The 239,160-nt window shown below is 42.5% G+C and overlaps 1 protein-coding gene and 1 long non-coding RNA gene across 5 annotated transcripts; one reads left to right on the top strand and one right to left on the bottom strand.

Annotated features, from left to right (window-relative positions):
* Positions 1-7,599: 7,599 nt before the first annotated feature.
* MAP4K4 (mitogen-activated protein kinase kinase kinase kinase 4) lies at positions 7,600-238,910 on the bottom strand. 4 transcript variants are annotated; one of them, XM_053306630.1, is made up of 33 exons: positions 238,109-238,910; positions 237,457-237,522; positions 125,235-125,291; positions 86,431-86,556; positions 84,860-84,970; positions 83,956-84,046; positions 83,033-83,163; positions 80,662-80,716; positions 79,922-80,000; positions 77,504-77,679; positions 76,203-76,275; positions 74,215-74,425; positions 63,733-63,894; positions 61,226-61,312; positions 60,415-60,603; positions 56,956-57,117; positions 52,686-52,916; positions 51,775-51,881; positions 38,980-39,131; positions 38,132-38,229; positions 35,603-35,611; positions 35,150-35,325; positions 33,654-33,774; positions 32,245-32,436; positions 28,780-28,897; positions 27,909-28,079; positions 21,136-21,279; positions 17,485-17,619; positions 15,407-15,507; positions 14,058-14,207; positions 13,571-13,730; positions 12,273-12,412; positions 7,600-10,685 (listed from the first exon to the last, which is right to left on the bottom strand). In XM_053306630.1, the coding sequence occupies exons 1-33, from the start codon at positions 238,163-238,165 to the stop codon at positions 10,602-10,604; spliced, it is 4,122 nt and encodes a 1,373-aa protein (XP_053162605.1). In that variant the 5' UTR covers positions 238,166-238,910; the 3' UTR covers positions 7,600-10,601. The 4 variants fall into 4 exon arrangements, with proteins under 4 accessions (XP_053162605.1, XP_053162606.1, XP_053162607.1 ...); XM_053306631.1 differs by lacking the exon at positions 32,245-32,436 and having other exon boundaries at positions 238,109-238,906; XM_053306632.1 differs by lacking the exon at positions 52,686-52,916 and having other exon boundaries at positions 238,109-238,906.
* Positions 135,100-176,835, top strand: LOC128349752 (uncharacterized). Its single transcript, XR_008318971.1, has 3 exons — positions 135,100-135,205; positions 157,028-157,100; positions 176,455-176,835. It is a non-coding gene; the product is annotated as an uncharacterized LOC128349752 (long non-coding RNA).
* Positions 238,911-239,160: the final 250 nt, after the last annotated feature.

Here is a 239,160-nt window from a genome sequence, read left to right as displayed (position 1 = left end):
GACAGGGCACGTTCCCACAGGTAGAGATGCAGACGGGAGGCCCTGTCACGTCTTGCTTGACAAATGTGATTCTCCTAGGCAGAACAGGCAAAGGCTGTGGCCATCGGATGAGGGAAAAGCTGACTGGAACGGAGAACAACGTTTAAAGGTTGTCTTGTTGGGCATACACTAGGATTGTCAGCACTTTCCTCTTTCTTTCTCATGTCTTTTTCCTTTAAAAAAAAAAAATTAGTCAAGTGGAGCCGGGGGGGGGGGATAATTGAACTAAACCGAGAGAAATAAAAGAACACAAAATGAAACAGAGAATAATATGAATATATACAGAAGAGAGACCAGAATTAATAAACATGATATAAAATGAAAACCTATATTTTGTCTGACAGAAAAACTAGCAAGGATGTTCCAAGATATTTCCTCTTCAGCAGACAAAAAAAGGACTGAGGAAAGTGTGGAGCACATGACCAAGGTATGGGGGGGGAGGAGCCTATCTACCTATCAGAGGACCAGAAAAATATTAGCTTGTGAGAGTTCTGAAGGTCTCTTCACGTAGGCATGAAGCCCATCTGTGTGATGGACAGAGAACACTTAGAACATTTATTCTGGGGGCTTTTAATGAAGCCAGGCGCCAAAGGGGGCTGGCCTGTGAGGCTGGGCCTTCAGGAGTGGGACTGAGGGCTGGGGAATGGTGGATTGTGCCAGGCCTTTTGCAGATATGTGTTTGGGCTCTCTTGAATGGGATGGTGTGGGGGGGCAGCTATTACTGTAGTGGTGGGGAGCAGAAGAATTGGTGCTGGCAGAGCAGTTGGCTGTTACAGGGGAAGGGAAATCAGTAATTTAGTAACTCTTTCCACTTCCAACTGCCTTGTTAACTCTCGGGCCTCAGGGAGCAGCTCCAACTACCTACAGAATCTGGCCTTGCTCCTCTGCAATGCCAGGTCAGTTCAGAATAAGACTGAAATGATCCATGATTTGATCGTGGATGAGTGAGCTGACTTGGCATGCATAACAGACCCAGTTGTGGGAGGCAAGTGGTCCAGTGTGAGCCCAGCTTCTCCCACCAGTTATTCTGTGGTGGAGCAGGCTAGGGGAAGTGTGTGGGGTGTGTGTGGAGTGGCTGCGGTCCATAAGAATGCCATCTCCTTTACCAGGGCCCTGTAAGACAGTTGACTTATATTGAGTGTGTATTTCTGAAGCTGGGAACTTGGGATATATTGGGGATTCTGTTGGTGTACCATTCACCACGCTGCCAAACTGATTCCCTAACTGAGCTGACGGAGCTGGTTGCGGAGTTGGTGTTGGAGTCTCCCAGGCTTTTGGTGCTGGAAGACTTCAATATCCACTTTGGGGCTGGCTTATCTGGTGTGGTTCATGAGTTCATAGTGGCCATGAAAAATATGGGCCTATCCCAATTAGTTTCTAAACAAACTAATGTTGCCGGCCACACACTCGATTTGGTCTTCTGTTCTGAACGGCGGGGGGGGGGGGGGTGTTCCATGGGTGGAGGATCCAGCGGTTTCCCCATTATCATGGATGGACCACTACCTGGTTAATTTTGGTTTCACAGCCACAAACCAGCCCAGCAGGGGTGGTGGACCTATTAGAATGGTCCATCCAAAAAGGCTGCTGGACCCAGTAGGATTTCAAAAAGCCTCGGAGGATTTTGATATTATTTATTTTATTTTATCTATTATATTAATTATCCTGGGTGTGCCTTGGAATGTGCGTCCCAGCACCCAGCTGACTGCAGGAAGTGTGTTCCAAAGCCTCAGGGCAGCAATGGAGAAGACGCTGGGAACCTGCAACAGGGAACTCAACAGGGCAGTAGACATGATTGCCCCAAACCTTCCAACCTGCTTCAAAAATGGCCCCTTGGTATACTGAGGAGTTGTGGGGGCTAAAGCAGTTGGGTAGGCAACTAGAACACAAGTGGAGGAGACCTCGGTTTGAATCTGACAGGATGCAGGATGTGACCCATTTGAAGGCTTATGTGGTAGCTGTACGTGCAGTGAAAAAAAGATTTTGGTCAGCGCACATTGCATCTGTAGGTTCGTGTTCAGCACAACTATCCTGGGTTATGAGGAGTTTAATCTCTGCTCCTCCTGTTTTAAATCAGTTCCCGGGGTCATACTGCTGCGATATTTTAATGGGTTCTTTGTGGACAAAATCTCCTGCATTCAGGCCGACTTGGAATCCACTATTTCTGCAAGGTCTATGAAGGTGGTGTCAAGCGATCCCTCTGGATCAGTTTCAATCTGTGACTCCTGAGGATGTGGACAAGCTGCTTGGGGTGGTGCAGCCTACCACTTGTCCTCTGGATCCTTGCCTGACTTGACTGCTTCTATCTAGCAGGGAGATTGTTGGAGGTGGCCTAGTCAATATCATAAATGCAGCGCTGAGGGAGGGTAGGGTGCCTCCTTGGTTTGAAAGAGGCAAATGTTAGACCATTTCTTAAGAAGGCTGCCCTGGACCTCTTAGCAATGGATAGTTACAGGTCAATCTCCAATCTCCCTTGGTTGGGCGAGGTGATTCAAAGGGTGGTGGCTGACCAGCTCCAGGCGGTTTTGGAGGAAACTGATTATCTAGACCCATTTCAAACTGGCTTTAGAGCTGGCTATAAAGTTGAGACAGCCTTGGTCGGCCTGATGGATGAACTTCACTGGGGAATTGACAGAGGGAGTGCGACTCTGTTGGTTCTTTTGGATCTCTCGACGGCATTCAATACCATCAACCATGGTATCCTTCTGGATTGCCTGGAGGAGTTGGGGATAGCGGGCACTGCTTTGCAGTGGTTCTGCTCCTATCTCTCAGGTAGATTCCAGATGGTGGAGCTTGGTGGCAGCTGCTCCTCAAAACAGGAGCTGTTATATGGCATCCTGCAGGGCTCCATTCTGTCACCAATGCATTTTAATATCTACATGAAACCGCTGGATGAAGTCATCAGGAGATTTGGTGCTGGGTGCCATCAGTATGCTGAAAACACCTAAATCTACTTCTCCTTTTCATCTTCATAATCAGGAAATGGCACTCATCCTCTAAATGCCTGCCTATAGGCAGTAATGGGCTGAATGAGGGATAATTAATTGAAGCTGAATCCAAACATGATGGAGGTGCATTGTAGGGGCTCAGAATCTGAGGGATGAGTTAGATCTTCCTGTGCTGTATAGGGTTACACTCTCCCAGAAGGAGCAGGTGTGCAGCTTGAGAGTACTCCTGGACCCAGGCCTCACCCTGATATCTAAGGTGGAGGCCATGGCCAGGAGTGCTTTCTATCAGTTTCAGTTGATTTGACAGCTGAGCCCATTCATTGAAGAGGATGACCTCAAAACAGTGGTGCATCAGCTGGTAACCTCTAGGCCCACGCTCTACGTGGAGCTGCCTTTGTATGTAGTTCAGAAACTTCAGTTAGTTCAAAATGCGGCAGCCAGATTGGTCTCTGAGGCAACTCGGAGAAAACATATTATGCCTGTTTTGAAACAGTTATACTGGCTGCCGATATGTTTCCGGGCAAAATACAAAGTGCTGGTTATTACCTTTAAAGTCTAAACGGTTTATGTCCCGGTTATCTTAGAGAGCACCTTCTTCTACATGATCCCCACCGCACGTTAAGGTCATCTGAGGAGGTCTGTCTCCAGTTACCACCGGTTTGTTTGGTGGCGACTCAGAGGTGGGCCTTCTCTGTCGTTGCCCCGAGGCTGTGGAATGCACTGCTGACAGAAATCTGTAATCTGAATTCATTGCTGGCCTTCGGGAGAGCCCTTAAAACCTATCTGTTTGGCCTGGCTTTCCAGGATTTTTAATTTGTTGTAAATTGTTTTTAACTGCTATAAGTGTTCGGCCTGGTTATCCAGGGTTTTTAACTGTTTAAATGTCTCAATGTTTAATTCGTTTTATGCTGTTTTTATAGTTTTGGTTCTAATCATCAATTGATTTTAATTTTTTATTTTGATGTAAACCGCCCTGAGCCTTTTTTTGGAAGGACAGTACATAAATTGAATGAATAATATTCAGGGGTTGCCATTCTGTTTTTATAAGCCAGCTGGTGTTTCCTTAGATTAGGCTGGGAATGCTTCAAATAACTCTATTTTATACACACACCCTCCCCCACCACAATAAGGAGCCTTAGCCTTCTTTAAGAAGTCTGTGACGAAGAGATCTGAAACCCCTGTCTGCAAAATAAGCTCACAGCATAAAGCAACAATGCTTATTTCCCCAAGCAGAATTTATTCCTATTGTGTATTTTATTTTTAATCAGCCCAGACTAAGATGCACTTTTTTCTTTCAGATGGTACCAGTACAATGTTGGTCCACTCTCTTTCCAATCATAATGTTGATTGTTCTATAAGTTAACTCCTTATTCCCATGACTTCTCCAATGTCTTGCTTGTGGGGCTCGTTTGTTCTCTCCAGGCACTTTTGAGAACTGAGTGTTCTTCTCCAGTACACTAAGCCATTGCTTCCTGTGCTTCACACTTTGACCAACTAATTCCTCTCATCATTCATTGCATTTGCTTCATCTTTTCTCCCTTGAAGTTTTTAATTTACCTTCCTGCTCCTCCCCATCCTCTTTATTCCTATTCTACCAATCAGCTTCATCAAATTGTGTGCCTTTTCCCTAGCCACTCAATAACTGGAATACTCTTCCCAACAACCACTTCAACTTTGCCCCAAGGAAGGTTCTAGAGGGTAGGCAAGGGGAAGTAAGGGTAAGCATTTCTGATTCAGAAATCTAGTTTTTAGGACACTGCTTATTTGTCTGACAAATGCACTTTGCCCCTACTTTGCCCCCTATGACCACCCTATGCCTCTATTTTTTTCTGGTGCTGTCACAGCTTTGTCTTTCAAGTGACTTCTCTTTCTTTTCTGCTCAGGCCTTCATCTAACCATGAGATCTGCTATTTCCCACACTCTTAGCATCACTTTAGGTAAGCTTTAGATACTGTCCTTTCCCCATCTTTGTAAATCAGCTAGTATCTTTTTAGGAGAGAGATATTATATATTGTGACGGGGCATGTGCATATTCCTAGATTATTGTCCAATCTCATTTTATCTGATAAAACTAGATTAAACAGTATTTTAGAGACAAAGATTAACTTGCCCCATTACCAACGAACAAATTTAACTCTCAATTTGCAGGATTCTTATATGTTTTAATCCTCTGTTGTGAGCATCCCAGAGAAAAATTTGTTATGGGATGGATAACAAATACAATTTAAATCATAATAATAATCATCTTGAAAACATGCGAGTAGACTCCCGAGGAATCAGTTTTCTCTATTCAAGCAAAAAGTACACTTCAAAACAAGGCCAATAGGCTTTCTTGTCAAATGCACTATTGATTAGCAAGGAGTCCTTCATTTCCCTGCATTTCACACAAATCATTAATACTAATACAAAAGCTTGATCAGTATTGACATTCAATAATAATGATCCACATTAATACTACTATCTCAGATAGGAACAAACAATTTGAGGGCTTCAGTGATTTGGAGAATGATGTCAAGTTTCAGAATCCCAGGGGCAAAGCCCTGCACTTGCCCTCGCCCCATGGTGTTCCCACCCCACACAATTAATTCCTCCAGCGCATATCCCCAGGATTACCTGAACAGGAAGGGTGACTTGTTGCAATGGAGGCTACTCTTTCTCCCCCTAGTATGGTGAGAGAAAGGAGGAACTGCTGCTTCCACATAATACCCCCGCTCCCATTTTCTGATGGGGAAAGTGAGACACACAGCAGTGGTTCCTCCTCCTCTCCCTTGGTAAAATGGCATTTCTTCCTAGAAAATACTGTTTTGTCACAGAGTCACGGTCCTGAGGGGGAGAGCAAAAGGCAGTGGTGATACAAGAAGCTCATAGTGGTGCCATCTCCTTTCAGCACCCTCTTCAGGCTTTGCGGGTTGGCTATGGGGTCCTGGCAAGGGCTCAACTTAGGCAATCCAATTCTGCCCCACATGCTGACTAACACCTAGAGAGGATCAAGAGGTTTGTTCTCTGGAGGCACCAATCTCACTCCAAACTCCCGACAGAGCTGCTGTAAAGGCAACTTAGTTTTACAAACTAAGATTAAGAACACTGATCTTGTTGCCCAAGGAATCACAGAGTTCATCCTAGTTTGCTTTGTTATCGAAATATCAGCCCTTTGACTACAGCTGTCAATGCAGACCTGACAGTTCCTGGTATCTCATTTATTTATTTTAAATGTATATACCACCTGACTCCAAAGGCTCTAGGCAGTAGTTAAGAAATCAAAAGCTTCCCTCAGGCTTGAACTATCACCTCATTTTCTAGTGAGCATGTCTGTACCAGAGTGAATGCTAGCCATGGTTAGATCTAAATGACAATTTAGCTAGCATTCAACTTGGTGAAAACACACATCTGTGGGACATGGAAAAAGCATCATCTATTTAACATATTTTTAAACCACCCAAAACTTACGTATCTAATTCCACTTAAGAGGGAGAAGCATGAAACCAAGAGAGAAAAACACAAGGCTAAGTAGAGCTCACAATCTCTTAGCCATGTTTAAGTTTAGGAACTAGTGCTTTCTCTCACTGATACACAGGTGGGATTTCCAAGCTAGGGTATGCACTGGCAGAAGCAGCCAACTGGGTAGCAACCAAAGTGAATTCTATGCAAACTTTACCATTAAGTCATTTTGTCAAAAGATGTCCCCAGTACTGTCTGCTATTTGGAACTGTTCATTGCACAATAGTTATGGTGACCTACACTGTGTTTGCACCATCCTTACTATCTTCACTTCCCCCCCACAACACACACACACACTCCATTTTGTTTCAAGAAGCATTTGCACAAGTCTTCACTCTGTATTGGCCTGTAATCTTGTTTTCTACCATTTCACATAAGTTGTTTCCCCTTTAGATTTTAAATGTGCCACTCTCCACCCCATCCCCACAAAGAATTTCAATTAGGTGTACACTGCTCATGTGCATGGTTTTAGGAACAGAGCAAGTAAACAATGATCAGCACATGAACACCATATTCTGACACCTGGGCACAAGGTGTGTATAGTAAAGTGCATTGGCTAAAGATTTCTATGCTACCCTTTGTACCAAACAGTGATTACAAGTTGCAATAATACCTCTAAGTATAGTGATTACCAACACAAAACATGTAATGAGATACAAATAGTTAATAATAGCAGTAATAAACATCTTGACCAATTTTAGAGACAGGCTATAAACGTTATTAAACAGAATGAGTTAAACAGTAAGAGCCAGAGATTTATTAAAAGAATTGGTCTCTGCCAACACTTCCCATCATACTGCACTTCGCAATCAACCCCACAACTCTTTGAGGTCAGGACTTGGATATTATTGGCCCATACAACCAATCTGTGCACTGCTAGACAAGCCACCCTATGTTGTTTCAGCAGGGTTGCACAGAACTTCCTTGTGGTGTCTGTATCTACCTGCAAATGTGTGTGTTTCACCAAGTGAGGATTTGCAGCATTTAAAACATACTGCATAATTTCACTCATGTTTCATGTCACTGCAGTTTCTTCCACTGTGATCTTGAAGAGCAGCAAACATTTTACACACACAAACACAGGAAAAAAGTTACCAAAATATTTTCAACATACACATAGGTGTCATTTTTACTTTATTTAAGGAAAAATTGGGGAAAACAGTAATTTTATAATACACAAAAGACAAATTAGACAGCACTGCAAAAAGGCTGCGCATTGCCACCAGTCTGCTTTGCAGCTCTACAATTAGTAACTTTATTGTAATTTTGTCATTTGTATTATTGTTTAAGCATCTTTATAGTTGGCAGAGTTTGGGGTTATAAAAAATCACAAAAAAGTGTACTGCTACTACTATGAAAACCTAAACCCCACAAAATCACTTTGAAATAAACCATAAATATGTGATGCACATTAGTGTAACAAACCCATTTTTGTAAACATTTTCTCCAACATAACATGTGCATACGATAAAAATAAAATCACTGCAGTCATACAGTTAGAGTTACTTTGACTTAAGATACAGAAAATTACTTAAAGCTTAAAACTAAAACTAGGAGTATTTTTTAGGCTTACCAACAGCACTGCTTTTAAAAAATGGTTTCAACATTTTATATGTAGTGGTTCCATAATACTGATTTGACTTGTAAAGTTAGCCACCTTCGCACTTGTGTGGGGATTGGGTCAGCTATACAGCATTTCCACTGAGGGGTTCTTTTCCCCATTCCACTTTCCTGTCGTACAGAACATCACCAGCATATTGACCCAGGAGAATTCCTCCATATTAGAACATCCCTAAATTTATGAATAGTAGTCTTTTAATAATATGTATAACAAGGTGGCATGAGAGGCAAGGACAAGAATTAAATTAGTTTTAACCACACGGTGCCATTTTGATCTTTACCAAAGGGTACTGGTCAGCTGGCTCCATAAACTATGCTACAGTGCCAACTCAAACCGCCCCCCGGTCCACGTGTCTGCCTTGGGCTTCCAAGTCCCAATCATTCCCTGCTGTATGAAGCAGAGTTGCTTTTTTGGCTGTTTGGTAACAGGTACAAAAAGTGAACCTCAGCCCTGACCATCAATGCTATCCAAAAGCCAAACAACTAAAAAAGAGGCTTCAAAAGGTTTTTTTTGCCAACAATGATAAGGCATTCTTAGCTATGTGTTTTACACAAGTGAACTTTTGGGAGGATAAAAACTGTTAGCAAAGAAAACAAAAGGAAACCAGTGTTGGTTAAAGTGATGAATAGCAGTCTTATTTATGCCAAAATAAAAGCTTGGTGAACAGCATGCCACCTCAATTGGTGCTGTTCAATGCAAAGTGTGATCTCGCATGAACTATCTTGATCGAAGAATCATTCTAAAATTCCTACCTGTCATGCCATTTTTAAAAAGGTAGCCACAGCAGAAGACACAGCCCATGAAACACTGGAATCCAGTTCACTGACTAAACAGTGAGCTTAAGGCAGCTGTCAATGAATGTACCCCACCAAAGCAAGTAAAAAACTTTTAAAAGATAGAAACAAATCAGAATGATTGAATCCTGACACTGTGCATTATTATATCACCAACAGATAATCATACACTCGAGCTTTCTCAAGTTATTAACACATGTAGCCTTTAAGCAAATGTTAGTCTCTTACTACCAAGGCCAGAAATTCACTCATAAAACAAACTGATTGCTCCCCCCTCCCCTTTAATAAGGTGGGGCAGAAGGGAGGGGGGAAATGAGAGTCAAAAGTTCAGAACTTATGTATAAACATAACTAAAAGCTTTTTTAAAAAATGAATAAGCAGTATTAACTACATTCTTAAAAGAGTTTTAGTGCATTGCAGTCTTAGAAAAAGGAAACATCATTTCCCCCAAAAGTTTCCTATAACATTGAACAAGTTGTAGAACTAATGTCATTCTTGTTACTTGCCTGTAACTAAGCCCCACATGCTACAGTAAAACCTTTTGGATTTTAGGCTACATTTCTATTCAGGGTGACACTGGTTAAAAAAAACTGAAATTTGAAAGCAAATTTAATAAACAGACTACTGAAGATACTGTGTCACTGCCACAAATCTAATTCAACCATCTCAAATGAATGCTGGTCTTTCCTGCTAAAATCTGATACAAAACAAGCAGTCAAACCTTTCACCGGTTAGTTTTGGTATTATGATTAACTGGACATTAATATGTGTTCTACTAAAAACAACCTATATACCTAAACCACCTCTTTTATTGTATGCATTAGAAAACAATGAGGTAGGCACAAAAATAAACACGTTTGGAATTTCTTTCCCCACCCCCTGCCCAAGGCTGCATGCGCAGACTGGTAGTAAAGTTGTTGCACATTTTAGGTTTAAACAAAAATTAAACCTTTAACTGAGGCAGCGCTAACACTGACATTACCAAGTTCAGCCTAATGACTTGTCGTCATAGAAAAATGAACAATTTTTTTTGTTTTTGTTTTTTTTATAGAAAAAACACATCATCCACATGTGGTTTTTAGGCAAAACTTGGTACACAGAAAAATGACTAAGCTCTTGGCCAAGCCCCAAACATAAAAAAAGTCACCCCACCTCCCCTAAACCACTGTGTCTTTCACATTTTATAAATATTAACTTTTAAAACCTGCACCTTCCTCTTTGCCCACGTTATCACATTACAAAAAGAATAAACAAAAAGAAAAAGCGATGTCAATTAAATACATTGTTAATATTACTCTATTAGATTTGCCCTCTGCTTCAGCAACAACTGGCCCCGCCTACATCACCTTCTCATGCCTGCCTCCCTTCAAAATCATGTTTCTGATTAGTCTCTTCCTTTCTTTCACTGGGAATTCTGGACCTGGGGTAGGAGGAGACGGGGAGGAAAAGGAGAGAGACCTGATTCTTTCTCTTTTGGAATCCCAAATCTGATAGCACCTGATGGCAATATCTTTACAGCACCAGCCACATATTGCAGCCTCAGTTTAAAACACAAAAAGAACCCAACATCAGTGATGCCTGCACATGCATAGGCATGTGGAACTGCATCATGGCAGGTCTGTACTCCAGTTGCAAATGATTCCAAGTTATGAAGACTCTCGAAGACTCCGGATGTCAGCAATCCCTTGCAAAACTATGCTGCTTCTACCAACTCAGAAGAGAAGTCCTGCCTAAGGTCATGAAATACACTTGACTGCTTCCTCCAGACCGTACAGAGGCAAAGAAAACCTGTGAAATGAGCAACAGAGAGGAAAACCATAAAATAACTCATTTGGAAAACCAAAGCAAAGGAACTGCAAATAGGATTTGTTTGGCATCACTGACTCTACTCAAAGCTATGTTGAGTAGCAATGTACAGAAGGGTAAAGTTAAGAGAAGCCTTGCATGCCTTTTGATGCTAAGCAACACTCTTCTGCTTCTGCTTCCCTGACAATACAGAGCACAAGACAGTTCATTTTTAAGGGTGTGCATTCATTTTATAAATGAATTAGAGCAACAACAAATCAGTCATTCATGTCCTCCATTTTTTGCAATGAAAATGAATGAGCTCCCTTAAAAATAATCTTTCTCTCTTTTATTATTAATGTTAGAAAAAGCCCTCATGATCCTTGGAACAGCCAGTATACTATGTACACATGATAGAACGCTTGTGGTGGCGTGGGGAGGAGGGAAAGAGAGATAAAGTAGCAAAACTGGCAGATCAAATCAGTCTAATTCCATAGCAGAAAACATGTTAGCCATGACGTTAACAATCCCTTTTTAAATTCCCTATAAAATGAGGCCCATTTCTCCTATTTGAAATTTTGCAGGACTGATCATTTGGAGGGGCCAGAGAGAGCCTGGAAAACAATCATGCCACTAGAATAGAACACTTAGAAGTTAAACTTGGGAGAAGAGTTGCTGAGTTTCTCAGAACTGAAGCAGTGTGAACCCTATAGAACATGCGTCTTTTAACTGCTCTTAAAGAGAGGCCATTTACCCAGCTATGCTGAAATTTAGATGCCCTGGATGAAGAGCAAAATGCCTGAAGCATTAAAGCAATCTGGATGGGAAAACATCAAAGTTACAGGCATTAGAAGACTAGCTGGGTTCCTATGAAATTAATGGGGGAAATGAAGAAAAATAAACTAACGAAAAGAATCAACTTGAAACATATGAATCTAACAAAAATTCCATTTTTAAAAAGCAAAAATGCCCCACTATACAGCATGAACGGAACAGGGACCCACATTCAGACTAGTTCCACTAGTGTAATGCTGTCGTGCTAGCATAATGCAAAGATGTAGGTCAATAACATTGCACACAAAAAGAGGAAGGTCTGTTGAAGACTAGTAAACCAGACTAGCTGAGTAAGGAGAAGATGCTGACACGTTACACAACAGGTTGCACCATGTGTTGCACAACCTTGGTATGTATCTCCAATGTCTTCCAGTAGTCGTTGTGCAACATTATGTAATGCTGCATCTTTTCACAAAGTTGCAAAATTCTGAAGTGTGCCCATTGTGCTAGCACACTATAGTCCTAATCACGTTATGTTCAATGCACAATCTGCAGGTAATATAAGCACTTACAGCTCTGTGTGCATGTTATGCTTAACACACAAGCAGCAGTACACTTCCCATCTGTACCATGCCATTTGAGGGCTCTGTATTGAGTTTCACTTTTTAAATCAACACATGGACATGTGTTCAGACATCTGAATGCATGTACAGTGTAATGTCCAAATAGGACTTAGGTCAGCCACTAATTTCTCTCTCTTCCCCATAGTTTTGAAACAGAAAAATTTAACATAAGGAGGACAAAAAAAAGTTTTACCTTGTCATTACGTTCACATAGAAATTTGAGTCTTTGTGCCCTTTTGTGCATAAATACACCATCCAAGTGTCCTGTTTCCACCGACCGTATTTCAATAGCCTTTTCTCCCCAGCCCATAATTTGATTGGATCGAATATATGCTTTACAAATCAAACAAAAAGATATCCACTATTAATGGTCATCATGATATGCAGCAACATAAAACAAAGACTATTTTGTACATTCTGTCTAAACATTGCCTGTTCAAATGATAGCATTTCAGACCAAGCAACAAATTCAACTGCAGAAATAATATTTTCATCTTCAACTGTATGACAAAATTTCTAGAAAATGGTTTTTATAATCATGGCTTTCGTTATCCATCCCTTTCCCAATAGTTCTGATTTCTTTGAATGTTAAAATTCCAAGATATAAAAATTCCTATTTCTTCAGCATACATGCAAGACAGCAGAGGGAGTAGCAACTCTAAAAATGATTCACAAATCTTAATTACATAGAGAATATTTAAAGCATTTTTTGAACGAGTGCAACTAGCCTGAAATGTATTTTTCTATCCGAAGCTGACACTCACAAAAAAATAAGCACGCTCAGTACATAAAGATATTTTGCCTTTCTGAAATACTACTACTGTATAAACGTTATGGCCAATATTCTACACACAGCTCCATATATTTTGTCCTGCTGAAAGCAGTGGCTGAAATCCTAACACTGCATTCACACAGCTGGTTGAAGCATGAAAGTTTCATTAGGATGTCAGCCACTAAGTTTAAGCCCACAACCAAGGAAGCCAAGCTACATTCATTCACCCATTCCACAAGAGCTCCCTAAACCTGAATGAAGCATAAAAAGTATCACTGCAAATATAAGAAGGGGTCTGTGCTCTTAAGACTGTTCTCCTCATGATCCATCTGTAAAACAATTTTAGTCTAGTTATGAATGCTAAGCCTTTTTAGAGAAGCTACTTTCTTAGCCTACCCACAATACGAAAATAGTAATATTGGCCTACCATATAGAGCTGTCAAAGGTGCTTCTGAGTAGGAGATGAAAAAGGTTAACTTTTTAAATATAAAGCCTTTAGTCTCCTGGAAATTGCCCTATATAAATGCAAGAATGCTTTACTTATGTACAACACGTACAAGCAGGTTAAAAACACATAAAGGCATTGTACAAACCTGTTCAAGCAATTAGTTTACATAATTCAAAGTGAATGTTAAGAACTGTAAGAAATCCACCCTTTTGTTGTTCCTCCTCATTTCCCTAACACTACAAGCAATGTGCGAAATCTTTTACATACATACCCACTGATGTAGGCATCTCCCCCCACTGCAGAACCACATCTTTGGTGATCCTTCCATATGTATTAACATATACTCCTTCATCTTCATAGCAAACAAGTAGCTCCATCCCATCAGTGTTTGGAAGAATTATGATTGCATGGGGCTGGATACTACTCTGGATCTGCAAATAAATATATATTCATCAATTTCAATCTGGCATCCAAAGGTTTCTTTGACTTTATTTTTGAAATCTGATTGTACAATGCAGACATTGAAAAAAGCTTTAGTTGTAAGAGAAAGCATAGAAAATAGTATGCATTTTTAAAGTGCAGTGAAAATCCTGTTCATTTTAAAGTATTTGTTTATAGTATTCCACATGAAAAAACAGCTCAAGAACTCAATAAAAACATACTGAGAATGTAACAAATCTTCAGGTATTAATAAAATCTGAGCACGCACAGACTCATGGGCTAGGGGGAAAAACATAATAAGCACTCTGTATTCTTACATGTGTTGGGAGATAAATATCATACACTGATCCCGAGTCCACATCCACTGCATGGAACCCTGCACAGGAGCCATAGATAACCTTCAGTCTCTGGCCTTCTTCTACAGTAAGATCCACTAATAATGGCTTATGTACCAAGTCTCCAAATGACTACAAAACAGTAATAAATAAATTTGTATGTATGTATTTTGCACATTATACTGAGATATATACATTTCATTTGTATTATCATGTTATGCCTGCCTTCCTCTTGCTTATATATTCTACCTCTTTTTCTATAGAGCAATTGTTTTCATGTAAAAGACACTGGAAGCTGAGATTAAGTTTAAGTTATGTACTTGATTATTTTACAGTCATCCCTTGCCAACTGCTAGGGTTCCATTCTGGAAAAACCTCTCCTTTGGCAAGTTTGTGGTTGGCAAGGCACTGAAGTCTATGGGAAACAGGGGGTTAGGGGAACCACGACCACAAAAAGATCTAAAAATAAAGGGGAAAATAAAAAAATTACAAAAAATCCTGTATTATCGCCAGGAGTCACCACGAAGAATGAACAGATCGAACCTCTGGAAATTTTTTGAACCCCCCCAAATTACTCAAGGCATTTTAAATTGGCAAGGGATAGCAAGTTCAGCAAGGGTCACCAAGAGGAATGAGCAGATCGAACCTCTGAACTCCTCAAAATAGCTGGATCCCCTGAAATTTTTTGAACCCCCCCAAAATTACTCAAGGCATTTTATATTGGCAAGGGATAGCAAGTTCAGCAAGGGTCACCAAGAGGAATGAGCAGATCGAACCTCTGAACTCCTCAAAATAGCTGAATCCCCGCCCCCACATCACTAAAAAATCTCACCAACTGTGGATACTCAGGTCATTGTTGTCAAGACCTGTCACAATTTCCTATTTGCATATACTCAAAACCATGGTTGATAAAACCGTGGTTGGCAAGGGATGACTGTATTGGATTACAACCAACTGCTCTTTCTTTTTTTTAAATGGGGTAATATATTTTCCACCATGTTCAAGACCTTTAAAACTCCATAAACAAACTTTAAATAAATATGCATTTATGTTGCTCCTTCGTTCTTCAATTTAAAACCTAAAGCCAGACACATACCACCTGTACAAAAATCCATCTCCCTGAATTCAGACCAAAGTTCTGCTATAGTAATACCTGCTATGGTAAGATCTGGACTTTTACCTCTTGGCTTCTGATCTTCTAGAAGATTTAGTATTATGTATTTAAACTGCCTCAGTCAGAATCTTAAGGTATACATGCAGAGCATACTAAAATGCTTTCATGGCCATAGGCAGCCTACATTTAGCCTATTCATATAACTATGTGTCCTTACCTTAAATGCCATAAATTTGTGGTATGGTTTTGGTGCCCAGGCATAGACCTCCACAGAACTCTTCAGAGCAATTACCAAGAATTTGATTCTTTCATATTTTACTAAAAAAAATTTAAAAGACAGTGAACATGAACTTTATATTCTATACCAACAAAACTGAAATAATGTGCATTACAAAGTAGAAAAACATTTAAGGTAAAACACAAAAGACTCAACAACCAAGTTAATATATTATCTCCTGCAAATGTTTGAACTATCGCTGTCTCTCAGCAAAAAAGTACCTTTACACTAAGACCATCTTTAATATTCTTTCACCTTCTTTAAAAGAGAAACCATATTTTATTCAACCATGTATAAATTAGTGGAAGACACTAACGTTTCCACTGTCGACCTGTGTTAATTCCCACACTAAAATCAGAAGATTACTCTTATTCAACCAAGGAAGCACGAAAAAAGACAGATACTTAAAACCTATTATTGAGCCTTCAACATTTAATTCTACTGACTGACAATCAACTAAAAATATTCCGATGACTAAAAAGATGCCCAAAAAGTAAACCAGGAAACACTTTAAGAAGTTAAGAGTTGACATTTGGAACCTCTGGTACAGCAAAAGAGCAGCCTAACATAACTTCCAAACTAACTGCACCAGTGCATAGTTTTTGATGCTCTCTCCTTCCCAGGAAGACCTCCATGCCACCCATAAATATGTCCCTGAGGGTTGTCCAGCTAAATCTAGATAATCAGTCATCTCCAGGTATTGTTGGAGCTGGTTGCCACTACACACTCAAGCTTGTTGTCCAAGAAAGGCAGATTGGAGACTGGCTGGTAATTGCCAGTATGGTGTGATCCAGAGAGAACTTCTTTAGTAGAGGAAGTTCTAATTTTGCATTAGATGGAACCATGCTCGTATTAGCCAAAAAGGGCAGGAGTCAAGCATGCAAGTACCCAAGCTTGAACCCATATGTAGTATCTTTAGTGGAGTGGCAGCCCAAATATTATATTGAAGCCCTAGCCCCTACATGATGCTTTCTAAGTGCTTCAGATCCATTATCTCAGTTATCTTTCAAACAACTTCATAAGATAGGCCATTACCCTGATATGGGATGGGGGCACTAAGAAAGTATAGCGGCAGAAGTCATCTAAACCATTCTTCTTACTGATCTTTATACTCTCTGCCAAGAGACTTCAGCACTAGACTGGAGCCTCAAAACAATATATCTTCCCTTCCTTAAAAGCATGCTTTGCTTTATCATCCTCTCTTCCAGAACAGCTGTGAATATACCACCAGAGGCCTAACCTTTTTGGTGTGCAACAGAAATATAAACCTGTCTCTAGGAGTCATTTTTGCTGTGTAATTGTTTAGTTTACAGACTCTTAAAAAGTTTTTAATCATATAAGAGGAATACACATAGATGTAGATATTTTTCTATTTCTATTTGGTAATCAATGAAATGTTGAGGGGAAAAGGAAGGAAAACTACAAAAAAGGAAAACATTCACAATAATGGTTTTAGGACTCTGGTTTTAGCTAAAACCAGAGTCACAGGGCATCTTTTCTTTGCAAGATTCATGCTTGGAGTTAGCACAAGAAATAATGACTTCCTGATGTTTTGGTTCTATGTCACTCTACAATATAATAAGCTCATATGGAATTTCTTGAAAAAATATCTACCATTTGGTTCACATTCTTCCTTGGACCCAATTTATCTCTGCAGTGTTAAAAACTGCTAAGACCGAGTCCAAGGACCAGAAACACAATTCACCTCTGAATGAGATTTAAGAGCATGCTAGGAAATGTGATGACCAAACTGGGAAGAAGAAATGATTGCATCATTGCTGACTTACACATGCTCCTATTAACATACTCCATGACTGAGATAAAACAAAAATGCATTCTTACAGTGATCACTGCCCAAGATATAAAAATATATTCATTACGCCATGTGACTTGTTCACAAGACAAGACAAAAAGCTAAGCAGAATCTGTTTCTACTGACAGCTATTTTGAACAGATTTTTTTCCATTACATACTTCCCTCTCCATTAAATTTCAAAACCAGCACAATGAATTACTTACCAACTTTATAGTGCACACAACCTTCCAAGTCACCCACTGTGGTCCAGCCTTGTTTCTTTTCTACTTCAGGGTCATTGCGAAGGATTTTGTTTCTTAACCATGACAAATAATACACTCTCAATTTGTTTTTCTTTCCTTGAAACAAAAATTGAATAAAAATAGTTAATTAGGTAAATTGAAAAAGCCAGTTCAGCAAACAATACTGGTACAACACACACATTAGCGGTCAGAGATACTATCAATTTATGTAACAATAAGATTTACACTGGTAAACTTTCCTTCCATTATGGTTACTGGCTGTTACATTAAAAAGTGATTGCTAAAGAAAATAAGATGGACAAGGCTATCTTATGATGGGTCATTTCATATGAAATGTTTATATTCAGAAGGTATCTATCATTAAAAATCTCAGATATGTTAATCACTATATCTCTTTGCTACCTCAATAGCTAGTTCTTTAAGCAATAAATCTACAGGTTGGAGGGGGCAATGTTCCCTCTAAGGCATGCACATGTGCATGTTCTCACAAGTTTTTTGATGTCTGCTCAGTTAATTTTAGATCCCGCTCAGGCTGAATCAGGAAGGTCCCACTCTGAATATATGTGTGCACACACTGCCTTGATATGCCACCCAGAACAAAACTCATTCTGCACACAGATGAAAAAAGAGAGGGAGAACACTGTGGGGCGGAGGGGGGAGACTGCTAAAAAGTTCATAGCCAGCAGAATTCATGGAGTGCCATGAAGTCCATTATAGACAATTGGTAGACTGCATGTGGCCAACCTGAAAACCAACTTATATTAACCCCAGGGAGAAATAAATGAAATACATGAGACAGCATATATTCTTGGACCAAAAAAAATGATCCTGTTGGTGGTAGCTTGCAGGCTTTTGAAACTCACAAAGCAATTCTTTGGACATAACCAGGATACTAAAACATAATTGATTGAATCTGATTCTTTGGAGAAAAGTCCAGGCAAAGCCTACTGTTCCCCCCTGCCAATTTAATATGGACATCAGTCAAATTTAGAAGCCATCACCCAATCACCTCTGGGGGAGAGGCACAAGTCACAGGGGGAAACTACATGGAGATGTCTATAGTACCACCTGACAATATTTGTTACTCTCTCCCTTCCTGCTGAAAATTGATGCGACTTTCAAAAGGAGTCGCAGGCTGCATGGCCCTCGGGGACATTTTGGGGTGGGGAGTCACAATTGTGATCTCTATTTGGAAGAAACCACCAGATAACAGGGGATATGTCTGACTCAAAGTATAAGCTACATGATTAACTGGTTAGGGATTTCTTTTTAAACTAGAAACTGGACTTTTCTTTTGCTGAGAATGCAAGGTGAGAGAAAAAAATCCCCAAACTACTTAGATAGCTAAAGAAGTGTATCCTATTCGATTTTCATTTCCAAATGGTGCAAACAACAAAACATAATATAAAGCATTAAAAATTATCCAGTCAACATTAAGAACTTTTAACCTGTTGCAATAAAGCCATGTACTCACAGTGGCTTCTCCAGAGAACATACTACTTTCAACACAGAAATCCAAACTAGTGTTTAGAAATTAGCATAACTACAGAAAGAGCATTGAAATCAGAATTCTTCCCCTATAAAGTCTCATTCTGCATACCTACATTATGTCTATGCTAAAGAAAGCTCCTTTGTCATGTAAAACAGAACCTGACAGCATGGGAATTCTTAAAGGTATGCTTCACTAAGAGATCGCCCAATTAAAGGGTTAATGTAACTGTTTCAAAAGAGGAAAGATTCAAGGAGGAAACAACTGGATGTTGTAAGGAGCCTATGACTTCCACTGACGCAATTAGAAATAAAAGATAATACACAAGTTTTAACCACAGGCTTTCATCATCTAATTTACACGTTCTTCATACCTCTTATGCTAGAACTATGTCACAGTAGCGTAACTTAAGTCAAGTTCTCACGCATGCAAATAACTAATTATATACTACATACATGTTGACTATAATTTTAAACATAAGCTAAGCTTGAATAAATTAAGTTGCTGTGACATTATCACCAATTTTACACATTATCACATCATACACATAGACACAATCCAGTCCCTCACTGCACTCTTTGCTTTCCCCCCCCAACAGGTTGCTCTGAAAACTGCTAACCCCTGCTAACTTGGCAAACAGACACCTTTTAACATGGTGATTCTCTTTATTTAGCAGGGGGAGAGTAACTGGCCCTATCCACCACCAGCACAGTACCTCCAGTGACTGTTGCTGGTGTCTATCTAATGTTTCTTTTTAGACTGTAAGCCCTTTGGTGACAGGGATCCATCTTATTTATTTATTATTTCTCTGTGTAAACCACCCTGAGCAATTTTTGGAAAGGCGGTATAGAAATAAAATCAAATAAATACATAAATAAAACAAGAGTTTCCCTACGTGTTGTTCACCTTTGCCATTTGACTTCAAGTAAAGTGTGCCATCAAGTCGATTTCGACTCCTGGTAGCCACAGAGCCCTGTGGTTTTCTTTTGGTAGGAGGGATTTACCATTGCCTCCTCCCGCACAATATGAGATGATGCCTTTCAGCATCTTCCTATATCGCTGCTGCTCGATATAGTACCAGCGGGGATTCAAACCAGCAACCTTCTGCTTGTTAGTCAAGCATTTCCCTGCTGCACCATTAGGTATGCAGAGACTATTATAATTTTTTCCCTAAGGTTCTACAAACTGCAGAATTTTAGAATGAGTGAATACGTATTCATTTGATTTGTATTACTTTTTAAAGGTACTGTTTACATTTTGTGAGTTTGTATTCAAATTATATGCTTACAATGTATGAAAATAGTGAAATGGATGTTTAACCAAGTCATGACAAAAGACTGAGCAAAAATAATCACAGCTTCTACATTCTGCTCTTCAAATGCACAAACAGGGCTCTATATTTCTACAGTTCACAATATCAAGCTAATTTTAAGAGAAAACAGGCAATCAGATTGACTCTGGATTGGTTCAAACAATGCTAGAGGCACCAGATGGGGAAAAGGGATGGGGCACACCCATTGGGACAACCTCCACCGACATCTCAACACTGTCCCAGTGTGTCCCTTGATTGCATGTGGGTGGAGCTGATCATCTAAATGGCTCCAACTACACACTCCAAATATTGGTTTAAAACAATTTATCTGGAGCACATGTTTAGGGACCATTTGGATGAATGGCCCATACAAGATCAAGCAACATGCTCCAAATATTAATTCAAACAAGTATTTGTAGTGCATGTTTAAGATGATATCCTGATGGCTGTGCTCTTGGCACACACCCTTCTTCATGTGTGCTGCCACTGGTATTGTTTGAACCAGACTGTACCATGTGCAAACAGAAACTGGATATCCTACTTCCAAACCGCTCTTTCTGGTATCCAGAAGGGGTGAGTGTGAGGCAGGGGGGAGAGGGACTCCGACTACTGGATACCAGAATGAGCAGTTAAATCTATACACCATATTCATTACAGTCTCAAAAAGTCTAGTCAAGTAACTTATTTAGTATTATGCATTGGTAAGGGGGCAACATGACTGAAAGGTGATCAATTAAAAGTTTAAATCATATCAATTTGCTATTCAAAAGACAGATTGAAATGTAGGGTTTTTTAAAAAATTTGTACTTACCTGATATTGTCACCAAGACATTCAGACCTTCAAGTACATCCATTTGCTGGAACCGTCTTCGATTTATTAATGGATACACCTTCCCTTGGCCACTTCTGTCCAGCAGCATCAGGCCACTCTCTGTTCCCACTAACAAATTAACTCCTACAGGAACAAAATTAAATTTCTTTGATTAAGCAAAACATTTCCTGATATTTGCCAGTTCTGGAGATAAAAACAAGTTGCTTACCTGTAATGGCTGATCCAAGATCATTCACGATAAAAATAACCAAGACAATATTATTTGGATTCATCAACAATACAAATCCCAAAAGAATCCAATACTAACTCTATATGAATGTTTTAAAAGAGCAAACTATCTATCTAATCTATCTAGTAACCCATTTAATATGTCATATAAAAACTATTATTTAAAACCATAAAGTGTACACCAATCTTGTATCTCAGACAGGATTTTTGGACAAACTCCTTTTAGGAAATTTAGGAATATCTTGGACATTCATGAGATACTGCATGGCTGCTCTCTTCTGTAATTGATAGACCATTGATTTTTGGAGTATTATTTGTATGTGGACATGTCTGGACCATTTTGTCAATACTAATCTTCTTCAAAGTTTGATCTCCCTTTGAAATTTCATCATAATCTTAGATACAAGATTGGACTTTGGATACAACACACTATTATTTATATGACAGGAATTTGCTAAGATTGTATCAATTTTAATTTTATCAGGTTTTTAGTGAGTAATGGTGCACACTTTATGGTTTATTTAAAATAATAATTTTAAATTATTAACACTTCATTTAAAATAATAATTTTATATGGCATACTAAATGTGTTACTTTTTAAATATATAGTTGGATCTTTTTTAACCTTCATATAGAGTTACTAATGGATTCCAGGATCATTCACAACATGGGTAATACGTCTGCGCAGTAGCCTCTGCCAAAGTATTTCACAGCTCCCCAAAGCACTCTGTAGCTCTGCCCTTTGTGCACAAGGAGTGCTCAGTATTTTTGGCAGCACAACACCATTTGCTTAGTTCCTGAATGACTGTTGAGAAGTTGAGATCTTCCACTGGAAATACGGAGATAAGTGGACCTGAAGAATAGAATTCAAGAAGCAGGGAGGTGGGGCAGCTGTTGTGAATGATCCTGGATCACCCAAAGATCACCCATTACAGGGTGATCCAGGATAATTCCCAACATGGGTGTTTAGCAGGTTCACCAATGAAATTGATGTTACTTAAAGCACCTTCTTTAGAATTGCCCACCCAAAGTTAGCCTCAGCCACTGACCGGATATCCATAGTGCAATGTTCGCAGACCAGGGGGATACTTTTCAAATGTCACCCATACTAATTCCAGACATATGTACTGTGGAGGCTGCCATAGCCCTAGTGGAATGGGCTTTGATAGTAGTTGGAGATTTGACTGCCTGTTCCTTATAGTAAAGAAAGCTAATGCGAGAGTCTTTGCCTGGATATAGGTCTTCCCTTGTTCCTGCCATTAAAAGCAACAAAAAGTCTACAAGACTTCCAAAAGATCTTGGTTCTGTCCAGGTAGAACAAAAGTGCCCTTCTGACAACCATGGAGTGGAAAGACTGTTCCAGAGGAACAAATGGGTTCATGAAGCAAGAAGGGAGAACAATATCTTGGTTGATATGAAAATCAGACACTACTTTTGGAAAAAAGGTAGGGTCCATTCTCAAGAGCACCTTATCTGGGGAAAATCTCATTTAAGGTTGAGTTTGTTTGCAGGGCCATGAGTTCACTGACCCTTCTTGCTGAGGTGATGGCTGCTAAAAAGGTGGGTTTTAGGGTAAGCAGTTTCAGATATGTGGATGCTAACAGTTTAAATTGTGACTGTAACGTAGAGAACTAGGGAGAGATTCCACAGTTCTATGGGCTGTTGGGATAAGAGAAGAGAGTCTTTCAGTCCCAACCTTAACAGAAGAGTTAGATAGGCCAGATTGTTTTAGGGCAGTGAGATACAATAGAACTTGTTTAATAGCGGATTTGAAAGGGTTTTAGGGCAGTGAGATACAATAGAACTTGTTTAATAGCGGATTTGAAAGGGTTAAATCCCTTGCTTTTAGCGTAATTGGCAAAGTGTTTCCATTCGCAATTGTAGGTCCTCCTGGTGGGCACTTTCCTCTTGTTTAACAATATTCTATTCAAAAGTTCAGTTTCCAGGCAGTCAGGTTCAGAGTCCATAGAATATGGTAGAAAACAAGACCCTCCCACCCGAGAAGAAGATGTGGCATTGAGGGAGACCAAGATGGTTGCCTAGGAATAGATGGAGGACAAGAGGGAACCACGGTTGGTCTTAGCCACCATGTTGTGAGAATGATGCAGATAGTTTTGTCATGCAGTAGCTTGCTCAGGACTCTTGAGAGCAGCAGAAAGGAGGGCAAAAGATAAAATGTTTGGCCTTTTCATGGAATCTGGAACACATCTCCTAGGGATTTATGTCCCTGTCCCACTCCCACCTGGGAGTAATAGAGTTTGCATTTCTTGTTGCTCGGGGATGCAAAGAGATCCACTCATGGTGTTCCCCACTGATGGAACAAGTTGGAGAGAACATCCAAATTGATCTCCCACTCGTGTTGTTGTGGAGTGTTGGTCTCTCTGCTCAAGGAATCTGCTAAGGTGTTGTCTGACTTCTTGTGTGTAGTGCTAAAGGGATGACTTTGAGGAGTATACACCAGTCCCATAGTTGGATAGCTAAATTGCAAAGGGATCTGGATACTGTTTCTCTATTATTGATACAGGCTATTGCTGTGTTGTCCAGGAGTAGCTGAATGGTCTGATCCTTTATTACTGGAAGAAAGGATTTGAAAACCAGGAAGACCACAGTAAGCTCCAAGAAGCTGATATAGAGGGCAGACCTACAAGAATTCCAAAGTCCCTGTGCATGGAAACCCATGCAATACTTTCCCCAACCCCTGAGTGATACATTCGTCATTACTGTTATTGTGAACAAAGGAGATTGAAAGAGAACCCCTTCTAGGTTCTCCAGACGAGTCCACCAGTGGAGTGATTTCAGCACCGATTGTGGGAGAACTAGCAACATGGATTGACTCTATATTTGATGGGAACACCGAAAGAAACCACATTTTGAGGCGCCTCATCCAGAGATGGGCATGTGTGATAGTGCAGGATACCATCAAACCTAAGCAGGGATGTAGCTAGGCAAGAGGGGGCCCCATGTTCACACCTTTCCACAGTGGCCCCTCAGAGTGAGGGAGATAATGAATAGAATAGGGAGAAATGGTGCTGGGCGGGGGCAGGTTCTTTGAACCCATCCACTCAATTATAGCTACACCCCCGAACCTAAGAGTCTTTGAACTGTTCTTGCCCTTTGTTTTGGGTTGGCCACGAATGTTGAGATCAAGCATATAATAAGCAGGTGTCATTCTTCTGGAAGGAAAGCTCTTTTCAGTTTAGTCTAGGGAAAAGTTTGTTTAGTCAGACTTTGTGTTAGACTTTCTGTTTCTTTGGTGTGTGCTTTGTATATCCCTGATACTGATCTAGTATTGATTACCTGCAACATAATTAAAATAAGCAACACTAGTCTATGCCCATTCTACCTAGGACATTGAAAAGGCTCTACAAACATTTAAATGTGCAATAAGACAACCTATTTTTGTAATCTTACTAAGATGCTTAACTGTATCCAAGAAAGCTAGAAGCCTCAGATGGAAGCAGTAATTAAATAAAATCTCTTTTTAAACGTGCTTTTCTTTTTACAAGGCTCTCCGAGCTGGTTTTTAACTGGGGGGGCGTGCGAAGGGGGCTTACTCTGGTACAAGTACATCCTCAGATGTTCAGCAACTACCAGTTTTTCTCATCCTGTGTAGGTATACGCATGGAAGAGGTTTTTTTTTTTTTAATTTGCTCAATATCTAGTGACAGAGGAACCTTGGATTAAAGCACCCAATCGACTGATCCAGTTCTCTGCAAGTTTGGGGGTGCTTGGTGGCAGTCTTTTGAACCTACCAATAATTACAGAATAGTTTTAGGAGAAGCCTAGCCAGAAAAGCTCAGCAGGGATGATTCAGCATTTCTTTCCCTCACGTGAGCTTGCCTGAGATAAAGGCTTTAATCTGCTACAGAAACAAAGACATCTCCTGCGTCTTGTTCTTATCGTGATATGGAAATAAGTGTCTTTGAGGTCTAGGGTGGCTAGCCATTCCTCCTTTGCCAAGAAAGAGAGGATGCAAAGCAATCATCTGAAACTTCCTTGGGTGAATGAATTTGTTTAGATGACCCAAGTCTAGAATGGGGCGAACACCCCCATCCCTTTTCGGGAAATAAAAATCCCCCTTTCCCAGGAGATCCTTCACTTATGTTTCTAGTTTTGGAGTTGGGTTGGTGAAATATAGGGGTGCTAATAAATTCGACTGTGTATCTGGTGGAAATGATACTTAACACCCAGGCATTGGATGTAATGTGGCACCAAGCTACGGAGAAATGGGCGAGTCCAGCAATTGAATGGTGTCTCCGAAGGTACCATTTGTGTTGTTCCGGATTCTTTCACATGTCTGTTTTGGACCGCAGGACCTCTTTTGTCAATATCGGAATTGTTTCCTGTAGCCTCTGTGGTCAGATTTCAAAGGGTAGGCCCTCTATTTTCTCTCTCATGTCCATATGGAGAGAAGTGGAGCAAAGCCAAGCATGGCATCTTAAAGAAACAGCTCCTACGAGCAATAGCAATTCAGATTCTGTCAAAGTGCTGACAGATAACATCAGCAGACTTAGAATCTCATTGAATCTCATATGCAGGGGCTCTGGACAGGGATTTTTTTAACCTTTTGGCCCCTTTGGGGGACTTCGTCTAGGCCGAACCCCTCCCCCACATCTGGCCACTTTTTCTGGCTGGTTTGGGCCTCCGTTTCTTGGCGCAGCTGCCATTTTGGACGCCACCCCACATGCACAAATGGTGTCTGTGAGGCCTGGCACTGCCCAGGGCCTCACAGAGGCCATTTGCACATGTGTGGCGGCCATTTTTATTTTATTTTTTTTTAAATGGTCACCACACATTTGCACATGCACGGTGGCCATTATAATTTTTAAAAAATTAAAAATGGCCACCAAAAAATGGACACCGTGCATGCACAAACGGCCTCTGCAAGGCCCTGGGCAATGCCAGACCTTGCAGAGGCCATTTGTGCAGGCGTGGTGAAATCCAAAAAGGCTACCGCACCAAGAAACAGAGGCCTGAACGGGCCAGAAAAAGCAGCTGGATGGGCCACGGTGGTGGTGATGGAGACCAGCAGGGGAGAGGGAACCTTCGTGGACACACAGACACAAACACACACACACACCGTGGCCTAGACGAAGCCCCACAAAGGGGGTAAAAGGTTAAAATAATAATAATAAAAATTGTGAACCCTCCAGACTGGGGTGGGGGGTGCGGAACCATACTGGGCCAGTCAGGTTCGAGTCCAGTTCAGACTCAGACCGAACCGGGCCAGCTGGTTCCATGCACACCCCTAGCTCTGGAGCATCTTTCATGTCCTCAAGTGATTCCAGATGGAATAGTGACATTTGGCCATACAGGCCGTTTTTTAATAGAGAGCTTTTTTAATAGAGAGGCAAAGGTAGAACTTGTGTCCCACGGTATCCAATTTCCTTCCCTCATAGGAACATAGGAAACTGCCATATACTGAGTCAGACCATTGGTCTATCTAGCTCAGTATTGAGCCAGCGTGGTGTAGTGGTTAGAGTGCTGGACTAGGAACAGGGAGACCCGAGTTCAAATCTCCATTCAGCCATGATACTAGCTGGGTGACTCTGGGCCAGTCACTTCTTTCTCAGCCTAACCTACTTCACGGGGTTGTTGTGAGGAGAAACTCAAGTATGTAGTACACTGCTCTGGGCTCCTTGGAGGAAGAGCGGGATATAAATGTAAATAAATAAATAAAAATTAAAAAATATATTGTCTTCACAGACTGGAAGCGGCTTCTCCAAGGTTGCAGGCAGGAATCTCTCTCAGCCCTATCTTGGAGAAGGCAGGGAGGGAACTGGAGCAGAATACTACCTTCCAGATTTACTCCCCATGGCATAGGCCACTACTAAGGAGTTGAGGAGTGTTTGAAAAGTAAGGAGCAATCACCATCCTGAACCTATATTTTCCAAACTTTTAGAAGTGGAAAAGGAGACTGTAGAGGCTTCCCAAGCTGTCTTAGTTGAGTTTACAAGAACTGGCAGCATGGGGAGTGCTGCTGGTTGAGTCACAGCAGAGAACATAAAGTCATACACAAGAGAACCCCATTATCCAAGGACCCATCATCCGTTGCTTCACTTATCTGTGCTTGGTTAATTGGCACCCATCATCGGTATATTGGGGGGGGGTGGCCAAACAAGGGTTAATATTTGCATATCCATGGGTCTATCTTCTGGACTGCCTTCATACTACATACTAACACTACATGCCAACTTGCCACAAATGCCCTTAAATTTCTACTTCTCTGGGATGTTAGTATGCCATTTATATATCTGCAACATTTTCATAGAAATCTCATTCCTGGAATTTTAATTGACACGATTGCCAATAGAAAACATGTATTGTGTGAATAGATGCCTAGATTTATCCTCAAGTAAACTTTGGAAACATACTGTACGTTTTCTCTGAATGCATTCCATACCAACTTGTAAACAAATCACAATTAGTCCCAATTTCCTGATGAATTTTCATAACATTAAGCAAAATATGTAAATTTTACACATGTATAGGAATGAAGCAACAAGAAACATTTGATTTCATACCCCATAAGGCGGCACATAAGATCTCAGAATTGAATCGCTTCTTATATTTGCGAATCTCTGGAGTGTCACTCTGTGGCCGTGTGTTGGTTGGGTTCACATTAACAACTGATCCTTTCCTTGTTGGATCCTGTCTTATTGCCTCTGACCTCATTGCTTCACTAGAGAATCCTACTATGGGGGATGGAGAAGAGAAGAGAAATATATGGTCATTCAAACACAAAGTGCATACACACCGTAATAGAGAGAAATCTATTCTATATTTTAGAGAATGTTTGTTGGTTTGTGTGAAATAGTCAGATTTCCCAATGCCCTACAGAAAGCAAATTTTTCATACACAATTCTGCCACTGACATTAGCTGGAATATGCTGGGGAAACTCTACATAGTTCTTTTTGCATTTTTTTGAAGAAATTCTGAATATAATAATATTTTAACTTGTTATTGTTCTCAACAGATTTGTAATATTCAATAACCAGATCAATAATTCCAAAACAACATAATGCCCAAGAGAAGCAGAAGATTTTTATCAGATTCAAGTTTACTTTGATTCAAATTTACCATTTATGGTAATTATTCAATGAAATCAATGATGTTTGAAATCCTACAAATTTCAAACTCTCCCTTTACTTCCCTTTTGTAAGCACATTAAAAAAAAACTCTATTACAAAATTTATTTAACTTTCCTGTCAATGTAATCTACGCAAAATGACTTTGCCCTACTAGTATCAGATAATTATAAGTTGGTAAGTTAATGTTCATAAGAATGGGAAAGTGAAATGAAAGCAAGCAAGGAAGCATGGAAACTTCTTTAAGTATTTCAGCTGATAGTTTAAGTCACTTTCAGTAGCTGAATAACTATCTATTTTACTTACCAACAGAAGTTACAGTTGTTCCACTAGATGGAGATATTTGTAGTAATCTGGGGTCTATAAAAGGTGTAAAGGAGGAGGAAGATTTGTGTTTCTGCAGTGTGTTACTAGCGGACTGAGTCTGCAATGTAAATTTCAGATTCATTAATCATACTATAAACAATTTTGATTTTAAAAACCCAAATCAATTCCAGTTGCTACCAGACAGCACGGTTTTGGAAACCTTCTCATCATCCTTCCTCAAGTGCTACCTACAAGTAAACTGCATGCAAAGTGTCTTAAAAGTAAATTTTCAAAGCACTGCTATAAAACTTTAATCCAATATTCAGTCCCTTTAGACTTTTACAGAATGTTAGCAAGGGATATATACAAAACATAGCATAAAGCAAGGACAAGCCTCCTCTTTCTAAAATACTTAAGATGCCTTTTGTAATTTTAGAAAGGAGTACTTCTTGTTCCACCCCTGTTTTGGATTTCCCCTGTACAACATGCCCTGCTTTTTTGTTATGTATCTTCTACACTGAGCCAGCGACCAACTGGGAATTATGATCTCCATGTCCAACAAAATTTGTACCATTCAGCATCTGGCACTCAATTCTGTGACTGATACAATTTTAGTTTCTGGTCAGTGTTTGGACAATTCTCACACTCTCTTCATTCTCTCTTTTTAAAACTGAGCCTCTTGCCAGAAAGCTGCAGCAGGTTCTTCCACCATAATTTTTCACAGGAAAAAAAATATATATTAAGCCTGTATCACACAAGGGGGCTTATTAAGGAGGAGAGTTGTAAACAGTGGCATGAAGTGATATTCAAGCACCAGTGCATCTTGTAGCTGAAAATGCTAAAACATGAAACACACAAACAAAGGAGAAAAGTAAAACAATGAAACTGTTAACAAGTGGAAGTGGAATGACTTTAAAAATTCCTTGCAAGACTGGGCGAGTTAAGTGTCAGGACAACACGGCACATTAAAGCAGAATGGCACAGGTTAAAAATCAAATGCATGTTATATGAAGTTGCTAGAGACAAAAGGGACGAAATGACATTTAACTTGTTTTCTGTCTTTTGCAATCACCTAAAGTGCTGGCTCAGTTGCCTCCCTTTCAAAACCTCTATGTTAGAGTGCCATCCTCTAACAAAAAACCTCCTACTGGAATTAAATCATATAACGCAAGTTTTCCAAATGATTTTGCCATCTTCGAGTGCTACTGTTCTATTTCATAACAATAAATATTATGTAAGACATATTGGCTTACATCCAGACTAAGTTACTCATGAAGAGTCCCACTTATATTAGTGAAAAAAGTTAGTTATGACTAACTTGTCCTGTTAATTTCAACAGGACCACTCATAAGAAACAGTGTGGATGTCAGCTGCTATTTAGAAAACTGTAACTGGTAGACCTTTGTCTTTGAATGATTGACTTCTAGCAACACACTTTAAATAAATGGCACCACTCAACTACTGTTGCTACTATTCTTGAACAGCAGTGTATCAAGTACAATCATGTGTCCCAGAGGACTGCTTGCCGTCTCTATAGCCCATCACACTCACATGACCTCATCTTTCCTTAAGTCAAACACAGTCTACCTGCACTAAGATAGGTTTATTTATTAGTTGCACCCAAGCATCACTATCAGGCAACACTAAACACCATTACCACCACTGGCATGAATCTAGTTTTGCTCTGAAATTTGTATAATGGTACAAAATTTTATACAATTTTATTGTATAATGGTACAAAATTTTATTGAAATTATCTAAGTGCCTTGTTGCACTTACAATGTTGTTTACAAATTTGTTTTATCTTTTGATCCTGGAATCAGAACGAAGACTGAGAACAGAGCTCAAGGTGAATTCTCAAGCTACAACAAGAATTTGGGTTTCACAATCAAAATGACCATCACACATACCAGCAAAAGGAGTGCTGGCTCAGCTATCAGTCATGTCTCGCCATCCCATTGCTCAGGGTGAGCTTTTTTTTTTTTTTAAACCCTACTAAGATTTACATATTTATCAAATATTTGTTTACTACTACTACTACTACTACTACTACTACTACTACTACTTATATACCACTCTTCAACCAAAGTTCTCAAAGCAGCTTATTAAGCTTGCTAACTGGGCAAGAGGCATCTTTTGAAGTAGCGATTCTTTTTATTAAGCAGGGGGAGAGCAACTGGGCTTATTCAGCTCCAGCACACTGCCCCTCCAGCTGCTGCTGCTGGTGTCTACCTTCGTGTTTCTTCTAGACTGTGAGCCCTTTGGGGACAGGGAACCACCTTTTTCTTCTTCCCGCCCATCCTATGTGAACTGCTTTAAGATTTTTGTTGTTACTGCTGTTGCTGGAGAAAAGCAGTATATAAATAATAGCAATTAGGGTTTCCTTTTCTTAATAGTGAAAAACTCCTCTAGAGCTTGAAGTGAAGTTTCCTGGTGACATCACAGGAACCAGCCACTGAGTTATGTGCATAGTTGGCTTTCAACTGAAACTCGCAGATATTTGTCTTTTTTAAAAAATCACGAGCTCTATCCTCGAGGGAGTACTACTGAGTGACAACTGAATGTGGCGAGAGTGCTTCCACAGTGACTTCATGGTTCTAAAGTGTTAAGTCCATCTTCAACAATTAAGAGTTTCTGAAGAAAAAACAATCTCCATGTTAAAACCTGTGCCCCGCTAATTGGTTAAGTACAAACTATTCCTCATTAGAAATGTACATTTTCGATCATTTACTTAGAAAAGCTTAGCATACGCTTCTTCCCACACAGGAGGACACTTTTGAAGTGTGCTGAATAGTCTTCAAACTAAAACAGTGTTGATGTTATGGGAAAGCTAGCTCCTATTTTATAGCAATCTTTCAGAGCAGAACTGGACTATTAAAAACCAAGACAGTTCCTTTTCTCCAACATTCAGAAAAACCCTAATAATCCAAAATGCAAATCTTTCCTGAGCAATAATGTTTCCTTCACTCATTAAGAAATAACAAAAAGCAGTCTCTTGTGGTAAGCAGTTTCCTGCAGAGAAAGCTTATTTTCTAATATAGTGCACAATTTCCCCCTAAGCAAGGATCCTCTGCATGCATAGTTACAGAGTACTATGCTGAACAGGGCAGCAGCAGCATTTTAAAATATCCAGATTACTCTAAAATGACCCTTCAAAATATATACACTCCCGAAAACAGAGTTAAACAAATATCACTATAGCAATTGGTTTAGCTTATACAAAAGCCATGCAATTAATGACTAATTGTAAAAAGCAAGAATCATCAACTGGCAAGTTTGGGGTAAAACTGCTCTAGAGTTAAGGGGTTTGGTACATCAGAGCTGAAATGTGTTATTTTGGGGGTGAGGGGGAGGTGACAGGAAGAAGAGCAGAAGGGGACACTGGCTGGAGCTCCTCTGGAAACTAGCTTTTAGGCAATATGGCTAGAACCCTATGAAAGCAGCCAGCTGTGGTGCAAGACATACCTCATTAGTAGTTAGCTTGTCCTGGGGTGTCTGTGGGGACATGGTGGGTGTCGGCTGGCTGGAGGATGGGGAGGAGGAAGTGGAGGAAGTGGAGGAGGAATGGCTTTGCTGCAAGAGATCTGGCAAGAGGTGAATGCGACCGGCAAAGCCATTGCTCTCATGATGGCTGGCACGATTTGTGTCAACTGTACTCTGTAGAAAAAACAGGCACACTTGTCTTGCTCAAGTGCTGCGTAAAGGTCTATGTCCCTAACAAGCTGATCTACTTTTAAGGTTTCAATCAACGCATTAATCATCCACGTCTTTTTCCCTGAGTTAGAAAGGTAGGTGGTGGCAAAAAGAATTCAGCACACACTGCAATATTTGGATTATAAAGTTTGGATTACAATATTTGGTTTCTTTGGCATGACCAGCTGCTTTACTGGCAAGATTAAGCTTATTTTGACCAAATCCATGCTACTGTATCAGCTTGCAAGTTCCCTATAGCTCTTCTTGCTATCATGTTCATACTGAGTTCTTACTTTTAGACAAAATAATATAAAGTGCTTGAAATATCTGGTGAATGTCTTAATTTAGTTATTTGAGCAATAAGCATGACATCATAATAAAACCTGGGGTTCAATTATAAACTTGATATTCAGTTGCAAAAAATTAGAGACTAATTAGCAATGCTCACATCCTATGAACTAACATGCTGAACAGCTCAGCCAGTTTAAGACAAGGGAAGTAGGATCTCTCCGTTTCATGTGTTATAGTTCAAGACAGACAACTGTGTGATCCAATAGTTCTTCTGTTAAAGATGAGCAGGTTCGGCATAACCTGCCTAGATGGGAGTGATCTATTGACAAATGTACATAGGCTGCTCTGAAGTCCACAGAGGAACAGCAAGGTATAAGTGTAACCAAGATATAAGTGTAACCAATTAAAAATAAACTAGACGAGCCTGCTTTGCACTGTCTCTAGTCCTCTGAGCTTTAATACTTCTACCTTCTCGCGACATGCCAATGCAGTATTTAAAAATATCACAAAATTGCCATACATAAGGGTTTTTTTACAGGTATCTGTAACAACCGTTTCAGTTTTCTTTTCTTTTTCTCTCTCTCTCTCTCTCTCACACACACACACACACACACACACACACACACACACACACACACACACAAACCCTGTTCTGGACCCAGACTAAGATAAACACTTCAAAGCTCTGTAATGTGTCACTGCAATGCATGCAAGCAAGCACAGCAGAGACAGTGTGTGGAAAGACCTATTATTCTCTTTACATGCTCCAAATGTCTGTTCATTAATAAGAGTCACATCTGTAACTTCTGCAAAGATATTATGTAGTAAGAGAACATGAGCGAATGAGTTAATGAGGGGGGAGCAAATTCCACATGGAAAGGATACATTACCTGTCGGACAATTAAAGTGCCCTCCTTGGAAGGAGTCATGGCAGGTTCACTCTCCACATCGTCATGCACAATCATGGTTTTCACTGACTCTGTTTCCCCATTGCTAAGATTTAGAGTAGATCTGTTTGGCAAGGAGGACATTTTGATCAAACATTGCACATTGCTTCTATTTTCATGTTGATTCTTCACTACCCTTAATACTAAAATCATTTAAATCATGTTGCCAATATAGAACATATAGCTCAGGGATGATATCATCATGGAAGAAAAGTTCTCAGAAGCCTACCTACTAAAGAAAACCTTTATTTGTAAATAACCTCTCATCTGGATGCCAATGGTGAGTAAGCACAGCCTCCAGACGAAAATATAAGGAACATTTTGTAAAGTGGATTTGTTCTTTTCCTCTTCCAGGACTAGAAAAATCTTTAGACGACTTGTCAGATCACATTTTTTAAGACCAAGTAATTAGAATGAATTAATGATTGGAAAATATAGTTTTTGGCCAATATGCATTTCGCTCTTTATAGTCTTCATTTTCTAGACTTTTGAATTATAGGGTATTTTGGATATAATAGGTCTATAAAGGACTGAGCTAATTTATAACGTATACATTATTCTATATATCTGAGTCTCTATCCTATAATTTAATTAGCCAAAGCAATAACAAAATGTAAAGGGACTATAAAGAATATGAGCCTTCAGGTTTTTAAACAAGACTCCAGAAATGAACATCTGCCAATGAAGTTGCTGGAATTCACTGCTGGAATAGGACTTTTTTCATGCTTAATCTATTTTGCCTCTTGAAATTGAAATCCACTGCTTGTTACATGCTCACATGTATTGAATATCCAAATATTCCCTCCTTTTCTGACAACACATTTAAGAGAACGTGTCCTTAGTCTTCGGTGTAGATTAAAATGTTCTAAGTTACTGCAGACACATTTTGCCACAATACCTCTTCATCCTCACAACCCAGAGGCATTGTTAGGGGGTGGTCCACGGGACTCAGGCCCCCAATCAATTGCTCAGAGTCCCAAATCTCAGCCACCTCCCTCCTCCATGATCTCCGAGAGTGCCATTTGAGTTAATTATGTGCAGTTGCCAAAAGGTCTGACCCTTATTGCTGCTGCACAGGTTGTTCTAAAGAGAGTGCAGCAGAGGAGGCACCTGCACAGAGCATAAGAGAGCACTCTTAGCTCACCTAGCTCTTTGCTGCTTTCACATACATACATGCTGTATGATCATATTAGTGTTTTAAACATATATAATTATTCGTGAGGGGGTATGACTGAATTTAATCATCAGAAGGGGGCTGGGGGCTTTTAATTTTAAGTACAGCAACTCCCCCGGTGTTACCCTTTCCTGAACCTTGTTAAATATTTTTCACAAACGACTTCCAGAACAGAATTCTGGTCTTACTGTAAATCAACAAAATTCTGCCTTGGAACCCCATTAAAACTTCATAGCAGGAAGAAAGGGGGAAAGAGAAAACTAACACTGCTCTGGCATCTTCGGGTCCAGAGGTAGATTCATCAACTCCTTCTTGCTCCATGTCATCATCATCTTCATCCGTGGTACCCGACTCTTCACTAGATGATGAATAATCTGTCACTTTATGGGGAGGTCGTACATCCTCCACTGCCCTCAATTCCTTTGCCAAAGCAGTTAAATCCTAGAATGACGCAGAAAGAGGGAACCAGAGAAATGAATGCCAGCAGATAACACTGACGATTTCAGCAACACATTTTAAGAAATCAATTTAGTTACTTTTGCTTTAAACTTCACATTATTAAGAAAAAAAATAATTACACTTCAGTTATCATGGAATAAAAATGGGTTATAACTTAATCCTTTCTCTGAGACCAAGTTAATGTCAACATGCCAATAAGTACATAAAACACAATAGGATTCATCTCAATATCTTTAAACTGTAAATGTTGGCTGCTTACCACTTCTCCCTGCAGATCAGTCACATGATAGGATTCCACAAATCAGCAATGGCCCAAGAGCATAGGATTGAATCAAGCGCAATTTGGTGGACATGTTGAAATATAAAATTAAAATTAAGAAACTGTAAATGAAGGAGTGAATAGCAATAGAGACAGCAACTGGAATAGTAAGTATAAGTAGAAACTTGTTTTTCATAGATAGATAGATATGGGGGGGGGCAAGGGGGAAACTGCTCTGTTCTTCCTTTTCATAGACACTGGCCACTTCAGGAAGCATCTCCTTCAAATGGAAGGTTGCTTCTAGTTGGTAAACTAAGAAAGCAAAAAGTGTGCAACTACAACTCTGTGGAAGGCTTTGGAATCCTTAAATCAGCATTACTATTTGCATATTATCATCAATTTATTTGAAGTAAAGAAAATGTATAAATACATGGATGAGTATGAATGGCCATCTGTATTGTTTGGTGCGCAATGGGAGATATCTGCAGAGAGGAAGTGTAGTCCTTTTCCCATAGAGCTCTATGGAAAAAGCAGTGGAATGACTACATTTCCCAGTACACCTCCTGCTATGCCCTACATACCCTCTCAGTTGTTGCTGGGATGGTACAAGCAGACTCCGATTCCTATAAAGGAGGCTCCATACACCAAAAGCATGCACTACCCCATGACAACAGGCATACTAGAAGCTACCTTCTCCTTGAGATTCCATAGGAGAAGTGCACATTATTTGGCTTCAGATGTGCTGAAGCCCTAGTACTTAGTATTTGCATAGACGTTTTCACATATACTGACTCAATCCAGACTAATCATGATTTAGATGATTGTGAACAAGCCAGACTTCTGCTTCTGAATCACGGTTTCCCATTACTTCCACAATTTTATTATGTTGTAAACTGCCCTGAGCCATTTTGGAAGGGCGGTATATAAATCAGATGGATGGATGGATAAATAAATAAATAGATAGAAAAATAATAAAGGGAATGGTGGCTTGTTCAAACCAGAATATCAAATCACAACTGGATCATGGTTTGTTTTAGCAAACCACAGTTAGCATTAGCCACAGTTAGCACAAGCCACAGTCTTCCAAGTTCAGCCACAATGGGGAAATGTAGTTCAAAAGCAAAAGTGGAACCTTGTGAATACCTTTTGCATACCAAGGAGAGAGAACGGAGGAGCCCAAAGCTCAAGCAGGCTTGTTTACAATAATCTATACCACGATTTAGTTGATAGTGTGTCAGTGCAGCAATTTTCACCACAATTTGGTACGGTAGTTCAGTGTTTTTATGTTGTTAATGAGAACAGATGGCAAAGGCAGAGAATTGCATTTGCTTGAGGTCCAGTGAATTCATGGCCAAAGTGAGATCTCAACCAGGGACATTTGAGTAGGAATGTGCCCAAACCGGTTTGAACGTGGCCAGGTCCGGCGGTTCAGCGCCGGGGAGGGGGGGGTCTCGCTTTAAGGGCGGGGGGGTTGTACTTACCCCTCCCGCCACTTTTCCCCCTCCGGCGCTCCGTTTTCTGAAAAGTTTTGGGGGTGGCAGCATTCCTCCCTACCGCCCCTGCCCCCATTGTTTGCAGGAAATAGTGGAAGTAGCCGCCGCGGACACGCGCGGCGGCTACTTCCACTATTTCCTGCAAACAATGGGGGCAGGGGCGGAAGGGAGGAATGCTGCCGCCCCCAAAACCTTGCAGAAAAATGCCAAAACCTTGCAGAAAAACGCGACGAAGGGGGGAAAGTGGCGGGAGGGGTAAGTACAACCCCCCCGCCCTTAAAGTGAGACCCCCATCAGCGCCGAACCGCACTTCCACAGTTCCGTGCACATCCCTACTTTTAAGCTCGTTTGCAGCCACTACACTACACCAATCATGTACTACCAATATGCCTTATAATCATTTCTGCAAATAGTTATATTTGTGAGCTTCAGCTACACTAAGCAACAGGTAAAATCTTCTAATATACAGAAAAACAAGCTATTTCAGAGTGATTTCTTACTGTGAATAACTGAAAATAGAGAAATGCAAAGAAATAGTGCTGTGTTTGTCAAATATACCAACAGCTATGATTATTTTATAAGCATGCTCAGTTATGAAGATGACCTTTTCACTTTGAAGGATGGGAATTTGAACAATGCAAAATGGAAGACATATACACTATAGAAAATTTCTATGTGGGCCATATTGTATTTCTGTACATTTTAAACAACACTATTTGGGTTGGTTTGCACACTGCTATCAGTAATTTATTAACTTTGTACATAAAATTTTTAAATAATTATTTAAACCTACCATGCTGGGCTGAAGGGGAAAAAGCTACCTGAAACCTAATGGAAACAGTTTTATTCATACTAAGTGCAAACCACCACATACCTCATTTTTCAAGAGGTTTTCTAAAATGTCCAAAATTTCTCCAGTCCCCACGCTGAATTTTTTTAATTAAGTACATTTTATATTATGTAAGCTTCACATAGCAATATTTTGTGCGCATCCAACCACAAAATACAGAGATAGCCCATTACAGGTTGACCTCACCACAGGTTTGCTGGGTCTGAAGGCTTCTTTCTTCTCTTCAGTCTTTTTGGTTGCATTTTCATTACGTTGCGATGGCGAACCTTCAGATTTTGATGATGCTATATAAACAAAATAAAAAATGTATACATAGTAAAACGGGATTTTTTTTTAAATAATGGGAGTTTAAACATGTTTGCCAGTTGAAACATTAAGACACTCTCTGCTAGTAAAAACAAATGCTGTTGGAAGCAGACCAACATATATGTAAGGGTAGTAACTTATTTTGCTGTTTCTTAAAATGCCCAAACTGACTTATCATGCAAGGTTCAAAGAAGTCTACTTCTAAACAAGAAAATTAAACTTTATCATATCCTCTTATATATAACTCATTGGATATAACTGACTACATTCATGGTGATGCTGCTTGATCGAGTAATTTACCCTTCCCAAACTAAGCTTTCACTCTAGTTTGTAGGACATAACATACAAACCTGGGAACAAGCTTGTAGCTTTCTGTAGTTTCAGTTGACTGCTTCCTCATATATTATTATGGGTTTATAAGTCTTTGAGACATATCTGGGCCCCAAAATGGTGCTCAGATCCAGTTTGAATAGCTGACGACACCGTAACAGTAGCAATGATACTGTTCAAATCAAATTCTCACCCTCTTCACCACAATGCAAGAAGGTCAATAGGCTTAACCAACTTTTTGGACACTCTTTGTGTGTGAGATTAAAATGTTTAAATGATCTTTTAAAATCTACATTTCTATTCCCTTGTCCCATTTACACATTTAATGCTTATATAAGCCACTGCAACTTTAAGGTTAATCTGGAGATATCTAAAGCTAAACAAAAAGAAATCCTTACATCTCATTCGGAATCTCTCCCCTGATCCACTCTGGGACCCAGGGTGTGACCCAGGCTGTGACCCAGAATTGCTAGAACCTGAAGAGCTTCCACTTCCTGGTCTTGGCACAAGCTTCTCCACTCTTTCCCAGAGCAGGCGAGGCTCTATATTGCTGTGTAGGGAAATAAATATATATTGTTAATTTTACATTTCAGTTTAATCTTAAAATACAAGTCCCTACTTGCTCCATAAACTTTTTTTTTAATTGATAGCCCTTTCTTATAGTTTCTGATAGTCATTTATATTTTTCTAAATACCCCAAATCAATTTCTGAAACTAAAGTTTAACTGTGAGTTTAAGGTGATTACATTTAGACTGGTTTTAATTGGAGAGTTAATTAGACAGTGTCTACAACTTACTAATATTTGGAAACCTGGGTGATACCTTTGAGCTAAATGATAAAAAAACAACAGGTTATTCACCTGTAACTTTGGTTCTTCTAGTGGTCATCTGTACTTCTACACAAATGGGCTATGCGCCTGAACAGAGACCTTGTCAGAATCTAACAAGCTCAATTCTCCTGCTTTGGGTGGGAACCCTGCCCCCAGCCACTATATACAGCTGTGCCATGCCTCATCCCCTCAGTCAGAGTCCAGCTTCAGTGAACCCCACAGGGAGGATGAGAGGGCATGTAGAAGTACAGATGACCACTAGTAGAACCAAAGTTACAGGTGAGTAACCTGTTCTTCGATGTGGTCTCTGTCTTCTACACAAATGGGTGCATAATAAGCTAGCACCCAAGGAGGAGGAAAGAAACAGAAGCAACACGTAACTGCCAGAAATTTTATTTCAAAAACAAGTACATCAACTGAAAATGGATTGCAGGACATTCCTGCCAAATACAGCATCATTCTGTGCCCTAGAATCAATTGCATAATGATGGATAAACGAATGGGGTGAAGCCCAGGGAGCTGCCTGACATATAGCGCCCACGGGACTGCATGATCAAAGGCCACAGAGGCCGCCACGGACCTAACAGTGTGCTTTAACTGTCGTAGGCAACTGCTTATGAGCCAAGTGATAAAGTTCAATCGTGAAAAATATCCACCTGGACATGGATTGGGCCGAGACCTGTAGACCTTTACATGGCCCATTGTACAGAACGAACAAGGAAGGAGATTTCCTCCACCCAGCAGACTTTTGAACATAAAAGGCCAATGCCCTACGAATGTCCAAATGGTGCAACCATCTATCCGCATATGACGAAGAATTTGGAAAAAACATGGGCCAAGTGAGTGGGGACAAATGGTGAAACATGGACACCACTTTGGGCAAGAACTGAACATCAGACCTGAGCACGACCTTATCCTTATGGAACTGAAGGTGCTGTTGGTCAACTCTCAGGGCCCGTAACTCACTAACCCTCCTGGCAGAGGTAACGGCCCCCAAAAAGGTAACCTTCCAGGTCAGGAGACGTGGATCAATTGAAGCCAAAGGCTCAAATGGCAGCCATAGTAGACCAGCCAATACAATGGACAGGTCCCAAGCCAGTGACATGACCAGATCATCTGGAAATATATGAGTCAAACCCTTCAGAAAGCTTTTTACCACTGGATCTTTAAACCATGAAACCCGGTCAGAGGGAATGGGCCACAATGGCAGCCAAATACACTTTAAGGGATGAAAACTTTAAACCAGATTCCTTAAGGGACAATTAATCGTTACAAATATCTTGTACAGATGGATTAAATGCATCAAACCCATGCAGGGAAGCAAAGGAAGTGAAACGAGTCCACTTATGAGCATATGACATCCATGTGGACTGCTTTCTAGCAGCTACCAAACCTTCCTTAAGTCTCAGTGGGAAGTCAGCAGGACCTGCCATGCAGTCAGATGGAGGGACTGAACATCCCGGTGGAGCACCCGTCCCTGTTACTGAGACAGCAGGTCCAGCAGGACAGGTAGGCATTTCCAGTCCATTGCCAAGCGCTTCAGGGTCGGAAACCAAGGCCTGCTTGGCCACCACGGGGCTATCAGGATTGGCCTGGCCTGATCCACCCTCAGTTTGCGCAGGACCCTCAGAATGAGGGAAAATGGGGGAAACACAGAAGAGGGCACGTCCAAGACAGGATGAAGGCATCGCCCAGAGAACTCTCGCCCTCCCCTCCCCTGCAGCAGTAGAGCACATTGTATATTGTCCTGGGAAGCAAACAGGTCCAGAGTTGGGAACCCCAAATTTACAAATATGTCCCTCAGAACACCCTGATGCAATGCCCACTTGTGGGAGACCACCGTCATTCTGCTCAGAGTGTCCGCTTCGACATAAAGCGTACCCTGAATATGGACTGCCTGAAGCTAGAGCCAGAAACAGCAGGCTCCTTGAGGACGTGCTGCCCTGTCGATTGATGTAGGCTTTCGCCATCGTTCTGTCTGTTTGCATTAGCACGGAATGACCCCCAATTAGGGGCAGGAAGCCTTTGAGAACATTGAAAATGGCTAACAGCTCCAGCTAACTGATGTGCCGAGTCCTCTCCTTGGGGGACCAGTGTCCACTCAGATGAAGCCCTTCCAGGCATGCTCCCCAACCGAGCTCCAATGAGTCTGTTGTGACCATTCAGCGGGTACGAGGGGCTTGAAAGGGAGTACCGAAACTCAAGTGCCGAAACTCCATCCACTACTCAGCCATTGCCCATACCCAAGGAGGAAATGTGCGCTCTGGATGGCCCAGATCCCAAAGGGGATCGAACAGGTCTAAAAACCATCTCTGAATGACGTGCATATAAAGACACGCTTGAGGTAGAACGTATGTACTCAATGTTAACAGGAGCTATATGGAATACATAGTCTGTGGGCCACCAGCTAGGAAAACAGCTGCAAGCCTCTGGAGAGTAACTATACAGCTCATCGGAAGGAAGACCTTTTCCAAGGTTGTGTCGAATATCAGTCCAATAAACTGAATTCAACGGGTGGGTTCCAACAGACTTTTTGAAGTTTATCTGGAAACCCAGCTCCTGCAGAGTATCCACCACGATCCCGAGAGCGTCCAGAACCATCCAGTGCTCGCCTGTCGTAAATCTGTTAGCTCGGCTAACCCAACACGATTTACAACCCCCTTAAGCACTCCCCCTGTGAGTTAACAGAAAGTAGCAGTGATGCTGCACGAAGGAAAACAAAAAGGCTCACCAAAAAATAGTAAATGAATCAAGTCCCCTGAACTGAACTAGGTACCCCCATCTAACAATAACTGAGTAATAACTGAAAAGAAAACAACTGAGCAAGAAATGAAAAAGAACAAAGAACACCAGAGCAAGGAATTAATGGAACAAGAACACAGAGCAGGAAACAGAAGAACAAGGGCAAACTGGAACTTGGAAAAAGTTGAGCATTCAAAATAAAACATGGTCCGTGGTCAGCGAAAATGTTAACAGCATCGGTGGAAATCACAGACTGCTTGATATATGGCTCAAGAGAACCAGCAGCCAATCAGGCTTCCCTGAATCAGCACTTCTGCTTCCTCTCGTGATCTCCCGTGCCTGCGTGTCTCCCACTGAGCTTTCCTCTTGAGACGTCTTCTCAAGACAGGTGAAATCCCAGCCTCCTCCTCCTCCTCAGCCTGCTCCTGATCAGGATTCATGTCTGACAGCTGTTCTGATTCCTCAGCTCCAGAGTCTGGTCTCCCTGCCAAATCCTGTTGCTGTGCCTCTGAGCCCTCACTAGCAGGTGAATCCTCCTGTTCCTCCTCTGACTCTTCTGAGTCAGCAGTCTGAGCCATGACATCGCCACGATGAGCCAATCATCTAAATACAGCAACACCTGCAAACCTTGCTCCTGCAAGACCACCACCATCGGGGTCAGACATTCGGAGAGACCCTCAGTGCAATTGTGAGGCTGAACGGCAAGGCCTTGAATTGATAGGGGATCCCCCCGATCTGAAACTGCAGGAAGTGTTGATGCTGAAGGAGTATTGAAATGTGATAGTACACATCTTTAAGTCCAGAGAGACCATCCACATGTTTTTGTCCAGGATGGTCATAATGGTCGGTACCAAGAGCATTCAGAACCTTTTGTAGACTAAATGTTTGTTCAGAGCCCTGAGCTCTAGTATAGGGTGCTGACCACTGTCTGGCTTTGGCACAAGAAAGTACCGGGAACTGAACCCTGGGCTGTTGGAGTGGGCGACTTTCTCAATCACATCCTTTTCAAGGAGAGCAGCGACCTCTTGATCCAACTCCAGGGTGCAAGGAATCACTACAATCCTGGACAGCAGCCGTGTCCTGCAAAACTCTAGGACATAGCCCAGACATATAATTGTGAGGACCCACTGGTCCGTAGTCACTTTGTCCCATCTCACCAAGAATGGGGCCAGGCGAGTCCTGAAGCGCCTCGAGTCATTGTTTCTTCTGGGGGATATCCGGGCATTGTTTCTGAAAGGCCAGCTTACTGGGCTAGCCACCCGACTTGTATCTTGGTTAGAACTTGTTGCCACAAAAGGACCATTCCAAAGGCGAGTGTTGCTGGGAAGGGGCCTTCCGTGGTTGATAAAGTGACCACTTGGCAGTCCTCTGAGTCTTGCTCGTTGGTGAAGCATATGACATGGAGCATACTGTACTCTTCAACTTCTGGAGCGTATCACCAGTCTGTTCAGAGAAGAGGTTAGAGCCTTCGAAGGGCAGGTCCTCGACCCTAGCCCAGGCCCGATACTGCAGTCCCGCTGACCGCAACCAAGCATGTCATCTGAGCATCACTAATGTGGCCATCACCTTAGCCATGCATTCTACCGAATGCCGGGCCGAATAGAGCTCTGCTTCATCACCTGAATGGCCTCACGGGCAAATGATTGGCTGGATCCCTCTTGTCCTGTGGGAGAAGATCCAGAAAGTGACTTAACTTCTCCCACACACACACACAAATGGTTATACTGGCCACCCTCAAACGTAGGGCTGAGGCGGAGTAGAGTCGCTTCCCGAAAGAGTCCAACTATCTGCCCTCTTTGTCACTTGGTGCCGACTGGCTGTGGCCTTTGGTCTTTTGCAGGGACACCTCCACGACGATCAAATTTTGGGTGGAGTGGTTCTTCAAAAATGATGTCTCATCATCCAATTGCACCCTATAGAAATTTTCAAGATGCCTGTTAGGCTGGGAAAGCGTTGTCAGTTTCTTCCAGTGACCCCAGATGACTTAACAATGCCAGGCTCAGTGGAAAAACGGCCGGTATCTTGGCCTCGGAATCAATAAGGCTGAACAACATGTCCAGCTCTCCCTTCTGTTGGTTACCCAGGTTCATGCCCAGAGCTGAAGCCATTCACGTCACATATGCTGTGTACTGTTTGAGGTCCTCCGATGGGAAGACCGGCGTCAGGTCTGACTGGATATTGAGCAGGGACGATCCCAGATAAACAACCTCAGAGTCCTGTGAGCTAGCATCACGCTCATATTCGGGCTCCAGCAGAGCCAAAGGCTCCTGTGTCACAGGTGTCGAACCCAAAGGGGAGCCTGGCTTGCTACCGAAACTGAAAGTCATGTTGGTGGCTCTTTGGCAGGCAAGGCAGCCTGAGGTATCACCGGAACTGAAGTGGGCAGTTTGCGATGCTCTGCACGGTCCCTAGGGGAGCGTTGCTGTGAGCAGAAACATTGCCTCTCTTCTGAATGTGAGGGGGGTTCTCACCAATCCATCATCGTCAAGGACTTCCCATACGCGGGATCCTCTGAGTAGCGGGACTCATAGCGGGGATGAGCATAGTTGGTCTGGTAGTCCATCTGGTACCAATTGCACAATCCAGAGGCCCAGCGCCACGCGCCGTATGAAGGTTTAACAGCACTTAAGGAGTAGTAATAGTCTGCCGTCCGGTACTGATCTGGATAAGATAGGTCGCAGCAGTCCCAGGAATGGTCCTGTCTGTAGGTTGAGGAGGGTTCTTCTGATTCCCAACGGGTACCACAGTCTCTAAGGGGAACGCGCTCTTGTTGGCCCTGAGGGGTTGACCGTCGCCAAGGCAGCTATGCAGCATTCGCTGTAGGCCTGGTTGGAGAATACGCCTTCTCTGATATCCTGGCTCCTCTGTCACCACCAAAAGTTCTCTATTCGACCGGGTTCAATTGTGGGCTACGTCGAATGATTCCAGCAGCTAGGCCACGTCGATACTGATGATTTTTTCATGGCACGATCCGAAGCCACTTTAGTCTTCTTGGTCACATGGGCCTCCAATGCAGGAACCTCTTCTGCCTTGTTCTTGGGTATAGGAAGAAGATGACAACCCTCTGGCAAGTCTTGATGCAACTTTAGCTTCTTCTTTTTCAACTTCGGTACTGATCCCAAGGGATCCATGGAGGACTTAGGTACCGCAGGCACCGGGCACTGAGGAGGATCTTCCAAGTGTGTGGGCTCACTCGACGTCACCAATGGTTAAGCGGCAGAGCACGTAGAAACCAGTATCGAGAATGGGTTTTCAGTCTCCACAGGAGCAGACACTGCACACTCTGATTGTATCAACGAAGCCATCTTCACTGACCGCTTCAGCGACTAAGCTTCGGAAGAACAGAGAGCCAGATCCTACAGGGTTGCGCGCAGGCAAGAAGCCCTATTTTTACGAGCCCCAGCAAATGCAGAAGGCCAGCCAGGACCAGAGCTCCAAAGTAGGGGGGGAACCCACAAAAAACAAAATGCAAGAATGAAAAACGCTACTACGCAAAGAAATAAAGAAAGAATAAGAAAGGAAAAACAAAGAAGCAGGGAGAAAAACTAGGGGATAGCTGGATATTACTCATTGCTGGGCTGCAGACTCCATGATGTTCACTGAAGCGCAGATGAAGAAAGACTGAGGGGATGAGGAGTGGCGCAGCCGCATATAGAGGCTGGAGATGGGGTTCCTGCCCAAAGCAGGAGAATTGAGCTTGTTAGATTCCGACGAGGTCTCTGCACATAGACCATTTGTGTAGAAGACAGAGACCATGTCGAAGAATCATTCCAAGAATGTAGTCTATTTTTGAGATGTCTCCCATTAAACACACAAGGTAATGATTCAGCCAAAAGTGGAATTCTCAGCACTGAATATTATGAACTGAAGTATTTTCACAAGTCTAGCAATTACTTATATTAAAATACAAACAGGGTGTAAGGCAAATTCACTATCAATCTTGCATTATCTACATTAAAGCCATTCCTGATCCTGTCCTGTGAGATTCCTTCTGATTAAAAGTCATGTAATGCTCTCTGTGTTATAGAAGGTGCCCAGAATACTAACAGCATGTCACCAAATGTTTTTCTAGCTTTTACACAGGCATTAAGTAAAGAATGCCAACATCAATATCAATTAAGCATTAAGCTGTCAACAAATGTCAGCATTATATAATTTAAGTAGTTAAAACTAGTATGTATAAAAATGGTTTATGGTGTTTAGACAAATAAGGATAAATTTATATAATCATGTATGATGTGACAGTCATCAATTTTTTGCTAACATTCCCCAGTGGCAAGACTTCATGCAATTAAAGATATGCTTAAGCACACCTTAAAGAATATCAGTTTATCATCATGGGGGTGGGGTGTGTGTGTCAGTGTTCTCACTAATTTTGTTCATCTGTGTGAGGAATGAGTTTTGTTCTGGGCCGCAGTATCAAGGCAGTGTGCGCGCACATGCATTCCGAGTAGGGCCTTCCTGATTCAACCTGAGCGGGATCTAAAATTAACTGAGCGGACATCAGAAAATGTGTGAGCACACACATATCTTAGAAGGAATGTGCAATTCAATATAAATCTGACCATGTGCGGTTACTATGAATGAATGACACAGAAAAGATAGAATGTAGTGACTAGAGATGTGCAAATCGATTTGAGCTTGAATTGAGGTGATTCTAGTGATTCAAACTCAAATTGACTCACCCCTAGAATAAAGGGCCTGATTTGAGTTTGAATCGAATTGACCTGGATTCAAGCTTGAATCTATTTGAGTGCCATTTGAGTCGTGTTTTGTTTTTCCCCTTTGGTGATTGGTTTTCTGGCACTGGCTTCCAATTGGCTTGAGGTCTCCTTGCTTCTTGGATGACTTATTCAAATCAAGTGTTGCCATGGCCAACTGTGCCCCCATTGGCTGGGGGGAGGGAGCAGTAAGCGTAGAGGCTAAAAGGAGAGATTTTCAAAAGATATTTAAGGAACTGCTTGGAGTCAGAGAAACACTTGTGCCTCAGGACAGACGAAACAGAGAGAGACTGCATCAGCATTGAGAGCAGAGACTGGGGTGGTGGTCTGGGCCTGCCTCCCTGGCCCAGTGAGTGGAGAGAGAGACAGAGAGTGCCTGCTGGGCTTATCTGTTTCTCTATGTGCAGTGCCAACAACTGCTTTAAAAATTAAAGCCCCAGTGGCTTTAACCATAGGCGTAACTATAGGGGGGCAGGGGGGCACATGCCCCGGGCACCATCTGGCAGGGGGCGCCAAAAGTGCCCCCGCCGATTTGCCGGGAAAAAATAATATTTTATTTTATTTTTTATTTTTTGCAGAGCAGTCCCCCTCCCCCGGTGTGCCCCCCCCCATTGGCATTGCTCATCCAGCACTGGGCGCCGCGGTGTCTTCGTAGTCCAAGTCTCTGACTTTCACTCCCCGGCGCGCCCCGCCGCCAGTCGCGCATGCGTTGAGAGGAGGGCACGCACCAGAGCAAACTTCCTGAACAACTCCCTCTTCTGAACAACTTCCTGAATGCCCGAACCAGTTCCCCTTTTTGCTCATTCAAGTCCTTCCTCCCCTATAATCTAACCACGTTTTAACTGAAAAGGTTCAGGGAGGGGGAGATGGGGGGGATGTGGAACCTTGGGTTCCACATCCCCCCATCTCTCCCTTCCTGGACTTTTTCACTATGTAATGCAAGCTAATTTAATTATATGTCATCATCAAAATGGATTAAATGAGTACCCAGAATGTTGGGGGCAATATGCTAAATCATTGTAAACCGCTTAGAGAGCTCCAGCTATAGAGCGGTATATAAATGTAAGTGCTATTGCTATTGCTATTGCTATTAGCTGTTTCAGCCCATCAGGAAAGTCTAAACCTCCACCGATTTAATTAACCAGACTGAAAATCAGATGAACAGAGAATGTTTTAATGAAAGGTGGTATATAAATTTAACAATAAGTAAAACTATCATTAGGAGCAATTAGCGATTACTTAAACATTGGTGCTGCCAAGCAATTTGTAAATAAAACTTGAAGCCCTTTGAAAATAAGCTGGAATTAACTGTAGGTTGGGCAGGGGGTGAAAGTATATACTTCTAAACATTTATTGTTAAATTTATATACCACCTTTCATTAAAAACACCCCCAAAGTGGTTTGGTTTTAGTCATGGATTTTAATTTTAATTGCTCTTTTTGTCAATGTGATGAAGATTAGTTAAATCTGAGTGGTCTTAGGCAACCAATGTTGCATCTGAAATGCCATTTCATTTTTTATTGTCATAAATACTCTCCAACCAATTTAAATAGCAAAGGTGTATATTATCGCTTTGCAACTAAGGCAGTGCATATCTTCTCTAAAATGGCCCTTTTATAGTTTTTCTAACTTTGAAATCGTAACATAAAACAAAGCATAAATGCATAAATGCTTCCCCCTCCATTTGAAACCTTTTCTGGTGTAAATAGCGCGCGGTTTTGGAAAAGGGGAGTCTTTCTTTAACAGCGGGAGAATAAGGAGTCTTTAGCACTATCACCCTAGTCCCTCGAATTACTTTGGAGTCCTTGGTTTTCATTTTGTTAAAATACAGTCACTCACAAGGGAAAGTTGGGAACAGAACCAGGGCGTCAGAACCAGGGCATGAGGGAGGGGCATCATAATCATAATAATCATCATTGCATCATAATTCTGATGTTTGAGATACAAGCCAACTTCACAGGGTTGTTGTGAGGAAAAACCTAAGTATGTAGTGCATTTTGAAATTTTTGGTAATTTTTGTAATTTTTTAATTTTTTTAAATAAAAGTTTTCTGAAACATGTGTGTCAGTTAGATGTATGTTGGGGACGCGGCGGGGGGGGCGCGGCGGGGGGGCGCAATTTCAGTGCTTGCCCCGGGCGCTGTTTTCCCTAGTTACGCCTCTGGCTTTAACTGAGTGCTGCTTGGAATTTTTTCTTCTTCGGACTTCTAATTCTTGCTTGTAGCCAGACCACAATGGCTTTAATATCTGTGGTGCAGTGCAGAGTTGTCCCCCGTGCCTGTAATTATTTTGAAATTGTACCAGCAGTAGCCCATGGCTTGGACTGTTGCATTTTGGGGGGCGGGGAGGGGGTATTTGCAGGCTGGTGTATTGTCTGGTGCCCAGCCTGCCAGTGACAGGCTCCCTCTGTTTCCCGGATTTTTTATTTTATTTTATTTTATGACTGTTTGGGTAAGTGGGTGCCTAACTGGTGCCTGCCTGCCCTCCCCACAGCTGTTGACTGTTTCTGCACGGCCCAAGAGTGACTATGAGAGCAACACCTGGCAGACTCCAGCTGAAGACACCAGTGGAAGCCGCCAGCCGAAGATGCCAGATAGGTGAGCCCACCCTTCTTGGTCAAGTAACAGGTTAAACTTCTTTAAATAGCACCTAGTTTGGGGATGGGATTAGGTGGGTAGTGGCACTATTGTAGGGCAGGAGGGGTGGATTTGCATTAGAGACTGCCCTTTGACTTCCCTTCCCTTAGACTAGCCCCATTGTTGCTCGCAGTTGCTCCCCTCCAACCCCGTGTCCCATTAAAGCCTGCTTCTTTATTTGGGGGGGGGAGTTAAATTTATCTAGCTTCTGTGTGTGCACCACAGAGCTATAGATAGTGTTGTGTGTGGCACACAGAGTATAGAAAGACCATCCATGGCCGCACAGATAGTTGGGGAGATAGTTGTCTGGCGGCCCCCACTGCCTGGAGGGCCCTCCAGAGACATGTCACATTACTCCCCATTGCCCACCCGCCCAGCCCCAAGGCCCCTCACTCAGCCAGTCCCCCCTGCCCTGTTCACCCTCTCTCTTGCTTGCCCTCCTGGCCGGCAATCTAAGCAGCCTGCAAGCTGCTAGACCTACTTCTCTTCCCACCTCTCAGCTGATCAGTGGGTGGGCGGGGCTTCCAGCAAGGCCTCCGTGCAGGCCTCCCTGAAGCCTGAACTTGTGCGCCGAAGGAAGGAGGCAAGCAGGCAGAGTGGCCAGAGCTGGCTGGCCTTACCCACCACAATTCTCTGGAGACCCAATTCTCTGCAGCCAGGCTGGTTGGACATGTCCAAAAACCTCACTCACACTATTTAAACTGTATGTCATCAGTCAGTATGATTCTGTAATGATATGAAATGTTAAGGAGGCCCTGCACATGCTGATTTGCCCCCCAGCCCCACACCCCACTAGGGATGACCCTGCTTCTGAGCACCTGCAGAGAGTGGTTTTAATCTCAGCATAGTGAGAGACCACAACCAGCCCTACTTCCACATTGGGGAGCAGGGAGAATGACATTTAGGACAGACTAGGGCGTAACTTCAGGAGCTCCTTGAGCCTTGGCATGTCTCATCTATCTTAAAATTTTTCCAAGAAGAGGCAGATTCTTCATTCTCTTCCCACCTCTTTTTCTCCTGAGGAATGGTGCTTATTCTTGCTCTTTTCTCTATTTCTCCCCACCTATCTTCCTTGCTTCAGTGGGACTTACTGGTCTCCTATAGGGAGCAAAATATGCTGGGAGCACAAATTAGTTTGGTCTTGTTTACATCCCTTAGCATCTGCAATCTTGTACGCACTTACCAGGGAAGGATCTCAGACAGCTGAATGCAATGGAGTTTATTTTTAAGTAGACATGCTTTCCTTGCTAGTAAGTCCTTTACTTCCAGCTAAATGTTTGATGCCTGAGGTTACAATTCTCCACACACTTACCTGGGACTTTTACACACAGCAGGCTTTACTGCAAATTTACTGGCAGGCTTTACTACGAAACTGAAGTTGTCCCAAAGAACCAATGCAAAATAGTGGGTTTTTTTTTTTACTCTGGATAGAAATCAGGCTACACTCTAACGAGCAGTGAAAAACCTGAATTGCATGTGAACTTCTCCCCAATAACTCGCAGGGACTTCAGGGTAAATCTGGCCAACATGTGAATGCAGCACCTCCATTCCAGAGGAGATGTGTGTTAAAGGGCTTTAAAAGTCCCCTGTAAAAAACCTACTGGAATCAAACTTTACTGAATTTGTTCAGAATTCTGAGAAAACATACAAAGGCTCACACTGCATGGTTGAAAGTCTCCTTTGCTAATCTGCAGCAAGGGGCCCATCTTAATAATTAGTGTTTCTAGTGTGTTCTAGGCATTAGAAGTAGCACAAATATATAGTATTCAATGTATATCACTACATATTGTGAAGTGTGCATGTGTGTATTCAGTGAAATGTGTTTCCAGGCAGCATACTTGTTTTGAAATATCAGACTTAAATCCTTGGGGGCCTGGGGTATGTGGAGGCCCTGGACTTTGGGGGGGGGGGATTTTAAAATCTCGTCTCTGGGCCCAATCCAACCTTGCTACACCCCTGATTAAAACCATTTAAAACCAATTAAAATACTTTTTAAAAAAGCTTTACAAACCTTGGAAGGTCAGGCCAAACAAATAAGTTTTTAGGGCTGTCTTAAAGGCCGACAGCGAGCCTAAACTGTGGATATCTGCCGAGAGTGCATTTCTTAGGCCAGGAGCAGCTACAGAAAAGCCCCGGTTCCCAGTCACCACCAGACATACTGGTATTAACTGGAGATGGACCTCTCCAGATGACCTCAACAAGCAATGGGGATCATACAGAAGAAGGCGCTCTCTAAGGTAGCTAATTTGTTGCTGTTGTACAAACCTTGTGGAGTTTCTTTGTCCTGCTTGATTATTTTGCTGTCCACTGCCCTGCAGTGGAGAATCTCGGCGAGATAGCACGGGTGATCTGGATGTTGTTCTCACAGGTACCTTATATAGAAAAAGCAACAATTAAAATAACTTATTGTGGCAAAAACTAAGCTTGTGCTGCCACAGGGTGCATTTTGTTATTCTTTCTCTTTCTTTAAAAAAATCATTTTTAGCCAAAATATTTCCATTGTATAAAAGTTCACCAACTAGAAAGCCAATAAGCTCAGTTGGACCGCATCTAAGATGTTGAAAAGAACAGAGTTTATTAGGTAGCTAGTACACAAACACATATACCCACTTACAGACTACCACAACAGCTTAAAAGAACACAGAACTTTGAAGCAAGGGATGCATAAAGCAATTTGCTGTAATAGCGTGGGAATTTAGAAAATTAAGCTCTAAGGAGCTAACAAATGCCTAGTAATGGATCAGTAGAAGGCAAAGACTGGGAGAAAGCAAGATATTTGAAAGAAGTAAATCAAGCAAGCACACATATTTTGGTGTTTTGGTCAGTTATATCTTAATATAGCGTCTGATCTTTTAAGATTGTTTTGCCAGTCAGAGGCAAAAAACCCCTGTCAGCTATGAATGTTTATTAATTGTTTCCTGATTAATTGCTTGACTTTCAATAATAAATACTGTATCCCTGTGCAATTGTCAGAGCCCATAAATATTCTCTAATTTTAAATAAAGGCTGCAATTCCTGTAACAACTTGGCTAAGGGGGGGGGCAATTTCCTTGCCCAAAGTACTGTTTCAGACACCAGTGTCATTCTAGCGTGTGCATTCACTAGTTAAAAACCTGGCACATGCCTTGTGTTCTTTTTTGTTTAAAAAGTCAAACTTCTGTCTTGCTACTTCTTACCCTTGGAGGCACCTCGTCACTGTCTGATCTAGCCCAAGCCTTTTGGGTGGGGTCAGGTACCTCAGACTTAGAGTCAGAACTCTGACTTAGCACTTCACTGCGTGAAGGTGGATATGGGTCCTGAGAACGAAGATGGTGATGTGCAAATTTGGGAGAAGGGTCACTGAAGGAATGGGACCGCGAGACAGGGGAAACATTGTTCTTGAGAGATGCCAGATGGGACCACTGTACCTTACAAAAAAACAAAACATAGAACATTCAATGCGTTCTGTACAACTGGCTTTTTTTTCTCCTCACAACACACACAAAGAATAAAGGCAAGAGGGGTTTAGGTGGCAGGATAAGCACAATTTGGCTATGACACAATGCAAGCACATGGTGAACTCAATGGGCTCAAAGCAAGGAAGGTACCCAGAGAATATAAAATACTGTGAATGCAGGCATTTTGTGAGGCATACTCTCTGAACACACACATTAATGAGAAGTAATGAGAGCAAATACCATCCTCTGGACTTGCTGCACTGCTCAGCCAAATCCACAGCTTCATGGCCTCCAAATGGGCCTTACACCAGATGAACATTTTGAAAGGAAGTATCAAATTAGGAGGGAAATCAAATTAAATATATTGGCCAATATGTTAGCTTCAAAACAATTTGCTGGTGTCTTCAGATTATGGAGTGACTTTTAAGGAATTATGAGTGACGATTATATGAAGAATAAGACATCCTTTACTTTTCTAGTCAATGAATTTATATATATGCACATTGGCGCGTGTATATATATATTCCCAATCACACATGCACATACAATATATGCATATTGTATGTACCAAAGGCTATTTATAATATATACACAGACACTGCACAGAAAATATGACCATGAACATTATGGAAGCATAGCAGTAAGTCAATGTTGCACATAGAATTTACACTGTGTGCCCTACAAGAACCTTTCATGCCAGTCCTTTTGCTGAATGAAATGGCCTTTTGCTTGTACTATTTGAAACAACAGATTGTACACAACATTGGAAAAATTAAATACACAACTGCAACATTTTGTCCTTTGTTAATGCTTTAACATTTTGCAAAGTGTTAATGCTTCAATACCACATCAATTTCTTCCTTAAGTTCAGATTTCAGAAGTAGGGATATGCAGAATCTTCCAATCGTAGAATGTACCGCCTCAAAACGGGGTTCTGAGCTTGGAACAGAACACCCTTCAAATCAAGGGCCTGTTCCGAGCTTGAAACAGCCCTGTTTAGAATCAAAATGTTCCGAGTGCCATTTTGGAATTAAAAATGGTGCTCTGAACATTCCAGCTCAGGAAGGGGTCACTCTGTTGGAACAACTGGCTTGAATAGTTGTTCGGACAAAAACATTCCATGTGTTTTGCAAGGTATTCCAAGCTCAGAATGCAACGCACAATCTGTTTCATGCATATCCCTATTCAAAAATAGTCCAAACACAAGTACAAATCTCTAACAGTGGAGGACATACTGTGCAATGCTGCATCAGCCTTATAACAGAGCATTTGTACAGGAGCGCTCCTGCACAACACGCAACAATTGTACAGCCACAACTGCACAATAGATAGCCATTAGTTCCATTGGCGCACGACTGTGTCTGTACAATTCTTGTGTGTTTTGTAAGAGTACTCTTGTGCAACTCTGGAAACACTCGTTACAAATCTGACAGAGCACTACACAGTATGTCAGCTAATGAACACACACATCCACAACCATTTGGTCCTTTACTTGGCAAAGTTCAGAAAACAGTGGGTATGCACATCTAAGTGCTCAGACAAATAAATTAAGTATCAATAGGCTGGTTTAGACAATATTTCACATCCCACTGCCAACCAGTCCATGCAATTAAAACAGGAGAATGCCATGAGCACACAAGTCCTTATGTCCTCCTGGCATGCACTTGTGATGCATTCCTTAGTGATGTGTACAGGAAGTCCTTCACTACAAATACACACTATAAATACAGGTTTAAACTAGTATTTGGGATGCATGCAGTACAGCGATCACTCTGGCAGAACATCATGATGTTCAATGGACATTCCCATTTTGTATGCGGCACATACCGGCGCAGAATGGAAGGAGGTAATTTGTTTATTTAATTTATATACCGCCTTTCATAAGTGGCTCAGGGCAGTTTACATTAAAATCAAACACAGATAATAAAGCAATTAAAATCAGAAAACCTTTACACCAGATTAAAACTCATTCAAATTAACATTCAAACGAGATATCATTAAAAGCCAGGTTTAAAAGATAGTCTTGAAGGTTCTCCGGAAGGCCTCCAAGGAAGATAATCCTCATCTCCACAGGTTGCATGTCCCACAACCTAGAGATGACAACTGACAAGGCCTGAACCCAGGTTGCCACCTTGCCCCCAGATGAACTGGTGGCACTCTAAGATGGACCCCTCCTGATGATCTCAGTGAACAATGGGGATCTTGTAAAAGAAAGGTGCTCTATCAGGTAACCCACACCTAAGCTATTCAGGGCTTTAAAGCTAATAACTAGCACTTTATACTTTGCCCAGAAACATATCAACAGCCAGTGCAACTATTTAAGAACAGGCATAATGTGGTCTCTCTCTAAGATACCCCAGAGACCAATCTAGTTGCCGCATTTTGAACTAACTGAAGTTTCTGAACAATGTACCAAGGCAGCCCTACAAATCGCGCATTGCAGTATTTCAACCTGAAATATACTATATGGAGTACCATTGTTTTCGGGTCGTTCTCCTCAAGGAATGAGCGGAGTTGTCAAATCTATCATAGCTGGTAAAAAGCGCTCCTAGCTACAGCCAACACCTGAGACCAGAGTGAGACCCAGGTCCAAGAGCACTTCCAAGCTAGGAATCTGTTCTTTCTGGGGGAGTGTATCCTTGACCACAACACAAAGTTCTATCCTGTCTTGCAGATTACGATGCCCAACCCTGTGCACCTCAGTCTTGCTTGGATCTCTAAAATTGGCCTAATTTGTTGTTTTTGAAACAGTAAAGCTTCCAATCATTTGGCTAGTGGCACAAAACATTTAAATATGCAGAACACTGCAATTTGAAGTGCAGCTTTTATGCAGAAAGAAGTTGTTTATGTAGCTGGGATTAGAACCATCTACACACAGGCTGAAGACCAGGACACGGTTTTGGTAAAAAGACAGGGAACCCAGAGAACAGGTGAAGAAAGAATTCAAAGGAGAGAATAGTCTGAGAAAGAATCTGGATGAGAAGTAGGTAAGAGTTGAGGAGCTAAGGGGTAGCATCTAGATTAGTCTTGCACTAACGTAAATGCTGTTGCACAGATGTAAAGGTGTAAGGCACAAGGTGCTATTGCACACTCAAGGATGTAGTGCAAGAAAGTAAGCTCTGTTCCAGACTACCTGTCACAAAAATGGACAATGTGTTAGCAGTAGTAGAACACAATCTACTAGGTAATTATTGTGCAACGCATTGCACTGTCTCATGCTTATTTGTTACTGAGAAGGTTCCTCCAATGTAGAAGAACATTGCAAACAACCACAAAGAATCATTCCATTAGCATCACTGTGGATGCTACCCAAATAACTAAGTCAAGATGGAGATTACCAGAGAGGGCACTCTGAACAAACTTTGCAGCACTGAAGTTCAGGGGAAGCAAAGAGAGAAGCCTAATGAACTGCCTTGGGATTGTTTTAATGAAAGGTGGTACACAAATTTAACAATAAAACAATAAATAAATTAAGATGCAAAGGGCTTGAAGGGAGTTGTTCCAATAGTCTACAGCCTAACTAGCATTTTGCCACAGACAGCATGCTATTAAGCCAGTGGTCATTTCAAGAATTCCAGGGAAATAAGTATTAAAAAAATTAGTTCACTGCTTCTGTTCTCCAGAACTTAAACAGATACATCATTATCCTCAAGTGTAGAAGCCTCAATATTTTCTTACAAACTTGCAAAATGAATGGTGATAGAAACCTCTTTTTAATTTTTTTTAAAAAGTATCTTCCATATGTTTAGAAGAATCAAGAATGAGAGGTTTTACCAGGAGATTGTTTTAAAGGTATGTGCAAATGCAGCATTAGTATCCCAACTTATAAGATTACAGGACTGGGGGGGGGGGGGGGAGAATGATGAATCATCGCAAATCTGTTGAACAAGTGTTTTTCACAATAGAGAACTACCTTTATGTCCATGTTTATTAGAGCTATTCAGTTTCTACAATCATCTCCCATGCATCCCACCTGCATTCCTTTTACCATTACATTTTCTGCCTTTACCTGTGGTTCCATTGGCTTTTGCAGTGAAGGCTGAACAGGCTCAGAATTTCCATTTGAAAAGGACTCTGATCTTGAAGGCACTGGTGGCTCCAACACTTTGCTTGTCTGCTTAGACTGTGCCTCAGGGGAGCCCTGATTATTCTTTCTATATCTATCATCAGCCTAAAAGAAAAATTACAAGTATGTGAGCTGTGAACAGAAACTTAATAAAACATCTTTCTACAGTTTTCATCAAAACCAATGTATTTGAGGCATGATTATTTACAGGGTGTCATTAGGGGCTGGCCCATGGGGCATGGGCCCCCAATGGATTACTTAGAGCCCAGAATCTCATCATCCCAGGTCTGGTGTATTACTACTACTACTACTAATTCGATTTCTATACCGCCCTTCCAAAAATGGCTCTGGGAGGTTTACACAGAGAAATAATAAACAAATAAGATGGATCCCTGTCCCCAAAGGGCTCACATTCAATAGGAATAACCTTTCTGATGAATAATGTTTTCTGAGGTACTGGACCATACATTCCAATTCCTCTGTGTCAGATTTCAGTTTTTTCCAGTGGCCATTCACATTTACTGATGGGTAATATTTTATGATGGATAGGACTGAAATTTTTCATTACCCTGTTAGATTCCAATACCTACCAAGCTATGCTTTTCTGATGGGTGATGTTTTAGGATAGACTAGGATCACAACTTTCCATTAGCCTGTCAAATTTCAGTACAGTTTCAGGGTACGTTCTTCTGATGGGTAATGTTTTCTAGACAGTGATTTTTCATTGCTCTGTCAGGGTAAGGGTGCTGGCAACAAGTGGAGAGAGTGAGCATCCTCTTTTCTTGCCAGCTCTCCAAGTATTTCATAGTACTTAGTTCACATACACTATTGTAGTCCTTCCCTCTTTGTATTTCAAGAATTATTTGGGTGCTAACACAAGCAACAAAATCTGATGTTTTTCTGTAGCATTTTGATTTGATTTGTTCCTATTTTGAAGATGATAAAACCTAACAGGAATAAAACCTGACAGGAAAAATAAAGAAAGCTGCTTCCTGTATTCATACTGAGCATGCTCCTCTGCAGTTGATCATGCTCAGTTACAAAGGCTAAGAAAATCTGACAGGCTAAGAAACATTTTTGCTATACCAGCTGTGCAGCAGTCACCTCCACGACCTCTTCCAGAAAGGAAGCAAAGCAGTAGAGCAACTGCCAGAGCTCCTAGCCTCACTTAGCTCTCTGCTGCTTCCACCTTCATAAAGTAAAAGTAAAGTTGTGCCACTGAGTCAGTGTTGACTCCTGGCGACCACAGAGCCCTGTGGTTTTCTTTGGTAGAATACAGGAGGGGTTTACCATTGCCATCTCCCACACAGCATGAGATGATGCCTTTCAGCATCTTCTTATATTCTTCTTATATCTTCTTATATTCTTATATATACACTAGCTGGGTGACTCTGGGCCAGTCACTCTCCCTCAGCCTAACCTACTTCACAGGGTTGTTGTGAAGAGAAACCTAAGTATGTAGTACACCGCTCTGGGCTCCTTGGAGGAAGAGCAGGATATAAAATGTAAAATAAATAAATAATAAATAAATAAAAATATTGTTGCTGCCCAATATAGGAATTTCCCATATTCTGTGAAACACACCAGTGGGGATTCGAACCAACAACCTCCTGCTCTCTAGAAAGGTTACTTTCCCACTGCACCATTAGGTGGCTCCACCTTCATAGGTACTGTATTATAATATTAGAGACTTTAAAAGGCCTATGTAATTATTCTTGGGAGAATATGATTGTGTTTAATCATCAAATGGAAGGCTCTGGGCCTGGAGCCCAAATCTTTTAAGTACCTAGGCATGCCCCTGAATATTCATTCACTTTTATCACACCTGTCTACCAAAGCATTCAAGTTAAGCCAAAACAGAACCACAGTAGGATAAACTGCCAAATATATAGTCACACAGAATGCTGCCTCTTACTAGAAGAGTATGCACTAGGTATGTTTTGACTCAAAACAGGCCATTTTGTGTGTTTCAAGCTTGAAAAAAAATTCCCCTTTAAATAAAGGGCCTGTTTTGAGCTTGGAACAAAACAACCCTGTTTCGAGTAGAAATATTTCGAGCACAATTTTGGAGGCCCATTCTCTCCTTGATGATTACTTTTTTGGCACTAGCTTTCAGTTGGCTTGCTTTTTCTTGGTTGGTTTGTTATTATACAAATCAAGTATGGAGTCATAATTGTGTGAGAGAGCAACTTGTGCCAATGATCTTATTAATGTGTGGACACCATGACTGACAGTGGATTCTGGGTCAGTGATTCTTTTCTGGCCATTTCTGGAGTGTGTTTGAAATGTGCATGAGAGAGCAACTTGTGCTAATGATGTTACTGCAGCACGGGCACTGTGGCTGGCTGTGGATTCTGGGTCATTTATTCTTTTTTGGCCATTTTTGGACTGTGTTTGAAATGTGTGTTGGGAGGGACAGATTTCCCTTTTACTTTGCGCTTCTGCAGTGTTTTTCAAGGCAGGGTTGCAAAATGCATTGCAAATTGCAATGCAAAAGTTCTGTGCATGCACTCTGTGTGGCTTGTTCCAGCCATGGGGAACAATGGGGAAACTCAAAAAACCCCATTGTTCCCCACAGGTAGCTCCTAGGGACACCAAAGTGGGTAGTCTGGTAGGGCATGACAGGTGCTACCTACCACCCAACCCACAAAAGAAATGAGCAAGCAGATGATTTTTAACCTTTTCCCCAAAAGCCCCATAGGATATGAGGGGAGGGTTTAGGGGAAAGTGAAAAATTTGTTTCAAATCACCCACTTGCTCATTTCTTTTGTGGGTTAGGTGGTACGTAGCACACATCATACTCTACCACACAACCCATTTTGGTGTCCCTAGGAGCTACCCATGGGGAACAATGGGGTGTTTCACATTTCCCCATTGTTCCCTATGTATGAAACATTTGAAATGTTTATAGAGTTGTTTCGTCAAAACAATCAATTCAACCACTATTCAATGAAACATTGAGTTTTGTTTTGAGCTTGAAACATAATGCAAAATCCATTTCATGCACATCCATAGTATGCACCAAGTAATACTTTTTTTTCCCCTTGACCAACAAAAAAGTTAAGAAGCTGCACCAACAGAACGGATTTCCCCACAATCTTTATGCTTCCTTAAAAAGACAATTTGCTCGCATCTAATATTCCCTTCCAATATTATAACTGCAGAGAATGGCAGCGGGGGCTGTTCTAGGGTACAGAAATATCAGACACTGAATAATTCCCACTTATTTGAATAGCCAACTAATTTCCACGTCACATCACTAAGGATCATTAACCACTCTATTCCTTTTCATGTAAGAAGCTCTAAAATACACTATCTCCCACTTCTACTCAACACTAGGCATCATTGTGATGGTCGTATTGAAGCAAAACTCATATTTCAAAACCCTGAGACAGTAGTTACCTCCCGTGGTCTTTCAGTAGGCTCATAATGGGATTTAGGCTCAGGAGTGTGGTAATTTTGTTTGTTCCTTTCTTGCTGCTGCCGCCTGTGGTCATGCTGAAGTGATAAAAGATATGCCTGCTCCTGTTGCAACTGGCGCTGGAGTCTCTCTGCCTGCCGATGCTCTTCCATTTCTCGCCATCTGTATTCCTTTGAGAAAACAGGGCAGCATTCAAAACATGGATAGCAGGTTTGCAGAAGGCACTAGCCTATCCCTCCTGTGAGTTATACAATTACAGCTGATCAAATGCAAATGAGTGTACCAAAAATTAAAATTAGATCAAAGGAGCAAATGTTTTCTTCTTGGTGTTCTGCTAACTTTAGCACGTTTAGAGAACTACAAGCATATAGGTATTTATTTACATTAAAAACAAAAGGAGTCTAGTGTATTGTTCAAGAACAGTGTAGGTTTTTTTGGCTGCAGGGAGCGAAAGAGGCAACAACCTAACCTTTATATCCAAGTGCTTAATAAAAGATATTCTTATCTCCACTCTAGTTATTCGGAGAAGGCTAAAGGGCTGTTCAAAAGCTTGACTACCAAACCAGAACTGTTCCAACTTTAACAAAAATCCACTTATTGCACTGTGATATCAGCATACGGTATTTTTCACATGTGCCTGCCAGCCCAATACACTCTAGCATGAACGGCTTTTGTTCTAAGCCCTGTTGTGCATACAATAAAGTACAGCTGTGTCCAACTGAGGAAAGCCTGGGACACCAGCCAGAGAAAGGAATCCTATAGCTACTGAACAAAACAGATACAGTGCGTTACCAGTAACATGGCCTGCTCCTGGAGCAGCTGCTGCTGAAGAATTTCCAAGTGCCGCTGCTCCTCTTCTAGCTGTCGCCTGATATACTCCTGTCACACAAAAATTACCCAGCAATAAAATTGTTCACAACAGAAATGCATCGAAACCACCTCTGTAGACCACCACAAAAACTACCCCAAGCCACCTTCAAGTGGCAATTCGCTTTTGAACTTTGTGAATCCCTAATGAATAAGTTAAGAATTTCCTGTCATCTAACATAATGGCTGAAAGGTAGTCCTTTACAGACTAGGATGGTTTTCGGGCAGGCAAGAGTCCATAGCTGATCTGATGGAATTTTGAATTTTAAAAAAAGCAAATGCATTTTTAAAACAAGTTGAGAGTTAAACACACTGCATGTCTTACCAACACAGCCAACACAAAATCACATGCAATTTTTATTAAAGTAATTAGTTTTAGGCACTGTGTGATGAACCGTTAGCAACAGCTAGAGCCAGGCTTAGTTAAAGCATCCTTTTGCAAGCTTCCCCACAGAAAAATATCTGCCAAAACACAACACTAAACTAACTGTAGACTTATCTTAGCCTCCATCAAAGCAGACAATGCCAATCACTGAAGTATGTGGTGGTTATGACAACACACAAACAAAAACAAACAAACATCCACTAGAAAACAGACATAAATCCAAGTGCTAGAAAACTAAGTCTACACCTCAGAAGTCAAAAGCAAATCAATTTACCCCCTTTCACCTGGCCCTTAAGCCAACTCTAAATATGGAGCACCATATCCAAAGCTAAGAATAATCCTACCATGCAAATTAATGAATGTAGGCAATATAAACACATGCGCTCAAACACACACAGAGAGACAGTATATGCAAAAGGAATTAATGAATCAGTGCTATGGGAAAATGGGAGCTACAGGAACTCTTATGATGGAAAACAATGATGTATACTAGCTTCTTATATGTACCCCTGCAAACTCAAAGTTTAGATGAAGTGACAAGAAATGTGTAATTTCTTAAATCAGCCACAGGAATAGAATTTGAAGCATGTCTGTCCATTTTTTAGAGTTTGTAGCTACTGGCCTCAATCCAGCTTTAGCTGTAGGCAGCTAGTGACCTCAAATGGGAATGTGCCTCATCATACATTTTCAGTGGGTGCTAGGGAAGCACTACAGTGTGGAAGTATATTTCGATATGATTCCAAATCCTACACACACAGAGAGAAAGAAATGTCTTCTGCATGTGCATCTGTCTCACTGCAGTGGGGCAGTTGACTAAAATTTCATAGACACATCATGGAACACAGGTATTTAAGAACATACAATCTACAGTCATCCCTCGCCAACCGCGCGTTTCCCAATCGCAGGTTTGAGTATCCGCGACCAGGAAATTGTGACCAGTGTCGCCAACCACAACCTGAATATCTGTGGTTTGGCAAGGTTTTTATTTGGCGGGTGTTGTGATTTTCGGGAGACAGGGGGTCATTTTCAGGGATCCCCTTCACTCCTCTTACTCGGTCCTGATGATTTGGGGCGATTCCCCCCCCCCTAATTTTTACTTTATTTTGTGGGGGTTTTGCAACCGCAGTTCCCCTAACCCCCCTGTTTGCTATTGATTTCAATGGCTCGTCTACTGTGAATTTGCCAACCACAAGATTTTCCCAGAACAGAACCATTGCAGTTGGGCAAGGGATGACTGTTGTAAGAAATGTTTCTACCATTAATTAGATCTGAGTTCTATTATTATTATTTTTAAAAAACCTGTGTGTGTAAATATCTATATGTATATAACTTCTGCGATCTCAAAATAAACTTCATAGCAAATAAAATTCATTATACTCTAAATATAATAATCCAAAGTGCGTGATTATTATTATTATACAGGTCCAACCTTATTTATATAAAGTAATAGTTATTTCAGACCCATTTATGCTCCTGCTTATATTGAATACTTTTTTGTACTGCTAAAAATCAACACCTTATTAAAGCATTCAAAAAGAGACTTGACACAAATAATTTCTTCATTTGTTTTCTAGCAGTTTTAAGCATGCAGGATTCATGAGGACTGATAAAAGTAGCACCATTTTTAAAAAAGGCCTATATTTATTTTAGTGTATATATCACCCCAACAACCTGATTTGAAAACTATCAACAGCAGAGTATTCAGAGTATAATCAAAACTATGGAAATTTCTCTACTATATCAAATAAATCCAGATATCTTGGTTCTGTCTTAAAAATCTCCGGACATGAGTGAGATGGAGGAGAGTGAAGAGCCAATATGCGATCTTATGATCAGTATGGACAATTTGATATTTTTGAAACCACTGTACCATGTAGCATATTTAAGAAATTATTTTACATGCAGTCTGAATTTCACTTCCACTTTCTACCGGCTGCATTTATGCTGTTTTTAAATAAGCAAGCCATGAGAGATCTCCTATTACTTTTCTTCAATAATTCACTCTATTGGGGGTAGGGCAAGGGAATTACATTCACTTCTGACTTACCTGTTCTCTCTCCACTCTTCTCTTTTCTTCTTCCGCTCTCCTCCTCTCTTCTTCTTCTTTACGTCTCTTTTCCATTTCCTCCAATCGCTTCTTTTCCTCCTGTTCTCTTCTCCTCTGCTCCCGCTCTTGCTGTCTTCGAGATTCTCGTTCTCGTCTTTGTTGCTATAAAAATTAAAAAGGATGTGTACACTCCTTCCTTTTCAAACTTATTTATTCAATCAAGCTCAACCTTCACTGTTTTCTTTTAAGGTATTTGTGAAAGCAAAGGTTTTTTAGAAGGCACTTTTTAGTGAGAACCCCCAACTGTCTGAAACATTTGGCAATACAATAACCACATGGAAGCGAATGGGAATGTTTCCACATGGCAGCATGTCCAAACATTAACCAATGTGCAGAAACTGTTTCCACACATTGTTGATGTGTGGACAGGCTGCCACGTGGAAACATTCCCATTAGCAGAGATTTCCCAAAGTGGAGAGTATCCACACCAAAATCAGCTGCCTCCAGAAACGTGCCACTCTTGCAGAAATACTGCATGTGATTGAAATGAATCAGACTTTACCCACAAACTTTACCTCCAAAGCATGGAGTCACTCATACAGAACAATTTCCAGCAGCTAAAATGTAACAGTTACAAAGAAAGAATGGATCCTAAGCACTGTTCCCTCTAAGGCGTGTGTATGTGCATGCACTCACAACTTTTCTGATGTCTGCTCAGTTGATTTTAGATCCCGCTTGGGTTGAATCAGTAAGGCCCCACTCTGAATACATGTGTACACACAGTGCCTTGATACTGCCACCCAGATCAAAACTTATTCCACGCACAGATGAAAAAAATTAGACAACACACTGATCCTAAGTCATTTGTAAGTTCATGAACTACTGAAGCTAAGAATATGGGGTGAGGAAAATAAGAAAATAAAATATCACCTTCGTTTAAAAGCTCATAACTAAAACTGAAGTAATCATTTTGTTCTCATAACAGCTCTTAAGAAGTTACAGTTTTATCAAAGAAATATTTCCCTGCCTTTCCCAGGCAAGTGTTTTGTTTTGTTTATCATTCCTGCCTGAAGTGACAATTTGCAAGAACCGTTGCCATGAGGGCTAGATATTTCTTTTTTTCCAATAAATGAAATAAGTAGCAATGGAAAGTTGAGATGTCAAACTTAACAGTTTTTACCAAAGGCCTGTGATGGTTACACTTAACCCTGCATCTCAAGTTGCTCACTTCACAAGCTAATTTTGATAATCAAGTACTCGTGAGATGCACACATCCTCTCTTTCTGTGAGATGGTATGAATTCAGTTTATTTCTTCTACTATGTATCATATGAAAATATTACCCACCCAACCAACTCCCATTCCTGTATGTCTGGTACACAAGACATTTTTCAGTGAAATTGTCCACATGAGTTCTAACTTGTTTTGCACACTTCTCTGGAGTTCAGTTTAAAAAATAAGGACTGTGCTTGTGTGTCAGTAACAGACTGTGTGGGATACAGCCAATTTCCACCATCCCCCCTTTGCATGTTGGCCAGAAGTACCCCTCATTCTGTATCCCTACAGTCCCTGAACTTCATCATGTTGAACACATTCTATTCTCAGAATCTAGGTTTTACCTAAAGATATTTCTAGTGTGATAATGTAAATGTATTTCTCCACAAATACAGCAACTGAAAGTATGGCCTTTTCAAATTAAAATAGCATTTCTGAGGCCAGCATGCCATGGGCTTTCACTTGACTTGCATATTTATTTTCACACACTGTCAAAACTGAAATGCATTTCTAAAGAGTCAGCGTGGTATAGTGGTTAGAGTGCTGGACTAGGACTGGGGAGACCCATGTTCAAATCCCCATTCAGCCATGAAACTAGCTGGGTGACTCTGGGCCAGTCACTTCTCTCTCAGCCTAACCTACTTCACAGGGTTGTTGTGAGGAGAAATCTAAGTATGTAGTACACTGCTCTGGGCTCCTTGGAGGAAGAGTGGGATATAAAATGTAAATAAATAAGTAAATAAGTAAATAAAACTTTCTGAAAACAATCACATTTAGTTTTTGTGTTAGGCACATTCTAAGCACGTTGTGTATCCATTCCGAAATCTCATTTTTTAAACATTAGATTTAAAGATACTGAGCACAATCCAGCAAGAGTTAAGAATGATTAGATCCCATTCATTATTTTCAACGGGATCATCTAAACTAATTTTGGTGGATTTTGCCTGTCAAATGGAGGGAAATCCCATTAAAATGTGGCATTTACTTCTAAGCAAATGGTTCAGGAAGTCTGTGTAAACTCATCAGTTGTAGCAGCACTGCTTTTTAATCACAACATATCTTTATGAATCGATCATTAAAATGACATTTTCAACAGCAAATAATATTTAGCTTCCATGTTTTTCATCTCCCAATCTAAGAGCAGCAATGACTTTGTTTTAGCAGTCATTTACTTTTTAAAAACGAATTTTTGTTTTATCAAAAAGTAGAGATATCTAGGATCATTAGGAAGACATGAATGCTGCATTTTAGAAATACACTTTCTGAATAAAAATAAAATTATAAAAGAAATTAATGGCTCTTGATAATGATAAACTCTTGCAGAAACACAGGATCTCTCCTGTTTAGACATTAACATGCTGAGGAGAGTTAGGGGAAAATACATAAGACCAAGTCCTATTGCCACCCACCTAGGGTACAATTTGGAGGGCTAAACAACAACTGAACAGGCCTCATGTAATAAGTAAATTGCCCCTTTAAAAGATATAACCGTCTATAACCTGTACAGGCTCTGCAGAATTATAGATTATTTTTTATTCATTGGAAAATACAAAATGTTCAAAAAATATAACATAAATAAAATTGGGATGGGTCATTTGTTCACCATCAAGAACCACCCTGACAATCCTGTAAACAGGACATCGACAGCTAATCTTTCAGTTAGACTGTGAACAGTTAGCATAAACTTGAAAACCATTTGTGTGTACATGCTGGATATACTTATTTTGCCATCTGAGTAATCTGAAACCTTTCACCCAACAAGCAGTTCAGGTTAGCTTCTCAAATCATTAAATAAGTCTAAAATAAGTCTAAAATAATGAAATACATAAATAGTTTCAGCTTTTTTTCAGTCTTTCAGCCGCTTTTGATTTCCTACATTGCATTTTACCTACAGAGACTGCTATAGATTTTGAAGTGAATGTACACTGCTCTAAGAGCAAGGTTTATTTTCTTTTACCTTTTTTAAACCCATAAATATTTTTAAAATGCAATTCTAAGGCTTCTAGCAAACTAAGGCTGTGGAAGCAGCTCAGCTCTGACAAAGCAATTTCACCAGGTTCATCTGGTACAAATAAACATTTCCCTAAATGAGCAATAGCTTCCAGTTAGCAATTGTTTTGGCCATCAGGTACTAGAGTTGCTTAAAAAAAAAAAAATCAATGCCAAGCTTGTGAAATGTGTATTATAATAATAATCCCATGAAGTTTTCCAAACCTCTGAAAGAGATATAAGAACTTGAGCAACTCAAGCAATAATAATTTTTAAAAGGGAATATATCTTTCAACAGATGGGGAAAAAAGGAGGCTACCTTTGTATCCAACTTGGATAGCGATCTTTTAGATGCCTCTGTAATGGAAAAATGTTTAACACATTTTGTGCGGAACTGCCCTTAATGACGCCCAAAAAATTGAGCCAGAGAGCCCTATACAATAACACACCCTAGCTCCAGTGATACTGTTGAGAGACACAGCCAGAAGCCCAAATTATGGGAAACAGGATGCTGGTCTTGATGGAGCTTCAGTCCAATTCAGCAACGGTCGTCTTGTGTTCTTATGTAACTTTAGATAGTGTAGAATGTGACAGATACCTCCCAGGGGATGGGTTGCCAGGGGGAAAACAAGTGCAAAAGTGGTCCAGGACCTGGATTTGTGCCAACTTTGGGCACGGTTTCTCATATTTTAGCTCATTACTTTGCTTACTGCACCACAGTATCCTTCACAACATCTCTGCTATGCACATAATTTTTTGCATCTATTCCCAACACAAGTCTGTCAAATCTATTTAGGTTGTATGGCAGCATTGGGAAATCTTTTATTTTTGCTGGCATTGTATCCCCAGAAACTATTTAATGTATAAAACATTCTTGTCACAAGACATAACACAAAATACCATAACACTCACTAACCAAAACAGAAAATTTAGCCCTCTGAAAAGTGGGGAGGGGAGGAGGAGAGTACTAACAGAGACTTCAGGTTTTTCAAAACTTCTTTCATTCTGCTTCCCTTGCTTGGCTTTCTCAAACTTGCCTTTGCAACAAATAAGGTGAATTCAAGGACACAGTCCTTAAATGCCTCGGCTTTTCTCAGTTTCTGATTAGCTTCTTCTTCTCTCCAAGTCATTTGCTTTGGTCAACATTTTTCTATGAGTCACTATTAGCTGTCTAGCCCACAAGAGCCAAAATAGATAGCTTAAGTATTACATTATATTTCCTGTAGCATTTTTTTTAAACAAGAAGGCTTTCCCAGTCAAACCTGTACCAGAAACTCTCTCCTTAATGCTTGATGCTATATTTATGCTATATAGAGTCACCTTGCTGGGTAACTCTGGGCAAGTCACTTCTCTCTCAGCCTAACCTATTTCATAGGGTTGTTGTGAGGAGGAACTTAAGTATGTAGTACACCGCTCTGGGCTACTTGGAGGAAGAGCAGGATATATAATGTAAAATAATAATAATAAAAATCAGACATCACCAAGACCTGGCAATGGCTTAAGAATGGCAACTTGAAGAAAGAAACAGAGGGTTTAATACTGGCTGCACAAGAACAGGCACTAAGAACAAATGCAATAAGAGCAAAAGTCGAAAAATCAACCACAAACAGCAAGTGCCGCCTTTGTAAAGAAGCAGATGAAACCGTGGACCACCTAGTCAGCTGTTGTAAAAAGATCGCACAGACGGACTACAAACAAAGGCATGACAAGGTAGCAGGGATGATACACTGGAACATCTGCAAAAAATACAAGCTACCTGTAGCCAAAAATTGGTGGGACCATAAAATTGAAAAAGTTGAAGAAAATGAAGATGTAAAAATATTATGGGACTTCCGACTACAAACAGACAAACATCTGCCACACAATACACCAGATATCACTGTAGTCGAGAAGAAAGAAAAACAAGTCAAAATAATCGACATAGCAATACCAGGGGATAGCAGAATAGAAGAAAAAGAAATAGAAAAAATCACCAAATACAAAGATCTACCAATTGAAATTGAAAGGCTGTGGCAGAAAAAGACCAAAATAATCCCCGTGGTAATTGGTGCCCTGGGTGCAGTTCCAAAAGACCTTGAAGGGCACCTCAGCACCATAGGGGTCACAGAAATCACCACCAGCCAATTACAAAAAGCAGCTTTACTGGGAACAGCCTATATTCTGCGACGATATCTATAACAACAGCAACAACATTGACAATAAAATTCTGGCAACCCAGGTCCTTGGGAAGGACTCGATGTCTGGATAAAACAAACCAGTCAATAACACCTGTCTGACTGTGTAAAATAATAATAATAATACCCCCAGTGAGGCACTACCTTGGCGTGGTTGTGGGGCTTGCGTGCTCTGAGGAAGGTGAGAGCTATGCCAGAGGTCCAACCATACTGGACAGGTCTCACCAGAGGAGCCAGACAAAGAGTGCCTCTCCAATCAACAATATGGTGAGACGTAACTTTAATAAACCTATACCGGATCAGTCGTCGGCCGCGTCAACAAGGACCGCACCAGGTGCTGGAGTCCCTGGACATCTGGTGGCAAGTGGGCTACAGGACTCAGGATCTTCAGTTGAGCAACCAGGGCTTGTAACAAAACCAGTAACAAGGTTACTGGAAGAAACGTCGCTTAACCGGAAAAAATATACAAAAAAACGCCAACAAGGAAATAATGATCTGCTATTAGAAGTCTAGTCCAACTAGAAGAGGTTATTTTAAAAGAATGTACCAAATTTGGAAAGAGAAGCATCCAGATACAGAAATAACAGAACAAAGGCTAGCAGACCAGAGAAGATTCATAAGAAGAAATAAAGTATTCACAGAAGCTGAGCTGGAAGAACTGGAAAGAGCAACACAGGCTCAAGATATGGAAGAAGAATTACCACCAACTGAAGAAGTTGCTCAGGTGCAGGTGGAGGAGGAGGTGTTGGAAATAGAGGATGCCACTGTTGCTGAACTGTTTCAAAATCAAAACCAGGCAACCTCCCCTTTGCCTTCACCTCAAAAACCCAAATGCCGTTTAACAGAAAAGCAACAAGAACTAAAGCAAAAAATAACTGAGCACATGAACCAAACAACCACCAGGGTTCGACTTCCAGCTCTAAAAACAGTTGCCAAAAAACAACTTGTTCAGGCATTAAAAGATGTCAATGCTGCACTTGCAGAAATAACCAATAATTTGCAAGAAACAAACCAACTAATGTACAGTGCAGCAACAACAACAACACAAGAGCTTGGATATAAGATCAGTGGACTTGTAAAAAAAGAAAGTAGTACATCACCTCAATGGAAGATTAGATTGTTTTGAGGACAACTATAACCAAGTATATTGCCTTGAGCTCCTTGGAAGCAAGATATAAATGTAGTATATAAATTCTGGCTGAGCCAATAAAATCCTGATCACTTGGCAAACCTAGGTATTGCAACTACCTAAAGTAACAAAATGTGGCATCACTCTACAGTGATAATGAACACGTCTCTCAAAATGTACTAGAAATATTTTATACGAATACAACACATATTTATATACCGCCTTTCAACAAAGGTTCCCAAAGCGGTTTACACAGATATAAATAAAGCACTCAAAAGTATCTTCTAGAAGACCCTTCAGAACCTACAACTGGTGCAGAAAGCAACAGTAAAAAAGAGTTCTGGCAGATTCTAACCACTTAGATTATATTATATGTTGCTCTACCAGACTAGGCACAATTCCAAGTGCTGGTTATCACCATTAAAACCCTAAACAGTTTAGGGCAAGATTACTTGAGGGATACCTCATCCCACATCTATCTGACTCAACCCTTAAGATTTTTCAGAGAGACCATTCTGCATCCCTTGTGCTTCAGAGCAAGGCTGCTGCTGATGTAAGAACTTTTCTTCTCTGTATTTGTCCCCAGTTTGTGGAACTCTCTTTCTTTCAAGGTGCTGTTGGAATCTTCCTGATCTTTTCCAAACAAGCTGGACCTTCAACTATTTCTCCCAAACTCTTGTGCTTAATAAAAACCTGAGCCACAATATTCTTCATCTTAACTACATACAACTTTGTAGTTATGTTTTTTTTAACTCAGAATGTTCCTTTGCACAGAACAGTAAGCTTTCATAACCAAGATATGAAATTCCTAGAATAGCCAGTCTAACATAAAACTCAGTGTAGAGCAGGCCTGCTTCAGACTTCCTGCAGACATTGGCCTACAACTCCCATAATTCCTGGCTATTGGCCACTGTGGCTGGGGATTATGGTAGTTCTAGTCCAAAAACAGCTGGGGGGCCAATGTTGAGCAGGCCTGGTGTAGACACACCGGGGGGACACAACAGCTGGGAGGCCAATATTGAGCAGGCCTGGTGTAGACACACACAAACAGCCTTTGGCTAAGAAAGCAGATCATCATATTTTCCCCAGGCACATGAATTATACATGTTAGCCTTGCTACTACTTAACTCTGAGATGTTTTGGCTAAAGTGTCATACAATTTTGAAAAACAATTTTACTGTTAAGTGTTCCTGTATTTCATAAATTGCATCTTAAACCTTTTAAGGAACGTAAGTAAAATCTACATATGCAAGTCCATGTGCACATCAGCAATATGAAAGTCTGTCATCCTATATTTCCAGCTTTAGACTCACCCTCTCGATTACTTGGTGTCTTTGGAGGTGTTGCAAATAGATTAAAGGATTTTTATTATTTGGATTGATTTAGAACCAATTTGGGAGAAGTTTATGAATAAGCATTACTCTTGGTTAAATTTTCTTCAGTTTCAGTCCTTTATTTTACAACCTGATATAGTTAAGCAGGCTAACAGGAATTTGACTATGTTTGAGTAATTAATATTAAAGGCTTCAGAAGATTCTAAGGGATTTATTTCTAGATTATACGAAATTCTAATAATTCAAACATCTGATCCATTAATTGGCCTTAAGTTGGCCTGGGAAAATGACCTACAACAAACTATTAGCGACTCACAATGGAATGGAATACTGAAATGGAAGCCAGTGTTTTCTACCTCTTCCAGAATTAGAGAGAATTTTGTTAAGCCAGGGGCGTAACTATAATAGGGCAAGGGGAGACAATTGTCTGGGGGCCCACTGCCTTGGGGGGCCCCCCAGAGGCAAGTCACATGACTTACTCCCCAGGCCGCGCACCCGCCCGGGGTTCCTTCAGTTGGATTCATCCTCCGAAATTGATGTGAGTGTTGAGACCTGGAGCTACCAGAACAGAATGTCTTTCTCTAGTACCATTAAATGACTTGCATTGTCCACAAGTTACAAAACCTTTAAAAAAATAATTTAGGATGATGTTCTGTTGTGGGACATAGAACACACACACACACACACACACGGGGGCCATTTTAAAATCTTGTCTCTGGGCCCACTCCAACCTTGCTACGCCCCTGTGTTAAGCTCTTTCACAGGTGGTATTTGACCCCTTCTAGATTATCCCACATTAATAAGAGTTTCTCCCCTCTATGATGGAATGGCTGTGGAAATGGGAAACATACTTCCATTTATGGTGGTCTTGTCCCAGTATTTTCTGCTTTTGGACAGAGGTATTTTTAGAAATGAGTAAAATTACACAACAGAGTTTAGATATGAGACCACAGTTGGCTCTATTAAATGTATTTTCGGGAGCTAATTTGGCATTATTGTCTCTTATAGTTTTTATGTTAACTGTGGCTAGATTATCCATTGCACAATACTGGAAGCATAAAACCACGTCTTCAACATCTTGGTATCATTCTGTGTGGCATATTGCCATATCGGAAAAATTGACCCATATTATTCATCTTCGAGCGGGTCAAGCTAATTCTAATGATTTTTTTATGATATGGACAGATTTTATTCTGTTCACAAATCAAGATAATTTTAGTCATTCTCCTCCATCTAATTATTTACATATCTGGAAGGGTGGTTAATGGATGTCATTATGTATCAGTTTTACTATTCGTGTTTATGTATTGTCTTGTTAAAATAAATATTTTTTTTAAATCAGCAATATGGAAGTCCTGCCGATTGTGTTTAATCCATGATCATTCCAGTAATGACTCAGTGCTAAAAGCCTTATTCATATGATATATTCAATGCACATTCAACGTGTGTAGAGCATACGCAATACACCTATTCTCACATTGACTTCAATGTGCCTACAGTGCTACACTTCCTATTTAACCTACGTTTCAGTGGGGCACATATCCAGGTTCAATTTTAAAATGAACACAAATATAGTCAGTCACACAAAAAGCATGTACATGTGTACACAGATATCTGCACCAACTGATGTCTGAATAGGATTATAGTTCACAGGTGATAAATGTGCATGTGTGGCTCAGCTTTTAGCTGCAGTATTCAAAGGTCTTTCTATCTAGCCTTGCTATTTGATGGAGTGTACTAAGAGTGACTATACAGTATAAAGAACTTGTAGGCAATATAAAGCCTGACTCTCAAAACATGAAAAAAGCAAGCAATTTAAGGAAACTGCTGCAATAACAGTAAATGTGATTGCTCACGCCCAGAAATGTGATCACTCATCACTTAGAAGCTCAAGTCAGATGAAAGTTTACTACTTAGGGCAATTTTAGCCTAGGATTTCTCCTCACCTCTGGTACGTTCTGTACCAGGTCTTATGGTGCTACTGTTCAGGAGCCTACTACTATCACCTGAGGAAAATAGCTTGACAGCCATCAGGCTTGGGCCAAGTTCAAATGCTGGAGTATATAAGGGAATCTACATAGCAACCAGAACCTCCTTTTCAATCTGGTGATTCGTAACACCTAGACTTCCTGCCTTTGAATTGTAGTTGGATGACATTAGACAGTGTATATAATATAGTTACTAGAAGACTGAGCTATGAATGAGGAAATCCCTGGCTCAAATTTCACCTCTGCCACAAACTCACTAGTTGGCCTTAGGCAAGTCACTTTATCCTTAGGAAAGCCCTTTTAGCCTCAGCCATACAGCTGCAATATGCAAACTACCTTACAGGGTAGTTGTGAGGTAGTTTCCATATTGCAGCTGCGCAACTAAGGTTACACATATGTAGCACTTTGATAACTGAAGTGCTATACACTGCTGCTGCTGCTATAAATGCTAATCAGCAAGTCTTGAAGTTTGGAGGAGGACCTACATAAGGATACCTTATGAATTCAGGAGCTCTAATGTCTGGCACAATTTCATACTCATTGGCCCTTGGACAAAAGATGAACACAGAAGCCTTTTAATCTTCGTCTGTGTACCTCTTCTAGTCTCCTCCTCTGCTCTTTTTGCTGCTCAATGCGCTTTTGTCTCTCTGCCAGCAGCTGCCTCTTGTACTCCTCTTGCTCTCGTAGCTGCTGTTCTTGTAGCAGCTGTTGTCTCCGAAGAGCTTCAGAGCGTTCCTTGTTTTCCTGTTGCAATCTCAGGAAATCACGTCTGAGAGTAGATTCTCCAGGCACATTAACAATAGAACTGGAAGAACAACAGGAAAGTTATAAAAAATCCAAAAAAATGTTAAGAGTAAATTGTTAATATATGCTGTTGGAAACATTGTCATTTCAAATCTTTCTTTTATTTCCAATGGGATAATTGAAAATGCAGTTACGTGGAAGGGGGAAGAGTCAGATTGGCAAAAATCGGAATATAATCAATATTGTTCAGAACTATTAACAAAAAGCTGGATGTTTCTCTTAAGGAAAAGTGAATACAGAGACATACAGCTAGTATTCAATAATTACAGCATTAAGATGCATTGAGTATCTTGGTGCTTTGAGGTATTTATGATGTGTCAAGTCACAATGCAAGCAACATTCTCCTCTGCTACAGAATAGTATGTTTGGGCCTTTCAAACTCTTCATAATGAGCAAGCTAATATTATTTGAAGTTTCCTCATAATGAGAAATGAGGCCACTGCTTCTGTCGTGTTAGACAGGAACATACCAGCCCTGCTGAATCACACCCAAGGCCTATCTAAGTCCAGCATCCTGTCTCCCACAGAGGCGCACCAGATGCTTTTGAGAAGCCTACAGGCAAGAGATGAGGGTGTGCCCTCTCTCCTGCTGTTGCTCCCCTGCAGCTGGTATTTAGAGGCATCCTGCTTCTGAGGCTGGAGCTGGCCTATAGCCATCAGACTAAGTTGCCACTGATAGACCTAACCGTCATGAATTTGTCTAAGCCCCTTATAAAGCCACCCAAGCTAGTGGCCATCACCATATCATGGGGCAGAGAATTCCATGGATTAATTATGTGCTGTGTGAAAAAGTACTTCCTTTTGTTGATCCAAAATTTTCTGGCAATCAGTTTCATGCGAAGGCCCTTGATTCTAGTGTTGTGAGAGAGGGAGAAAAATTTCTCTCTCTTCACTCTCTCTACTCTATGCCTAATTATATAAAGCTCTATCATTTCTCCCTGTAGTCACCTCATTTCCAAACTAAAAAAGCCCCAGATGTCGTAGCCTTATCTCATAAGGAAGGTTCTCCAGGCCCCTGATCATCTTGGTTACCTTCTTCTTCTGCACCTTCTACAATGTCCTCAAGTTACAGTGACAAAAAAACTGTACATAGTACTCCAAATGTGGCTGCACCATATAATGTGGCATTATATTATAAGCACTGTTATTTTCAATCCCCTTCCTAATTATATTACAGCTGAGGTACACTGAGTCGACACTTTCAATGAGTTGACCACTACAACCCCCCTCTCATCTCTCTCTCTCCTGGTCAGTCGTCAGACTCCATCAGTGTATATGTGAAGCTGGAGTTTTTTGCCCCAATATACACTTGCTTACATTAAACCGCAATTGTCATGTAATATTATGTACTTCCTCAAAGGGATTTTAGAAACAGCATTTTAATCTTCACCCTTGTAAGGAGGGTTAGACAAAGACTTAGCAAATAAGCTTCACAGCAGAGCAGAGAGATCTAGCTGGGCTCCCCAAGTCTCAACCAGCACCCAAATTGCCAAACTGTAACAAGCACTCAGCCGAAGAGAAATCCAAAAGGAGTCCTGACAAAAACGTCAGAACAGCCCCCCACAAAGATTAAACTATAGCATGACTCCATAATTATGATTCTAGCCTTCTCTTTCAAAAGCAAGACATGCTTCAAAAGCTCATAGAATTTAAACTGGTTTCCCTACATCTCCTAAGACACGTCGTATTTTTTAATTTATTATTTCTCTATGTAAAACTGCTTTGGAAACTTTTGATGAAAAGTGGTATATAAATATTTGTTGTTGTTATTGGGCCTACCTTGGCTCTCCTTCTTGTTCAGGCACTTCCTCCTCCTCCTCCTCACTTCCACTATACTCATATTCTGTTTCATCTAGTGAAGAGAAGGAGAGACAACAGCCATGACAACAATTCTTTTAAAGAAATAGATTCTAAGCAGCACACGAGTTCTATGCAAAAGTTATTTTATCAACACAACACTTTTTGGAAAGCACTGAAATACAATAATTAAAACTGTAATCATTTTTGGTTTAGAATCTAGTTATAATATGAAAGGGGTGGTGACACACTTTCCAAAGCATTTTCCAAAGAAACTGCCTCCAGTTCATGCTTCAAAGAGAACCACCATTATACATTAAGTGCGCCTTCATTCTCACAACAAAAACTTTGCTGAAGCGTGTCAAAACACTCCAGATAAAACACGTATATTATTGGGAATTCAAATCATATTTACCCAACAAATATTCAATGCAAAATCCCAGACTTTCACTCTTCTACTATTACCAGTTACTTTGACTTTCCTACTATTACTCAGTTCCACTTTACCAAAATTTCTCAGCTCTGCCCAAATTACCATTTCAGCACTTGGGAAAGGTAAAAGATAAGCATTAGTGCTGGCATCCAAAGCACTACTTCAGATGGGCCTAGTGGAATTTTGGCGCTAAATAGTAAACTGCCATGCCATATCAAACCCAATTTTAATTCTATTCCTTTCCATTTCAAAATTTTACATGTGGCACAGCATGCTCAAGAAACTTTTCATTCATTCATTCATTCATTCATTGTTAAATTTGTATACCGCCTTTCATTAAAACGACTATAAAAATTACACAATTTAAGCTAGAATTTGTATTACCAAGTCATAAGGTAATACTGAATGGTATTACCTTAAGCATTCCCAGCCATTACATAACTTGCATACCAACAAGATCACCATGCCCCAACAAGATGTAAATAGCTATTAATGTAACCCTTCACTTTAGAATTGTCTAATCCAGGCTTCCCCAACCTGTGGGCCTCCAGATGTTGCTGAACTACAACTCCCAGCATACCCAGCCACAATAAATTGTGTCTAGGGATGCTGGGAGTTGGAGTTCAGCAACATCTGGAGGCCCGCAGGTTGGGGAAGCCTGGTCTAATCTACCTCTGCCTTTTTCTTCCATTCCCCTTCCCTTGTATGATCAGTCTAATTTTAGGGCAGGGGCTGTGTCCAATTCTAATTTGTACACAGGTCCAGTTAATGTACTGTAGGTACTATAGAACCTAAACCATAAAGCACCACACATACATACTTGAACAGTTGTTTCCAAATGATCACATACCCTTCTCTCCTCTCTTCTTCCTGGTTCGGTCTATATGATCTTTAAGCTGGATTCGGACTTGCCTTTCATTTGGCTGATCACGTATAAATGGATGTTTTAAAAGCTGCTCTGTAGAAGGCCGCTGCATATAGTTCTTCACTAAACAGCCCTCTATAAAACTAAAGAACTTTTTTGACCTAAGCAAAAAAAGTAAACACACACATTTTGAGTTATTTCTCCAGCTAAGAATCTATTTGGCATAGCCCTAAAAATGGGTAGGATTCAACTCTGATAAGCCGAGTTAGCAAGGTCACAAGAATGCAACAGAAAACATGAGGACCATTACTTCACAAGCCATAGCAAATTATGCTTTTATGTATCTGGATTAGTGAAGAGTTTTAATGGGAACAAGGCTGCAATCCTGGGTACACTTTCATGGGATCTTCATTGAACTCCGCAGGATTTACTTCTGAACAAACATATTATAACAGATAACTTTTTTCCATTTTCTGATTGACTCACAAACAAAAGTGCTACACCAATTTAGAAAGTAACCCTTTTACAAGCAGAAGATCAAGGCAGCAATGAAGTTCAAATGGATTGCCTTTTTGGTTTGGTAAGGAAATAAGCTTTAAATTACATGTGCACCCATTCTAGTTAACTCATATAGATATATTTGCACTTTAGGCAGGAAACCACCAACACACACACACACACACACACACACACACACTCTATTCCAAACAATGGAATATTAATTCAAACTATAATGGCTACTATGGTTTTATTTGTGTACACATCATCTCATACTGTGTGCAAGATGACAATGGTAAATCCCTCCTTTATTTTACCAAAGACAACCACAGGCTGTGTGGTCACCAGGAGTCGACACAGACTTGATGGCACACTTTACCTTTACACACCCTACACCCCCCCCCCCCCTATAAAGCTTACAGTCTCAAATGTAACCAATCAACATGGTGTTCTTTTCTGTAACTGCCAAAATGTCCACAAAAGTACATTTAGGTCAAGAAACAAATAGGTAATCCGAAGTACAAAAGAACAACTGAATCTTACTACTCTCAAATAATATGTTCTCCACCCAGGCTGAAGAGCCAGCGTGGTATAGCGGTTAAGAGTGCTGGATTAGTACCGGGGAGACCCGATTTCAAATCCCCATTCAGCCATGATACTTCCTGCGTGACTCTGGGCCAGTCATTTCTCTCTCAGCCTAACCTACTTCACAGGGTTGTTGTGAGGAGAAACTCAAGTATGTAGTACACCGCTCTGGGCTCCTTGGAAGGAGAGCAGGATATAAAAAATGGTGGTGCTGGGTTTTTTTTAAAGCAAAAGCAGGCTTGTTAGCTTCCTTAGATCTGTTTCCTACATTTCTTCTGTACATAAAGAAGTAATCACACGGTGAATCTGCCATCTAAATCTTGTGTGGCCAACATGTTGTTTGAATATGTCCTAATTTGACAAGAACTAGTATTGTCCTTGTCAAAATGAGAGCTGAAAATAAAGTTTGGCCTGACAGAGTAACTCACATCACTTAAGGGCATGTTCACACAATATAACCACCATATGAAATTCAGTACGTCCAAAAGCAATGAAAGAATTAGCTCTTTATGAAAACAAATCTGAGTGCTATCACTAGGACAATAAAAATTATTATTTATTATTCGACATAATTACAGTAAAGACTTTCCTGAGTTTTAAACACACAGGGTCCAGTTTGGACAAAATTCTCTGACCAGCCCTTCTAATCCTGCAGTGAGTAGCATGTGCGCACACATCCTGCCTCACCTCCTGATGTGCCATCCCACAATTGCATCATCATCATCATCATCATCACCATCACATTTATATCCATACTTGAGTTTCTCCTCACAACAACCCTGTGAAGTAGGTTAGGCCAGACCATATGAACCACTCTCATGCATGATTTAACTTTAGTCTTTAAATTGCAGGTGAGGGATAGTTCAGAAGATACATGATTATATGTAGTGGAATAGCTCATTCTCCTCATTGTGTGGTGGGTAGAGCCCACCACATATAGTATCATCCAAACCATTTTCAGTGTTGACACTAGCAGTCAGTGGTGCCTTGCAATCTTATGTTAGAAATTAATCTGTGCAAGCAATAAAACGGACAATTTCAAAGGCTGAAAATTTTGCCATCTGAAAAGATGATGCTTTGTCAACAATGTATCTTCTTCATTCTATATATTAGAGAAAAAGTTATCAAGAAAAATTAATCTGTGAACTCCTCACTTAGGGCTTTGACTCAGTAGTACAGAAAACATATCAACCAGTTGAAATTTATTTTTCTGGTTTATGGGGAAAACAGTTTCCTGGGGGCGGGGGAAGGAAGTGTGGTGCCAGAACAAAAATATATTCCCATAATGGATAGGTGGGAGAGAAGGGAGCAGACACATACCATTTCTTAGATTTTAGCCGTGGAGGAGGATTTCTGGGAATAAGAAACAGGGCTCTCATTGGATGCATGTCACAGAGGGCTAGAAACAAAATGTATTGCACAGTTAATTTTCAATTTAATGTCTACAAGTATTTTGCAATATCAAACTAAAGATGGTGGAACTATCAGTGACTACAAAAAAAGACTAGAATCACAATCACATTTATAAACATACTCAGAATACTATAACCTTATCTCTGAGACACATGTTACACAAAATGCCTGAGTTGATAATGTAAGTTACTATTTCACATAAGCCAAAGAAATTAAGAGATGAAAATATTAAATCCATTTTCTTGGTAAGGATGTCCATTACAATATGCCTTGTAATGCCATGTATGCACAAGGCACTGGGATCCCTACATCTTCATTCCAAGATCTAATGTTGCTCACATCAAAAAACTTATACAGATCCAATAACTCAATTTTTCAAGGTTTTTCTTATTGTCCTGTTTTATCCAAGAACAACTACAAGCACTGCATATTAATTATCTGGCAAAGTGTTATATGGAAAGTAGCACTACTGATTATAGAAATTTATATTTACATTGCAGTCAGGGATGTGGTTAGAATGGAAGCTAACAGAAATTCACATTGTGTTTTCAGAAATCTCAAGTATACATTTAGATTGCAAAGAGTAACTCAAAATATAGGTTTCTAACTAAAACTAGCCCCACAGAAAATTGATACATATCACTTACGGGGAGCTCCTTCTGCCATCTCTATGGCTGTAATGCCGCATGACCAAAGGTCACTCTGCAAAGCGAGAGACCCTATGTTAGCAAACACATTATCCATTTTTTCTTCCGTGTCAGAGATGTACTAAATTATTATTATTAATTTGATTTCTATACCGCTCTTCCAAAAATGGGTCAGGGAGGTTTACAGAGAAATAATAAATAAATAAGTTGGACCCCTGTCCCCAAAGGGTTCACAATCTAAAAATGCGGAACTCCAGAATCACAAGACTTCAGTGTCTGGGGAAACGGATTAATTTTCTTTCTTCACTTGTCATGCACACTCTCACACTCTATATTTATCACCATCACCATCACTACACACAAAACATTAAATTGACTTTTTAACCATCAGAATAGTTAGTTTTAAACAGTCAAATGTAGCCTGTTGAACATCATCATTGTGTTTTTGGAAAGACAAAGCAACTTTAGACCATGCTTGGCAGCCTTAGTCAACTTGTTCTTCTACATCAGGGCTGCTCCTCTTTGGCCCTCCAAATGTTTTTGGACTACAACTTCCATGATTTCCGGCTACAGTAGCCAATAGTCAGGGATTGTGGGAGTTGTAGGCCAACATCTGCACAAGGACTAGAGTTGAGCAGCCTTGTTCTACATGATCACAACAAAACATTCTTGAGTCTCATCAGTTGCATAACTCTGGCAAGGACACACCAAGAGTGGGACTCCACATCCTTCAGAGGGAAGCAACAACTCCTCAGCAGCCCCCGCCCCATCACAAGAATATCTGTTTCAATGCAGTTCAAAGAATTAACTCCACCATGTGGTTCTGCCTTGTTCCTGGGTCACTTACATACATTCATTTGCCATAGCAAGTGACCACTGCTTTGGTAAGCATGGCAAGTCCATCCTTTCTCACAAACTTGAAGCTCTTATTTCAATATCAACTCACAAGGGGCGGTGAGGGAAGGCTTTGGGGCAGTGTTTGGAAGGCTGATACACAGATTGTTTGGCCTCAAATGCCAAGCATATACGTTACATACGTTACGACACCGACTTGACGGCACATTTTACCTTTACTCCTTAAACGAGTCCTCTTTTCACCCTAAGCCATTTCCTTTCACGTCCCTCTCTCCTGTATAAGCGAATTCGTTACTCTAAATTTCAGTCCACTTCGGCTGCACAACTCATCTCTCACATACATTGATTAAAAAAAATCCCTACTAACAACTCTTAAGAACACCACTTTAAGCAAGCTTTAAAAAATGGTATCTAGCCTGAATTAAGATCTTTTTTCTCAAAGGTAATGAAAGCTTTCAAGTGCCTCAATTGGCTCAGACTAATGCTTTCCTACTAGCAATAAGATTTTTCAAAATTTTATCATCTCTCCCCCCTGTGGTTGCCTAAAAACAAGCTAAGAGGTGCTTGGAGATTTCCAAAAAGCTGCTTCGAAAGCTGCTTTGAAACCTAGCTTCAAAGAATGTGAAGGAAACTGATTTCAAGAACTTGATTGTTTAACTTCAATACCCTTAAAGTTTGGTGTTTGCTGCTGATATTGATCATCATATGAAAAATCAAGTCACAACTAACCATATCTTGCCAATAATCTTATCTCTAAACCTATATTAATTTTTTTTTAAAAAAATCTCAGGCATGACATGCTTTTTTTAAGATGGCAACTTGGCTTAAGGGCAACATGGCATTTCTCCCACAGAAAGTTCCCAATTAGGAAAGAAGTGTTGAGTTATAAGTTTATTCGGTCATTGACCAGCAAATAGGAAAGAAGTGTGAATCCTCTATTTGGACATACTTTGATGGATGTATATACTTCCATTTCATCTTATGAATGTATACTGTGACGCTACATATGCATAAAGACAGAAATATAAGTGTTTGTATAGGAAGCAACATATAACAAACATGTGATTGAAGCTTTCCATGCAGGAAATGTAGTCCAAAGTCAAATTTTATATGATGTACACTGATCTTCCAGGTTATCTTTGCCCAGCTGCCATTTCTCTTAATCAACTGAAGATGGTTATTTGCTTAGAAACAAATGTAAAACCCATGACTCATTCTTCCAGAGCACTAACAACAAATACAGGATGTCTTACAACTTACAGCCAGTAGAACCACAGGTGTACCTAGTTAATTTTGGAGCATGGACCTAAAGGCCTTTGGAGTCTCTCCCCCACCCCCCGCCCAGCATCATCATGCTCAGCTAAGCAACCACACCACCCGGGACAGCCTAAAGAGGATTTAGGGGGCCCCAGGGGCTGTGGAGGTTCTGGACTTCAGCCCCAAAATCCAGGGGTAAGAGCGCCTCTGACTAGAACAGTAGATACAGCTTAACAACTATATTAAATGTTTATCTTACTCTGTAGTCATATGTAGCATCAGGATTTTCATCACAAGCAATAACTTCTGGAGCCATCCAGTAAGGTGTCCCAATAAAGGTATTTCTTCTACCAACTGTCCTGTCCAGCTGAGCACTAACACCAAAATCCACTATATTAAGAAGAAACAGGAAAAATAATCCAATATGCAGAAATGAGTTATCCAGAGATTAAATAAAACTAACAGACCCAGCGCACAGCATGTGCGCTGCTAGTCTCTCCCCACCACTTCCCCCTCTCCCTTCCCCACCGCTTCCCCCCATCTCTTCCACCCCACTCTGTTCCCCGCCGCTTCCTCTCTCCCTTCTGCCCCAATCCATTCCCCAGTCCGTTCCCCACCGCTTCCCCCCATTCCTGCAACAGTACAGGCCTCATTTGACATTTTAGCAAGTAACATCTGGACTGTCCTCATAAAGATAACCAGCTCTATGGGGGCATTTTCTGGATCCTAGACACTCTCAGCACTGATTCTTTCTGATTGCCATCCCATTTGTGTGCATTCCCTTTGCCTTGGTACAGTATGGCTGGGACAATGGCATTGTTTTCAGGCTCTGCCAACCATGGGATTGTAGGACACATACCCCTTCCTCACCCAAGGCAAGGTGGAGTAAGAAAGTTGTATAGGCACCCTTAGGGGACAAGGCTGCCCATAGTGTACCTTCCTTCTTGCTAGCTAACACATTGATCGAGAGGAAGAAACAAACCATTTTATGTAGAGACTGGCAAGAATCCCTATTTTAACATGTTTCCGAACACCAATTTTTTGTCAGAAGGTGGAGCCTGAAACTGAAATAGAAATAACTCATCTCTAGAGGTTAAAGATAGTTGTCCCTGCCTTTTGAGTCAGAAATCTAACTAGGGAATATTCAAAAAGCAAGCAAATAAAATAGGCTAGTTAACTTACCTAGTTTCACTTCTGCATTTTCTGTTAACAATACATTTTGCCCTTTAATATCCCGATGAATCACATGATGAGCATGGAGATGTGCCAACCCCTGCATTTAAAAAAAGACAAATTGTTTCTTAAGTTTGCACATTCCCGTACTATTTTACAAACACACTGAGCCCTTCCTCACGATCAGTGAGAAGGGCTTGAGGACACAGAGGGAGCGAGGCTGCTAAAGCATACCTCCCTCACAGACAATCGTTGGGTCTGTGCTGGGTGGGTGGATTGTGTGTCCAGATGGACACAGGCTTTTCCTGGCAGTGCAGAGGGTGGGGGTTCGGAACGCATTGTCCCAATCCCCGGAAATCCCATAATGGACCATGCAAGTGTGCAGCACATTTTGGGGATTCTCCTGGCACTGGCCAGGAGGCTGCTACTGTGTCGGTGCCATGCAGTGCTGACACAGGATCATTTAGTCTGGGTTAAGGGTGTGCTCAAACCCTTAACGTCGGTTAACGGGTGGGCCTCTTTGGCGCGTTTGCCACCAAGTTGCTGCCAGCGGTTCTCATGCGCAGCCAAGCCCAGTCCTGGCTGTGTTTCTGACTGCATTTTAGCAATTGGTTTTGAAAAAAGAAATCTCTGCTCTAGTGGTATTCAACCACAAATTTCTTTTCCATCTTTACTATTGAGGCATCCAGTCAAAATACTTACTAGTTAGTTTCTGAAGTCTGTGTTAAAATAGTCATCTATAAATTAGCTGAAGTTTAAGGTTTTAAAAAATTAACATTCAAAAATTAACATCTTTCTATCATGACAGAAAGAAGACTATGGGTGTCGTTGCCAAGGCCTACCAAAAAAGCTAATACAGAGTTTTAAGCTTACCTTATTGAATTAAACAACACTATCTTTTTAATTTGCTTACCCTGAGAATCTCTCTTGAGATGTATGCTATCCAGTCCTCCTTCAAAGTATTTCCTTTTGTGTTCTTCACAAGGTCTGTAATAGAACCTGCACCACAGAACTCCATAACAAGCTACACAAAACAGAACAGAATGCAACGGAATCATTCAAGTTACTTCCATCATAAGACTTAAGTTATTGGGGATTCAATTGCAAGGAGGTAATGTTTATTAGGTTATTAAGGGGGAGTTCTCACGACCTTCACAAGCTCATCATCATAGCCTATGGATCATAATCTAAAATTTTGTTCAGCATCTATATAGTTTATTTCACTAGTTTCCAGAGGATTAGTTCATTTTGTATATGTGCATATTTATGCATGAATGAATTGGGCTGGGCACTGGACCAGTCAAACAATGGCCAAGTGTTTTAAAAGCATTAAATGTGACTGAACAAAAGAAAGGGGGGGGCAGATTTTCCAGACTTTCCCTAGGTTTATCTCTCACTCACAGCACTGTCCCATTTGTTTTACTTCAACCAATACTTTCCACCCATGCTTTCAACTTCTATTGTTTTTCTAGATCCAAATCTATTTCCTCATAGGGGACTTACAGCAAGAAAGATGGAGTCCTAGGTGGTGCATAAGCCTCTGATGTTTGCTTGTGTTACTTGCCACCTACGTAATGATATTCTTGGTTACATGGAATAAGTATTTGACTGTGGTCAGATAGTTATTTGACTGATCAACTGGCCAGCATGTCATGCATTCAGAACTAGTAATAAGAATTACTCATTTCAGCAGATGCTAATTGGGAACCTCAAGAACAGAAGAGTGTATGTCATAGAAATATAGTGGACCCTCTCCAGTGTATCAGCACTTTATGCTCGCGAGAAGCTTTATATCGAGGTTGGGCAAACTTGGCACTCCAGCTTTTGTTGAACTATGACTCCTATCCCCTCCCACAATTTTTGTGGCAGGAAATGATCAGAGTTGTAGTTCAACAACAGCTGGAGGACCATGTTTGCCCACCCCTGCTTTACATGCATTAACCAATCAATTTCATGGCATGAGAGCAATAATCTTGCAGCCCATCATTTGGGAATTGCCAGGGTAGACGTTCCAGTTCTGCCTGCTGTAAAATGAGTAGTTTCTTCATGCATGTTCTAACTACATAGGACTAGAATTAGTCTAACTACATAGGACTAGAATCTACTGCATAAAATAAACCTAACAACAGAATGTTATGGCATTATATACTGTAGAGCCTAGGATGGCAAGTGTTTCCTTGTGAATTCTGTTTTCTCATCCTTCTCACTGAAGAATGAGAAATTTAAAGAAGTCAAAATTACATCCAACTTTCAAGGCATTATTCCCTTGTTTTCTCCCCAGCTCTGTTACTATGGAAGTTTATTTTTGATGGGAATCAAGCATTTAATAATTCTTAGTACAAAAATTGTTGCATCACAGAAATAAGTAACTTTCTTATTAGACCCTTTTAAAATGGGACTTAATTATTTTCTACCCATTGTTCATTATCCAGGTCCCCTCATATCTAACCAAAGGAAAATAACCCAACTTGTGAATTTACTCACCCACAGTTGGTCATCATGTCCTGGAGGACTTTTCTTAATGAAAGCACCATAGTAAGTTGCAATATTTCTGTGATGAGAGTATTTCTTCAGCATGTTTATCTCCAGTTTTATTTCTTCTTCTTCATCCTTTGCCGGGGCGGGGGGGGGGGAGAGAAAACAAGAATGCATCTGCTGAAACGTTTGCCATGAACTCAAGAACATCTTCCCCTATTAACCCTGCAGTAACACCATGCTGCGCCAGTCTGAGGTAGTGGAAACAATGTGGAAGACAGCAGCAACAAATTCCTGGCTAGGAAACAGAGCTAGCAGGCTGAGCTGAACACACAAGATGGGGTCTAACTTTGGCACAACTCACTGAATGGATTCCAAGCACGATATAAAACTACATAAACCATGATTTGGCATTATGCCTGAATCTGAAGCTTCCAACAATCTATGGGGTTTGGGGGCTAACAAAACAGGTTCTGAAACCATGGTCTGAAAAAATGTATTAGTGCTAACTTTCATTTCATGGTATCTAAATTCATGGACAACTGACAAAACAGTCAGGGCCATCAAGGGCTGCTGTACAATGGAAACAAAAGTGAACCTATAAATATGAGTCTTAAGGAGATGTGAAACACAAGTCAACAAGCAGCTCTGAACCAAGTTTTGCCTGTTCTATACCTGGGAACTAAACCCAATGTGTAGATTCTTACGTATCATTTATATCGAAATCCCTGCCTTCTGCTGGTATCTAGTGCTCATGCCAGGGAGGAGCACATCTTTTCACCATTTCTCCTTGTCTCTCTAGACTCTGTATGCTCCAAAAGTCTGCTCTTAAGGGTGGGGGACTCTCAGGTGCATATTTTCAGCAGAGCAGGGGGCTAGAGAGGTAAGAAGGAATCAGTGAAAATTGCATTCCCTGCCAAAACAAGCAGAAGTAGTTAGATACAACTCTGTTAGGATTACCCATGGTTTCACGTTATGTCTAAATCCAGCCACTGCCTGTGTCACTACAGTTAAGGTTTTCTAAAGGATTAAGAATGTTATGTTTAGCCATGTACCCAAATGTACCTTTTTTCACCATATGTTTCCAAAGATCTAGGCTAAAAAAACCCAAGTTATGTTACTTAATATAGTTTAGAAGAACATTTTATTCACTAAACACAAAAAGTAAACAGAAATGCTAACAGCAACTGTAAAAGTAAAGTGTGTCGTCGGGTCGGTGTCGACTCCTGGCGACCACAGAGCCCTGTGGTTGTCTTTGGTAGAATACAAGAGGGGTTTACCATTGCCATCTCCTGCGCAGTCTGAGATGCTGCCTTTCAGCATCTTCCTATATCGCTGCTAGGTGTTTTAATTAATCTGGGAAACATAGCAGTGGGGATTCGAACCGGCAACCTCTGGCTTGCTAATCAAGACATTTTCCCGCTGCACCATTAGGTGGCTAACAGCAACTATATGTATACGCAAATATAGTAAATGTATGTATATGCAAATACAGTGGTTAACTTTTAGAATTTTCATGTTTAGGAAATATTTGCAACTGTCCATCTGAATGTAAGCATTTCAATGTAAATCAATGTTGCTCCAATTCTTTAAATCCAAAAGCATTTGCACAAGTTCATCCTTACTTTGAAAAAAAGACTACTCACAATGTACAATTCTCAAGATAAATGTAAAATATTGTTTATATTTTATATGAGGTGGGATTGGAGGCACAGTTTTACAGTGGTTCCACTCCTAACTCTCTGGTAGATTCCAGATGGTGATGCTTCGTGACTGTTGCTCTGTAAAGCAAAAACTGAAGTGTAGAGTTCCACAAGGCTCCATACTGTCTCCAGTGCTCTTTAACATTTACATGAAACCGCTGGGAGAGATCATCAGCACGTTGGGTGCTGGGTGTTATCAATATGCTGATTATACCCAGATTTACTTCTCCATGTTGACCTCATCAAGAAATGGCATGTCTTCCCTAAATGCCTGCCTGGAGACGGTAATGGGCTGGATGAGGGATAACAAACTCAAGTTGACTCCAAATAAGATGGAGGTACTGACTGCGGGGGCTCGCAGCCCAAGAGATGGTTTAGATCTGCCTGTTCTGGATGAGGTTACACTCCCCCTGAAAGATCAGATAAGTAGCTTGAGAGTGCTCCTGGACCCAAAGCTCTCCCTGGTTTCTCCACTGTGTCCAGGGACGCTTATCAGCTTCAGCTGATACGTCCATTTCTAGAGGTGAATGACCATAAAACAGTGGTACACATGCTGGAAACCTCCAGACCTGACTATTGTAATGCACCCTACATGGTGCTGCCTTTGTACATAGTCCAGAAGCTACAATTGGGACAGAATCTTGCAGGCAGACAACATGAAGGGACCATATAACACTGGTTTTGAAAGAACTTCACTGGCTACCAATATGTTTCCAGGTGAAATACAAAGTGCTGGTTATTACCTATAAAGTCCTTAATTGTTTGGGTGTGGGCTATTTAAGAGAGTGCCTCCTTTGTCATGAACCCTGCCACCTTTTATGATCTTCTGGAGAGGTCCAGTCATGGTTGCCACCAGCTCATCTGGTGGCGACACAGGACTGGCCTTTCTCTGTGGCTGCCCCGGGTGTTGGAATATACTCCCTGCTGAAATAAGAGCATCTCCTTCTCTGTTTGTTTTCAGGAAGAACCTGAAGACTCTTCTGTTCAATCAAGCTTTTAATTAGAATTAATTTTAATAATTTCAATAATTTGTTTTATATTGTGTTTTATGTATTTTAATCTGTGATTTTTAATATTAAAATTCTTACACTGCCTGGAGATGTACATATCAAGTGGTATAAAAATATGATGAATAAATACATATTCTATATTCTTGCTTATTAATTTAAATTCATTTTAATTGTTATGATTTGCTTTAACAAGTATGATCTATAACCACAAAATAATGGAAAGTATTTTCCAAGAATTTGGGGCTATTCACACAACCTCGTCCATGCGCAGTTTGGGGGGAAGGCAGGGTTCAACCTACCTTTCCCCAGATGACCATTCTGAGCCCCTGCTGTGCACAAGACATGCATCCACATGACCAGCGCAGATGACTATCCATGCTGTTCCCAGCAATGCAGGTAAACGGAGATCAGGACCTGTCCCAGCCTCCGAAAATCCACAGTGCACTGCACACAGTCAACTGGACGATTCCCCCAGGTGACAGGCACTCTAGGCAGGGCCGTCCGTAGGGTGGGGTGACCAGGGCAACTGCCCCGAGCCTCGTGTTGCCCACTCTTGGCACACTGCAGTGCAGCCTGCCCTCCTCTCTCCCCCAGTCCCAGCCACTTATCTTTTTCCATAGCCAATCTTTTGTTTCTGTGTGCGGCCTGAAAGGCTCCCAGGCAAGCTGCTAAGAGTTCCTCTCTCCCTGCCTCTTAGCTGTTTGGCTGGGCTTCCAGAGAAGCCTCCTGGCAGGCCTCCCTGAAACTTGAAGCTGAGGATGGAAGGAAGGAGACAGGCAGGTAGGCAGAGATTGTCCAGGAGCAGAGCTCTCTGCGCAACCTCTGCCCAGCCCAGCTTTAGTAATGGAAGTATGATGTGATTTCCTTTTTGTGGTTATTCTCCCCCCCTCACTTGAATATTTAGGGATTGGCTTGCCATAGGGCTTTCGTATTGAGCAGAGATGTAGGGCAGGGTGGGAGAAATATGTATATTTAAATTGAAGTGGATTGGACGAATTGTTGGTTTCTATTTTTTTTAAATTTAAAAAAACCCATCCAAAAAGTCCTATAAATGGCTTGCTTCATGGCAGAAAATTACAAAAATGTCTGGAACTGAAGCCCCCTCTTAGACCATCATTCCATACCCATAGAGAAATCAAATAAATAAATAAAGGAAAAATCTGCCCTTTGCCTTCATAAAAAAGGGTAAAATGCCCCCCTTTCTGTCCCAGCCTTTAGATCACCTGACCTAGAATGACCTGATACAGGGCTTTGGTATTGAGCAGAGATGTAGGGCAGGGTGGGAGGAATATGTATATTTAAATTGACGTGGGTTTGACCAATTGTTGGCTTTAAAAAAAACCATCCAAAAAGCCCTATAAGTGGTTTGTTTCAGGGCAGAAAATTACAAAAAAAACCCTTCTGAAACAAACATATAGTGTGTTTGTTTGTTTATGAATGCACTATGCTCAAGTTGATTTGCAACCCAGAAGGTCTGAGAACTGTGAAGCATGTGTTGTGCTTTTTAAATTTTTATTTCTTTAGAAATGCATCATATGTCCACACTGGTTGGACATGTCCAAAAACCTCACTTACACTATTTACACTGTGTGTCATCAATCAGTATGATTTTGCAATGATATGAAATGTTAAGGAGGCCCCGCACATGCTGATTCACCCCCAGCCCCGCACCCCACTAGAGACTGGGAGGAGTACCCCAGGCGAGTAACAGCAGGAGGAAGGGCATGCCCTCAACTCCTGCCTGTGGCTTCCAGCGGCATCTGGTGGGCCATTGTGTGAAACAGGATGCTGGACTAGATGGGCCTTGGGCCTGATCCAGCAGGACTGTTCTTATGACAGCCCTCGCTCTAGGTGCCCATCTCTGTGTCAGCACACACAATCCCAGGAGCTGGGTTAAGGGGGTGTTTGTGCCCTCAACTTCAGCTAAGAGAAGGGCTTTGGCACTGGGTTTAGCACCGCAGTACTGCTGGGATCCCTTAATGCAGATGGCTGCTCAAGCCTGGGCTTGACTGCTCGTGAGAACCACATCCTTATCTATTCAGGAGTGCAAAAGATCACCCAAGAGACAATGGTACAGTCCAAAACAAAAACAAAAAATCCAAAGTACATTTATAAAGACAAATCCATAGTCTATAACTACTGAGGTTTAAACTATATTTCTGATTTTAGTCATAAAGTTTCCATTACCTCCAGCTCTCAAATATATGTACAAAAGAATAAGTTTGTCTAGAGAATAGGTAGTAACAATCCTCTCTAATAAAACGCTTGGTGTCCGTCTGTGGACAGACACCAAGCGTGTGTCCGTGCCTCCCTGCCCTGTTCTGCGCCTGCGCGAAGCGCAGGCGCAGAACAGGGCAAGAGAGACACGCTCGCCAGTACCCGGCAGCCATCTTGGGCGGCCAGAAGCGGCCGCCTCGAAGAAGCTGGAAAACCGGCGCCGGGGTAAACTGGGCGAGGCAGCGGCAGAGCCGCTGCCTCGACCAAAAGAGACGGAGGCCGGGGGCGGAGCGGAGGCCACTTAAATATTTTTTAAAAGGCACCCGCAGCCGCCGCCGGCGACCCTCCCTCCCAGCTGACACCCCCCATTAAGGGCCAAATCGGCCCAGCCACTTGCCCCCGCAGCTTCCGCCGCCGACCAACCGCCCGCCCACCCAGCTGCCGATACCTCCTTGCTCCCGGAACACGTCCTCCGCTTGATCCGCTGCTCGATTAACAGAAGGAGAGAGGTGCTCGCATGTAGAGCTCCACTCTCTTTAAAGTCTCTTCCCGAACTGGCGCTTTGCGTCCTTGCCGCCCAAACCGCCAGTTCGGGAAGAGACTTTAAAGAGAGTGGAGCTCTGCATGCGAGCACCTCTCTCCTTCTGTTAATCGAGCAGCGGATCAAGCGGAGGACGTGTTCCGGGAGCAAGGAGGTATCGGCAGCTGGGTGGGCGGGCGGTTGGTCGGCGGCGGAAGCTGCGGGGGCAAGTGGCTGGGCCGATTTGGCCCTTAATGAGGGAGGGAGGGGGAATGGCAGCGGGGGGACAGGAGAGCCGTTACTAGGGCCCGTTGTTCAACGGGCCAAAATTAACTAGTCTATATATATAATTCTCCTGGGTGTGCCCAGGAGAAATGCGTCCCGGCAGCCCAGCTGATTGGCTGGGCTGCAGGGGGCGCCTGATTGGCTGGCAGCACACCCAGGAGAATTCGCTTGCTGGGCGGCTGCGGAGGCAAGGCGGCGGGCCCAGGGCCACGGCGGCGGAGCCCAGCAAGGCGGTGGGCCCAGCAAGGTGGCGGCGGCCCCAGCCGTGAGGCGGGGCGAGGCGGTGGGCCCAGAGCGATGGCGGCGAGCCAGGCCGTGGTGGCGGGGCCCAGCGAGCGGCGGGCCCAGCGAGGCGGGGCAAGGCGGCGGGGCCGGGCCCGGCCGCGGAAGCAAGGCGGCGGGACTGGCCAGGCTGGGCCCGGCCGCAGAGGCAAGGCGGCGGGCCTGATGGCGGCACTCTGGGGCTGGCTGCGGCATTGGCACTCTGGGGCCGGCCAGGCCCGCTGGCGGCGGCGGCCGCACTCTGCCCCGCCGGAGATGGGGGGGCGGGAGGAGAGAGAGAGGTAGCCTGGCCTGGCCGGGCCCGGCCGTGGAAGCGAGGCGGCGGGACTGGCCGGGCCACGGAGGTGAGGCAGCGGGACTGGCTGGGCCGCGGAGGCGAGGCGGCGGGACTGGCCGGGCCGCGGAGGCGAGGCGGCGGCGGCCGCACTCGGCCCCCGCAGGGCGGTGGCAGCCGCACGGGTCAGCTAGTGTATAGTAATACACAAAGATGTCAGGGGCGTAAAGAGGCTGGAGTAGGCCCAGAGACAGAATTTTAAAATGGGCCCCTCACTGATACACACACACTCACTTCACATGTGACTTGCCTCTGGGGGGCCCCTCGAGGCATGGGGGGCCCCAGGCAGCCGCCTCCCCTTGCCTAATGGTAGTTACGCCCCTGCTTTCAGCCTTTAAGATCTGATGTTTCTTTTCCACCAGGCGTTTGCCCTTTAAATCTCTCTCAATCTCTCTCTCTTTCTCTTTCTCATCTCGGATGCTGTTCTTGCCTTGTACATTACAGAAGTGCTGCACTGCTGCTACTTGAATCTGTTAAAGTATAAGTTTTTTGCTAATTAAACCAACGCTAACACCATAAAGCAGATAGCTTTGGTTATTATCTAAGCTCCATGAAGATAATACATTGCAGAAAATAGTGTGGCTCTTTTACAACACCTTCACCACATATACAACACCTCCAAAATGAAAGCATTTTTAAAAACCCTATTCAAAATTACAGGCATCCTTTGGAAATCCACTAGTAGCAGTAGTAATAATAGTGCAAAGGAGTTATTTGGTACAATGTCAAGCTTTTTATGAGTTAGAAACCTAGAATGTGTCATTTCAAGAAAGAAATACAACACTGTATCTTTCAAGGCAAACAAAAACTATAAGCCCTCATGGAGATTTTAATGCAGCTGGCATCAATTATCACATTAAGCTATTACCATTGTGACTACTCTTTTTTACTTTCTTTTGACAGCCCACCTGATTACTGAAAATTACAACAGTAAGCTACATTTTCAGTTTTATAAGAGATACCGCTGTGTGTATTATAGTACAATATTGCACAGTATTGTTCAACAAAGGAAACCACTCCATCAAATAACAAGACCCATACATTCATAATGTCTATGCACTGCGTTCTAAGGATGTCACTGCATAATAGCAATGCTGTGTCTATAAAAACAAGTCTTCCCACCCCCCACCCCCCAAAAAACCAGACTGATCAAACACAACCAATTCAAGATATCATCTTCTGCCTGCAGTGACATCTGGTGGCTACTGTATAATGCTGCACTTTACAGTTAGCAGTTTTCAAAACTATACATGCACATCATAATTCATTAGCTGCCTATTTGCTTCAGACCGAGAATTAAACTTCTTTTCAGGGGCAGCAAAGGAATGGGAGATCAAAGAAACCACCCCTCCTCTTTTTGCATGAGCAAAATGTTGTTTTGAATGTACTCTAGACAGTATTGAGCCAGTGCATATCATACTGGCAAAATTTAGACAAGATGTGGACTGAAGGATGTACTTCCTACTCCTCATTTCTCTCTAATGCACAAATTCCCTCCTCCATTTCCAGGTTTCCTATAACCTGAAAATTGTTTCTTCAACATCTGAATCAGGTCAACTATAGTTAGCACTAACTCAGAAGCCATGAATTAGGCCATGCTTTGAAGTGCCTTTGCAAACTATGGCTTGGAGTTTAGTGCTAACCATAGTTTGTCCAATTTAGATGTCATAGCAAAGTGTCGCTCAAGGAAGTAACTGGCACATAAGAAGGAAGATGTAAGCAAACAAACCTGGGGCAAGTGCCATTGTTTGGAGGATCAGAACTCGTTATTTGAAGGCCAGAAAAAACTTGGGGGAGGGGGCTTTTTTTTTGTTTGTTTCCCCCGAAAGGACTTTGGTTTTTTCAAAAAAAAGGAAAAACTGAATGATGAGATATTTTCTTTTGGAATTATGATTTAAATGTTCAAGAAAAATGTTCAAATACCTTCACACAAGAAAATATGTTCTTGCCTTTATTCTCGCAAGCTTCATGCTTGCTTCAGATTCCTCCATATTCTGCAGCATGCGAAAGAAATTGGTCTATGTTTGGAAATACACCAGACCAAGAAATAAACAAACATGTGAAAAGGTAGAGAGATGTTTCTCAATCCAGGCAATTCAGTTTTTGTAAGTCATTAAGATAGTAAAAATCAAGGAGCAGAAGAAGCAGAAACTGTTGATAGTGATAGGTCAGAAAACAATACTGATTATATGATGTTTCATGAGGCAAAATTGTATTCAATAAAATCTTTTCTCCCCTTCCCCCGTCTTTTTCTGAAAGTGAATGCTTTCTGTATTTGCTTGACACTGGGGGAGACTAAATCCAGAATCACAGCAACTAATTTTGTTTTATTATGTTCAGAGTGTCTTAGATACAGCACAGCATCCCACTGAACCAAGAGTTGGGCACACACACTCATTCTGTGCATCAAACTGCATCCTCACTTCTACCAAGGGCTTCTTGGAGGAAGAATGGGATATCAGTGTAGTAAGTAAATAAGTAAAATACCAAGCTCGCAGAGCTTCCATGGCTCCTAAGAACTGCATGGTTTTGCTCCAGCAAAAAGCTTCTGATTGAGAACAATGGGAGGCTTGTCATTGCAACAATGACAGAATCTTGAGTATCAATGGAGCCTCTGCAAACTTGATAGAAGCTAGGACATAGTTTGGGGAAACACAGAATGGACATGCTCGCCCCACTCTCTGATTGATGGGGTGCTACACTGTATGTAAGCCAGTTTTTTCTGTTTTCAATATTATTTTTTTGCCCATTTCTCATAAACAGTATTTTTTAACAGTTTATAAGAGGCAGACAACACATAATGTTGAAAATAGGGGGGGGGGGACTGGCTTATAGATATGCTGGATGCTTTGGAGTTCAGCAGAATGTAGTCCATTAAACATTTAAAAGTAAGTTACTAGATTTGTACTTGTCTGAATAAACTATACTTCTAAATGTAATATACCAAACATGATCAAATATTATGAGAAAAGCAGGTTATACATAATTTTATGTTTAAAAAACCAGTGACTATAGAACTGTAATGGGCACTAAAAAATTAAGTACTGCATGCATTTATAATCTGAATATTGGAGTTTATCATTGTTCTGTTTTAACTTTGTTTTAATCTGTATTTTATTGTAAACCACCCCCCCCAAAAAAAGGAAAGGAAAGGAGATGATGCCTTTGTCATTGTCACTGAATTGAGCATCCTCCTGCCTTCAGCACCTTCCTATATTGCTGCTGCCCGATATAGGTGACCACAAATATCTCTAACAGTCTGGGAAGCACACCAGTAGGGATTCAAACTAACAGCCTCTTGCTCCCTAGGCAAGCTGCTTCCCCACTGCATCACCGGAGCCCACAATGCATTTTTGGCGGTATAACATATACTGTATGCTAAATAATAATGTATTTTGATTTCCCCTCCAAAAAATATTCTGTATGTCTGCCCCCCCCCAAAAAAAAGTGTGTGTGTGTGGGGGGGGGGTGTTTTCCCCTGCCTTTTCCAGAAAAATATGGGCTTTTTTTTCATGATTTCAAAAATTTCCAGAAATCTTATATCTTGAATCAGAATCACCTGAGCCAGGTCAGTACAATGCCACATTTAGGACTGAAAACTGAATGCAATGTTGGAAAGTAACCTAGTCATAATAAATATAATGTAAAAATAATCAGTAGTTCAAAGTACACACACTTTCCCAACAGGAGAAAAGCTATGTGTGACCAAAAAAAATTCTATGAAAAATGTAACTTTTTTTTTTAAAAGTCACTATTTACTAACATGAATTAACAACATAATGAATTGGTATAAATACAGAATCAGTCAAATTGACCAGTTTCAACTCTCTCTCTCTCTCTCACACACACACACACACACCAGAGCAACTAAACAAGGCAAAAGCCAAAAATGCCTTGCCCATTATATTTCTGTTTAGTTAATAAACAATAAATTAATATGATTCTTTTTGGTTAACAGCATCCTTCTGGGATCCAGAAATATTTTACAGCTTTAAAAATCATCTCTCTCTCCTATATAAAAATGAATGTGGGCATGCAAAAATTAGTATGTTAACAGTTCCAGTGCCTTCATTTCCCCCCCTTGAAGTTTTAACAAGGGAGCTATACTGTCATACCTTACAATATTTACACTTCTAATAAAAATAATTTCCAAGTAAAGCTTTTAAGTTTGATAACACTGAGTCCACACTAAGGGTGCTTTATTGATAGGTTTTCCTAATAAAAATTTCATTTCAGATACTGTTGAGATATTTATATAGCATGCAAGGTTAACAGGGTCTTCTTAACTTTTTATTTACTAAATACAAGTCAAACCAAACATGATAAATCAGATCTTAAAAGATTTGGGAAATCAGAAAATTAAAGAAAACCAAAATCAATCTTCATATATTTTATATTGTGGCTTAAGGAAAAACAGACTACCAGCACTAATCAAATATTTGTCACCTTTTCATATGTAATTCCTTTAGGAGACTTATAAATAAGAAGGTGCTTATTTAATTTTTTAATTACGGTTTACCCATCACACAGCATACTCCTTTGAGTGTAAAGGACAGTTGATATAGATAAAGTGTGATGTCAAGTCTACTTAGACTCCTGGCGCCCACAGGGCCCTGTGGTTTTCTTTGGTAGAATACAGGAGGGGTTCACCATTGCCTCCTCCCACACAGTATGGGATGATGCCTTTCAGCATCTTCCTATATCACTGCTGCCCAATATAGTACCAGTGGGGATTCGAACTGGCAACCTTCTGCTTGTTATTCAAGCATTTCCCTGCTGCACAATTTAAGGTGGTCCAGTTGATATAACTATTTGCAAATAAAAATAACCAACAACAAAATAACTGGGCAATGACAGTAAAGAGAGAGTAAAGGGCAACTTAGAGCAAAAGGCGGTTCATTTAAAGCAGGACCGGAAGCAATGCCTGAAGCTAGAGTCAGCAATATTGTGCCAACAGCACATGTTGAAACCATCTCCATGAATCAAAAAGCCAGAACTCTTGTACAATACGTTTTTGTTGTCATTGATAAAACAAGCACCTGCAGCAATTTTCATGAGCGTGGATTATTCCCATATCCTTTTGTCTATCTATCTCATTATGCCTCTTCATTTTTCTGCCCAGACCTTAATGATACGGTCTCCAATATGGATGTAATACATACACAGGTCTGAATAAGTTACTGATAGTTACTGATGACTTCCCTACACTGTGTGAGAAGGATACTTACAAATGCTTAATTTTGGCCCATCATTTGTGCCCACAGACTGTGCAACTAGTTCTTTTGTTTTTTAAGTAAATTGAGATATTTAACAATAAAAGGGTGGAAGAGGCTGAAGGCAGTGCTATTTCTATTGCACAGTGAGTTTGACAACCCTAGAAAGGCAAAGCAGGCACCCCCTGATAACTAGGTAAAGAACCAAGTTTGAAAGTGGTAGCTCTCATATTTAAGTAAGGGGAGAGCAACTGTCCTTATTTAAGCCAACATAACGCTGTCCCCTCCAGGAGCTACTGCTGATTATGGATGTGCATGAAACGGATTTTGCATTCTGTCTCAAGCTCAACACAAAACACAAACAGCCAAAATGTTTCATTGAAAGTAGCCATAAAGCCGGCTGTTTAATCAAAACTATTTGAAACATTTTGAGTGTTTTGGACAAAGGGAACAATGGAAAAACTTGAAACACCCCTTTGTTCCCCATGGAGGGACAACCAAGTGGGTTGTGTGGTATGGCGTGATGGGTGCTACCTACCACCCAACCCACAAAAGAAATGGACATGCAGGCGATTTTTAATTTATCCCCCCAACCCCCATAGGATCCTATGGGGATTTGGGGGGAAAGGTTAAAAAATTGTTTAAAATCACCCACTTATCCACAAAATCAAATCTTCCTTCCTCCTCTCTGATGCATCCTGTTCTGCAAGTGAGGCACAGTATTAGGGCTCTCTCTGCCTCAGTAGCTCTAAATACATTTTGAAGTTCTCTCATTTTGTGTTCTCCCCTCATTCCTCACTCTTCCAAGCCAATGGGGGTGGCCCATGACGACACTTGATTAGTATGCCCATCACGACACTTGATTAGTATGGTAACAAGACAACCAAGAAGCAAGGAGATCATCAGAAGACAGTACCAGAAAAACAATCAGCAAGGGAAAAACAGGCCTCCAAAATGGACTCAAAACACTGAAATGTTTCAACCAAAATGGGATTGTTTTGTTCGGAGCTTGAAACAGGCCCTTTATTTAAAGGGTGTTCTGTTTCGAGCTAGAAACACTTGCAATGGCCTGTTTCAAGTCAAAATGTTTTGCCATCTAAATGTTCTACACATCCCTACTGCTGGTGTAGCCCTTGTCTTTCTTTGATTGTGAGCCACTTTAGGTTAGGCAACTGTTTTTTCCATTCATTTTGCTTTGTGAACTTTTTGTTGAAATGCAGTATACAATTATTGGTATTATTAACAGTATTAAGAAAAATTCGAATGTAATCTTAATGCTCAGCCACCAATCCTACCCTGAAATCTAGAAGTTGAAAGGCAGACATATTTGCACTCATGTCTGTCTGAGTGAGAGAGGAAAGGAGTGAGGGAGAGTGCACATTCATGAATAGCACTGCCATTTTCCCTAGTACACCTCTCTCCCCCTTTAAATCCCTCAATTGAAGCACTTGATTATGTATGACAAAACCCATAATGCAATCAACATCATCTAGCAACCAACCATGAAAAGACAAAATATAGATCCTGCAAATCAATTTATCAAGTTCACAATCTATTGCATGGAAGAATATCAGCATTAATTATTTCCATAATAAGTATCTTGAACTCAACTGGTGTTTGTCAGTACTGAATACCAGGAAACCATTAAGCTCTTTCCCCAGAAACGTTATCTTACTTAAATTTGTCCACATATAGTGAAACCAGCTTTATATAAAATCTTTCACAAAATTTTCACTAGCTGGTCACAAAAAGGCACCAGCTATTGCAATCTAGCAATTTTCCTAGCTGTCTTGCACACTCCAATAATAGACAGCTGATTGATTGATTGATTAAGTGCCATCAAGTCGGTGTCAACTCTTAGCGACCACATAGATAGATTCTCTCCAGGATGAACTTGACCTTGAAGGTCTCTCAGTGGTGCATTCGTTGCTGCTGGGCAGCCTCTTCTTCTCTTTCCCTCAATAAAGCACGTATTGACTTCTTTCTGGTATTCTTGGGCTTTCTCAATATCCAGCAATACATCAGCAATGATGTCTCTTGTTCCTCAGTCTTTTCTGAAACCAGCTTGAACATCCGGCATTTCCCTTTCCACATAGGGCTCTAATCTGTGTTGGATGATCCTGAGCATTGTTTTATTAGCATGTGAAATTAAGGATATTGTACGATCATTTGCTCAATCTGTTAAGTCTCCTCTCTTTAGTATGGGTATGTAGATTGGCCACTGTGTCGTTCTCCAAATTTGCTGGCATAGTTTGGTTAGAGCATTGACTAATTCTTCTTCTGTTGACTGCCATTTTTCTGTAGCTATCCCATCAATTCCTGCAGCCTTCCCACTTGGTAATGACCAGAGTGCTGATCTAACTTCATCTTCCCATACTAGAGGTTCTTGCAAGTAGGGAATCTCTTCTAGAGTATCTTGGATGTTGACGTCCCTACTGTACAGATTTTCAGTATACTCCTTCCATCTCTGATCTTCTCTGAATCAGTTACTGTTTGTCCTTTGACATCCCTTAGCATACCAGTTTGAGGTTAGAACCTTCCTCTGAGTTTCTTTTGGAAAACTTTCTGTGTATTTCCATCCTCAAGATCTTTACAGATGTCATTGTAGTATTGCTCCTTGTCTCTTCTAACAGCTTTCTGAAATTCCCTATTAAGTTCCTTCCTGAGGTCTTTATCTTTCATTACTTTGGCTTCTCTTCTCTTCTTGGCAATTTCCACCGTCTGTTCTGCCCTCCATTTTGCTTTCTTCCGTGTCTTGGTCTTTGGCAGTCTCTTTTCACATTCATCCTTAACAACTTATTTGATTTCATTCCACAGTTCCTCTGGTTCCCTATCAATGAGGTTCGGAACTTCAAAGCGATTCCTGATGTTCTCCTTGAATATGGTGGGTACATATCGTGGAAGCTGGATAGCTTTGTTTTTCCACTTTAGCTTGACTTACACTTGCACATGAGTAGTTTGTGATCGGTTCCACAATTCCCCCCCCCCCCCCGGCCATGTCCTTGCTGTTATAACTGAGCTCTTCCACCTCATTGCACCAATAATGTAATCAATTTGATTTCTGTGTACTCCATCTGGTGATGTCCATGTGTATAGGCGCCACGTTGGTTGTTTGAAGAATGTGTTAGCAATGAAGAGATCATTGGCTTGGCAGAAACTAATAAGTCGTTCTCCTGCTTCGTTGCTGTTTCCTAGGCCATATAGGCCGACTTTGTTTTCCTCCTTACCTTTTCCAACTTTGGCATTCCCGTCTCCAGCCACCAGCATCACATCTTGCTTGCATGTTCTGTTAATTTCAGACTGGACTTGAGCATTAAACTCATCAGCTTCCTCTTTCTCTGCATCAGTCGTTGGGGCATAGACTTGAAGAACTGTCATGTTAAAGGATTGTCCACAAAATCTAATTGATATTAGTCGGTCACTGACTGCATTGTACCCAAGAACTGCCATTGCTATATCCTTCCTGACTATGAAAGCAATGCCGTTCCTTCTTTGGTTTTCGTGTCCTGAGTAGTAAACGGTATGATTTTCTGACTGAAAGTGTCCCATTCCAGTCCATTTTAATTTACTCATGCCCAAGATGTCAATCTGTAGTCGATTCATTTCATCTTTCACTGTGTTGAGCTTTCCCATATTCATGCTTCTTACGTTCCACGATCCCACTGTAATTCTGTCTTTGCAGCTTTAGATTTTCTTTTCCCGCACAGCAACATCAGCTGCTAGATGTCCAAAAGACTTTAGTCTAACCATGTCATAAACACCATCGGTACTCCAAGAGATTCTCAGCTCTTCCAGGCCAATATCCTCTGCTCTGATTCATTTATTAGCCATTTTAGTCTTGCTTCAGAGTAGAAGCACTAATGCCCTAACTTAATTTATGATGTACAAGGCTAACACAAAGTAAACATAGCCCTAGATTGCCATATGTAAATCTCTTGCACTGCCAGCTACGATAGCATTCATGTGGATTTCAACACATTGACAACTGAGCTATAATCTCCAACCTCCCTTGTTACAGAACCTATTGAACAACTGCTGAATAACCAAGTTAGACTGCTGTCAGCCTGAAATATTTCAAATTCAAGTGCTTATGATGGTTGACAACTTCTTCACACTTTGGTTCTACACAATCTGAGCTTGATCAAGCACAATCCTACCTCTTTAAAAACAGAATTCTCAAAATGTGAGATAGTCACCCCAGTAAAGAGTGACCAGTTGCGATGGGATGCAAAACTGTCTTCCATGCATGTTCATGTTTTGGGTTTTTTAAAACAGGAGGCAGATCTTGGACTTGCCCTCCTCCCCACTCACCATGTCACTCTCAGCATGAAGTGCCTCTTGCACTTATTTCTCATTTATTGTGCTAAATTACCATACAAGGAGACTCTCTTTTTGTGTGTGCAGAGCGTTCTTTTCTTTTGCATTTCCTTGAAGCCATTCCCACATCCATACACTGTTTGTTTCTTATTTTCTGTAGGTGCTGCTGTAATGTTTTTTCTATCAAACCCATTTTTACTTTAACAGCTTTGGTTCCTCTCCCCATTTGGTCTAGTTTCAATTTATTTCACACAATCAAGTTCCTTGTTTCAGTTATAATATTTTCTCTGCTGTATATATTAGAGGCAATATATATAGAGAGAGAAGCAAAAAAAGCAACACCTTCTCTAACCGGCAGTGCAACATTAATTGGCAGTGCGAGAGATTTACATATGGCAATCTAGGGTTACGTTTACTTTGTGTTAGCCTTGCACATCATAAATCAAGTTAAGGCATTAGTGCTTCTACTCTGCAGCAAGACTAAAATGGCTAATAAATGAGTCAGAGCAGAGGATATTGGCCTGTACAATTAAAGATGCTCCAAGTTATGACATTAGTAAACTGCCACCTTGTTTCTACTTTACAGCACTCACCACAGCAAGAGAGGCTGCACTAGTTGGCTGCTGGTGCATAGGCTGGAGGCAGTGGCAAAGGCAACTCAGGCTCATACTGTCATTGAGACTGGAAGTTCTGGTGGCAGCAGCTGCTGCATCTGAGGGATGCAGAGGGACTGACTGACTCACCTGTCCAAGATGTTCCTCCTGCTGCCACCGCTGCTACTCTCCCTTCTCCTCTAAGTGCAGCTGATGTGCTGTGAAAATGAGAGAGACTGAGCCCAGCCTATTTCCAGCCTCACTGCTTCTTGCCTGACATCCTTTACTTTCCCTGTCTGTTGCCCAGAAGGAGGAGGAAATGGAGGCAAATTGCCTTCTTTCCTTCCTCAGTTCAAGTTAGAAAGAGCCAAGACGGGGAAGAGAGTAGATAGCAAGAGTGAACCACTTCTGATTCCCCACCATCAGCTTATCTGCTGCAGGTTTTGTTATCAGCAGGAAAAAAAATAGGGTACTGACCTTCGTTCAGGAACCAACCAACCCACCCCCGCCCCCATTTATAACATTGTTTCCTATGGGAATATTGGTGCTGAAGTAAGAGGTTTCGACTTAAGACAGTTTTCAGAAACCAATTGTGTCACTATCCAACTCACATTTTGTTTTATAATTCATGGATTGTGTATAATTCGTCAGAACTGATCTGCTGGTCTCTCTAGGTCCTACAAATCCATTCAACTTTAAAAAAAATTATTTTGCTTAGATTAGGATAGAGGTTGTTCCTCCTAGAAGTCCAGCAAAGTATATTTCCATAGTGTACAAAACCACTTTCGTATTGCTGCCAGCAGTAGTGGGTTATATTCTTGGACCAGATGTTTGCAGCACCACAGCTGCCAAGCATGCATGGAAACTTGCAGCTGAGATGCGAGGTTAAATGAGCAGTTAACAGAGCCACAAGGTGTTCAAGTCTTTCACAGACATGACATCATACAGACCATTACAGAAAGAAGAGCTTCTGACAGTCAGCAGTCATCTACAATTACTGTGCTTGCTAGAGAACAAAAGCAAACAAAAGGGGCTTTGATTAATCAGGCACAAGAAAACCTGCACCTCTAGGAAAAGGCAGACTTATGCTCAATTTTTTTTCAAGAAACAAACAATCCCTTCAAAATCCCTTCTGTTTCTATGGGAGAGTTAAATGTGTATTTAAGTATTTTCCATTGAATTCAATTGAGTTAGAAGTGCTCAATTTTGGCTGTTTTGTGTCCACAGTTTTTATATCAGAGAGGCAAAACACCATCACTACATCTAAGTAATCAGATTTTCAAAAACTGATTATAACCTTTCCTGAAGGAGACCCACAGAGTCCATGAACAGTGCTGCATGATTCCCTATATAAATGCCAAATATTCATTCTGCTGGGCCTGTAGTATCCTGTGCCGATATCTAATTATAAAGATCATCATAGTTTTCTCTCTGTACATTTTGATCCTGAATTTTTGTGCTATCCTTCCGCTCTTCAGAAAGGCACCTCAGCACATAGCACACTATAGCAACTAACTAAAACCATTGTGTCACAAATCTCTCAAGAGGGATGAGAGACAAGTCAACAGAAAGAAACTGCCTTATCTTGAAGGGTTCTTTTTAATGGTGTATGGAGCTCACTCCTTAACATGTGACGTGGACCCAGCATGCTCCGCATACAGAACCAGGTTTAAACTGAAGGTGAAGTTCCAGTGCTCCAAAGGTGCCAAACCCCAGTTCTGGCACTGTTGTACAGAAGAGTTCAGACAGAGAAAGAGAAAAGCCCTACTCGAGAGAAAACACTCAGAGCACAAACAGAAGACACACAGGGAAACAATTTCTATCAACTAGTTACTCAGTTACCTCCACCCAATAACACGTATCTCGCACAGAAGTGAGAGTAAGAGGAACACATCCTCAGGTGGGTCGGATGATCTCCATACACTGTGAAAAGGAACGCTTCATGGTAAAACAAATACTTCTTTTTCCACAGTGTAGGAGGCCATCCCTTAATATGGGACATGCCCAAGCTGAGAATACGGGGGGTGGGAGAGGAGGACCGCTATACCTGTTGGAAGACGGTGTGACCGAATGACGAAAGATCCAACTGAAAGGAGACAATCTTATTCTTGATAGAGGGAGTAATGGATGACCAGGTAGCCACTTTACATATGTCCAGAAGTGGCATGTGGGCAGAGAAAGCCATTGAAGTGGCCACACTGCTATTAGAATGGGCAGTGATGCCAAGTGAAATCAAAATGTTTCAGGTACTCATAGGCCTGAATCCATCTGGAGTGTGTGTCTTTGGAGACTTTCACCCCCAGAGCAGAAGTGTGGAAAGAAACAAAGAGAAAATCAACGTCAAAATTTCATTGGTGTGCCTACTGTAGATGGGGAGGGCCCTCCGGACATCTAAGGTATGCCAAGCCCTCTCTTGAGGATGGGAGGAAGAGCAACAAAATGAAGTTAAGAGGACATCCTGAGCATAATAAAAAGTAGTGTCGACTTTGGGTTAAAAGCTATCATTTATTTTCAGAAACACCAAGTCTGGCTGAAACAGGCAGAACTCCTTATGGATGGATGGAAAGCCCTAACAAACTCAGGGACTCTGCGAGCAGACATGATCACCACAAGAAAGAGGACCTTATTGGAGAGAAGCTTAAGCGGAATTTCACTGAGCGGTTCAAAATGTGATCTAGTGAGGGTGTTGAGCACCTTGTTAAGGTTCCATGATGGGAAACTATGGATGGATGGATGGGCAAGATTACAGGATCCCCAAAGAAAATGGCGAAGGTAGGGGTGAAGCACTGTGGAGTTACTGGATGCAACTTTAAGGACTGAAGCCAGCATGGAGCTTTGCCATCACAGAGTGCTCAGGCAGAGGCTGAGGTCCATGCACAACTGGAGAAAGAACAGGACCTCTGGTATGCTAGCAGAGAGGGGGTTGATGTTCTTCCTGCAGGTTCAGTGAAATAAATCTGTCAATGTTGCTTGGTAAATACAGTTGTTTGATGGATAGTGGGAGGCCAGGATGGTATCGAACTGCCATAGAATAATCCTGTGCTTAACTCCCAGGCACAAAGTTATAGCCACACTGAGTCTAGGTGGAGGAGCAGGCCCCAAGAGAGGAGATCTGTTTGAAGTAGGAGATACAAGCAAGGGTGTACAGACAGGGTCAGGTCTGAAAACTCCGTTCTTCAAGGCCAATGCGGAGCGATGAGAATGAGTTCCGCTGGTTCTGACTTCATCTTCCGGATGTGATTTTCCCTATGAAAGCCGCTGGAGAAAGTGCATAGAGGAGGACCAAGGGGCCATCAGGGCATCTGTTGCTTCCACTAGGGGAGAGCAGAATCAGGTCAAGAACCTGAACAGAAGGTCATTGTGGAGTAATGCAAGCAGGTCCACTTCGGACATGCCGAACAAGCTAGTCACATCTAGGAACATCATGGGATGAAGTTAACACACCACTGGGTCGATGGCTTGCTGACTGAACCAGTTGGCCTGACAGCTGACTACCCCCTTGAAATATTCTGCAGCGAGCGATACTAGATCGAGTTTCGCCCAATGGAACAGCAACTATGACTCTGTTATCAAAGACTGTGACCTGGTGCCCATTTGGCCATTGATGCCGGACTTCATGACACTGTCTGTGCAAATGAGGATATGCCCACTGTAAATGAAGTGTAGAAACTGCCTAAGAACAAGACGGACAGCCCCAACCTATAGCCAATTGAAGTTGTGGTGTTTTATGGAGGAACTCCACGTATCCTGGGTGTGGTGTTGCAGTGTGCCTCCCAACCTAGGAGACTGGCATCGGTGGCGATGATAATCCACATCAGTTCAACTAATGGAAGAGCATAGTCCATCCACTAATGGGAGGAAGAGAGAGAGGTATTTCCTTGTACATACAAGCCATGTTGTGCTCCTGCTAGGGCAGGAGATGCCACTGGAATGTGTGAGAGTGCCACCGTGCCCACAGGGTACATTCTAGACAGGCCATCACGGAGTCTAGGACCTGGGCTAGAAACACCAGGACCACGGTGCATTTTTTCCATTAGTGGGGAGATGAGTGTTACCAGCTTCTCCCTCCATTTTCAGGGAAAGGATATAGTGGCTCAAGAGGTGCTGAACAACGCCTTGAAATATTGGAGAGCCTTGGAGGAAAGGAGATGGCTCTTCTGGTGGTTGACTAGGAGACTCTGGGAACCTAGGCAGTGGAGAGTAAGTTGCATGCCCTGTTGTGCCTGTTAGAGCAAGTGGGAGCAGATCAGGAGGTTGTCCAAGAACGGGTGGATATGGATGCCATGTATTTTCATGTGCACAATGAGTGCCACCATGATTCTGATAAATACCCAAGGGGCCAAGGACAGGTCGAACGATAGGGTTCTGTATTGCAAGTGCTGTTGGTCATAATAGAATCTGAGGAACCTGCGATGGGCCGGGTGGATGGGAATACGCTTCTGAGAGATCTATGGAGGCCAAGTAGTTGCGAGGCCTTATCACTTCCTTGTTGATGCGCAGGGACTCCATGTGAAACTTCTGTTTCCAGATGACGTGGTTCAGGTGCTTCAGTTCCAGCACTGCCCTCGATATTGTCCCACTTGGAAACCAGAAACAAGATTTTATTTATTGTTTGTTTGTTGCATTTATATACCGCTTTTCGTTAAAAGACAACCCCAAGGCGGTTTACAGAAGTTAAAACATACAATAAAAAGACAATAAAAATATTAAGCTAAAAAATATAAAAACAAACCAAATTTAAAATCTATAAAATACAAGCATAAAAACAATGGAGTAGATGCCATGATATACGTCAGTCGATGATACAGGTTCTATTGCTTTGAACTGATATAGGTGGAGAATTGTCTGACTCATTAAAGATGTTTGTTCGGATTCTTGGGCTTGGATAAAATAATGAAGTGGTCGGGGGAGGTGGTCTAGGGAGTAGCCCTTGGGAATTATGGTTAGCACTCAATGGTCAAGGGTGGTTCTGCTACACTGGGAGAAGCCTGTCCCCAACCAGAATTGAGACAGTGGAGAGCTGTCCCCAACCAGAATTGAGTCATTGCTTACAACTGGGCTGAGACATGGGAGAGGAAAAATGTTGTGAGGCTTGGGATCTTGCAGTACCCTTGTTTCGCTGTTGCCACTGGTTACACCAAGACAGCTTGTAGATGGAAATACTGTTGCCCCTGTAGATTTCCAGATCGTCTAGAGAAGTTTCTGGAGGAATGAAAGGAAGGAGGGTTACATCAGAAGGACCTTTGAAATTATCTACGACCAGAGAGCAATGCCTTTTTCTTATCCCAGGTCTCACAAGTCCCCATGAAGGGAGTGGTGGCCACATTCAGCTTGGAGCTGCAATCTACATTCCAGTGTTTCAGCTAGACACCCCTACGGACTGCGACCCCAGAAACCACAGCTCTGGATGCATGTTGAATACAATCCGCTAGAGTCTGTCATTAAGGCAGTTTGTTAATGCCCTGTCTAGGTTTGGTGTAATCAGGAGGAATGTGTTCTACTAACTCTTTTGCCCAGAGGAAGGAAACCCAGGCAAAGATGGAGTTAGTAGCTGCTGCCCTAATAATGGTAGCCAAGGCAGTGTGGGCCTTTTGGAGAACAAGTCACATTTCTTGTCTTCTGGAACTTTTAGCTGTTCATCAACTTCCGTGTTCATCACTGTACTAGAGATCAAGTGGGCTACCAGGACATCTATAAGGTGGACATAAATGAGATCCATAACGTCCTGTGAAAGCGGGTATAACTTCTTAGGGCAGGAATCCACCAGTCTGGTAGCGACATGGGAAGCCCACTTGGCATTATAAAAGAGGGGGCAAGGGCACCATAGCCAAAGGGGTAGATGAAGATGGGAAGACATTTTGGTGCATGGCAGACGATACCTGAGGGGTGTCCACTGGAGAAACAACATTCATGGCATGCTTGGCCTTAGAAAGGAGAACTTCAAAGTCTCTAGATGACAAAAGGCAAGTAGAAAGGGGAACCTGCAGAGAGCTTTCCTCCTCAAACAACTCCTTTTCTTCCTTATCTGACCAATGGGTTTTTTCAAGATTAGTTGACTTTGAGTGTGAGGATTCCGAACCCAGCAGTGAAATTACTGGATGGGCAGCCCCAGGGGAAGACACTGATGGAGCTGGGGCCAGGCCACATTATCAATGGGAATAGGAAGAAGTGGTGGCAGGGCTGGCCTTTGGGGAGCCGGCAAGGTATTTCAGAGGATGTGGAGAAGGAGATGGCCTTCCTCTTATGCTGGGGAGCCACAGGCCTAGGAATGAAACAACCTCTCTCTGTAGTTGGTATGGCGTGTCTGCGTGGACTTGAGTCTGGAGAAGAGGCAAAGGTTGGGTGAGTGGGGGCCCTAGGATTAACTGGAGGAAAGTGGTCCAGGAGCATGAGTAGGCAACAGCTGGGTAGGCCTAAGTCCCAGGCAACATTAGGAGGAAATGGTTCTTTGGGGGCAAAGCAGCGGTACTCACGATAACCGGTCCAGATGTGCAGGGAACCTCTGTCGGTCTCTCCAAGCAGCAGTAGCTCCAAAATGTTGGGAACCAAAGCTTGATCTGGTAGGGCTGTGTCTGAGAGGACTGAAATGGCAGGTTGGGATTTGGGGAAGCATGGCAGGGCCAGTTCCCCCTCCCACAGAGGCAATATCAGCCACGAGGACAGAGGAGGCATGGCACCAAGAAGAAGGTTGGCTGGTGGCTGTAGGCAGCTTGTGGTGCTCCACATCTAATGGCGGCAAGCAGTGCGTTCCTCACACCCCTTACAGAAGTGGCCACTCACTGAGCCCAACAGTGCCTGGTTTTGTCGGTGGTGCCTGTTTGTGCCTCTTAAATGTTCCTCAAGGTGCTTTGTTTTCTGGCAGGCCTTTTTGTGAGCTTCTTAGGCCAGTCAGCAGTGTCACTGTGGGTCATCGGGGGAAGGGGCACAGAGCCCTCCCAGAGGGGCAAAATGGAGTGGGGAATGTTCAGATTCAAACTGGGTCCTTTTTGTAAAGATCTGCCCCAGCCGTCCAAGTGGGGGCCCTCAGAGAAAGACTCCACTAGCAGTACCGAGACAAAGAAAACAAAAGGAACGCAAAACAAAATATAAGGTCCAAATCAGTTAAATAAAAAGTGTTTAGCAGGTTAGAAACACAAACACACACAACTTCCTTCCCACCCTGGCACAATCTAGAGCAGGGCTGTTCAACTTTGGCCCTCCTGCAAATGATGGCCCACAATTCCCATAATCCCTGGCTACTGATTGCTGAGGCTGGAGATTATGTGAGTTGTAGGGCCAAAGTTGGAGGGCCAAAGTTGAGGGCTTCATCTAGAGGGAGGGATAAGGATAGGAATAGTAAAAAGCGAGCCAAAATGGTGAAAAGAAGAAGCTCTTTATCAGTTCTATGAGCTGAAGCAAGACATGACAGAACTGGAGTTTGGTGCCTTTGGAGCATCAGAAGCAAGCTTCACCTTCAATTTAATCTAGTCCTGTCTGCAGAGCATGCTGGGTCAACAACCCATGTTAAGGAATGGCCTCCTACATGGTGGAAAATGCAAGTTAAATCCCCTCAGCTCGTCAATGGTTAAATTCTCAGACCTGCTTTAATCATCATTAAACTGTACCATAGGTGTTCAGTTTCCCATGCTGCTTCTTCCCACTGCTTGCACTTACTCCCTACTACATTTCCTGGTTCACAATAACCATAATTCGACAAAAGTGGAGCCAGAAAGAACAGCTTGAAGTAGGATTTTGCTTCTGGATTTGAAGTAACTATCATTAGCAGAAGCTATTCATTTGTCACAAGTATTTCAGATGTCTCCCATTGTTTACACCAATTGCTTCCTGCACTTGCTGATTCACAGTAACTACAGTTTGCCATATTAATTAGTAACAAAGAATTGATACAAAATGAAACCAACTGCGTAGTTCTGAGTTGTAACTAACTTTTTTCAGATTGACTATAACTAAAAAGCATGTATACATATAGAATATAACACATAGATTATAGAAATTCTATAATTAGCATATTACCAGGTTTCAGTGCTCCCCCCCATGAAATTTAAAGAAAGTGACTATATGCTACTGAGTTTTCATGTCTAAAAGTGTTTGTCTTCCAATAAAAATTATTTCCAAATCAAGCTTCAAATTTGGCTGAATGTGTAAGCCACATTAAATATTAAATATTTAATCCCCCCCCCCAATAAATTTTAGGATACTGGAAACAGTTTTGAGGTATATATACAGCACACAAAATCAGCATAGCATGCATTTAGCCAACCAAATTAACCAGTAAGTTAAGCACGCTAAACAAAATTACAATTAATTCATGGAATCAAAAAGTGTGGAAAATAAACTCATCATTCATACATTTTATTCACATAAATAAATAAATACATGTGTGTACACATGTGCGTGCGCACGCACGCGCGCGCGCACACACACACACACACACACCACTTAAAGTATTCTTCCCAATATTGAGGTGCAAGAGGAGGCATTGCATGTATTCTTCAGACACAAGAGTATAGGTCATTTAGTTACAATTCAATTTAAAAAAACCTGTCATCCCCATATTGCAGACTGCAAGGGAGGAGGAGATCAAGACACATGAGCTTCTCCAAGGCCACCTATTGAGTTAATGAGGTGCCTTCACAGTATACACTTAACCACTACACTGCTGTCAAGTTGAACTCCAAGGATAACGTGACCAGAGTTCAGTGGTAATTATATGTCTTGCAAGCACAGAGTCCCAGGTTTAAACTCTGAGATCTTCAATTAAAAACCTCTCGGATATCATGGCTGGGAAAGGCCCCTGCTGAATTTTATTTAACATATTTTTATACAGCCCAAAACTCACATCTCTGGGCCATTTACAACAAAGAAAACAAACCAACAGAAAAAGTTAAAACAGCAGTTAAAATAAATGACAACAGAAAACTTAAAGCATTTGTTAAAACAAAATAAATGATACAGTAAAAGTTAAAACATATCAATTTAAATGTTGAAACAACATTTTAGAATGATGTTAAAACTTATATTTAATTAAAAGTCTGGGTGAATAGGTGTATCTTTAAAGACTTTTTACAAGTTGTCAGAGATGGGCAGGCTCTTATTTCGACAGGGAGTGGCATTCCAAAGTTTTGGGGCAGAAGCCGATAAGGACCATCCCTGAGTAGCCACCAGACATGTTGGTGGCAACTGCAGAAGGACCTCTCCTGATGATCTCAATTGACAGTAGGGTTCATGACAAAGAACAAGTTCTCTTAAATACCCAGGGCCCAAGCCATTTAGGGCTCTATAGGTTATAATCAGCACCTTGTATTTTGCCTGGAAACTTATTGGCAGCCATAATACATCAGCAGCATTTCAATACAGGAGTATTATGGTCTCTCCGAGATGACCCAGAGACCAACCTGGCTGCCACATTCTGAACCAGCTGTAATTTCCGGACTACACACAAGGGCAGCCCCACACAGAGCACACTGCAGTAATCCAGTCTGGAGGTTACTGGCAACTGTTCTGAGATCATCTATCTCAAGAAATGGCTGCAGCTGGTGTATCAGCCAAAGCTGATAGAAGGCACTTCTGGCCACTGCTTCAACCTGGGACACCAGGAAGAGGCTTGGAGCCAGAAGCACCCCCAGACTGTGTACCTATTCCTTCTGGGGGAACGTGACTCCATCCAGAACAGGCAGATCAAAATCATCTACCGAGTTTCAACCCTACACAATGAGTGTCTTATCTAGATTAAGTCTCAGTCTGTTATCCCTCTTCCAGCCCATCACTGCCTCTAGGCAGGCATTTAGGGAGATTTTGCCTTCTCCTGATGTTGACATTTGAGTGTCATCAGCATACCGATAGCACCCTGCACCAAGTCTCCTGATGATCTCTCCCAGTAGTTTCCTATAGACTAGCCAACCACACACAGAGCATCTGTATGCTCTTTGGGGCTGGCTGTTCCCCCCTCAGCCTCCCTCTTGCCCCATCTCTCTTGCCCTCCCCCGCTTCCGTTCCTCTCCTCCCTCCCCACCACCACCTGCACAGAGCATCTCTGAGCGGGCGACCAAAAAGGGCCCCACCGCTGCCGTTCCTCCTCCCGGGCGGTGAACAGGGAAGCCCCACCGCCTGTTTCCATTCCACCCCAGCTTCCAACGGGCGCTGCACACTCAGCCCCACTACCCTCCCCACCCCTCAGCTTCTCCCCCAGTCTCCAGTCCAGATGTCTGCCCGCTTCTCCCACCCCACTTCCCCCAGACCGCTTTTCCCCCCACTCTCTGCCCACCATATCTGCCGCCATCTCCTGACGCCCACCTCCTCACTGCGGCTGCCCGCCACTGCCTCACCTGGGCCCGCCGCCGCCTCCGCACCTCCTCCCCACAGCAGCCATAGCCGGCTGCTGCCACCGCCTCCCCACCTGCCACCGCACCTGCCTCTCCTCGCTGCCATTAACTTTCAGTCTGGCAAACATCAGCCAATCAGCACCCAGCCAATCAGGTGCCTCCCTCGCTGGCATGCATAGCCTTGCCACATCTCCACACATGGCTGGTGGCTGGCTAAGAGAATTAAGTATGATGATGTTAAACAACATCAGAGATAATATGGAGTCCTGAGGGACACCATACAAAAGTTCAGATTTTGAAGAACAATCTCCATCTGGAACCTGCCTGAGAGGTAGAACAGAACCACCGCAAAGCAGTGCCTCCTACTCCCAAACTCCTCAGATGCTCCAGAAGGATACTATGGTCAATAGTACCGAAAGCTGCCAAGAGGTCCAAAAGGACCAACAGAGTCACGCTTCCTCTGTCAATTCCCAATTGGAGATCATCCATCAGGTCGACCAAGGCAGTCTCCACCCCACAGTCAACCCAAAAGCAGGTTTGAAATGGGTCTAGATAATCAGTTTCCTCCAAGACTGTCTGGAACTGGGAGACCACCACCCTCTCACATTTACCTTGCCCAGCCATGGAAGGTTGGAGTCAGGCCTGTAGTTGCTCAACACTGAGGGATCCAAAGCAGGCTTCTTCAAAAGTGGTCTAATAATTGCCTCCTTAAGACAATCCTGCCTTCCCTCAGAGACACATTTATAATCTCTACCAGGTCTTCCACAACAATTCTCCTGCCAGACAGTATAAGCTATGTCGGGCAAGGGTCAAGAGAATAGGTGGTGGGTCACACCATTCCAATCAGCTTGTCCACATCCTTAGGAGTCACAAACTGCAACTGATCCAACTTAAACACACAAAAGGAGTTGCTGGACACCTCCACATCAGACACTGAAATAATTGTGGAGTCTAAGTCAGCCCGAATACAAGATATTTTTTCCACAGAGAATTCATTAAACACTTCACAGCAGGTAATAGATGGTTCCAGATTCTGATTCAATGGAGGAGGAAAAAATACTAGCCCTCTCACAACCATGAACAACTCTGCGGGACATGAACTTGCAGATGCAATACGGGCAGAAAAGAATCGCTTCTTTGCCGCATGTATTGCCTGAGCATAGATCTATAAATGAGTTCTATGTTGCAATCTGTCGGATTCGAGCAGAGTCTTTCTCCACTTGCGCTGCAGTTGTCTCCCTTGCCACTTCAGCCCCCGTAGTTCTTCCGTATATCAAGGGGCCAATTTTGAAGCATATCAGAGAGGACACTTAGGAGTGATCATGTCTATTTTTCTGGTGAGTTTGATGTTCCTGTTTTCCACCAGGGCATCAACAGGATCGCTGGCAGAACCAACACTAAAGCCCTCCAAGGCTTCTTGAAATCCTATTGGATCCAATAACCTTCTTGGGTGGCTCATCCTAATAGGTCCCTCACCCCTGCAAAGGTAGGAAGTGATTCTGAATCCAACCTTAACCAGATGGTGGTCCGTCCATGACAATGGGGAAATCATAGGAGTCCCTACCCATGGAACACCACCCTGATCAGAGTGAAAGACCAAATCAAACGTGTGACCAGCAGTGTCAGTTGGTCCCAAGACCACTTGAGATAGGCCCATAATTGTCATGGCCGCTATGAACTCCTGAGCCACCCTAGACAGACTGGTCCCAAAATGAACACTGAAGTCCCTCATCACCACAAGCCTGGGGGACAATAACACCAAGCCCGATATCAGGTCCGTCAGTTCCAACTGAACACTAACTGAAGTCCCAGTCTATCCCTGGTTCCCAAACCTAAGTACACACATTCGATATGGTCTGACACTTCAACAGGGATCCTGGTCAGAGAGATATTGTTCTTATAGATCACAACCACTCTACCTCCCCGCCCATGGTCCCTCACCGGCACCTAACCAAGTACCCTGGAGGGAGAAGCTGGGACCAGACCGGGCCCCCAGCCTCTCCCAACCAGGTCTCTAACACATACCAGGTTGGCACCTTCATGCAGAATCAGATCATGGATGCCTATGCCCCTGGAAAGCTGCTACCATTCAGTTGCCAGCACTAGACTCTAGAGACAGCCAGTGGCATGGCACCTTTGTATGTGCAGAGATTTCATAAAACAAGTTCTAGTCCTCAAGGCTGTGTAGAACAGAAACATAATATGCTTCAAAGGAGCACATATTTTGTGTGTGCGCACATGTATCCACTCATACCAATATTAAACGTGTTCTAGATTACAGACTCTATAGAACTAACAGTTAGAAACTATGGGCATCATGTTGGAGCAAGGAGTACAAAGATGTGATATCTCATGAAACCCCTCACGCAACCAAATATTAGTGGCAGAAAGGACCAAAGCACTATACAAAATCATAATTCCAAAAGCCTTTGTTGTGTAACAGAATGAGATTACATGACCAGGCCTAGTACCACCATTGATAGGGTGTCCGTCTGCATCAACACCCTATCCTTTTGATGTTGAAAGCTGATTTTCTCCATCACTGCTATAAAGTAGTAGGACTTTTTCCAAGAGTGGTGCACAAAACTTTGTTGCAAAACAAATCTATCCATCAGTTGGCAAATAAAGGTTTCATGACATATCCATCAGGAAAAAATGTTGCCCCTGATTTCCAAAGCACTATAATCACTTCCAAGTCCGCAAAGAGCTAGGGTTTGGTTCTTACTACTACTACTACTACTACTACTACTACTACTACTACGTCTATTTATATACTGCTCTCCAACCAACATTTTCAAAATGGTTTACACAGAGAAAATAAACCAAAACATAAAATGGTTCCCTGCCCCCAAAGGGCTCACAATCTTAGAAACAAAAACATATGATAGAAACCTGCAACAGCCATCACAGGAATGCTGTGCTGGCCAGTTCTTCCCCTGCTAAAAGAGAAACACCAACAGGAAAGGGTGCTCTTTGTTCAGTTAGCAAGCCCTTCCATCCTACAATAAAACGGCATAGAATTTAGGTCTTAGTGATGGAAAACAGTATAATATATCTGTAATAAGCTCTAGAGCAGTGAAATACAGGACCACCCCGAGAATGGTTTTGTAACATGTAAGTTCATAGATGTGCAGCAAGTACACTGGAGTCCCAGAATCTCCGAGTCATGCATGGACTGCAATGTTCAACACAGATCAAAGAAGAGATCCAGGTGCCAATCTCAGACATGATGCTCACCATCTTATTTGTTTACTTTTATTTCTATATTAAACAGTCTCTCTCTCCCCACCCCCATCCAAAATGTATACAACTTACAAAAACTACAGAGCATATTCCAAGATCTCACAGGGCACCTGTGAAGGCCTCATGATTTATTCTTTTCTTATCTTCATGGAATTTATTTTGCTACTTCCTGTTTTGAGATAACATGTAATACTTTCCTTTCTGTTGCTCAAACAATGGAGAGCATTTTTTTTAAATTGTTTATCAACACCTCCAAAAGTTCATCTGATGCTTTTTTAAAGAAAAAGTCAGAACATGTAGTCTGTTCTATGGTAGCTATGGAATACCATCAGTTGAAATTAACTCTTGATAAGGCACTGTGAGTTTTTTAGTAGTATGCCTATCAAACGTTCTTGTTGCCTTTTTCACCAAAACAGTTATGCAATGACAACTATCAAAGCCCAATTTAAAATTTCAGCCATGTCTAAAATTTCAAAGCATGACTTTAATAATGACAGATGAAGATGGCAATAAGCCAGTGCCATAAATGTTCACACAATTTTTAAGTTACATTTCAGATTCTTCAGCCTTAAATTCTCAGCTCAATACACTGGGAATGGTTTACAAATTACACCACACATATGCAAGCTCCAAGGAAACACTTTCCTGGCTGTAGCAGCTGATTAATGCACCTCTACTGGGGATAAGACATCAGCAACAAAACAAGCAGAGTCAGACACAAGCAAGTTTTGGAGGAGAACATCTTCATGAAAACTAGTAACATCTACAACATGGATGATTGTTGGAAAACTAAGGGACTTGTGAGTTTTAACATAGCTGGTGCATTTCACTGTGTGAAGAATTCAACATGAATCTTGGTGTATATTCTTATGGCAAGATTCAATTTCAATGTCCCACCTGTAAAAATGGTAATATTAACAGTAAGTATCACCCAAGACTTTACTAAGCTAGACAATATAATAATAAAACAGGCATTTATGGTAACTAACATCCTACAGTATCTCTCAAATTTATTTTGTGTGGAAATATATCTTCCATTCTTGCTCCCTGGAATCTGTGAAGCCCACTCCAACTCTTTTTGGATGAGTTAAATCACTGACTTCCCGACATAGGATGTTTTAGAAGGGAGGAAGTTGGTATCTAGCATGCTTCTTGTGTTTGGGGTATGAGGAAATGAGGTTAAAAGGAAGAATGGTTTTCAGTGAAATAGGAAAGTTCTGATTAGGGATATGTGTTCCCATTACTCATCCTCACCATATGCAACGAGTAATTTATGTTAAATTCTTGAACAAGAATTTAGAGTCTAGAATATCTGAAACTCCTCTCCTTTAAAATCAAGATCACATTCAGAGTCATTAGAAGCCTTCACATGAATGGAATTGGACACATTCTTAAGAAGCATAATGCAAGAGATGATCTTAGATGCATGACACTAGTTCTAGGACTACAGGCAAAAGGAAAGAACTTCCAGAGAGCGTTGGTGGTTTAAATGCATAAAAGTAGCCTCTTTGTGCTTCTGTGCATTGGTTCCCATAGCTACAGCTTCTACTAAAAGGAAAGCATTGGGCTTTTGAAAAAAAATCTACTCTTGCCATTTCAGCCACAATACTCCAAGACATCTTGGCTCAAACTGAATGCTACTGTGGCTATAAGGATGAAGGAATGAACAACAGTATTAAATTACAGACTAAGTCAATGGAATTCTCTCTGGGAAACATAAAAATATACCAAGACTACATACAATTAGATTGGGGGAAAGAGTGAACATTGTACCCTCACTATATAAGTATTTATCTCTCCACCTCTCCCAGCCCCGCGCTTTGGCCACTGTAATTTCGATAACCTATCCTCATCAGCAGAAAGAACTAAGTTCTGAAATATGAAAAGACAACAATATAAATCCTTATCAAACTGCCCAAGCCAAATTAAGACCTAAAAAGGCTAATAGTTTCCTTTAAAAAATAATTATGTTGCAACGTCTCTGCTTATTTAAAAATACAAGTTATTTCTCCCTCTATTATTAAACTTAAATTTAGGCATTATCTGCCTGGAACTTAAGTTTTACCTGTGGGAACAAAAGACTATTTTAACCAATCCAGGAAGGGAGGAAAGAGAAGTTGTGCAAATACGTTTTTAGAGCTGTCTCAAAGAGTAACTGTGTGACTGCTGCCATGGTCCACACTCATGCATTAAAGGATAGGCTTGATTCAACAACCCTTGGAACTTGACATTAAACTATCAAAGGCTGCTTTTCACCCATAAGGAACTTCAGAACAGACTGTAACAGCTTAGAGAAATTAATGAATTTCAGCCGAGGTTAGAACTCAGAGAATGTTCTATTCACTCGCAAGTCTACCATTTAACTGATAGCACATTTCTGAAGAGTATGTGTTCATGTGTAGTAGCTAAATCATAAAAAGTGTTGTGGCACCCATGTTACTGCTGGTCAAAAGAACCAGCCTTAGAAGTATCAATGTTATTTCCACATTATTTTAAGGTCGCATACACCAAAACTATTTTCATCTCTTCTGTTACTTGCAGATTAACTAACCACTTTTACAGCCTTCTGCATACCTCCCTTTGCCCTGCTCCCTTCTGCATACCAGGATATTTTCCTTCTAAATATAACATTATCTCTTAAAGTAATACTACCTCAATAACATCATAGTACCTTAGACTGGAACTGAATCATTACGGCAAGAGTTTAAGGAGACAACAGCCTTTCCCATGAGATTCACTCCTGCCTAGATTATCTATCACAACAAACCAATCTTAAGGTGCCACTAAAATTTTAAAACACATTTAACAATCTCTCATCCCATCTTGCAATCAACAAATTGAGAATTACAAATGAAGAGCAAACCCAATTTAAAATAAGAGAAGGATGCTTTGTTGAACCAGAATGACTTTGATTATATGTTCAAGGGCAGATTCAAAATTCATCCACCACAAAAAGGGGAAAGATTGATCACATGAGTGTGGTATGTGCAAACATATGTACCTAGGGAGAATTGTGCAAAAGGCGAGGAGGTGCACAAATCCAAGATTCACTCTCATGCCCCACAGCATTAAATCTATACACTTTGCTGGTGTGCAAACCGGTCCTTAGTCCTAACATGTGCACGCACTTTGGAAATTTAGAAATTGGAAATTTAGCCCTATTCTGCTAGGATACAGATACAGTAACTGATGTACTAGCCAGCTGAACTATCCCTGCTGGCTGCCTTATTCTTAAAATGGTTTACTGATAAGCCTCAAGTCCTGCTGGGGCTTCAACTACATGCACACAAACATGTAAAAAGGTCAAACTAAACTGATTTTAAAAATAGAATGCATTCTTTAAAGAATGCAACAAAACTCTGGATTAAGTCTGAAGCAAGTCTAATTACATAAGAACATAGGAACAACCCTGCTGGATGCTGTTGGATGCTGCAAAGCCCATCTAGTCCAGCATCCTGTTTCACACAGAGGCCCACCAGATGCCTCTGGAGAGCACAAATACAAGAGGTATGTGCATGCTCTATCTCCTGCTGTTGCTCCCCTGCAACTAGTATTGAGAGGCATTGTGCCTCTGAGGCTGCAAGTGGTCTACAGCCACCAGACTAGTAGCCATTGATAGACCTGTCCACCATGAATTTCTCTTAGCCACTTTTAAAGCCACCCAAGCTGGTTCCTCAAAATCTCTCCTTGCATCCCTTATTGTCTCCTTGCATTTCTTTTGCCAGAGTTTATGTTCCTTCCTGTTTTCTTCATTTGGGCAGGACTTCCATTTTCTGAAGCAAATCTTCTTCCCTTTTATAGCTGCTCTGACTCTACTTGTTAGCCATCCTGATGTCCTCCTGAACTTGGTGGTACCTTTCCTCCTCCTCGGTATATATTCCAATTGTGCTTCTAGTATTGTGGTTTTAAATAGGTTCCATGCTTCCTGGAATGATTTGATCCTCCTAACTTTCCCATTCAATTTTCTTTTTACCAGTCCCCTCATTTTTGAGAAGTTTCTTCTTCTGAAGCCCAAATCATCTGTGTTAGACTTGCTTGACAATTCTCCACTTGCATATATGCTGAACTGGATCACACTATGGTCACTGTTACCCAATGGTTCTGCAACTCTGACATCTTGCACCAGGTGCTAGGTACCACTCAGGATTAAATCTAAGGTTGCCATTTCTCCGGTTGGCTCTGCAACTAAAAGTTCTAAGGCACTGTCATTTCGAACATCTAGAAATTTGGTTTCTCATTACCTGAATATGAATTTACCCAGTCTACGTGAGGATAACTGAAGTCACCCACTACTACTATCCTGTCTTTCTTTGTCGACTCTCTTATTTGTTTCTCAAACTCCAGGTCACTCTCAGAGGTTTGATCCAGAGAGTGATAGCACATCCCTAGTAACACATTTCCTTTCAGTCCTCATAACTTTACCCATAATGATTCTGTAGAGGACTCCGGTCCACCTAGGTTTTCTAGCTTATTGGAATCTATCCCTTCTTTGATATACAGTGCCACTCCTCCCCCAATCCTCCCCTCCTTGTCCCTTCTGTAACCCTAACCCTAACCCACCATTCCACCAGGTTTCAGTTACACCCACTAAATCTATGTTTTCATTAGTAACCAAACACTCCAGCTCACTCATCTTGGCTCGGCGGCTTCTGGCATTGGTACATAGACACCTATATGTCAAGTCTCTCACCTGGTGTTGGCATGTGCTTTCCCCCTTACCATCATTTGACCTATTTCACAAGCTGTAATGTTTTTCTTTCTGCTCAACTCCTGGCTGTACTCTGTCCACTTCTGGCTTATCCCAAACATTTTCACCCTCACACCTTAGGGGATTTTGCTGGCCAAAGCAAATACCACCCAGTTCCTGTTGGCAATCCCCCAGGCATCATTTTAAAAGCTGCTTTGCAACCTTCTTGATTTTAAGCACTAGCAGTCTGGATCCATCGTGGTTCAAGTGGAGCCCGTCCCTCTTGTACATGCTTCACTTTCCCCAAATAGTATCCTAGTGCCTAACCAATCTAAACCCCTCCTCCCAACACCACTGTCTCATCCACTCATTTAGACCCCTCAGTTCCACCTGTCTCTCTGTCCCTCCGTATGGAAGAGGTAACACTTCAGAGAACGCTGCCCAGGGGTCATGGTCTTTAGTATGCTACCTAACAACCTAAATTTGGCTTCCAGGACCTCCCAACTGCATTTCCTGACATCGTTGGTGCCAACATGCACCACAACTGACCCCTCCCCAGCGCTCCCTAACAGCCTACCTAGATGCACCATGACGTCCACAACCTTCACACCAGGCAGGCAAGTCACCGTGTAGTCTACACACGGGTCACAGAACCATCTCTCTATGCCCCAATGATCGAATCACCCACTACTAGTAAGCCCCCAACCCTTGGAGAAGTATCCTCCGTGCAAGAAATTATGGGAGCATTACCCAAGGAAGGGGCCCTGTTAAGTGAGCGCTTCCCTCTTCCTCAGACCAATGTGCTCCTTCTCTGAGACCCCATTCTCCATGACAGCAGAAGCGTTGTCAGCCTGGGAGTGGGGTGCCTCTACCACATCCCTGAGGGTCTCATCCATACACCTCTCTGCCTTCCTGAGCTTCTTCAGGTCAGCCATCTTGGCTCTGAAGGAACAAACCTGTAACCTGATAGCCAGGAGCCCTTTGCATCGAGAGTACACCCACGGCTTCTGCCCCTCAGGCAGACAGTCATACATGCAACACTCTGTGCAATACACTGGGAAGCACCCCTTGCCCTGCTGGCGTTCTACTTTCATAACTGGTTTTATTGGCTATTTAGAGTATATGGGGCTTGAAGCTATGTACTGGGTACAGTTGTCAGCTAATTAATGGTTGTTGTTGTTGTTGTTGTTGTTGTTGTTATTAATTCGATTTCTATACCACCCTTCCAAAAATGGTTCAGGGTGGTTTACACAGAGAAATAATAAATAAATAATTTGGATCCCCATCCCCAAAGGACTCACAATCTAAAAAAATTTAGTTTTGTCCTCCAAGAAAATTACACAAGTTGGGTGGTAGGGGTGTGCACGGAACCGCCAACTGTGGTCCGGCACTGGGGTAGGGGGGTACCTTTAAGAGCGGCGGGAGGGTTTACTTACCCCTCCCGCCGCTTTCCCGCTCTGTCGCCATAATCCTAAGAGTAATTGGGGAGGCAGGACACCTCCCTGCCGCCCCTTCCCCGACGTTGCTTGAAAAAACTCCCAGGAGTCCTTTGCGCACGCGTGCACGTCACAGAGATGAGCGCGCGCACGTCTCTGTGACGTGCACGCGCGCGCAAAGGACTCCTGGGAGTTTTCAAGCAACGTCGGGGAAGGGGTGGCAGGGAGGTGTCCTGCCGCCCCAATTACTCTTAGGATTATGGCGACAGAGCGGGAAAGCGGCGGGAGGGGTAAGTAAACCCTCCCGCCGCTCTTAAAGGTACCCCTCCCCACCCAAACCAGACCGCCCAGGTCCAGACCGGTCCGGAAGCTTTTTTAATGGCCTCCGGACCAGTCCAGGCCCATCCCTATTGGGTGGTACTCACCTTATTCTTGCACTGGGTGTCTCCTCTGTGACGAAAGGGCGCAACTTGTGCATCTCCCCACAGAGTTTCCTGCCAATCTCCAGATAAACTCTGTTTGCAAATCTGTTTGCAAATCTGCAGATAAAATCTGTTTGCAAACTCCTGTTAGCAAGGTTCCTGTGGTTTGAGCCTTGTATTCAAGACCAGCAGGCAAACTGACTCCTCTCCAGAATGTGGCCCCTCCCACAAGCTGAGGCACTCACCTGGAATGAACCCCACTCAGGCTACTCCTCTGTCAAAGACACAAACACTTCTAGCCAGCCAGAAATCAAACTACCAGCCCTAACAGTCTTAGCTTCTCCTTCCTCTCTTTTTTTCTTGGTGATTGGTTGATTGATTGATTGATTTCCTTGCTGTGTTCCCTTGTTATCTTCTTTAGGAGAGAAATACAAGCTTGTTGCTTCCTCTTTCTTCAAGACCAGCAAGCAGCTGACTCTCCTCAGAAATGTTGCTGATATATCGTAGTATAGCTTAACCATCCTACCAATTAAAATCCTTCTATGTATTGAACAGGGAACAAGCTTTGACACTTCTGAGAAAATCACATGAGATAAACAGGTTTCGGAGCAGAAGGCTGCTAGGTTTGAAATTCTTGCTAAGCTAATAAAATACAGCTGATGCATACATCTTGCCCAGGGGTGGCTCCAGGTTTTTCCTTGCCTCGTGCAAGCCCCAAAATGCCACCTTGCCAAACATTTAAATGGGGCACAAGTTGAGGAGAGAAGACTGCTTGCTGACAGCCTCTTCTTGGTCACCTTGCAAGGCTAGCTAGTGGGCTGGGCAATGAGAAGAAGATGTTGGCTTGCAGCCTCTTCTCATCAACCCTACCTTTCAAAGCCTTTCAAAGGCTAGATGGGATTATCTCCACAAGACTTTTGCAAGCTTCTGGAAGGGAAACATGTCTATAAAAAGATGCCAAAAGTCTTCCCAGCCTGTGAAGCATCTTTCCAACTGCATCTCAAAGGCTGGATGGGAGGATACCCACTCTATCTTTGCAGTCTCTGCAAAGTCATTCCACAAAGAGCAAGTGTACATCCCACCTTGTGTGGTGCCTTTGCAGAAGGGAACTTCTACAAGGCTCAAATTCAAGCCTTGCAGGACTCTGGGAGGGCACTATGTGAGGAAAGCTGCCAGCAACCTACCCACCCTGACACCCTTCCAAATGTTTTGCAGAGGTAAATTTGTAGTATCTCCACCTGAGCTTTGCAAGATTCTGAAAGAGCTTCACACAAGTAGGGAGGGCTGTCGGCAGCCTTATTCCCCATATGGTACCTTTCCAAACATCTATCAGGGCCAGACTGGGATCCCTCTTTCCTCCTACCTGGTGGTTGCAGCAGCCACTTCTGTGCGTCTTCCTCACTGTGTCCTCCTGCTTTCTGCTTGTTCAACCAACAGAGGTTAGGGAAGCTAGAGCAGCAGTAAGTGTGCTTCATGCTGCTCCCTGTCCTCAACCTTTTGAACAAGCAGAGGACATGGCAAGACAGTGGGGACGAAGAGTACAAGGGCAGGGCCCGGAGTGCCACAAGAAAAACAAATGGGGGGCGTAGTGGGTCTGAAGCAGAAGTGACAGTGAAGCCACTGCCTCTGCCCAGTTCCTAATTGAGGCAACCATCTCATTAGCGAGACACCCCTAATATTGCCTAATTGTGAAATATGAAATCTGTGTGATAACCGTGGAAACAATATTCTCAGAACTTCTGTTTTCCAGTTGTTAAAGTACCATTTTCAAAGAAAAAACTAATCTATTTTTCAATGCCTTCAACTAGAGCTATTAGAGATAAGGTTTTAACTACAGATGTATATTTTTATCTCTCTGGTTGGGTTAATTTCTCCCTGTTCTCATATAAAGCTCCACAGTAAATCCCCCTGAGTCCATTACAACTACTGCTTTACACTGCTGAATTTGGCCAACAATCTGCTCAAAATTTTAGCAGATGTTTCTACATTTAGGCCTTTGGGATCTTTATTGAGTCCATTTCCTTTCTAACCTAAAAAGGGTATACACTTATTGTGATGAAGCTGACATTCTCAGATGGGTGCACATTTCTTTTCACCTTGGCCCTAGTCCAGAGGTCTGCACTCACGCTGTTGTGCAGATATCTTTCCCACTGAACAGATGAGGGGTTCAGGTCAAGGCAATTCCTTTTATATTTTCTTTTAAGAAATTGGGTACCATTCTGAACTTACCTCAGTAACATCCATGACTTTGATGGCAGCCAGTTGACCCGTCTTGACATGTCGACCCTATGAGAGGGGGAAACACAACTGTTAGCCAAATCATTTATAAATTTAAAGAGAAAGATCAAGAAAAGTATTCCAACTGTTTTGCACATCCTTGTCTGTCCATCTTCTCTATTATGTGTGTGTGTTAAATGCACAAAAGAAGGTGCTTCTGACAGCCGGAAGATGTAGCTTTAAAACATTTAGATCTGAACAACAGTAATGTATCTTTGGGCCATTTAGAAAGATTTTAAATTTGTTCCTTTCTCTATCCTAACTGCACAGTTTAATTGATCAGTATGCTTTAAACATTTGTACAGCATTTAACCAGAGTTAGGTAAGAGTACTTTTCAGTAAGTCTCTTAGGTAAATAAGGCTTCAATTTTGCACAGAGATCTAATGGATTACAGGCAGCATATATAAGCATACAAATAGGGCAGACTGTTTTATAGGTGTACAATGAAGATCATGCAATTATAAAACAGTTTAATTCTTCTGACATAAAATACCACCCCATGGTGGTATGTGCACAATCCTTACCATTAAGCATCCACAGCATTATGCACTAAAAGACTGCAAATAGTCTGTTGTCACTGATCATGTGAACAAAAGGGTAGCATATTAAACAAGACTGGCCATCTTGTGATTTGCTTCTTTTTCACGCAGGTACTCTACCCTATGGATGCCCAGTATGCCATGGATCAGTGATTCTTCATTAAAGCACCTCTAGCAACTTCTTCCTGAACCTGCTCACATATGAATGTAGTAAGGTAAAAGGTAGAGTGTGCTGTCAAGTCGATTTTGACTCCTGGGGCCCACAGAGCCCTGTGGTTTTCTTTGGTAGTATACAGGAGGGGTTTACCAATGCCTCCTCCCATGCAGTTTGAGATGATGCCTTTCAGCATCTTCCTATATCGCTGCTGCCCAATATACTGCCAGCGGGGATTCGAACTGGCAACCTTCTGCTTGTTAGTCAAGTATTTCCCCACTGAGCCATTAGGTGGCTTTTTTTAATGAATGTAGTAATCTTATCAAAAAGCTATTCAAGGCTAGGCATTGTAACCTCCTCCTTTTCCAAAATCCACAAGTCCAAGGAAAAATTTACGTGTGCACATCTATAATGCACTGGAATGTCAAGTGATCATCTGCATGTGTGTGAATGCCATCCATCACAGATCAACCACTCCTGTATAACCTCAACTGCAATGCTTCCCAATGCAGGTGGTTCATACTTCAGCTGAAAATCATCTAGTGCTACACACGTTTGAGAATTAGTCTTGATCAGTTAAGTACAAGGCCACAAGAAGAATGCAAAATGAACAGGTTTAAAAACAAATTCACTTTGTCCATTTGCCTTTTTGAATCTGCCCCATGCTCAGAAAAATCAGTGCATCATCAAGTGATATTGTTTTATATTATTATTATTACTACTACTATTATTATTATTCACATTTATACCCCGGTCTTCCTCCAAGGAGCCCAGAGCGGTGTACTACATACTTAAGTTTCTCCTCACAATAACCCTGTGAAGTAGGTTAGGCTGAGAGAGAAGTGACTGGCCCAGAGTCACCCAGCAAGTATCATGGCTGAATAGGGATTTGAACTCGGGTCTCCCTGGTCCTAGTCCAGCACTCTAACCACTACACCACGCTGGCTCTCATAACTGCATCAAGGATCAAACATCTCTTTTTCATTAAACTGATGAAGGCAGAGAAACTAGAAACAGATGTGAAAATATGGTGGCATACCTCTGGTTATGACTCTCTCTCTCTCTCTCTCTCTCTCTCTCACACACACACACACACACACACACACACCCCTCAAGAACAATTGCACAAATACTGAACCATGATTAAGTGCACTGTTCTTAAATGTTCACTTTCATGATACCTTTCTGGAAACTGCAATTGTCACCACGAAAAAAGGTTAAGGGTAGCTTGAGGGCCATGGCTGTGTGGGTACCTCAAATGCAGTGCAAACTGACATAGGACTATTATCTCACGTTGACACAAACCAGAATACAATTTTTCTAGAACAGGGTAAAAGCCTGCTATGCACATTAATGACTTAAAATCATGACCTAAATTGAAATAGCAAATGTGCATTTTCTATTTACTTATCAGTTGTCCTAAGCGATGAAAGGAGACATAAGGCAGCAGCCCTTCAAGGAGTTCGCACCCGATCTTAAACTGTTCTAAGTCTCAATTCAGATTCTCAAAAAGGGAAATAAGACACCACTTCCTGGATGTCATGGAATATGGAGAACAAAACAAGTTGTTTAACACTGGTTTGTCCACACAGCTATTTCTATAACCATGAAAAATATTACTACTAAATTGCTGGAGGGTCAACAACAGGGAAAGGGCTATTGCCTTCAAGCTCTGCTTGCAGGCGTCTCAGAAGCATCTGACTGGCTACTGTACGACAAGACATAATATAGATCAGGCCTGCTCAACTTTGACCCCCAGCTGTTTTTAGATTACAACTCCCATAATCCCCAGCCACATTGGCCCATAGCCAGTGATTGTGGGAGTTGTAGGCCAACATCTGCAGGAGGGCCAAAGTTGAGCAGCCCTGTTATAGATGGGCCTTTGGTCTGATCCCGTGAGACACTCAGGTTACACAACATACTTTTTAAATGCTTCATTCTTTTAAAACAGCAACTGAGGCCTATAGAAGCAATTGCTACCTACTCCTCACCACAGAAGAGCTGTACCTACCACCACCACAACCTCACACTTCCATGGCTTATCAGTGGGAACCAGCTTTCCCCCTCTAACTAGAAAGCCTGGTAAGCAAAACGCTGCCAGGCCTTTACTTATTGGGTAATTTTGTTCTCATAGGCACTCCCAAGCCACTCACTTTGTTGCAGAAAACAAAACAACAGCCTTAGACCCAAGATTTTTCATGTCCCTTATCAGTCATCGGCAGAGAGGGGGGCAGACAAGGAGCAAGTGATATAGAACTTAAGTGAAGGGCACCAAGTACACACACAAGCAAAAATGCAGGCTTAGAAAGAAACTGTGTGTTCTATTCACTGCACTCAGACACAGAATTGGATCAAATAGAGGGCCATATCTTATTAGTAGGAACTGCAAGATGATTAAGTAATTAATCTAACCCCAAACTGGTGTAGGTCTATCACAGCAAAAGTCGTTCACCAGCCACAGTCAAAGCTTAGAGCAAGTCCAGTATGATTTCCTGTCAATGATCAGTATCTTCCCAGACACCCACAATTCGTGCAAGGAAATCCTGCCCTCTTCATCACCACCCAAGTCCTATGACCCTGAGCAGGTGGGCCAGGGAGTCCTCAAAAGGCTGTGTTCCTTTCCCTTTAGGTCCTATGACCCTGAGAAGGCTGATCCAGGGAAACCTGATGCCTTGGGCTGCTCTCCAAATCCCCTAACCTTATGTCCCCCCACCTCAAAGGATGGAGAAAGAGTGGAATTCTACCCAAGTCCCCACTTCATTACAAATTACAGTCTATGCTAGCACCCTGGAAAGAAAAACACACTTTTAGAAAGGCAGAGGTAAATTAAGAACACTATTTCAAAGCAAGAAAATATATGTTCACAGTTTTTGCTGAAGATGACAGAGCCTTCCTTACATTCTCCATTGAGGTTATTAGGATATATGGGCATTGTTTCATAGGGTCCTGTAATTCCAGCTCACAAACTAATATTTCATCCGGCTGTTCCAAAGGACAGGATGTGGAAAGGTTTTCATTCATGTCCCCCACCCCACCCCCACCCCAGCCTCTTGGGGAGAAATATGACAAGCTGAAGGGTGGGAAAGGAAGACTGTGGGAAGTGTAAAATTCCTACTCTCCCAAGCCAAGCAAACTATTTAAAACTTTAAAGGCATTCAAACATACTTGAACCATAGTGTATGCAGTATCTGAAGGTCTTGGAAGTGATCGCTTTGGGAACCTTACAACATCAACATGGAGTAGCCAGTGAATAGACCATCTATCCCTCCATACTGCTGCTCCTCTCCCAGTGTCTACCAAGCAACTGGCATGTGACATTCTTTATAAGATATAGATTATCAGGATGTGAGTGCCATATATTGTTGGGTTTTATGTTCCTTCCAACACATTTAATTTTTAAACATATATTCCTATATTCATGACTTCAGAAGCATATTTTAACATACATACATAACCTGCAGAAGCAATGTGTTTTTTCTCCTCAGTATATGAAAGCAACTTTTGTGCCTTGCATAATTACCTATCCCTCCTCCACAATGGCCAATTAGTATATTCCAACTAAAATCCGTTAGCCAGGTGTCACTGAATTGCATCTACAGTAATGTTTTTGTGCCATAATGAGATTTTCCATGATGCTTCTTGCTTAGTAGATTCTGATATGTGGAATCCTACCAACCTCCAGGAAATATTATGCATTACATATTGTGCAATGAGCCCTGAAGAAGTCTACTGCACATACAACATTAGCACACACGGAAATGCTACTGGCTGGAACCCAGACATACCAAAGTTACATTTGGACAACAAGAGTTTTCCTTCCCCTGTCCCCACACACAGAGTCCTTGAAACTTCTCTCTTTACCCAATGAAGGCAAACACATACCTCACACTTTGAATGCACACCTTAAGCCACAGAGCAAGTTCACACTTTTAAAATCACTTCAAATCAAAACTAAGACCTAGAGAGACTGGTGCTCTGGCACTTCTCAACATAATGAGCAAGAACTATCAGTCAGTGCTGCATTATTTTAAAAGGCATATGCAAAGTTAGTCATAAAGTTATGCAAGAACAATAGAAATCTGCACATCTTGCATAGCATAAACTCTGTCTACAATTCAAACAAAGAAAACGTTAGCATGACAAAGGCTTGCTTTTGTCATGCTTCCAAAGCTAACACAAAAATATGTTCAAATGTTTGAAGGTGAACTGTGCTGTCAAGTCAGTTTCAACTCCTGGCTACCACAGAGCCCTGTGGTTGTCTTTGGCAGAATACAGGAAGAGTTTACCATTGCCTCCTCCTGTGCAGTATGAGATTATGCCTTTCAGCCTCTTCCTGTATCGCTGCTGCCTAATACAAGTGTTTCCCATAGTCTAGGAAACGTACCAGTGGGGATTCGAACCAGCAACCTCTGGCTTGCTAATCAAGTATTTCCCCGCTGCACCATTAGGTGGTATTGAAATGTTTAGCAATGCAGTTTAAACCCTTACTTCCCCTGTGGAGAAGCATCTTCAACTCCTTATTTATAGAACTGTCTTGCGAGAAAGAAAGTTAAATATAAAAAACCCCAAATCAAAGTAGCTGCACTATTTCCAGAGTACAAAAGTAGAACTGTTAAAAACACAACCACCTTCTTAACCCTGGTTGCTTTTAGGTATCAAAAATAATTAAAATAATAAATCTACATGCTCCCAATAATTTCTGAGAAAAACTGAGCACCACATTCTCTCAACTTTTGTCAATGACACACTTCAACTATGCTGTTGAGCTAACAGCAGCTTATTTTAGAAGTGCTAGACACACAATCTATGTCCACATATTCTAACTGAATGATCATATTCTATTAGACTGATCATAGAACGACTTGGGTTTTATATAATATGGAACTAATTATTCCATGTTATATCAAACCCAAGTCACTCTGTGATTGGTCTAATAGCTAGAAGCACCCTTGTCTCTCCACTCTTGCCTAGTCATCACTGGTAACCTAGAGTTTACATACAAATGAAGAGCAATAGCAGGACTAGCTTTTTATTTTTTAAAATCTTTTCTTTCTACACAGCTGCAAGCAGAGGCAGACTAAGCAGTATTTCAAGAGGGAATAACATTCCCAGCAGCCAATTGCTGTCCATCACCATCTTTTTTGACTCTGCAGTGACACAGGAAATGACCCTGTTTAATATCCTGCTTCATTCTAGACTGAAAAACATGGCGACTGACTGCAGTTGTGTGTGGAAAATATTATTCCCTACAGAATCCCCTGCTGCCCATAAAAGCATAGCTGGCAGAAAGAGGGCGGAGGAGCCCTACCACTGCCACTAGGTCTCCTCACCCACCAGAGGCAGGCAAGTTATTTTATAGGCTTAACTACTAGGCTGCTAAATCAAACATTAAGAATGGTACCTAAAGGAAAAAGCAACACAGAGCAGCTTAAAAGTGAAATGAAACACAAAGGGTTGCAATGACTAGTATCTGCATATACTTTCAGTCACCTCAGCAAGTATAATATGACACTCAATACCATACATTACTGCCAAGGTAACTGCTCTGGACAGTGAATTTTACAGACACCTGCCTCTATCATGTGACCAATTGTGCAGGTGCCACTACCTACACAAATCCACACCGCATATAAAAATGCAGCACAAGCAAGCAGCTCATTTGGAGTTTCACTTGGGATCATATACACGAGCAAATGGATACACCATGCAGACAATGGCCACCGTACACAAATATGGCAGCAGTGACCTTTGGGAGCAGTTTCTAATCAGAGGCTCACAAGAATATAAACAAATACTTTCTTGCTGGATCAGACCATGGCCCATGTAGTAAAATATTCCATTTTAAGAACAGCAACACAGATGTCTCTGAAAGCACAGAGCACAGTGGCAATGAACAATCCTATGTTTGTCCATAGCACATAATATTCAGAGGTAACTGTACATGGGAGGTTTCAATTCGTTATTCTGGATTACCACTACTGACAGACCTTTATACAAATTCATGAGCAATCTAACTGCGCTAGAAAACAAAACCTAACTGGCTCAAAGTATCAGGTCATCCAGCTTCTCGTCAGAAATATAATATACTGAATCCCCGAGACTGAACCAAGCTGCAAGAGGCCAAAAGAGATTAACATCCAGCTGAAGGCTATGTATGGTAAATTACCCCATGGTATGCCAGAATTATAGTGAAATGAATTGTACCTACAGAGCAGATTAATCAAGCAAGTGTGTCCGTCTAAAGTGTCACAAAAGAGAAATAGAAAAGGACGGAGATTGATTGATTGATTGATTGAATGAATTAATTAATTAACATGTTTTTATATTGCCCAAAACGTGGCGGTTTACAACAAAATAAAAACAGAAAGTAAAACATTAGTTAAAACAAGAACAAAAAGTTTAAAACATTACAACCATTTAAAATTTTTAAAACAATGTTTTAAAACAGCATTAAAACCATTAAAACAATATTAATTAAAAGCCTGGGTGAACAGATGCGTCTTTAAAGACTTTTTAAAAGCTGTCAGAGATGGGGAGGCTCTTATTTCAGCAGGGAGCGCATTCCAAAGCCTCAGGGCAGCAGCTGAGAAGGCCCATCCCTGAGTAGCAAGAGCCAGTGGCAAATGCAGACGGACCTCTCCTGATAATCTCACTAAAAACCTGTTTCCTTACTGTTTGTTGGTCACACTGGACTTCTGGTGCACTATGCCATCCTGTCCTCCAGAGGGCATCCTGCTGCTTTACTTGGTGCTATAGAAGTAAATCACTCACACTTTCCTTCACTGCCACTAAACTTCATTTAAGGGAAAATACAGAGGTGCTGGAGCAGGGGCTGGGAAAACGTCAGAAACATACAATGCATTTAGGTGCCCCCATCACCACACGTGGTTCCCACAACTACAGACACTCCTCCCCTACCCCAAGACATAACACTAGTCTTTAAAAAATTACAGATACTTCAATGACAACTCACCAAAAAAGTTATTCATGTTTACAAACAGGTTCATCTGTCAAACCAACCTATCTGAAGGGGCCAAGCTTAAAACCAAGACAGAATACAAGGATTATAGCACCTTTGTTTTGCTGCTGTCTGTAAGTTACTATGCACATAAACAATTCGGAACTTAAGAAAAAATTAGATGCAACCAAAACACACACACACACACACACACACACACACACACACACAAAGGGTGGATTTTAAAGGCATTGTTCTTTTTATATTTCCAAGACCCTGTATTCAAGTGATGAGATGACTCACTCACATTATAATAATGTTCATTAACATCAGCTCTTAAGATTTGTCAACATCTATTGGCAGGTACAAGCTGCCATACATAGTATTCTGACAGAGAGGACCAATAAAGTTACAAATTTATTTGTTCCTGAACTGAGTTATCTGTTGTTGTTTTGTTATTTTCTTTGGGTACATTTCTTCAAAACTTAAAAATTATAGAAAAAAGCAAGACCTTCTTGGTGACTGTTTCATATTGAAAGAAACCTCTCTCCTGAAGAGTCATCAGAGTTCTATGTTTCTGAAGAGCTGCATGACTGGAAAGTATATAATAGGTTTAGAAGAGCAGAGTAGATTGCATGGTGATTCTCACTCCTTTCTCAGCTCCAAGTTTGGAGAAAGGCTGGGGATCTTTTAGAGTTGAGACACTGCAAGTACCTTGGTGGTTCAAGGTTAAACCAACACGTCATTGGCACCCTTTTCAGCTTTGCTTGGCCACAGAGTTTCTCAGCCAAGCTCCATGCCTCCCATTCTCATGGGAGAAGGTGATTCCTTGGTCCCTGCTTGGCTGAGGTGCTCCAGAACATTTCAAACCATGATTACAATGGGGAAAATGTGCCTCTCCTTCCCCAAAGGGGGCGGGGGGTGGTGTCATGGGGCCTTCTTGAACCCTGCTTGGAGGAGGCTCCCAGAGTAGAGGGAGCAGGTGTTTTGTTTTTTGCTGATGACCCCTGATAACATATGCCATATGTCAACTGTCCTAAGTCTGAGGCAGTTTCCAAGATGAATTAGATAAATGTAGAGGAACGCTTACTCAGATTCTGTCTTGCTGCCTCACCACCAGTGTTCCCACTAAGCCTGCAGTGGTTTCCAAACTGGGAGCATCCAGATGTTGCTTAACTACAGTTCCCATCATTCCCAGACACAATAAATTGTAGCTGGGACTGATGGCAGTTGTAGTTCAGCAACATCTGGAGGCTCCTAGATTGGGAACCACTGTAAGTGTGTGCATATGCTCACAAGGTTGTCTTTTTTATGTCCGTTCAGGTTGAATCAAGAAGGCTCCACTCTGAATGCACTTGTACACACTGCCTTGATACTGCTATCCAGAACAAAACTTATTCTGCACGCATATGAAAAAGACTAGAGGGAACACTGCTCACCCCTTGACATCCCTGCACATTTCCCTGCTAGCACCACTTTAGGTGGGCCCACCAAGGAGGAAAGACCTACAATTATTGTTTTGCAAGTACTTCAAACAAGAACTGCTTCAGCCTCTGCCTCTCCCCTGCCTTCCAGTAGGCTAAAGCCTTAAGAAAAAGCAGGACAACTATTTTTCCTCATTTAAATCATCCTAAGCCTCTGCAATCAGGCACACTGGGCTGTTTAGAGAAAAGCTGTATTCCCTGGATACAATGCTGTGCCAAACTTCTTCTACAAAGGCCCTTCTTCTTACATAGTGAAAAGCAGAGCAAAGTGCGCATGAACACTCCTCTGAGAGGCCTCAAATATCCTACTGTTATGCGACAAGAGTCATCACTGCTGCCAGACAGAGATTGGACAATGCATTAGCATTCAAATGAGACAGGACTACCATGTACACAGGCCAGCAACAGCAAAAAAAATCCAGCTCATGTGATCCATGTGCTGTGACTGATTCCCCTGAATGCACAGCCAGTGAAAACTGGCCATTACCAACTGCAAGGAACAACTAGTGAAAGCACACATCTGGAGATTTGGAAAATAACTGTCTCTGTTATTGGTCAAACCTATTAAATGTCATTGAGTGACTGCTTCTTATACACCACGCGCATAGGGAACCAATGCAAGCAGACAGACCAAGCTAATCAGGACTTGAAAAAGATACACAGACACTAGTCTGAAAAAGCCAAAGCCTTCAATACTGTTGGACTGGTACTAAATAATTTGGAGTATTGCTAAACTGACTGAACTATTTAAGAAGTGACAAGGAGACACAGGCAATTGCATTGAAAAGTGAGTTTTATTTGTTGTGTTCTAGAACAGTTAGATATTTGTTCAACATTTCTCTTTTTTATTAGTATAGGATACATTTATAACATTAAGATATTGCTGAGATTCAGTTATGACAGTATCACAAAATTTATATTGATGAGAATATCCTAAATATTTCTCTTTTTTGTAACCAGGAAACACATATACACACCCCAGAAGTCACCACACATACCCTGATTTTTCCAATTCCAATGATGGAATTGGATGAGCTGATATCAATGAGGCTCAAGCAACCATTACATTTTACTATTTCCTTGGTTCATTAAAAAGCCATGCAGGGCCCATGGTGCATGCGCAGCAGCCTCCAAAATGTCCACTGTGTTGGGGAAAGGACCGGAAGGGCAGAAGTTCGCCCAAACTGGGCGCTTTTTGACATAAGGAAGGGCAGTGGGGGAGAGGGACTTCCACGGACCCGCCCGGAAAAGCCCCCCAGAGGGGGTAAGTCTAAAAAATATCCAAAGTTTCAATAATATATATTTGCAGGAAACGCACACACACCCAAACAGTCGGGGTATGTGTGTTTCATACAGGTTCGGATTCAAATCTGTCCACACATCCCTAAAAGTATGTGCTCTACCACTCCATTATGGCTCCATTCCATAAGAGGTCACAAAGAAGCTATTAGACTTTAGGGTGCACAGTGAAACACATTTGGGAATGTGCAACCAAGCCCTATCCTAACCCTCAATCAGTCACACTGCAGCTTGTCATGCAAAGCAGATGCTCTACCAATGAGTTGCATCACGATCTTAATCATAGGAACATTGGAAGCTGTCTGTATACCGTCAGCACCGACTGGCACTGGCTCACCTAGGTTTCATACAAGAGTCTTTCACAAACCTAACTGGAGATGCAAGGGATTGAACCTGAGATTTGCTCCCAGAAAGCACAAAAATGCTAGCCTATGATGGGCCTACAGAGTACATGTGCATGAACCATTTTTTGCAATTCAATTCAACCTCTAATCTAATCACAAACATGAGAATCAATTCACTGAAACAGCTGGACTGCCGGCCAGTTCAACTAATCAATTCGAAAACGTGAAAAAATGTGTGTGATTTGTTCATAGGGAAAAATGGGGGACTCAAATCACCCCATTGTTCCCCATGCGTAGGTAGGTCCTAGGGACACCTAAATGGGTTCAGTGGTAGGGCATGATGAGTGCTACATACCACTCAACCCACAAAAGAAATGGGCAAGCAGGCAATTTAAAAAATATATCTAAGCTTACCCCAAAAAACCTAGGATCCTATGGAGGTTTAGGTTTAAAAAAATTTAAATATTGCTCACTTACCCATTTCTTTTGTGGGCTGGATCAGCCATCATGATCTACCACCCAACCCACTTTGGTGTCCCTCGGAGCTATCCATGGGGAACAATGGGGTGTTTCACCACTGTTCCCTATGGGAGAAACAAGCAGATTACAATCCCGCCTTGCAAAAAAATTAAGCACTGCAGAACAGAAGCACACACAGTCCACCCCCAGCACAGAACACCACTGCTCTTTAACTTGTTAATAAATTATCTAGAAGCTGGGTTAAGCAACAAAGTGGACAAATTTGCAGATGACACTAAACTATTTAAGACTAGTGAAATCCACAACATATTGCAGGGAGCTTCAAAAAGATCTCACCCAACTGGGGGAGTGGGTAACAAAAGGGCAAATGCGGTTCAATGTAAGCAAGTGTAAAGTGATGCATATTTGGGCAAAAACCCCAACTTCACATATATGCTGATGGGACCTGAGCTGTTGGTGACTGACCAGGAGAGAGATCTTGGGGACATGATGGATAGCTTGTTGAGAGTGCCAACTCAGTGTGTGGCAGCTGTGAAAAAGTATGAAAAAGGCCACGGTACCCTTCCCATAGCTTTTTCGCAAAGGCATGTGAGCCGAATGGCAATGCCCTGCGTCTTCCAAATCTATTGGCAATATCCCTAAAAATCATTATAATCTTTTTCAAGATGTTATGTTTCTCCTGGCTACTCCAAAAATAGACTCGCCAGTGGAACAGATGGTCTCGGGCTCCATTGTCAATGTGGAGGGCCATAAACAACTAAAAAGTCAGGACAACAGAAAGAGTGATTTACTTTTGGAAATAAGGTACCATGGCCATCAGAGTGGCTAGTACCAACTCTATTTTTGCCCATGCATCTGTCTTTTGGGCCAAGGAACACGTCGCCTTAGTTCCACCAGCAAACATCAAGCTCCGTCAAGGAATCAACAAGATGGCCAAGGCAGCGGCCCTGGTGGCTGACTGCAGTCTAGACTGCATCCAACAGGCCTCCAGAGCCTGGGTGGCAGGGTTAGCAGTACGTAGGTCTCTTTGGCTAAAGAGTTGTAATATGGACACCAAGTCCAAACTCACCCTAACCTCTGCACACTTTTCTGGTACCAACCTCTTCGGCCTGGCCTTAGAGCCCATTCTTATTGAAACTAGGGATAAAAATAAGGCCATACAGTCTAGCTGCAAGGTGTTCCGCACGCTTTTTCAGGCCCAACCTCAATCCTTTTGCCCCTACAGGCAATTTCAAAAATCATCATCATCCACGCAGTTCAGAGACTACCGAACCCAGAACTACAGGTGTTTCGGTAGAACACAGTGGCGTCAACACTACAGAGGCAATTCTAGAGAAAACCATACCAGACCCTTCTCTTCCATGACTGCTCCATGGAAACAATGACTCTGCACCAGTGGGCGGCAGGTTATTGGAATCTGCCACAACCTGGATGTCCACGTGTCACAACAAATGGGTCCTAGACACAGTTTCCAATGGCTATGCCATCAATTTTATCTCCCCACCACCTCACTACTTCCTACACTCACCACGTTCCCACAATCCGGACAAACATCTTTGGATACTCCAAGCATCATTTGGCATCAGTGGATATCTCAGACGCCTACCTCCATATGCCCATCAGGAAAAAAAACACAGAATTTTCCTCCATTTTGCATACTACAGTAACTACTTTCAATATTGGGCCCTACCATTCAGCCTTTCCTCTGCCTCCCGACTCTTCTCGAAAATCATGGTAGCGGTCATAGCCCACCTCCACCTCCAGGGGGTGCATGTGCACCCATATCAAGACGACTTGCTCATCGAGTCCCCCTGACTCCAGCAAGCGTGGAAGTACATTCACATCATCTTCAGTGCCTCCAGGATCACGGGTTCGTAGTGAACTACGAGAAGAGTCACCTCGACCCTTCCCAGTTGCTCACCCATCTGGGAACTCTCTTCAATACTGCTCAGGACTCTATCTCCCTTCCACCAGACAGGAGGAAAAAGATTGCCACTCAGTTGCCCCCTCTACTTCACCAGTCAGTGGACATCATGCTCCTATCTCAAGCATTGGGGTTCATGACAGTGTGCATGGAATGCACCCCATGGGCCAGATGACACTCCTGCCCCCTTCAGTGGCTACTCCTGCTGTTCTAGGAACTCATCATAGCCTCCACTCACAAACAGGTTGCCCTTCCCCAAACAGTCCACCAATCCTTCCGGTCGTGGCTGTCCCTGGCCCTAAGCAAGGGCCTTCCACTGTCCAAACTTCTTCGACTCGTGATTACCACAGACACCAGTCTCCTTGGCAGGGGAGACCATTGCCTCGGGCAACTAGTCCAAGCGTGGTGGTCAAATCCAAAGCAAAAAGGTCCATAAATTGGTTGGAACTTCAGGCAGTCTGGCTCGCACTCATTCACTTCCACCATCTAGTCCGAGGCAAACACGTCCTAATAAGAACAGACAATGTCACCACCAAAGCACACATCAACCGACCAAGCAGCACATGTTCCAGGTCACTAATGAAAGAGTCAAACTTTCTTTTCGACTGGGTGGAGGCCAACCTGACATCCATAGCCGCCAAACACCTGAGCAGCATGGAAAACACTCAGGTCGACTGGCTCAGGCGCCAGTCATTGAATCGAGCAGAATGGTCTCTCCATCCATAAGTCTTTCTCCAGATTACCCAAATCTTTCGGATGCCACTGGTAGATCTCTTTGCATCCCCGTCCAACCACCTCCTCATATTCTTCACGAGGTTCCACTCTCCACAAGCAGAAGCAATGGATGCCCTGACATCACCGTGGCCAAAGGCCCTCTTGTATGCCTTCCCCCCAACTGCGATAATAATGAAGTCTCTCTATGATGAGCTCGAACACTGGGGAGAATGGAACACTGGCTTACCGTGAAGGGTTCTTTTTCCCTGTGCTAGGAGCTCATCAGACCCATCCAGATGTATGTTTTTTCTTTTGCCTTTTTCCCTTTCTTTGGTGGGGGGGGAGGATTTTGTTTATAACTGCATGGAGTGTCTCAGAGCCACCATTTGTGGGTAAGACAACTCCCAGGGTTACAGTGGACAGGCTTTCCCCTTGTCCCCGGTTCCTTTTCTCTTCCTTTTTTCTCCTTGACCTTCAGTCCTTGATTGAGAGTGCTCTGTTTAAGTGTTGTCAATTCTTTCAAGTTTTTTGTTGATGCATATAAACTCTGACTAGCTCTCTGCACCTGACACTAAGCGCTCTTCACGACAGCCCCAGAACTGGGGCTAGGACACCTACAGCAACAGGAAATCAGCGTCCCATGTTCCAGTTCTGTCTCAAGCATGCTCAGTGCACAACCCTCTATGATGAGCTCCTAACACAGGGGAAAAGAACCCTTCACAGTAAGCCAATGTTCCTTTCTCATGCAAGTTTTCTGAGGTCTAAGATTTCATTTGTATTTGGCCAAGATTAAAATAAATATATTCCCTTCAGAAAAGCAATTTCTAAGAAAAAATGATACATAAACACTAAATCAAGTCAGAAAATTGCCAACGGCTGCAAATCCCATGGATGAGTACAATGCAGACACACACACACTCACAATCCCAAATCTGCAATTCTGTTGTCACAACTATTGCAAAGAGATTTATAGCATTCCTTCCATTTGCTAAAAGAGCTTGTGTTCTAATGAACACATAACCTATATATGCCAAAACTCAATCAATTAGTAGTCATAACCATGACTAAGATCTATTCTGATTAGAGATGGACAAACGTGTCTCGTTTACAGGAAACTTAATTTTCTTATCCTTTCAGTCAGAATACTGTAATAGTTTTGAACCACAATTTGTGTGCGTAATCATAATACTCACACTTATTCACTAACACTCATCTGAATATCAAAAAGAATCCTCACCCCTCTCAAGTGTTCCACAGGGAAAATAAAATGTTCAGGACCGGGAGCCAAGGTTAGCTTAAAGTCATAAACATGCCAAGAATTTTAGGATGTTTTTTTTAAATCGTTGCTTAAGACATTGAGGCTATTCCCATGCGTGTACAAAACTGGGCTAAGGGAGCCCAGCCTGGTTTTGCACGCACATGTGAACCACCAGGATCGGGCCCGATCCTGGTGGCTCCACAGTGGCAAAGCCGCCTAATTACTGAGCCCCTGGTGGCACAGTGGTAAAACTGCCGCCCTGTAACCAGAAGGTTACAAGTTCGATCCTGACCAGGGGCTCAAGATTGACTCAGCCTTCCATCCTTCCGAGGTCAGTAAAATGAGTACCCAGAATGTTGGGGGCAATATGCTAAATCATTGTAAACCGCTTAGAGAGCTCTGGCTATAGAGCGGTATATAAATGTAAGTGCTATTGCTATTGCTAATTAGCCACCCTTCAAAACTAGGTTAAGGGAACAAATACTCCATTAACCTCATTTTTTTGCTCGTGTGGAAACCATGGTTGCTTGCAACCATGGCTGCCACACTGCGGGGAGCCAGGGGATGGAGGAAAGATGCCCATGATAGTTCCATAAGCCGGGGTGACACATCCTGGCCCCTGGCCCTCCCCACTGCCTCAGTGAGTGGGGAGCGTGCCCAGCAACGGCGCCATGATGATGGGTGGAGAGACTAACCCACTCTCCCTGCATAATGCCCTCCAGCCCTTCTCACAGATTGTGACAAGAGGCTCATCATCTCTTTCCACATATTCAGTTAACCCCAAACTTGCCAACAGACATCAACAGTGACCCATCCCTTAATTTGCTTGCTTTGAGGAAAAACATCTCTCCAGTATTGCGCCATAGGAACAGACGACAGAGGAGAAGGTCCATAAAGCTCTCTCCTCATTCCTATGCTTTTTCTCCCCTGCATAGATGGGTAACCTTCATTAGTACTCCGTGTGTTTACAGTATACAGCACTAACAGTGGCTGCTGTCACAACTCTTTGCCTCTTTCAAACCTAGCTAAAATGCTAGCTCTCTATCACTCGTTGGAGAAAAAGCGAAATAGAGGAAAAGTGCACCAGTCTGCAATCATAGCATGTACTGAATTTCCCTACACTGTTTTGCTAGCTGTGCTTATTTTCTTCAGCTCCTAGGAGCCTCCCTGTTTGCAGCTGCATCTCCAGGCTTGGAGATTACACTTTGGATATGCTCAGATGCTTCACAGTAACGTGAGTTCTCAGTTGATGTTACACATGGGGATAGGTCACTTAGTTCGCAATGGGCTAGTCGCTTCTAGATTTGGCTACAAACAAAGCAAATTGGAACAGGGATCAAGATACACACACCCTCCCTATGTGGGAGCTCAAGCTAAGCAGACTCCAGAAGTTAACTACAGTGAGTTAACTGGCATCCAAGGCCACTCTAATCTCAGAGTGAACTCCCCTCATCCTCTCACAAGAGATAACGACATGCTAAGGCGCAATTTATGCCAAGCAACAACAGAAGTAGATAAGGTAGTGAAGCAATGGTCTCCCCATCACAAAGAAGTTGAGTCAGTGATGTAGACCTTGAGATTATCTATTAAAATTATTGATAGGATTACTAGAGAGCCCATCCAGGCACGGATACTCTTTTGCGCACCTGCATACGCTGATTTTCATCACAATCAGCCTTGCATACAAAAGGCAATCCCCACATTGTTACAACCAGGAAAGAGCAATCAGATACATAAGAACATAACAGCCCTGCTAGATCAGGCCCGAGGCTTATCTAGTCCAGCATCCTGTTTCACACAGTGGCAGTGTTTCCTCTAAGGTGTGCGCTCTCACACATTTTTTGATGTCTGCTCAGTTAATTTTAGATCCTGCTCAGGTTGACTCAGGAAGGCCCCACACTGAATGCATGTGCGCACACAATGCCTTGATACTGCCGCCCAGAAGAAAACACATTCCATACAAAAATAAAAAATTGACACTTTCAACGATCTATCCATCATGACCCCAAGCTCTCTCTCCTGGACAATAACCAACAGCTCAGATCCCATCAGTTTATACGTGAAGTTGGGGTTTTTTACCCCAATATGCATCACTTTACACTTGCTTACATTGAATCATATTTGCCATTTTGTCACACACACCCCCACTTTAGAGAGATCTTTTTGCAGCTCCTCACAATCTGTAGTGGATTTTACTACCCTAAATAGTTTCATGTCATCTGCCAATTTGGCCATGATCCACACATGAACCTGTCCCTTTATTCCATGACTGCTAAGTTTTCTCAAGTGTGTTTGATGAGGAACTTTGCTGAAAAATTTTTGAAACTCCAGGTATACTATATCACCTTTATGCATTATGTTACTGTTATCCACACTCTCAAAAGAACTCATAAAGGGAACTTTGTCAAAAGCTTGCTTGCTTGCTTGCTTATTTATTTGTTTATTTATTTAGTAAGTAAGTAAGTAAGTAAGTAAGTAAGTATACCGCCTAGTAGAAAAATCTCTAGGCAGCGTACCGGGGTGGGTGGGGGGTGGAATAACTCATTTACAATTCATAAAAAGATATGGAAGTCCAAGTACTGTATATACTCGAGTATAAGCCGATCTGAATATAAGCCAAGGTACCTAATTTTACCTAAGAAACCAAAAAAACTGATTGACTCGAGTATAAGCCTAGGGTGGGAAATGCAGCAGCTACTGGTGAGTTTCAATAATCAAAATAAATGCCAATAAAATTACATTAATTGAGACATCAGTGGGGTATACTGTGACCAGTATGTACTTTATTACAGGGGGACATTTTAGCACGGGCAGATAGATGACTCGAGTATAAGCCGAGGCTGATTTTTTCAGCACATTTTGGCTTATACCCGAGTATATATGGTATACTATGTCAACCAGATCTTTATCCACATGCCTGTTGACACTCTCAAATAACTCCAAAAGGTTAGTGAAGCAAGATTTGCCCTTGCAGAAGCCATGCTCATTCAGCTTCTCTGCAATTTCCTTATCCTCCTTAACAATCCCTTTCATGCTCTCATCATTTAAGGGGCCAACCACCTCCGTGGCAGGTTTTCTACTTCAGATACATTTAAAGAAGTTTTTGTTATTCCCCTTGACACTTCTAGCTATATGCTCCTCAAACTCTCTTTTTGAATCCTTATTGTCTTCTTGCATTTCTTTTGCCAGAGTTAATGTTCCTTCCTGTTCTCTTCATTTGGGCAGGACTTCCATTTTCTGAAGGAAGTCTTTTTCCCTTTATAGCTTCCCTGACTCTACTTATCATCCCAGGTTCCTCCTGAATTTGGTACCTTTCCTCCTCCTTAGTATACATGGGTTCCATACTTCCTGAAGTGATTTGACCATCCTGACTTTCCTTTTCAACTTCTTTCTTACCAGTCCCCTTATTTTTTGAGAAGTTTCCTCTTCTGAAGTCCAATGTATTTGTGTTGGACTTGTTTGACAAATCTCCACTTGCATATATGCTGAATTGGATCACAATATGGTCACTGTTACCCAATGGTTCTGCAACTCTGACATCTCGCACCAGGTCCTGGGCACCACTCAGAATTAAGTACAAGGTCACCATCTTTCTGGTTGGTTCTGTAACTAATTGTTCTAAGGCGCAGTCATTTAGCATGCCTAGAAATTTGGCCTCTCTGTCATTACCTGAATGTGGATTTACCCAGTCTATGTGTGGGTAGTTGAAGTCACCCATTATTACTATCCCGTCTCTCACTGAAACCTCTCTTATTAGTTTCTCCAGCTCCAGGTCACTCTCAGTGGTTTGATTCAGAGGGCAATACGATGTCCCTAGTAAAACATTTCATTTCAGTCCTCATAATGTTACCCCTTCTTTTATATAGTGCTACTCCTCCCACAAGCCTACCCTCCCTTTCTCTTCTGTAGAGTTTATGTCCAGGAATAATCTGCTAACTGCTTATGTCCAGAAATAACCCCTGCTAACTGGGCAAAGAGGCACCTTTTAATGTGGTGATTCTCTTTATTTAGCAGGTGGAGAGTAACTGGCCCTATCCACCTCCAGCACAGTACTTCCAGTGACTGTTGCTGATGTCTATTTTATGTTTCGTTTTAGAATGTGAGCCCTTTGGGAACAGGGAGACATCTTATTTATTTATTGTTTCTCTTTGTAAACTGCCCTGAGCTATTTTTGGAAGGGCGGTATAGAAATCGAAATCATCATCATCGTGTCCCACTGTTTTTAACCATTCTACCCGGCTTCCATTACACTCACTACATACATACATACATGTGTGTGTGTGTGTGTGTGTGTGTGTGTGTGTGTTTTCATTAGTAACCAAGCACTCCAGTTCACCCATCTTGGCTCGGAGGCTTCTGGCACTGGTATATGGATACCTATACACCGAGTCCTTCAGCTGGTGTTGGTGTGTGCTTTTCTCCTTACCATCACTGGGCGTATTTGGCAAGCTGTCATGTATTTCCTTCTGCCCAGCTCCTGGCTCTACTTACTCTGTCCCCTTCTGATTTATCCAAAACATGTGCACCCTCACACCTTAGGGGATTTTGCTGGCTGAACTAGATACCATCCAATTCCTGTCGGCAATCCCTCAGGCATAATTTTAAAAGCTGCTCTGCGACCAGCAGTCTGGTTCCATCTTGGTTCAAGAGGAGCCAGTCTCTTTTGTACAGGTTTCACTTTCCCCAAAATATATCCCAGTCTCTAACCAATCTAAACCTCTCCTCCTGACACGACCATCTCATCCACTCATTGAGACCCCTCAATTCCACCTGTCTCTCTGTTCCTCCATATGGAACAGGTACCACTTCAGAGAATTCTGCCCTGGAGATCCTGGTCTTCAGTATTCTACCTAGCAGCCGAAATTTGGCTTCCAGGACCTCCCAACTGTATTTTCCAACTAGTGTTCCCTATAACAGGGACCCCCTGGTGTTGTTCACTACAACTCCCACAATCCTCAGCCATAGGCCATTGCAGGTGGGGATGCTGGGAGTTATAGTTAACATCTGTGAATCTCTGTTACAGAGAACACTGTTCCCGACATCATTGGTGCCAATGTACATGACAGCAGACTCCTCCCCAGCACTGCCTAAAAACATACCTAGACGCAGCATGACATTTGCAACCTCCGCACCAGGCAGGCAAGCCACCGTGCGGTCTACACACGGGTAACAGAACTATCCCTCTATGCCCCCAATGATTGAATCACTCACTACTAGGAGGTGTCCACCCGCTGGAGAAGTATCCTCTGTGCGGGAAGATATAGGTGCATTACCCAAGGAAGGGGTCCCTGCTAAGAATGTGTTTCTCTCTTCCTCAGACCAATATGTTCCTTCCCTGAGACTTTCACTTTCCATGATAACAGAAGCATTGTCAGTCTGGGAGTGGGATGCTTCTATCACATCCACAAGGGTCCCTTCCACACATCTCTCTGCCTCCCTAAGCTTCTCCAGGTCAGCCACCTTGGCTCCAAGGGAACAAATCTGTTCCCTTAGAGCCTGTGGTTGTCTTGGTAGAATACAGGATGGGCAACCTACAGAGCTTGAAATCACTAGCAGCTTGGGTGATCTGCTACACACTTGCCATTGGAACTGGGGGTGTCCAGTTTTTCGTGTCACTTTCCGGATCGTCCTTCTGCCAATCCACCCAGCTTGCCTAGCCACCACAGAAAGCTGGCCCCACTGAGGTACCCTTCTAAAGGCTCTGCAGAGGTCAAGACTCTGCAGCCTTCCCTGGAGTCCTGAACAGGTGCAGGTGGCTGATCACCTGGCAACTAGGCTCACACTATCTCTTTCTTAAGCCTAGGCTACCCCTATCTCTCTCGCAAGCCTCTTTCTTTTGCCTGCCTAGAAACTTACACTTTAAAACTAAGTAAAAACACCTCGTTATACTTATGTGTATTCTAAATAGTAGTATTGCTCTAACCACATATTTCTTTCTTTTTGTACTCCTCCTACAATAAGTAAGTTTTGGACAGTGTAAAAATATGATAAAATAAATAAATATCTTTTTACTAGCTGGGCTTCTGCACCTCCGGCTGGCCCTCCCACCACTGCTTTTTCCTCCCCCACCCCTGGCATGCCCGGCTTTCTGGCCGGCCAGCTGGCCACTTCTCCCCCAAACACACACACATTTTCTGCAGGGCCAGTCCACCACTTCTCCAGCCCGCCCACTACTGGTAGCAGCTGCCTACTCCCACCGGCTGGGCCAGGTCAGCCCACCACCACATCATCATCATCACATTTATATCCCACTCTTCCTCCAAGGAGCCCAGAGCGGTGTACTACATACTTGAGTTTCTCTTTCACAACAACCCTGTGAAGTAGGTTAGGCTGAGAGAGAAGTGACTGGCCCAGAGTCACCCAGCTAGTTTCATGGCTGAATGGGGATTTGAACTCAGGTCTCCCCGGTCCTAGTCCAGCACTCTAACCACTACACCACGCTGGCTCACCCTCTCTTCCCGGTGGCCAGCCCGACACGTCATCGCCTCCTGCTCCCACTGGCTGGTCTGGATCAGCCCATCACTGCCTTCTCTCAGCAGCCAGTCCGGCCAGCGGTCGCACCCTGCTCCCACTGACCGGTTCGGGCCAGCCTGCTGCTGTCTTCTCCTCCCGGCAGCCAGCCTGGCCCACCATCACCTCCTTCTCCTCCCAGTGGCCAGGCCACCCACCACTACCACCTCCTATTCCCATCAGATGACCCGGCTGGCATCCCTATTTTCCCCCCCGTCCCTAATCCTATCCAGCAGCTGCTCTCAAACTCTCACGAGAGCTGCCACACATGGGATTAGCGACGGGTACACCTAGGAGAAATAAATATACAGAAGATAGAAAATACAAGATTTTGAACCTATCACCTTGTCTCAATCCAGACATTTCTTGAGTCCAAACGTTTGCACAAATTAAAACCCGTGGAGTTGACCCCCTTTAAGAGCTAATTCCCCCACAAATCCCGAACACCGGAGTGCTGCCCAAACAACACAGGGCACTTCCTTTTACAACTGTCTAAGGAGATAGCTCATCACCTGAATGGGTTTTTGCTTGCTTGTTCTTTGGCTCTCCACAAATGACTATGAATGTGCTTAATTACACAGAAGGATTAACCATACCTCAACCACTCCTCATTCTAATGCCTCAACCAATACATACACAGTTAACTAAATGTTACCTAAAAGACCCAAATTAATCCAGTTCAAGTAAGTGGTTTAAGAACTGAACTATTTTCTCCCCAGCACACAATGACTTTGTCCAAAATGTTGTGTATCTAAAAAGAACTGCATTGGCTCCGCGAATTTAAAAAAACCACCATCAACTGTCAAGGCTCTGAACAATGGAAAAGCTATAGAAAATATAGCTTGCTGTAACTATGGAACAATCAAGTCTATTACAAGTTTTAGAGTGTGTGTTTTTTAATCCAAACTTAATGAAAAGCCTCACACAAAGTCAAGTAATAATTTAGTGCTGCAGTAGCTTGCAAACTTAAGGCCGAAGCCTCACCCCCCACTCTCATTCAAGCAGTGTTGTAGCAAGAACACGAACGAACACACACACACACACACCCCGTAAAGGATGGAAACAGACCACACAAATAAATGACGCTTAACACCATGGGACCATTACAATCACCCTTTTCAACATTCTACTTTATTTGCAAGCCACCAAAAGGAAGTCTAACTTTACAATATTCTAGACTTCAGGAAATTGTAACCATTGGCTGTGATATATCTAGTTCTGCAAAATAAAAAGAGAGCAGAGGAAGGGGGAATGGACCATACAATAACCATTCATCTGCAGGGAGAGGGAAGTAACACCAGATTAATCCTACTGCTGCTGCATCCAAATGGTTGCTAAGGTGGGAAAGAGGGTATCCTAGCAGTGTCGTGGCAATAAATTGCAATTCAGGCATGCTTTTTTGTTTATAGAAAAGAACTTTAAAATTACAGTTGTCTTCAACCAAAACTTTAGAATGCTCACCACAGTGCACACCTGTTTCAAGCACTGTAATTCCTACTCCATCCCCAACAAGACTTCTGCCTTAATTATGGCTACCCTATAAAATATTCAGCTACAATTTGATTATCAACCTGCTGGTGCTGATTCTAGCAAGTGTAAGCCATGGAGCTTCTCCTCCCCCATATCAACACTAAAAATGATTAGATTCCAAGATGTAATAGTATTCAACATATGGCTTAGCCAAAAAGTATATCAGGCCCATGTCTCCCTTGCCAAATTGTGCCAAAAGAGAAAGATGAAGAATCCAGATGAGATCATTAAAGATAGTGGTTCTTCTATAGATCAACTAGCATTTGTGTGCTCCCTTCATGCCCTCTATATTCACATTTCGAAGCTGCAAATATAAAGTGACCCAGTTGAACAAGACACAAGAAGCCTTGTAGGCATCTACCAATCCACTTGCCAGCTTGCCAGGAATGGGTGCATCCAGCCCTTTGGCAAACAAGACGCGAAGCCCCACACAGATGATCTCACCACTGTTCTAATTTCCACTATTATTATTGAGAGTTAAGACAGCAGGAATCCTTTCTGAGCAGTAGGAGAGGGCTCCCACTGTTTCTTAGAAACTCAGTACAAATGACAAAAGACCCTTTTTTGCCTACTTTCCAGTAGGCTTATGAGATCAGTCAGTATTTCATGTGTCTGTGTGCATGTCTCCCCGCCCCTGGCATCAACTTTGCAATACCTGGACCAAAATGAACCAAATTGGGTACAGTTATAGGGACACTCCAACTACGTGATTTGTGATGTCATGTTCAAAATGGTAGACGCGTGAACATTTGAGGCGCAAGTGGGCTAAATTGTGGATTGTCTAACAGATTTGAATCAAATTTGGTACTGCTGTAGGGACACATAGGGACACTTCAAGGGCGTATTTTGTAATGATATCATCCACCCTGATTCAAGATTGTGGACACATGAACATCTGAGGTGCAATTGGGAACCGGTTGGGACCAAATTTGGTACAGTTCTAGGGATGCATAGGGACACCTCAAACACATAGTTAGTGATATCATCTGCCCCAATTCAAGATGGCAGACTCATGAACATTTGAGGCGCAAATGAGCTAACTTGTGAACTGCCTAACTCATAGTAGTGTGCCCGAACCGGTCCGGCGGCCATTCCAAAGAATGGCCGAACTGCCGGACCGGTCCGGCCCTGCCTGGTTCGGGTCCGGGTGGGGGGTATGCCTTTAAGGGCGGGAGGGCTTGCTTAGCCCTCCCGCCTCCTTGCCCCGCCAGCGCCCGTATTTTCTAGTATAGGGGCGCTGGAAACCAGCCGCCCCCCTGCCGCCGCCGCGGCGAAAGAACTCCCAATGCCAGCCCTCCCTCCCTCCCAGCTAGCTGCCCGCCCGCCCACCCGGTCACCCGCTCACTGCTCACCCGATAGGAAACGAGAGGAGCTCCGGCACAGAGCTCCTCTCGTTTGGAAGGCCTCCGGCATAATGGTATTTTGCGCGTGCCGCAAAGCACGCCGTTCGCTGGAGGCCCGGTCTACCCGCCGGGAAAGGGCCGGGTAGACCGGGCCTCCGATCGCTGGGTAGACCGGGCCTCCGGCGATCAGAGGCCCGGTCTACCCGGCCCTTTCCCGGCGGGTAGACCGGGCCTCCGGCGAATGGCGTGCTTTGTGGCGCGCGCGCGCGCGCGCAAAACACCATTATGCCGGAGGCCTTCCAAACGAGAGGAGCTCTGTGCCGGAGCTCCTCTCGTTTCCTATCGGGTGAGCGGTGAGCGGGTGAGCGGGCGGGCGGGCGGGCAGCTAGCTGGGAGGAAGGGAGGGCTGGCATTGGGAGTTCTTTCGCCGCCGCCGCGGCAGCGGCGGGGCGGCTGGTTTCCAGCGCCCCTATACTAGAAAATATGGGCGCTGGCGGGGGCAAGGAGGCGGGAGGGCTAAGCAAGCCCTCCCCGCCCTAAAAACAAGGCCCCCCTTCGGTGCCAGTCCGGACTTCTCCGGACCGTGCACATCACTACTAACTCAGGGTTTCTTAACCTTGGGCCCCCAGATGTTGTTGGACTACAACTCCCCTAAATCCCCAGCCACAAGGGCCATGTCTGGGGATTCTGGGAGTTGTAGTCCAGCAACATCTGGGGGCCCAAGGTTAAGAAACCCTATCCTAGATTATGCCTTAGTCATATTTGTTTTTACTACTGGATCCAAATTAACTACTGCTTTCATTAAAGCACCACCACCACCCCTGGCCCCCCAAAAATCATTACATCTTAAAATCCAAAAAGTAACTTTTTTTGTCATAACTTTACAAAGACAGAAAGGTGGTTGCTGGGGGTGGGGATGGGGGGGGGAGTTAAATATTCTTAAAGCAAAAATTCCAAGACACTCTTCTTCATCAATTAAGGTTCCCCCTCAACCCCTGCAAACTGCCTGCTACATTAAAATGTCATTAAAAAAGCGAAGAGAACAAGTAGCATATACTATTTTCCAAGGAAAAGGGAAATGCATTTACACACAAAGAATAAAATGTACTCAAATGAATGTGCTTCAAATGCTACAAGATAGTACTAATTAAAGTGAAAACTAAACTCTGATTAACTAATGATTTTAGTAATGACTTAATAATAATGACTTTAGTGCAATATTAATGGCAAAAAAATTTAAGCATAAAAGCAGCCTGGGTAAAAAGGTCAATTAAAAAAAACTATCAGAGGCTCACTGGGTGGGGGAAGGGTAGGTAAGAGATAAGTAACTTGGTTACTGAGCCAATGTCAAGCCATTTATCCCCTAGCTCTGGTCACGTGACCAGTCTCAAGGCAGAACAAAAGGCCTTTGCTAGGAAGTCTACAAGGAGGACTTTAAGAATTTAAGCACAACATACAAAGTATCCTTCCAATTAATCTTAAAACTGTGACATCACCAATAAAAAAAAGAAATAAGCTCAATCATGCAACTATGTTGTGCCTTCTACTATTCAATAAAAAAGCAACATGCCTTAAATAGACCTGATCCAGGAGACAGCAAGGCAACTCCTACATCTAAACCTAGGCAAGAACATCTTCTATATTAGTAATAGTAAGCGATCTTTTTCTGTTCATTTGGACAGTTCAAGATTAGCTACCATTATGTAGCCTGAAAAGAGTTATTTCACTCTAAAGCCTTCACACACAAAATTCAGTTACATTACCAGTATGCCTACTTGGTCATTATCAAAAAAGATGTTGGTTTTTTTACATGTTTGACCATTCGCACAATTACAGACAACAAAAACTACACATTACAATTTTAATTCACTTCAATTCTTTGAACAGTTATGAACAAAGATACCTGCTTTATTTAGGATTAAACCTTTGAACAGTCAAAGTGTGGCTTAAAACTTTTACAAAAATGGTAAAGGCAGCCTATTTGAAAGAATAAGAGAGAGGCTTTAGTTTCTCCTCCCCACGCTATTTAGTTTTGTTCAAAGGGAGATGTGTTTCCTTCTGGTGTACATTCTTTTCTTACATCTTCCACTCACCTTTGGAAATCTGGGCAGAAAAACTATAAGTTATTCATACTTCCTGTGTGAAGACCATTTTCGTGACCTCCGTGCATGCATACCAGCTATTTGCGTCACCATGCAAATTGCACAGCAACATGAATAGTCCATACACATGCACCGAGGTAATGAAAATGGCCTCTGTGCATGCGCAGAGGCCCAAATCAGGTCGTCATTTGAGCGTTTGGGTGGGGTGAAGGAGAAACCGTCTTAATCTTAAGGGTAAAAGGAAGCCTTTCTCCCCACCCCCCATTCCCCACATTTACTGGGAATACCCTTTACTTGTAAAGGGGAATCCTCACTGCATTTCCCTTTACAAGTAAACTCCTGAGCTGGTCCACGAGCTGGTTCGGCCTGGCTCGATGGCCAGCATGGGCCAGGGCAATTTGAATTTGAACTGAGCCAGCCCTATGGCCGGCTCAAATGCCTCTAACTCCTGCATCCCTAACACCTATTCTCACAACAGATAAAAGGAATCATAAGCTGTACACAGACAAGACAGCTCCACAAGGAGAAAGCAGCAGTGTCCATGTGCAAAAATGTGAAGCAGAGAAGACAGTTTTACTGCACCTTGAACTTCTGGTTTGGGTACAGGTAGACCTCGTTATCCACATGGGTTCTGTTCCTGCTGATTTCAGCAGATAATGAGACCGAGTCAATGGCAATTGGAGGAGGAAGATTCCTGGAGGCAAAGAACAGCTAACATGGCTAAATACCACCCGCAAACTTCCTCCCGCAAACCAGCCAGCACCAGAAGACCCTTCCACTGTGCAAAGGAATGATACAAACACGCCACTAACATGAAGCAGGCATGCCACTAACCATGATGGAGCTTACAGAGAACTATCCACCAATTTTGGAGGGCACCTCAACCTGGTGCAAAGACTTCATAGCCAGGGAATTCAGAGCCCTCCTACCCACCCTGCCTCTCGTGCCTCCGCTCACCGCAAGAGCCCCTGCCAAGCCTTTCTCCACCTACTCCCCAGAATCTAGCCCATTCCAGCAGGGGAGAGGGTTTGCTTTATCCCCAGAGTGGCGCGATCATGTAAACCTTGTCCGAGAGAGTCCCTCCCAGGAGAGCTCCCTCCAGGCTGATCCTTCCAGTTCACCCTCCACCCATGCCTCCTGCCCCCACCCACACCCTAGCTTCTCCTCCAGCCCATCCCCCCTTCCTAATACCCCATTCTCTGAGACTGAGGAAAGAGAGATATCAGATGAGGAGACACCTAACCAGGCATATTCCTAGCCACACAGTTTGATGTACTTATAGCAAAAGCGAGACAAACCATCAATGCAATAGCTTCCCTGGAAACTCCTACCTCTAACCAAGGGCTAGATCAGAAAGTGTTCCCATCCACCTCATCTATTCCCTCAGTTCCCTTCCCTTGGCTATTTCATTCAACTGTGACAGTGGAATGGAACACATCTTTTGCCCACAAACCCACCTTTCCTTTCCCCCCAAGTTATACTCACTTCCACAGAAGATCTCCTCTTTCTTGGTTCCCCCCGTGGTAGATGCACCAGTCGCACAACTGGTGGCCAGGGCAATAGTTAATAAGGAGGGAGAAGAACAATTAAAGATCCCTGAGGATAAAAGCGAATTCCTCCTCAGAAAGACTCATGACGCTTCAGCTACTGTGATAAAGGCTGCAGCTGCAGACACCATATTTGCTAGAGACTCTGTTCTCTGGGCTATGGAACTGGCACAACAGGTGTACCCCAAAAACACCAAGCTATGCCAAGGAATTAAGAAGATGGCCAAATGGCTGTCTTTATGGCAGATCCTAGCTTAGACTGCATAAAATGTGCCTCCAGAGCCATGGTTTCTGCAGTGGCTGTGAGGAGATGCCTTTGGCTTAAACACTGGAAAGTAGACTCAAAGCCAAAATTGAATTTAGCGTTGACGGCATTCTAAGGGACCAAATTTATTCGGGGAAGCTCTGGAAATAGGAGAGCTGGTCTTCTGGTAGCAAGCATGACTTGTCTCCTTAGCTAAGCAGGGTCTACCCTGGTTGCATATGAAAGGGAGACTTGGTGTGTGAGCACTGCAAGATATTCCCCTCAGGGGATGGAGCCACTCTGGGAAGAGCATCTAGGTTCCAAGTTCCCTCCCTGGCATCTTCAAGATAGGGCTGAGAGAGATTCCTGCCTGCAACCTTGGAGAAGCCTCTGCCAGTCTGTGTAGACAATACTGAGCAAGATAGACCAATGGTCTGACTCGGAATATGGCAGCTTCCTATGTTCCTATGACCCTATCATTGTGGAAAGACAGTATAAAAAGAAGGCCATGCCAGCTGCCAGAACGGAAGCCTGTAGACAGTTAAGGAGCAATACTCCTTTTTGCTCTTCATTTAGACAACTGGCTACTAATCAGGCAGTTCCTTTTGTGAAAACAAGAATGCCAATGCCAGATCAGCAGGCTGCCATCCATGGCAGCATCACCCCAGAGGTGCATTCCGCTGACAGTTCAACACACAGTTTCAATCCTCCTCCTTCCAGGCCCACAAACAATGATGGCTCACAGGTTGGGGGGTAGGCTTTTTCACTTTGCAGAGGCCTGGTCAGCAGCCACCTCTGACTGCTCGGTGGTTAGGACCGTGTCTGAGAGACTGTCCCTAGAATTCTCCTCTCCAACCCCACCCCCCAATCGCTTCATTGTCACCCCATCCCCTAAAAATCTGGACAAGCAGCGCCAAATGTTACAAATGATCCATCACCTCCTCCAGTAAGGGCTATCAAGTCAGTACCATTGACAGACTCATGTCAGGGCGTGCATTCAGTTCTATTTTTGGTCCCCAAAAAGGACAACTCATGGAGAGTGGTCTTGGACCTAAAAACCCTAAACCGGTTCATCCTCAAGCAACCCTTCCAGATGGAGTCTCTCAAGACCATTAAGGAGGCAGTGAAGGACAAGGAATTCCTAGCATCAGTAGATCTGTCAGAAGCACACCTGGCCCAAGAAACCACCAGTCTGATTGCCCAATTAAAACCTTGCAAGGCGCTTGGGCTCGATATGATTCCCAGGGAACTATTAAAGGCAGAGACTGACTGGTGGGCACCAGTCTTAGCAAATCTTTTTACTGATATTGATCAAGTCGGCCATATCCCTGAAAACTGGAATACAGCTGTTATTGTCCCCATTTTCAAGAGCAGTCTGAACTCCAGCCCCTCCAACTATCACCCAATAAGCTTGCTGAGCATAATCAGTTAAATGTATGTGAGACATTTGTGCCACAAGTTTATTGACTGGGCAGAACAGAATAATATCCTTAGAGATGAACAGGCTGGCTTTCGAGCTGACCAGTCTACATTGGATCAGGCCTTGATTTTGTGCCACCTTGTGGGAAAGTATTCCAATAACAATTCTCCTTCATATGTGGCTTTTATTGATTTTAAAGCTGCCTTCGACTCAATTCATCGATCCCGTCTTTGAAGCAAATTGCCAAGACTTCTATAGCTCTACATTTACTCTCTCTCACTCGTATACTGTATGAAAACACCTTTTTGAGAGTTAAGTGCGATAATATTGGTCATCTGTCAGACCCAGTCTCTAGACAGGAAGGGGTTAAGCAGGGCTGTATTTTAGCACCTTTCTTATTTAATTTTTATATTAATTTCTTAATCCCCCTTCTAGATAACCCTGATATTTACCAGCCCAAACTAGCAGGTAGACCCATTTCTACAATACCCTATGGCGATGATGCGGCTATATTATCCACAACTCTCGTCGGCATACGGAGAGCTTTGAGAATACTCACACAATTTTGTGATGAATTTTTGGTCTCTTGCCAAATAGCACAAGTTAATAACAAATTAACACCCAGAAGTCAAAACTTGTGCTATTTGGCAAGAGACCAAAAATTCGTAAATGGGTAATCAATGGCTGCAGGGTTATAATAATATAATATATATTTATTTCGGTCATAGACCAGTAAAATAAAATTTTAAAAAACAGATAAAAATGAAAATAGGAACAACAATAGAAAGTTCATTACACCATGTGAGTCCGCATTTGACATATTATATAGCAAAATTATATAGCCACCGTATCTACAACATCAGAATTTAGGTTGGTAAGCAGATAATCTAAATAAAATTCATCTTGATGACCCGGGAAATTATTCAAGAGCAGGGCTATTAATTTACATCTTACTTCTCTATAGTGATCACAGTACAACAGGACATGAGCGGTTGTTTCGATATGGCTGCAGGGTTCAACAGGTCAAAATTTACAAATATTCAGGCCTTGTCTTCCATGCTAGGGGATCATGGAAACCTCAATGTATGTGGCAGCAAACACGCAGGCGTGTAGCTGTGGTATTAAAAAAAAATTACACCAAAGGGGATTACTATACACCAGCGGCGCTTAGGGTGTACCAGGCCAAAATTTTGGCTCAAATGTTATATGGGATTCAGATCTACCTCACAGGTAATTTCCATTCATAAGAAGTTGTCCAGGCGGGATTTCTCCAGGCCATTTTTCATCTTCCTAGATGTGTTTCAAATGCTACTCTGCATTTGGAATGTGGAGTAATCAGAATCAAAGCACAGGCATGGCTTTGTACGGTTAATTTCTGGCTCAAACGCCACGCCCGCCTATTGGGCCTTGTGCCCTTAGTTTTGAAAGATGAATTTCAGTAATCTTGGAGTAAGAGCTTGCAGGTTACTCTAGGTAAATGTGGGTTCTCAAGGCAATATCTTTGTGCCCTGATGTTGCCAAAAAGATCATCAATCGGAGAGTGTTAGATATGGAGAAACTAAGGGACCTAAGCCTGGTTACTTCCGAAAACACCCTAGGTAGCTTTCCAAATTACCCTCAGCCTGCAGCATACCTCACTTGCCTGACCACATTAAGTCAAAGGAGAGCATTTTCACAAGCATGATTCAATGTGTTGCCTTCTGCCTCCTTAGACGGGAGATTTAAAGGAATTCCCTTAAGTAATCGGTTATGCCCATGTGTTGGGGGTTGCTATTGAGACGGTAGCCCATATTTTACTACACTGCTTTCTATAAGACAATCTGGATAGAACCATTATTAAAACAGGCCGGGTCACTTGGATGATCGTTTTGTTTCTCACTTTTTAAATGGATAGTCACATGGAGGTCACAGAGAGGTCAGCAAGATTTTGTGCAACGGCTAGCAAATTGAGAGAGAACAACTCAACTGTGAGTTTTTAAAGTCACTTTTATTTAAGTTATTATTCTGAACTTTTGTGTTATGTTTTATGCTGTATTCTGTTTTATTATCTGGTCATGGACCGTAATAAACTATTCAATTCAGAAGCACACCTACACACACCTATCCACCCAGATCACCAAAGCTTTCTCAGGTTCTCCTTCGACAACAGACACTTCCAGTACTGGGCAATGCCCTCTATCCTCAGTTCTGAGGGTATTCATGAAAGTCATCATAACTCTAATTGCCCTCATGAGCACATGAGCATTTCACATCCATCCATACATGAAACATCTCCTGATCCGGTCTTCATCCCTAGTCCGAGCTCAGGGGGACATCCAGACCACCCTATGGCTTCTTTGGTCACACGGTTTTGTAGTGAACTGACAAATGAGCTCTCTGCAACCTACTCAAAGACTCCTCCACCTAGGAGCCGTCTTCAACACCCTCAAGTGCCTAATATCTCTCTCTCCAGAGCAGAGGAAGAAGATAGCATCCCTCACCGCAGTCATGCTGGGCAACCTCATGACACTGGCCAAGCTCCTGGGCTCCATGCCTCAACTGCACACCCTGGGCCAGGTGGCACTCTCACACCTTGCAATGGTTCCTCCTCCCCTACCAGGACCAAATCATAACATGTACACAGATACTGCTACCAAACCCACTCACACTGTGCATCCCCCTGCACTGGTGGCAGTCCTCAGCCCTGGCAAAGGAGCTACCGCTGAACCCCAACCCCACGGGTCATTATAACCACAGATGTCAGTCTCACAGGCTGGGGAGCTCACCTCCTCCATCACTACATACAGGGCAGATGGCACCCAAGGGAGCAAGGGAAAGCCATCAACCTGCTAGAACTCAGAGCCATCCGCCTAGCACTAATACATTTCCTTCTACACATCAAGCACTGCTATGTCCTCGTCCGGATGGACAACATAACAGCAAAGTCTCTCATAAACAACCAGAGCAGCACAAGGGTCCAGAACTCTCATGACAGAGACTCTTCAACTTGGACAGAAAGGTATCTTCTCTCCATGACTGCCAAACACCTGAGCAGTGTCTCCAACCAGAGGGCAGACTGGTTCAGCTGCCAGAGGGTGAACCCAGTGGAGTGGTCCCTGAATCCGGAGATATTCAACATGATGACTGAAGTCTTGGACTATCCAGTGCTAGAACTCTTCGCCACCCACAGCAACAGACAACTACCCAGATTCTTCTCCCAGTTTACTACCCCACAAGTGGAGGTGATAAATGCCCTCTCAGTCTGGTGGCATCCTGTACACATTCCCTCACATGGTGATTACTGCCAAAGTAATTCAAAAACATTGTCAGGAGAAAGCCATCCTAATCCTCCAGGCACCCTTCTGGCCACGGTGACCGTGGTTGGCCGACCTCATCTCACTATCCATCCGTCCTCCATGGCCTCTTCTGAGACGTCCAGATCTACTATTGCAGGGCCCAGTTCTTCACTCCAACCCAGACTGGCTCCAACTCAACATCTGGATGTTGAGCACATAACGTCTTAGCCTCTAGGAGACCACAGAATAACAGACTCTACAGGACTACCTGGATGGCCTTCTCACGCTGGGCCAGAAGGAGGGCCTCCATCCCACCACGGCAAGCATTCCAGATGTACTGGCATTCTTACAGGCTGGTTTCAATCAGGATCTCTGTCCGAGTACCCTCCGCAGACAGACGTCCACTCTGGCCTTCATCCTGGAGTGGAATGCTCAAGGTTCCCCACTTCTCCATCCTCATATCAGACGTTTCCTAAAAGGAGCAAACAATCTGGCGCCTCCTCCCATACACAGAATTTCCTCATGGAATAAGGTCCTCAATGCACTCACTCAGCCCCCCTTCAAGCCTTTAAGAGATTTGTCCCTCAAGGTACTCTCGTACAAGGTACTCTTCTTGATAGCTATTACCTCCGCCTGCAGGGTCTCTGACCTAGGTGCCTTATCTATCCGTAAAGAACTCTGCATCTTCCAAAGAGAGACACTCATCCTCTATCTGGATCCGACCTTCATTCGCAAGATGAACTCAACCTTCCATCACTCTCAGCTGGTGGTCTTGCCTTCCTTTTGTCCTTCCCTGGTAAGAGCCCTACGCATATACATGGGGAGGACAAACACATTCCAGAAGTCCGATTCTCTCTTCATATCCTTCCAAGCCCCAACCTTGAGGAGCAGAGTCTCTAAAACCACTCTTTCTAAATGTATCAGTGACACCATATGCTTAGCCTATAAGACCTTGCAGATACCAGTACCACTATGAAGTACTGCCCACTTCACCAGAGGTGCCTCCACTCTGATGCCCTTTTCAGCCAGAGCCTCTCTGCAAACCATATGTCAGGCGGCTACCTGGTCCTTCGTCACCCTTTCATCAAACATGATAAGGTATCTTCTTTCCATACAGCGCAGGCAGCCCTCAGCTGTACCATGCTTCAGCAAGTCATCTAAACTTCCACTTCCCTCCTGGATTCCTTTTTCAGGTTCAGCTTGGGCATGTCCCATGATGGGCTCCAATGATGGAGGAAAAAGAGACATTTGTCTTACCTGTGAAGGGTTCTTTTTCACTGTAATCAGAGCCCATCTGTCCCTCCTGAAGAAGTTATACTTCCAACCTTTGATTTACCTAATCCACACACACACCCCTTTGGGGGTGGAGCGGTGCCAGTAGGGCTGGTGGAAGATGCCCAGGGTAGCAACCCTTACACCAGGACTGCTCAACTTAGGGCCCCCCAGCTGTTTTGGGACTTCAACTCCCATAATTCCCAGCCACAGTGGCCAACAGCCAGATATTATGGGAACTGTAGGCCAACATCTGCAGGAGGACCAAAGTTGAGCAGCCCTGCCTACTACCACATGCTTCACTTCATCAAAAGCAAAAGAATGAACAAGATGAAATATCAGTTTGGCTGAGCTAAGAAGGGACTGATTAAAGACAGTGTAATGCAGGCCTGCACAACGTAAGGCCCAGGGCCGGATTTGGCCTGCAGTGACTATTTTACTGGCCCCCAGGTATCCTGCAGCAACACAGGAGCTAGAAACTGCCTTATAGCGCCATCCTGTGCATGCTTTCTTAGAAATATGCTCCATTGGTGTGCCCAGTGAGGCTTACTCCCATGTAAGCATACCTAGCATTGCAGCCTGAAAGCAACAACAGTTTAGGGAGAGGAGAGGACTTGGCATTGGTTAGGGGCTGGCATGCACTCTAGGGGCCCCACTCATTGAGCAGGGACAGGACCTATATTCTCTGGTCACTATCCTGGGAAAAGATCCACAAGTAACTAATAATATTTTTAATTTTAATGTAATAATGTGCTAAAAATTGACCTCGGCCCCTGCATGTTGTAGATGATTCTGGCCCACCGGGGCATTTGAGTTGTGCAACCCTGGTGTAACAAAACTGCCTAGAATCTATGTTAATTCTTAACCTTGTGAAATGAAAAGACAAATGCAAATATTTAGCTGTCAGTGAAACAAAAAAAGCCACTGACCCAGAATGACTCTCAACAGTGAGCAATACCTTCCAATTCATCATCAGAATACCTGCAAAAGGTGTGTTTCAGAGTCAACCACCCACACAATGCTTTCTTTTCTAACCCTATGCCAGTAGAACATTTATTTTCCAAAGAAAAGCATTTTATATCCTCATCGCTTAATTATTGCATAAAATGAGCATTTAACTATATTTTAAATGAAAATTTAACCAGTGCATAATCATGCACAGACATTAGTTATATATGTTTTGTGTTTTTCATTAATTCATATTAAAATTAGTGTTTTCATGAGGCTGCCATCATCCACATTTGGTTTCACTAACACTACTTTATCCACGATAAAGCTTTAATATCCAAGCGACACTTTGCATATCAGATTTCTCCATTTCTTAGAACTCTAGTTTACTTTTCATATCTATGATGTTTTGTAAGCTGTGAGAGCATGTGCTCAGGCAGCTACCTGACAGGCACCTAGACACTGTTCATGTCTAATTGTGGCACAAAATATTGTGGGGGTGGGGGAGCCACTACATGCATGACTGTAAACTTTACAACAGAGCTAGATTAAGGAAAATATAACCCATGAAGCAACTTAAGCTGTATCCAACCATCATGTGGCCAAGCACCACATGAAAGTGACACAGCCTTGAATAACTTCTCCATCAGCAAGCATGCCAGCCATTTATTATTAGTTCCTTTTATATCCCACATTTTCTCCAAGAAGCTCAAGGTGACATACGGTGCTTTCTTCCCCGCAACCCTTGATTGACCTGTGGAGGTGTATTAGACTGAAACACAAGCCCTATTCAAACATTATGTACAACACACAATCTGTGAACAGTGTACTTACATACAGATCTATATGCACATACTGTACAGATATTCACACACTGGGTTCAACCCATCTACAACAGTATATTTTCTGTCACTATAGGTTAATATTTAAGGTGAACGTACACAGCCATTCATACAAACATAAGTATGGACACCTGTGCACATGCACAGCATTATGTCTGAACATGGCCAACAGTGATTAGTCAAAAGTCAACCAGTGACTTCATGACTGAGTGGGGATTTGAACAAGGGTCTCGTTGCTCCTAGTTTGACACTAACCACTATACCACACCAGAGTTCCCCTTAATTTTTTTCATCAATAAGTGGAATAAATTTTGTTCAGGGAGGCAGTATTAAAGCAGTGGGCACACATGTGCATTATGTGCCACTACAGAATACACACACCATAAATATGGAAGGAAACAAGTTATCTTACAATTCTATTTATAAAACCGAAGTTTTACTTACTTTCACTTCACATTTATTAAATAATAAAAACATTTAGCTTAGCTTAACAACAACCTGAACTATACTTAAACAGTTATTGGAAGTGATAATAATACTGGCTGAAGAAGAACTGGATCATGGGCAGCATTGGACTGAAAACATTCAGTTTTCTCAGTGTCATGGATTGAATGGGAGGGGGAAGAGAAAGTGGGAAGAAGACAGAGAAAGAAAAGAGTTTGGACTAGGAATGTGCGAACTGGTTCACCATCGAACTGGGCCTGTGTGAAGGCTTGTCCTTCAGCCTAACAGGGCCCAGTTAAGTTAGACTTAGAATTGAACACATCAGGCCAGCTCAGAGGTTCTAAACTGCAAACAAACAAACAAACAAAACTCACTCGGCTGTAATGCTGGCCTCTGGGAGGGGAACTGCAGCAGCCACCGGGGGGGGAGTGTCTCAGAAGGTTCCCCCCTCCCCTGCCAGCCTACCCCCAGTCCTTTTCGGGCCATTTACAGGACTTCCCAGCCATCTGCCTGCTCACAGCGGCCATTTTAAAGACTGCTGCACATGCGCACTGGCCATTTGCATGCCCGGTGACCCGGGAAGGGGGAACCTTCTGAGACACACATACACCCACAGCCGCTCCCCCTTCCGGAGACCAGCATTACGACCCAGACCCATGGTGAGATTTTTTTTAAAACAAATTTTGCAATTATAACCTGAACCAGCTCGAACCCAAGCCAAACAGGGGTTCTAGTTCGGAGTGCCAAAACCAAACATGCCCAATCTGGTTTAAGTCCAGTCTGGACTCTAACTGAACCAGGCAAACCGGTTTTGTGCACACCCCTAGTTTGGACATTATATGGGGGAAATCCATTATGTTTAGGGGAAATTATATTTTATGTCCAGCATCATTCATGTTTATCATAACATGATCAGGGATTTAAAAGAACTAGCCCAGACAGATGTAAGTAGCAAGCACACAGTTTAAGCCTCCCATTCCACCCTTTCCCATTCTGCTAAAATAAAAACAGCTTGGCTAAGCCTGAATAAAACACATCATCTCCATTAATGTGACCATCTCCTCCAGTTAACAAGGTACAAAGTGTAATCTTTTTCAATGCTGTGCAAAACTTTCTAGCAATATCCCAAAGCGCAACAAAATAATGAGCACAAAACAATCAAAAAATTGTTTGAAAACATGCAGGTAATATCAGCTGAACATTAAAACAGTTTTGCTGCAATTTTCCATACAGAAGCAAGACCCTTTCCCTGTACAACTCCTTATTGGTTTTCAAGCCCCTCTAATTTATGCGTTTATATCCTTTTCAAGATGTACCCCAAGCCCTGCCATTCCACACACCACCACTGATACATCAAGGCGATGGAAGTGGGTAGATGGAGGATAGGAGGAATTCAAGTTCCCTTCTTATCATAGTAGTTCCAGGACTGAAATTTAAAAATGCACTCCAAGAGATGGTGCCCTCCTTGTCACCTCCCTTAGCTGCCCCAAGGAGAGTTTATGGGAAATTTGAATCATCCTGCCTGCCTGCCCTCTCCTCACCACAGAGAGAAACCATGAGAAGGGGGACTGTACATGGTACACCTGGGGAGGCTGAGTGGAGAAGAGCAGCCAAAGAAACACCCAGAAGAAGAGCAACAGGATCCACAAAGCTGGAGCAGCCATGGAGCTGTTGAGAGTAAAGATCAGCTGCAACTCCACAGCCAGGGAGATACTGAGAGATGTGTGGTGGCAGGGTGGGGGGTCTCCAAGAGGGATCTCTGAGATGACAAGGCCATGCAGAAAATGTTGTCTGGTTACACAGCTCCGTCCCAAGGCTACTGGCAGGGATCACACGTGTTCCATCCGCCTCTCACCACCCCCACCCCGCTACCATTTTTCACCCCACCACCATGTTCTGGTGGAGAAATCAGCTCTCCCACTTTTATTGTGGCAAGAGCCTATTGGAAATGCAATGGGCAGCCCATTCAGACCACCTATATTGAGGCCCCATGGGCTACACCACTGTCTCCTGCCCTCTGAGCCCTATATATGTGAAGAATAATTGCAAGAACAGGCTATACTTAACTTTTAGTAAATGATTCTCTTGAAATACATATATATCTGTAGGTGTCCTACATGCTTGGAAGCCAGAAAGACGGAGTCAAATTACTGCTAGTGATTAATCGATTTTGTCAGTTAATAATACATGGTCAATTGACAAATATTTGTTCAAATATGGTTAAAATTGGAAAATGCAATCAAGCATCTAAAACATAAATTTATGCTAACAATTAAATTCTAAACATTTCTAATCAATTATTTATTTTTAACTTATATGGCCGTAAGTTAATGTTAGTGAGGTGTGTGAAAACCATTAAACTGATAGGATCATTTCTTTTTTCCTTATGTCCCAGAAGCAGTTAGAGCAGTTTCGATTTTTTTTAAAAGGAAATAGAAAGACATGCAGACAATTTTTAGATATAGTTGTGGTGCATGACAGGTTGTGCCTTAGTGAAGTATGATGACCCATGCAAGGAAGCAAGAAGTCTTCACTCTTGCTTTGGTTAACAGATGGCCTAAGAAAGGCAAGTTAAAAGTTGGCTGAAACCTACAAAAAGTTATTCCGGCCTTCGTAAAATATTTGACTACAGGAGCTTTTGTTTACAAAGAAAAAGGTCAACTGGCAGAAGTTCTAACCTTACACATAATTAAATATCAAATGAAGGCTAATATTAAAGTCATGTTTATACCCTCAATATTATACAATGTATACTTTCAATATAGTAACTGGAAAGATGAAAAAGGATGAGGAAACCTTCTGCTCAGTAGAGCAGAAGTGGATAGAGAGGTTACTTAAGACTTCTACATTAAAATATAAGCCACTATACTTCAACCATTTATATTAAAGAGCTGTCATGTTTAGGCAAAATTGTCAACACCATAGCTATTATAATTTTAATTAATTTCTCATGAACGTAGCCCATTATTTCATGGGATGCTCTGAAGTTATCAAATTTAAAAAGAATGCAACGACTCTATTCTGCATCTGAAAACCTCTGTTGTGCCTTCTCCATTGAACGGACCTACATACTGTGGGACCATTGGGGAGGATTTTCAGCTTAATTAACACCAAGGACACAACATTAATTCCTCACCATCATTCATTTCATGTTGAACACCACTTATATTGTTAAGTAGAAGTGCCTGAAGCCATAAGAGAAGGAACTGGACATGCAAGTGGCAAAGTTGCAATTAAACAAATGCCACATCAAACTAAAAATGCAGTGACCTCTTGATTAAAAACAAGATTGCAAAACCCATTTGGCTTGTATCAGAAGTTGCTAAAGAAATCTCCTCGATTTTGACACTATCAAAATAAGGCAACCCAAAGCCAACAGCAATGTATGTTAGAGTGCATTCCCCCACAATCTAGAATCAAACAATTTAAATCTGCATGGATAATTAATTATTCTGGATTGAGACCCTCTGACACCCATAAGGAATGAAGCAGGAAGGAGCAATGACTATTTTGCTTTGATCTGCGGTCTCACACAAGAAGTTCAATTACTGTTCTCTTTTTAATTACACAGGCAGGATTATCTGCGCTCTTGAGAGTCCTTTAATAAGCTCTATATGCTCCTCCCTGCGCTCCAATGACCAGTTTGGCTTTTCGCAAGTCACCGTCCACAAAACCCTGACAAACACTACACGTGCTGGTTAACAGGATCGTTCTTTGTGGCAACGCTGGCAGAAGAGTTAGTTAAGAAAAAGAGACAATATAGGAAGAGAGGAGTAGAAAGAAACTGAGGAAAGAAAAGGGAAGACATTACCTCAATTAGTAAAAATTATCTATAAAAATTATACTAGGAATATCCTCTTAGATGTTATTGTGCTCTATTAAGCTATGAATTAAGATGTTTTAGTGAATAGATTTGTACCACTGTTGAAGAAATAGTTTAAATAGTATCACTGGGAAACATGATTTAGATCAATTATTTAAATCAGGTTTTTCTCTTGGTGATTAAATCAATCACCTGAGGAAGAACAATTGGGAAGAAGTTCTTCTCATCTTGTATTATGTATAACATAATCAGGTAGCATTACTTCTAAATAGCACTCGACTAGTCACTGTACTGAGTCATAAAGGAAAATGTTCAGAAAAAGGTGAAACTATGATGGATTTGTTCATTGCCAATGCACAACTGCATGCAATCCTTTTTGAAATTGTTGCAATGTTGCCTATTATGTCTAGATGAAGATTAAAAAGAATACTGTACTTCCTTTTAATTTAAGACTTTGGGAAGGGCATATTTTCCACCACCAGGTTTAGCAATGACCACAAGTCAATGCATTTATTTTAGTAAGCCCTGATCTCATTCAAGTAGTAAGACACTATGGCTGCATTCAGACGTAATGGCTAATCGCAGTTAAAGGTGGAACTCCAAATCGGGCTGCAGATGTTCAAACTCCAGCTGCAGGAGAGGGGAGCTTCTCCCTGCTGCTTGGCCTACTAGGACAATCTCAGACAGCTCCACGGCCAGACTGTGGGCAAAGCATCCAGGACAACGGGTTGGCAATGATTTGCCATCATCTTGAAAAGGCCGTGCCAAGCATGATCGTGCATTTTCAGAGCGCTCTGCCCGCCAGCATCAGGGAAAGGGCATTTCAAGCCCTTTAAATGTCCTGCAATGCCAGCGCTTCTTCTGCCAGCGATTGCTCCGTCGCCTCCCCCGCCCCACAAGTAGCCACGCACCCTAAAAGCACCACACAGGAACAAATTCTCAAGGAGTTTTGGGACTGGAGCAGAAAATTCTACTTTCAGGACGGGGGGAGGAGTGTCCACATTTGCTAGTATGGGATATGCAGATGGGGGAGGGCAAAGGATACTGGGAGGGGCTGTCCCACAAAACCAGGGAGACTGTCATGAGGAGTGACCCCAGCAAAGCAGTCCATGCACAACCATCTGAAATGCGCTGTCTGGAAGCTTGCTTCCAAGCGGACTAGGCCTTTCATGAGAGGGCCAATCTAATGGGAATATGGCTGAGCTGTGCCATGCCGTGCCCACTGAAGGACAATTCCCACCCCATGGACTGCGAGCTCACAAGTTGAGCCCACCCACTTAATCACCAATGAATGCAAGGGGGTCCCCAACTCTCTCTGGTAAAAAATACAACTGGTTCTCCATTACCTCCCTCTCCCTGAAGCCTTGCACACATCCCCGAGAAGAACATAGGAACATATAGTGAGTCAGACCATTGGTCTATCTAGCTCAGTATTGTCTTCACAGACTGGCAGTGGCTTCTCCAAGATTGCAGGCAGGAATCACTCTCAGCCCTATCTTGGAGAAGCCAGGGAAGGAACCGGAAACCTTCTGCTCTTCCCAGAGTGGATCCATCCTCTGAGGGGAATATCTTGCAGTGCTCAAACATCAAGTCTCCCATTCATATGCAACCAGGGCAGACCCTGCTTAGCTATGGGGACAAGTCATGCTTGCTATTGGTGACTGCGAATGGCTGTTCTTTCCCCTTCCCTTGGATGGTTCTTCTCATGAGTTGTGTGGGGGTACCCCCGCAGCCTGGCACTCTCTTGAGCCAGTGTTTTTCACCCTGGGTTCAGATGGTAGAGCATTGCTGAGTCAGCTTCCTGGCCCTGTTCATGAGTAAGCAGAGAGACCACAAGATTTCCCCCAGGGAAAGACAAAACCTGTCCGCTTCAGAATCCTGCCCATGGCAGGCCCTCCAACAGTACAGGAGCACCCCCTCCCCCCAAAAAAGAATCCTCCCCATCCAGAGAAGGGATGCCTTATTCATGCTGGCTATCCCTGCAATCAGGGGACCCCTTTGCCAGGGCATAATCGCTTGCGAGGATGGTGGGGACACAGGGGTCAGGCACAGACCTTTAAACCCTTTCAAATTTCCTAGGTCCACCCACCCTGGCTCCATATGCAGATCTCTTGACACAGGGATTCCTGCAAGAGGAGAGCCCCTGCTTCTAGCTGGCTGTGGGCAGGATCCACACATCCCCACTTGGGTGTGCTGGCAGCAGGGCACAGGTTTTGACAGCAGCTTTGCAGCAGTTGCTGAGACCGGAACAGCACTCGCCAAAATACCCATCCCCATGGCATTCCTGCATAGAACATCCCCATAGTCTGCCACTCTCATGAGAGCCTGGTCCGTGGGTTAATGGGCTAGGTCTCCAATGTGATGATGACCATTTCCTGTTCACCTGGGAATGCCATCTTGTGCATTAGCACTTGGTCCTCACAAATGGTTCTTCTCATGAGCAAGACCTAGGGAGCAAATATCCCCCACCCAGGGAAGGAGCTGGCCACGTCTTCCCCAACCTATTTGTGAAAACAGAACTTTGCTACTCCAGGTTCCCTGCTTGGGGCTGCCTTTAGACCTGACCATGAGCACACACACACCCCTGCAAAATGTTCCCTTCCCTGCACTGTTAAGTGTCTCCCTCCACTCCCTCTTAAACCCGTTAAGAAGTAGACTGAGATAAAACTGCTGATGTATGACCTCTGTTTGGAAATTAATTCTTTCTCACTGCTGTAGGAACACAACAGAAAAATACCACCTATTTAAAATGCAAAGCCACGCCCAGTAGTTTGTGAACTACAATATTTGCCAATGTCCCCATTCCAAAGTAGGCCACCAACCAACCATTCAAACCAACCATTCATCTTTTCCCCCCACTCAAGACATCTTGCAAAACCAGAGGGGCGAGGGAAGGCCTACTTGTTCGAAGATATATGTTGGGCCATTTAATCTTTACAAAACACAGGACAAAAGGCATGAAGACCAATTTATCTTGGATGAAAATTGGATTTGAAAGCATGATGGAAAACCTATGAACACTTCGTCACTACTACCTCACTGAATATGTAACCAACAAAAATGTATTGCCTTTTGCCATCAAACAAATACCACATGCATTTCACACATTTACATTCTATGGGATTTTCTCCTCACCCCCATCACCAGCCATGGAGAAAAAACAATGGCATCCTTATGCCAAAACATCAGTTACTGGAAGTCAGTCTGTGTTTATTCTACAGGCCTGTCTACACAAGAGCTGAATTGGATTTTCAAAACACTAGACCCTAACATTATCTTCTTACCACATCATAAAAAGAGGACATCACCAAAACATGATCGAGTCAGTGGTGTAATTATTATATTCTTTTGAAGACAAGCTACAGTATGTAACAAAAAAAATCTCCAGAATCTTCACTGATAGAATTAAAAATGGACTCCAAAGCAGAATCAAAAGGAGACAAAAACAGTAAACTGTATCTTATCAGATTATATAAACATATGAATTATCCACATAAACAAGCACAACACAGCTTCCTGAGTTCCCTGTCCAATAACACAGAACACAATTTGGTAGTGTTGATTTTCCCTGGGATACTCCCAAACTGACAACAGATAGCCAATCATGCACATAACACATTCCCTTTTAGTCCCTTGTCGATGAACAGGAGCACGAGAACCAAGCCCCATTAATATATGTACTTTAGGAGTAGGTATGCTCCATTTTTCCACATGCAACTCTATTGCCCAATGCAGACAACTATTAAGAAAGGTTTAGTTAGAGATGTGACCTTTCACTGCAAAAATGTCAATCCCAAATACATTTCTCTCATCCCTAATAATATTCACAACACAGATTGTTAAAGAAAGCAACTTTTGTTTTATCTTCCTAGTGCATTTATACAAAGGACTGTATTCAAATTCAGATCTATTTCATTTAACTTCCCTTAACTTCAAGCTAAATCAAAAATCAGTGTGTACAAAAATGGTCTACCAAACACAAACACACACCACCACAACCTTTGGATCAGTTCCTCAATCAGATTACTCATATGACTGGAAGATGGGAAAGCCTACTTTGAATAGTATGCACCACATAAGCAGCCACCTCCATGATTTGAGACTGCTGCAAATAAAGCCACTTTTCCATGGCTTTCAAATCTAGCTATAGTATCCTGGCAATTATGCCCTAGAAATCAATTAAAAGCAACAACTTCCCATAAGCTACTGATGATGAAGCTAGCGACATTAGTATCGACATAGGGCAAGACAGTCAATGATTCACAATGAATCACCATAGCAAAAAAGATTGCACCTGGAGTCAGTTTTGTTCTACCAGTATTACTGAGAAGTAGTACATTTATGCATGCACTGGTTAACTAGTAGCTTTATCACACTAAGTCGCAATAGCAGTCTTGCCCTTAAAAGAAAATAGTGTTTCCCTAGAGTTGAAGGTTGCCAAGTAAAAAGTCTAGATTATAAGTGAACAAAGAAAAGGTTAATCAGTGACTTAAATTAAAACTTCATACTATCCATAATTAACCTAAGTTCTCTCTTGCCAGTCTTGTATGCTGCTCTTATGATTGCTTGCCCAGGCTGAGCTCAATTATCAACTCCAAGTGAGCTTCTTTTCAGGATTCTCATCCATTAAGACAAGATGCTGATTTTGTTTTTCACCTCAACTCTTTGTGTTACAAATTAACTAGTCATCACAGTAAGAAAACAAAGCAAACGGCTTAGCAACACTTAACTCAGAAATCTTTGAGCTTCTGGCCATGGATGTCCTAAGCTGAAGAGATCAGGCTTCAGATCTCTCAAGTATTCACATGTCTGTTTACCCAGACAACCATAAAAAAAGATTAATACTGCACCAGAATAGGTAAGCTCTCTCTCTAGGCAGAACTCCCCACTCTTACTTGTCTTTTAGAACTAGGATGGTAAGCACGGTTAAATTTGCATGTTAACAGATTCCTACCCAATTATAGAATCCTTTCACACTCAAAGGATGTTCTGTTTGTTTGTTCATTCATTCATTCATTCATTCATTCTCTATACTGCCCTTCCAAACTGGCTGAGGGTGGTTTACCCAGAGAAATAATAAATAAATAAGATGGCTCCCTGTCCCCCAAAAGGGCTCACAATCTAAAAAGAAACATAAGATGGACACCAGCAGCAGTCACTGGAGGTACTGTGCTGGAGGTGGAAATATATCAGGAGCTGCAGTAGCTAGTGTACTAAAAGTGCAGTCATGCTGGGTTTTTTTTACACTTAACCTGTTTGAACGCTTAGCTTCTGTAGTTGCTACTCACTTCTCTAAAATTGAATTTTTCACTACAAATTGCCAGCTCTTAGCATTGACACTCTGCTAACTTGGCAAAGAGGCACCTTTTAACGTGGTGATTCTCTTATTTAGCAGGGGGAGAGTAACTGGCCCTATTTCTTATACATTGTGCCTTTTGAGGATACCATAGACAGCCAGGAAAACAAACAAACAGATCATAGAACAAACCAATCCAGAATTTTCACTCGAGGCACAAACGACTAAGCTCAAGCTATCATACTTCAGACACATTATGCAAAGACCCAGCTCCCTTGAGAAGTCTATAATGCTGGGAAATGTTGAAGAGAAGAGAAGAGAAGAGAAGAGAAGAGAAGAGAAGAGAAGAGAAGAGAAGAGAAGAGAAGAGAAAACGACCAGCAGCAAAGTAGATAGACTCGATTACGACAGCAATGAATGCACCACTGAAAGACCTTAAAGGCCAAGTTGAAAACAACCATCCTGGAGAGAATCTATGTGGTAGCTAAGAGTCCACACTGACTTGACAGCACTTAATCAATCAGTCAGTCAATACATTGTGCACCTTTGAAGCAATAAATTTTCCATCCATGATAGTTCTAGTTTCTCAACACACCAGTTGAACTTCTCAGTTTCTCCTAAACATTTTCCACCAAAAGCAATGATTTCTGGTTCACATGCCCACTCACAATCAAGAAAGTTCTGTTTTAAATGGTTATGATACATTATACAAAGTTAGTCCAAACAAATATAATGCAGTGAAGGGTGGGTTTCTGTTTTTTTAAAGAAATCCAACCTTATCCACAGGCAACTTAAAAACTACTGTATTTTCACAGACCGAAAATGTTATCTCGAACTAGCGTGTTGAAAACAATAGATCAGAACAGCAACTATTGCAAAGTCAGCAGGCACCAAATGGATGAGAAATCTCCATAAAGATAGATAAAAACTTGGCTGTCTTCAGGCAAGAAGAGGCCCTAGCGCTCTCTGAGGAAAGCTTAAAGCAGGATGTGCAGTGGACAAAGAAACAGCTGTTGTGGCTGAAGAAAGAAATTTGGGCGAAGGGTTGCCGTCACAGCTTCATTTCAGCACCCTTCTGCCCATCAAAGATGGTAAGCAAAATCCCTGTCCTGTACTGGAAGCATAATGGATGCCTTTGGGGAGGAGGGGGTTTCCTGGCCACTTGCTGCTTTTGTTTCTTTGAAATAAATAGGCCCTGTGTATCCTTTTCATAGCCTCTGCAGCCACAGATAACTGCCAGTTGCAATAGACCTCTTGAGCACAGGAAGGTGGCCTCAAGTCCCCTCAGCAGTTGGTCCTTTGGCCAATGAATAGGACTGTATTGTCCCTCTCTCTTGCATAGCCATGGGGCTTTTGCTTTGTTGATGCTGTCCGACTTTCTAGCTGGCTGCAGCAAAGGGTGAGGCCAATCAGCAAGGCTCCTCCATCAGCCTGAGGAGGACGAACTCCCATTTGGCCCCTCCCCTCCATAAACCTTTTTTAATCGATTGTGAGCCCCTTGCAACAGGGATTTTTTAAAAAAAAATGCTATAAGCTGCTTTGAGTCTAGGGGATGGGGTGGGATATACATCAACTTCATCTTGCTTCCTACGGTCACACTAAATCCATGTGTATATATACCCATTATGCAGGAACCTGAATTTGGTTTCCACCAAACAGGAGACCTTTTAAGAGGTGAGGAGCCAGATAAGAAACATAATCGTTGCTGTTTAAAAAAAACTTTACCACATGGCAACTGCCATTTCATTGAAAAAGTAGTGTCTGAAAGCAGGGGTGGAATGTAGCAATGCTGGGCCATCACCTGGCCACAGACAACTGCTTCTCCATGACATTTTAGCCACGACTCAGACTTAACTACTATGTGGTTCCCTCCCCTACCAAACATTGTTTATCAATCTAAAATGGCAACTGTAATACAAGTAAACTGCACAAGCAACAAAGCAATACTCTTATCTAGATCTAAATTGAATGTATAGAATATACTAGTATATACTGATGCAGCAAGTTGGTTGGTTGTGCCATCGAGTCGGTATTGACAGCCACTGTTTACTTTTATCTTACTTAGATCTTGTATTCTGCACTTCCTTTCTTTTGGCCAAGTAATTAAGAGCTATCTTGATTCATAAATGGTAATTTAGAAAAACTGTTCACACATCAAATGTCTTCTAACTTTGTTCTTTAAACAATACACTCCTACTCTAATGTTTCTTTTTGCCAAAGACTCTTGACAACTGAACTGCCATTATTTTTCAACATGCACATTAGCTTGATTCAACAAATATATGAATCACCATTTTATTGGGGAGTTTTTTTTTTGGTAGTGGCACCTCATATTTGGGACTTCGTCTTTGTGAAAACACAAAGTTTTAACTGTACATTTTACCTGGTAATGTGGGACTGGCTGCTGTTCTGGTTTGTTTTACATAAGAACATAAGAACAGCCCTGCTGGATCAGGCCCAAGGCCCATCTAGTCCAGCATCCTGTTTCGCACAGTGGCCCACCAGATGCCGCCGGAAGCCACAGACAGGAGTTGAGGGCGTGCCCTCTCTCCTGTCATTACTCCCCTGCAACTGGTACTCAGAGGCACCCTGCCCTTGAGGCTGGAGGTGGCCCACAGCCCTCCAACTAGTAGCCATTGATAGACCTCTCCTCCATGAAGTCATCCAAACCCCTCTTAAAGCCATCCAGGTTGTTGGCTTTAAGATTGTGATTGTATCTCTTATTGTTTCTTGACTGCTGTTAGCGTGTCCTAGGACAGAATATAAATCTTATCTAAATAAACACATTTTTTAAAGTCTGGAAAGGGCCGGGCCGGGCCAAGCCAAAGAACAACTAGTTGCAAATGATAGGGCACCCAATTAGGCAAAGACTTTATTTCGGTCTGACCAGCATAACAGCAAAACAAACAAAAAACCATTAAGACAATCTACTCCTACCAAGTAATAATGGATCTCTATAAAACTACCTTAAAACATTGTATAGTGAGTAGAAGAAGCTAAATGTTAAGACTATGAACATAAAACTATATGTAAAAATTAATCAACACTGGTAGCAGAATGATACTGAGTATAAAGTGGACAAGACAGCAAAATTGTGTGCCTAATACAGAACGGTGTTAAATCTCATTCCATATTGTATTCTATACTATATATGGTATCAGTATATCCGTGCATACAATTAAAAATTTCCAGGAATATTTTGAGAAGGAGAGCAGCAAATCAGGGAAGCAGGGATATTATTCATAGTACACTACTGTGGACTATTACTATGTTGCCATAGTAAGTTTTTGTCAGTGCATTGTTTTTACTCTTACAGTAAATATGCCACTGCTGTGCCATACAAGCAGACTAGACAGCTACTTGGGAGAAAAATTCTAGAGGTCCCAGCTGTGCTAGTAGTGGTAGCTATTCAATCTTTCATGTTTCCAATATATCCATCCAGGTCCAAACACAACTGCTGAACCCTCTGCAAAGTCACAGAGGGTTATGGGATGCACTTTCAACCCACAAAACAGCCTGTCCAGTCTATGACAGCAAAAGTCCTGGAACCAATTAAGTTTGCTCTAAATACCAGTGCACACACAGAACAGTAGCAAACATCAGACATTATTGCTATCTTCTCTTCACCTGTTTACAAAGAACATGTTTTAGAGTTGGAGCAATAAACCAACCATGCTAACTGATTTACAGCCATCTCCCTGTTCCTGGGAATACCAAGTCCCTTTAGTCAGGTACCTTTTGTTTTTCTTACACATGCTATAAAGCATCACGGTAACAACCACAAGTGGGTAAAGTTTAATTGTACGGCGGCAAGTCAATTTAAAAGAAAGATCCCATAATTTTGCCCACATGATCAGTGCAACCATCACCAAAGACCAATACTGCCCACCCTCACAATGTGAACCCATGGAAGGATGGGGTCTGTACTTTCTAATACTTTAGTGCATACTTTCTAATACTTTCTAATGCATACATTAGAAAGTATTAAGCGTGCAAGAGTGAGGTAGTGTACACGCATACAAGAGTGAGATAGTGTACATGCTGCTGCATTGTTGGAGCAGACCTCTTTTCTAGCCACTTCAACCTTAAGAGTCTCACAGCCAGAACCAGGACCCCAGATCCAGATTGCCTGGAGCCAGAGAACACAAAGGAAAAGCAACTGTGAAGGGTTCTTTTTCACAGTGTCTGAAGTCATCCTTAATCATGGGTTGTGTGCCAATCATGCCTCAGGAAGACAGGAAGTAGATTTTCAAAGCAGACAGTTATATTCAGTAATTAGATAGGTGCTGCCAAAAACCCCAGTTCCGGGACTCTCAAGCTAAGAAGCAACGATCCAAAGCAGGGGTGGGGGTGGAGAGAGTGGGGGGAGAGAACAGGACGGAACACAAGACAAAAGGATCAACCCAAAGAAGGAAAAACAACAGACTAGTGGGGAAATATTAGACATGAACAGGAAAGTAATAACCCAAGTCAGACACTACGTACCTGAGACCCAAACCCACAGGAACTTAGAACGAGAAGAAATATCCACGGGTGGGCTGGATGACCTCAGAAACTGAGAAAAAGAACCCTTCACAGGTAAGACCAACATTTCTTTTTCCACAGTTATCTGAGGTCATCCTTAATCATGGGACATGTCCAAACAGAAGAGAGTACAGGGAGGACACAGATGTGTTACACCACCTGTTGTAAGACAGACAGCCCAAGGCTGCCTGGGCTGAATGAAAGGTGAAAATTTTGTAGTGCTTAATGAAGGATGAGACAGGACCAGGTGGCTGCCAAACATATGACCTAGAGAGGGGCATTAGCAGAAAAAGCAGCAGACGACTTAAGTAACCACCCAGAGACGTAAGTTTTGGGTGGTATAAAAATATGTTAATAAATAAAAATTAAATTAAATTAAATTAAATAGTATGTAGAGACTCCATCCTGAAGAGTCTTTTGCGGATGAAGTGATTTAGGTTCTTCGGGTCCAGGACTGCCCTCCATGAAGCATAGGGGGGGGGGCAGAAAAAGAATGGAATATACTCCCAGACCTCTCTCCATCGGGGGACAGGTTTGATCACCTGTATCTGAGTCAGATGTTGAATTGCTAGAGACATCTGTTGCACCTTCAGTGGATTCTTGGAGGCTGGCGTAGCGATGAAGGAATTTGGAGGAAGGGGAGTGAATTCTATTAGAAGGCTGTGGGAAACTGTCCTTGGGACCCACGAGTTGGAGGTAGAGCAGTTCCAGGCAGCCGGAAACCTGAGAAACCAACCTCCAACTTGCAAAGAGTCATTGCTTATGACCCGGTTGGGGGGCAGTTGTATTGGCTGATTTGAATGGTTTGTTTCTGGAATTTCCCCTGTTATGTTGCTGCCACTGGGGACACCAGGAGGATCTGTAACTGAAATTGTATGATCTCTGTTGTCTCTGAAGGAATTGGAAGATGATCTGGGAACATCTGACCTTAAGGGACGAAAATTACTGGCGGTGGACTGAAAGGATCTGCGGAAATCCCTTCTGGTGGATGGCATAGCTTTTTCCTTGTCCCGTGTTTCAACAAGGACTGGTTCAAGTGAGTCCCCGAATAATTTGGCCACTGAGAAGGGGATAGAAGCAAGGTTGAGTTTAGATTTTGGGTCAACACGCTAATTCTTCAACCAGAGGCACCTTCTGCCTGCCACTCCTGCCGCGATGGATCTGGAAGCATGATGGATGCAGTCGAAACTGGAGTCGACCATAAAGGCCAGCTCCTTGGCCATCTTGATGATGCCCTGCCTACATTTCTTGTTCTTACAAGGAATGAATTGCATTAAATCTTTAGCCCACAGAAGAGAAGCTCAAGCAAAAATGGAATCAGAAGCGGCCGCCTTGACCACCAAGGATGAAGAGTCATGAAGGAGAAAATGGCGTTTTTTAAAATCCTCCAGTACCTTTAAATGTTTACATTAAATGTAAGTGTTTGTCTCCCTCCTTATTCATGAGTGTCCTAAAAACCAATTGTGCCACAGGGGCATTTACACTGGGAGAGACCAACAAAGCCATAACATCATCAGGCAGAGTATAAAGCTTCTTACTGTGCATTTGGCTATGAAAGGGGCCTTCCATTCTGCCATCATAGCATCCTTAACTGAGGAGTGAAGCACAGGAGGGAGAGGAGAATAGAGGAAACACTACCTGGTCCAAACCATTTGCTGTTGTGAAACTGCTTCAGGAGAGACATCCTTTATGGCTCTCCTTGCCTTGGCCAGCAATACTTTAAACTCCGTTGCCAAAAATAGGCGAACTGAGTTGGTGGGTTGTGTGGCTGCTTCTTCCACAGAATGTTTTCCCTCCTCAGACTCCAAAGAGGATTGTGAAGATCCAGAAGGGATATGTTCAGGCAAAGTTTTCTGTGGGGCCATCAGGGGTGGGAGGACAGGGAGGGAAACAGGTCTGTTGGGTAAAGACGGTAAGTTTGGGCTGTTTCCAAGGAAGCAGGAGTAAGGGGGCGGGAAGGTCTTTTATAAGAGGGGTCCTCTTATGATGAAGAGAAGGAAAGGGGTCTCTTACTGCATATACACCTGAGGTGCCTGGTTAAAAAGTGACCCCTCTAATTAGAAGGAATAACCTCCCTGGTAGGGCTGTAACCTGGAGAGGAGAGAAAAACCGGCTTTGGTGGCTGTTTGGGTCAATGTTGTACGGGAACCACAGGGATCCAAAGGGACCTCAGGGAACTAGAGCCTGACAAGTCGGCGGCAGAGGAGAAATAATAGCTTTAACCTCTTTTGGGATAAATTCCCCGAGCCAACGTTCCATACTGGGAGTAAATGAATCTCCAGGACCAGTGCTCCCCAAAGAGATATTACTCACATCCCCCTCAGGAAAGTGTGGTTGCACGTTAACAGGTTGAGCCAGCAAAGCATGGATAGTCTGATCATCTGCCTCTGTTGGCATTGTTGGCTGGGATGTGGGGGGAATGACTGGATGACGGGGCTCCCCCTCCCCTGGGTTGCCAGGTATCTTTGGTGCAGGCATGTATAAAGCACCCATCAGAATAGGAGCCACACCTGAGCCACCATGAACTTGTAAAAATGGCAGGAAGCAAACGGCATGGCAGAGGCTGCCGGCATGCAGCGTGGACAAGTGGCCATTCACTCAGTCTGGCCTCTGGCAGTTTCAATTTCTTTTTCTGCCACTTGGAGCATTCGTGCGGCTGTTTGGGGGTTCTGGGAGGCTTGGAGCTCTCCTCCTTAAGGTGCCTCGTCTTTTTGGAGGCTTTCTTGGCCAGATTCGAAGGCTTGAGAATCAAAGCAGGCAGGGCAGGCTCCGCTGCGGAAGCTGTAAGGACAGATGGAGCAGTCGTGTTGGCAGGAGAGGGAACCCTTGTAACAGCACAGTGGGGAACCTTCTTTTTAACAAAGAGTTTTGCTCTCCAATTGGGGCCCTTCTGAAAGGGAACCCTCCAAAAGGTCCCCAGCATGCGACAACTCCATTGGGAGGTGAGTGGCAGGGTGAGTGCGGAAAGAAAAATGGGGGGGGGGATTGAGCCAATCAGATGAATCGGGAAAACTTTAGAAGTATATGTGTTAAATTTGTAGTAAGAAAAAACAGAAAACAACTTCCTCCCCACCCTTGCACACTGGAGATAGCGACAGGAAGAAGGGGCAAGAGATGACTAGCCTGAAAAGGGGTGGATCAGAGCTCTCACAAGCCAGGAACAGAACTGGGGGTTTTGGCATCTCCTAACTAACTACCGGATATAAACTTCTGCTTTGAAAATCTACTTCCTGTCTTCCCGAGGCATGATTGGCACACAACCCATGATGAAGGATGAATTCAGACAACTGCGGAAAGAATTATGTTTCAAAATGAGGCTTGACTGCAGGCAAGTCCCTAGCCCCTGTTTCTATTGATAACAATATCTATCCACAGCCCAAAAACCTCACTACCTCCGCCCAAGCCCCAAAGAGAAACTAGTTATTTCACAGGTATCCCAGATAGAATGTCTGTGACCTGCACCCGGAGATAGCAGTGTGCCCGAACCGGTCCGGCGGCCATTCCAAAGAATGGCCGAACTGCCGGACCGGTCCGGCCCTGCCTGGTTCAGGTCCGGGTGGGGGGTATGCCTTTAAGGGCGGGAGGGCTTGCTTAGCCCTCCCGCCTCCTTGCCCCCGCCAGCGCCCGTATTGAACAGTATAGGGGCGCTGGAAACCAGCCGCCCGCCCCCCCGCCGCCGCCGCGGCGAAATAACCCCCAAGGTCAGCCAGGCAGCCAGCCCTCCCTCCCTCCCAGCTAGCTGCCCTCCCACCCGCTCGCTCACCCGCTCGAATACTGGATAAAAAACGAGAGGAGCTCCGGCACAGAGCTCCTCTCGTTCGGAAGGCCTCCTGAAGAATGGCGGCTTGTGCGCGCGCACGCGCATGCGCGCACCGCAAAGCACGCCGTTCTACCCGCCGGGAAAGGGCCGGGTAGACCGGGCCTCCGATCGCCGGAGGCCCGGTCTACCCAGCGATCGGAGGCCCGGTCTACCTGGCCCTTTCCCGCCGGGTAGACCGGGCCTCCGATCGCTGAGTAGACCGGGCCTCCGATCGCCGGAGGCCCGGTCTACTCAGCAATCGGAGGCCCGGTCTACCTGGCGGGAAAGGGCCGGGTAGACCGGGCCTCCGGTGATCGGAGGCCCGGTCTACTCAGCGATCGGAGGCCCGGTCTACCCGGCCCTTTCCCGGCGGGTAGACCGGGCCTCCGGAGAACGGTGTGCTTTGCGGCGCGCGCATGCGCGCGCGCACAAGCCACCATTCTTCAGGAGGCCTTCCGAACAAGAGGAGCTCTGTGCTGGAGCTCCTCTCGTTTTTTATCCAGTATTCGAGCGGGTGAGCGAGTGGGTGGGCGGGCAGCTAGCTGGGAGGAAGGGAGGGCTGGCTGGCTGGCTGACCTTGGGGGTTATTTCGCCGCCGCTGCGGCGGCGGGGGGGGCGGCTGGTTTCCAGCGCCCCTATACTGTTCAATACGGGCGCTGGGGGGGGCAAGGAGGCGGGAGGGCTAAGCAAGCCCTCCCCGCCCTAGAAACAAGGCCCCCCTTCGGTGCCGGTCCGGACTTCTCCGGACCGTACACATCACTACCCGGAGATTCCTGGTTGCATTAATTTCTGTCCTGGTTTTATGCTCTGTGCAGTGGCGTATCGGGGGGAAACGGCACCCAGGGCGCCCCCCCCCGCCGCTGCCCCCTTGGCCCCCACATACCTGGCGGTGGCACGGCACCCCCCCAGGAGATCGCCGGCGGTGGCAGCGATTCAGCAGCGGGCGGGCGGTGGCGATTTGGCGGTGGCGGGCCAGGCAGCGTTGGCGGCGGGTCGCCCGCGGCGTTGTCGATGTCCCGTACTAGTAGCGGGCCAAGCAGCGGCGCGGCGGATCGCCCGCCGAGGACTACTGCAGAATGGCACCGAGCCTGCCTTATGGCCCGGCATTACTTCCCAACTGCACAGGCGCGCCAGGCACGCCTGCGCAGTTTGGAAGCAACGCCAGGCCAGAAGGCAGGCTCGGCACCGCTCTGCAATAGTTCTCGGCGGGCGATCCGCCACGCTGCCGCTCGGCCCGCTACTAGTACGGGACATCGACAACGCCGCAGGCGACCCGCCGCCAATGCCGCCTGGCCCGCCACCGCCAAATCGCCACCACATGCCCGCCGCCACACCAGGGGTGGTGCGGGGGGAAGCCACTTTTTGCCGCCCCCCACGTGACCTTCCGGGGTGGCGCCGGGGGCACGTGCCCCCCTTATCGTTACGTCTCTGGCTCTGTGACTTCAGCCTAGCCACCGAGAAATCCCCACTTGCTAAGTGGCTCTCCAATCATCTTACTTCAAGACCAGAAATGCTACACAGAAAGGACAGGTGTAACGGATTCATTAACCACTACCTCTGAAACATTTGATCTATCTCCTTCACTATCTTCTGTACCTTATTCCTCCAAAACTGAAACTGCAGGCAGTGTCTGGTTGCCCTGTTTCAATGAAGGCTTTTCTGGCTACCCTGCAGATAAAATTCCTCCTCGGCTTTCATCAGATAGTCCCCTCTTGATAGTAGGTTTTTATATTCTTTACCAGTAAAGGTGGAGTCCAAGAACCCCTTTCGTCAAAACAATTAATCAAAACTGCTAACCAACCACCTCTTACCAAGGTGGATGGTCCAGATCAGTGTTCCCTCCAATTTTTCTTCATCTGTGTGCAGAATGAGTTTTGTTCTAGGCAGCAGCATTAAGTCAGTGTGTGCACACATGAATTTAGAATGGGGCCTTCCCAATTCTACCTGAGCAAGATCTAAAATTAACTGTTTAGACATCAAAAAAACTTGTGGGCATGTGCACATGTGTATGCCTTAGAGCAGTGCAGCTTAATATGGGGTTCACCAGATATTTGTTGCTGAACTGCAACTCCCAGCATCACCAGCCACAATTTATTCATTACAATTTATTGTAGTTCAAAAACATCTGGCGGACCCCTTGTTAAGAACCACTGTCTTAGAGGGAAACTGGCCCAGAGTCAAGTATAAGGCATATTTGCCAGAGAGCATGGAACCCAGTGCAGAATGAAATGTGTTTGCCAATGAAAGCCAGAGAACACTGAAGGATCCATATAAATGAATAGGCATCCTTTGTCCATGCCGTGAATGAAAGGAGCAAATGCCCAACCAGCAAGAAAACTCTCAAACGGCAGAAAATATTTTCTTCCCTTGTCTTCTACTAACTTTCTGTATTCCTCACATCCCTTGAGTGTGTCTTTCCCCATGTCGCAACCCTCTATTCCCTGGCAGTGACTGCTACACCACCATGTAATAAATATACCTATTCTGGTGAAAACACAGCTGCATCTTACTCAGAAATTCCCTTGCACATATATTACAGACACACAATCTAGACACACACACATCTTCACAAATGAATCCTCTAATAGGGTTGAATAACCTTTTGCAAGTCTTAATAGCACACTTGTAGAAAGGCACACAGTGCTAATGTCTGCTGCCCTTCATGCCAACCTTCTTGCTATGTAAGAGGGAGGAGAAGGGACACTGCACATGATGATGAGGATGGGAAGGGAAAGAGGCACACACAGGCAAGAGGGTCAATTACACCTAGAATGTTTTAGTGCAGGGCTGTGCTAATGGCCAAATGTAGCTGCTGCTGCGCACCATGTGGTCTTCCTGGCACAATTCAAGATGTTGGTGATTACCTTCAAGATGTTGTGCTTTTTACCTATAATTGGATTGTTACTTATAATTTCCGCAAGTTCAAGAGATGTATACATGCTATTTTTATTTTTTTAATAAACAAAAATGATTTGCAGAGTGGGGGAAAAGATGCTGTGCTTTTGCAGGCAAAGGCAGCAATGTCTGAAGTATTGTTATTCTTGTGTCAGTCACCTTTTCCCCACCATGCCAAAATGCACCAGGAAATGGCAATGTAGCAGCACCCTCTGGACATTCTGGGAGGTGGAGGGAGAGAAACATAACACACCATGTTGCTACTTACCATACTGGTACATAGATAGGAAGCTGCCATATACCTAGTCAGACCATAGGTCCATCTCGCTCAGTATTGTCTACACATACTGGCAGCAGCTTCTCCAAGATCGCAGGCAGGAATTTCTCTCAGTCCTACCTTGGAGATGACAGAGAGGGAACTTGGAACCTAGATGCTCTTCCCAGAGAGGCTCCATCCCCTAAGGGGAATATCTTACAGTGCTCCCACTTCTAATCTCTCTTTGGTATGCAACCAGGGCAGACCTTGATTAGCTAAGAGGACAAGTCATGCTTGCTACCACAAGACCAGCTCCCCTCTCCTACAATCCTGAAGGCTCCCACACACAATCTTGGGGGGGGGGGACACTTTTATCAAAAAGATTGGGGTACCCTGTCACACAAAAAGATAAAAAGCCAGCCTCCCCATTTTTGTCACCTGTAAGTAAACATGGTGACAAACATGATAGGGAGATATTTGGGCCAGCACTGAAGTAAACTTTCAAAAGCAAAAAGTGATGTATTTGTAAATTGCCCAGGAAGCATTTATTTGAAAAGCCATATAGAAATATCCTCAGTGATAAATGGAAGATGGTACAGAAGCTACAACTTCCAAAATGCTCATTTTGATGCAGTTTTCATGCAAGCTCTATGAACTTACCAACACTGCATGGCAAAAGAATACCAGCTGCATGGTATGAAAAGCATTATCACACGCATAGTAGGAGTCAAAGGAATGTAGCAACTATTGATTATGTCACAGAGGGAAAGTCCATGGGAAAGAATAGTTGAACATGCATTAAGGTATGTGCTGGAAATCAAGAGCAGCCAGTTTGTTTCACACTGGGAAACAGCACAATGATTAACACTACTCATGTTAATACAGGAACACAGATAAAGATACGTTTATAATGATAGTGTACCTCTCAGGGAGAAAAATAACACAGAAAATTTTTTTGTGGGATACTTGGAAGAAAGGATAAAGGTGCTTATAAGAAAAATAACCTTTATTTGATTTTTACAGCTCAGAACCCATCTCTCTGATCCAAAGACTACTACAGGTAGTCACAAGAGCTCTAAAAACCAACAGTAGAAATTGAAACTTACATTTTTTACTGGATTTTTTCCATAAATCATGAATCAATCCAACTGACTGGCAGAACAATTTGGATGAGGATTGCTCATCTTGGGGCTTGACCTAAAGTTTCAAGGTGCTTGCTCATTTAACAAGAACCACTATCCTTAGCATTTGTACAGCACTTCCTGTGAATTATCATGTTTTCCTTACAATAGCCAGCCTGGAACTGGGCCTTCTTAGTGGTGATGGTACTGCAGCAAATATGGAATCATCTCCACAGGATGATATCCCACATAGGTTTCAATAAGAATAATAACAACAAAATCATCATCACCATCATCTGGCACAGCCTTTTTTTGAAATTTGGAAACTCGGCTATTGGTTAGGACTAGCTGCTGTTTCTGTTACTGTTCTGTTTCTCCAAATATTGTGAATATTGTTAGCTATTTAATAGAAAAACAATTTATACAGAATAAAAAAAATAAAGCTAATCACTGTGAGAATGAGATACCGATCCTTACTAACCAGAATTAGAGAGCTGAGATTTACAAGGAATATTCATAAGTCAGCATTGAACTAAACGCATGACTTCCAACTAGTCTGAAACAATACCCTTCGAAAGGCTTATTCTTCTACACATCTCTGGACAATTATGAATGGCAAAAGATGTACCTAGGGGATTTTCCCATGTGTTTCTCTATGCAAGTAGCTTCATGGAAGTCCAAGAAAAGAGGAAAGTAAGTGGCATTTGGCAGCTTCCAAAAGGGCACAGTCACACTAGAACAAAAGAGCAACTTGCAGAAATAGGCTTCTCACCACTTTTTTTTTTAAACGAGTATTAACATTCCCTGAATGAAGCTGAATTCAGTATTTGTTATTGTTTCACCTTTCTTAAAATGCTGAGTACAAGTACTTTGGAAAACGGTCTGGAAAACTGCCCAGTATCTAAACTTTGCAAACATTTTGATGTTATGCATATATCTCCAACTCAGGGTACTGCCAGTACAACAGAAATAACCACGTTTAAGCAGCAGAACACTAGAACTGCAAATTCTGATATCCAATGACATTTCTCTATGAAAGTGAAAATAAGCAGCTACAAGAACATTATTCTGGAAAACCTGCCTCTCAAGTCAGTTTCATATTGACACAGCCAAGAAAAGATGTCCTGTTTTCTGTTTTACCACAAACTTCTGTTTTATCACTGTAGTAAATACTCACAAGAATACAATCTAAACATACTGCTATCTCCTACCAACTGACAACACAAGGCCCACTTTCTCTACATTATCATGAACAAAATTTTCACAGGAGATATATTCAAACAATGGAAACGTGGTCAAGTTAACACAAACAAAGGTAGTTTTGAAATCAACGTCAAGGTTTTGTCTGAAGATTTCCCAAATGCCTGAGTCCCACGAAGACAAGTGAGCAGCAGCAATCTGTGCACCTATCAGGTAGAAGAGGCCTTTAACTTTGACAGAGCCAACTGTCTGATACAGGACACGTGCACAAAAAGTAAGATATGGCCTGGATTCAGGCCCTACATTCTCTCTTCAACAAGAGATAAATACTGACAGCATCAACTATCTGGTGAGTCTGCAGGTATGGTTCACCATTTAATACCAGGAAACATATTAAACACCCACTTGAGGGCATGGTTTCCAATTCAGCAATCCCTGTACAGCTACAACCCATACCCTTCAGAAACTGAACGTAGAGCCTAAAGAATTGGTTGGTTTATTACCAATGGCATGCAAAACTTCTAGCAATCGTGCTGGTTTCTCTTGTACCCCAATTTGGCAAACATTGCTTTATGGTCCGGGGCGAGGTGGGGGTTAATGAACGAACGTCTATGACCTCTATGAATTATGGTTACAGCTCTATAGTTTAAACCATGGATCATCTCTTTCACATACAAAGATGTAATATAAAGGCTACATATATGTTGTTGGTATTTCTGTTGTTCACCACCTAGTCTTTGGAGGAGGAAATATATAATAAGTTTACACAGACACCCCATTCTAAAAAGTCAGTTTCTTTGGCATGTTGCTGCCAAAACAAAACTGACACAAATACTGAAGTGTATGTGTAAAGTCCTTTTGAACCAAACTACTCCAACAATATTTAGAGTGTTATCAAAATGCTTCTGCATTTCAGCTTAGAAGCACAAAACCCCTCAAACGTGCATCAGAAATTATTAGCAGCAAAACTTTACCAACAGACTGCTTCTTTCAGATATCAATTTCCTATTTCTGCACCTCAGAAACACACAGCTATTCTACATCTTGAAGAGAACCTTTTGTACTTCTGATATAATCCCTTATTATTGGACTGCTTACCAGGTGTGGCTATGTATACTTATTGAAGATTCTGTGTGGAAGTGTATCATTCATAGCTCACTCAAGAACTGCAATTTCATAGAAATCCCACTCTCACTGGAGTGGACAAAATGTTTCAAAATACTACTGTGAGATGCAAATAAGACTTCTGGGCAGATGCAACCGTAGGACAATCTGTGAACAAGATGTGTCAAACACAAATCTGTACAGAACACAGAAACTCCTAAAAGAGTAATGCAGTATAGTAAAATACCATACAGTGTGACGTGAGGGAAAGTCTTTCCTGCCTTGAAGCTATTGTGACATGTACCAGGAGAAAGGTGAACAAAGTTCCATTCATCATTCCCACAGATTGTGGCACACCCTGTGTCTTACCCAAGAGATTTTCCAAAGCAACTTCCTGTATAATTATTCATGGCTGTTATCAGGACATCCAAAGCAACAGAAGACACCATTAATAAGTAAAAGATTGTAACAGGATTAAGGAGAAAGAGGGAGAGAAATAAAACTGCTCTTCAGGGCCCCTCCTCAACCCTCTACAGGGCCCCACTGTGAGATGAGCAAGTCATGTATCTGTAACCAAATGTTACAAGCAGGCAGTGGAATTGCACAGGCTCCATTCCCACACCTTCCAAAATGAAATCAGAACCAGTTATGCATTTTACCCAGCCCAAATGATTATACCAACACTGATATTATTACAGTTGGCAAAAATGTAGTATCCACCCCCCTGCCACGTAACAACCGGATTAGAGTAAAGCCCATGCCACTCCAACAGCAGAGTGCATGTTAATTATTCCCACAGTCTAGCACTCAGCAGCACAACATCTATGAACATTTAGTTAGAACTGGTGTTTTAAGAATAGTAAATGTTCTTCTCAAACTCAGATGAAGCAACAGCTTTTAGCCATGATAACCAAGAGCTAGCAGAGCGAAGGGGCACCTTTTCAAGTGGCAATTCTTTTATTACATAGGCACAGCAGTCGAGACGTGAAGGTCCAGAAAAAAGCCCAAAGGAGAACAGTTGTTTTTTTAAAGGAAAAAATAGTTATGAAATATTTTCTTTTGGAGTTATGAACAGAATATTTAAGAAAAGGTGTTCAAATATAGTCATATAAGCAAAGGTGTTCCAGCCTTTGCTCTCCCAAATGTTTTGCTTGCTTCAGATTTCTTCATATTCTCTACAGCATGTGAAAGAAACTGGGATGTTTGGAAATATACCAGATCAAGAAATGAACATGTGAAAAAGTATAGAGGTTTGTCTCAATCCAGGAAATTCAGTTTTCATAAATTGTTAAAATGATGAAAATGAAGTATTAGAAAAAGCAGAAACTGCTGATAGCGATAAAACAAAGGAAGACTCATCGCTGCAGTGATGACACAGTAGTTAGTGACGAAGCCTCTACAAGCTCTGGTGGAAGTGAGGACATGTTTCAGGGATGCAAGGAATGAATGTGCTCACCCCACTCTTCTGTTGGCGGGACACTGCTCTGAATTCAAGCCAGGTTTTTTTGTTTTCCTGTTTTCAACATTAACTTTTTCTCTGCTTCTCTTAAGCAGTTTTTGACAGTTTATGAGAAGCAGGCAAAAGCTGATGCTGAAAATAGAAGAAACTGGATTATAGAGATGCTGGATTCCTTGGAGTTCAGGAGATTAAATATTTAAAAGTAAATTACTGCATTTGGACTAATTGTCTGAATAAACTATACTTCTAAATGTAATATACTAAGCACGACCAATGTTGTGAGTAAAGCAGGTTATACAAAATAAAAGCTCCTGAAGAGACAATGTGAATTCAGAACTGTAAAGGGCACTAGAAGAAGTATTGCATATATTTCAATTTTTCTCAAAATTTCCATTTGTTTCTAAAAATGCAGAAAAATACAGCTTTTTCTTATGACTTCAAAATTCCCATAAATTTTACATCTCTACACAGGAATGCCTGTATAGTATGGGTGGAGAGCTAAAACACTATTCTATTTTGTCAGGAGTTCTTAAACTGGAATCCCCAGATGATGTTCGACTACCACTCCCGTCATCATGATGGGAGTTACAGTTCAACAGCATCTGGGCACCCAAGTTCAAGAATCCATGAATTCTATTATTTCACCAGACCTTGCAACATTTCTCAATGCTTTCCTTTTGCATAGCAAGCATAGCATAGTGGTTTGAGTGTTGGACTAGGACCGGAAAGCCCTGAGTTCAAATCCCCATTCAACCATGAAACTCACTGCGTGATTCTGGGCCAGTCACTTAACTCTCAGCCTAAACTACCTCACAGGGTGGTTGTGAAGAGAAAAATAAGCAAGTAGCTCTGAGCTCCTCGGAGGAAGAGCGGGATATAAATAGAAGAAATGAAATGAAATGAAATATTGGTATTAAAATGGGGGAGTTGGTTCAGAATTGTCTACTGAACAAAAGCATATTTTAAAAAATGAATCTGTGAGGAGGTTGGGAAGCAGGAAATGGCTAATATGAGAAGTAGAAGTAGAAAAGCATATACAAAAACTGAACCACACTCTTGACTCAATTTCTTTGGGAAAGGTCTCTTTCAATAGTCTGTCTTCCGTATGAGGGCCTTTTATGGGTTTGTCAAAATAAATGTGTTTTGAATTTCTACAAATTAAGAAAATTGCTCTCATTAGGTTCTATGGTAACATCAGATTCACACGCGCTCAGTTACAGTCAGCCAAGAGTACTCTATAGAACATTTGTGAGGAAGGAGAAATTGGGAGGGGAAACATGACAGCTTAGCTGATTCGAGTGGAGTGAGGAAGAGGCACATACTTTTATTCTTTGTTGCCGCTGTCTCTCGTTCTCTGCTGAGATATAAGTCTCTGCTTTGGATATATAAAGAGATGCACTAAGAGTGGGGGGAGGAAGAAAACGGTCACTAGAAGGGATTAGGGATATGCAAACAGGTTCGATGTTGAACAGGTTCAACATCAAACCTGTTTGGTTCGACAGTCCGGTGTCGAGTCAAACCAAACCAACACATATCCTGGGCATTGGGAGTGGGGAGTGGGTTTGCAAGCTTTGAAAAAAAATTTTTTGATTTGTTTCTGTACTTACACTCTATGCAGAATTTATCTGAGGCTGTGGGGGAGTATCTGGAGGTCCCCCCTCCCCACACTGGACTCCATTATGTTTAAGATCACCCTGTTCGGGCGGTCTTCGGCCTATGCTGGGCCTCAACCCCATCTCGGCAGCCATTTTGGAAGCTGCCACACATGCCCAATGGGTAATGGAGAGCATAAGTACCCCCTCCCAGACCGGACCTAACCATGGCGGGTTTGAGGGGGTGCCAGACTGAACTGGCCTGGGCCGGCCGGTTTTGTGCACACCCCTAATAGGGATGTGTACAGAACCAGTTCATGCACTCCTGGGAGAGCGGATCAGTAGCTTTAAGGGATAAAGAAGGCGCTGCCTCCCTGTCAGCCCCCACCCTATCAGTTTTCCCCTGCCAGCACCCTCCAAAAAAGCAGGAGCGCTGGGCTGCAGTGTTCCTGCTTGCATCCCTGATCAGTGTCACCATGCGCACACGTGTCGGCCATGAGCATGGTGATGCAGATCAGGGCTGCAAGCAGAAACACTGCAGCCCTGTGCACCCGCTTTTTTGGAGGGTGCTGGCAGGGGAAAAGCGGCAGAGAAGAAGCACATTCCCTGTCTCTTAAAGCTATCCCCCGCCCCCCATCTGCTCTTCAAACCGGTTCAGATGCCCAGAAGGGAGCACCAGACTGGTTCTGTGTACATCCCATGACACTAGAGTCAGAAGAAGAATCATGACCACAGGAGATACAGAGACAATTATATCTGGTTGATGGATAATGGCCAACAAACCTCTTGGCTCAGCAGTGTAAAGAGTTACCAAAGCTACTCACAGGTTGTTGTGCCATAACTATCCCTGTAAACAAAAAGCATTTTTGCTCTAGTTGAATATTGAGGAGGAGGAGGAGGAGAGCAACTGTCCCTATCTAACCACAGCACCACATCCCTCCAGTGGCTGTTAGTGTCTACCTCAGTTTATTTTAGATTGTGAGTCCTTTCGGGACAGAAAAACATTTTTCTATATAAATGGCTTTGATAACTTTTATTTGAAAAGTGGTATATAAAGATTTGTAGTAATGTTCACTTCTGAATGCCAGATGTTGAGGGACAAGGAGAGGACATCACCATCCAGGCCCTGCTTGTGAGCTCCCATCAACATCTGGTTGGCCTCTGCTGGGAAAGATAGACTATAGTTGGATCCAACATGACAAGTCTAACATGTTTGTCAACGAGAACAACATCATTACAGCATAAGATCTGGAAAGCTACAACTCAAAAATAGCTTCATCTTACAGAACATCTGCTGGTCATCATAGCTTCTTACAACTAATACAATAATGGCTTCCAAGTCACAGCCCTCCCACCTCACTTTTAAAAGTGACCTTTTGGGGCACTTCTGATGTTGCAATACCGTCAGTTATACTTAAGCTCTTCAACAGAGCCATGATGCCTCATGTTTAAGAGATGGAGTTTTTTTCCACACAATATGTAATAACCACATCATGGCAGCACTCGATCGCATTCCCCTTCAGCACAGAGAAACATTTATCCCCACACCAAAAAAAGCTCTCTGTGCTACCTCACTATGTAAAAGTAGTATTTCTGAGGCTGCTATGCATTGTTACCCACACAACATGTTCATAGACAACACCACGAGTTGCTTCTGTCCAGGAATAATTCAGCAGCTCATAGTGGTATTCTGCAAGGCATAATCACTGTGACCTGGATTCCTGGACAATTGCATTTCAGTCATTCAGGAAAAACTGAGTGCTGCTGAACTGCGAGAAAGGCTTGTAAGAACTAGCATCAAAATAGCATGGTCCCATTCACATCATGTATTTACCCCCACACAATTTTTGTTTCAGGTTACTACAATTTACACTTATGGTTCAGAATCATCCTAAAAATGGGACATGAGTGCACTTTGGAATTGTTATGAATAATTTTTCTCTTATCAATTTACAGCTTTATCAAACACACACTACAGCATTACTATAGTAAGGGAAAATATCTACTTTTGTACTTCTTGCATCAGTGCCTGTTCTCACTTGTACAGCAGAAAATTAAATCTTCAAAAATAGTAATATTGTAAACATACATCATACCACAGCCATTAAGCAGTGAAAAACAAAGTTCCAACAACCTTGATTTTCTCTAAACAAAAGAGCTTTCCTATGTTATCTGTACTACAACATATTTCTTAGATACCAGATTAAGAAGAATTTACTAACGTTTCTCCAACCCAGTTTGGGTTGATCTGTTTTTTAGCCTGCATTAGGATTTGTATCCTGTAAATCTACACAGTCACAGAGAAAATGAAATGCAACAACTGTGCCTAAAGACACTGGTCAACTTCCAAACTAACCTTCGATGAATTCATTAGGTTTCTCTGTTGCACGGGGGATGGGGTGTGATTTTCTGCTATATCCCCTTCCCTCTGCAGCTGCTTGCGCCTTCCAAAACTATTTCCCTGAGCATCCCTCAACTCAGGAACATAGTTTTGGGAGGCAGGAGAGGGAAGGGGAGATAGCTGAAAATCAACCTTCTTCCCTCGCACAATGGGAAAACCATGTCTGCATGTCAGTCACTATCAAGTCTAGCCGATTGCAGAGATCAGAACATGATTTCTTCAAATGTACCCCACTTCATGTATTGCTGTTCTACAAAGTGGCGTGTGTCAAGACAACACACTACTATAAAGCAAGCAAGCGTGTTGCCTCAGAACTATGCTAAACACACTTGAGTACTTGCTAATATCATAGAATAATAGATACCCCGAAGAAAACCCTCATCAGTCCCACTTTTACTCACAAGGTAATGGTATCTCAACTGATCATTTACAATGGAAATGCCCCTACTCCATCATCCAAAACTTGTCTGCTGCAATTTTTTGCCCCTTCACACCCAAAGAATGGCAGGAACTACAAAACACGAAGCCAGAGATCTGATCCAGTAATGCTGTACTCACATTCCAGAAGAGATTGGAATATGAAGACTTTATCTTAAGCGGCTAATGCGTAATTTTAATGTTACATGTAAGGCTTGTAGATCTTAATGTCCTTTACAAATGGAGAGATGAAAAAATGTTCATTGGCAGCTGGGAGAAAATAAGCAATATTCCTTAAAAAATAAACATCCCCAAACTATGCTCTTCATAGTTCTTTTCAGAACTGTGTTGGCCAAATTCTCCAGCTCAATTCAATGCTCAAATGTAGTGATTGTCACTTTAGCATGTTGCAACTTCAATCAAGGAGACAATATATTTTATAATGTGCAAGAAAATAATGTAGAGTCCATCATTACAATTCTAGTACACTCAGAAAATATTTTCATTCCTCTACCACACTGTTTTTCATTGTGTGGCCTGCGGGCAACCTGCACAAACCCCAGTGGCAGCCCCTAGCTTGCCTCTTCCTCGCCCTTCCTGCTGCCTCTAGTCCCCTCAGCCACAAGCCTCACACTCTCTCACTCCCTTCCTGTCACTGGATGTGCCCTCTCTGTCCCACCACACTCACACACTCTCACTCTCTTGCTCCTCTCCTCCTGTCACCAGACATGCTGTCTCACTCTCCCCACCCCCTGCACTGCTGCAGCCAGAGCAACTGCCTTCTCACCCCGCACCCAAACAACCTTCTTGGCAGTTTTGGCCCCCACTTTAAAAATAGTGAAGATCACTGTTCTACCACAATCTGGGATTAGCTCTACCACAAGATGGCACAAGTAACTGCCTGGGGAGCCACATTTCAACACATTCATATTACCGTTTTCAATATCTGCCTTTCCACCACGCCTCAGAACAGCAATGTATTACGTTGCTGGGTCCATGTAAGGTGACCTATGCCAAGAACTTCCACTGCAGAGTGTTCAAACAAGAGCATGTATGTTTACAGTCATCAAGTCCCAGACTAAAAGGCAGAGTTGCCATCTCCAGTTTGAAAGAAAACTATGGTTTTCTGGCAAATTTAGGTTTGCCTAGAAAATAAGTACCGCATATGTGTCAATTTTTGTTGCTTAAAAAAAGTTTGAAAAGCTGCCCCTCCCCTCCATGCATTCAATAGGTCTGGAACAGATCCACTTTTGAATCTCTGCTTGGACATGTTAGCTCCCATTATCAGCATGCCAAAGTAAAACCATATTGAAAACAAAGAACCAGCAGAAACACTGCTAAAAGTGTAATTTCCCTCAAAGCAGGGAAGATAATTGTAATGAAAGACAAAAAACAATCCCAGAAGTATTGGGATGTGTCTGGCCTGGACAAAGCAACCATGAGCCATTACTTAGATTTTCTCCATGACCTTGATTGTCAAGTGTTCTAGCTCTGCCCAGTGCAGACAAGCAGCAAGACGGAAGCAGGCATCTGTTCAACACAACAGGTCCATCATTCCCCAGAAGTCTTTTAGTCACCGCTCAATGGTGATTAACTGAAAACTCTAGCCCCCATCTCATTTCTCATAGATGCTGGTGAAGGAAACACAAATACCACAACACAACTATCCTGATGTTATCAAGAACAGAAAACAGTTTTCCAAGGCCCAAAACAGACACACCTTCTCATCCCAAGCCCTCATATGAGTCATACCATTGTAAAACACACACTTGGAACAGCAGGATAGCAACAATACTGTTAATTACTGACACTAAGCTGTGTTGTTGTTTGGGGGTGGGTGGGTTAGTTAAAGACTTCAGCATGCTGAACTAGCCTTCCTTTCCCTCCAGCCTTCTCAAGATCTGCTTTCTGCACCTATTTAGAACTCATGCCTGGTTATACCTAAAATAGCCATTTTCAAATTACTATGAAGCTCATTATTTTAACCAGAGGGGATTTATTTAAGCATAAACTTTCAGAAAGGTGCAATAAGCTCCCTTATAAAAAGAATTATGTTTCAATATCATGAGGGGGGAAATGCAACAGATCTCTGCAGGCTTAAAATAACTGACTATTTAAGTCAGTCAAGTCTACTGTGGATTTATCAATCCAGCTTTTAACAGCGGTATCCTCTTCTACAGGTGTAGAGAGATTTTTCTTCTTCCTTTGGATTAATTCATTCTAAATTGAAAAATAATTTGGGAATTGAAACAGGAACGTCTGTCTTTCTTTTCAGACTAGGAGCAAACAGGTAGAAAGAAGACTGAATTAACTGTTAACTTGGCTGAAACTGCTTAAACCTCACCCTACAACTTTACATTTATAACAAAAATAGTTAATTTTAAAAAACATGTGCTTGCTTTGTTAATTTTTCAAAGCTGTACAATTGTACAATTTAAAAGCCTATTTGGTGATAGTGGTGGCTCTCCTGGTACATCATGATACAAGTATTCTCCAGATATCCCTGATTAATTCAACTGTAGCTGGTTCATTACCTCCTAATCACAATTACCACCTGCTTTGGTACTAAATAAAATGACCAAATCATCATCCAATTTTTTGGTGAAAGCCTGCAGGAGAAAAAATCAGAATGTAATCTACTATATATTTTGAAGAATTATTTTGCACAAACAAAAGTTATACTTCCCAATGACCTACAGACACCAGGCATACACAATCCTGCCACTGAAATTAGCTAAATACACTACTTTTTACATCAGAATTTGCTCGGGAAAAGGTTTTAGGAACTTTTTTTTGTATATTTAAAAGAAGAAATTCTGAATATAATCATAATTTAACTGCTATTGTTCTCAGATGTTAAAAACTCAATAAGCAGATCAGTAATTCCAAAATGACATCATGTCTAAGGAAAGAAGATCCTTCTCAGATTCAAATTTCCTATGATTCACAGTTATATATATGGACATTATTCCATAAAATGAATAATGTTTAAAGTTAAAATCCTACACATTTCAAACTGTTCTTTTACTTCCCTTTTTGCAAGCATGTTAATAAAAAAATATATTACATATAAATTGCTTTAACTTTCCTATCTGTGTAATCTATGCAAAAGGCAATTGCCCAGTCAACGACGGGCCTCACCTACTAGTTGCTTTATAATGTATAGTATGTACCTTCCTTCAAAAAATGAAACGTTCACCTATATCAGAGTAGTGATGAATATATATTAAGATTGTATCAGAGAAGAGTGCACTTTTACTACAAAATGATAATTAAATAGAATCTGATTAGTGATTTAAAATCATTAAAACCGAGTCTTCCGGAAAAGCAATTTAAAATCCAATCAACCCTGGCCTGAAGCAAGTGAAGAAACCTTTGACAGATGACTAGCTTACCTGGTTAACCAATGCATATAAACCAGTATGTCTCAGCCATATGGTTGCCTACCACTTCCTCCAACTTTATACACCCACACATTTCCTTTCAAAGACAGGCAAAACAGTTCCAAGATAATAAAGTATGAAGCACAGCATGAGGGCACATAACTCTTGAAGACAACTTTTAATATGCTTGCATGGCACATATGAACTTCTGTCTGTGAATAGGGAATGCAAATCAAACACGTGCACACACACACAAATTTTACATGTTATATTCTGCTACACAGATTAACTCTGTAGGAAAAATGGGGCTGTGCACTAATGAAGCATGGCACCAAAGTTTATTCTACTAAGACAACAAAAGTCAAGAAACTAACACTTTCAGAAGCATCTGTAAGCAGTGGCAAATAGTGGCTCCAAAAAGTGGGGTGGTACAAGCCCAAAACAGTAAGTACTCTGGATGTAGGTTTCCTCCTGCTTTCTGATTGTGGCAGTGTTGCAGTCTGGATTGTGCTGTGTTGATCTATGGTAGCTTAATATCTTATGTGGATGGTATTGTTTGACAACAGCAAACTTGTGTATGGAATCACTATACATTTTTAGAATACATACCTACAATGCCAAAATCATTTCTACCAATGAAACCCAGTCAGTCAGTATAGCCCATAGAAAATTCACTGTGCTTCCAAAGTATATAGCTATTGCACACAAAAACCTGATGCCCACTCCATCCCTGTAACCAACTAATACCATCATAATCCAGATGTGGCGCTACCACAAACAGAAAGCAGGGAAACACCCATATCCTGAGCAGCTCTCTCAAGAAAGTGAGTCAAGTCATAAACTGGTAAGACTTTAGGTCAAGACTTATATCATAGAGGAATTATGGAGATGGATGGTTTTTCTACAAAACAAATACACATTTTAGAGATGAGCAACATGACATCAAAGACTTGGAGATGCAACAACACAGCCTTCTCTCTTCCCTTTCTCTCATATGAAAAGGGAAAGGAGAAAGAGCTGTTGACTGAAACTAGGGACTACTAAGAGCCAGTGTGGAGCACTGGTTAGACTTAAGAGAGTCATGAAGAACACTGGATGACCTTGGGCCAATCACTCATACTCAGCCTAATTATAATGTTGATGTAGGGATAAAGCGGGTAAGGAAGACCTATGTATGCCACCCTGAGCTCCTTGGTGGAAGGATAGGATAAAAATATCACAGACCGAAATGCATATTTAACAAGATTCATGGAATCATACTTCCCTACATTCCTTCCATTTTTATGAACAGATGCTGTTATCTTCCTGTCCTGCTTGTAAGCTTATCAAAGGCATCTGGATTGCCACTGCTGTAAACTAAGCCCTGGTCTAGATGGAGACATGGGAAGCAAAAGCCAGAGTACAAGGCAGAGGTGGGGGTATGAACCCCAAAACACCAAATCACTCTTTTTGTTCCATATTTGCTACTGCAACAGAAACATCCATTTCACCGAAGGCAAACTAGTTAATTATCTATCCAGGTATGCTCCCCCAACAGATTTTTTTAAATATTGCTCATGTCAATGATACAGACAGAACAGCTCTCCCCATTTCTTGAGTCATCCAGTTTCTGAGGCTGAGTGGGAGAGACTAGAGAACAAAAGGTGCTACAATTTGCAAACAGGTAGGTGGACAATCAGCAGTCATCCACCAATCGGAAGCCAGCCTCTTCCATGATCCACTGCACCCAAAAGCAGAGGCACTCATTCGAAATTTAACAACAACTCATAGGGGTGCAGGCAGCAAGTCTCTGATGACATATGCATCAATATGCCAACGCCTTGTAGCTACCACTTTAGAGGCAAAAAAACACAGATGGAATGCTCTACTCTTCTGAGAGCGTCAACTGGATGTATAAAGTCCTAGCAAACAAACTACTCACTGAGGAACTGTGTTAACTGCTGCCCTAGTAGATCAATTAGTAAGTGAGTTACCTGGCTACTATTTCTAAAAGCGAAAAGCAGTCTGTGTAGTCTATGAACCTCATGGTTACAAATTCAAGTGTGGCTTATCTATGTGAACAGACTTGATTGTTTTTAACTTTTTCTCAAGAAAAATACAGTATTCAATGACTTTGTTATTACACAGTTACAGTAGAAGTGAGGGTGCAATTGGAAACCTTAAAGTGAGGACATTACACATAGTATATTTTACCCAAGAGTTAGGAGGACACTGCAGGAGGACACAACAGGAGAACACTGCCGGATGCAGTAGCTGGGGTTTGCCAGTCTTCAGGGTGCTACTTGATAGCCTGGCATCTTCCTATGAGCTTCATATTTATTTTACATTTTTTACATTTATATCCTACTTTTCCTCCAAGGAGCTCAGAGCGGTGTACATGGTTATGTTTATCCTCACAACATCCATGTGAGGTAGGTTAGGCTGAGAGATACATGACTGGCCCAGAGTCACCCAGTGAGTTTCATGGTTGAATGGGGATTTGAACTCGGGTCTTCCTGGTCCTAATCCAACATTCTAACCACGAAAAAGAGGAGCTAAAACAGCCAGGTATACATGAGCAGCTAGGAGACGGCTACAGGGGGAAAGAAACATTGGTCCTACCGTGAAGGGTTCTTTCTCCTCTGAAGTAGGAGGTCATCTTTTTTCTTGTGTTCTGCCATGGACATCCACAGGGCTCCTAGGTCCCCAGAGGATCACCAGTGCAATCTTCTCTTAGGTTAAAACCTGCAGCCTGGGCCACTGTCTATAGACCGCTGGCACTAGCCCCATCCTCAAACTCCATCTAACCAGTTGGCCAATTCTATGGTCTTATGCCTGATTTGGCTCTGTATGTCATTCTTATCCTGCCTGGACTGGGCATGTGGGGGTGACAGCACTATGTACTCCCTAGCTATAGCATGGGACATTGGGCCCATGTTTACTGGATGATATTCTTCAGTCACACGGTTGTCTGGTGGATGGGACCAAGAACCAGCTTCTGTGGTCCATGATGGCATAGAACGCCTGCCAGGAGCAAGGGGGCATGCACACCTGGCAGTGAGCACCGCTGCCATTCCAGACATTATCACAACTGCTTGTTGGGAGGGCCTTCTGCTGCTGCAAGTGCAGCACTTTCACCTCTGGGGGCCCTCCCCAGCAGTGACAAGAGGAAACTTCCTGAGGGAACCTAACAGGGTCACTGACACGACCTACACCAGCCTGACCAGCTGGGGGGTACATTGCGAGGAGCTTCAGTGCAGGACCTCTGGTCCCCTCAGGAGGCCCTACACAACATCAATTGGCTAGAACTAAGAGTCATCAGGTTGGCTCTAGCCCATTTCTCAGTCCGCTTACAGGGGCAGCATGTATTGGTGAGAACCAACTACATGATAGCCAGGGCCCATGTGTATCCAAGGGTGGACCAGATCCATCCTGATGAAGGCGACCAATGCCCCTTTTTTCCAGTGGGCAGAAGGTCAGCTAGCTTTGATCGGGGCAGCGCATCCAATGTCCAGGCAGACTGGCTCAGCTGCCAGACAGTGGACCAGTCGGAGTGGGTTCTCCATCTCGAGGTGTACGTTCACATACAGCAACGCCTGGGGATCCCCAGGTGGATCCGTTGCGACCCTGTTTGTGATCTTTGGTGTCCCACAAACAGCGGGTGTAGTGGTTAGAGTGCTGGACTAGGGCTAGGACCCAGGAGACCCGAGTTCGAATCCCCATTCAGCCATGATACTTGCTGACAACTCTGGGCCAGTCACTCTCTCACAGGTTGGCTGTGAGGAGAAACTTTGGTATGTAGTGCACCTCTCTGGGCTCCTTGAAGAGCCAGCGTGGTGTAGTGCTTGGAGTGCTGGACTGGGACCGGGGAGACCCGGATTCAAATCCCCATTCAGCCATGAAATGGGCTGGGTGACTCTGGGCCATTCACTCTCTCTCAGCCTAACCTACTTCACAGGGTTGTTGTGAGGAGAAACTTTGGTATGTAGTACACCGCTCTGGGCTCCTTGGAGGAAGAGCGGGATATAAATGTAGTAATAATGATGATGATGATGATGATGATGATGATGATAATAATAATAATAATAATAATAATAATAATAATAAGTGGGAGATAAAATTAATAAACAAGCTTCTCCACTTCTTCACGAGGTGCCGCCACCACCTCAAGGAGGGCATGGACGCACTCCACTCTCCTTAGCCGCAGGGTCTCCTGGATGACCTCACCTCGGTAGGTCGTCGTCCAAGGCTGATGGCACAACTCTGACAGAGAAGCACAGAGGTAATCTAGGGGTCCCACTCTAAGGCGACCATAGTTTGCCGGACTGGTACCCCTCTCTGTCGCGGCCTCAATGCCTCTACAGCAACAGCCGGACCTTCTTATCCAAGGGCTGTTGCTTCAGCCAGACTGGGCATGGCTCCACTACATGCCTGGAGTTAACCGCATGCTATTAGCGAAGAGAGGGCTATTCCAGGACGGTGCAAGACACAATCTGGACCACTAGGCGCCAAGCACCAATAGAAATTACCAGATGACTTGGGCCGTCTTCCTCAGAAAGGCCACCTTAGATGGGCTAGGCATAATCAATCAATCAATCAATCAATCAATCATGGAGATATGCTTGGCCAAAGTCCCCCAAGATCCAGCCTTCCCTTCCTACAGGCAGGCCTGGACCAGGGCCTGAAACCCATTACTCTGAAACAACAGACCTCAGTCTTAGTCGACGTCCAGAGCCGAAGTCCAGAGCCTAAGGAGAGCAGGGAGTATTCAACTCCACCCTCATATCTCTTGTTTTTTCGAGGAGCTACCAATATCGCTCTTCCACTGACTCATCGCCTTTCTTCATGGAACTTCAATAAGGTCCTGAATGCCCTCACATGGGCCCCTTTTGAACCGATCTCGTCTATCCCGCTAAAGTAGCTATCCGACAAGGTCCTCTCCTAGTGATGATCACTCTGGCACACAGAGTATCGGAATCGGGGGGCGCTCTTGGTTCGAAGGGAGCTCGGCGTCTTCCAGCCAGACGTGGTGGCCCTTAAGACGTAGGGTCCTTTGACCCTACCTTGGTCAAAATAAAGAATTAAATATATTAACAAACTCAATCTTCCAAGCCCATACATTCCCTTGTACACTTGTACGCAGTTGGCATTCCCTGGAGGGTTGCAGGGCCTGAGGTACCTACATACAAAGGACCTAAGGCGGTCCGAGGCCCTCCGTGTGTCCCTCCACGTGACTTCACAGTGCTCTAAGGCGCCTAAGGTGACCTTGGCTCGTTGGCCGAGGGCACACATTACCACAGCCTACCAAGCCCCATCAACCCAGCTTCCATGGGGCATCATAGCACTCTCTACCACAGGGCAGCCACCTCGGTGTTTTTCACAGCACAGGTGCCGCTAGGGGAAATATGCCAGGCATCCACATGGCCTGCCATTTCTCCCTTTCTCAAGCACTACAAAATTGGGGGACGGGTGCTCCAGCAAGTGGGACAGAACTGATCCACTTCCCCCCATGGTAACTTATAACTGCTCTGGTAAGTCCCTTTGTGAGCCGTGACCTCCTACTTTGAGGGAGAAAGAAACATTGGTCCTACCGTGAAGGGTTCTTTCTCCTCTGAAGTAGGAGGTCACGCGGCCCAGGGACTAGTGTGGTGTCAGGCCATGCCTCTCTGCGCCAACCTTCAGGACTAATTGTTCCGATGCTCATCTTGGAACAACCTCCGTTTTTACCTTGATTAATATCTCAGGGCTAACCTCTAGTTCCACAATACTGTGGAGTTTCCGCAGCCAAATCATCAAAACTGTGGAGTTCTGCAGCCAAATCATCAAAACTGTGGAGTTCTGCAGCCAAATCATGAAATGCGACAGTCGGAACTGGGGAATCACACCTGAGCATGCTGGGAGAAGGGGGACGGACTTCAGCTACTTGAAAAACACCTGATATTTCCTGTCTATCGGGAGCAAGGAGTGGAAGTTAACCCTTTGTGAGCCGTGACCTCCTACTTCGAGAGAGAAAATTGATTCACCAATTCTGTTGTATCAGACCATGTGAAGCTTGATTGATCTGGCTATCTTAGCCCCCTACAAGTATTTTGGTTGAGCACCATGAGGAGTTAGACACATTTTAGCAGATGAGAAAATATCTCCTAGTGAGATTTTTCAGGACTCTCCGACCAAGAACCCAGCAAATGTCCAGCTTTGTTTTCCTGGCTGGCTTTAATAAGGTTACAGACAAGAAAGTCATTACTAGGTTCACAGAGGCCTACCACCAGCAGCTTCTGTCATTGTCCAGCTTGCTATTCTTTACCAATCACTCAAATTAAGTTTTATCCCATGCAAGTTAGAAACTGCTCAGACAAGGCATAAGATGAATTTAGTTATAACCTGCTTTACACCCATATGGCTACACTGGAAATAAATCAACAAGACTTAATAGCCCTCTTAACTACACAGATCCACCTTAGTCATTTGTGACATACAGATAGCCTGAAAGGCTAAAAAGGGGAAAGAAAGCAGAGGAAAGACACATTCCCACGTTACAAAACCTTTCCTGAGATTAAGTTGTTCTTATGGGTTACAATTTTTCATTTAAAATAAGCATGACAAATAATAGATTTCTGGGACCATCCACTTCTGAATAAAAAAATAATGTGTTGAAATCACATTCTGTGTAGCATACATTTTATTAAGTGTAACTATACTGGCTTATGAGGGCTGAGACATCATATTTTCAGTTAAAAAGACAAATAGTATTATGTAAAGCTTATTTTTCTATCACACAGGGTCTTTGTAGGTGCTCCTCCCACTCCAAGTGACAATCACATGTGCAAATTAATGGCTTGTGTATATTAATCAAAGACATAAAGATGCCATTTCCACAGCCTCACAAAGCAAAAGCAGCAGCAATCCCATTCAAAACATTCCACTAACGAAACTAGATGTTTGCTGAAAGGCAGTTCAATTCAGATCGCCTCATGGGACTCCTGTTGATGTAATACAAAATTCCTACTAAAGATATTGGTTTAAACCAACGGAGCACTCAGCTGAGATTCAGATGCAAGCCCTAAGCTACATTTCAGTGTAGTTTGTCTCTAACAACTTTCATTGAAGCTCAGAATCCCTATTGCAAACAAGCCATACTATTTATCCCAGTTAGAAGCATGATTTTTCTTACAGAAATCCAGAGACAATCAGTGCAGACAAAAAAATATCCTCCAATTCAGACAGAGCATAGGAACATAGGAAGCTGCCATATATTGAGTCAGACCATAAGTCCATCTCACTCAGTAATGTCTACACAGACTGGCAGCAGCTTCTCCAAGGTTGCAGGCAGGAATCTCTCTCAGCCCTATCTTGGAGATGCCAGGGAGGGAACTTGGAACCTAGATGCTCTTCCCAGAGCAGCTCCATCCCCTAAAAGGAATATCTTGCAGTGCTCACACTTCTAGTCTCCCTTTCATATGCAACCAGGGCAGACCCTGCTTAGCCAAAGGGACAAGTCATGCTTGCTGCCACAAGACCAGCTTTCTTAGTGCCTTGTGGTCAGGTTATGAAGATATATGAACAGAATATGTCTATAACTGCCAACATACCATCTTGGTACACAATCGGGTGGAAGGGGGGAGAGAACACAAGCCAGGCCAGTCTACAAATTTGAAAAATAAAGGTTCAGTTTGTTTGTTTCTCTCTCTCTCTCTCTCTCTCTCTCTCACACACACACACACACACACACACACACACACAATGCGAAAGTATTACTCAGAACACTAGAAGATTTGCACATAAACCCGTCTCATCCTATGAAGCTTGAATTATCAGGCATCATGCTTAAAACATCTAGACCAATATTTGGGTTTTGATGAGCTGTTGAACCTCACACAGTGACACTGGTGAAAAAGCAGCAAGTATTTTCTTATTACCCCCAACTGAGTCATCAGAGGTTGTGCCAAGGAAATCATGCCTCTATTTCCAATTTATGTGCCACCACAGTATGATACATCAAACTCTGGCCCAGATTGTCTATACATATTCTTCCCATCTGAGATTTTAACAACAAAAGTGGAGGTGGGGGCAATATTCAGATTATCCTGGTTGCCTGAAGGCAGTAATAACTTGCCACAACAAACCAAGCAAATTGCTATTTAAATGCCTAGCTTGAAAGTATGTGAGAAATGCCTAGGAAAAATCAGATGTTCAGAGCAGCAGCTTTTTTTCAAATGGCCAGGTGGTCTTCAGTACCAGGCATAGCATTTTTTACCCTTGTGACAAATCCAAGAGCAAACTGTTCTTCAGTGATCCATCACTAGTGCAAAAAAGTACACACAGCAAACAACTACTAGTAAATCTTATTTTCCATAAGTTTTAGAGGTCAAAGAAATCACTTTTTCTTGTTATACAATGTGAGTTATCAGAAAGAGAGAAGGGGAGAGAGAGAGACGCATGCAGGCCTGGCAACAGCATGCAATGCAGCTTCCAGAGTACACACATTCCAAACCAATATGTAGTTCTTTACATATGCCGTAATTCAATTTAACAAGGTAGGCATGTGCATTTGTTTGGGGGAACAAATGGAAATGGATACAAATGGGTCAGTTCAGATACAATTAGCAGTTCTGGTTTCAGAGCACCAATTTGTTGTGGTGGTTGTTTTACAATATATAAAGTATTGATCTTACTTGAAACAGCAGCTCCTGATCAGAGTGCCACCATGCAGCCACTTCCTTTGGGCAATCATGCTTTTTATTCATATGATCAATGGTACATTGTCTATTTCTATTTTTAACATTCATACTCTCCCAGAAGATGTATGCATTCAAAATATGCCCACCCCATGGAGGCAACTATGTAGAGGAATTTTTGCCAGAAGCTACTGTTTCAAGTGAGATTATACAGTTTATCAGGAGAACACAACTTCTGGGTAGCTTTTTTCCTATTTGCTAATTGTGAAGTCCAAACCCATGACGATACTGCAAGAATATATGCATTTTCAGAACAGACAGCAGTTTAATCAAAATGAGTTGTTATGCATTCATATCAGGGTTGATTAAAATTAATGGGGTTTTAAAATCTAAAAAATCAGATGTTTTTATTTAAATCCTATTTTTAAAAAATTGGATTGTAATTTAAAAACTATTTATAAAAAAAGAACCTAGGTCAAAGATACCATCATTAATGTTAATTATAACTCCTAATTCTATTCTGAGAACTTAACAACTGTATATGGGGATGAGACACAACAGATCAATCCTATTCTGCAGGTGGCACATGGACACATGCGTGCACACGCACACAGAATTAAGACCTTGCCTCTTTCTACATGTGCAAAGACATTAGACCAATTGACACATTATGTTCAACACTCATACAATGAGTGTACAGTGTACACAGGTACAAATCTGTGCACAGCTACAGTCATTCACATGTTAGGTTATACAGGTACAGCCGTTACATTTCCTATCTGTACCATGCATTTGAATGGCCTGTATCCAGGTTCACTTTAAAAATTAACCCTAGTACAGTAATTCACTCAAACATGTATACAGACATCTGTATACTTGGTACAGCATAATTATGAATCAGGCTAAAGGCCAGTGAATGAATAGAGGATTTGGGGGGGGGGGAATAGATCAGAGCAAAGAGGAGGATTCGGAATATAAATGAAAGGGATGGGGAGAGGAATTCAAAGTGAGACCAAAAGTGAGCGGAACATATTCATGAAGACCTGAGGAAAGTTAGGAACACAGGAACATAGGAAACTGCCATATACTGAGTCAGACCATTGGGCTATCTAGCTCAGTATTGTCTTCACAGACTGGCAGCAGCTTCTCCAAGGTTGCAGGCAGGAATCTCTCTCAGCCCTATCTTGGAGAAGCCAGGGAGGGAACCTGAAACCTTCTGCTCTTCCCAGAGCAGCTTCATCCCTGAGGGGAATATCTTGCAGTGCTCACATATCAAGTCTCCCATTCAGATGCAACCAGGGCAGACCCTGCTTAGCTATGGGGACAAGTCATGCTTGCTACCACAAGACCAGCTCTCAGTTAAGTGCTCCCCATTTTAGAAAGGAAGCACCTATCATGGCAGCAGGCCATAAGAGAGACCCCACTTGGGAATATTTTAATCAAGTTCCTGTACTTGTGGGTAAGATGGGCATATGTGCAAAATGCAAACTGTGCAACAAAGAAATGCAAGACCTGGTTGTCTAAATGAAACAGTATTATGAGAAGTGTGTACCTACCTTCTAAAAATGAAACCTACACCTATCTCTGAATATTTATTAAGGTTATATTAGACAACAAGGACGTACTTTTACTAGAAAATGATGATTAAATAGAATCTCATTTACTAGTGATTTAAATCATTAAAATAGAATTCCTCCTGTGAAGTGATATAAATTGATTTGTTTTAAATCAAATCAACCCATAACTTGGGCTTTATCTTGGGCAACAAATTTCAATCTCAAATCTCATTTTATTTATTATATTTGTGCACTGTCCCAAACGTCTGTCTCTGGGCAGTTTACAGCAACATAAACAAATTAAAACGGAAATTAAAATCTTAACACAATTTAAAGTCACAAGTCTAGTTTAAAAGTTTGATTGAATAAATGTGTCTTTAGTGATTTTTTTTAAGTCGTCACAGATATGGAGGTTCTTATTTTAGCAGAGAGCACATTGCAGAGTTTCAGGGTGACAAGGGAGAAGACCCTTCCCTGTGTAGCCACCAGATGAGCTAGTGGCAACTGCAGACAAACCTCTCCAGATGATCTCAATGGGTGATGAAGCTCATAGTGAAGACATTCGCTTAGATACCCTGGGCCTAAGCTGTTTAGGGCTTTATAGATTACTTTTTTACCAGTTTTCCCTCTAACAGGGATTCCCAGATGTTGTTGACAACAACTCCCAGAATCCTCATCTGCAATGGGTTTTGCTTGGGGGTTATGTGAATTGTAGTCAACAACATCTGGGAATCCCTATTAGAGGGAACACTGTTCTTTACTTCTTCTATTCCCGACCACCACTGGAGTAGCCACCGCACAGTCAATCGACATCCCTCCTCCCTGCCCCCAATCTTCATTCAAGCCTAGACACATTGTAGACTAACTTCACCCAAGACTAAACAGAAGCGTTCTAAACAACAGCTTCAACTTCTTATACAACCATAAATTAACATACTCTGCACCAGCCCTCAGTCTCACACTGAAAGCCCAGTAGCAAAGGGACCCACATGGGTGGGTTGGTTGTTTGCTGCCCCAACATTTTAAAATGTTTTAAATGCCCTGCAAACATATATTTATATAATTTTATTAAAAGCACAAGTACAATGCTTACATTTTCTAGTGCAAGACCCAATGTGTATAGAAAGTATGGGTTTTAGCCAATAACAAGGAGCCTATCAAAGCAATCTTATCACAAGAGTGAATGACAAACACATTTCTCAGAAAGCAGAAGTCCTATGGCACCTTAAAGACCAACACTTTTTGGGAAGCAGTTATTCATTCATTTCAGCTATTTATACCCCACCCCTCCAGTACACTGTGGCTTGGGGCAGCTCACAACATTAATAAAATAGCTACAACAATAAAAAATTTATCAGATTAAAAAGTCGAGGCAAAAACCACATTCAAAATTTACTAATTTTAAAAGTTTCAATTTAAAAGTTAAAGCAAAAAGCTAAAAAATTAGAAATCTACCAGATTTAAGCAGCAAATAAAACATTTAAAATAGTTGAGGGGCTACAACCAAAAAGGCCTTGTCTTTAGTCCCCACCATCCGGATCTCCATTAGTGGTGCTTGAAAAGTTGCCCCTTGGGATATGAAAGAACTACAGGGGCTGATGTGGCGAGGTAGATTACTGGAGCGCAAGTGGGGGAAGACTTGACTCGATACCAACAGATTACAACATATAGCACATTTGAAGATCCTATGCTCTGGCAATACGGGTGGCAAAAAAGCAATTCTTTTCAGCCCATATTGCGTCCGCAAGTTCACATTGATGAAGAAAAACTTTATTTGGGTCTGGTTCGGGTCTAGTCAAGCATCTCAGTTAGGCCTGTGTTATGAACTTTAGAACTGCTGCAAGGGTTGCTATGGTAACATAATGTATCAATATGCTATTTGGAGGGAATTGAAGGAATTGTGACAACATATAGCCTGAAGTGTTAAGAAGTGCTGGCAAATGGTGATTCATGCATACTCTGAATGTTACTAGTTATATAGTCTGATGTTTGACCTTAGCTGTAATTGGGTAACTGGTTATGTTATATGCTCATGATTGGGGGGAAACTTTAGAATCCTTATTTTGCATAATGCTGAAACTTTGTTTTATCATGATTGGTTCAGACAGTGTGCTGTGAGCCCTTAATTGGTGGACCTATGTTTGCATTAAGATCTGTAACTGTATAAAGCACCCTTGCCAAGTCTACTGGGTGTGCAGGCACCCAGCATGTTGTGATAATAAACCTTTAACCTGATGGATGGTGTGGCCTCTGTTAATTAAAACGAACTCTTGGAGATTTCTCCAACAATGTCCAGCAGAGTTGTTCAGGGTTGTGAGAGGGCTAGTAAGTACCCCTCCTCCTCTGAATCACAACTTGGAACCATCTATTACCTGCTGTGATGTGTTTAATGAGTTTTTTGTGGATAAAATCTCTCATATTTGAGCTGACTTGGATTTAGACCCCACAATTACTGTAGTGTCTGAATTGGAGGTTCCAGCAACAACACTTACATGGTCAGGCTAGATCAGTTCCAGTTTCTAACTTGTGAGGAAGTAGACAAGCTGCTTGGAACGGTTCAGCCTACCACCTGTTCTCTTGACCCTTATCCGAGATGGCTTATACGTCTTGCGGGCGGGGGTTGTTGTACAAGGCCTGGTAGAGATCATAAATGCTTCTCTGAGGGAGGGAAGGTTGCCTCTTTGCTTAAGGAGGCAATTATTAGACCACTTCTGAAGAAGCCTGCATTAGATCCCTCAGAGTTGAATAACTACAGGCCTGTCTCCAACCTTCCATGGTTGGGCAAAGTAATTGAGAGGGTGGTGGCCTCCCGACTCCAGGCAGTATTGGATGAAACTAATTATCTAGACCCATTTCAGACTGGCTTTTGGGTGGGCTATGGGGTGGAGACTGCCTTGGTCGGCCTGATGGATGATCTCCAATTGGGAATTGACAGATGCTGTATGACTCTGTTGGTCCTTTTGGAATTCTCAGCAGCTTTTGATACTATCGACCATAGTATCCTTCTGGAGCGTCTGAGATGGTTTGGAGTGCAGGGCACTGCTTTGCAGTAGTTCCGCACCCACCTCTTGGGCAGGTTCCAGATGGTTTCCTTGGTGACTGTTGTCCTTCCAAATCTGAACTTCGGTATGGTGTCTCTCAGGGCCCCGTATTGTCTCCAATGTTGTTTAACATCTACATGAAACCGCTGGGAAAGATCATCATGAGAACTGGTGCATGGTGTTATCAGTATGCTGACGACACCCAAATCTATTTCTCCATGTTAACATCATCAGAAGAAGGCATAACCTTCCTAAATGCCTGTCTGGAGCTGGTGAGGGGCTGGATGAGAGATAATGAACTGAGACTGAATCCAGATAAGACGGAGGTACTTATTGTGCGGGGTCGGAACTTGGGAGATGATTTTGATCTGCCTGTTCTGGATGGGGTCACACTTGCCCAGAAGGAACAGGTACGCAGTCTGCGGGTGCTTCTGGACACAAACCTCTCCCTGGTGTCCCAGGTTGTGGCAGTGGCCAGAGATGCCTTTTATCAGTTTCAACTGATATGCTAGCTGCACCTGTTTCTTGAAATAAATGACCTCAGAACAGTGTACCTTTGCTGGTCACCTCCAGACTTGACTACTGCAATGCGCTCTATGTGGGGCTACCTTTGTACGTAGTCCAGAAACTGCAGTTGGTCCAAAATGCGGCAGCCAGATTGGTCTCCGAGTCATCTCAGAGAGAACATATCGCTCCTGTCTTAGAAGATCTACACTGGCTGTCCATAAGTTTCCAGGAAAAATATAAGGTCTTGGTTATAACCTATTAAGCCCTAAAATGTTTGGACCCTGGGTATTTAATAGAACGTCTTCTTTGCTATGAACCACACCACCCACTGAGATCATCAGTTCATCTGCAGTTGCCACTGGCTTGTCTGGTGGCTACTTGGGGAGGGGCCTTCTCCATTTCTGCCCCGAAGCTTTGGAACATGCTCCCTCTTGGTCACGGCTGAAGCGTTGCTGATGCCTATTGGCCAAGCTACAGCCCCTTTTCCCCAGAGAGCTTCCCTCTCTCACCTAAGCCCTGTTCCTGCTCCTCCCCACAGGTGCAGCAGCGGTTGACCAGGCCATCCCTTGCTTCCACCACTGCCATGGCCACTCGTTCTCCTCGGGCTGCTGACAGGCCCATGCCCGTCCCTTGCCTGCCTGCTTGCGCCAATGGCCTCAGTAGCCCCAAACAGCAGCAGTGGTTGACTGGGCCCTTCCTTGCTGCCCATAGGTGCCACCTTGGCCGCTTGTTCCCCTCAGGCTGCTGACAGACTCGGGCCCTATCCCTTGCTCTTCCTTCTCTCTTCCCCTCCCTTTTTTCTCTCTCCTCCACTCACTCTTCCCCTCCGTCTTTCCTCTCTCTCCCCCTTTCTGAGTTAACAGATCTTGTTTCTTCATCTAATTAGCCTCCTTCTCTTGAAGGGGCTCTTTCCTCCCTCACGACCCCTCTCTTCATAGACCACTGCCACTATCCTTTTATATAGATAGATAGATTCCTCTCCTCTTCAATCAAGAACACCTTCCAATCAGTAACAGTTGCATTCCAACTGACCTTAACCATCACAGGTTCCTCCTCCCTATCTGCATATGGAATCTCCACTGTCCAATCACCAAAATGCTTCATGACAACTGCCACACATGAGATTAGCCACAGGTACACCTTAGAGAATTTTAGATAGATAGATAGATAGATAGATAGATAGATAGATGCTTCATAACAACTGCCACACACGGGATTAGCCACAGGTACACCTTAGAGAATTATATATACAGAACAGAACACAGAACAGAACACAGAACAGAACACATGCAGGGCCTGAGATGCCAAACTGAGGGCCCTGGCAGATTCACATGGGCAAACAGGATAAAATGCATTTAAAAAAATTTTTTAATGTTTTTTTTAAATTTAAATGTTTTTTTAAATTTAAATTGGATTTTTAAAAAATTAAATCCATTTTTAAACCCTTTATAAAGATCCTAGGTCAAAATATCATCATGAATATTAATCATTACTTCTAATTATATTCTGTGAACATGTTAACAGCAGTATATGGAGATGAGAGATAACAGACCTGACCATTCCTATTCTTCAGGTGGTGTACATGCAACACACACACACACACACACACACACACACACACAGTAAAGCCCTTGCTCCCAAAAGACAAAGATCACTGAATGAATAAAGGAATTGAAGGGTTGGAGTAAATTTGAGCAAGGAGGAGGAGCTTGGATATAAATGCACAGGTTTGTGGGGGAGGGGGAATATAAAGTGAAACCCAAAGTGAACAGAACGTATTCATACAGTCCAGAGGAAAATTTTCTGAGTATATCCTTCATTGTAGAAGAGGAATACCTATCATGTCAGCAGGCTACTGCAGTCCCAGTTTGGGAATATTTTAATGACGTTCCTGTACCTGTGGGTAAGAGGCATGTGTGAAATGCAAGCAGCACAACAATGGAATACAAGGCCTGGGTGCCCAAATGAAACAGCATTATGAGAAATGTTTACCTACCTTCTAAAAATGAAACCTACATCTCTAAATATGTATTAAGGTTATATTAAATTAAACAAGAAGAATGTACTTTTATAGAAAATGATTAAATAGAATTTGATTTACATCAAATCAACCGTTGTGGACAAATGAGATCTGACACGTACCACAGCATCAAGTCATGTAGGGCTTTTAAGGTCAAGACCAGAACCTTGAATCTAGCCTGGAAGCAGACTGGCAACTAGTGAAACTGCTGTCGGATGGGTGTAACACATATCGTCTTAACCAAGAACTTGGTTAGCCACCCTATAAGAAATAGTTCTGGGAAGCTCACAGCACAGCATTAAAATATCAAACAAAAACACACAACAGACCAAAAAGGGAGGGGATACAAAATACAACACATAACAATTTAAAAACCAGTTCTTAAAATATTAAATTTAAAAACCGAAACTGAAAAGGCCTGATGAACAAAAATGGCTTATTATCTGGTGTCTAAAAAAACTAAGTGATGAAGCCAGGTGAACCTCACTGGGGAAACTATTCCATAAATGGGGTGCAACCCCCCCCCAATGCCCTCTCCCTAGTAGCCTCCCACCTCACTTCATTTGGCAGGGGCTCTCAGAGCAGGACCTCCGAATAAGATCTTAAAGTGTGAATCAGGACATATGGGGCAGGGTGCTCTCTCAGGTAACCCAGTACCTGATAATTCATGAAGCAACTTGTACCCACAAGTATCCTTGCTGCAGTATTCTGGGCCACCTCAAGTTTCCAAACCATTTTCAAGGGCAGCCCCACGTAGAGAGCATTGCAGTAGACCAATCCAGATGTCACCAAAGCATGAGTGTCTGAGGTTAGGTTCTCCTAGTACAGTCACAGCTGGTGTACCAGCCATAACTGGTAAAAAGCACTTCTGCACACTGCTGCCACCTGCACCTCCAAGAACAGCATCACATCCAGAAGCACCCCCAAGCTTAAGACTTGTCTTTCAGGGCGAGTGTAACCCCAGCCAATATCAGATTTACCTCACTACCTGGATAATTATTTCAAGCAACCCAGCATACTTCCATCTTATTTAAGTTAAGTTTCCATTTGTTTGCCCGCATACAGTCCAGAACAGCCTCCAAACACACCGGTTCAGAACATCTATTACCATTCTTGTATCTACGTCCTTGCGATTGTTTTAATGCAAGGCGGTAGACACATTTAACAATAAATAAATAAAATACTGACTTATATGACATAGCAGGGTATCACCTGCATACTGATGACACCACAGCCCACACCCATGGAATGACCTCTCCATGTGGTTTCATGTAGGTATTAAACAGCACAGGGAACAGAATGGATCCCTTCAGCACAACATAGGCCAAAGGCCAGGGGATAGAGCAGGCATTCCCCCAGCATCACCTTTTAAGTACAACCCACCAAGTAGGAGCACAGCCACTGTATGACCATGCCGTCAAGTCCCAACCCAGAAAGACGACTCAGAAGGTCAACTCATGGTCGATGGTACCAAAAGCCACCAAGAAATCCAGGGAAATTAACAGTCACACTCCCGCTTTCTATCACCTGGCATATGGTCCACTAGGGTGACCAAGAAAGTTTCCATCCTAGATCCAGGCCAGAAGCCAGAGTGGAAAGTTATCAGTAATTAATTAATTTATTATTATTTCTTGTTTACACAGTCAAACAGGTGTTATTGACTGGTTTGTTTTATCCAGACATCGAGTCCTTCCCAAGGACCTAGCATGGCTGAATTTTATTATCAGTATTGTTGCTGTTATTATAGATATCGTCGCAGAATATAGGCTGTTCCCAGTAAAGTTGCTTTTTGTAATTGGCCGATGGTGATTCCTGTAGCCCCTATGGTGTTGAGGTGCTCTTCAAGTTGTTTTGGGATTGTACCTAGGGCGCCAATTACCACTGGGATTATTTTGGTCTTTTTCTGCCACAGCCTTTCAATTTCAATTTGTAGATCTTTGTATTTTGTGATTTTTTTCCATTTCTTTTTCTTCTATTCTGTTATCCCCTGGTATTGCTATGTCGATTATTTTTGACCTGTTTTTCTTTCTTCTCGACTACAGTGATATCTGGTGTATTGTGTGGCAGATGTTTGTCTGTTTGTAGTCGGAAGTCCCATAATATTTATGCATCTTCACTTTCTACCACTTTTTCAATTCTATGGTCCCACCAAATTTGGCTACAGGTAGCTTGTATTTTTTGCAGATGTTCCAGTGTATCATCCCTGCTACCTTGTCATGCCTTTGTTTGTAGTCAGTCTTTGGCCTGTGCGATCTTTTTACAACAGCTGATTAGGTAGTCCACTGTTTCATCTGCTTCTTTACAAAGGCGGCACTTGCTGTTTGTTGTGGATTTTTCGACTTTTGCTCTTATCGCATTTGTTCTTAGTGCCTGTTCTTGTGTAGCCAGTATTAAACCCTCTGTTTCTTTCTTCGAGTTGCCATTCTTAAGCCATTGCCAGGTCTTGGTGATGTCTGATTTTCCACTTATATTGTGCAAATATTGACCATGCAGTGGCTTATTTTTCCATTTTTCTGCTCGGTTCTTGACTTGTTCTTTCTTGTAGGCTTGCTTTGTTTCATTGGTGTTGAATAGTTTCTCGTTATTGACCATTTGAAGTGCATCTTCTTCACTGTCCTTTATACATTCTTCAAGGCGTCTTTTCTCCTCCTCTACCGTTTGATGGACTTGCAGCATTCCTCTTCCACCTGAGCTGCGAGGGAGGTAGAGCCTATCTACATCACTGTGAGGGTGCAGAGCATGATTGATGGTCATTATTTGGTCTTACGATCTAGCGTCTCTAGCTCTGCCTGGGTCCAGTCTATTATTCCTGCAGTGTATCTGATAACAGGTATAGCCCAGGTGTTTATGGCTTGTATGGTGTTCCCACCATTGAGTTTGGACTTGAGGATTTTTCTAACTCTCCTGATGTATTCACTTCCCATTTTTCTTTTAACTTCAGTGTGTGCAATGTTATCCGCCTGGAGAATGCCCAAGTATTTGTAATGTTCTTTCTCTTCCAAGTTCTTGATGTTGCTTCCATTGGGCAGTTCTATTCTTTCTGTTTTTGTATATTTCCTCTGTTCATTATTAATGCAGCACACTTGTCTAGTCCAAACTCCATTGCTATATCGCTACTGAATATACGGACAGTGTTTAGCAGTGATTCAATTTCTGACTGGGACTTTCCATACAACTTCAGATCATCCATGTACAGCAGTTGGTTTATTTTACTTGATGTTTTAGATGTTTGGTATTCGAGGCTTGTTTTGTTTAGTATTTGTGAAAGTGGAGTCATGGCGATTACAAACAAGAGAGGGGATAGTGAGTCCCCTTGGAAAATACCTCTTCTAATCCTAACTTGTCCAAGTGTCTGGCCATTGATTGTTAACTGTGTACTCCACATGCTCATTGCTTTTTTAATAAATATCCGAATGTTTTTGCTGACACCAGTTGTTTCTAAACATTTTAGTATCCATGTGTGAAGCAATGAGTCCAAGGCTTTCTTGTAGTCAATCCATGCAACACTTAGATTTGTATTTCTTCTCTTGCAATTTTCTAAAATCATTTTATCAATCAGCAGCTGGTCTTTTGTGACTCTGGTGTTCGGGCAATTTCCTTTCTGTTCACATGGAAGCTGCTTATTAGTTAATAAGTGTTGCATCACTTCATCTGCTATTATTCCAGTTAATAATTTGAACATGGTTGGCAGGCAGGTTATCAGTCTATAATTACTTGGAACTGCACCTTTTGCTGGGTCTTTCATTATGAGATGAGTTTTCCCAGTTGTTAGCCATTAATTTATTATTTCTTGTTTACACAGTCGGACAGGTGTTATTGACTGGTTTGTTTTATCCACTGGTTTATCATCATCATCATCATCTACATTTTAAATATCCCGCTCTTCCTCCAAGGAGCCCAAAGCAGTGTACTACATACTTAAGTTTTTCTTCACAACAACCCTGTGAAGTAGGTTAGGCTGAGAGAGAAGTGACTGGCCCAGAATCACCCAGCAAGTATCATGACTGAATGGGGATTTTAACTCGGGTGTCCCTGGTCCTAGTCCAGCACTCTAACCACTACACCACACTGGCTCAGATTCATCCAGGGCTGCCTGGTGTTGAGATGCCACTACGCACTCCAACACCTTGCCCAACAATGGGAGGTTGGAAACTGGTCAAAAGTTATTTAAATCATCCGAGTCCAATGAAGGTATTTTTGGGAGGGGCCTAATGACTGCCTCCTTCACTGGGCCTCAGCCTTCCAAGCAGTCTGTCCATCTCCACAGGCAATAAAGCTCAACCAATATCCAATCTAACAAGACCAGATGATGAATTGGTAATATCCAGTTCTGCAAAAGCTTTAGCATAAAAATCAGAATGGATCTGAGAAATTTGATCCTCAAAATGTAATGCAAACTTATCACAATGGGCTGCCAAGGGTTCAGTTTGTTCATCTTTGGGACCCTCATGTAAAGAGGCCCCAAACCACTCAAAAGGCTCCACTGGATAACACTGAGCAGACAATGGTGGCAGGAATGTACTTTTCCCCCCCTCCTCCATCACCACCATAGAGTAGGCCCTAACATGGGGTCTAGCCTGTGTTTTGTCACATTCATTCTTTCTGTTGATGAGGCTCAATTTTTCTACCAGCCCATTTCATCACCTGTAACTCACCTGTATACCAGGGGGTTGCTTGGACTTGGCAGGTTGGAAGAGGATGCTTAGAAGCAATCGTGCCAAACACCCTTCATACCAGAGGGAGACCAAGGTGTCAACAGGATCATCCACTCTCTCAAGCAAGCAAATTCCCCAGAGCCGTCAGGAATCTATTAGGATCCATAAGCCTCCGGTGGAGAACTATGAGAATAAGTTCTCATAGGCTAGAGCTTTTCGAAGCTAGACCACTTAAACTCTGCTTTAAATCTGTTTTGTAAAACCTTCTAGTCATCATATACAATAAAACTGTGTGACAGAGTTAAACTGTCTGCCCACAGTGTATGGAAAAAGCTATACTTTGGGCTTCCTTTTTACTCAGGATTCATTATATTATGAAACCAGATTTTTTAATCATTTAATTTGTTGAAGAATCTCAAAATTCACATTTTGAATAAATGTCACTGGATGACATGCAGAGCAGCAACCCTCAGGGACGTATTGTTGTAAGGCACAGAGCACTTACAGAGGCAGTTGAGATCAGCAAAATTCACACACACATCTTCCGCATGCAGACTCTGCTGCTTCAGAAGGCAGTTTAGTTCGGAGCAGCCTCTCTGCACAGTTAGACTGCTGCCCTGGATGTCAGCCGCTGTTTAAAAGGGGAGGAGAGACGTTTGCTGTATTGTATACACACACACACACAGAGGAAAAAACTTCTTTTCCAGAAGTCCAACTGGAACAGTTCCCAACTTTAAACTCTCAGTTCCTATGTTCTTTTAAGAATACAATCCTATGGACACTACCCAGAGTAAGTTCTCATAAGCATGTATGGCTCAGTCTGCAGCACACACTGAGGTTTGTTTAAAGGCACTTCTACCAGCTGTAATCTTCAGATTCCCAACAAGCCAAAATAGTCATACAGAGAACTATCATCATTTGTAAATGCTTGTCCTTTTTTTCTCAAATCTTTTCTCAAGTCCAAAAGTGAGAGGAAATACTCAGCTCTGCTTTGCACAGTTCTTGCTTTCTTCCCTCCCCATTTTATTCCTCTCTCTTTGGTCTGCACGTTTTTTTCCAATCACAGGGCATGTCCTCTTCCTTTCCATCTGGAATGCCTGTCAGCTCCATTTAGCAAACTTAAGATAATTGTCCCCACCCTCTTTCAGAGAAGCTTCTGCACCTTTAGCATTTATGCTAATGATACCAGCAAATAGTAAACTTTTAAAGCCTACCTGAACCACACTATTTTCAGGACACTCACTTCTCTGTCAAAGTTGGAAGGCACAGTCACCACAGCAACCATGCCAAGTACTTTGAATGAGTTTTTAAATTAACATTTTTTCTCCACACATGCCTGCATTAAGGCTTTCTTACCACTGGGCTGGAAAACTATATTCTGAATGTACCTGTTCATTTCTGGCAAGTACATACTCTAAATATTTTCATTATTGAGTATCAATAACCCTAATCAGTGTTCTTCCAATTAACAATTATCCCCCAAAGATCTTATAAATCTCTAGCTTTCATTATCACCTGAAACTAACAAGTGCAACCCATCCTAGGTTCATGGAGCTGGCATCCAACATGTCTGTGCAAGTTTCAAGCAAAATATTAATTAAGCAAAAGTAAAATATCAATATTGGCTTCAGTCTTCTAGCTTGACACAATTTTACAAGGCAATGAAGTCTTTCATCTTAGAAGTGCTGAACATGTTGCTCTATCCTGATAACCAGGATGTAAGGTAAAGTGTGCTGTCGAGTCGCTGTCAAATCCTGGTGACTACAGAGCCCTGTGGTTGTCTTTGGTAGAATACAGGAGGGGTTTACCATTGCCATCTCCTGCACAGTATGAGATTATGCCTTTCAACATCTTCCTATATCCCTGCTGCCCAATATAGATGTTCCCCATAGTCTGGGAAACATACCAGCAGGGATTTGAATGGGCAACCACTGGCTTGCTAATCAAGACATTTTCCTGCTGCACCGTCAGGTAAGCAAGGCAAGCACCTTGGGTTTATCTTAACACAATATTGGGTGGACTCCTTGATGCAAAAATTAAGTTCTAGTCTGAAGATTTGGGATACTTTCACATTATTGCCAAGAAGAAATTATCCTGGGTCCAGTCACAGAATAGGTTTAATTAAAAATTAACATCTTATAGTTAGGGCCTCATTTCAAAAGACTGGGCAGAAAGTAACAAACTGTGGTCTTCAGAGCATTCACAAGACCAATTACCATACCAATTTAAAAAGAAACAGAACAGTCCAGTGCTGTCACAAGTACATCAAAGTGACTGCACAATTGGGTACTAAGATAATACAATTCATTTATAACAAAACCATAGAGCTTTCCCAGTATTTCAGCAGCAACCTAAAATCTCACTGTATCTACTGGCAGCAATCTATTGACAGACTACCATAAAGTATACGGGGGATGGGGCGGGGAATACTTAAAGCAATGCCTTATAGAACAAGCACTTCTGGCTCAAGGAAAAATGTTCCTTGAGCCAGAAGTAAAACTTCAATTAGTTTAATATTAAAAGATTTTATTCCTTGCCATATAAGAGTTCCATAAACACTGAATGGTTTTACCACCCCTTGTATTTGTATAGCCTTCAGCCTGAACAAATATGATTTGTTTAAAAGCTTAAATATTTCCCCTATATTAATGTGCTCTCAGAAGACAGCTTAGCTCCCACAACATATTCAGGTTTAAAGATATATGCATCTCTCCATAGTCTCCAATATGCTTGCGTTAACTTTATTTTGAGCAACATGTGCTTTTTGCCCATTAGTTATTATTAAACAAGGTTTTTGTTAATTTGTTATTCAAAGCATTCCAAAGAGGCCTGCAATAGATTGGTGGGCAGGGTGCTGCACAGTAACTATTGATAAACTTCTGTTCTTGTCTTCCATGCAAGACAACACTAGAACTAGCAGGGGTTGAACATTAGGAAAGCATCAGCAGGAGGGCCAAAGTGCAGCCCTGATATACAGGTTATTAGCTTGCAGCTAGTCAAGCTGGCACAGTTTCCTAATGTTAAACTGACTGCTCTACTGCCAAATAGTTCAGGCATGGGGATTGGTCTAGTAAATGATGGGCATTTGGCATCCCATCCCTACTGGCCACGGTGGCCGAGGATGATGCAAGCTGAAGTCAACAGCCAGGGGAGCCAGGCTGTGCAGCCTTGCTGTAGATTATGATTCTTCTTATACATGCTTTTGAATCCTCATATGCACATTTAAAGAATTAAGAAGTTCACATAAGTAAAGTAAGAGGTTCCATATGAAAGCCTTCAAATTTAGATACTAAAAGCACATCTGTATTGTGTGTTGCTAACGCTAAAGAGCATGTTGAGACAGAAAATTAGAAGTGTATGTTACTTGAATCTTAAGATTGAGAGAGATTATCAGCAGTGATTTTTAAATGAACTTTTCAGTGCTTGAATTCCTCTGATAAAATATTGCTCCAAAATGCTAATGTGGCATGCATCTGCAGTTACTACCACTGAATCATTTGTGCCATTGTAGACTTTGAATTAGGAGCAGAACCAGCAAATGTTTGTGCTTAGGAACCGAAGAGTTTGGACCATATGCCAGTGACAACACTGAAGGCAGATGGAACACAACAGTTGAAAAGCAACATCCGATTGCTTGGGGCACCATATATATATATATATATATATATATATATATATATATATATATATATATATATATATATATATACCATTATATATAAAATTATACCATATATAATTTTAATTATAATTATAATTAATACATATAAAATTTATTTTATTTAATTATAAGACATGCCAGTGTAGTGTAGTAGACATTATTGGACTTTAACAAGGTCAGATTTGATCAGAGTTCAAATCTTCAACTGGCTGAAACTCCGCTGAGTGGCCTTGAGCAGGCCACCATCTTTGGGAGTTGAGGCAAGCAAGTCCTTAAGTCACTAGCCCATTAAAGATAGTTAGGGTTGTCACCTTATGAGTAAAAACACTTTCAAAACAAAACACTTTGTTTTAAGATGATGCCTACTATTATGTGTACATGCATTATCTTGGAAGAAGCATTACCTCCTGTGGGAAGAAAAAAGGGGGGATCCTCTTAAAGGCAGCACTTGTCTTCTGGAAATTTTATAAACACTTATCTAAAAAACAATCTGCTGCCTGATTAATCCACCACAATTTGTTTGATCAACTACAAAAAGACCTCAATTAATCTAACCGATTAATGGATTAAATGTTGCAGTCCCAATAGTAATTTGTAAAATATTAGCAGCCCAAATTATTAATTAAAGAATAATTAATCATAAATAGCAAATCTGCACACCCACAAACAATCGAAACACAGACAGTGGAGAATATCATAAGGAGGGCATTTGAGGTGTCTTCTCAGGATTATGCAAGTCAGGCCATAGAAAGAGCAAGAAACCTAAAAGACCAATGGACCAATGTTCCCCTTAAAAAGATTGGGGGGGTCAAATAAGAGGCATGATTGCCTGTTTTGAGGACTCTTTTTATCTCTGATAATTTTAGACGGTCTCATAGAATTTTAATGAAGCATGGGGTCAAGGCCACTGTGGTTTGCCAAACAACTAAGATTTGGTGAGATTGTGACTATATGATAAAAGGTGTAAAACAAAAGCTTTCCCAGTGTGTGAAGACAGGGAAGGCACCTGTAAACAGAAAGGTGTTTATAGGATTAATTGTGCAGACTGTGAGAGAAACTGGAAGGCATCTATTGCATAAATTTAAAGAACATCTTGCAGACTCAAAAGTACATTAGTAGGGAAAGACCTTGGTCAATACATATGAGAGATATGCACAAAGAAAACCAATGCCATTTAAAGTGTGTATTTTGGAGATAGAACGTTGCACACTTAAAAGAAAATCAGAGAAGCATTGTACATTGATAAAACTGAAACCTAGGGAATTTAAAGAAATCCTGAGATATATCGGCCTCTAAAGGGTGTACTGTCTAACTTGTTCCTTTCCCCTTCCCTCTCCTTATTAGTGTTGAGCTTGGGAAAGTGTTCTTATCTCTTCTCCCTATGCTTTTCATCAGCTTCAGGTGATTGGCTAGAAGAGTTTTGCTACATAGGAATGCTGGTTCAAACACTGTTAAGCTTCTAGCACTGAAAATGTCTTTATGTTGAAACATTTGCTTTTAACTGAGTGCTGTTGAGTTAACCCCCTTTTATACGCAATGAAGGTGGTCTATAAAGGAGAACTGTTTCAAGCTGTCATCATGCATATTTCATCACCATTATACCAGCTGATTCGAAGCCTAAAAAAGCAAACTTTGTTAAAAAATCCCCTGCCTCATCTTCTAGACCAGGAGTGTCAAACAAATCAGGTGTGGGCTGGATTTGATTCAATGCCCCTTTGGGGAGCCACTGCCACACACCGCCTTCTCACACCCACCTCACACCGCAAGGTTAAAAGTCGGGTTAAACGGGGTGGAAGCCCCAGGATAGGGAGCGATCCCAGCACTCTTTTTTTCTCCCCTCTCCCTCCTTCCCTTGCCCTGCCATTTCAATTGACTGGATGCACTACTTTTTAGACCAGAATATGTTCAGGGGAAAGTTGGTTTCTTTCTTTTTTGTATTTTATAGAAGAAATACTTCCCAATGACCTGCAGAAAGCAAACATTGCAATGCCCCTGCCTCCCAGATGCCCTAACAAGACCTCTTGTAACCTTTGGGTCTTGTAACCCAAAGCTCTGCTTTCCAGAACTGAGCCACTAAACCCACAGAATATGGTACAGTAAGCACAGGGGATATAAGCACTGCTCCATAGGTTTAGTCCATATGTACCCAAACAGGCTGTCACCACCTCTGTTTGCTGCCCTACCCCAGTTTGACATTCTTCTTCTGGTTCCAATTCAGATCAGTAAGGAAACAAAGAGCAGCATTTGATGGCTGCTGCACAGCCATGGAACTATTTTTTCCTGAAACCCAAGAATAGGTTCCGAAAACATTTATTTTTGGATTACCATTTAGAAAGCTCATGTTGCAGCATAAAATCCTAATGGGTTTCACCCATTATTTCATTTTAGGCTAATGAATCTGTTCACATCTTACTCAATTTTGTTTTACACATTTCAAACATCTTAAGCCACTAAGATAGGATCAAAAATGTTTTTAAAAATACTTATGAGCAACCTAGAAAAATATTGTGAAAACAGAAATTATGCATAGTGTTCTTCAAAACTATTGGTGACAGTGAAGAAAAAAAAAACTCATCTGTGATCAGTTATAAAAACCAAGTGTAAATGTAATGAAACCATTATGTAGGATTTAACAAAGCAATTTTAGTGTAGAAAGACAGCTGCAGGAAAGAAAAAATGAAAAGATAACAGCCTTAAGACAGTTTATATTAAAATAATTTAATATAACCTAATGTAAATACTTATATTTAAAATGTATTGCCATCCTATTTTATCTTTAAAGTAAAGGCAAAAATATTGCAGATTGATCAAAATAAACTCTGGAAAGTGTATCCACCTAGGTTGCAAAAATATTCTAGCTTCCATGCAGTCAGGCAAACATGGACACAAATTATGTGCACTGTGAAAGACAGACAACAAAAACTTTTTCAACCAGTGGGCAGTTTAGCCTAGATCCATGCCTGCATATTAACTTGGTACTTATTTTAAGAATTAAGATTCAAAACCAGATACTGTAAACGAGTGGGGAGGAGGGGACTTGCTCCTAGGATGATGCAAACCTATTTTACAACCTCCTTGGATTCAGAAACACTCTCTCCATTTACACAGGCTCTACTCAATATGCCTTCCACCTCCCCCTCATTTTCATACTCATAGTCTTTCATAAAATACAAATACAGCAGAGAAAACTCCATTATGATTTAATGTTAAAATGAACTACTGCATACTCCGTAAAGCTTACGCACTGTAGACAAAGATCACAAATTAACCAACAGACATTTCAGTTCAATTCTTGCTCTATCACCCATCTTAAGCACATTAGGCCATTGCACAGTAAATAACATACTGCATTAGAACTGTCTATAGAGGATCACAAAGAACTGCAATTAAGCTTTGTATTCTTTAAGATACATTAGTGAGATGCATTGCATCATCAATCCTATCAAGGGGTTTGTGAGATTACTACAAGAAGAAAGTGTCCACCCCTTTGCAATCAAAGGGCAGTAATGCCATTATTTATTGGTATCTCTATGCATACACTGCAGACGTACATTCCTCCGTTACATAAATATACGTACATTCCTCAGTTACTGAAGAGGCACCTTTGCATATAAATAAGTATATGCACACATTTTGGCCAACTTAATATGGATACACAACAATTTTAGAACTGAAAATTAATTTTATAAGGATTCTTTTATAATCTGCATAACTGAAAGCAGTATTCAATGCATAACTGAAGTATTCTTAAGAAGTGGGACCCAACAATGCCACTAGAGAAAAGGGGCTCTTCCTGTCCATGTACTTCGTAGCTAAACTCAGAGGCCCACTACTACTCTCACTAACTCCAGATAATCCAGAGAGGAAGTGAAGGGGTTTACTGAGCTATAGAGAGAGAGAGAGACAACCTCAGGGCTGTCCTTAGGGCATGGCAAGCAGGGTGACTGCCCCGGCCACACTCTTTTAACCCCCATGAGAATTAACTGGAAGGGGTCCCTGCACTGGCTGATTTGCCCTGGGCCCCGCACCCCTCCAGGGCTCTCTAAGAATGGCCCTGGCCAACCTAGCCAGTCAGCTACACTACTGGGGCTTTTAAACACTGGCACTGTGTAGCTCGAATGCCTAGAGCCAGAGTGGTGTAGTGGTTAGAGTGCTGGACTAGCACTGGGGAGACCTGAGTTCAAATCCCCATTCAGCCATAATACTTGCTGGGTGACTCTGGGCCAGTCACTTTTCTCTCAGCCTAACCTACTTCACAGGGTTGTTGTGAGGAGAAACTTAAGTATGTAGTACACCGCTCTGGGCTCCTTGGAGGAAGAGCGGGATATAAAATGTAAAGAAGAAGAAGAAGGAGAGAGAAGTGACAGAAAAGTAGTAAAATTTGCTAAACAAATCTTCCTGCTCAAATTCTTGGACATTTCGGGTCCAGGACAACACTTTTCCTATACCCTGGAAAGAATGTCAGATTTCTGGATTATCTAGGCCAATCCTGGATGTAGTAATTCTACCTGCAAGTTTTCAAAGGCCCAAGACTGTGCAGGCCAAACAGGTGAAGTGGATCTACCAAATTCGATGATCTGTAATATTTTAAAAAGGCTTTTCCTTCCGGCTGTCATCTGAAGTAGATTGAGGCTTCAAAACTCTTTTCTACTTTTAAAAAGGGCAAACGCTCAAGATTAAAACATGTTTCCCAAGTGAAATTCTTCCAATATACAAACTTCTATAGTGAATCAATGCTTTAAAAATCAGACAGTGTTGAAATATATTTGTTAACCACCCTAAAAACAAAGCTATAAGGAAAATGGTTGTGCGGCTTGTTTCACAAACCTTGAGCAGCATTCAGACTAAGTTTGTCACAAGTCAGTCCCACTAAAATTAATGGAACAAGTTAGTCTTGACAAATTCATCTCATTAATTTCTGATCCAAACTCATTAGGATGCTGACCACTGAAAATCAGAAAAGAGAAGTCTTAAAAACTTTATTTTGGCATACAAGAAGATGAAGGAGGGGGAAAGTAGATTCTGTTCAGAAATTTCTACAAGCATGGGCATCATTTTTTGTTATATTGGAAGAGAACAATGCCTAGGGGAAATGTCGGTAAGAAGATTCTTTACTTGAATTGGCTGTACATAAAGAGCTGTTGGTTAATATCGGGATCATGTTTGGGGGTGGGATGTATATTTTTATTTGAATGTGTTTTTATATTTATTTGTAACTTTAATAAACATTATCAAATATTTAAACAATTGAAGTTTTTTGTTTAAAGACCTAATATGCTAGATAAGCTTTTTCCATAAAAATATTTACTACTGATTTAAGATATGCTCTGTAGGTTATTACATTTCAAAGTTTAAACCATTTTTTTTCTATCAAACAATATCCAAAATGGTGTACATATAAACAGAGCAGCAGTCAATCAATAAGTACTTAGAACCCAATTTTAACAAGGTTGGTGGGAAAGGGAGCACTTTACTAGTTTCCAACAGCATATATGAGATAGAGCAAGTTCACCTTCAGGCAATTCAGTAGGACTTCCAGAACAGACCTTTGTAATTTGCGAAGTTCAGTTCAGGTACTCCCAAACTTAGAACACTGATTGTCAGAATGAATCAGAATATCAAGAGGGAAACAGGCACACCAGTCTGTTGAGTGTTACATCAACAAAACAAAACCTCCCCCTATGGCAGGCCTGCACAACATAAGGCCCAGGGGCTGGATTCTGCCCACATGGACTATTTTACTGGCCCCCAGGTATCCTGAGGCAACGCAGGAGCTGGAAACTGCCTTATAGTGCCATCTTGTACATGCATTCTCAGAAATATGCTCCATTGATGTGCCCAGTGAGGCTTACTCCCATGTAAGTACACCTAGCACTGCAGCCTGAAAGCAACAACAATTTAGGTAGAGGAGACAACTTGGCATTTGTTTGGGGCTGGCATGCACTCTAGGGTAGTAGTGTGCACGGATCGGTTCGGAGGCCATTCTACTGGCCTCCGAACCGGTCCGGACAAGGGGTGGTTTTAGTTCGGGAGGGTTAGGGTGGGGGGGTCCATTAAGGGCGGGGGGGCTTTACTCACCCCTCCCGCGCTTTGCTGCTTCGGCGCCATAATTACTTTAAAAAATGCGCCGCAGTATCATTTGCCGCTCCGGGGCTCCTTCTTGACTGCAAAATCGGGCGGCAGGATACTTCCCTGCCGCCCCCAAAGCCCCCTCAAGCCATTTGAGCGCTTTAAATCTCGCCCCGGACCGAGTGCTAAAGCGCTCGGGCGGGCGGCGGGGAGATGTCCGTCCGTCCGCCCGCCCCCTTCCCTGCCTTCTGCGAAGTGCAGGGAGCCTTCTGCGCGCGCGCAGAAGGCTCCCTGCACTTCGCAGAAGGCAGGGAAGGGGGCGGGCGGACGGACGGACATCTCCCCGCCGCCCGCCCGAGCGCTTTAGCACTCGGTCCGGGGCGAGATTTAAAGCGCTCAAATGGCTTGAGGGGGCTTTGGGGGCGGCAGGGAAGTATCCTGCCGCCCGATTTTGCAGTCAAGAAGGAGCCCCGGAGCGGCAAATGATACTGCGGTGCATTTTTTAAAGTAATTATGGCGCCGAAGCAGCAAAGCGCGGGAGGGGTGAGTAAAGCCCCCCCCCCGCCCTTAATGGACCCCCCCACCCCAGTGCCGAGCCGCAGGTCCGCGGTCCGGTGCACACCCCTACTCTAGGGGGCCCACTGATTGAGCAGGGACAGGACCTATTCTCTGGCCACTCTCCTTGGTTAAAACTATGGGTCCATTGACAGAGGGAATAGATCCACAAGTAACTAATACTATTTTTAATTTTAATGTAATAATGTGCTAAAAATTTGACCTCGGCCCCTGCATGCCAAGTTGTAGATGGTTCCAGCCCACCAGGTATTTGAGTTGTGCAGCCCTACCCTATGGAGACTACAATCTCAGATCTCTTATAGAAGCATCTGCGTTAAAATGCAGACAGAATGAACATGCAAGTTATCTTCCTTTATTGACATGCAGATAGTTTCAAAATCCCACAAATATTTCGTGACATGTCTGCTGTAGCTCTTGGGTGGGAGGCAACTCCTCTCCCCTGGTTGTTACTCAAGAGTAGTGGAGTTTTGGGGTTTCTTTGAATAAGAACTAAGAGCCAAGGTTGTTTTCCCGGAAAACCTTACACATATAGCTATGGAACTTTTTGCAAAGGAAAGACAGCTTATCAGCTAGTCTTGCAAATGGCTGTCCAATAGCCTTGTAATTAACCCCCAAAATTTACCCAACTACAAAGATGGGCTCTTTGGGGGGAGTTACTTGCCTGCTTCAGGGAGCTTATCCTTGTTGTGGGTAGCACTGGTGTGTTTTAACTTTTTGTGCCGCACCTCTGCAAACAATAGTGCCATCAGCCATGCTCAAAGCACTGCTAATGCTCCAAGTAGCATGCTATGCCAGTCCCTCTTTCCTCTACCTCTAAAATACACCAGAAAATTTCTCTAGAATTCCTAGTGTATTCTAGACATAAAAAATGACAGAATGCGGAGGCCACCACTACCCATAGAGGCACACCGAAAAAAGTTAAGAAATATGCCCTGTCAATGCCACTCACCCCAACATAAATTCCAGGTTGCTAATGGAGACCAAGTGAGTGCTTAAAGACAAGGCTGCTGTGGCATCATCTTTAGTATCTCTTACATGTGGCCAACCTGAGGCTCTCCAGCTGTTATTGGACTACAACTCCCATCATCCCCAGCTGCAATTTCTGGCTGGGGATGGACTACCCCTGGTTTATCCTCAAGATGACCACTCTGAACACAGTACCACATCATCTCAAGCCAAACCTTAAGCAGACACTGAATGGTATGACTTCACAAGCATTCTTGTCAAGACATCATGGACTTCAGTACACAGCAGCACCACACACATACTTATCCAACACAATGGTGTAAATTTTGATTTATTTAATAAGTGTTTATCCCACCTCATCTAGACCACAGCCACACATGTTTTATTTCTCTCTACATGCATCATTGTGTGCACAATTAGCCCACAATCCCCACTGCAAAGTTTTGGCAGCTCTGTCCTACCACTTGTGCCACCGGCTAGCATGACTACATAGAAGCAGTACAAACTCATGGAACACTCTCCCTGAGCAGATTCACCAGGTTTCTTTGTTTGTAGTATTTAGCCAAGCACTTTACACCCATTTATTTCAGCAGTCTTTTGAAATAAATATCACACTTGATAGGCAAGAACCGCTGTGTGTTTGCAACCACTAACCAACATATAGAGCTGGTTCAGCCTCATGCAGACCACCAAGCTAGACTGCAGTGCGTGCTTACATGCACCTGCCCCTCCCTCCTACTGGAGTACATCACTCACTTCTACTATCTGAAGTCCACCTTTTCCCCCACCCTTGTTCTCCCAAATATTGAGAGGATGGATTCAAGATTGTGTGGACCCTAAGCTTGGCTCAGTTGGTCCCTTCAGACATTCTTGGGCCTTGGGCAACTACCTGACTTATCCATACACTGGTGCTGGCAATACCATCATATCTTTCCTGTCCTGAAGCATGGTTAAGCATTCTTGTCAAGACATTATGACTCATTTATACATCACATTTTTAAACCACTTAGTTTTTGAATGTAGCATAAAATGTTCATGTATTACAAATCTGTCCAGGCAAAGGGAATTTTTACCAGGAAATAACCCCATGATGACTTGGGATTTGTTTTTTTTAAACAATGTTTTTCAGAGTGTTTTTTAAAAATGTATATACATGTCTCACTCAAAAGGCTTATTTTCTCTGCAGCCATGCATCCCAATGCTATTTAGATCTTTCCAAGTCCCAATTTTTTTATTTATTAAAAAAAGTGACAGTGGCCTCTTTTGCTCTTACATCAACTGAGTACAAATGATTAAAAATCCATAAAATGTGGAAGAATCCACAATCCCTATTTTTATTAAGATTAACAGCACCTTAAAAACATGTTTGCTGCAAAGAAGCAGTATGAATATTGTTACAACTTGAGTTGGTTCAAGTGTGACAGCCACAACCAGTGTTCCCTGTAAGAGATATTCCCAGATGTTGCTGACTACAACTCCCATAATCCCCAGCCGAAGGCCATTGTAGCTGACTACATCGAGTTGTAGTCAACAACATCTGGGAATCCCTCTTACAGAGAACACTGGCCACAAAACACCACAGATGCTAGGTACATGGATTTGGAATCCTTCTCCCTGGTTCACCTTTAGAGGCAAGATGTATAACTATGAGCAACATAGCGGCTCTTCTCTGTAGCAGTATCACACCTCTAGAATACGCTCCACAGGGGTGTTTGTTATATGTTATCATATAAGTATCAGGTAATAACTATTTCTCTCTCTCAAGATTTGAGTTTAAACTCTGCTTTAAAAAGATGATTTTTCTCTAACTTGCTGTGACTCTACTCTGTATTAAAGTTTATTATTGCTCTCAGGTTATTTTTATTGTTTTATTTATAGGCCAGTTTGAATACAGATAGTAATTTTAAAAAAACGAATTATAATAAAAGCAGAGTGATAAAACCCAACACACCGCAGGACAAGGACCCAAAGCTATATTTACATTCCACCCCAAATCCCCCACACAAAGCAGTTTTTAAAGCAATTAGAAGCGGAAAAAATCTTTGATCCAACCTGTCTTCTCACTCTCATGTAGACACATTGTCTTGTTTGACTGGGGACAAAATGTTTACCTATTACATTAAATTATGAGAACCATATAACCTTATATCCACTATGCTTTCCTCTGACATCATGCTATGCTTTATCACCACAATATGTTTTTCCTGACTGAAAACTAAAGTACTTTTTCCTGTTTTGCCCTATTCCTTATAAGATTTCATAGCCTAGGACACTACAATCTCAGCTAAGACAAAACAGGGGACAAACTATGTTCCAACACATAGATGGACTGGAGAGAGTACTGTCTGTGACTGACAAGGAGAGTGATCTTGGAGTGGTGGTGGACAGCTCGTTGAAAGTGTCGACTCAATGTGCGGCAGCTGTGAAAAAGGCCAATTCCATGCTAGGGATCATTAGGAAGGGGATTAAAAATAAAATGGTTAATATTATAATACCCTTATACAAAACTGCTAATATTATAATGCCCTTATATGAAACTATGGTGCCGGCACACCTGGAGTACTGTGTACAATTCTGGTCACCATATCCTAAGAAGGACATTGTAGAACTGGAAAAGGTGCAGAAGAGGGCAACCAAGATGATCAGGGGCCTAGAGCACCTTTCTTACGAGGCAAGACTACAACACCTGGGGCTATTTGGTTTAGAAAAAAGACGGCTGTGAGGAGACATGATAGAGGTCTATAAAAACATGCATGGTGTGGAGAAAGTGGAAAGAGAGAAATTCTTCTCCCTCTCCCATAACACTAGAACCAGGGGTCATCCCATGAAATTGATTGCCATGGAATTTAGGACCAACAAACAGAGGTACTTTTTCACCCAACACATAATCAACTTGTGGAATTCTCTGACACAATATGTGGTGACAGCCAACAACCTGGATGGCTTTAAGAGGGGTTTGGATAACTTCATGGAAGAGAGGTGTATCAATGGTTACTAGTCGGAGGACTATAGGCCAGGGATTCTCAACGTTGGGTCCCCAGATGTTATTGGACTTCAACTCCCATAATCCCCAACCATAGGGCCCTGGGGCTAGGGATTATGGGAGGTGAAGTCCAATAACATCTGGGGACCCAATGTTGAGAATCCCTGCTATAGGCCACCTCCAGCCTCAGAGACTTTGATTTGGGGCAGTATATAAATGTATTAAGTAAATAAAATGTATTAAATAAAGGCAGCCATTTGGGGCCTCTTAGGGGTACACAGAACGTTTCTACCTCCTTACTCACTTGTGCACTACACTGCCGGCTCCCTCTCCATGAGGAGAGGAGAAGGAACATCAGACAGCATCCCTCCTATTCATGTGACTGGTTGGCTATCTATTCAGGCTCCAAATCTACTCACCCCTCCCTCAACCTGACTGGCCAACAGTGAATGAAATACTGGCTGATGCTCAGCATTGGCATTTCCCTCACTGCTGAGCCAGTCAATCAGCCTAAGGGAGGCTGTGTGAGCATGGGAGTCTGGCCATGAGACTTCAGAGATGGGAAGAAGAAAGCCACAGTGTTAAGTCAGGGGTTTGTTTTGTTTTGTTTGTTTCTGCCCAAGTCCTGGGCATATTCACTCAGCTTGTATTTTATTTCCCAACCACATTATTTCTGGAGAGTCACAATTCTTGATTGCTTATATGGGTACTTGAGCTGAAGCTTTGAGACAAAGGGGGTACACTTTTTAAAAAAAAAAAAAGGTTGTAAACCTCTGATTTAGGAGATACATACATGCCAACTCATAAACACACACACAATGCAGAAGTAATAACCCACAGAATCCCAGAGAAAGCATAAAGACAGGCCATATTTGGAGAAGCTGCTGAAGCCTAATTCCAAAACAAGTGACCTCACCAATATTGACAATTTGTCTTCATACTGATTAAAAAATAGAGCTGCTCTCATGTTTTAGGAAAACAATGTAAAATCACAAATTGTCTGCTAGGAAGACACAAATTATCAAGTGACTATTGGGCAATGACCAAAGCACCTTTAAATCTTCTGCATTAAGGTAACAATAGGTTGTTTTTTCCAATGTCAGGAATATTTTTCACAGGCTTTAAGATTATTGTCACATCAGCATTTAAGCCATCCCCTATTACATCACTCTCTTTTATGGGCCAGAACTTAACAATATGCATAATTTACACAAAGCTTTGGAAGACTGCAGCATGAAGCAAACAAAAGAAGCCTTCACTATGAATTCTCACAAAACTTCTAGAAAGCAGCAGAAGCTTAAGTTATGAGAACAGGAGAGAACTGGATCCCCAATTCTAATGGCATGTTTCCCGTTATAGCTCAGACCTAACATGCCAATTAATTTCTAATTATTAGCATTTGCTGAGGTCTTCGCACACACAAAAACTATTTACAACAGCTATTTTTAGAATAATCACTAATCTTTGTAGAGCTTAATATTTATATGGTTTCAAGAAGGAGAGAAAGCAATTAATCATATTCTTTCCTCAATGATTTTCTACAGAACATGGATGCCTTGCCATCATTGGCAACTACAATTGGTGCAGAATGCAGCAGCCAGATTGGTCTCTGGGTCAACACGAAGAATCCATATAACACTGGTTTTGAAAGAACTGCACTGGCTGCCGATATGTTTCTGGGTTAGATACAAAGTGCTGGTGATTACCTATAAAGCCCTTAAAGGCTTGGGTCCAGGCTATTTAAGAGAGCGCCTCCTTTGTCATGGATGCCTGTTATGATCTTCTAGAGAGGTTAGGTTACCTCTAACACAGGACCAGGCTTTCTCTGTGGCTGTCCCAGGGCTTTGTAATATGTGCCCTGCTGAAATAAGAGCATCTCCTTCTCTGTTTGTTTTCAGGAAGACCCTCAAGAGTCTCCTGTTCTCACAAGCTGTTAATTAGAATTGTAATAATTTTAATAATTTGTTTGATATTGTTTTTATTGTGTTTTATGTATTTTAATCTGTGATTTTTAATACTAAAATTTGTACACCACCTAGAGATGTACATATCAAGTGGTATAAAATTATGATTAATAGACAAAAAGAAAGATAGATAGATATAGACAGACAGATAGATAGTGATCTGGAGACACACTACTCTGTTCAATAGCTGCTGAAACAAAAAACAAAAACTAATCTAGAATACTTGGTTTGAGCTTATCACCCAAAATAAATGTTGCCCAAATTACAAAAATAAATCAGAATCTCCCAAGTAAACATGTCATTTTCCCCTCACCTATAACAAATAGATGATTATCACTTTATTCCACCTGCCCTTTCTAATGTTTAAGTGATGACAGGCAAAGTCATAGCACCATTTTTTTAAATCAAGCTGAAAAACTGTACCATGGTAGCACTGGAGAGGAAGTAGGCTGATGTCAGCAATGAAGGGGTCAAGCAGGCTTTACAGACCACGCACAAGGGTAGTATACAGCAATGGAGGCTCAGGAGCCACCCACAGCTCAAATGACAAAACAGAAGTTAAGCAAGTTCCTTCATGCAAGGCTGTGTTGCACATCAAATGTGCAACACAGCCTTGCACTCTCTCACTCTCACTGAAACTAAGGGTGCCCAGAACAGGCAGAATTGACATAACTCAACAGCAGAACTCAATCAAGGAGTTTCTCTCAAAATTGTGGGACAGGCTAGGAAAGGATACCACTAGGAGATGGGAGACATTGACCAGCTGACTGTTTTCTTGTGGCTAAACATCTGAAGAACTGGGCATGATGTTCTTCAGAGCGTCACAATATCTCATTTTATCTTATACTACTAAAATCATTTCTCCATGAAGAATTAATCCCATCTCTTTAAAAAACATTGTCATTGTAAAGTTTTGACTTTACAAGTATATCTAAGTATATCTAAGACATAAGAACAGCCCTGCTGGATCAGGCCCAAGGCCTATCTAGTCCAGCACCCTGTTTCCCACAGTGACCCACCAGGTGTCTCTGAGAAGCCCACAAGCAAGAGATGAGGGCATGCACTCTCTCTTGCTATTGCTCCCCTGCAACTGATATTTAAAGACTTACCTCTGAGGCTGGAGGTGGCCTATAGCCACCACCAGACTAGTAGCCACTGATAGACCTGCCCCTTTTAAAGCCATCCAAGCTAGTGGCCATCCCATGGCAGAGAATGCCATAGATTAATTTTGCACTGTGTGAAAAAGTGCTTGCTTTTGTCAGTCCTAAATTTTCTGGCCATCAGTTTCATGGGATGAACCTAGTGCTAGTATTGCGAGACAGGGAGAAAATTTTCACAGGGATGTGCACGGAACCGGTGACTGCCAGTTCCAAGGTGGTGGGGGGATAACTTTAGGGACTGGGGAGGGTGCTCTTGAAACCACCACCCGCTGCCGTGTTCGGGGGGGGCCCCCAGCGCTGTCCTGAAAATGGTCCCAAAGGGTAGCAACGTACCTCTTTGCTGACTGATGAGCTGCAGACCGGAAGTGTCCGGAAGTGCCTCATGCATGGGGGAAATGCAGCAGCGGTGGGGGGGAGCACCCTCCCCAGTCATTAAAGTTATCCTCCCTCCACCTTGAAACTGCCGGACTTTCAAACCAGTTCAGAGGTCCATAAATGGCCTCTGAACTGGTTCTGTGCACATCCCTACTGGCCACTCTCTCTACTCCATGCATAATTTTATACACCTGTATCATGTCTCCCCGTAGTCACCTCTTTTCCAGACTAAGTCATGATCAGTGTTCTTTCTAATTTTTTTTCATCTGTGTGCAGAATGAGTTTAGTTCTGGGTGGCAATATCAAGGCAGTGTGTGCACATATGCATTCAGAGTGGGGCCTTCCTGATTTAACCTGAGCAGGATCTAAAATTAACTGAGCAGACATTTAAAATATATATATATGTGAGCGTGCACATAAGCACAACTTAGAAGGAACACTAGTCATGACCTTTCAATGCATAAATCCACATTTTGTCCAACCAACCAAGGGCACCCCTTTCAGACTGTTGATTGCACAGCAAGCAAGTTAATGTATATTGTCCACATATTTCACACCAGATGCGCTTGCACAGTTCAAACTGCCTGTTAAACTAGGCTATTTTGTCAGCACACACATACTAGAATCTTATTTAAAGTACCCTATAGAAAACCGATTATCTGGTATAGTATTGTTTACAAATAAGGTACTACTCTACCCAAAATTAGTTATTGTCAGACTCTAGGCTTTCTTTAAATGTTTCAAAGAAAGATGTGGTTAGCCTAAGGTGGTCAGAAACAAATAAGTAAAAGAAACCACAATTAATTTTCCTGCTAAGCCCAAGTTATTAAGGTAATTTCATATTACTATTTTGTGCTATTTTAACCACAAAGTAAGCCCAGCATTGTTATTTCAAATCTATTTTGTTCTATTGTCTCTACTACTACGAATATTTATATACCACTTTTCAACAAAGTTCCCAAAGTGGTTTAAAAAGAGAAATAGAAAATAAAATGGCTACCTGTCTCCAAAGGGCTCACAACCTAAAAAAAACATAACATAGACACCTGCAACAGCCACTGCAGGGATGCTGTGCTGGGGATGGATAGAGCCAGTTGCTTTCCCCCTGCTCAATAAAGAAAATTACTTTTAAAAGGAGACTCTTAGCTCAGTTAGCAAGGGAACTGTCTGTCTCCAACAGGAGCAGACAGGCAAAGTTCAGTAGAATGTTTGAGCGCCCCATTCTACAAGAAAACAAACACTGGTGGGCAAGTCTGTACATGCCATTTAGTTGAGAATCAGTTGACCTCAGATCGGTGAAAAAGACTCCTCTCTCCACATTCTAACAATACCCTGCTTTCCAAGTAACAAATTCTCTCATTGCAGACAGCAACTTCACTCACTGTGCTTCAGCCAGAATTTAACTATTTGCAATATCTGAACCACAAAATATCTGTGGAACGCTCATAACGTGTTTTAATACTCAACTCAGTTCATACTCCAAACAAATGTCTTTAAAATGGTAGCATGCTGGCACTTACTCACTTAATCTAGGAGTTGTTTGAACAGCATAGCAATCCATTATTTTGCTCACACACTGACCTCCCCCTTGCTTGTTTTGTTATTCTTAACTATTAACATTTTTCTTCCTTAAAACCCATTTGTAAACAGACACTATACATTTATATATAGCAGCAACATTGGTGTTGATGGCAAAATCGGCCTTGCGTATTTCATGCAAATACCTAATCATAAGCTTACACAAACATGTTAAATATTTTGTACATAGTTTTCTTGCCAGTTTCTGTGAACAACCACCTGTAAAGGAGAGAAAACACATCTTAATACTAACTGTATTCACACAGTTGCCCTATTTATCTCATATATTGGTAAGATGCATACAAAGTTCCGTACACAAAGTGATCATGTGATTAAAGTGCATGGTGAAGCAGTTCTCAATTTAAAATTTTCATGCCAAAACAAATGTGTCAGGAGTGGGATTAACAATAAAATAATCCCACTTGTTAGCTGGGCATCCCTTAAGCAATCCTAGGATTGGTTCCCCATGTTCGAAACTCGACATGGACCCACTCAACCCAATTTGCCCACAAGAATTAACGCAGAGGGCAGCTTCCAAGTCAGATGCTGAAGATTCAACTTCAGCTTGAAGGCACTTCTCAAAGGCCATGGGCACCATCAGTCATATTCCATTGCTTATGGAAACATATGTAAGTTGACAATACCTATGACCAGAGCCTGAATAGTAATTGGGTAGGTGAGAAGAATCCCCCATCCATCTATTCAGATTTGCCACACCAAAAAAATCAAGCACAGCAGAGCCTCTCTAATGAAGAGTGGTTCATGCATAGTGCAGTTCATGCCGCTTCGATCCAGTACATGCAGACATCTATGTTACCAAAACAAACTTGTTTATATCAGAGGTATACAACTCATATATTTAACTCCCCTCTTTCTCTCCCCTCTTCTTATACACTGACACCATATTACTTAAAATAAACCTAAACCCTTTGTTTATATGAGCAAACCACCATTTGCATAGTTGGGGCCCAGGAGTGGTTGCCTATTGTTTTTATTACCCAAGAATCTATGGTACTCAACTTTATTTAGTAAGCCTGTAGTCAGAGAGTAAAGTCAGAAAATGTGCTAATGAATTCAAAACATTGTCAGATTCCCCATGTATGCTCTACTGCTTTAATTTACAAGAGATGCTAAAAATTCACACAATCCTACTTCCTTTGCGGGGGATGGGACAGGAAGGAGACACACCCAAGTTGATGCAAGCTTCACAGACAAAGAAATTACCAAAAAAAGTAAAAAGGCTGGCTTGAGACAGGTATTAGAGGTCAGCTGTTAATCAGCCTCAAACTCAGACATATTGAGTCACTGAACATCTCATAGGCCTGGCTGCTTTTGTTTACAAGACCAAAGCCACTTCTTGTCACTGTGGCACATACAACAGCAATGCTCTTCCAAAACCAACTTGCAGATTCATCAGCAACAAAAGAGCAAGATATTAAGGGGCTGCTTCACACGATTTTTTTAACAAATTATTTTTAACTTACATTTAGGAAACAGCAAATACACCATCATGTGTGATCCTTTTCTTTTTCTTCTTTTTTCCACAGTGTGTATAGGAACCCATGACTGCCCATGTAAGAAAACCCTCATATATGAAGCAGTCCTTAAGAGTGGTAGAAATCAAGTTTTTTAGGACTCAATATTATCCAATGGATAACACTTGAAAGAAGTGTTCTTTGTTACCTCTTCCTATCTGTTTTTGCCTTTTACATATAAAACTTCCTTAGGCTTTACCTTCCTTCTTTCATATAATATGCATGATGAAAAACTTAGTCATTTGGGTGACTAACACAGCCATGAAATACACCAAATATTTGTTTCATTTACATGAAGTGGGGGGGGACAGCTCAGATTCACACCCAGGCTTTTAAAAGAGCAACATCTTCCTCAGCATCCTACCTTCTTCTCCTGTGGCGGTGTTTTTCTTCCCAAAAACTCATCTACTTGTCAAACAGGTTATCTAAGTATTTTGATTTTCTGCTCCCAGACAGACAATAACCTTTCCTGCTCTTTCTACCCACTTTCACCCCTCCCCTTCACATACACACCCTTCTACACCAACGGCAACTGAAGGTAAAGCAATGCCAGCCTTCTCCTCCTAACACACCTTGACAGATTCATAACAAAGAAAGCTAGTGATATTTATAATGAAAGCTATTTGACTAGAGAGAGAGAGAACATCTGCCCACCACCTCCTATGATCACATCAGAGTACTGAGAGAACTGATGATAACAAACCACCATTGGATTATTATGGGAACAATATCAAATGAGATGGTTTCAGGGCAACAATCTAGCACTGTCAGTTTCTTAACCCACTTTATGAAACCAACCCAATAGTTTCCTTGAAAAGGCAGAAATCAGCACGTTGACAAAGAACCACAGGATATTTATTTTCCTTAGCTTGTGTTTGCAAAGCAGGGTGGCCCACTACCACCAGACTGTGTAAAGGGGGGGGGAGGGGACAAGAGAGTTGTAGACAGAACACTTGAAAAATTGACACAAACCTTATAAACTTGCCCGTATGTGCCATTGCCAACCACTTCCACCAGCTCAAAAATCCCAGCAGGATCCTATGCAATAAAGGTGGTGGGGGAAGAGAAGAAGAAGAAAACATTGGGTTGATATTAAAAAAATCTCTGCTGCCTCAGTGTCTCCCAGAAACACACTGTCTAGATAGGATGTTTGGCTGTGCAGCTGTTGCGCCCTGTTTTTCCAAGCACATGCCAATACATGCAAACAAAGGAAAGCAGCCCAAGACCAAACTCAGCCCCCCCCCCACTCACCCCCCGCCTTCCTTATGGTTCTTACTCTGAGGGAACAAAACCGGGAGCAGACAAGCTGAGCAGCAAAGGGCCCCTCCTCAGGCACAGCAACCCCCAGTTATGTGTATGTTCGCAGACCCGGTAGCTGCTAGTTTTTCTCCAGCCACACAACCACAGCGGCTCCCCCCACCACCCCCCACACTCCATACATACATACAAACACACACACACACACAACCACCCTTTTCTTTTCCCCTCCGCCCCAACCCAGCTCTGAACAACAAAAGCCACGCCAGGCAAGACGTCGCCCGCTTTGTGTGGATAGCGGGAGGGAGAAGAAAAAGGGGAAACGGGTCGTCTGCAAGCAGCCCCTCTACCCCGCCCAGTCACTCACCCGCAAGGAGGAAAGGTCTATGTCCCCCAGACTTTTTGCAGGAGAGTCGTTCGCCATTTTTCCCTTCGGTTTTATTTAGTGTGTTCTTCGTTATCAACAAAAAAAGGGAGGAGGGGGAAGCGCTACTATTCCAGATTGAAAATATAAAGCACTCTCCAAAATGCTGTTTCTTTTTTCCCCCTTTTCCTCTTGCTTTCTTCACTCCACGGGAAAACTCTTCTTCATTGGAAGGATGGAGGAGGAGAGGAGGAGGAGGAGGGAAGAGAGCTCTGCTTTGCTTCCCGGTCAAGAGGAGAGTAGGGTTGGGCTTTTTTTCTTTTAATTCTTATTATTACTATTTGGTCCCTTTCAGCCTCTCTCTCTCCAGTAGACGCCAGAGTCGCTCTGAGGCGGATTTATACCATAGTGAAGGAAAAGCGAGTTGTTCCCAAGGTGCGTCCCTGCCTCTCGCTTTCAGCCAGCCACATCCAACATAGCAGAACCCGAAGCCGGCGATAGGAGAAAGGCAGGCGGCAACAGCCCCGCTTCCTCGCGCGCGCGCAGAACGACTCGCACCCACCCACCCAAAGCAGCACGCGAACAATAAAAACGCCACCCGGACGCAGTCGCTCCCTCCCTGGGTCTTCTTTCTCCGCCTCCTGCTGTGGCTGCGCCCAGAGCGCAAAAGCGCTGGCCGCTGAAGGGGAGCTTCTTCAAGCTGGGCGCGCTAAGTGAAAGAGACAAAGCTAGCCGGGGCGGTGAACAGGGATACAAAATATACTCGGGAGTTAGAGAAAGCAAAGAGCTCCCCCTTTCCTTCTGTGGCAGGAAAACCCAGCGGAAACACACACGCACACCACCAAAGCACTTCTGGGTAAATTAGGGAGAAGGGGGGGGGGGGGGATCGTCTGTTGCTCTCATTCAAAGCCTGTCTGGGGAAATCTCTATTGGAATTGATATATCAATAAGCAACCAGGGTGTGGCAGAGAACAATAGATAACTCCTCTCGTTCAGACTCCAACCTCTTCAGATTCCCTCGCTCACCAGAATAGAGCAAACAAATCTATATATAA

This window comes from Hemicordylus capensis, chromosome 3 (assembly GCF_027244095.1).
Source record: "Hemicordylus capensis ecotype Gifberg chromosome 3, rHemCap1.1.pri, whole genome shotgun sequence".
Classification (NCBI taxonomy): Eukaryota; Metazoa; Chordata; class Lepidosauria; order Squamata; family Cordylidae; genus Hemicordylus; species Hemicordylus capensis.
This window is presented reverse-complemented; position numbering and strand designations above follow the sequence as displayed.

Excerpts from the sequence above, each read along its gene's own strand:
- MAP4K4 (XM_053306630.1), bottom strand. The coding sequence starts at position 238,165 with ATGGCGAACGACTCTCCTGCAAAAAGTCTGGGGGACATAGACCTTTCC. Across the intron at positions 63,895-74,214 it reads AGAGGAGGAGACTAGAAGAG|CAACAAAGACGAGAACGAGA; the intron begins GTACACAGACGA and ends TAATTTTTATAG. Across the intron at positions 33,775-35,149 it reads CCCGAAGATGCCAGAGCAGT|ATCTACTCTAAATCTTAGCA; the intron begins GTTAGTTTTCTC and ends CTTGCCAAACAG.